The 288358-nt window shown below is 41.8% G+C and overlaps 2 protein-coding genes across 4 annotated transcripts in view; one reads left to right on the top strand and one right to left on the bottom strand.

Annotated features, from left to right (window-relative positions):
• Nucleotides 1-963: 963 nt before the first annotated feature.
• LOC124595886 (chloride intracellular channel exc-4) lies at nt 964-160039 on the bottom strand. The gene is made up of 6 exons (XM_047134794.1): nt 159880-160039; nt 25482-25624; nt 21966-22128; nt 20784-20958; nt 18709-18869; nt 964-2586 (listed from the first exon to the last, which is right to left on the bottom strand). The coding sequence occupies exons 1-6, from the start codon at nt 159946-159948 to the stop codon at nt 2503-2505; spliced, it is 795 nt and encodes a 264-aa protein (XP_046990750.1). The 5' UTR covers nt 159949-160039; the 3' UTR covers nt 964-2502.
• Nucleotides 160040-168991: 8952 nt separating this feature from the next.
• LOC124595250 (fatty-acid amide hydrolase 2-A) overlaps nt 168992-288358 on the top strand; it is a 169476-nt gene continuing 50109 nt past the window's right edge. For 2 of the 3 annotated variants that reach the window (XR_006978186.1, XM_047133914.1), the window contains exons 1-8: nt 169453-169707; nt 193295-193480; nt 202872-203091; nt 204525-204742; nt 219183-219294; nt 235632-235786; nt 247930-248073; nt 275468-275566. Coding sequence is in view for 2 of the 3 variants with exons in the window: in XM_047133914.1 (XP_046989870.1) it covers nt 169684-169707; nt 193295-193480; nt 202872-203091; nt 204525-204742; nt 219183-219294; nt 235632-235786; nt 247930-248073; nt 275468-275566 (1158 nt within the window). In the remaining variant the exon portion in view is untranslated. Of the gene's footprint in view, nt 169102-169452; nt 169708-193294; nt 193481-202871; nt 203092-204524; nt 204743-219182; nt 219295-235631; nt 235787-247929; nt 248074-275467; nt 275567-288358 lie in introns of those variants that run through there. The other variant, XM_047133915.1, reaches the window with a different exon arrangement.

Raw genomic sequence — 288358 nt, forward strand, 5'->3', positions numbered from 1 at the left:
CTCTCCCTCCTCCCTCCTCCTCCCCCCCCCCCCCCCCCCCCGACTAAGTTTAGGGAAAATGAAACCATCTACAGAGGTAAGGAAAAGTTAGACGTAGAACGATATTGGGTGAAGCTGATCAGTCCATGTATTGCTACTGACCATAAAGACTTATCCCTCATCGCAGAAGGAACAAAAATTTAGCATCGAGAGACTTCAATTACACATGAAACATCCAGGTGCATGAGGAAAAGTCATAATTAAACTACCTTGTATTGAACAGGTACAGTCATTATAGGTGGTTATTTGAGAGAAAGCTTTAAAGACACTCAAGGGTTAACAAAGAAAAAATGCAGTTAGCCAATACTTCATTGGCTGTGGACACTGAGGAAGATCACTGAAGGAGATATATCGCTTTTGCACAGTATACAACAAAGACAGCAACCAAAAGCAAACTATCTGTAACTAAACTTAATCATTCAACTATATTTGCATGTATGCACTACACAGTATATCATATAACGAACTATACTGTTGCATATGAACAATGTACCTAATTGCTGCATTTTATTTGCTTCAACTAGCCAAACTACTGATTAACTCAAGAAATCTTGATTCCAGTAAGTTTTTCCACAACAATCTATGTTCATAAACTTTTGTTTGGACTCTTCTACATTGTTTTATTAGAGAGAATGAATGATCTCTCAATGAACTCACAATTCAGCCAATCATCTTTTAACAGTGTTAACACATTAAATTGGGTTACACTTTAAATAGAGTTAAGTGCTTGTGGCTATATGTTTTCAGCAGTTCAACTCACTCCACCTATTGTAAGAAACAGTGAAAGCATACAATGTTTAGACCACTACAGATGGTTCAATAGTTTTACCAAAAAAATTTCAGAACTTTTCTTCAAATAACAGGTAACTTCTCAACTAAAGGCAGGAACTGTGTGGAGTTATCACATGGCATCAGGCAGTCAAATATTTTTTATAAATTTTATTGGCGTCATTTCTGACAAATACCTTCACATTTTAATTATATTAAAAAGTATACATTACACTGGACAGATTAAATCTGTAAGAAACATATGGATTTCTGGAAGAGAGAACTTGACAATTCACAGATTGCCAATGAAGCCTTAAATTTGGTTTTATAATGGACACTGTACAATGAAATTCTTATAAAATACATTATTTACAGGCCAAACACTGTTGGTTAGGAATTTGGCAGACAATTATCCTTTAAACAAATTAATTTCTAAAATTTCTATCAATGCGCCACTACAAGTCTTACAGCAAATATTACAAAAGTAAGTACTCTTAGACACTGCTCGAGAATATTATAGAATAATACCAAATTAGGCTCTCCATTCTTTTAGCATGAAGGCACAAAATCATGGTACATGGGATAATGTCTGGAGTAGGCCATTAAACAGGAACATCTTAATTTGAACTTCAATATTTGTGCTTTGACTAATCCTGTGTCTGTCTGAGTTCATCATTAATTTCTCCAAACACTTGTTTTAATGACATGTTGTTGTGAAGACGAAAAATTATAATGCAATGACAGGAAGACAGATGTTCTCAAGAATACATTATCCTTAGCAGAAAACAGCATCAGTGTCAAATGAAATCTGTACACTGTACGGTTACAGAAAAAAGTATTTCCTTGGTAAAGGAGGGGAACATGAATTAGATAACAAATTTCTGAGAAAGCACAGCATATATAAATCTGTCTGAAGTGCAAGTAGTAACTGAATATACAATATATTCAAATTGTATAACAATATAAGGAGCAAACAACTGCAGATAGAGTGTTACAGACTCAATTGTTCATGTATTTGATTAATAGTAGACTACATGGATTTAAAATTCATGTGTTCCTGTTTTATCAAACAGCGAAGGACTCAAATTTTAGTAATTCCATGTAATGAAACAAAAGTTCTTAAATACAGTTCACACAATGACACAAAACATGTGATGTTTTATACACACAAGAAAACAACTTAAATACTGTATATTAAAATTCTACAAATATAATTAACTTTATTGCTTTCCAGTAAAATAAAAATTTGTATTATTGAATAAAACATTGAGAAAAACAGAATATCAAATTGTAGGTGCCACATTTGACTGTCAGTAAGACAATCCTTTCATATTCACAAAGTAAAAAAGCTTTGTGAACTAGCTAACCGATTAATTCACAGTAAATGAACCAATTTATCAAATACACTACCGTGTCACTGTCTCAGAAATTCAATAGAACTAACAATTGCTGTAAATGTCCTCTACGTTAATGGCAAAATTATTCAACTTCAGCAAAATGGCATAGTGCATCTCGGGATGTGTAGAAAATTCTTAAATGCACAGCCGTAAATGCATAGAAAAATAAAAATTAAGATGCATTTGACGGTTCACTTCATGTCCTGCAGCACTGGCTGCTACACCTTAATTTATTCGTTCTACTAAATAAATGCACTGATTAACTTCTGCTTCACTTTCCCCATATACTGCATTTGGTTTAATCTTCAAGGGATATTTCAGCAGGAATTGATGTTGTAAATGTAGGTGTTTCTAGCTCTTCATGTTTCTTCATTTTCATTGCCTGGAAAAAGTTTGAAACAATTAGGGTGTTCTCAGTCTACAAAACATCTTATCCAAAAATTATGTGGCTGTATACACAGCATAATGACATTCAAAGTTGACATGTAATGTGTCTTCCCCACATTTCACTATAAATTTATAGATGAAAACTGACAAAAACACTTTAATACAACTTGCAACATGTTCATAAAGATAAAAGCTAGTTTTTGCTGTTGATATTTAGAAGTACAGTAATCACACCCAACAAACAAGAATCAGCTGAGGAAATTTTACACACTGTATTTCAGAAAATTATCAAGTGGTTCCTCAGAAAATTATCAAGTGGTTCCCTGCAAATTGACTCACTAAATTTTGAGAACACATGGCTTTGTACAGTAAATAAATATAGACTTTCAACAGAAGTCTGTTGCTAAGGCAGAATATTCAAAAACTCTGGGTGTGTGCACTGATGAGAAACTGAATTGGAAGAAACACATTGATGAACTGCTGCAACTGCTAGGTTCAGCTAGTTACACTATTAGGGTTATTGCAAATTTTGGTGATATACTTATCAGTAAATTAGCCTACTACTCCTAGCCTATTTTCATTCACTGCTTTCATATGGTGGCATATTTTGGGGCAATTTATCATCGAGGAAAGTATTCATTGCACAAAAACATGTAATCAAAATAATAGCTGGAGCCCGCCCAAGATCACCTTGCAGACATTTATTTAAGGAACTCTGGATATTCACAGCACCTTTGCAATACAAATATTCACTTATGAAATTTTTTCTTAATAACCCATCCCTAAATTCAAAAATAACAGCGAAGTGCAGAGCAACAATACTAGAAGAAAAGATGATCTTCACTATTCTTGGTTAAATCTGACTTCGACACAGAAATGGGTTAATCATGCTGCCAAAAAAAAAAATCTTTGGTCATTTGCCAAACAGCATTAAAAAACTGACAGATAGCCAACCAACATTTAAAAACAAATTAAAAGAATTTCTGAAAGACAACATTATTTACTCAACAGATGAATTTTTAGGTATGAGGTAATAATTGTAAAAAAATATATTGTTGTGAAGAAAACTCATGTTAAACTGACACGTACCAAATTATTATGAAATGTAATATTATGATATAGGCAACAAGTACTTACGTAATGTAATTATTTGGAATAGCATTAAAACCATGGAATGACAACATACTTGTCTCCAATACAACAGAACAAGTGAAATATTCCTATCATTTAAACAAATCTAAAATTTTCAAATTAAAGATTTAGTTCAAAAACATTTTGCTTTTCAATAGCAATTTTCATAGACATCACTGAGAACATTATTGTAATTAGAAGCAAATAGCACAAAATACATCAAATTCAAATTTGGTAGCCTGCTGGAATTACATTTTCTTATCTTTATGTGAAGTATACTGCATTGTTAATGGCATCAACTTAATACATGATAAACCTAACGTATACACAACTCTCTCTATTTTCTCTGTATTATAGTAGAAGTTAAATGTTATGGCAAAATATTTAATTTTCTAAAATGACACTATATTTTTTATAAATGCAACAAACAAAATCCACTACAGTTACCAAAAAAAGACCAATCCCAATGGACTGGGGTGTATCTGAGAACCACGAAACCAAGAGATAAAAGCAAGTAGAACAGAGACAAGTACAGGGTTGAAGGTGTGAGTTGCTCCACCCACAAAGCAGCTGGAGGCCCCCGGGACACGTTATGTGGTTGGAGAGAGACCCTCTGCATCCAACTGGTGCTTCCACACCCTTCATTATCACAAGAAAACTAGCTACACAGATAAACTCTCAAGAAAGAGACCAATGACAAGTCTGTCAACCAATGACAGATATAAAAGAATAAGAATTAAAAAGGTGGAAAGGGCAGGAACCAAGTATGTGCAGCCATGGGGCCTTTGGGTCGGAGCATGCAGCTGACGAGGCTAATGTGCCCTGTGTCGATGGGAGAAGTAAAAACCGCTTTCGCAGATAAAGCGTGAAACCAAACAGGCCATTTAAGCATCATCTGCTAGCACCAGAGATAGCTTGTCACCTAGTTTAAGGTTTCACCATAAGGTGGCCAAATTACGACAGTCCAGGTCAATGTGGGCTAATGTGAGATGGGGTGGATCCCCACGTTGAAGCGTGTGGCCATGGTTAAATCCAAGTGCAGCCAAAGTGAAGCTGACAGACGACATTAGATTCCCAGCTAGAAGCCCAACAAGAAGACTGCCACATATTCGTGGTCTCCATTATGGTCCACAGTTTATTTGGAGAAGTCAGGGCACACCAATTCTCATTCCGAGCATTTAACAACTGTTTGCATAGAGTATAATGAAGATCCAGTTCTGGTACCCCATCTCCAAAGTTGACATCCTTGCAGTCAACTTTTAGCACTTGTCATATGTTCATCCCCTGAGATCCCAACATGACTGGGGGATCATACAGGAGATGACTGTATATTTGTAGGGACAGTGGTGCTTCAGCATACGGACACTCAACTGGGCTGGTGTAAAAGGCACCTGTGGCCAAACAGATGCCACAATGATGGATAGTGTTGAAAAGACGTAAAAGGGATGGGTGTGCAGACGCATAAACAAAGCACCCATAGTCGAGTCTCGAATGGCCAAGGAGCTGTACAAATGGAGGAGGGTGGTTTGATCGTCACCCGAAGAAGTACCATTGAGGACACGTAGGACACTGGGGGACTATGTACAGTGGATTGCCAGGTAAGAGACATGGAATGACCAAGAGTGTTTCCTATCGAGCATGAGGCCCAGGAATTTCGTAGTGTCAACGAACAGAAGGGCAACAGGCCCAAGATGAAGAGATGGGGGAGAAACCATTTGTGCCACCAGAGATTCATACAGACAGTTTTGTCATTGGAAAAGTGAAAGCCATTGGCGATGCTCCAGGAGTGAAGACTGTCAAGACAGCACTGAAGACACCACTCAGTGAGACAGGTCTAAAGAGAACTGCAATAGATGGCAAAATCATCGACAAATGGGAGCTGGAGACACCCGGCGGGAGATAGGCCATGATAGGGTTAATGGTGATAGCAAAGAGGATGACACTCAGGATGGAACCCTGAGGCACACCATTCTCCTGAATAAAGATGTCCACCAAAGCAGAAACCACATGCACCTTGAAAACTGTCTTTTGAAAATGCCCAAAGGAAACAGGGCAGGTGCCCACAGAAGCCCCACGTGTAAAAGAGTACAGAGGATACCAGTTCTCCAGCAGGTGTCATAGGCCTTCTCCAAATTAACAACTCTGCCACAGTCTGGGATTTCCGCAGAAAACCCTCCATGACATGTGTGTACAAAGTAACGAGATGGTCAACTGCAGAATGCCGTGCTCGAAATCCACACTGTGCATTCGTGAGTAAATGGCGAGATTCGAGCCACCACACCAGCTGGGCATAAATCATTTTCCATCACCTTGCAAACACAGCTGGTAAGAGAGATGGGGCAGTAGCTGGAAGAGGGGGTTTTGTCCTTACCGGGCTAACCTGGACGCCAGCGTCCAGGAAATGTGCCCTCAGTCCAGATGCGGTTGGGCTTGAGTAATGGCCATAAACTGTGCAGCAAATACACTGCATCCATCTGGCAGGGAGCCTAGTTCACTGCATCTTCCTTGTGTGTAGACAAGTCCAGTTTGTCCATTGACTGTACAGCTGTTAGTGGGTATGATGCCTGAGTCTTTAAATTCATCAAGAGTGTCTAGGAACGGATTGCAAAAAAACTATACAGTTTATTGATTCTTTCGGTCTGAAGGAGAGGATGCGCCAGACAAGGACAGAATACACAATGTGGGGGCACACGCGATTTCTCCCTGAAAAACTCTGGCCGTGACTTCAGACCTTGGCGTCTGTTGTGGGAGGTAGATTTCCCTGCTATGAAAAACCACATGGCAGTTTAGCTGCTCAGTGGAGCACAGAATGTGTACTACACAGTTGAGCGAATTGTTGGTGCCTGATCTGTAGGGGAGGGACCCCTTGCCTCGGCGATTAGGCTGTTCACTGGGCTGGTCCGAAAGGCCCATGTCTCAAGTCAGGCTCAATGGTGCGTTGGGTCTAGCATCTGCTCAAGGCAATGCTCAGCCACAGACCAGTTCTCACAATCAAGACATGACAGTATCAAATCTCTGTAGAACCAAGAAAGTGTAGAGCTGTCTGCACCCCAGCTGGTATTACTGAGACTGTGAAGAGTTAAGGCTGACTCTCACATGCCACCCTGCAGTCAACCTTCAGCAACATCCACAGTTAAGGAGAAATAGTAGATGCGAAAGTTGTTAGCATGCAGGGAGGGTGACTGTAGATCCCACAGCTGCAGCTAGACCATTGACAGCCACTAGAAAAAGACACTATGTAGAGCTCAAGTGAGACCCCGTTCTCTTGTATATAGGGAGGACTGTGAAAAGCACCATATTGAACACTGAAGTACAGTATGGCAATAAGTTATGGACAAAAACTGGACAATGGGCCAGGAGACTACACTTCTGGAGGGTAATGATTGATTGGTTAGTTGGTTGGTTGGATTGGAGAAAGGGACCAACCTACGCGGTCATCAGTCCCTCCAACCTTGGAATAACTAAAAGGAAGGAAGAAGGCGGAAGAAGAGAGGAGGGAAAGAAAGTGACTAATGACAGGGGCACGAAGGAAGAAGTACAAGTACACAAGATAGACACTCAAGATGAAACAGATCCCGTAAAAAAAGGAGAGGGAAGGTGGAGGGCAGGGGTGAACCACCAAGCCGGGGCAAATCGGGGAGCAAGACAGCTTTGCCATCCCCTCCACCAACTGATAAGGTTGAAGATCCCATCCTTAAAGTGATAAAAACCCCCATCACAAAGGAATCTTGAAACTAGATCAGCTGCTAAGGCATTGTCAGCTAACGCCAGGGGTAGCGAATCAGGAAAGCTAAAAGTCCGTCGCAGGGCGGCTAAGTCGCGGCAGTCCAGTAAGAGGTGAATCAGAATCAACAGTTATCCACAATGACATAGAAGGGGTCCTCATGACAGAGGAGATAACCATGAGTCAGCCAAGTATGGCCGATGTGAAGCCGGCTTTACGAGAGGCTCGTAAGGAGGACCACCACATAGTTGTTGAAGCCTTTATCGCCCTGAGCTTGTTCGGCGAAGAAAGAGTGTGCCATTCTGCATTCCAAAGTCCGAAAACCCGACGACATAATGCCAAGCAAAGGTCTATTTCCGGAATGCCAACAGCAAGAGATGGCCCGTTAGTAGCCAATTTAGCCAATCGATCGGCATGTTCATTGCGAGGGATCTCAACATGGCCTGGTGTTCAAATGAAAACCACTGAGCACCCACGTTGATCAAGGAGAGAAAGGGAGTCCTGGATAGCTATGACCAATGGGTGGCGAGGGAAGCACTGGCTGACAGCTTGCAAACTGCTCAAGGAGTCCTACAGGTAGTGAAGGACAGTTCTGAGCAGAAGTGGACAGTCCAGTGCGCGCAAGATGGCTACCAATTCTGCAGTAAAAACACCAGTCATCTGGCAAGGAACGAAGTTCCGTTTGTCTCGCATAGGTGTAAGCAAACCAGTGTGACCAGCAACCATAGAGCCATCAGTATAAATCACTTCTGAACCATGGAATGAACTGAGGAGACAGTATAATTGGTGCCCGAGGGCCTCTGGAGAGATAGCATCCTTTGAATTGCTGGAGAGATCAAGACAGAGCTGTGACCAAGAGATGCACCATGGAGGGGTACATGCGTGAGTGGAGAAAATAGGAAGTAAAGGGAAGTGCTGGAGCTCAGAAAAAGAGCGACTGAATATGGGCAGCCATGGTAAGCCCACATCCTGGCCACCGCTGTGGAGGTGTCCCCAACAGCCGCCACCAGTCTATTAATGGCGACGAGAAAGACAGGGATGCTCACCACGGAAACAGAAGATAATGAGGATGTGGTGATGCGTCGTGTCATAAGCTGACTGGATAGCTCACTCCATGCAGACCGAACTGTCAGCAGAGGAACAGCCTATGCGAAAACCTCTCTGGGGCAGAGACCCAAACCCCGATACTCTATGTACTAACATAGCTGTCAGCTCACCATGTGCTTGAGCAACTTATAGAGAACATCAGTGATGCTAACTGGGTGGTGGTAGCAGTGTTTACAGACTTTCAGTACTGGGACTATCAAACTTTCTTGCCACCAACACAGGGACTTACCATTACTCCAGATACGGTTAAAAACAGTAAGGATGTGACGCTGGCAATCCAATGATAAGTGCTTGAGCATTTGGCTGTGGATATGGTCTACACCTGGAGCCATGTCTGGGCAAAGGTTGAGGGCACTGAAAAATGCCCATTAACTGAACAGGGTACAGTAAGGTTCCATATGCCGTGTAGTAAAGGACATCACTACTCCCTGTTTGAGGACACAAAATGAAACCTGTAAGTTCTCAGATGCAGAGGCTCAAGCATAATGAAAAGCAAACTGTCTAGCAACAGTGTCTGGATCAGTGTAGATATCACCATTCACCAATAAACCAGGTGCACCCTTCTGATGTTCATAGAGGAGTTGAATCTTCATGCAAACCTATGAAGGACATTTACTTAGTCAAATGATAGCAACATGTTGTTTCCAGCATTCTTGTTTTGTTTTATGGGGTACTCCACTGACAGATGTCGCTTATGGTGGAGGGGTGGGGGCTGTACACTGATGTATTGTCAGTTGCAGATAGATGGAATGGCTATAGTTTGTGCTCTGGACAACTGATCGATGCCTTCATGTGGCAGGAAGTAAAGGGCAATGGCAGTAGTGAAAGCATACCAGCAGAGAAGACAACTGCAAATGGAAAGGTCAATGGTCCATGGCCAAAGAAGACCTATATACCACCTCACCTCAAAGTGTGTGGGGAAACCAGTATTTTAGAGGCACCGAGCAAGTTTCCAACAGTTATACCACAGGCAGTTCCACCCCAAAAAAGTTTGCAGTCATTTAAGTCACCCCAAAAGTAGGGGGGGGGGGGGGGGGGTGAGCTGATGAAACAGGGCAGACAATGTGTTCTGGGTGCACACATCACCCAATGCTCTTTCACACTCAGTGTGATTCTTGAAGTAGCCCAATAGCCATGGAGGGTAGGGGCCCACATTGCTGAGGAACAAGTATCCTGGAGAGTCATTAAAAAATGATGTAGCTCAGCCAAGCAGTGGAAAAAACTAATGCAGTTCTACTGCAGGAAGATTATGTTATCAGTATCCTATGGGGCATGATGGGACCAAGGAGGCAGGGCGTGCCTCATGGTCACCTGCTGTCCCTCTTCTTGATACGCTGTTAATTCAGTTTTGTTCCAAACCAGGGGCCAGAGAGACAGAGTGTGTGTGTGTGTGTGTGTGTGTGTGTGTGTGTGTGTGTGTGTGTGTGTGTACACTTGTCCTTAGATTATTTGGACACCTATGAGGAATTGTCTGCTCCAGGTTCTAGGAAAGAAGAGGTACCCAAAGACATACTACCTACAGCCTGTGGCTCCTGCAGCCAATAGCTGACATCCATTTGTAGGTCAGCAGAGTTCTGGGAAGCAATTGTCCCAAGGGGGCCCTTCCTGGTAAGGGATGTCTGAGGAGGACATCACTTCTGTTGCTAGGGGTTGGGGACTAACTTCCCAATGGGAAGTTAATCGATGCTCATAAAGGGGGCTTTGAGGGAACAGTAGGTTTGGTTTCATTTTGCTTTGCTTTAGGATGCAAAAACAACTAGGGTCATATGCGCCGAAGTCAAAACTATAGAACATGAAGACAGAGGAGTTAAAATAACTAGTATCAGTCAGTCCGAATTGACATAATGGAAGACAGCTAAAACAGGGGCATAGAAAAAGGGCTAAGAAAGACACCATACAGAAACGGAGGTACAAAACTCAAAATTAAATAGCCTCTGAAACATCGCTTTGGCAGATAAAAAGACGCTATTGACAACTTCCGCATCATTTGCTAAAATGGCTGGTAACACACGGCAAACCCAAACAGGGACATAAAATGTTAAAAATGAACATTCCATCAGCAATGTTGTGGACAGTTAAAACTTAGTGCAATGCATACATAGTGGTGAGGTAGCACCACTTACGAAATGACTATGGCTAAAAAGGCAGTGCCCAATATGCAGGCAAGCTAAAATAATCTCCTCCCGGTGCGAAGGCTGAGAGGAGGTCGTCCAACTCTCTGGGAGAGGCTTACTAAGCCGGAGCTTATTCTCGTGAAGGAAGGCTCTGGGAGAGGCTTACTAAGCCGGAGCTTATTCTCGTGAAGGAAGGACCATTGGTGATGCCAAAGGGACACTACCTCCTGACAGACAGCAACTCAGAGATTGGAGGGAATATAGGTACTTGTGGGCTGAGGTACAAGGACTGCAGCTTTGGCACCAGCCTCATTTCCTGACAGACCAACATGGCCAGGGACCCACAGAAACATCACACTGGCTCCAACTAGAGTGAGCAGTTGACAGTTTTCCTAGACCCAATGCACTAATGGATGGGCAGTGGACAACACACAGACTTTGAAGGGCAATGAGTAAGTCTGAGCAGAGGACACAATTGGAAAGGCTGTGTCGCCGAATTTACTCCGTGGCCTGATACAACGCAAAGAGCTCAGCCGTAAATACTGGGGAGTGTGCCAGAAGCCGCTATCTAAAGACACGGGAGTCAATGACTAATTTGCACCCAACCCCACAGTCAGTCTGAGAGCCATCAGTGTATACAAGGTACTGTTGCGCAGTTCCATGCGAAGGTCGTGAAACTGAAGGTGATAGATCAAGGCTGGAGTAGTGCCCTTAGGAAGCGAAGGGAGGCCAAGGTTAACATGTGCCACTTGACAAAGCCAAGGTGGTGAAGGGTTCACACCCACTGGGAAAGGTGCTGGTAGTGTGAGGTTAAGCCACCGTCCAAGTGCTGAAAGCAGACTCCAGGAGGTAACAGAGAAGAGGGATGTGCTCCATATTGACAATCACAGGAATCATCAAAGGAGGCAGCCTAGGATTGGTGGCCATGCATGACAAATGGCATGCATACCAGCTGAGGAGAAAGTCACGGCGGTAGGACAGGGGTAGTTCAGCAGCTTCAGTATACAGACTCTCAGCCGGGTTGGTTTAAAATGCACCCATGGCCAAACAGATACCACAATGGTGGGTAGTGTTGAGACGGCGTAAGAGGGACGGGCGTGCAGCTGCACAAACAAAGTACACAGTTTAGTTTCGAACGGGCAAGGGACCGGTACAAATGGAGGAGGCTAGTTCGATTGGCACCCCAAGGAGTACCATTGAGGACACGTAGGGCACTGAGGAATCACATACAGCGGTCTTCCAGGTAAGATACATGGGAAGACCAAGAGAATTTCCTATTGACCATGAGCCCCAGGTTGGTTTGTGGGGGTTAAAGAGACCAGACTGCTACGGTCATCGGTCCCTTTTTCAAAAAAAGAAAAAAAAAATCACCCACAGAGAATAAAAAACGAACAACAGAAAAAACGGAAGATGACACAGGACAAGAAAGACTCAGATCAGACAAAACAAATTAAAATCACAGAGAGAGTGACGGTGGTTGGCCGACCATAGAGAGAAAAAAGGAAAAGCCAACCACCGTGAACACATTAAAAACTCAGTTTAAAATCGTAGGCCACAGGCCAGAATCAAAACAAAAAGGACATAAAAACTCAGATTAAATGATATAAAACCCCTGCCCGAATAAAACGCAAAACTAAGCCCACCATGGCACAGTCATCTGTTAAAAGGGCAGGGAGCGTGTCAGGCACTGCGAACATCTGCCTGAGCACAGCTAAAAGTGGACACTCCAATTAAATGTGGGCCACCGTGAAAATGGAGCCGCAGCTACATAAAGGTGGGTCCTCACATTGCAATAGGTGGCCGTGCGTCATCCATGTGTGCCCAATGCGCAGCCGGCAGAGGACAACAGACTCCTTGCGAGGGACCCGCAAGGAAGAGTGCCACACACCGGTAGCCTCCTTGATGGTCCGAAGTTTGTTAGGTGAAGGCAGGGCGCACCATTAAGTGTCCCCAAGTTCGAAAATTTTGCGGCGTACGATCCCTCACACATCAGTCTCCAGGAGGTCAACGTCCAGAGATGGTTTACTAGTGGCCTCTTTCGCCAGGCGGTCTACATATTCATTGCCGGGTATCCCAACATGGCCTGGGGTCCACGCAAAGGCCACAGAACGCCCGCAACGGGCAAGAGTATGCAGGGACTCCTAGATAGCCATCACCAGACGAGAACGAGGGAAACACTGGTCGATAGCTCATAAACTGCTCAGGGAGTCGCTACAGATAATGAAGGACTCACCTGAGCAGGAGCAGATACACACTAGGGCACGAAAGATGGCGACCAGCTCAGCAGTAAAGACGCTGCAGCCAGCTGGCAATGAATGTTGTTCATAGTGGTCCCCTAGAGTCAGAGCATAACTGACACGAACAGCAACCATCGAGCCATCAGTGTAAACAACGTCAGAGCCCTGAGACGTGGCCAGGATGGAATAAAAGCGGCGGCAGAAGGCCTCTGGAGGGACCGAGTCCTTCGGGCCCTGTGCCAAGTCGAGCCAAAGGCAAGGGCGAGGAACACACCATGGGGGGTGTACGCAAAGGGGCCCGGAAAGGAGGTGGAACAGGGAAAACCCCAAGCCCGGAGAGATGCTCTCTGAGGCGGACCACAATTGTACAACCTGACCGGGGCCGACGTTCTGGCAGATGGACGATCGATTGCGGGAACAAGAGACGGTAGTTTGGATGCACGGGCAAGCTAAAAACATGGGCAGCATAAGCGGCCAGCAAACATTGGCACCGTAACCGCAGTGGAGGGACAGTTGCCTCCATGAGTATGCTGTCCACAGGGCTGGTCCGGAAGGCACCAGTGGCAAGTCGTATCCCGCTGTGTAGGAGTGGGTCCAGCACCCGCAACACAGAAGGGGATGCCGAACCATAAGCCAGGCTCCCATAATCCAGACGGGACTGGATTAACGCCTGGTAGAGCCGTAAGAGGGTAGATTGGTCGGCGCCCCAGCTGGTGTGGCTCAGGCATCGCAGAGCATTTAGATGCCGCAAACACATCTGTTTAAGCTGCCGAATATGAGGAGCCAAGTCAACCGGGCATCAAAAACTACACCCAAAAACCTACGAGTCTCCACCACAGCAAGAAGTTCGCCATCAAGATAAAGCCGTGGCTCCAGGTGAACAGTGTGTTGCCAGCAGAAATGCATGACTCAGGTCTTGGCAGCTGAAAACTGAAAGCCATGCACTACAGCCCAAGACTGTGCCTTGCGGATAGCGCCCTGAAGCTTACGTTCAGTGGCTGCAATGCCAATAGAGCTATAGTGAATGCAGAAGTCGTCAGCGTACAGGGACGCTGAGAGACAGACATTCCCACTGCCGCAGCGAGCCCGTTAATTGCTATTAAAAACAGGCAGACACTTAAAACAGATCCTGTGGCACCCCGTTCTCCTGAACTCGGGAGGAGCTATGTGAGGCTGTGACTTCCACGCGACTGAAAATTTCGGATGAAAATCGGCAGTGGACCGCGAAGACCCCATCCATGACGCGTAGAAAGGATGTGATGACGCCATGTCGTATCATACGCCTTCCGCATGTCAAAAAAGACAGCGACCATGTGCTGACAGCGGGCAAAGGCAGTACGGATGGCCGACTCCAGGCTCACCAGATCGTCGGTGGTGCAGCGGCCTTTACTGAAACCACCCTGAGACAGGGCCAGAAGGCCCCAAGACTCCAGTACCCAATCCAAGCGCCGGCTCACCATCCATTCAAGCAACTTGCAAAGAATGTTTGTGAGGCTAATGGGACGGTATCTGTCCACCTCCAAAGGGTTCTTGCCAGGTTTCAAAGTGGGGATAACAAAACTTTCCCGCCATTGTGATGGAAACTCACCCTCGACCCAAATACGGTTGTAATGGTCGAGGAGGCATCGCCGGCAGTCCACTGGAAGGTGTTTCAGCATCTGACAGTGGATGCGATCTGGCCCAGGAGCGATATCAGGGCAAGCGGCGAGGGCACTGTGAAATTCCCCACTCACTGAATGGAACATTATAAGATTCAGGACGGTGGGTGCGAAATGAAAGGCTCCGACGTTCCATCCGCTCTTTAATGGAGCAGAAGGCCAGTGGGTAATTCGAAGAAGCGAAACTGAGCAAAATGCTCTGCCAAGCGGTCGGCAATTATGTCGGAGTCAGTACAAATTGCTCCGTTCAGTGAGAGCGCAGGGATGCTACAGGGGTCCGATAGCCATAGAGGCGTCTAATCTTGGGCCAGACCTGTGATGGAGTGACATGACATGGAGGCCAATGGTGGTCACATACTGCTCCCAGCACTTCTGCTTGTGTTGGCGGATAAGGCAGTGGGCTTGCACACGCAGCCGTTTGCAGGCGATGAAGTGTTCTATGGAGTTATGTCGCTTGTGAAGCTGGAGCGCCCGCTAGCGATCTTTAATCGCTTCAGTGATCTCAGGCGACCACCAAGGCACAGTCCTCCGCCGAGGGGACCCAGAAGAACGGGGAATGGCAGATTCTGCGGCATTAACGATGCTGGTGGTGACTGAGTGAATCACTGTATCAATGGCTTCATGAAAAACAGGGTCAATAGCGGCAGTGGAGGAGAACAAGTCCCAGTCAGCCTTATTCATAGCCCATCTGCTAGGGCGCCCAGAAGAGTGACGCTGTGGCAGCGACAGAAAGATCAGAAAGTGGTCACTACCACACAGGTCGTCATGACACTCCATTGGACAGATGGTAAGAGGCTAGGGCTACAGATCGAAAGGTCAATGGCAGAGTATGTGCCATGCGCCACAGCGAAATGTGTGAAGGCACCATCATTTAAAATCGAAAGATCGAGCTGTGCCAATGGTGGCGCCTCGACCTGTTGCCACTGACCCAACCCACGGAGGGTTATGGGTATTGAAGTCGCCCAGTAACAAGAAAGGTGGCGGCAATTGGGCTATCAGCGCAGCCAGGACATGCTGCGCAACATCACTATCCGGTGGAAGGTAAAGACTGCAGACGGTAACAGCCTGTGGTGTCCACACCCGAACAGCGACAGCCTCTAAAGCTATTTGTAGAGGGACAGACTCGCTGTGAAGTGAGTGAAGGACATAGATGCGGACGCCACCAGACACCTTTCATAAGCTGACCGGTTCTTATAAGAACACCGATACCCACGGAGGGCGGGGGTTCGCATTGCTGAAAACCAAGTTTCCTGAAGAGCAATGCAGAAGAAAGGGTGAAGGCTGATAAGATGTCGGAGCTCAGCTAGATGGTGGAAGAAACCACTGTAGTTCCACTGGAGGATGGTACTGTCCATGGCTGAGAAAGGCATGAAGGGACTGGGGATGCCGTTTACCGCCGTGTGTTCGCTCGCTGCCACCGTTTCAGTACCCGCGCGAGTGACATCCATGGCGTCTGAGGGACCGGCGAGATCAAGGTCCTCAGCGGACGCCAGGATCTCGCTCTCATCCTCAGATGCAGAGCTCGAAGGGTGCGGTGGGGTCGGTGCCACTGCAAGTTCTTTGGCCTTAGAGGTCTTTCGCTTGGACTTCTCTCTGAACCTTGGGTTTCACCGGCTGGGAAGGCTTCATCAATTCAGTGTCCGGGACGGAGGAGGATTGCGAAGCCCTACGACCAGCTGCTGGTGGGGCTTATGCCACTGTCTGGCGTCATACTTCCCGCTGGTGGAAGCCTGGGAAGGGAGGGACCCAAGGGAACCCTTACAACCAAGAGTAGCCGAAGAAGTTGGACGCTTCTCCGGCTGAGAAGCGATGACGGATGTCCCCAATGGGTGAGAGGATGTTGCTCCTGAGGTAGGTGGTGCAGGAGCAACCGGATGGGTAGAGCCCCACACGGGCAAGGGGGCAGGAGGAGTTGTACTGCTCATCAAGCCGGCTGGAAGTCTCGAAACTGATGGGGCTAGCACAGTAGTTGTAGCAGCGGCGTAAGAAGATGATTTTGCACTCTTTCTGAAAGACTTTGCAGTCTGGCGAGCAAGGTGAATGATGCTCTCCGCAGTTGACACAGATGGGAGGTGGGGCACATGGAGTATTGGGATGTGATGGGCGTCCGCAATCTCGACATGTGAGGCTCGAAGTGCAGCGGGAAGACATATGGCCGAACTTCCAGCACTTAAAGCACCGCATCAGGGGAGGGATATAGGGCTTGACGTCACAACGGTAGACCATCACCTTGACCTTCTCCGGTAATGTATCACCCTCTAAGGCCAAGATGAAGGCAGCGGTAGCAACCTGATTGTCCCTCAGACTCAGATGAATGCGCCGGACGAAATTAACACCTCTTCGCTTTAAGTTGGCGCGCAGCTCGTAATCAGACTGCAAAAATAGGTCCCTATGGAAAATAACACCCTGGACCATGTTTAAACTCTTATGTGGTGTGATGGTAACGTTAACATCCCTCAACTTGTCACAAGTAAGTAACCTGCGTGACTGGGCGGAGGATGCCGTTAGTATCAGTACTGACCCAGAGCGAATTTTGGATAAGCCCTCCACCTCCCCAAACTTGTCCTCTAAATGCTCGACAAAGAACTGAGGCTTTGTGGATAGAAAAGACTCCATCAGCTCTCGTACAAACTAAGAATCGGGGCAAATAACTTACCACCATCCTGAGACTTACGCTCCTCCCACGGCGTGGCCAGGGAGGGGAACGTTTTCGGATTGTACTTCTGAGCATTAAATTGAGCCCGAGAACGCTTAGCGACTGCTGGCGGCTGGCCGCCATTGAGAGATGATGTACCTCGCTTCATTGCGGGCCATCCACCCTGATGCCTCCTACTCCGACCAAGGGCCCTCCCCACAGGTGCCACCCAGCCTCAGCAATAGCAACCTGGCAGGATGGCCATTGCCGGGAATCCTGATGCCCCAGGGAGATGGGCATCTACTCCTTGGCATATGTGGGGAGTTAACGGCGCAGGCATCAGCAGAGCGATCCCTGTGTTGTCAGGGGGCTACAACCAACAGGGTACATGGCGGCCCCACCACAACGGACTGGCTACCGTGCTGGATGTTAGGTGACATGCAGTCCATGGTCGCCGTCAGTGCAGGAAGTGGCACTGCACAACGCAAGGTGGAAAGTGCACGCAAGAACGTATCCATGCCCAAGAGATGGAGATTTGGATTGGATTGGATTGTGACCAAACAGCGCGGTCATCGGTCTCATCGGATTAGGGAAGGACGGGGAAGGAAGTCGGCCATGCTCTTTCAAAGGAACCACCCCAGCATTTGCCTGGAGTGATTTAGGGATATCACGGAAAACCTATATCGGGATGGCCGGACACGGGATTGAACCGTCGTCCTCCCGAATGCGAGTCCAGTGTGCTAACCACTGCGCCACCTCGCTTGGTCCAAGAGATGGAGAGCGGGCAGGACTGCAATGCAACGACAAATAAGCTGGCGAAAGGTCTGATCGCAAGATGGGCACAATGCACCAAGTAAGGCACCCTTCCCCAATCGGCTCGCTCTTCGGAAGAATTTTGAGATATGGAGGTCAAACCCAACAGGGGACCATCACATAAGGCCGAAACTTTTGAGACTCCTTTTAGTCGCCTCTTATGACGGGCAGGAATACCGCGGGCCTATTCTAACCCCCGAACCCGCAGGGGGGATGAGCCCCAGGAACTTCGTAGTTTCAATGAACGGAAGGGCAACTGGCCCAAGGTGTAATGTTGGTTGGTTTAAAATAATTACACAAGGGTGAGAGTAAAATAGTGATGTACAAAACACAGCTGGAAGAAAGGAGAAAACCACAAGAATGATAGATGGGCAACAAACACTAAAATGGACAAAGTAGGACAAGAAAACCAGAGACATGCAAGAAACATGTAGAAGAGATCAAAACAAGGGAGTAGATTACCATGGCTGGCTGACCATGAGAGTAAAAAGGAGAAGCCTGCCACTCTGCAACACATTAAAACCTCCACCCTAAAAGCACTGGAGTGGAGGACACAGGGGGAAAAAGGACATGTGCTAAAACTTAGATTGAATGATAAATCCCACCCTCTTCTGAAAAAGAAAATTATGCTAACTTCCAATATAAATTTAAGTTTACCACCAGATTTAAGAAAAAGGTATGTATTAGAAAGTACTTACTCCAGGCTTATTGGTTTCCACTTTATGCTGCTTGTAGTAATTTATAATGTCTTGGTCAGCTGGGCAGCTCTGTGTAAATGCATCCAACTGATACATATGGTACATATAGCGCCACAGTGCTGTCAGTTCCATTGGAATTTCAAAATCTGTAAAGTATTTCCCTGCAACAAAAATTTTAGTTTATAGCTTCACTTGTGACTGTTTGCTGTCCTGAGAGTCAATTGGAACACACACAGTAATAACAAGGTATTAAGTTTATCTGCTTATAAAGTAATCATCTATATTGTTCTCCCACTTCAAGCAGATTTAGTACAATTTTTTCCTGAATACAATGAACCCTGAAACTTTCAGCCGACACCATTTTGTATAATCAATAATATGTACATAAAAATAATTAAGGCAATTTCCTGAAAACTTAAATTCTCTGTATGAAATATATGAGGTCTTATCATGAATTAACCTCTAATTGGCTACTTAAAATGAATGAATGCTTGTAGCTTCATGGCATTTGCATGGTCAGAGGACAACACTGAAGGTTACATTGTGACAGTCAGCGCTCTGCTGCATTTGTCAGTATGAAGGCAGCAGATGACTTTTGAATCTCCTTCCAGGTACTTTTTGTAATTTGATACTGGAAGCAGGAAGCATCAACACCACTGAGACTTATCGATTGGGTCATATTGTGGGGTGTGGGGTTGTGAGCATGGTGCAGAAAATTGGCACACACATGCATACGGTGAAAGTGGTTGAGCAGACGCTGTCCACTTACAAAATGATGGTTACAATTTCTTGAGATCACGAAGTAATTATGACAACAGATCTCACGATAGAAAAAAGTGAGAATAGTATGCTATCATGTTTACCATGAGGCTCTTACAAAGCTCCACTGGAGGTCAACCTAAAACAAATGGCGTAGTATGATACTGGGGGAATCTTTCTTCACGACACTGCGATGCCCCATACTGCGTACTGAATGAAGGAAAAACTCACAATTTTGGCTGGGACATTTTTTCAACATCCCCCCCCATAGTTCTGTCTTACTACCAATTGATTCTCACCTATTTCCCAAAATGAAGGCCTAGCTAACTGCTCGGCACTTCATGACTGATGATGATCTAAAAGGATGCTGTCAACAACTGGATGAAGCACCAGGCAGAAATGTTTTTTTGATGAATGGCTCAAGTCATGGTATGATAAATGTTTGAATTTGGATGGCAACTGGAGAAGTAATGTCAACGTTTAAGTACAGATAGTATTTACAATCAAAATATTTATTTTTAATTGCCAGTTGGATGTTAATTCATGAATAAAACTTTAATGTCCATCGTCAAAGCACAGTTAGAAGTTTTCAATTTACAAAAAGAAATAAGATATTTCTTGTTACTGCCAGAATTTGCCAAGTGTTTCATGCCTGCTTTTGGATTGAACTGAGCATTCTATGAGGAAATGCACGTTTACGGTGTGTACTTTTACCAATTCATTTAATGGCAGTGTCATATTCATGGCTTTGAAACTAATAATAATAATAATAATAATAATAATAATAAAAACCACACAAACCCATTTCACAATCTAATGGAGGCAACTGATGCTTGGGAGTACATGCCACTGATTACTGACAGCACTGCAACTGGTACAGTGTACCTGCTGACCTTTTGGTGGTGCAGGAGGGGAAGCTGACTGTCAGAGTTACTTGACAAAACTGGACAAAACTGTTGTATTTGCAGGATATTTTAATTTTATATGAAGTATCTCCTGGTGTATGGCCACTGCATATTCTACAACGCTTTGGCAGCCATGCTTTATGGAATATACAACTATGTTCATGGTAAACAGAGAAGATAAAAATATATCCATGATTTTTAAAGATAAATGCGAAAAATACTTGCACTTTAGAATGAAGTAGTATACCACGTTGACAATGCCCCTCTCGTTGCACACTACGGGCCTTTTCTTCTTTAATATTGTAATCTTTTACTTTCAAGTACTAACAACAGCTGAGAGAATGACTAAATAAATATCATCCATGTACCCACTGCCAAGTTTTCAGGTAGGTAAAAAGAAAATCAACATACCTGCAACCCTAATATGCTGCAGTCGAGGCATGAGTTCACAGTCAAAGCAGCACATCGTATCACCTGTGAGGAAGCGAGAACCCTTACGAGCCAAATGGTCATTGATCTTGCGAAGATGTGATAGGAGACTATGGGTGCTCGTTGAATCTTTCTTAATTAGCATCAGCTTCAATTTCTGTTTTAATAAAGAAAACATTTTCTTAAAAAAGGAACAACTACTTTAAATTAAAATTTACATCAGTACATTTTACTACTATTGTCAACTGTTCTGGTTAAAAGAACTGAAATTTTATTTTTTAATGTCCTGAAAAACAACAATATCTTTCAGTTGCAACATTTTGTTGATCACAAGTACAAATTTTTTAACTCTTACTCCATATTATTCTGCGAAGACTTAAATTGGTGGGTGGTGGTGGTGGGTGTAATTGTTAGCCTGAAATACATGTGCAGTTTCCCTCTTTTTTTGCAGGCACAGCTCCATCCTACATATCTGTCTCTTTGTTATATGTGCACCTGAGAGCATTTGTTGGCATACTTTGTTAACTTCATCTTTCCCTTCAATACTTTTAGGCTGTTATCAAAACTGCAGCACAAAAGTGCTCCTTCTCACAAAGAAAAATTAATCTGTTTATCTCACAATTCTGCTAATATATCAAAATGTATATCAAGGTCAGGAATCCAAGTCTAGAGAAATTCACCAAAAATTACCAGAAAAATTACATATCTCTAATGACCGAGGGCTTTAGTTTACCTTCCCTAACGGTAACAATTCTTGACATACTGTTGTCTACATGTATTGCCTCCTCTCATTTTCTTAGCACCACCACTTTAATAACATGCCGCCTCCATCTACTTCGTACTGTGGTAACAAACGGCTTACAAATTCAACAGTTTAGAGTCTTTCTACCAAAGGATGCGTTTTGAAGAAAATTTAATGTTTTGAAAAAGAAATCGTTCCAGAAATGGAAATGTAAGCTCACAACACACAAAGAGATACCACAAAAATGTCAGATACATAGATTTTCAACGCAAGTGCACCTTGGGGAGAACATGTGGGAACAGATTAAACAAGAAAGAGGTATACTATCATGTTCCTGAATTCATTATGGTTATTTTCTGTGCCACCTCATGACATTAGATCCAACAAGCAAAGAATCTTGTACATGGGTTAGTTATACTTACACTGTAGAGGTTCTCTATCAATGTAGCTACTTCTTTATCCTGAACAAACAAATTATGGCCACCAGGAACATTCTTCATGATATGCCGTTCAATCTTTTCATTTTCCAATACAGCCAAACCATTATCAATAAGGATTGGTGGTGGTGTTGCTTCGAAGTTGGTCCTGAAAGTTGATTATTTTAACATTATTAAAAACTCTTACCATATGGAGTAGATAACACTACTTATCACAATCTACGTCAGCTGTACAGTCCTATTAAATAGGATGCATTCCTGCTGCTACTAAAACATGCACACTACACAACTAAGTCAGACAACACTGTACGCTTTGCTTTTGAAAATGCTTGAACACATTTGTTGCACTGATAAAGGTGTGTGAATGCTCATAGCATATGAAGTTTGGAAGGCAGGAAATTAGGTACAGGTCGAAGTAAACGAGTTTGCGAGGGTGGGTAGCGAGTTGTGCTTTGGTAACTGTCAGTAGAGCACTTGGCTGCAAAAAGTGAAGGGCCCAGGTCTGAGTGTCAGTTATTCACAAAATTTTAATCTGTCAGGAAGTTTCAAGTTACAAGGAATAAACAATGAGAACTATAGAAATATCTTTAAATGAAAGCATGAAAAAGCAACAAGGTAGTGATATGGCAAATCAAGAGCACACACTACGAAGGGACTATGCCATGGCATAGTAATGCTTAACTAATGTTAAACCTGTGTCACCTTTAATGAAAACGATGGAGTAATTGTCTAACACCAAAGTTAATGGAGCGGAGGGGGGGGGGGTGTTTCTAATATTTCATTATATAGTTTCAAAGTAGTGAAGAGCTAACAACAAATGGCTCATTAACCACCACTCTTGGCAGAAATAGGGAGAAATAATGAGAATGTGCTTATATTATGAACATAAGAATCAGGAGTAGATTTTTAAGTGAGATACAGGGACACTTGCATAAATGAAGTCTTGCACACAAGGTAATGAAAATACCAAATCTAACAGGAAATAGTGAAGCTGAACTGCATCAGAGCACAACTTACCACACACAAAACCTTAGACTTGATCCTGGTTGGTTGGATGACTAAAGGGACTGAACTACTATGCCTTCAGTCCTTCCCCCTCCCCCCCCCCCCCCCCCCCCAGACATACATCTATGTGACTGTAGATCAGAGATGGCCTACTGCACAAAATCCAGGAGATGAAAACCACATGATCTACCAGAAGTCTACAAAGGCTACATAAAGGACAAGAAAGAAGAAAAGGGGATTTAGGAAGAAGGCAGGCAAGGCACCATACCTAGTGAGCAGCTGGAAGCCCCTGAAAGCAATGATGGGATATATGTCCCCCACCCCCCTCCATTAACCAGAGGTACCTCACTTAGAAACTGCCTACGACAGACTAACACAAACAGGGCAAGAGAGGCACAGATAGACATGATGAACAAGTCTAACAGACCATGCAACAGGGGTTGAGAAAGAGTTAAAGAGCAGATAGGTTGAGGGCCAGGGTGGCTCACCAAGCCCAGACAGCTGCAGCCCAGCTGGGTTGAGGAGGCAAAGTGTTCTGCCAACCCCTAAATGGGCTGACGAGATTAAGTGGCCCTCCCTGAAAGAGGGTCTTAAAAGCCCCCTTCACAAATAAAACCTCAAACTAAGTCAATCGCCAAGGCATCTTCTAATGACAGGGTGGCTTGAGAGCCCGCCACATGGTGGTGGGGTTTGGACAGTCCAGCAAAATGTGTATCACCATCAAATGTGAACCACAAGGACAATGGATTGTTTTCTTCCAATGGAGGAGAGGACAATGAGCCAGCCAACTATGACTGATGGTAGAGTCCTTGCAAGAGGCCTGCATCGAGTACCTCCACTACCTGATAGGCACAAAAACACAAAATTAATACATTTGGTCTCAGTGACCTTGTGGGAAGTGTTGAATTTGAACAGTGATTGAGAACCCATGGCTTCTTTGGCCAACCAGTCAGGTTTGTTTTATCTTTACTCTTATTGTTTATTCTAGTTTGACAGGTCTCAGTGTTCTCTCTCTCTCTCTCTCTCTCTCTCTCTCTCTCTCTCTCTCTCTCTCTCTCCCCCAATCAGGTGAATGCCAAGTGTTTCATGCCTGCTTTTGGATTGAACTGAGCATTCTATGAGGAAATGCACGTTTACGGTGTGTACTTTTACCAATTCATTTAATGGCAGTGTCATATTCATGGCTTTGAAACTAATAATAATAATAATAATAATAATAATAAAAACCACACAAACCCATTTCACAATCTAATGGAGGCAATTTGAACAGTGATTGAGAACCCATGGCTTCTTTGGCCAACCAGTCAGGTTTGTTTTATCTTTACTCTTATTGTTTATTCTAGTTTGACAGGTCTCTCTCTCTCTCTCTCACCTGATTGGGGGAGAGAGAGAGAGAGAGAGAGAGAGAGAGAGAGAGAGAGAGAGAGAGAGAGAGAGAGAGATATGGAAACTGCCTATTAATTGGTCAGCCAGAAATTTCCACCTACAAGAAGACTTACAGAAGCAGATTAAGGGTCCGCAAAATCAAATTGCAGCAGGAGTTATACCCACAAATGTTTAATACAGAGACAATCTGCCCACTGAGACTAATGTGGTTTCAGCACTGAAGATGGAAACACAAATACTGAAGTTCCTCCCAGCGAAGCAAGAACTGTGGTTCACAATACTAGATTTGGTGTTTGTAAACGATGTTACTTGTAATTATACAAAGTTTTCTGTGGCAATTAACAGCTTGTATGCCCAACCAGTTGAAATGGTTTGGCATTTTTGAAACCACAGCTTTCTTCCTGCTGCCAAACTTATATTGTACTTTCTTATACCACTACCTGACCAAATGTCAGGCAACATTTTGTAAGGTGATCTGATGCCTCATTAGTAGTTTTATGTTTGTCAAATGCAGTATTTAAATAAGAAATGTAAAATTACAAGGTGCCAGAATGAGTATTCATTACCAGACTTCAGGTGTAGAAAGTCTGTTCATACAAACATCTGAAGCAGATAACAGATCTTTGCTTTTGTAGCTTCTTGTTCCTTTGTCAAGGAGGAAAGGAATTGGTTGTGGAATAACTGGGATTGGGGGCAGATTATTCAGACACCTGAGAGAGAATCGATTTGTAGTAAGGATGACGAGAAGGCAAAAAATGAATGTTTCAAATTTTAGAGACAATAATCCTTAGTCTGCAAATGATTGTGAATTTACCTTCACACTGTGCACTGCCTCACTGTACACTGTGTAGAAGAACTGCCAAACTTGAAAATGCTTAAATATGTGGTCATATTCAGATAGACTCTTCTAGCACTAGTATATAAATCCGCCAAATGAGGATTTTTCAAGTGATTTTCTTTGTCTGCTGCCTCCAATAGTGACAGTTTGAAAGAGGATACAAGAAACTATATTCTTCAAAATGTCATTGATAAACACTGAAAATGCTTAAAACAATTTTCTGTATCTCAGTAAGGAATGAGGAAGATTGAGAAGCAAAGTGACAACTGTACCTGAAGTCAGGTGGAGGTTTCTGCATGTCAACTGTTGTCACCTTGAGACTAATGGTTTTGAGTTCAGCCAGCAGGTACAAGTCCATAAAGTACTCTTGGCAAAAGAGGCAAGCTCCTTTGCGGCGGCCATCGATAGTTGATGCCTACAAAAGAAAATTCAGTCACACAATGTAATTTATAACTTCCTGTAGTCTATGTTTTAAATCTGAATCAAAAAACACCACTGAACAAATTTAAAGCTAATTTTTTTATAAAAAATCTGAAAAATAATTCACCCAAGCCAAAATAGTGTGTTAAATATTTAAACACATTAAGGCTGTATTCTTGATTAGGATCCAAATGTAGACATTTATCATTTAATGGCCTCATTATTAAAAAAGCCATTTAAGGAAGTTTCACAGATTGGAATCCTTCAGACCACTACTAATTCCTTCCAGATTCCACAGAAATACTGCCAACATGTTGCACAACTATCCTATGAGAAACTAATTTTCTTACTTTTTGCAGAATATACACAATAAAATTTAAAATGAATGCCAGATGGAGTAGCTGAGGGCAAGATGCATGCTCAGTTGATTGAACTGAAAGACAATTACCCAGGTTAGAGTTCAAGTTCAACACAATTTCAACTAGTCACAGGATACATATGAAGTGTATTTTTGATACTCTGATATGTTTTTTTAACAATTACAAAAATCTATCCCCAATGCGAGTTGCTCTTTTAGGATATTGCAGGTTTAGTCTGTCCTTCATTCTACTTCTCAGAGGTATTTTAATCATTGGGTTTAAAATGCACAATGTCTCGTAGTACTGCTCTAATCAAAAAAATATCAATTCTTATGTTTAACAATAATTCAAAATATTACCCACCGACACAAAATAGTGCATGTAAAAATGTTTACTTTCGGTTGTAAGTAGCCTACTTTGTATCTATACGCTTGTTTTGTTCACCATGAAGTGATAGAATGAAGTTTTATAAGACACATTAAAACATCAAAATTACTTACAGCAGCTGAGGACACCTATTCAGTAATTTGAGTATTTGACAGTTTTAATTTTAGTATACACAACTTTCTTCGGAATGTTAAGTATTTTGATTTAGAATTTGCCAGTGTTTTGAATTTAGTTGGTTCTGGACCTTGAGAAACCCATGTCAGTATTAGTCTTGCACATTAGTCCAGCAAAGTATGCAGGAGAACTTCTATGGAGGTTTGACAGCAGGAGAGGTGCTGGGAGACTGAAATCTAAGTGGATTACATCTCTTATCTAGCCAGAGTAAGTGCATTCACTGACCACAACAAGTAAGGATTTGGGTTTGGCACACTGTCAGGAAGTTTCAAAGTAGCATACATTTTGCTGCAGGATGAAAGATTCGCTCAGGATAGATTTCTGTTTATCAGCTAACAGGGTATAATGTTGCCTTATGCATTTTTTAATTTATTCAGTTGCTACATCATGGCTGAATTTAGCAAATTTTTTCAAGTAAGTGCTGCTGAATATCTACTTTTCACAGCGTATTTCTTGATCCACAAACTTCTGAGCCAAAGTATCAGAAAAGAAGTAGCATGTGTTACAGTTGCATTCCCAGAAATTCTGGTATTAACCATTTTAGAGTTCTGATTATCATACTTCCATGTAATTACCTTTGAAAATTATATATGTATTTCTTTGTGTAGAGTGATTGTCCTCTATAGCAATTATTACAAAGTTGCCCAGGTCTAGAAATCTTTTTAGTACTTACTATGAGACAGGCTAGTTTGATTTGGTTTGATGTTCTAGCCCTGTTTAGAGGCAAACATTGTGTCAAAAAACTGATGTGGGTTTACCTCATAGAACCACCTACCATCAATAATATAAACATGCAATAAAGCACACAAGATTATGCCTCAAAGCTCACCAACCACTACACATCTCTCTAAATTCACATGCTCCAAAATCTTTTATGAGGCAGTACCCAAAAGTACCTGAAATATGTAACAATAAGCCTTATCTAGATCATCTTCTGCACAGTCATCTTCCAAGTAGTCTCCATGGGAGTGAGTACACCAATGCAAAAATTCTGCCACTCTAATGTATGGCGAGTACAGTGCATAGGGGGCAACAGTCTACCTCTTTTATTGTAAAAAATTACTGAATAATGAAGCCCATATGCAATTATGCACTGTTTCCTCATTCTCCGTCAATAGACATATTGCGATACAAGTCTTTATTGACTGCCTCACAAAGAGTGCGAACTCTACAAACAATTGCCATCAACATTAAAATACAGATGAACTATGACCTGTCACGCTTTTTTCAACTATGTGAAGGACTCCTCCATAACAAGTAGTTCTGCTTAATTTTACAGTCATCACCATAAACACAACTTTCATCAACAGTGACAACTTTCGAAAGAAAATTTAAGTCATTTTGAAGCAGTCACTGCAAAAACTTCATTCCAATCTTCTGTTCAGTTTTTCTGACAGAATAAATTGATATCTACTTCAACTTTTCCCAAGTTGGATCGTCTATTTTTGAACTTTCAGATTCTAATCCCTTACTTTCAAAGCGGTGATCATCAGTCGAGGTTATTATTAATTAAGCCTGTTTTGGTCTAAAGTGCCCTCTTCAAAACTTGCTTTAACATTTGTTGCGCTTCTGCACTGGTAATCTCAAGTTTTGTTTTGAACACCATACAGGCAAGCTGCACCTTCCAGTCAGCCACCGCAAAATTGTGGAAATGCTACACAAGAAATATGCTCACCAATTAACCTAACCACTCAGCTCATATGCCCTTGCCACACAGATTCGGGACTGGCATGTAGGGCGGCACACAGCTTTATTTCAGTGTACTGATAACAATAAAATTCAAATTTCGTGAACTTTTGGTTACGCTAGGTTGTTCTGATATAGCACGCCGTGCTGCGGACGATTTGTAAGTCAAGAGCCTATGCCCCAGCTACTTATGGCACGGTGCTTTATGACAAGTAGCCTGGCTGTGTTTGTGGGCAAGGGAGAGCGGCCACTCGAGGGAGACGAAGCAAGGCCAGGCCGAGCTAGTCGCGGTGATTCAAGCGCCGGCCGGCGAGGACGGGTTTCCGAGGCGGACCTCGCGCCTCGGGCTATGCAAACCTGTTTCAGCCGCCGTCACAAATATGCTGCCGCTAATGGCAGCGTCCGGCTGGGCTGTTTTATATATACCGCGCGAAAGTGGGTTATGTGCGCCTTGCTGTAGGTCACGAGCCCCGGCCCGCGGACCGACTGCTATCTCGTTAATCATGCCTCGCATTCGCGTGGGTGCTGCTTTCTGTCTACCAACCTTGCACCGCGCACAATCTACTTTCCAAACGGGGGAACGTCGGAAACAGGCTGCAGCGGCCTCTTGGACCAAGCGATGGCTACTGTTGGTGGAGTGTATTAATTTTCAAATTCTAAAGTAGTAATGTCCAGGTTTTACATTCCTTCCGCGTCCAGGCTACTATCGACTACAACTGAAAGTGGAGGGCCGAGCGGAGATATGAACGAACTAGTATAATCTGATTCATTGACGTCAGCACAAATTTATCCAAAAGGAGAAGGGGTGGGAATGGAAAGATTCTGTAATTGTCATTTTTTAAAAAAATGATGGATCTATGTCGCGAAGTGTCACGCCACAAGAACTAATTATAAGTGACAACTGATTAAGCGAGAGGTTTGGTGGAATAATTTATATAAGTGAATGAGAATTCTGTACTCCACATTCGCGTCATGAGTGCAAATGCCCCACGTAATTTAATCCTATTACTTTTTTGGAATTGGATTTGCCAGACAATGGTGGTGTGTGCGAGGTATGTGACAATTTCTCGGTTTTACTATCAAACGTTCGCTTTGCAATGGTTGTATTTACTTTAGTGGTAACATGATCTGTAATGTGTTTCTAGAGTTTATTTTTCCACTCCTCTCGTATTTGGCAGGATAATTTTATTGAAATTTTCTACGTGATGTGTGTTTACTTAATCAACCTGTTTATTTACAATTTCATGAGGATAATTTTGTGAGCGTGAATATATTACGATTTCTTCGAAAATATTCATTAGCGGTTTTTTGTGCAATATGTAAAACCCCGACAGCCTGTTCTATATCGTTCGCTGTGTGTCATTCTGTCTAAGTTGTGGAAAAAGTTCTATGGGTTACTGTCGTTCACTTGAATGTGTTCTGTGTATCTATTACTGAAGTTCCATCCAGTTTGACCTATGTAGAATTTCTCACGTAATTTACATTTTATGGATGTCTGGATCCGAAGATATGGTTGGTTCTGATTGACCGGAGTGTGTTAGTGTTCGGAGATTGTGTTGTATGTGTATTTTGCGATTTTGGATGACAAGAACGTGCGTTAATGATGGTTAATTATGTTGGGGTCGGTGTAACACAAATCTCTAATTTGTGTACATAATTTACGTTTCCCCCCATGAACCATGGACCTTGCCCATGGTGGGGAGGCTTGCGTGCCTCAACGATACAGATAGCCGTACCGTAGGTGCAACCACAACAGAGGGGTATCTGTTGAGAGGCCAGACAACCGTGTGGTTCCTGAAGGGGGGCAGCAGCCTTTTCAGTAGTTGAAGGGCAACAGTCTGGATGATTGACTGATTTGGCCTTGTAACACCAACCAAAACGACGTGGCTGTGCTGGTGCTGCGAACGGCTGAAAGCAAGGGGGAAACTACGGCCGTAATTTTTCCCGAGGGCATGCAGCTTTACTGTATGGATAAATAATGATGATGGCGTCTTCTTGGGTAAAATAGTCCCCCATTCGGATCTCCGGGCGGGGACTACTCAGGAGGACGTCGTAACCAGGAGAAAGAAAACTGGCGTTCTACGGATCGGAGCGTGGGATGTCAGATCCCTTAATCTGGCAGGTAGGTAAGAAAATTTAAAAAGGGAAATGGATAGGTTAAAGTTAGATATAGTCGGAATTAGTGAAGTTCGGTGGCAGGAGGAACAAGACTTTTGGTCAGGCGAATACAGGGTTATAAATACAAAGTCAAATAGGGGTAATGCAGGAGTAGGTCTAATAATGAATAAAAAAAATAGGAATGCGGGTAAGCTACTACAAACAGCATAGTGAACGCATTATTGTGGCCAAGATAAATAAGAAGCCCACGCCTGCTACAGTAGTACAAGTTTATATGCCAGCTAGCTCTGCAGATGGCCAAGAAATTGAAGAAATATATGATGAAATAAAAGAAATTATTCAGATAGTAAAGGGAGACGAAAATTTAATAGTCATGGGTGACTAATTCGGTAGTAGGAAAAGGGAGAGAAGAAACATAGTAGGTGAATATGGATTGGAGGTAAGAAATGAAAGAGGAAGCCGTCTGGTAGAATTTTGTGCAGAGCATAACTTAATCATAGCTAACACTTGGTTCAAGAATCATGAAAGAATGTTGTATACACGGAAGAACCCTGGAGACACTAAAATGTATCAGATATATTATATAATGGTAAGACAGAGATTTAGGAACCAGGTTTTAAATTGTAAGACATTTCCAGGTGCAGATGTGGACTCTGACCACAATCTATTGGTTATGAACTGTAGATTAAAACTGAAGAAACTGCAAAAAGGTGGGAATTTAAGGAAATGGGACATGGATACACTGACTAAACCAGAGGTTGTACAGAGTTTCAGGGAGAGCGTAAGGGAACAAATGGCAGGAATGGGGGAAAGAAATACAGTAGAAGAAGAATGGGTAGCATTGAGGGATGAAATAGTGAAGGCAGCAGAGGATCAAGTAGGTAAAAAGACGAGGGCTAGTAGAAATCCTTGGGTAACAGAAGAAATATTGAATTTAATTGATGAAAGGAGAAAATATAAAAATGCAGTAAACGAAGCAGGCAAAAAGGAATATAAATGTCTCAAAAATGAGATCGACAGGAAGTGCAAAATGGCTAAGCAGGGATGGCTAGAGGATAAATGTAAGGATGTAGAGGCTTATCTCACTAGGGTAAGATACATACTGCCTACAGGAAAATTAAAGAGACCTTTGGAGAAAAGAGAACCACTTGTATGAATATCAAGAGCTCAGATGGAAACCCAGTTCTAAGCAAAGAAGGGAAAGCAGAAAGGTGGAAGGAGTATATAGAGGGTCTATACAAGGACGATGTACTTGAGGACAATATTATGGAAATGGAAGAGGATGTAGATGAAGATGAATTGGGAATATGATATTGCGTGAACAGTTCGACAGAGCACTGAAAGACCCGAGTCGAAACAAGGCCCCGGGAGTATGCAACGTTCCATTAGAACTACTGACGGCCTTGGGAGAGCCAGTCCTGACAAAACTCTACCATCTGGTGAGCAAGATGTATGAGACAGGCGAAATACCCTCAGACTTCAAGAAGAATATAATAATCCCAATCCCAAAGAAAGCAGGTGCTGACAGATGTGAAAATTACCGAACTATCAGTTTAATAAGTCACGGTTGCAAAATACTAACTCGAATTCTTTACAGACGAATGGAAAAACTAGCAGAAGCCGACCTTGGGGAAGATCAGTTTGGATTCCGTAGAAATATTGGAACACGTGAGGCAATACTAACCTTACGACTTATCTTAGAAGAAAGATTAAGGAAAGGCAAACCTACGTTTCTAGCATTTGTAGACTTAGAGAAAGCTTTTGACAATGCTGACTGGAACAGTCTCTTTCAAATTCTGAAGGTGGCAGGGGTAAAATATAGGGAGCGAAAGACTATTTACAATTTGTATAGAAACCAAATGGCAGTTATAAGAGTTGATGGGCATGAAAGGGAAGCAGTGGTTGGGAAGGGAGTGAGACAGGGTTGTAGCCTCTCCCCGATGTTATTCAATCTGTATATTGAGCAAGCAGTGATGGAAACAAAAGAAAAATTCGGAGTAGGTATTAAAATCCATGGAGAAGAAATAAAAACTTTGAGGTTCGCCGATGACATTGTAATTCTGTCAGAGGCAGCAAAGGAATTGGAAGAGCAGTTGAACGGAATGGACGGTGTCTTGAAAGGAGGGTATAAGAAACACCAACAAAAGCAAAACGAGGATAATGGAATGTAGTCGAATTAAGTTGGGTGATGCTGAGGGAATTAGATTAGGAAATGAGACACAAAGTAGTAAAGGAGTTTTGCTATTTGGGGAGCAAAATAACTGATGATGGTCGAAGTAGAGAGGATATAAAATGTAGATTGGCAATGGCAAGGAAAGCGTTTCTGAAGAAGAGAAATTTGTTAACATCGAGTATAGATTTAAGTGTTAGGAAGTCGTTTCTGAAAGTATTTGTATGGAGTGTAGCCATGTATGGAAGTGAAACATGGACGATAAATAGTTTGGACAAGAAGAGAATAGAAGCTTTCGAAATGTGGTGCTACAGAAGAATGCTGAAGATTAGATATGTAGATCACATAACTAATGAGGAGGTGTTGAATAGGACTGGGGAGAAGAGAAGTTTGTGGCACAACTTGACCAGAAGAAGGGATCGGTTGGTAGGACATGTTCTGAGGCATCGAGGAATCACCAATTTAGTATTGGAGGGCAGCGTGGAGGGTAAAAATCGTAGAGGGAGATCAAGAGATGAATACACTAAGCAGATTCTGAAGGATGTAGGCTGCAGTAGGTACTGGAAGATGAAGCTTGCACAGGATAGAGTAGCATGGAGAGCTGCATCACACCAGTGTCAGGACTGAAGACCACAACAACAAGAACAACAACAATAATAATTTACGTTATGGTCAAACACCGGTAATTTGTTATTTTCTATTCTATTGTGAATTATTTTGCGGTGCAGATTGTTGAGAGTAACATGTATTAGTTGGAGGTCTTCATATTTCCATCTATTAACGTCAGCGTGTCATCAACATACTGTAAGAGTGCACGATTTTGGAGATTGTGATTGAGGCGCGAAAGAATCTCTCTTCTAAATGATTTACGAAAATGTCCGCTATGAGACTGCTATACTGCATCCCATGGCTACACCATCTGCCCGAGTATAAAATTTGCCATCAAACTGAAAGCAATTTTGATTCAGTATTAAATTTAATAATTGTGCGATCTCATTGACACCTGATATGCTGGTTTTTCTGTAATGTAGTAAATCGTGTACTATTATGGCATTATTTCGTCACTTTGAATGTTTGTACAGAGATTTGTGAAAGCAAATGAGAACTTTTTTGGGATTTTTGTGTCCTTTTTGAGCTAGTAATTATAAATATTTGTGTATTGTGTATTGGGAGTGTATAGTTTCCTTAGAATATTGTGCAGTCTTTTGCTAAGTAAGTATGTGGGACTGTTTATACTATCTATGACCGGACGGATAGCGACTGATATTTTAGGAAGTTTCTGATGTCACGTAATGTGTCCTAGGATTTATTACCAAACATGCTGTTATCTGTTAGATTGTTATTACACTGATGAACTTTTAAACGTAGGCATTTCACATCCAACCTGTTGCAAGTAACTGTTTGGTACAACTGACCAAGGTTTCGACACTAAGGGTGTTATCAGAATGAAATTTTGATGAATCCTATAAAATACAGAGAAAATTAAGTATATTTAAAAATTGTATACGGTTGCTGGGAATACCTCGTAACTTTAGTTACAATTAACCTTCCGCATGTTACTTGAAAATGTGGCAAAATAGTTTTTGCATTAAGCATTGAGACCCAGGAGGCGACAAGAGACGCAGCCAAGAGCACTCACCGGTGCTACGCCTGCTATTTGTCTTTTATGCAACTAGGTTAGCGCACCTGGCGTTAAGTAGGTAGACGTGTATGCACATGGTCTGTGCTAAATTGATAGTGTTAACAGCGGAAGGGAGCTCAGGTTTCTCTGCAGCACACAATGTGCTGCAATATGAAAATCATCAATTCCATATCCAAAACAAGAGAGGGTTGTTCAGGTGTGTTCACTCACTCCATTATCCACCGAATCACAATGAGACCTCCAGATAATGCGGCCATAACGTTTAGGGGTGGGGAGGGGACTGGTGTTGTAGGTGAGCAAACGTCACGAAACCTCGACATTACCACAGGTTAACGGCTGGAAAATAACATGGAAGGTTTCAGAATTTTAACTGTTACTGTGTGACAAGCACCAAATAAAGTAGAGCAGTTCGAATTTGTTGAACAGCTTCAAAATCTCGTTGACAAACGATTTAACCCCGAATTTCAAGAACAGTCGACATCTATACTCTGCAAGCCACCTTACTGTGTGTGGCGTAGGGTGCTTTGCATACTATTACTTCTCCTCTTACTCCAGCCACGAATGGTGTACGGGAAGACTGACTGTTGGTAAGCCTTCTGTAATTTTACACTTGTGATTTCCTGGGGGATATACGAAGGAGAAAAAAAAATAGTGGTTGACTTTTCTAGGAACATTCGATTTCGGAATTTTAAGGCTAAGCCACAGCGTGATACAACACACCTCTCTTTTACCGTCTGCCACTGAATTTGGCTGAGCATCTTCGTGACGCTTTCGCGCTTGCTAAATAAACCCGTAACGAAACGCGCTGCTTGTCTCTGGATCTTCTGTTTCCTCTATCAATCATATCAGGTACGTATTCCAGACTGACGAGCTATATTCAAGTCTTGCTCGAAGGAGGGTTTTGTAACCTACTGCCTTCGTGAGTGCACTGCAGTTCCTGAGGATTCTTTCCTTGAATCTCAGTCTGGCATCTGCCTTACCTGCGATCAGTGTTACGTGGATGTTCCATTTTCGATCCCTTCGTACGCATACTTGCAAAATTTAATGAATGTGGCTGCTCGCAGTGATTGCTCTGCAATCGTCTAATCTTAGAATAATTGCTCTTTTTGCCTATTTATACGCAATAACTGGAAGTTGTTTATGCTGAAGGTCAACTTCCAGTCCTTGCACCAAGTGTCGAACTTCTTAAGGTCTTGCATGTCGCTGCGTTTATCCAAGAGTTGCGATTTCTTTGTGTACACTCACTTCACAATCAAATCAAAAAGCTGGTCTGACATTCCGTACGCTTTTATTTTGTTCATTTGACGGCGGTGTTGAACCGTATCTGAACACTGGTCGCTGGTATCTACTGCCTTCTGGGTCTCTTGGTTGAATAGAACGGAACCCATTTTGATTGTGTATTGTTACGTAAGGGACCTGTATCAATTACCGGCCGGGTCGGAAAAGCTCGGGAACTGGATGTTGTCCTTACGTTCATACGTCATAACTGACATTCCACTATCGAAATGGTTGAATGGACATAGCCCGAAAGCTATGTAACTGAAAAGTTTATTCCCAGGAGGAGATTTTCAGTCTCTCTAAATTTCATAATACGTGAGCATAAAACAGGCACCACAGTTTTATAGCTTTCACGTTAACGATAGTCCTCTAATTTTGTGCTTATATTCTGTGACCTATTTTGATAACAAGAATGACCTGCGCTTTCTTCCAACCGCTACGAACGCTCGCTTTGGTCGTCAAGCGATATACGATAACTGCTGCTAAAAAAGGAACAAGTCCTTTAGTGGAATTACACAGGTACCACATCAGGTACAATGGCCTCTCCGCTATTGAGAGATTTCATTTCATAACTCCTGTTCACTTATTCAGATCTCATTTTGATGTTCGCGAAACGATTTGAAGGAGGAACCGCAGGACGATCTTCCTCAGTGAAAACGTTACGGGGAATTGAGTTCAGTATTTCGGCCTTCTGCCAGAAGGGTACACAGACTTCGGCTCTCCAATTCGTTGAACGTTTCACATACGGCTCTCCTTACGTTAATTGTAACTTCGTTCAGTGGTCACATTTCCTTAAAGGCTTAAAGCTATCTGGTCGTGTGGCGTACGTGAAATCTTGGTTGATTCCGCAGTTGTTCCCAGTAAACATTAAAATCTAACCGGTACAATAAATCTTCCGTCGCTTTCCTGCTCAAATGTGTGTACAGTTATGCTGAACATAATTAAATGCGAAGTTTACTGTATTTTTCAACCTCGAGTCACAAATATGGTTGACTATCAAGTCATCAGATGAACCGGTTTTTAAAATGAAAGGAAGTAGTAATATACCGGGAAACTAAATTACAAAATATGTATACTAGTTTTTATTTTACAATTTAGTTTCGAAGTATTTTACTGATCCCTTATTCTTTTTATTTTTGAAGTGATCATCTGATACTAACTTTCTAAAATAAAACTTTTTAAGAAGTCGATACCAGCATACTACTTTGACCCCAGGTCGGACAATACCACCAAATAATTTGGTTTACAAGACAGTCAATGTGTTATTTGAAGCAGTATGCCTAGTCTATAATTATCAGAGTGTGAACGAATTTCCTATACTACTGTGCTTTTCTAGACAGCAACTGGAGGATACATGCCACTCATCTTAAAACCAGCTTGTTAGTTGCGGTGTTTAATACAGAACCGCAAGCACGGTGTCTCTTTATTGTTTTCGTATAGAGGAAGAGTAATCACATAGTACGACATGGAAACGTCAATTTAGCAGTGTACATATGCACTGTGGTGTGAGCGTCAGGTAACTTTCAGGAAGTAAATACAGATACAAATTACCTCTTACACTTACCATTTAGCTATGTTCTGAGTTCGGTAATGATTCTGTATGGTCCAGTTATTCGTTGCAGAATTTACTTCAATGAAACGAGCACAGATTAATTCCCATTATAAGAAAGATAGTATAGTTTTGCCTTGTTTTATGTCACACTAGTGGTTACAGAAAATGTTTAAAAATGGAGCAAGTGTATTAGAAGAAAGGGAATCATACTGATCATGTACGTATTTAACAAAAAAATTTGATGATGGCAAGTGGCCAGAAGACGTCTTGGCAACGATCGTGATTTGAATTGAGAAACGGGAGACAAATACTCACGACTATCCATCCAACAGCACAGATAATTAAATAATTGTTAATATTGTTGAACAAGTAGTTTTCTTAATGAACCGCATCTTTTCCAGGACAAAGGATGCCAAGAAATGCCAATTTATTGCAAGAGCGGTGGACAGAACGCAAATTTATGATCGTGCAGAGTTGTGAAATTGAATAAAATGCGATTAGGTCTTATGACAGAAAGTGGACTGGAAGAAAAAGATCACGCATCTGGAGCAAGTAGTAATGGATGTTTTCCACATCTGCCTTATTCGATATACAAAATGTGAACCAGAACACAGAAAATATCCCTGAACAGCCTCAGAAGTTTTTTCGGAGTATTTTGGTCTGAGGCATCGGTGGTCTCCGGCGACTAGTTACAGAGTTTGATTACTTGCCCCTATATAGTATCTTTACTGCCATGAAGAAACATGCACAACAGCTCAAATGTCGACGGTATGCGCTGCGACTTGTTCCAGTTAGCCACGGAATTTGGTGCTGACGACAGTAACGACCACTACTCTTCGCCCTTAAGGTTGTATTCCGTACAAGTCCGTTCTGTCTCGTGTTAGCTTCATTAGCAGCGTTAGTTGCACGGTAGAAGTGTCGATAGGTTTGCTGGTGAGTTGGCCGATGTGCTACACGTGTGTAGGTTCAATGAATGCAACGAAGGAACAGTACAACGACGCTATGTCAAGCAGTTCCCGCAGCGACGGCAACCACACCACAGTACTTTAGCATCTGTAGATTGCTGTGTGTTACGTTTAGCACGTTTTCCTCATTGCGAAAGGATAAGTAAAAATTGAAATATCGGAAAAAAGATTATTATCCTGTAACGAGCCACAAGTGACCACGGCTTTTCATACAAAAATACTGAAATAATATCCCTGACCAGTCTCCAAAGTTTCGTCGATGGTGTTCTGGTTCACCCTGTATAGACGAGATTTTAAAGAGTGTTCTGCTGGGAGTTTGCAAGTGAAGTAATTTTGGAAAGCAATCTCACAGCTGACCGGCTGGCAGCTTTTCCCAGAGAAACAGTGCGCGCATATCGCTGCACATTCGGCCCGCCAACACATCCTGCACACCAGTTCTCGAGCGCCAAGGCCAAGGACCGGCAAACTCCACAGCCCGAGAACGCCCAGGTCTAGCTAGGGGCTATCGTTACGCTTCATTTCCGACAACAGTAGCAAAGGCCGCTGAATAGCGCTACTCATTCTTAACGAAACATTTCGCTAAAATATTCTTCGTCTCTTACGAGGGCATGGTGAAATGTACAAAGCACAGTCTCCAAACATTATGCAACAGTCTGCATAAACATACCTAGTGAACTTTCTAATCACTAACCATTTAATCACTGACATGATTTACATCTATTTACTGTCATATACATGAAAATGTCAAGTCATGTTCTATAACATAATATAGTGGTTAGCTCAAAAATTTTATGCCATAGGCGGCGCAACACAATTCCTTAACTTACTTTAACGTTGTTGAGGAGGATGAATCGACACTATAGGCACCAGTGACGCTACAACGATTCCGATGCTGCAAGTGGAGTTCGTTCATAGAAGCCCACAATCTTAGCTTAGCTACCACACATTCCGTAACATCTCCCAACAGGACAATCCTTCAGCGCATGACTTACTTCCTCGCCAAGCAGATACACCAATAGTACTTCGGGGGAACGGATACTTGAGCACCACATTCTGTACGATTGTCTGACATCTGCTAATGAGTGACGACAAAGTGCTTACTATTTTTTTTTTCTATCACTTATCCACCTTAACCTAACGCATAGCCAGTCTATCAACATGGTTTTATTAAAATGAACCACTGCATTTCTGATGGCTTCGTGTCAACTAACACTTTTGTACTCATTTTTGTATTGTTTAATTTATAATTTTTGTTATTCTGATAAATTTTATTTCACGGTTACTCTAGTCCACATGATTCTGTGCGCCTCTACAGAACAGAAGCTAAGAGCAGGGCTGTGAGCTCCATGCAGCGTGCAATACGAAGTGCAGCAGCAGCAGCAGCAGCAGCAGCGACGATCGATACAGCTGAGAGCTTTGCCCAGGGAAGACGACGACACCCTGGCATTCCCCTTTCGCTGTCTCCACCAAGGAGCCCCCGGTACGGGCCAAACATTTCGAAGAGGGATGCGACGCAGCTTCGCTTCTACTGAAGGTCATCAGTTCCACTTGATATTCCCTATGAATCTGTGCAACCGCCAAGCTTAACACAGATGTGCAAACCGTGAACACCTCAAAAACTGCTCTCAGGGGACAGTCAGGGTTCCGAACACACTTTAATAACAGTACAAGTTTACACTCTCTCTGTGCTCTGGGTGCGTATATCAGCTGATCCTGAGCCTGAGAAGTAAAGTAATGAAGCTAAGAGAGTAAGTTGGAATCACTACATTGAAACTGTCTAAACAATGTAGAAATTTTTTTGAGCAAAGTTTTTCAAGAAAATGGGGGAACAACTTCTTTAAAGGGACATTTAAAATCACACCACATTCCTGAATATCAAGAATGCAGGAAACCACAAGAAATAAGCGTTACTTTACCACCCTCCATTCCGACCGGGATGTAAGAAACTAAGGAACAGGTACCTCAATCTTTGATTAGAAATACAATACGCCGAACATTACGCCACAAGAAAAAAATACACAGTAATACTGTGTTTTATAAACTGACCATTTTACAAAATACTTTCGGTATTTATGTTATTTCTGAATACCGCCTCCGCGAATGACGGAAACTGTGCAACCTCCGACTGATTTCATCCCTAGTTTCGAACACCAGCCCTCTGCGTCAGCTCCGGCTGTGAAGGCTATTGACCTGGCTGCTCATTACAGAAGCCCACCCAAAAAAACTTATCCGCTGCAGGGCGCTACGTTGCATGCCTCGATCGGCGCTAGCAGCAAAGAACTTGCTACTTCCTCCAAGGCCTTACAGCTGCTCAACTTTCATCCATGCACCTTTACTCTGAAAAAAAGTTTTAAAAGGTAGTCCGATTTATTTTACTACTTTACTGATTTTTACTTTCTCTATATCACTGCTTTCCGAACTGAAAATAAGAAAAGGGGCTTACGCCACAGTGTCATTTAATGCCTTTCTTGTCAATAAGATTACACCAGGACCATACAAGATGGTTAGGTGGCGCTAAGCATGCAGTGGACTGCAGATGAACAGGTTTTTTGTTAATACGTATTACGTTTTTGTTTAGTAACGCTGTTTTGTAAAATGTTTATATAAACTGAATAGCCTCGTGTTTGAGGCCCACAACCGGTTAAATACACGCGAACAAAGACTATCCAGTGTTTTGTATTGATAATTTTCTGCAGCTGAAGAGAGCCAAATTGCTTCGGCCATGGGCTCAATATACCGCTGAGCTATTTAACTACATTAGAACGATTGATTTACCAAACCAGAAAGTTTAAGTGCAGCAGCGATCTAGTTCCACACAGTCGATCATGCTCAGCGTCGACGTGGAAGAGAGGCATTTATCAAGTGACCCCGAAATGCCGTTATAAGATATACCACAAGCGCCGAACTGGCTAGACATCTGCAGAATTTGGAGGGGGCGATGGAACCAACACCGTGCTACTACAGCATAGGACAAACGCGATGGCTATGCGCTGCCATGAACGATATTATCCAAGATGGATATTATCCCTGTTTAGTGAAAATATCGAACATTCCTTGATGCATTCATTGCACCTGTCTATTGCCATACCTGATCGTCGAACAGTAGACCGGTTCAAGTCTATTTGTGGTGGTGCTCAGCCGTATTTTATAATAATATACATCTAGCAGATACCATGCCAAATCCAAAAAGTCAACTGATGTTAAAAGCTTCTTGAATGTGTAGTTTCCTGCTCATTAACAAACAAAAATACTTACAGAGCAGCAATATTTTAAGAATTGCTCAATTTTAATTGATATTTGTAGATTTGGCCGTGAGTTAAGTAACGTTCGACGCTTACATCACGGACACGTTAAGTAGCGCAGACACTGCGGGGTTGGAGGATGAGTGGGAGAACGTCTTTTTTTCTGGATGACTATTTTCGTGCCACCCTACACGTAGTTTTTGTCACTGGCAACAATCCAGGAAACGTGGTCGCCCTCAGCATCAAAACATTACAAAAAAATTCTCTTCCAGTTCCCTGCTATCACTGGAAGGGTGTAGATTCCATACTGTACTGACTTGCGGTTTGAATAAGCAGAGATAATGTAGCAAGCAGTTTTATTACAAAACAGTAAAGCGCCGACCCATAAGATAAATGGAGAAGTTTTTCACTAGGTAGTCGTAAGGGTAAAATGATAGAGATTACAGATACCCCTGAGAGGTGAGCACTTATGTATTTCAACTTTCATCCGTTAATTGTATTTAAAAGAAGAGACATGGTAAAAAACGGAAAAACCACATTTCACGAACTAATTTTAAGAGCTTGTTCAGGACATCTAGAATAGCCAAGATATTAGGGCTAAGCTTTGGCAGTCTCACATTCTGACGCATTATAATTAACCCTATTAACACTGTCTCCCTTAAGTAGCAAGGATTTGCGGACGTTCATTTTCCAGTTTCGAGGATGACAACATTTCATTTAAAGCATTTAATGTCATTTTAAGAAAAATTCTTTTGTTCTCAACAGATTCACAATCTATCAAAACTATTTCACAATGAGTGCTGGTATTGGAGAAATGGAGAAGTGAATTCGAAAGAGGAACAAAACTTAAGGCATTACTTCCAATTACCCACAGAAGACTAAATGATGTTATACGAAATTAGCAGCGTCTGCCTATGTGTTTCAGACTATGGTTAATTTAACAATTGTCGACGATTTTCACGATTATAATTTTCGAGTCGACATTTTTAAATATTGTCTATCTGATTAATGTCACAGATGAGGTCATTGTCTGGCTGTTCGGGTGTCACACAGCTGGAGAGCAAATTATTTATTCGCTGGAATGTCAGTGTTACACTTTCCGAATGACACGTATGGATGTGTGAATAGAGTGTTACAGCCATTTGCCGCTGGGTTTCACATCGCTCGCTTGCATTAACAGGCATAAAGCAAAATCTTTCATGAATTTGATAGAATTCTCAACTTTTTCGGGTACACTGGCTATGTTTTAAACTATTTCATGGCACGTCGTTCGAATGGACGTCCAGCGACGGCCCATTGTGAATACCGCAAGGCAAAAGGGCAGATTCAGTCAATATGTCATCTACACGGTACGACTGGCGCCTGAGTACAAGAAATAGTAGTGTGTGCAGTGTTGTAGATGCGTTCGCCATCTTCATCACGAGATGAATGAAACAATAAATGACATGGAATTGTTTAATTTTCGTTCAGAAGTTTACTTATTTCGACAGATTGCGTTACTGAATTACTGTTGTTCAGTCTAAGGACTAGTTTGATAGAACTTTTCCACCCTAGTCTACCCCACGCGAGAAGCTCTTCATCTACTGCGAACAATATTCATTTGAAGTTGTTTGCGCGCGCGCGCGTGCGTACACACACACACACACACACACACACACACACACACACACACACACACACACACTAAATTGATGACCCTGTGATGTCTGAGGGCGTGTTCTATCAACCGTGCCCTTGTTTTCAGTCTTGTTGCACCACAAACTACTTAATTCTACACAGTACCTTATCAGTTATGCGATCTACTCAAGTTATCTTCAGCTTTCTTCTGATGTGACATTTCAAAAGCTATTCTTTTCTTGCCTGAAATGCTTGTCGTCCACATTTAACTTCAGTGTAAGGCTATTTTCCACACAAATTACTTCCCAAAAGATCTCACCTAAATTTATGTTTGATACTAATGAATTCCTGTATTTCGGATGTTTTCTCGAACTATAGCTAGTCTACATTTTACGAAAAATCTCGCCGGTCTCTACTTGGGTCTCAGCAAATAACTAGCCTACATACCATTACCCTTGTTTTTATTTTCATCTTATATCCTCCTTTCGAGACTTTCCATTCCGTTTAACTGTACTTCCAAGACCTGTGCTGCCTCAGGCAATACTTAGATAAACGCTACACTACTCGTATACCGAAAATTGTGTCTCCTGCGACACAACGATGTACCTTATGTACATCGCCTACGCAAGCAGCTGTACGTATCTGAGGGGACGACAATGCTTCGCAGTGAACAGCCCACTAAAAAGCGGCGCTAACAGTGGTGGGCTGGCTTGCGGTCACGCTGCGTGCACGCGGGCTACGCAGCAGGGCGCGCCGCTTGCAGCTCGTGGCCACGCCTATCCTATGGGCACACTCCGCCCCATATCTCTCCCACGCACACAGGGCTCCTGCTGCCGACCGTAACGTCCCGGCAGACACGCCAAGTGAACAAGCACTGCGGACAAACTGTACAGTGAGTCCAAAAGTATTCGTCTAGTTTTAACTTTTTTTAAGAAATTAAGTATATGTCACGTGAAAGGAAGGGGACATAAAATGTAAACATCCAGTCATGTGCAACGAACCTTGGTTAAGTCACTTTTATTGATGGACAAGGAAATAAATACAACCACAGCGATAATAAATTTGACAAAAATGGAGAATTTATTGAAGGGCTATTTCAAAAAGTATTCGTCCACTCATTTTTCATTTACAATCTGAAAATATGATTTCAATTACAAAATTAATATTTAGTGGGGTTTCCGTTTGCAGCTATTACTGCTTGTAGTCGTCTGGGCATCGACTTTACCAAGTTTGCCGTCAGAGAGACTGGAATGTTGTCCCATTCGTCTTTAAGAGCTTCCTTTAGGTCTCTTGTTAGAAATGTGTCTTCTCCTGATCCTATCTTCCAGTACTTTCCAAAGGTGTTGAATATGATTAATGTCTGGGCTCTGAGGAGCCGTCTGCAGTTGTTTTGGGGTATTGTACAGGAGCCACAGCCTTGTATTTAGAGTCATATGTTCTGGGTACTTATCTTGTTGGAAAGTGGAATTTCCTTGCAGATCTAATTTTTCGGCGCTAGGATTCAGATTGTCCTTTTAAATGTTTATATACACATGGTGATGCATTGTACCTTCTATGAAATATAATTTTCGAACACCTGCAACACTCCTACAGCCCCACACCACCAGGGAGCCACCTTTGCTTTTAACCGTTGGTACAAGATTGCGTGGCAACATCTCCGCATTCTTCTTACGCCACACCATACGCCTGCCATCGGACCCGAATAAGTTATATTTACTCTCATCAGAAAATATTACTCTATTCCAGAAGTCTTCCTTTTTGAATCATGTTCCATCGCAAAATGAAGACTTCTTTCGATTCTGTTCACTGACCCAAAATTTCTGGCGCGCAACCCGGCCGTGATGTCCATACGTTTTGAAGGTGTTTCTGATTGTGATGGCACATACCTTCTTTCCCCTAGACTAACTCCCCAGCCAACTTAGGAACGCTGATTTTAGGTTTCTTCTTCATTTCCCTGCTCATAAATCTCACGTCTGCATCAGTCAAAGTGTGAGGGCGTCCGGTACGTGGTTGGTTTCTTGATGATTATCGACTTAATCGTTGTCTAGTTCTACCGACTATTTTAGCAATACATCCAAATCAACAGCAAGGTTAAAACAGAAAAGTAGTTCATAAAATATTCGTTCACCATCTGGACATGCCCAAATTCTGTGCGCAGTGATTAAACCATAACGCTGACCCAAGGCACACACTAGAGTCGACCGAGCGCGGCCCCACTACCGCCTGTTGTGGTTCTGAAAGACGCCGATACAGTGCAATTAGCGTCATGGGCCGTAAGGGTTGCGAGACGACGCTGATCGAAAGGAAACTTATTCTGCGCATACATAATGAGTGCGAATCATCTTACGAGATTTGTAAAGTAGTCGGTAGACCTAGATCGACGGTCCAGTCGATAACAGCTCGATTTTGCGCAACAAAATCATTAAGAAACCAACCACGTACCGGACGCCCTCACACTTTGACTGGTGCAGACGTGAGTTTTATCGTGAGAGAAATGAAGAAGAAACCTAAAATCAGCGCTCCTAAGTTGACTGGGGGAGTTAGATTCTAGGGGAAAGACGGTACGTGCCAACACAATCAGAAATACCTTCAAAACGTATGGGTATCACGGCTGGGTAGCGCGCCAGAAATTTTGGGTCAGTGAACAGAATCTAAAGAAACGTCTTCATTTTGCGATGTAATATATATTGAGAAGAGAAGACTTCTGGAATAAAGTAATATTTTCTGATGAGAGTAAATATAACTTATTCGGTTCGGATGGCAGGCGAATGGCGTGGCGTAAGAAGAATGTGGAGATGTTACCACGCAATCTTGTGCCAACGGTTAAACGCAGTAGTGGCTCCCCGATGGTGTGGGGCTGTATCAGCCCTGCAGGTGTTGGAACATTAGTAGGTACGATGGATCATATGTACATCAACATTTTAAAGGACAATCTGAATCCCCGCGCCGAAAAATTAAGTCTGCAAGGAAATTACATTTTTCAACGACCCAAAGCACACGACTCTAAATAAAAGGCTGTGGCTCCTGTACAATACCCCAAAACAACTGCAGACGGCTCCTCAGAGCCCAGACAATCATATTGAACACCTTTGGAAAGAACTGGAAGATATCAGAAGAAGACATGTCTAACAAGAAACCTAAAAGAAGCACTTCAAGACGAATGGGACAAAATTCCAGCCTCTCTGACGGCAAACTTGGTCAAGTCGAAGCCCAGACGACTACAAGCAGTAATAACTGCAAAGGGAAACCCTACTAAATATTAATTTTTGTAATTGAAATCATTTTCAGGTTGTGGATTTAAAAAATGTCAGTGGACGAGTACTTTTTGAAGTAGCCTTTGAATAAATTCTCCATTTTGTCAAATTTGTTATTGCTATTGATGTATTTGTTTCCTTGTCCATCAATAAAAATGACTTACCAACGTTCATCGCATGTGACTGGATGTTTACATTTTATGTTGCCTTCCTTTCACGTGACATACTTAGTTTTTTTTTTAATTACAGCTAGACGAATACTTTTTGGACTTACTGTAGTTTAATCACAGCGCGCAGAATTTCGGCAACCTCAGTTGGTTGACGAATACTTTATGAACTAGCTCTTTTATTACATTCTCTATTTTGTTAACCTTGCTGACGATTTGGATGTACTTCTTTCCTTGCTTTTCAAAAAAAGACTTACCGAGGTACTGTCTACATCACTGGCTCTTTAGATTTTGTATAAATTTCTTTTCAAGTTACACAGACTGTTTTCTAAAAGATCTGCAGCTATACGAATACTTTTTGGACTCCCTGTACACGTAACACCGCTTACTGGCTTCACTATAGCCTCAATTCATCAATGATGATAGTTTCTTTAGGTATGCCTTGTCCGCCAGAAGCCGTTCACTGGTAAGATCTAGTAAACTTAACAAAATTTCGGGGATGCTGATTGCTACAGTGCTGTTACAATAAATCTTAGACATTTTCTACGGGTATTTTGAGGGACAGTCTAGGATCGATAAGAAGTCCAGAGTGTTCGTGAAAGCAGGGACCTGTGTGTTCAGCCCCCAGTGGAAACAACTGCTCTCATTTTCGAAAACAAGAATGTCTTCAAAATACGTGAAATGTGCAGAAGAAACGTCAATACTTACTCATTGATAATGTTGAAATACACGTCTTTCACGTTAAACTGAATAAGGAGGCTCCAAGACGGATACGAAAAACTACCCCAGCACATCACAAACCACATTCGGCCTTAACTACGCTCTCTACACATAGCGGAATAAATGCATCAATGAGACGTCGGTGCACTTGGCACCTTATGTCATTTGATAAGAGCACAATCATGACTCTTTGGACTACACTACATGCCACGAAGACAGCTACTGGCCGGAGTGTGTGGTATATGGCCCATTTAACACTGAACTTTGTGTGTCGCTGTGAACAACTGTGTTGTAAGGTACACGACTCCAGTGGTCGACTGCATGTAGATCTCTTCGCAGTGTTCGCACGGTAAACCATGTATGGAGTTCCCAGTCAGCATTATGTTTTTAAAGCTAGTGAATATTCTCATAAAAATTCTCATAAAAGTAATTATGATGAGAAGGTATATGCTGAGTGAAGATCAGTTTGGTTTCAGAAGGGGCTTGGGAACAAGAATAGCGATTTTGACACGCTCATTATCTAAAAGCAATTACAGAAAAATAAACCAACTTACATTGCTTTGTAGACCTGGAAAAGGTATTTGATAACGTTTCCTGGCAAGAGATGTTCAGAGTGGTGAGGAAAGTGGAATGAAGTACAAAGACGTACGTGTGATACTAAGTTTCTGTAAGAATGAGGTGGCAGTGTTTAGGAACTGTAGCCAGGAACAAGCAGCAAATATTAGAAAATGGGTAAGACATGGATGTGCGTACACTCTCACACACTCTCACACACTCTCACACACTCTCACACACTCTCACACACTCTCACACACTCTCACACACTCTCACACACTCTCACACACTCTCACACACTCTCACACACTCTCACACACTCTCACACACTCTCACACACTCTCACACACTCTCACACACCCCTTACATCCACGAAGCTACAGACCAAGTTCGAGAAACTACTGATGTGGAGATTAATGGGCAGAAGATAGACATGCTGCATTATGCAGATGATATTGCTATAGTCACGGAGACAAAAGACGACCAAGAGGAAGCCCGCATAACAATGGAAAGGATTCCATGCAATCAGTATGGAATGAGAATAAACAAGAAAAATACTAGTGTGATGGTATGCAGTACAGAAGCAGAATATGAACCTCTGAGAATGGGGATTGGAAGAGAGGAACTGGAAATGATAAAGGCATTTACCTACCTGAGAAGCAAAATCACAAGGGATGGTAGAAGCCGGAAATGAATTGCGAGCAGAATAAAACAGGCCAAAATTGCATTTAATATGAGGAACGTACCAGCAAGAACATCAGTCTGAAAATAAGGAAACGTATCATGAAAGCTTTCGTTTGGAGTGTGGCCCTATACGGATGTGAAACTTGCACAATGGAAAGAGAAGAGAGAAGAAAACTAGAGACACTAGAGATGATATGCTATAGAAGTATGACAAATATCAGCTGGAGAAACAAAGTAACAAATAAAGAGATGTTTAGAAGAGTACAGGAAACCAAGATCTCTGTGGAGGCACATCTAATAAGAGAAACTTTTAGGGCACATCCTACGGCACATCACTGGAACTATAGCAGGAGCAGCTTCTGAGGGAATGAATCGGCGGGGGCGACCAACAATGTCAAATGCAACAATCATTAATGACGTTGGATGTAACACATACGTAGAAATGAAGAGGAAGGCTGACAGAAGAGAGGACTGGCGTTCTGGTGCAAACTAACTTCAGGGTTGAACATTAAGAGAAGACGACTTAATACTGTATACAGTGAGCTTATACTCCAATGAAGTTTATTTTATTACAATCCATTGTTTTAGGCTGCATCATCAGAAAATTTGTGAAAGGATGTCAATTCAAATTCATATGAAGGAAACATGACCAAATTTATTTCAGTCTACTTTTGCGTAATGTCTATTTTCATACATCAAGGAAAACTGGAATAGTGATAGTTTAAAATTAGATGTAAAATTTAATTATTCTTAGACCACACTAATTAAATGGAAACATTCACATGAAAGATGATGCTTCTCCCAAAGATTTGCGACAGATCTAGGAAAAACCACTATCGTGAAACAGCTTGTTTTCTTCACACACCATCTTGAAAATAATGGAAGTGGACTGATAAAATCTCTGTGCTTCTGAAATGCATTCGACACGGTCCCACATTGTTGACTTACAACGAAATTAGGATCAAACGGAATATCTTCACAGATTTCGGACTGGGTCGAAAAATGACTGCTAACAGAACTCAGCACATTGTAATAGAAGCGCTAACGTTCAACAAAAACCTAAGTAATATCGAATGTGCCCCACAGAAGCATAAAATGATTGCTAATATAGATAGGGTTGGCAGCACAGATTCTCCGCTGACGCTATTGCCTGTAAGTAAGTATTTTAAGTAGAAGAGAGTAAGGAAATGCAGCGCTCTTTAAATGACATTCCTGTAAGGCAATAGCGCGGTAATGGACTGCGTCTCAGTGCATCGAAAAGTCGCCTATCAGATTTAAGTTAAGAGATCGAGAGATCCCATCCATGTGCTGAATAAATAAGATGGCATTATTAGACCATAAAACAAGCCCTGTGTGGTCCAGCCTCTACGATAAAATTAGACCTTATTGCTCCGGCATGTCCAGTAGAGAGGCACGGCCGACATCTTTGTAGATCTGAACAGACTGCTCCACAGGATAGCCAATGAAGTCGGGACGTTACCTCATCTCAAGGTATGCGGCCCGACACACACACACACACACACACACACACACACACACACACACACACACACACACACACGACGTCCAAAGATAACTGTTTTATGATTATTCGTAACTAATTCCAGCTTCACGCCAAATCAATGTACGTGTACTGTCGCTATGCAAGTGCACGTGTACTGCCACTATGCAAGCTTAACCAGAACGCATCTGTGAAGAGCCAGTCCTTTACTGATATCCATCTGATCGACGTACATGTAGGCATGCATACCACGCACGTTGCAGTAACGCGAGTAGAGCAGTAACCCTGTGGTTGGTAACATCGCAAGCATTCCACCTTTATGTTATCTTTTGCACACATTGCTCCATCAAATCTGTCACCTAGCCACCTGACACTACTGGATGAAGGGGTCCTCTACACTTTCTTACGCGCACTACTGTCTTCAGTGATAGGCGTCCCAGTTATTGTCTTCAGTGATGGGCGTCCCAGTTGTTCCTGCAGGTTTTCTAATTTTATCTAGCAACCTTACATTACGTAATCTCAGCGTTTTCCTACACTGTGGAATTGCACAAAGAGCTTCCTTAGAGCATTCACCATCCATTTGCGTGTCTGTATACCAGTCCGCTGCCATTTCATTTTCATTACGGTTATGTCATGTTCCACGCCAATCTGATCACTAATCCATCCGTTTGTTTTCCTGTCTCTCCTAGTAGTTCCATAAGCATTTTTCCAACACCTGGCGAGCCATTGTTAGTTTAATAGTTTTCAGACAGACTTTTAGACAAAGAAAAACGAAGTCGTCTACTCTCCTGTTATTTCTGTTGCAGTCCATACGGTTGTCTTCAACTTCGCTGAACACATGAATGGTTTAATTGTTCCTACGACTTCATTGTTACCCTTGACAACTTTCGTTGCGATGTGTTCACTGCACATTATCTTAGCTTTTTATAGCTGATTTTCAAGTCTGCTTTAAAACTTTTCGGTTAAGTTATTCATTTAACTGAAGTTTATCTGCCCTAAGATTAAATCGTGAAGAGTAAAAAGATGGTTTTGGACGCGTTCCATTAACATGTATTCCTTTATTTTTCCAGTTTTAAGGATCTGAAAGTCTCTTTTGGGACTGCTGAAAATAGTTTTAATCTGTAATGGTTTTGCCTTACTAAGTTACGGGTTTGTCACTATAATGATCATATCCAATGGGAGTCTTCAATATACTAACATCGGATGAATGTAATGTTTCTCAAGAGCTGCTACTAAATTTTTATTTAATCACATTCAAGCGCTCTTTTCGAAATGTACACTACTGGTCAAAAGTTTTCGATCAGTCATGCGAGAAACTACATACTTTATTCAAATGTACGAACACATTAGATTTTAGTCTCTTCAAAGTATCCACCCTTTGCCCTCAGAACAGCTGCACAACCTCTTGGCGCACTAAGATATTCTGCAATATTTTTTTCAAATATTGCAGCCCAAATGTCTAAATTATTCCATAGATCTTCAAAATTAGGACCTCAGTTTTCTGACCTCCCTTTCACGTTCACAGCCACTACAGTTCAATGGCATTTAAGTCAGTTGACTAACTTAGCCAAATCATATTTTCATTTCCCCACGTTTTTCTTTTCTATTCACACAGTCTGCGCCTTCAACAAGCAGAGCGAGCTGTTAGAGGCAAGGTCCTTTGCACAGGCTCGCGGTATTTTTCAGCCAATTACCAGGCGGAGTTCCAGATTGAGAGTAAAGCGATAGAAATTTGCCTTCTCTCTGTTTTAGTCTTCAACCTTGAGGATGGCTTGCAGCAGATCGCCATTGTGTGTGCCTTCCTCTTCGTTTCCACGTACCTAGTGCATCCCACATCATACATAATCTGCTGCATGTATCGCACCTCTCTTTTAGTCCCCAGCGATTCTTTTACTCAATATCTCCTCCTACTATTGATCCAATGATGTGCTGTGCCCTAATGCATGTCATACGAGTTTTTCTTCTTGTTTGGAAGCTCAGCACCTTTTTATTGGTAACTGTCTTTCCAGCTGATCATCCTACTGTAGCACCTGATTTCCGCTGCTTTTAGCAGTCTTCTCTCTGGTTTTCCTATTGTCCCAGTTTCATACGGCCACACTCCAACCAAATGCTTTCACGACCAGTTTCCTTATTTCCAGACTGATGTTCCTGCTGGTAAGTTCTTTTTCAAACTAAATGCAATTTTGGCCTGTTGCATTCTGCTCACAATTTCTTTCCGACTTCTACCATCTCTTGTGATATTACTTCCCAAATAAATTCCAATAACACTTCTAGTTCCTCTTCCAATTCATCTTCATATTCTTTCAAGGAGGATACTATTCTTCTGTACTACATACAGTCACTTTAGTCTTTCGCTTGTTTATTCTCATGCCAAACTGATTACAGAAAGTCGTTTCCATTGTACTAAGGACCATATCTAGATCGTCATTCGTCTCCGTGACCATAGCAGTATCTTCTGCGCATTATGTAACTCTTCTTGGACCGTTCGCCCTCTGAATTTTACCAGCACACGTTTCATCGTTTGAAAATGCATTTCTTACAAAGTTTGACGAACACTTCTGAGACGCTCTCGCGTTGGCTACATGAATCTGTGACGAAACGCACTATTCGTATTTATCTGTTTTATTACTTCTCCATGGAAATAATCCTAGACTGTCGAGCAACACTGAAGGATACGTCGAACGCGTTGTTGCATGAGTTACAGAATGAATTGCAATTCCGGAGGTTTTCCCACTGTCTCATGCTTGCATCTGCCTTTCCTTCAATTACTTTTATTTGATCATCCTATCTCAAGTCACTCCAGACACGGACTCCTAGATATTTTACAGGTTTTTCTGTTTGCAGTGATTCGTCACCAATTGCGTAATATAACAACGGTTCGTCTTATTTTTGCAAGCTCACTGAGGGTCAACTGCAAGTACCAGAACCAAGCGCGATTCCTCTTTCCAGGTCTTCTGCATTTCGCAACAACTTTCTGGCGTTGCGACCTACCTGTAGACAACAGCATCATCTGTAAACAGTCCCGCTAACTGGCAGAAGTAAAGCTGTGAGTACCGGGCGTGAGTCGTGCTTCGGTAGCTCAGATGGTAGAGCACTTGTCCGCGAAAGGCAAAGGCCCCGAGTTCGAGTCTCGGTCGGGCGCACAGTTTTAATCTGCCAGGAAGTTTCAGTCTCGCTGACACTCCCACCGTATTAGTAGATTCGCTCCGTTAGTTTCTGTTCCAATAAACGATGCCGGACAATTATTTATTACAGATTTAGAAACAATACAAAGCAGTAGGCCTTTTCTCTGTCAATTACATTTTCTGTTTGTGGGCAAGTGAAGATTTATTCGAGTACGACCACCGCGCTATCGTCGTGGCAGATCTTTCAGGCAGCTGCAACATGAAGCTGCTGCCAAGTCACGTAGGAAAAACTTGTTACCACCGACGACCCCACGGGCGTCAGCAAGAGCGGTGGCGCGCATGAAGACTGATGACGTCAGAGCTGCGAGATGAGGCTGAGCAGCGCACCTTAGCGGAGCCCCTGGGTGGGCGCGCCTGACGCACGCGCTCTTCCAGTATGCAAACACGGGGGACACGCACCACACAGCACGCCGCCCTTCTATAATGCTCAACTACACGCCGTTTTGTAATTATAGTGGTCATCACATACGCAACATCTTTAGTATCCCTTTGATACGTCTTTGTTGTAGGAATATTACGGAGCAAACTTTAGTGTGAACGTGACAATTAAGATTCCGGTGCGGTATGGGGGGCTTACGGAATATATGCTCCTTCAGTGAACTCCACGGCCGGATAATTAGCGCCATTATAATACCTATTAAAGCAGTTAAGTTAAAGAATTTGTCAAAATAATGAAAGCGTGGTTAATCCGTAGTAAATACTTGTTCGGGATAGTGAAATACCCCAGAAAAATGTTATGCCTCTCTCAAATACGTCGCATATGTAAAATTTGCAAGGTCTAACAATTCATTTAGACATACGAAAAATTTGAAACTTATCACTGGGCGCTGCCAATTGGCATCGATGATACTGCCGGACAAATAAGACTATCAACGTCGAGACCACAAGATAAAGTTGCTACTATTTATTATTTTACCTGGAAGCCATTGTCTCGTGAATGTGATTCAGCAATTTCTGCGGCTAGAACTATTCGGAAAAGGACCTCTACTTTAAGATATGTACAAAAACCAGGCCACAGTTATAAGGAACGCACTGTTTGAGAAGGGAGCGAGGCAAGGTTATAGTCTATCTCAACACTATTCCATCCGTACAGTGAGCAGTGAGTACAGGAAATCAAAGAATTTCTGAGTGGGACCTGAAGATCATTGAGAATGAAATAAAAACATGATTGCCGATTACTTTTTAATTTGGACAGACAGGTTTTATAAGATGAGTTTAACGCAACAGATAACGTATCGGAAAAACGTTTAAAATGTTCAACAGAAGTGAAACATAGGTAATTTAATGCAGTCAAATCAGTAGTGCTCAAAGAATTAGATTAGAAAATGCGACTAACGGCAGTTGACGATAGAAAATGCAAATTGGCAGCAACAACGAATGTTAACTCTTAATATAAATTTAGTGTTAGAAATGTTTTCTGAAGATATTTGTCGTAAGTGCAGCTTTGTACGGAAGTAAAAGGTGGACAATGAATCGCTTGGACAAGAAGAGAACGGAGGTTACAAATGTTTACTGAATATCAGGTAACTAATAAGAATGCCGAACGACCCATTGGCCAGGTTCAAGTGTGTCAACCGAACGCCACTACGGCGACTTGCGCGTCCCTCAGCCAACGGCCCGACGTTGCTTCACTTGGGTGATCTGGTGGGAACTGGTGTTTCCAATGCGGCATGGGCGTCGGCACCGAGTAACCGATTCGCGGAGAACAAATGTATGAAGTAGCTTGATTTAAAAAAAAAAGGACTAAGTTGATAGGATACATTCGTGAGCGTCAAGGAATAGTAAATTATTTGTTACTACATCCATCAAGTTCAATCACGTTCTGAAAAAATCGCGTGGGTTTAGCATTAATGACAGCTTAAAAACATTTTTGTAGTCTCTCTTCTATAGTGCGATTCCGCCTCCTTAACTGTCTAACTACAGACGAGGCCATTATTCATTTTTTCTTACATTTCGATTCAGAATAGTGGTAGTCAACTTGGTCCCTGCCGTCCACCAGTGGGCGGTAGGCTGCTGGGGTTAAAGATATTTTTATTAGGTCTTCATAAAATTTTGATGAAGTGTTTGGTTATTATTATTATTATTATTATTATTATTATTATTATTATTATTATTATTATTATTATTATTATTATTATTATACACTAATTTTCTACAACTCTGCTTTATAAATTTTATAACAAAGTTACTTTCTTACTTTATAAGCCGTCATTACTGTATAACTGGTGGGCTGTTAAAGTTTACTACTAACAGATACAAAAATTGGGCTATACGTTTGAAGGTTGACTACCCGTGGTCCAGAATATTAACCACACAGTTTCCGTTTGGCTGTCCGGTATTATTCCAGTGATCAGTTTTGTTCTTGTGGATGTCTTGCCACTCTTCTTGCATGAACAACGCGTGACCATTGAACTGACTTTCTTAAATGTCATGTGTCCAAATATTTTCTGCATGCTACTGTAGGTTTCACTAACCTGCTTGGAACATACCAGTATCTCATGTGCTACCAATCGAAAGTACGGACGTGCGACACTATCGCCAGTGGCCTGCTTCCAAGTCAGCCTGCTTCCAAGTCAGCCTACTCCCACTGTTCTCTAGTTGTTTGTCCACAGTTTGCACTTAAGACTGCTGCTCAGTGGGTTCGTGGATCTATCCTGCGACTGCCAGTAACGGTGATTAAATAAGGCCTATCGCATTGCTGGGAAGTCCTTGTACGTAATAGTAACTACAACAAAGTAATTCTTTGATTGGGTTCCATGTCTGTGCTGTTTGGTGGCTCCGCACCCAATAGATCTTGCTCCTGCCGGCTCTAGACAAGTAAGGTGATTCACTTTTGGCAACGAAGTGTGCGTGTGGAAAGACAGTTCCACAGTGTTCAGATCGACCTTACAATGTCACCTGACATCTGGTTGCGTGCGCCGGCTCACGACCAGAGGAAGGCAGACGTTATGTTCAATCTTTTTTCCTGACAATCCCTCGTTGATGCCTCCTGAACACTAAGTTCTAATTTCAAGTACTGACATTTATCTTCCTTTGCATCCAGTATGCCTTCATCCTTGCACTCCGTTTCTTTTTGCGGCCCCGGTCGACTGCGACTAGACTTTTTTCTCCGATCCTTTAAAATCTACTAGCACAATTTTCTTTGAAAGTGTTGTTTTCTTCCCTTCTGGTGTTTATTTCTAAATAGCCTTTGTCCCTTGTATACAGTTTGCTGACTACTCCGTACGTCTTGATCGACCCTGATGGTTTACATAGTCTTTTAAATTTGACCAAATAATATCGGTTTGATCTCTATTCATTGTTATATTTTCTATGGGCTGATATTTTTGTATCAGTTCTCACTGTTCAGCGAAGTTATTTCTAGTGGTCCCAGTATTTCACTTTTAATTCTTTCCAATATCTGTAGTTCTCTTATCTACCGCAGGCATTCGCTTTTATAAGCACTACGGTTTGACAACAATACTCCGATGGAGTAAAGTCGCTAGAAAAATGTTTTAAACATTTCTCATTGCTTCATGGATTATTTTTCCGTATTACTTATGCCTCTACGTAAGACTTATGTAAAGGCTTCATATAATTTTTTATAAAAACTCAATTATAGTAATTATTTCATACAGAAATAATTGTTTAGTTAGGTAACTCGAGCCGCTTAACGTCTCTAAAGCAAATCTGCACACACACTAGTCTTCAAAAGCGATAAGGGCTAAAGTGTCTAGTCCAGTAAAACACGAAATATAATTTCGGATTGACAATATTTTTTGAATTCACTTCCTAGTCTTTATAACAGAGTTTCGACCTGTGTCATCAGTTTTCTGTAACTGCCTTTTCTGCGAAAGATTTACTTAGGCATACATAAATTTTCTAGCACTCTTTAACTACGCTCCCGCTCGTACAACGTTAAGAACAATTTTCCATTATCAGTTGCACAATAAAAGGCACGCTAACCCAAACTGTCTGAACGAATTTCTACATTTTGTTTTGGTGGTGAAAAGAACAGTAAACGCTTAAAGGAAATGCTATCTTATTTCAATGAATAACAGACTAATTTCAATGAAACTGTGAAAAATAGGTGAATACAGAACATTTAGCTAAGGTTCAAGTGAAGTAGTTACTGTTCATTGAAGTTGGACACTGGTCGCAAATAACAGAATCCATTCTCACGGTCAAGCGTCATTTGATCTACCAGAAAATGGGCAACGAGCGATGTCATGCCCATCATTTCTCGCGTTTTATTTAGAGTGGATTAATAAACTGCTGTTGTAACTGTCCGCGATTTCTAACGAAGCAAGATGAAAGTAACTTTTGCGCTTTTTACGATAATACAACTCATTCTGCAGTTGAGAGTAGCTTTATTATCGCCGGATCCCGTGTCTACTCTGCTTCCCTGCTGAACACCACTTCCACATGTAGCGGATGAGTAAGCGCGTTTCGGCACGCCAAGTCTGTGACGACCTACGTTGACATCTAAACATGACAAGTTGTCTTGGACTGTCACACGATCGCTATCTACAGCACGCGCAACTCCGCAGTGTTATCGTCCATTTCTGCAGCGGCACTGTCCAATTACTCCTTGCTCTGGTAATTCCTGGGTAAAGTATTAAATGAACTACTGCAGTTTTCAAAACTAATTCGTATAATCTGATGGATTAACAACTACTTCAGACGTTTAATGCCTAATCAAGTAAATGAATATTTCCACGAATGGGAACAAAGCGAGCACTAGACACAAGGAAATTTATCAGCAGTGCTATCTTAGGATCTAGTGGGGAGAGACCTTTATTTCGGTTCACAGACACTACGCTGTATGTATACCTTTGCAACTACAAAAAACTGCATTTCCAAGGTTAATGTACCGACACTAACTTTGACAACCATTTTAATGGACAATGTACCCCATGAACTTTGAAAGATTCTAGTTCATGCGGACAGATACACCCAAACAGGAGACATGAACCGAAGGTTCTCTGTGGCTCTTAACAATTACTTATCAGTTAAATGAATCAGACCATTGACGTAAAGCAAATGATATTACACACAACAAACGACTAGTTAATTTGATGTATACTTAGTTCTTGGTGTACCATGTGTATGACTTCCATCTGAAAAGTACGCATTTTGGGCTCTCAAAGTTTAGACACAAAGACAAAAATCCCCTGTATTTTCTGGAAAGTCTCAAATGATTTCCATGTTTACCTCGGTATTATACGCTTTTCTTCAGTTTTCAAAGTAAAATAAGTGGGCAATTCCAGGAGTTCCTCGAGTTTGAAACCAAATATTTATGTACAAATATTTATGTAAAACAGAACACACCTGAACATGGTCATACGGAGTGCTAAATGCAGGTTGCAGTGGGAGTAAAAAATAGCAGTTTAGTATTTTCTACTCTTTGACGCTTGGTAATTTACAAAATTATAATTTATTTCACTGGTGAGGTTTTATTACTTGTTCACAGTTTACTATTTCAGATACCAAGATGCGTCAAATTAAGATTTTGCTACCATGCGGCAACCATTTTCATATGTCACTGAAGATTGTGCACAAGTTCAAAATGGAAATCAACCGCGGAATTTTCAACGCAACCATCTCCGCGGATGGAAGATGAGTTTAAACCCCCTCCTCCCTAGTAAGTGTCCACTGTGTCAAGCTTTTTCTACCGGACTACCATTCCTATAGATGCTCCAAACACAGACAATCGGATTTCAAATGATCAAAACGTATCGTCTCCGACAGTATTTCACCACACAAAGTTGACTTCATAATTTGGGGTTGGCATTTTACAAAGGCCCACTGCACTCCATTTGCTCTATTGCGTAAACATGTGACTTTTCCCCGGGAGGAAGATTAGAGCGAGAAATCGAGACGACGTCAAGGCTGTTTTAGGAAGAACAATTGAGGCAGCTTTTACGGTGGAACGTTGGTAAGTGAACTGAACCAGCGGAACCTAGACCTTCTATAGGTCCAACATTCATTCATAAATTTGGTAAGTTACGTTTCCTGGTTTGACAATTTTTAAGTGTCAGTAAATTTCATGTTATATTTTACACTGAGGTGAGTCATGGGATAGCAATATGCTCACGTATACATGGCGGTGCTATCGTGTACACAAAGTACGAAAGAGCAATGCATTGGTGGAGCTGTCACTTCTACTCAGGTGATTCGTATGAAAATGTTTCCAACGTGATTACCGCCGCAAGACGGGAATTAATATACATTGAATGCGGAATGGCAGTTTGAGTTAGGCGCACGTGACACCCCATTTCGGAAATCTACAGGGAATTCAATATTCTGAGATCCACAGTATCAAGAGTGTGCCGAGAATACCAGCTTTTAGGAATCACTCTTAACATGGACAACGGAGTGGCCGACGGCCTTCACAAAACGAACGAGAGCAGCGGCGTTTGCGTTGAGTTTGTCAGTGCTAAAAGACAGGCAACAATGCGTGAAATAGCCGCAGAAATCAATGTGAGACGTACGACGAACTTACCTGTTAGGACAGTGCAGCGAAATTTGGCGTTAATGGGCTATGGTAGCAGAATACCGACGCGAGTGCCTTGGCTTAACAACGCGACGTCGCCTGCAGCGCCCCTTCTGGGCTCAGACGATCGGAAACCGTGGCCTGGCCAGATGAGTTCCGATTTCAGTTGCCAAGAGGTGCTGGTAGGGTTCGAGTTTGTCGCAGACCCCTGGAAGCCATGAACCGCGGTGGTCAATAAGGTACTGGGCAAGCTGATTGTGGCTCCATAATTGTGTGGGCTGTGTTTAAATGGGATGGAATGGATCCTTTGGATGTTAGGCTACTTAGACAACATTTGCAGCCATTCATGGACGTAATGTTCTCAAATGACGATGGTATAATTATGGATGCAATGCGCAATGTCGCTGGGCCACAACTGTTCACGACTTGCGTGAAGAACATTCTGAACAATTCGAGCGAATGGTTTGGCCACCCAGGCTGTCCGACACGATTCCCATCGAACATTTACGGGACATAATCCAGGTCAGTTCGCGCACAAAATTCTGCATCGGTAACACTTTTGCAATTACGGACGATTATAGAGGCAGCAAGGCTCAGTATTTCTGCAAGTGACTTCCAACTACATGTTGAGTCCATGTCACGTGAGATGCTGCACTACGCCGGGCGAAAGGAGGTCCGACACCGTATTATGTGGTATCCATGTCTTTTTGTCATCTCAGTGTGTATACCCCTGAAAATGCAATGCGCGTTTTCTGATAACAGGAACACTCCGACGAATTAGTACAACACTATTAGTGAGAGTAGTGTGTCCTTTACTTGGTGTATCTAAACAAAAAATGAAAGTACTTCTACTACGGATCTGCATAGGAAGATGAAAGTACGAGTGACAGTAATTTTTAAGACGTGATTACTTTTTAGGTAATGCATTATCTCTTGATTCCTCATCCACTCCTTATGTTTGTACTTTTTCTTACGCGTCCCTTAATGATAGCCGTTGCTGCAAGTCCTGGTTTAAGTAAAACCGATATGAGATACATAGAAGCCACTACAGTAGATCTGTTAGTGAGAAAGCTCCGTGAGTGAGGAAACATTTTGACCGCTTAAACTTTCGCTTAGCTACGTTAGACCGCACAGCTGGGGAGTTGAGACGCGCTTGCTCCAGTGGGCCAGCCGTTGGCGACTTGCCGCTTGCCTGCGTTCTGCGGCAGTTGCAAGGCCGGAGCGGGCAGCAAGTGTGTCAGCAGCTGCGTCCCCCGTAGCTGGCCAGCCGCCACGCTGCCGTCACCGGCCTTGACCTGCGCAACCCTGGGCGCGAGGGCGACCACAGTGAATCACTCGTTTGTCTCCGTCCCACCGTGACCTCTTAGCAACAGTGTTGCACCTCACCTGCAACACTTTCGAAGGAAAGCATCTGTTTCATGGAACACAATATAATTTAAATGATGCTTGTACTGTGTTTCCGATCAAATTTACCGGACTAACTTCACTGAAATACCCCTTACGCCGGTATTACACTACCGTATTTGTTTGTCAAAGAAATTTGATAGTTTACTAGGGAACTTTATCAAATCTCTGCACGAAAAGCATTATTCAACATGGTAACGTTGCTGTCAGGGTGCCTCTGAGCCATAATCCGTAGGTAGCGGTCATTCACTGCAGTAGTAACCCTTGGGCGGCCTGAGAGAGGCATCTAATCGACAGTTCCTGTCTCTCTATATCTCCTCCATGTTCGGACAACATCGCTTTGGTTCACTTCGAGGTACCTGGACACTTCCCTTGTTGAAAGTCCTTCCTGGCACAAAGTAACAATGGGGACGGTATCGAACCGCGGTATTGACTGTCTACGCATGGTTGAACTGCAGACAACACGAGCCGTGTACCTCATTCCTGGTAGAATGACGGATTGACCGGGTGTCATACCCTTTCCGTCTAATAGGCGCTGCTCATGCATGGTTGTTTACATCTTTGGGTGGGTTTAGTGATATCTCTGAACAGTCAAAGGGACTGTCTGTGATACAATATCCACAGTCAACGTCTATTTTCAGGAGTTCTGGGAACCGGGATAATGCAAAACTTTTTTGTTGTATGTATATCTGCATATATTCCAGCTAGCAGGACTTCCCTGTCGAGAGGCTACTTTTAACACTCTTTTCAAAATGATCATTGGAGCACGTAGAAACGGTTGACATACAAAAACTCCGCATCGGTAGAATACTACAACGACGAAGTTTTCACAACTGTTTCAGTGGTTGAGAGAATAGGCTGAGATTTACGAACGTGAAGGACGAGCGTTCGAATCCAAGTGGGATCAGTTATTTTTATTACTTAGACCTATGCAGGTAATATTTTAAATCTTAATTCGCTATAAATTCTGCAATTGTATGCGTTTTTAGGTTACACATTCTTTCAAAGGCCTTTAAACAAACAGGCAAATGATCATAGCAAAAAATATTGAAAATGGATGTGTCTGTAAATGCTTCGACCGCCGCCTGGTGTGGCTGTAGGTTTCAGCTAAGAGAAATGTATCAGCTGAATGGTATATATTTCTAAGTCCTTATGCACGGTTTACCCGAGCGAGTGGATGTGGCTTCCAGTGCCTTGTTTCCAGTTTAATATTCGTTCAACTACAGTAGGTACGTTGTAGCGACTCGTGGTCTTCCAGGTATTCGACTTCTCGCTACTGCACCATTAACTAACTCGTATAATCCATCTCCTTGCTGTTGATTGATCAAAACCATAACGACGTCCTGCCTCAAATGAACTAACACCATTTTCAAAGAGAGCAATTATAGACACACCGGGTGGCTAAGTAATTACAAATACATCCATTTTCAATATTTTTACTATTAGCATTTGTTTGTTTAAAACTTAAGACTCTTATAAAATGGAATCTTTAACAAGAATGTGTAGCTACAACTGCACAATTTGTAGCGAATAAATGTTTAAAATATTACCAGCTGAAGTCTAAATAATAAAAATGAAAACTGATCCACTTAGATTCGAGATCTCTTCCTTTACGTTCGCAAACCGAGAGCTTATTTACTCAGCCATTCAAACAGATGTGAAACGCTCGTCATTGTAGTAATTCTACCGAAGTGGAGTTCTTGTATTTCAACCGTTTCTACGTGCTCAAATAATTTTCAAAAGAAATGGTACGATCTCAAACTGAATCCTAACTATCATACTGTTTCTATTTGACGATGTGACCACCAAGCTGGAGCTCCACAGACTGCTATAGCTGTGAACACAGGCACTTCTAAACTTTGCCATGCGCAGTCCTCTGTTCTTGGAGTAAATTATTCGGGCCGGCCAATCTTTTTAACTCTCATTGTGCATGAGCGAACGAGTTATTTACTGAGATTGACCTACAGCGCTATTCTGGTTATACCTTTGAAGAGAGGGAACGAGTTTTGCTGAGAGCGACCGAGGGATTCCAGTTCTGAACAGTATGTTCCTCCGACCCCAGCATACCCCGCACACAGTGTGAAGTTACGATGCGCTTATTGCGTATCTTGTTCTACGGTCTACCTCCCTTTATCCGTCAGTATTAGGCCTACGAAGTGGAGAGCCTAAAGCTGTATGCCAAGATTTCCTTCAACTGTTAACACTGTTTGCGCAATTTGAAAGAGGCCCAAGTATTTCAGCTGTGATTAAATGAAACCGAGTGGTTTGTGCGCCAATGAGTAACAATTCCCAATGAACGTCTACCTCTGACTACGTTTAATGAAACTAGACTTCATTGTGGTGTTAAAATATATTCCGAACAGTAACAATAATGCTCGTTTTAATAATCGGGCAACAATACATTGACGTAAGGCTAGAGATAAACACGTTCAGGAATTTTCCACGCATCACTGTAGCACCATATCAAATATGGGTACATGCGTGAGAGATGAAGCATCTACATACTTAGCTTTGAAAAGTAAGGCCTTAGCGACCTAGCTGTGAATGAGGACATACATAATACGAGCGCTGCTGGCGCCAACAGTTAAAACAGCTGCAAGTGTTCCGAAGGCCGTCGGCTGCTGCTCGTTATCAGTCGTAGCAGAAGAACGTGTTCTCATTTGCAAGACACGCAGTCGCAACTGGATATACTTAATTACGGGACGCGCGTGCGTACAGGTAGTGCTTTAATTTAGGTAAATGTCGGACGTAGGGGGCATTACAGTAAGCATTGAGAACAAAAACGTCAGAAATCAATGCTGGTAATCCGTTCAGGATTTAAATGGATTGCAACAATATTCTGTTTAACATCCTTCTAAGAATCAGGTTGTTATAGATTAAAACAATGGCTCTGCTTTATTTGTAAGTTTTTATTTTAAAGATACCAATATATTATTTCGCATGGCCATCTTTCTTGGCATGTTTTCATCACCGAATAACCGGTATATTTTTTGCTACAAGCTCAATAATGTGGTTCATGTTCCTGGTGGCACTTCGTTTGTCAAGTACTTACTCTGAAGCACAATAAAAGCCTGAAAGGTTTATAATAATTAATATATTTGAATTTTTCATTTTGAAGACGATTACTTTATCATATCGATCTGTGTGATTTACCATTTGTGAAACAGCATGCACATGTAAATTGAATTCTGGCAGTCCATATGCACGCTGTTTCACAAATGGTAAACCAAACAAGTGGAAAGCGCTTCTGATATGCAGCTTTTCTTCAAAACGAGTATCAAAATGTATTTATGTTTATAAATCCGTGAACCTTATATTATCGTCGCCTTAGAGTAGACTATACTTGACACGACGAACGAAATGCGATCAGGAACTCTAACCACATTGTGCCTGTAGCAAAATGTATACCTGTTATTCGGTGTTGAAAACGATGCAAAATAGAGATAACCGTGCGAATTAACACTTTGCCGTCCGGCGACACCACAGTGGTGTCGTGGGCATAGTATCGCGCAGTGGCCGGTGACAGCACTTTAGTAGCTTTTTCATTCTGCCGGTGTTTTGTTTACGTAACAATAAGTTACGTCAACAAGTTTGTTTTTATAAGTACTTGCGCACTTTCATCACGACAGATAAAAGAGACTATACGATTATTTACGATGAATGCGCGGACGTCTTGTCTGACGTTCCGGACGACTTGGCCGATTGGGAAGAAGACATTGCAGATTATATATATAAAGTGGAGCAGAATCGTCGGAAGATTGTGAAATACGTCCAAGAAGAATTCGGCAAACGCTACGGTTGCCAATCAGACGAAGAAGACAGTGCACAGTGGTCAGCCTGATCTACCGAGAACCAATAATAAATTTGAAGGATCTCAGGGTCCACACAAATTTCCCCAAAGACACACAGAGCGTCGTGGATATCTTAGAATTATATATTGGGGACTATGTTTATATTAAGCAACGAAACCAACAAGTAATACAGTAAAAATTGTCATAGAAGGAATCTGGATAAAAAAATGCCAAATTTGTTGACGGTACGGGACCCGAACTTATAAAATGGCTTGGGCTTGTTATCCTTATGGGAACTGTAAAAAAAGCAAGGATCGATTATTACTATTCGACGAATCCGTTGATAGAGAGACCGATATTTCGCAAAACGATGTCCCGCAACCGATGCAGACAAATATTCTTACATTTTTTCCGACAACAACAATAATTCGGATAATGTCGACCGGCTTTTCAAAGTGCAATTCGTAATTTATTATTTTTCCGAAAAGGTTAAAGAAACGTTTAATCCAAGTCAAAACATCAATTGAAGGAATGATACCGTGGGGTGGACAGTTAAATTTTAAAGTTTATAATCCGTCGAAAATTACGAAATATGGCACACTCATTCGGATGCTCTGAGATTCGAGAGCGGGATATAGTTCCTCATTCAAGATATATTCCGGGGCTGGACAACCCTTAGCAAAAACAGTGATGGAACTACTGACACCTTCTTATGGAAAGTGGCATCACCTCTACATGGATAATTATTATAACAGTGTACAACTTGCATCAACGGAAAGGTGACAATCGGCCGGCGACAAGCCAAGTAATCCGCCCCCTGCCGGCACCACGCGAATAAATTTGTACGAGACGTGCGGACGGCAAGAAGTGTTAATATATTTTTGTCTTTGAAAATGTCCACAAGGTATAATATCCTGCCAAAAATTCAACTTTGATTTATTTGTTTAGGTGGAAGTGTTTAACTGCATATACACTACGTGGGCAAATGTGTACGAAAATCGCACTGAATGCTCTTTGTGATCTCAGGCTATGTAGTCTGAATACGTAAGTGCAAGAGAACTTTATCGAATTAAATCGGAGACAACTGACCAGGTTCGAATTGACATTAATGCGAAGGGCATCAACACGGGCATCCCATTAGTGGTTTCACGCGTTATAAACGTTTAAATATCAATTACATTGAAGTTGGAAAGTCTGAGAACCACTAAATTCAATTATCGCTCTGGTGGGCTGCTTAACATGTTGACTGCCGTGACGCCGCCGGCAGCGCAGCAGAGTCGCCTGTTGGCTGGAGCCGCCGGCAGTCTCGCGACAGTCAACTTAAGAAACTGATGTGAATCAAAAACAGTCTACTGCAAAAACATTTCTGTGGTAACCGGTTTCGGTCAGTGTTTGACCATCCTCAGACCCTCACACCATGATGGTAGGATATGGCGATGGAATGGGGCGGGTGTTTTAACTCGCCGTGTATTAACTGCTCGTAGGGTTACAACACCCGCCTTATTCACCGCCACCGCGTATCATGGTTGTGAGAGTCTGAGGATAGTCAAACTCTGATTGAACCCAGTTACCATCGAAAGAAATATTTTTGAAGTACTTTTAGCCAGACCGCTGTATCTCCGTAGTTACTGTTTACAACGTATGTAACGCCAGGTGACTATAGCAATTGCAGGAAGACCTGCAGATGACGAATCATTGGTTCAGGGACTGGCAGTTGCTCCTGAAATAGATGTAATCTACTGTGCATAAATAGGCTAAGATACACACTACTATTTAATTACATTATTGGCTACAATCACCTGAAACAGTAACTACTGTAAAATATGTAGGAACGATCTGAAGCGATGTGACAACAAAGTAAACTGTAGAAAACGCAGATGCCAGGCTGAGATTCACTGGAAAAATCTAAAGTAATTATAGACGACAGAAACGGATTACAAAATACTTGTTCGATCGATTCTTCAGTGTCGCTCAAAACACGAATGTCCAACCTTTTAACCGCCCTACACTGGTGAGCAATACCCAAGTTTCCTCTGTAGGGAAGTGACACGAGGAGCTCAACAAGCTCCAGCGGCAGAAGCTACAAGAGATGCGCTATGCATCACTGATATTTTTATTCAACTCAGAATCACAGAATTTAGAGCTCATAAGGGGTTTACTGACCACCTTTCCTGACGTCATTTGCGAATGTAACATGACATTCAACACTTAATGCTAATTTCGTCTCTGCCTGTTTCAGTTGAAAAAATGCTGTATTTGTTGTGGGAAATCTGAATAATTCCCCTACGGCCCCTATACTTTCGTGAAGTTCCGATAGGTGGCAGCGCTATATCTGGTCAAGTGCGGTGTCTACCGGGAGTGCTTTCCAGGGACAATGCTATCACAGTTTTTTTTGCCGAAAGACGAGAGCATGCAGATAATTATAGACGCTTGCAGAATGTCTACGGAGACTTTGCAGTGAACAAAATTACCTCTTATTGAGATGATCGCTGGACGATTAAAACCTCGCTGCTCAACTGGACGTTTCTGTTGGTATTGCTTACCACTCATCAAACAGTAGTTGTACTCAAGGGTGTTTGCCCACTGGGTTCCTCGCCGCCTTACAGAAGACCATAAAGAGCAACAACAACGACAACCTGTGCGGAATTGCTTGCGCGTTACGACGCTGACCGTGACAATTTTTTGTCAAACACAGTCATAGGCGATGGAACATTGGTTCATCACTCCGCAGGAAGCAGTACATGGATGACGCAAAGATTATTGACGCATCAAGGCGTCTGCTCCAACGTCTACCAGTAGAGTGATACCATTCGGGCATGCAGGTACTCCCGGCAAGGTGGCTTAAGACCGTTGCACTGAACGGAGATTATGTTGAAAAAAAGGGTTTTTTAGCCAAAAGAGGGGAATATTATGGTGTATTGGAATGCTGAATCAAACCAACCTGGTTTCGGAAAAAAGTGTTACAATAATTATGGAACGCCTCTCGTAGAACAGGGGTAGAGGAGAAGACGACACCGTTTGCGCAGGGTACAGATGTTTATGTAGAAACTTCATTCATTTTAGACTACAGGCTCTTGTATTTAATACGCGTTGGGAAGGAAACAGACTTAAAGATGGTGCAAATGACTAAGCCGCATTGGTAGTTATTTAACACCAAACGAATTAAATCATTACAATACTGAAATGCTGTTTCAATAGCAAAAACAGCTATTTTATTTTCAAAACTTCAGTATCGATATGCGGATTTTAACAGGAGTCAGCAAAGTCTGAGCACAACAACCACTGCCCCTCCAATTTTTTCGATTGTCATCAGAACTTGAGCCACTCAAACTACTATGTTTATTTTCTTAAAAACCACGGAGATTTGAGTAAAAATCGGAAACAAGCGTAGTTTTTCTTTTCCGGTGACAAACATCTGTGTTTACATTAGTCCCAATCCGCAGAGAACAACTGGCGTCCTTCCCTTGAAGTAAGAAGTGAACGGGATTTTACGTACTCTTAGCAATGAACGCAAAGCTGCTGTCAAGTGGGCGTGTTTAGACCTGTCGGAATGTGTGTGTGAACTAGGTTTACCTCATTTTATTAGACACAAATGCACTTAAGTTCTGAGGCTACCTTTCCTGCTTTAATTTCAGATGCTTAGTTTTGGATTAACGCTGGTGCGTGTGCAAAATAGAAGTAGGTAACCCATTGTGGCAGTTTGTGATCGTATGTTCTGTGTGTAATAATGCTCCTGTCCACAACCTGAAGAGCATTGCAACATGATTCCAAGAAATCGCGTGGATTTACTGAATTACCCTGTTCAGAGTTTGTATCTAAACATGTTAGTAACGAAATGGAGTGACAGTTCCTGCAAAAAAACCAGGCAACTTTCCTTCTTTCAGGAAGAATGGGAACACACACACAGTCTTCATTGCATTAGACGTCATCCCCAGGAAATAAACCTATTTAATAGTAGCCTAGATATGTTACACAGTATTAGTCAGATAATTACTTCAGGAACGAACGGGAAAAGGAGTAAAGGGACAAAACGCGAGAGGGTAAAAAATGGCTACACAAGGTAAACAACGTAATTAATATCTTACTACGCAGCTAACGTGTAGCATGCTAAATTTTCAGTTTGAAAATTGCTCTGACACGTAATTCATTGCAAATTTAAGTCACACGAAAGACGCACCTTTATATTTAAGCAGATATGAAATTAATACTTCGAAAACGCACAGGCATACAATCCTGTAACTTCATTTTTTCTACAGGTGACAGCTGTTTCCTCATCTCGGCCGGGTCTTGGCACGTCTATATATATAACTTAGTGACGTAAAAATGTAACATGGTTGTCCAAGCACGACTCCGCAACCGCCTTCGCTGACTGCCACGTTATGTATGCGTCATTTCCAGCGATGCCACACTTCGCTGCCCCCACCCACGTACTTTTAAGCAACGGAACTCCGCACACAATATAAGCATACGCAACAGGAACGCGAAACTTTCTACTGAGAGTTGTAAATTTTACATGAGAGCGTAGTCTCTCTAGAACACAGTAGGACACGCACCTCACGCTGAAGGGCCGTCCCTATTTAATGGCAAAACTAAGTTTTCGCGCTCGTTCCAACGGATGGCATCAAGGAATGTTACTGAATAAAACAGTGATTTAAAATATCATTCAAAGCAAAAAGCACTCTGCAGTAGCAATGCCCGTTTCCTGTTGGAATCATCCGAAGCCGTGTAACGCTAGAGTCGTGAATCTCAAACAACCCGTCATTAAATTACACGCGATGTATGCCTCTACGAGCAAGTCGCTATTTGTGTGGCAACGCGCACACATGAAACTTCACGATTATCTAGGCAGCCAAGAGAGCCAACTACTGAAGCAAATCAGGCTGCCTTTATTACTTCGTACATTACTTGCCTTGGGAAATATTTAAGCCATAACTAGTAAGTACATAATCCATAACTAGACTATTTGGCCATACGGGGTGTAGTTTTTTTTTTACGTTTGCAAGAATTCCTTCACATTAAGTGTTTCCCTAGTATACAACACTTGACAAACTGATACATTGTGTCAAGGAACTTCATCGACTGGCCATCAGACTCACCCTATCCATTATGCTCAACGGGTTAATAACTCCAGACTTTTAGGGATAATGGAGACAGGTAAATACATCAATATATCAATTCGAGGTACGGGAGCTAATCCAGAACGTCCGAGTTATGAACGAAAATAGTCCTGATACCTGACAACGAACCTATTCTACTACAAAATATGCTTTCAAAATTTTGGAACGAGGTAGTATGGACCAAAACAAGTGAAAAATCCAGTAAACATGGGATCTAAAGTGCACACCGTACGAGCTATGAGCACGTGTTCATCTTTGCTACTGTGAAGGACCTCATACTAAAGAAGCGCTCATAGCTCTTAAGGTTTACTTTTTTGAGCCCACGTTTACTAGAGAATTATTTTTCGTTTTGGCCCTACTACCTCCTTCCAAAATATGGAATGCGAAAAGTTTGTAGTAGAAGAGATCCACTGTCAGAGATATCAGAACTATGTTCCTTCAACTTTCAAGTCGCTCGTTTTCGGACCAGGGCACCTACCCTCTAACTGATAAGATGTATCCGTCTCCATAATACCTGAAAGGTCTATCATCACGGAATCACCCTGTGCTATGCTAGTAAATAAGCTTAAGGGGGGAGTATAAACCACCAAAATGGGGTTATTTATGTCTGGACAAGTCCGTACCGGAGAAGGCCCAGCTGGACGTCTCTCCGAGCACATATTAAGTAAGGAGGCAAGCTCTAAGTACACCAATATGAACGTTACATACTTAACATTTCCGGACATGCCACACATGGGTATTGTGACCCTGCTCCAATGCAGTACGGTTGAAGGTAGTGTGAAGCAACATCACGTAACACATTGACTTCCGAGTGTTAAATTTCGTTCTGAGAAGCGGAAACACACTGATCCATTGTCCACATCACCGAGGAATTTCAGTGCACAAACATCTTTTGTTACAAGATTAAATTTAATCATTTGTCGAAAAGCAGTACTTTCAAGCTACTGCATTTTAAGCACGTCGCATTCCGATATACGCTTTGACATGGGATAACATTAATTTAGCAATGGCAATAATTGTCTGCAACGATGCAGAATAGTGCATTATATCAGACACTAGCAATAACGGAGCTAGGGATTCGAACAATCCTTTTTAAATCTTCTAGTTTTGCTTGCAGTGCAATATAAAGGCAAAGACAAAACAGGGCGATGAAAGCAGTTTAAGACTGGCCTCCGCCACAAACTCTTCAGTGCCTTAAGACTTGTTAGCTCTTTCCCTGCATTTCAACATTGATAGCGACTGGTGCGGCAGCCATGCTGAGGCAGATAGCACGTGGAACGGATCCTGTTCAACAACAGTCGTTAACGTACGCAATATTCTCCTCGAATAGTATCTAAGAGTTTCTCTGGAAACATACGGTGACATACGAACTGATATAGCAGCTAATCAACAATGGTTATCAGCCTAAGTTGATTAACACTCTTTATCAGCAACAGATAATCCCATGTTATCACCGCGACCCTGAAAAGGCGACACACACACACACACACACACACACACACACACACACACACACACACACACACACACACAGGCGGCGATCCCAAAACACAAGGTCCTTAACCAATTCCAACTTACAAATTGCTGTTATCGAGCATTCCTTACACTGATGGTCGAACACAAAGTAAACTGCTGCAATTTGGTACCTACATAAAACCTGATTAGCCAATACTTTTTGTTCCTTAAGAAAGCTCATCCGTCGAACCATGGCCAGAAAGGATAGAAAATCTATCGAACAGCAGCGCTTCTCGCCACAAACTCCTTCAGTAAGCACGAGACCATCATGGCGACGTCCAACTCCAGCAGCTGACTCTACGGAATAGGTGTGTGGATTCGGAACAGACTATTATAATTCTGAAAGTACACGTTTTAACTAGTTACTTCCATCTGTATGTATTTCTTGAAATGTTCATGCTGATAAAATCAATATGGAACCTACAAGTAATCCTTCGCGGATGAACGAGGAAAGGGGGTGGTGATGGTAACTGAAGTATCAGCTGTATAATATACATTTGCATGTGTAATGAGATTCGTGAGCCTACGGCACTATTTGCCGGCGGTGGGCCTGCGAGGGAAGATGACTTGCGCCATTAGGCAACACGCTCCTTTCAAAGAGACCGAAACGAGGTAACGTCCTGGCTTCAGCGCGTCTCACGGAGTAAATTTATATCTTACGTCGCACAATGCCCCTCACGAATGCGATGCACTGCCTACAACGAGTTTATAATACAATGGGAATCAACATGTTAAAATGCCCAATACAGACTTTTTACGGATATTTTGCAACTCTAGAATGATAAATACTTTACACTAACTGCCATTTAGGAGCATCCTGGTAATACTAGTAAACTGCATCGAGCGAACTCATTTGTAGTAAGTATCACGCCCAATTGGGATGAAGCAAGTAACCTTACAGCTTTTGAACTTTTACTTGCCAATTTACCAACATCGAAACTAATTTCTTGAAATTAGCTTTAGCAACAAGGTTTTTTTTTCTACTGCTGCAACAGCTAGATTCTTCAACCATTTGTGGAGGCGATGCACACATGTCTTTCGGTAGCGGGAAATCTCATTTTGTTTGATAATTGTCTTCCCTGCTGTGCTATATTGCCACGTGTCAGCAGACATTCTTAGCTGTTATCTTAATGTGCACATGACTTGACATCCAGCAAACATACTCGGTCCCCTGATTTCATGAAGAGGAGATGCGAGTCTTTAATGTTGCGAAATTCAGTAGAACGCATGCGAAATATGGTCCTAAGATAAACCAGTTGCAAGAGCGAATAATTTCATGAGCCGCTGGCTAGATACAAATCTCGTGCTAAGGTGTTTGCCAAATGGTCGCCTCTAATATTTCGACGTTACATACAGGATTCGCCCTTCCAGCTCTTACTACGTATGCTAGTCGAGAACGTAACAAGCTAATGTGGAAACGTGTTTTACGATACAGTAGTTTTGCAATACGTGGAATTGGAAGGCTACAGAGGGCCACGCAAGACACCAATGTGGAAACGTGTTTTACGATACAGTAGTTTTTCAATACGTGGAATTGGAAGGCTACAGAGGGCCGCGTAAGACACCATCTGCAACCTTGGTGCGATTTCCAGGCTGTGAGCAATTGCGATGACAGAAACCAGACGTTGTCTGAGTCACTAGCCGCCAAATGTGGCCGACGAGTAACGCGAGCTGGTGACGCCAGCAGCAGCCGGATATGCTGTCGTGTAAACACACACACACACACACACACACACACACACACACACACACACAGAGAGAGAGAGAGAGAGAGAGAGAGAGAGAGAGAGAGAGAGAGAGAGAGAGAGAGAGAGAGAGATTCTACTGGTGGCCTGACAACCGTCAACTCCATGACGACATTGCGACATTGCACCGATGGCGCGCTTCTAAGGATGCGCGAAGAACTAACAGTATACTTCATATTGTGCGCGCGCGCATGTGTGCGTGTTGGTCAAAGAAAAAATCTACCGTGTACGTTTCGAAAGGTCATCCCGACATTCGTTGCGCGTGATTTAGGAAAACCAAGCAGAAATTATATCTTGATAGTCGAACGAGGTTTTGAAGTCCGCTCCATCCGAATGTATGTCCGTCTTCTGCGTTATTTCGCTCGATACCCAGCTGTGTTCGTCGTGTAAGCTACACTGAATTTTCGTGTCATTTTATCCACTCAGACTTGCAATTTATAGTGCTAAAGAAAAAAATCGTGCATTCCAGATTCCGTTTATGGCGGATAGTCAGAAAAGCTAACGTTACACATGAAACTACTTTTTCAACGGACAAATCTATCGTTCTCATTGCTTTAATGAAACAAGTGCCCGCGGAACAGTGTTTCCTTAAATAATTCTCGAGCACCAGTGAATTATAGCTGTAATGGGGGTTCATACATAACTGGATAACTTTTTTGATGTCAGAACTATAATGGCTCGGTGCAGTAACTAAGTTCTTTGCTTTCGACATTTGTTTCCAGAAAGAACTACGCAAATGTTGCGGCTGCGGAATGTGTTCCTTACATGTGACGGCAACATTTTCCAATCACTGACTTCCTTATTATTGCTGTAAGCCAATGTTCTTACACGGTACGATATTTACCGCATGCTGAAGGACCGCCCTGTTGTTCAGCAAAATTCCCACACTTTATGTTCGTCTGGACAAATGACTTCGAGGTGTCTGCAATACTGGCTGGATTAGACTTTCTCAAAGCGTTAACAACTGTCTGCAATCGCAAACTCCGTTTCTTCTTGCCATTCCTGATGTCATGCAATGCCGGCTGGAGTCGCGTATATAAAAAAGTGGTTCCGTAAGTTTCACGTGATACGTCCCCTGCCGAGCAAGTCGCAGCGATTTTTATTGCAACACAAGAAGACATGGAATGCCACAATTTCAAAGCGTCGCAATGTTCCTACGGCAAACCAAGCTAACGGCACAGTCTTGTCCGAAAAGACTTGTAAGAAGTGCATATAACGAAATACATTACAACGTAAAACAAATTGCTGCAACTCCACTTACAAAATCGTTTCTTCGCTAATCCATATTTGCATTTTGAGTTCAAATGTGGATAGCTGTCTGTGGCGACTGACTCTTCGCTTTATCGCGAATGTAGTCTCGAAAGATGCAGTAACTATTAAGTTTTCCGGAAAAAGTACTCTTTGTAATTGGAAATTCAGTTTGACCAATGGAAGTCAACAAGAGGTATACAACTTAGCAACATTATCAATACCAATGAGTTTATACGACTAGTGCATTTTGCGATTATTTCTTGGTTCTGGCAGGAGCCTATATTTTGCAATTAGTTTTGTACAGTGTGCCCGAGAATTTCCAATGTCTGCTGGTCCGAAAAGTAAATCGTATTTTTAGTGCGTACCTATAAGAAGTATGTATGCAGCGAATCTGCATGTACGCCATCGTGTCTTACACACATAATTATGAGTCTCCGTATCGTGCTTTATGTCTTGCGGAGCATCTCAGGGGTTATGCCTTAATACTGTTCAGCAACTATTTAGTCTTCCATCGACGTAGAGTGACTCGGGACCTTAGTATGCCTACAATGATTTTGGTGTGGGAGGCGGTCAGTGCTCCGTGGTGGTAATTTCAAGGTGGGGGGGGGGGGGGGTTGAAGATGCTAAACCACGCCCAATCCAGCGTACTCTATATTGTTTACTAAGGAATTCACGCACCTGAATTGCGTAGTGTGCAGGAACTCTGTCCTGCAATTCCCACACATGATCCGCGATTGCCTTTTCTTTCGAACTGGGATATTAACCACGTTAGGACCATGTCCAAATACTTTCTATTCAGGCACCCTAAAAAAAAAAAAAAAAAAAAAAAAAAAAAAAAAAAAAAAAAAAAAAAAAAAAAAGGTCCGAACAGGTATCGCAATAACATCCCAGCTGAGAGGTAGGTTCTTTTTCAACTCCTACGCACCAGAAAACCATATCCCTTTTGTATGACCTGCAAATTACTACCCGACAATCAGAAAATAACACCACTGAGCGAGACACCGTCTTAGGAAACTGCAGCAACAGGCTGCAACTAACTGAATCCATGACGTTAGAGAATTCATTTACAATCATCAGTATGAATCATTTGTAATTATTTTTAAAACAGTCGAACATTGCTGACCAGCTACCATAAAAGCTCAGCGGCTTTTTCACTTTTTGATTTTACTGGGGACTGCTTAAATGAATGAACGACGGTATCAAGTCAAGAGGGATACGGGTGCTTCCCGAACACACTGTACATGTTCAGCGAAGAAGAATTGCAAAAATGCGACACGTCGACCCTGCATTTCATGCCCTGGTGAGCTGTTCTTCCCTGGGTAAACGCTTACAGGCGGCGATGGCCTGACGCGGGGGCGTGGCCGGCTACAAGGACAGCACCTTATCGGTCTGTGCTAGCGCCGACGCCGTTAACCGCCCGCGGTCCGGGCATCTCAACGCTGCCACACGGCACGGCAATTTGCTCCACCATCAACGGCGCAGCACACACTGCAAAACTTATTCTTAATACTTTTCGGACACAGTGTGCCGTTCAACATCCGAATGACTTAGGAGCCCAGTTCTTTCCAGCAGACCTCCAAACTAGCTTTCACTGGGAGTAGTTTCCAACTCCTCCCCCCATGAACCATGGACATTGCCGTTGGTGGGGAGGCTTGCGTGCCTCAACGATACAGATAGCCGTACAGTAGGTGCAACCACAACGGAGGTGTATCTGTTGAGATGCCAGACAAACGTGTGGTTCCTGAAGAGGGGCAGCAGCCTTTTCAGTAGTTGCAGGGGCAACAGTCTGGATGATTGACTGATCTGGCCTTGCAACACTAACCAAAATGGCCTTGCTGTTCTAGTACTGCGAATGGCTGAAAGCAAGGGGAAACTACAGCCGTAATTTTTCCCGAGGGCATGCAGCTTTACTGTATGATTAAATGATTATGGCGTCCTCTTGGGTAAAATATTCCGGAGGTAAAATAGTCCCCCATTCGGATCTCCGGGCGGGGACTACTCAAGAGGACGCCGTCATCAGGAGAAAGAAAACTGGCGTTCTACGGATCGGAGCGTGGGATGTCAGATCCCTTAATCGGGCAGGTAGGTTAGAAAATTTATCAAGGGAAATGGATAGGTTAAAGTTAGATATAGTGGGAATTTGTGAAGTTCGATGGCAGGAGGAACAAGACTTTTTGTCAGGCGAATACAGGGTTATAAATACAGTGTCAAATAGGGGTAATGCAGGAGTAGGTTTAATAATGAATAAAAAAAAAATAGGAATGCGGGTAAGCTACTACAAACAGCATAGTGAACGCAATATTGTGGCGGCCAAGATAAATAAGAAGCCCACGCCTACTACAGTATTACAAGTTTATATGCCAACTAGCTCTGCAGATGAAGAAACTGATGAAATGTATGATGAGATAAAGAAATTATTCAGGTAGTGAAGGGAGATGAAAATTTAATAGTCATGGGTGACTGGAATTCGGTAGTAGGAAAAGGGAGAGAAGGAAACATAGTAGGTGAATATGGATTGGGGCTAAGAACTGAAAGAGGAAGCCATCTGGTAGAATTCTGCGCAGAGCACAACTTAATCATAGCTAACACTTGGTTGAAGAATCATGAAAGAAGGTTGTAGACATGGAAGAACCCTGGAGATACTAAACGGTATCAGATGAATTACATAATGGTAAGACAGAGATTTAGGAACCAGGTTTTAAATTGCAAGACATTTCCAGGGGCAGATGTGGACTCTGACCACAATCTATTGGTTAGGAACTATACATTAAAACTGAAGAAACTGCAAAAAGGTGGGAATTTAAGGAGATGGGACCTGAATAAACTGAAAGAACCAGAGGTTGTACAGAGTTTCAGGGAGAGCATAAGGAAACAACTGATAGGAATGGGGGAAAGAAATACAGTAGAAGAAGAATGGGTAGCATTGAGGGATGAAATAGTGAAGGCAGCAGAGGATCAAATAGGTAAAAAGACGAGGACTAGCAGAAACCCTTGGGTAACAAGAAATATTGAATTTAATTGATAAAGGAGAAAATATAAAAATGCAGTAAATGCAGCAGGCAAAAAGGAATACAAACGTCTCAAAAATGAGATCGACAGGAAGTGCAAAATGGCTAAGCAGGGACGGCTAGAGGATAAATTAAGGATGTAGAGGCTTATCTCACTAGGGTAAGATACATACTGCCTACAGGAAAATTAAAGAGACCTTTGGAGAAAGGAGAACCACTTGCATGAATATCAAGAGCTTTGATGGAAACCCAGTTGTACGCGAAGAAGGGATAGCAGAAAGGTGGAAGGAGCATATAGAGGGTCTATACAAGGACGATGAACTTGAGGACAATATTATGGAAATGGAAGAGGATGTAGATGAAGATGAATTGGGAGATATGATACTGCGTGAAGAGTTCGACAGAGCACTGAAAGACCTGAGTCGAAACAAGGCCCTGGGAGTAAACAACGTTCCATTAGAACTACTGACGGCCTTGGGAGAGCCAGTCCTGACAAAACTCTACCATCTGGTGAGCAAGATGTATGAGACAGGCGAAATACCCTCAGACTTCAAGAAGAATATAATAATTACAATCCCAAAGAAAGCAGGTGCTGACAGATGTCAAAATTACCAAACTATCACTTTAATAAGTCACAGCTGCAAAATACTAACACGAATTCTTTACAGACAAATGGAAAAACTGATAGAAGCCGACCTCGGGGAAGATCAGTTTGGATTCCGTAGAAATGTTGGAACACGTGAGGCAATACTGACCCTACGACTTATCTTAGAAGAAAGAGTAAGGAAAGGCAAACCTACGTTTCTAGCATTTGTAGACTTAGAGAAAGCTTTTGACAATGTTAACTGGAATACTCTCTCTCAAATTCTGAAGGTGGTAGGGGTAAAATAGAGGGATCGAAAGGCTATTTACAATTTGTACAGAAAGCAGATGGCAGTTATAAGAGTCGAGGTGCATGAAAGGGAAGCAGTGGTTGGGAAGGGAGTGAGACAGGATTGTAGCCTATCCCCAATGTTATTCAATCTGTATATTGAGCAAGCAATAAAGGAAACAAAAAAGTTCGGAGTAGGTATTAAAATCCATGGAGAAGAAATAAAAACTTTGAGGTTCGCCGATGGCATTGTAATTCTGTCAAGTGACAGCAAAGGACTTGGAAGAGCGGCTGAACGGAATGGACAGTGTCTTGAAAGGAGGGTATATGATGAACATCAACAAAAGCAAAACGAGGATAATGGAATGTAGTCGAATGAAGTCGGGTGATGCTGAGGGAATTAGATTAGGAAATGAGACACTTAAAGTAGTAAAGGAGTTTTGCTATTTGGGGAGCAAAATAACTGACGATGGTCGAAGTAGAGAGGATATAAAATGTAGACTGGCAATGGCAAGGAAAGCGTTTCTGAAGAAGAAAAATTTGTTAACATCGTGTATAGATTTAAATGTCAGGAAGTCGTTTCTGAAAGTATTTGTATGGAGTGTAGCCATGTATGGAAGTGAAACGTGGACGATAAATAGCTTAGACAAGAAGAGAATAGAAGCTTTCGAAATGTGGTGCTACAGAAGAATGCTGAAGATTAGATGGGTAGATCACATAACTAATGAGGAGGTATTGAATAGAATTGGGGCGAAGAGGAGCTTGTGGCACAACTTGACTAGAAGAAGGGATCGGTTGGTAGGACGTGTTCTGAGGCATCGAGGGATCACCAATTAAGTATTGGAGGGCAGCGTGGAGGGTAAAAATCGTAGAGGGAGACCAAGAGATGAATACACTAAACAGATTCAGAAGGATGTAGGCTGCAGTAGGTACTGCGAGATGAAGCTAGCACAGGATAGAGTATCATGGAGAGCTGCATCAAACCAGTCTCAGGACTGAAGACCACAACAACAACAACAACAGTTTCCAACTGAGAATATTTTATAGAGGATTTCCAGTGCCGACTTCTCCTTTACAACAATGGTATACGTCTGAAAACCCGAGTCAGTTCTGGTGTACTACAGCTACTTTATTTCTGGAGCACAATACATTCTGTGACTATGTCCATACGAGGCGTGTAGGACTGTACATCAAATCCTCAGTACCCTGATAATATAACAGGACATTTTCGTCAAATGGGTTCTCCTATATTCGTTAATGTTCTCAAATTACCCTATCACAAAATACAGTAAAAGATCTCTGCATAATCCTGCATAAGCATCTAAACTGGAAAGAATGTAGCAGCAGGTAGGAAGTTTGCCTTGCCTACACGCAGTTCAAAAGTTTAGGAAAATATTTCTGACTAAAATACAACGAAAATTAGTTTAGTCACAGTCCTGAAAAGTTTACTAGTATGTACTTCCGACACGGCGGATATAGTTAACTCCATACGACCGAATTTCCCATGAATGCTTTCGAAAGTTGTATGTAACATTGTTCGATCAAGCCAATCCTTCCAGTGTTCGATTGGATTGGATGCGAATGGGTAGGCGAACCGATGTTCAAACTCCGTGTTTTCTTGATGGATTCCTCGTTCCATACCTTCAATGTAAGATCGGATACGTCCAGAATCTTTGTTGCACCTCTGCAAAACACAATCTCTCTCCATTTAAGCAGTCCGATTCTGGAAAGTGTTACTTGTGCATTCAAGAGAATGATTCAAGCTTTATCTGGCATCGTCGTGGCTTCCCTCTCTGCATATCCCAACGGTTTTCCTTCAACAGTGATCTCAGTCGCATCGTTAACACTATCCATGCGATTCTCATAGCTATGTATTTCTGTTTTTTCCTTCCGCATCATCTAATACATGTAACCTATTAGTTTTCGCACTTCTCTGCGAAGTTCTCTACATTCGTTTTATGTACTGCTGCCATATATTTGTTGTGTGTCATTACCAACATTCAAGGAGAAAGTAATAACGAAACTTCTCAATACAATTTCAGAAAAGAAAAAGGAATCAGCAATCTACTGCAAATCAAGTAAATGAATGTACGGGTTTTAAGGCTTTGTAGCACGTATTACATTCACCTTACAATTATAAATAATACACCAAATAAAACAGTTTTTCTTACAATTATTCAGTGTGAACAATCACACAGCGAGTGGATAGAGTTAAGTCGGATACATAAGCTGGTATCGGAGGCACGTACACGTGATCGCGTCAGATCTTGCATGGAAGTGGAGGTAATGCATAAAATGCTGTGTCAACCGGCCCCTTGCGCCCAATCCACCGGTCGGATACAACGTCGCTTAACCAGTCACGTGCTGAGTTATGCTAGTGAGGCGGCGCACCATCTTGCTCCCAAATAAAAATGTGTGTTGTTCAGCTTCTTCCCATCGAGGCACGGGCTATAGATCTAGCACATCAAGAAGAACATCAGATACAGTTGATTCACCGAAAAAGGAAAGCCCATACACTTTGCGCAGGGACATTTCTTGGTGCTAAGCGTGAAAGACTCCAACTCGTTCAACGGGTTTTCAGTCACTGTCGTTCCATACTCTTCCCATTGCGCACAGGTATACAAACAAAAATAAGTTGCTCTTTCATTGTGTGTATTATTTCCAATTTTAAGTTGAACGTAATAAATGCTACAATGCCTTAGAACCGGTATGTTAATTTTCAAACACCCTGTATTTATTATCAATATTTGCACATGTCCTATGTATATTGTTGTATCACAAAACATATCTCACTGGAGGAACTGAACGCCCTAATATTGCTACTTGTAATAAACGCATGCATTCATAGCTCTTCCCTTGAATATATGCAGAGTTTAAGACACATCTATATGATGGAAATTTTAATCAGTGGATTGTAGACACTGACGAACTGGACACAGTAAATTATGGGATATTAGATATTTGACCTCTCGATGTTACAAGAGGAGTCAAGAAACGTGAGCATATAGTAGCTGAAAATCTGGAATGGAAATTGTACTATCGACCCGCCCTGGCATCGCGCGGGTAGAGTATGGGTCTACCGTCGGACGACATGTTTATAATTTGTAGTGATATATACAACTCTTCCTCGTGAATTAGTTGATCTGTGGAAACTGTATCAAAATCCCTACAAGCACTTCCAGAGGTTAGCCTTCGAGCAGACCGAAAAATGCGGCGGGGATTTCGGCAAAAAACAGAGTGAACAACGAAATATAATCTAAATGAATCCATTAGGATGCAGATCCTGCTTGGTGCAAGAACACTAGGAGAAGATGCATTCGACGTACTTTTTCGTTAACAACGGGGAAGTTATTCTTAGGAGATCACGTGTAAAAACAAGATCTGATAAATTTCAACTTTCAGGTTAGCTTTCTTCCGTTGCTTCTTGCTAGAACTTAGTAATTATAAATGAGAAGCCTAATATTGTGCATACTCCACAGCGTGTATTTATTTTGTTGAAAAATTTTTTGCCCCATGCTGGACCCTTTTGACGTTAATGGTTAAAGTCTGTCTTAAGACGAAACCAAGTTACCGAAATAAATGAGAACTGCAGAACATCCACTATTTGTGCTTTTCACTATTCCATTTTCGCTTAATTTTTTTCGCGAAAATAAGATTTTGCTGCGTAATGTGTGAAAACTCACGATTCAGCATGATACTACGTGGTGCTTCTTCGTGTGTTTTCTTCATACGGAACCCAAATATTTAATACTCTTTGTGCCATAACGTCCAAGAGAGCTTAAATTCTTCACGACAAAGGTACTAAGAAACTTCTTCGTACAAAAGAGGCAGAAGAAAAACAGGTATTCTCAAAGCAAGCTATTACATCAGCGTTCTAAAGAATTTTCTATTGTCCCACCCGTAATACTGCAATCTTACATTCTGAAAATTCCCGATTAGTAGGGTAAATACCAACAAGGAAACTACGCATAAGGGAACTACGAATGAATTTGCGTAACTTAACGGAAACTATTTCTTCTTATTCCGTGACAATGTAATCGTGTTAATACCTTACCTCATCGACGTGTAACAGACGCTACTTCGCCTTTGAGTTAGAGGATGTTTGCATGCACGTATTAAGAGCGATTGTTATGTAAATGGGGAACTGAACGACGCGAGCTTAATCTTTCTGTATACTCAGTCTGTGTTTCCCCAAGCTGGCGTAACTTCAACACGACCACCTCGTAATTCCCGGGGTGGACCGGACAACAACAAAACAATCCAGAACACAAAAATAAAAGCGCAGCTCAGTAATTTCACCTGTATCGACAGCTACAACGTTGCGGAAAAAATAAAATTTACAAGAAATGAAGTGCCCGCGCTAGAAATCAACTTCGCAGTTACAATATTATCAATGGAAATTGCCAAACAGCACTATGTTGGAAAGTTCACGCTTTACGTCACGATGCGAAATGTTTCAAAAACGGATACGTCGGTTTCCTTCGGAAGCCTGCTTCCGCTTACCTCATCTTCGCCTACGGCGGGATGGAATGCAAACTCTAGCTGTGTTACACTTCAACGAAGTACTTCTAGACACTATGAAGATATTACTGTGATTTTCTCCTTCCTTATTTATAAAAGAGCTTGGAAATAAAAGTGTGCACAATACACTGGCTCGATAATTTAAGACATTAGGCCACGAGGACTCTTCTGCTGGGACGAATGTGATGATTAACACTGTAACTTACATGATGACAAGCTCTGCCCAAATTAATACAAAATCGGTTGGCTTGCTGTTCAAGTATTCTGAAGTTTCATTACTTCCTGGGAGATTATTCGATATTTGAAACCCGAAAAATAGAATAAGACGAATAGGAGGGAGCGACGAGTCTGAGCTGCACACGTATGTAATCGACCGGACTGCTGCAGCCAGCACATTTTAGCATCTTTGCGCTCTGAGAGCTGAGCTCACTAGGTTGAGGTTGAACAGGCGTTGCCAAGCACAAGAGTTACATTCCCAGAAGTCGTGACGAAATCTCCTTGGTCTGCGTCATTTGTCTGCCGCTTTTCAATGAACATTGCCGGATGGAAATTACAGAAATGACTAACGCTCAAGACAAAAAGTCCCTGTGTATGCAATGAAAACAGCATAAACAGCTCAGTAACTCTGAAGTCAATGGCAAACGCAGTTAAACTCTAGTTCTCTCCAAATACAACGGCAGCGCAGTTGAGCAAGCTCGAAATGCTTAAGGTAATTCTACCTAACGGCTCTGCGATGTATGACGATGGTTAATGGTCTGTTGGCCAATGCCAATACACGACATGCGGTAGACACATACGTCAATATTTTTCCATTTCTTCCTCTTATCGGCAGAGCACGGTGACACTAACAGACTTCTGAAATTACACGAGGAAGCAAATCATCATCCTGCCTCTTTGTATGCTTGCTACATGCCATTACTTTATTGGCAATTCGCCTTCTTTCGTCATTGTATTGCGTCACGCATCTTGTGACATCAGTTCCACAGTAAAGCGTCTCAGCGATGACGAGATCAAGTTGTGAAAGGATTTAAAACGAGGAATCCTGAAAGTATTACTGATGGCGAAAGAGTAGAGATAACAAGCAGCGCCAAAGAAACTATTTCCTCCATTAACAAGGTTTATTTCGTCACTCACTCATGTAAATTCCTTTATGGCAAACGACTGCCTAGCCCTTATCAAGAGACTTCACAGAATAAACAGCAGACAAATGAACATTACATTAACTAAATACATAGTTATATAAAATTTAAAATTAAGGCCATATATGCTTCATGCTCGAGAAAATTTTATTTGCAGTTATGTATTTAGTTTATCAGTGGTGTCGTTTCACCTCTATGTTCCAAAACGCCGCGCCCTAAACACGAGATTTTTCCGTGACGCATACCTCGGCTACTATAGGTGATAGAAAACTAGGTTTAAGTGCTTTGGATAGTTCTTGCGCTAGGACGATTTGTATACCCAATAGAAGGATCGTCTTACTGTAAGCAGCCTATAGAGTAGTGTTAATTTTTGAATATTACATGCTTCCTCCAGCTTAGAGAAATGGAGAAAACAGGTTGGTTCTTTTTGCATTAGATGTGGTCTACGATGGGCCTTAAGGGGCGAATGGAGGCACCATTTAAGCCATGGACGGTTCCTGAGAAAAGCAAAGCTTTATCTTTTTGATGTCAGTAGCTAATATTTCTAACCGCAGCAAACTGCTCGATTTTTGAAAATTATATTCTCTAGGCATTTACCTGGAAGTGTCATCTTCCCGTTTTCAAAAAACCTTTATCAGTCATGGAGAAACGCACCAAAAACATGGTTTTTCGGTACCGAAATCGAACCATGGATGTCAAGACGGCTATGCGCAGCAAATGGCTCATGAGCACAGAAAGACGCATGTTGTTGTGGTCTTCAGTTCTGAGACTGGTTTGCTGCAGCTCTCCATGCTACTCTATCCTGTGCAAGCTTCATCTCCCAGTACCTGCTGCAACCTACATCCTTCTGAATCTGCTTAGTGTATTCATCTCTTGGTCTCCCTCTACGATTTTTACCCTCCACGCTGCCCTCCAATACTTAATTGGTGATCCCTCGATGTCTCAGAACATGTCCTACCAACCGATCCCTTCTTCTAGTCAAGTTGTGCCACAAGCTCCTCTTCTCCCCAATTCTATTCAATACCTCCTCATTAGTTATGTGATCTACCCATCTAATCTTCAGCATTCTTCTGTAGCACCACATTTCGAAAGCTTCTATTCTCTTCTTGTCTAAGCTACTTATCGTCCACGCTTCACTTCCATACATGGCTACACTCCATACAAATACTTTCAGAAACGACTTCCTGACATTTAAATCTATACACGATGTTAACAAATTTTTCTTCTTCAGAAACGCTTTCCTTGCCATTGCCAGTCTACATTTTATATCCTCTCTACTTCGACCATCATCAGTTATTTTGCTCCCCAAATAGCAAAACTCCTTTACTATTTTAAGTGTCTCATTTCCTAATCTAATTCCCTCAGCATCACCCGACTTAATTCGACTACATTCCATTATCCTCGTTTTGCTTTTGTTGGTGTTTATCTTATACCCTCCTTTCAAGACACCGTCCATTCCGTTCAACTGCTCTTCCAAGTCCTTTGCTACCTCTGACAGAATTACAATGTCATCGGCAAACCTCAAAGTTTTTATTTCTTCTCCATGGATTTTAATACCTACTCCAAATTTTTCTTTTGTTTCCTTTATTGCTTGCTCAATATACAGATTGAATAACATCGGGGATAGGCTACAACCCTGTCTCACTCCCTTCCCAACCACTGCTTCCCTTTCATACCCCATGAAAGACGCATGTGCTCCTGTTTAAAAGATTGGCAGAGAAGTGAGCTAGCAGGTGCTTCATTCTACCTTCCTAAACACGTTTAAAAGTTTGGGCATGAGGACATGTTTGGGCTTTTTTTATTCTGAGAGAGAAGGAGACAGTGGCAGAGGGAAAGTGACGGAAATGTAACATGGCAATGTGACAAAGAGAGGGACAGTGGAAGATAGCACTGACAGAACAGTGCTAGCAAGGGTAAAAGACATAGTGGCAGAGAGAGAGAGAGAGAGAGAGAGAGAGAGAGAGAGAGAGAGAGAGAGAGAGAGAGAGAAAGCGCAGGAGGTAGTGACAGAGGAGACGCCAGTAGTAGAAGTAGGAGGAGGAGGGCAGAGTGAAGGAGACTGGAAGACTGGCTATGAGACAGACTATGACAGGCACAAAGAGATACGTAATGACAACGAGCTGAGTTGACGAGTTAGTGAGAATGGGCAAATGTGGGAGAAGTGCGAATGGATGAGCGTGAACGACTTATAGCGATGGGCTGGTGGGTGTAAACTGGTTACAGTTAGGGGAGCCTGTGAGTGAAGTGAGCAGCATGTTAAACATTCGCAAATATGTTCGCAAGCCGACATTTTTGGAAAATTTGTTTTAGAGGTGCTGAGGAAGGTAGGATGAGGAAGGTGGTATCCCGCTATTCTGTCAGTCTTTTCAACAGGGGTATTTCCGCCTTCCGTGGTCCAGTAGGAGCATTTTTTTCCATTGGTCTGTCTATTCCATCTATTTCCATCTATTGTCTAACCTTGGTAGGGCTATTTACAAGGAATTTACGGGTGTATGTGACCGAAACTTTGTTGAAAGCAATATGCTAGCTGCGGTATATGAAGTGCTAATACCCACAAGAGCTTCCTAGTGACCGCAGACGGATCGAACTAGCAACGGCCCAATAATCCATGTCAATCGTTTGTGGTGCTGCGAAAGCCTATCTGATTATGTCCACAATTGATAACCTGGGCGTGGTTGCTAACTAACAGGAAAACAAGGCGCACACCGTTCCACCAGTCTACGTCACACGATCCAAGAGGAAGTAAGCGTGAACACCGGCAGCTGTTGGTAGTCAGGCTGCTGACGTCTTTAAGACCGCACTGATCACGAGAAGCGTACACGTGTTTACAGATGTCTATCAGAAATAAAATCATTAAAGCTTGAAGTGAATTGCTGGAAATTTACCAGTGTCTACAATTTCACCGGTAGTATGTTCAAGGTGATTATAATATGATATGCTCCTCATAAAACTGTGCACGCACATTTTAACGGGACAACGCAAAACTACATTTGTGGCATACTACCGCATTCGTTTATGCACCTGCAATATAATTTGTGTCATTTGAGACACTGAAGGCACTTGCTCAAGTAAACGCAAGTATGTCAGAGGAGAGTATTACATACTTAACAGATGCTGTGAACCAAGATTTTTGAAAATGCCGATTGGACAACTTATCTCTCCGCACTTTACTTTGTCACTGGATAGCATACCAGGCAAGTGCCAAACTAGGTAACTAAGATATGAAAAGAGGCGCCACATGGCCTGTTCGTGTGGAACGATTTCTGACAATATCTTAACATCCTGTTAAACATAGGCATGGAAACCTAAAAACTAGGGTTATGTAACTTCAGTTCTTCGCCATAATTATTGAAAATGCCAACAAGGTTGAGCCATCCAAGAACGTGAGCGTTATGAACAGATATTCCTCACTAGCTATTCTTGTTTTGATTAATGGTGCGAGATATCAGATGAATACTGTCTTTATCGCTCAGCAAATAAATGTTTCTAATTGTACCGGAAGACAGTACAAGACATTAACAGCTGCAATCGCTTCTGAAAGGAACTGAACGCGCGACAATGGTGCTGAGAACATAAACCCTCACTTGTTGCCATGCTCTTTAACATCCACTATTTTTCAATCTAACGTAACTTACAGAGGCCAATTGCAGTGGTTCTGCATTGACAGACGCTGTAAAATATCAGCTACTGGTCAGTTGCCATTGCTACTTAAGCGTGGAATTGTGATAGCTTCAAGAACTTTCTGACTGTGTACGCATGTAACGTGGAAGATGCGCTGCTATCTGATATCAGGTGGTCACTTGTATCAACAAGTAACTACAACGCAAGTCCATTAAAGTATAAATAGTATAGAAACATCAGGACCCAATAATGAAAAGCACGCGTTGCTCCGCTTTCTGTCTGCATGTAAGAAACAGCATGATGGATTTGCTATCTTTCCGTTCAGTACACTTGACGCCCAAGACACGCACATACTCACGTATAATACGTAGATGCTCTCAAAGAAATGTGGGAGCTGGTAGCGCAAATAATAAAATGAAATTACGTTCCTTAAGTTCTTTACGTCTGTCTCAACGTGTCGTGGAGACAGCTTCGAGTCGTGTGAATAATACTGATGGGGGATACAAACACGCGAAGTAACTATCAAAGAAAGAGTTTGATACATTTAATATTAATTTGATCAAGTAATATTCAGACCAACACAACATAGCCGCAACAAAAATTAGTATTCTATATACCTGCCCTGAACGTTAATGTTACCAGCAATAACAACATCTAACGAGGGATGAGTTCATTACCGCTTGCCACTGTTCGATCGAAGACCATTTTAAAATCAATGCTGTGCAAGAAGAAGTGAATGAATATTACTGTATCAATTGCAGCATCCCTGATGGAACTCCTTTCTGACTTCCTGGTAATGTTTAGGACAGATCACGGCGTCCTCACTTTTGTGTGGCGTTGCGTAATACTGTATAACAGGATTGAGCAGCAGGCTTCAAATTATGTCGAGTGAACTGACTCAAAAGCGCGCTGGTTGAACTCAGCTCATGTGAAATTTTACAATGACCGAAAAAATATGCCTCACCAAAGAGGAGTTATGCGATAAGCGAAAGTTGGTAGGCGTGTTTCTACATCTGGAAGATTATCGCTCTTCAGATTTCGTGCCAATAGCACAAGAGGATGCAAATCATGCTTACAGGCTGTAACGGGGAGAGAGTTTATATTACCTCTGAGACAGTACGTGATGAGTTCGTTATTCAATAATGCCTTTAAGGCGACAAAGACGCCATTATCAACACCTCGCCGAGTTCGAACCAGGTCGTGTAAAACGGCTACGAGAAGCGCTATGTTCCTTCTGCGGTATTGCAGGAATACTTGGCTGGAATGCAGCCACTGTACATGTATGCTGGCAGCGATGATAACGAGAATGTACAGTCGCCAGAAGACCGGCCTCCGGACGGTAAAGTGGCGCTGCCGGGAGGAAATCTTGTTCGGCGTATGGCTCTCGCGCACCATACTGCATATAACCAGCAATTTGAGCAGTAGTTGACACCACGGTGACAAACTGTTAAAAATCTGTTACTTGAAGGACAGCTCCGGGGTAGAGACCCGTAACCACTGCCATTTGCGACTTCAGTGGCGTTACACCAGAGCTTACTGGAGGGCAGCGTGGAGATCTGGTGAGTTCTCATGGAAGCTGGTTCTGCCTCGGTGCCACTGATGGCCGTGTGTTGATAAGGAGTAGGCCAATTGACAGCCTACAACCAACATGTCTGCGTGCTGGATACACTGGACCTACACCTGGAGTTACGGTCTGGGGAGAAATTTCGTATGACAGCAGGAACACAGTTACTCCACGCTCCCTGACTGCAAATTGGTATATCGATCTGGTGATTCGACCTGTTGTGTTGCCATTCATGAACAGCATTCCAAAGAGTGTTTTCCAACAGGATAACGCTTATCCACATACTGCTGTTATAACCTAACATGCTCTTCCTAGTGTCAACATGTTGCCTTGGCCTGCTCGATCACCAGATCTGTCTCAAAAGTAGCACCTATGGGACATCGTCGAATGACAACTAGAGCGTCAGCCACAAACAGCATTAACGTGACCGATCAAGTGCAACAGGCATGGAAAACCTTTCCACAAAATGACACCAAGCACCTGTACAACAAAATGCCTGTACGTTTGTATACTTTTATTGAACATTCTCGCGGTTACACCTATTACTGATGTAACAGCATTTAACATTTGCAATGGTTTATCTCGCGTTTACATTAACCAGTGATCTTGCAACCATAGTCACAAATGTATTATCCAGAAGTTCATCAAGGCACTGTTGGTCCAGATTGTCCCACTCAGCGGAGATTCGGCGTAGATCCCTAAGATTGGTTGGTGTTCGATAGGGTTCATGTCTGGAGAACATGATTGCCACTCTAACCGAGCGATGTCGTTATCCAGAAGGAAGTCATTCACAAGATGTGCACGATGGGGACACGAATTGTCGTCCATAAAGACGAATCCCTCGCCAATATGTTGCCGATACGGTTGCAATATCGGTCGGAGGATGGCATTCACGCATCGTACAGCCGTTACGGCGTCTTCCGTAGCCGTCAGCGGCATACGCTGGCCCCATATAATGGCACCCCAAAACAGCAGGGAACCACCGCCTTACTGCACTCGCTGGACAGTGTCCAAGGAGTTCAGCCTGACCGCACTGCCTCCAAATACTACTTCGACGACTGTCTGGTTGAAGGCATTTGCGACACTCATCAGTGAAGAGAACGTGATGCCAATCCTGAGCGGTCCATTCGGCATGTTGTTGGGCCCATCTGTATCGTGCTGCATGGTGGTGTGGTTGCAAAGATGGACGTCGGGTGTGGAGTTGCGCCTCATGCAGCCTACTGCACATAGTTTGAGTCTTAACACGACGTCCTGTGGCTGCACGAAGAGCATTATTCAACATGGCGCTGCTGTCAGGGTTCCTCCGAGCCATAATAAGTAGGTAGGGGTCATCCACAGCAGTAGCAGCCATTGGATGGCCTGCGCGAGACATGCCATCGACAGTTCCTGTCTCTCTGTATCTCCATGTCCTAACATCGCTTTGGTTCACTCCCAGATGCCTGGACACTTCCCTTGTTGTGAGCCGTTCCTGGCACAAAGTAACAATGCGGACGCAATAAAACCGCGGTATTGACGTCTAGGCACGGTTGAACTACAGACAACACGATCCGTGTACCTTTATCGTGGTGGAATGACGGACTGATCGGCTGTCGGACCCCCTCCATCTAATAGGCGCCGCTCACGCGTGGTTGTTTACATCTTTGGGCGGGTTTAGTGACGTCTCTGAACAGTCAAAGGGACAGTGTCTGTGATACAATAACCATAGTCAACGTCTATCTTCAGGAGTCCTGGGAACCCGGGTGATGCAAAATTTGTGTAGTTAACGCGCAGTAAACATTTCATTGTTACACCATTTCATTCTGCTTCAGTGGTAAAGCTGATTGTGCGATCGATTAGCGGATAAAATCAAATATTTTGGAGGAAGCAGATTTATACTCCAACGCTTCGGAAACACAGCCCTTATACGAGCTGGCCTGGGAAAACATTATCTGTTGTTGTTGTTGTTGTTGTTGTTGTCTTCAGTCCTGAGACTGGTTTGATGCAGCTCTCCATGCTACTCTATCCTGTGCAAGCTTCTTCATCTCCCAGTACTTACTGCAGCCTACATCATTCTGAATCTGGGTGCATTAATAAGTAACACCAAAACATGATCTGAGAAAACTGTCAACACTGCTGTTTCACCGTCACTACCGAGACACTAACACTGTTACAGTGCACGGACGGGCGTATTGCGTAACTACTCTTCAAGAAAGAGGGCTGGGTGGCAAGGATCTTTTGCCAGCCGAGATGTGAAAGCGGCAAAACAAGTGTACGAGCGAATTTTGTAAGTAGCTAAGAATCTACCCAATTCTGCAATTTTTGCTGAAATTTGAGAGCTTTATATTAGCCCAGTTTGTCAGAAAAGTCGATGAGGTTACTAATTGAGATATGGGCTTTATTCGAATCGGGTCGGCTCTGCTATCTCGCTTTGGGAAATCTCTGCGGAGCCAAAACGCTAGTACCGTTTCTCCACAACTGCTCCTTCAGGTTCGGCAATCAGCATACTCTTTGCGTCTGATACAAGCGGTCGTGAGGACAAAAATTAGACTCCTAACTGTAACTTTTATGGGTGGGTATGTTGTATGCCACAAGGGTAAGCCAAGAGCATCCGACTGCAAACTCAGTTGTCTGCTTAGGAATTTCTTTGGAGAAAATACACTGAACGTCGGCCTACGGGGAAGACGAATATTCGGGCAGCATAAAATACAATTGCCCGTTTTCTTTACAAACTGGACTTTTAGTCAATGCAGGACAGAAGGTAAGGACGTCTGGATACTGTCAGAACTGACAGCAATGCATTGAGAAATACTTATTCACAGATTAAGTCTGCACTTTTAAGTTATAAATTCATTTACTTTCCTTATTTAGAAAATAGGAAAAACATTTCATTGAATGAAGGAGTATTTACAGTGATAGCCGAGCAGCCGTTTAATTTATTTAACTACAAGAAAGCAGCTCACTGAAAATAGAACTGCCAATCGATATTGGCACTATCAGTTATGAGGAACACACACTGGTTTCATTCAGCGTAACATAATACTGGGCTATTCAAAAAGAAGGAACAGATTTCAAACATGTTTTGCCTCCAGACAGAAGATAAAAACAATTCCAACGATCCGGGAAAGAGAAAGCTCCCATTTTTATGCAGTGAACAAACACGACAAATATCAAAACGGTGGCTCATTTCCTGCCACACACGAAGTAGCTGGTACCTCGTTATGCAATTCACAGCTTCAACAATGCCATGTCGCACACTTTCAAGTGTCACAGGGTGGGCTACAAACATGGTCTTTTACGTAACCTCACAGATAAAAGTCAGAAGGTGTGGGGTCTCGAGACCTTTGAGGCCACCGGCGATGAAATTCATCTTCTGCTGCTCCTCTTCCAACCAAACGTCCTAGAATGTCATTCAGGTAATACTGAATTCATAAAAATTTGAACTTTTCTCTTTCCCGGAACTTAAGAATTGTTTCCATGTTTTGTAGTTTGGAAACAATAAATGATTGAAATATGTTCATTATTTCGGAAGTGAACTGAACAAACCTCGAGGAACACATTGTGTTGCATCAGCTGAGGCAAGAACTAATATAATTAAGATACGTGAAGTAGTAACCGGCATGAAACATTTGAGTCACTTGTTTAAAAGAAATTTTTGCTTATCTTTCATTTTAAAAATTAACGTGTTAAAAATTAATACTAACGTTAAGTTTAGTTATGTACTGAACTTTCTTGGGACACGGGGTGGCATCTGCTCTTGTGCTTGCGTAATGGCATCAGCAAAAGTGCTTATCACAAATGTAATGGCTTGCTGAACATGTACTTTAATATAAAGAGAAAATTGCCGCTTTTCGTTGTGTAACTACAAAGTAGTTTTAGTTTATATTGGGCTTAATACATCCTGTTCAGTTTTTACACTAAGGCTTCTGAAAATGTCCGCTACTCCAAAAAATTGCTGAGGAGGCCATACGATTCTAGTCCTATTTTCTGCGTGCTTTCGCAAATTTCGCTTTCGCTGTTTATCATTTGAACCTTAACGCTACAGTGAGAGAAGTAATACTTCGGAGACCGAACATACTGTCGAATTCACGACAAAACTAAGGCATCAGCAACGTAATTATAACTGCACCGCAGTACTAACAAATATAATCTCGACTTCCGCAATGCCGAATAACATGGGCAAACCCTCTGGATCATTATTCGAAGGATAACCTTCGACGTACGAGGAGACCAAAACGAAACCGAACAAACTTTTTGGTGGGTAGAGCTTTTGTAGTTCCGCGTTTTGCCGCTAGCGGCGCATAAAGCGAACATTCCAGTGTCAGCGGAATGCCGTCGGTGACAGGTCAGGACGTGTTTCGGCAGGGTTTATAGTGACAACTGTTTCGTGTGATTGTTTTTGCAGTGGCCAATTTGCGTAAACAGCATGCGGCAATAAATTCTGCCATGAGGACGATGCTCTAAGGAAAATTCAAATGTGAGTGGTTTTCCCGTATAGAAAATGATGAAATGTCAGTTTATTACATGCAAACCTCGTTCTAGTCGTCCTTCCATGGCCCGAACACATGAAAATCTTGAAACATTGATGGAATCATCAACGAAGATCGACGACAGACCACTGAACTGTCGGGAGTCAATGAGTTCAGTGCAGCGAATTGTGACAAGACTTGGGAATGTAAAGAGTAGCTGTCAAATTAGTGCCACGACAGCAAACTGCTGAACAAAAAAACAGTCGCGTGGAAGCTTGCTGTGCTTTGAAGTCTTTAAACGATTCAAGTCTTTTTCAAAATTACGACAGATGGCGAAACTCTGCTAAGCTTACGATCCTGAATCAGAGCAACAAGCAAACCAGTGGAAGACCATGTTCGCCTCGCCCCAAGAAAGCTCGTCAGGTGAAATCAAAAATTAAAACGATGCCACTGTTTTTCTGATGTGAGGGGAGGTCCATTCAGAGTTTGTTCCGCAGGGTCAGATAGGTTATCAGACTTTCTACTTTGAAGTTTTGGAAAGATCGCGCAATAGCGTGCGGCGGAAGCGGCCTTTATAGGAATCGGGTGACTGGTTTTTCCATCATAACAATGCCCCTGCCCACACAGCCCTGTCTGAACAATTCCCAACAAAAAAGGTACGATTCCTGTTCCTCACCCGACCTCGTCCCGTGCGACATTGTTATTTCCTACAATGAAAAGAGACTTGAAAGCGTTTTGCTGACGTTGCTGAGGAGAAGAAAAAATGACGGAGGCTCCGTCAAGCATCACGAAAGATGAATTTAAACAGCGTTTTGAAAAACGGAATAAAAGATTAGACAAGTTTATTGGTGCAAGTGGAGAGTACTTTTAAGGGGACTGAAGGTTCGTACTTGTGAATAAAAACTAAGTTCAGTTTCTTTTGTGTACACCGTCGTATAGCGGAATGAGGATACCTGAATCTCGCTCGACAACAGTCATTACGTTAATTAACGCGGGGCTCGCCTCTGTGTCCAATCATGTGGTCTGACTGCGAGTATGCTGGGCAGGCAGTCGGTAGTTGTAGCGCCGCTAGCAGCTCCCTCGCGAACGAATGAGTTAACCCAGCGTGTCGTTTAGCTGAAAATGGAAAGGCATGTCTTTCCTACACGTCCCCATTCCAGAGGCTGGCTCCGAAAAGAGTACGCCGCGAGTAATAAGGGCGGCGACCTCACGTTGCTCCTGTGAGTCACAGCAGGGCGAGGCAGCCACACACTAGATTAATTTGCGCTGCACGCCTCGCCTGACGCCCTGCCGACATCCTCACACAAAGGGAAGGAGACGCCCAGCAACCGTCGCAACCTTTTGACACACTCACTTGGCCGTTTAAGGTGAAACACCACATTCAACTTTATGTAGCAATCCCTTTTGTCCCACACCATCTTTATTTACCGTTTGCCGTTGGGTCCACTGATAACACTTTGTAATACATATGTTCTGTGCCAACCTCTTTTTTCCCATTCAGGATTTTCGATTCTAATATGTTTATTAAGCTGATTTGTTGAATTGGGTGTTCAATTTTTTTTCTCTAATGTTAAATGTCCATAGATTTTTAATTTGTTTTAGCACTCATTAGGTTTTCTCCATATCAACATTTCTAATGCCTTTCATTTTCATTTTCTTGCTTCCGCGGAGTCCAACATTTACAATCATAGCTAAAAATGGGGAAAGCAGGGGCCGTCCGCTATCATTGGAAGTTAGCCTATTCTCAATGGACTCATATTAATGATTTTGTGCCTGTGTTTTCTTAATCGTTAGATTATTTCCTGCTTTGTTTTCGTGAAGCTACGAAGAATGCCTGAAGACGACTTCTCCCACAAAAGATCAAACATCTGAAAGAGGAAATTGTTAGTGTTCGGTACCCGGACAACGAAACCGCGTACATTGTGCAAAAATAACCTTTACAGGGGAAAACTATTTTTATTTAAAAATTTTAACAATGAGAAAGTCAGCAACACCTAGGCACAAAAAGTCTTTTTCCAATTAGAAAGGAAACAAAATTGAATTATAAGCCGACATGTACTATCTTAAATTTTGTGTGAAGTGTGTGGTTTTTCTCGAGAAACAGGGCATCGGAATCAATTTGTAAGGCATCGTCAATCATAACTGAGTGATGAAAATTGTATACAACTCTAGACACATCGGTGAATGTTTAGATTAAAGGGGAGGTATGAAAGGAGGAGGGATGTTCTTTTAGACATAGTCACATTTTCGGCTGATCTTTAATCGATGACGTACCATACAGTACATGGTTTTCACTCTGCAGCGGAGTGTGCGCTGATATGAAGTAAGCTGTGAGGACGGGGCGTGAGTCGTGCTTGGGTAGCTCAGTTGGTAGAGCACTTGCCCGCAAAAGGCAAAGGTCCCGAGTTCGAGTCTCGATCCGGCACACAGTTTTAATCTGCCAGGAAGTTTCAATGTTGGTTACCGTATACGAGGGTAGTCGTTTTGGGAGTCGCTTACAGCACGATCTGTACCGGTGAGATAGTACTACTGGGTTAAACTCTCAAGAGTTATATAAGTAAGATTACTATAAACGACGACGATCACTACCCACCTGTTTTATACAAGTGCTCATAGCTGTCAATATAGCCATTTTAGAACATATACTTCTAGACTTTTTGTTTTAGTCCCTCCCAAAATACAGAAAGCAAAGACCTTGGAATATAAGAGTCGTCTCATAGTATCGAAGAGATAGTGCTCCTTGCTCTTGGTGTGAACATTTTAGATCCCATATTTACTAGACTTTTTGCTTCGAATGATCGTTCCTGTCTTATTCTTTAATATTGATCATTCCTCCTGAGAAACCATGCATAAAGGGTTGTTTTCTACGGAACAAACACTATTGCACCTGCAGTATCTGCAACATCGTGTGCTATTTACAGCTTGGTTTCAAGGTTCCTCTAAACAGTTCCAACAATGGAATCTACGATGAAATTACTGTAGCCAAAGGCGACAGTAGTCTTAAGATTTATGGTTGGTTCTGCCGCACACTCAGAGTAAGGAAAATTTATGATTTGGAACGAAGTTTAACTTCGTCGTCTTTGCAGGTGAAAGTCTCATCGCCACACACACATCAATGTGTTTAAGAGGTTCAACAAGGTTTCGCCATTTTAACGCTCACTATTAGGCTATATTTGAACATCCAAGTGACAGATTATACTTTTAATGTTTTACACGTGAGTATGAAAATTCATTAAGATAGAATTGTGCAAGAAGTTTACATAAGTCGTTCTTGCATAAGAAATTGATACTTCATACCAGACGCCTTTAAGTGGACCAGCATGGATTGGCATCTCACCTGAAACAAGGAAACAAATCAATTAAGTTGCTGTGATTACTACAGTCCAAATATATTAAAATATCGAAACAACTACTACTAATACTACGACTACTACTGCGCAACAAGACTTCCTGAACACTGCCGAGCAGACGGGTTTGTTCGCGCTGCTTTGAAATCAGAATGCCAGAGTTTCAACAAGTACTTACGTTCCCATGGTAACATGAATAGCAATTCTTGAGTCGAAGTAACTCTTTCACTGTTTTCCTGTAAAACAAGTGGTCGGGTTAGAAGCACTTTAGCTTGAAAGACACCTGAATGTTCTTTATGTATATTGGCTGAGGTATATTCAATTTTTACACAAACCCCAATCAAAAATGCCATTTTCGTTGGCGATTCGTGTAAGAATTGTTAATTTGTAATCTTTAGACCCTACCAAGTCAGTGTCCACCGTTGTGGGACCAAATGGAACTGTTGGTTAAAGGAATTATATTTGTAGGATAGCAAACGTGAACAGTGGAATAGGAGGGGGTTGCCCATAGGGCAAAGAACTGTTCAATTCAGAGTGAGTTCATCTGGTGTTCGGCAACTGGCACCAGCGAACTGGAAACGGTCAGCGCAGCAGGACAAGCCGCAGCTGGTTGAACAGGGACCGACAATCGCACAATATTTCCGTAGTGATTACGAAATTCAGGCATGATACCGGTACTTGGAAAACAAAATGTACAGGGTTAACAAGATGTGAACGAAAATTCAGAACTGTGAAATGACCAAGAACGGCTATTTTGTCTGGGATCAATTCTTTTGAATGAACTTCCCGCTTAGTTTCAACAAAATCTGAAGTAACGTCCCCTGAGAGAGAAGGCAGTTATTCAACCCTTGTTAGAACACTGAATATTATATACAGTGTTATATCGTCCATTAGACGATTAGTGAGAAATTTAGAATTGCCAGATGAGTCGCCAGAGATCGTGCATCACCACAACTATTCTCCGCAGTCCTAGATGATTTCAGATTCTTAAAATGAGAAAACATGGTACACACAATACACCCACGCCTTGATCACCTTGTTTTTATCTGTAGTGCAGGGAAGTGGCCATAACTGATCTTATTACTTTAGGACTGAAAGGAATCCTGGAAATCAGTCAGACTGTGTATTAAAGATACAGCTAAAAGCAAATACTATTAGTTAACAATTAAGTTCAGGAATATTTTTTGCAAATGGGTAGGATACAGTGCTTGCATGGATAGAGAAAGAAATAGAAAAATGAAAATATGAGGGGACTTAAAAAATAAATTACACATCAAATATCTATTACTGAATGCTGCAGTAAACGGCAAAATGACATACAGAACACTATTTTTTAAAGTCTTCACTAAGTCCCTAAACAACGGTTGGATCCGCCTACAAATTGTTCATTTCCTCAACGATAAAAATGCACTGCTTTGTCACACAGCTAATCGAAAACAGCTGTGTGAATGTTCTTATCGTTGGTAAATTTCCTTGATTGCCTGGACATTGTCTTCCGTGGTCGACACTGATGGCCTTCCTTCCCGATCAGCACCACTCACGTCTCTGAGGCCTTTGTTAGCATCAGTTCACTAACGGTTTACGATATGAGGGGTATTACTAATACTTCATTCTCGCGCGTGTGCGGTCGAAAGTGAATGTGGTACATAAATTTCATTTTCTTGAGGTTGGAGACAGAGGCCTCCTTCCACGTCTAAAGAAAAATTCAATATCTTAGGTAACTTCATCCGCTGCAAACGTATGGTGTAACATGCGCCAGACGCAAAATACCGACCCATATTTTTCACTGCAAACTTTTCGAATTTCGCGCAGCAGCTTAAGTAAATACGAACATCAGAAGTATGGCTATTAGCGAGATGACACTTCATGTAACTGGTGTAAACTGAAAAGCCAAAGAAACTGGTACACCTGCCTAACATAGTTAGGGCTCCCCGAGTCCGCAGAAGTGCCGCAACACTCGGCTAATGAACTCGACTAATGTCTGAAGTAGTGCTGGAGAGAACTGACCATGAATCTGCAGGGCAGTCAAATCCGTATGAGTACGACGGGGTGGAGATCTCTACTGACAGAATCGTATCTAGACGTATCACGGATCCCGTATCACTTGTTGTACACGCCCCGCCCCACACCATTACAGAGTCTCCACCAGCTAGAACAGTCCCCTGCTGACATGCAGCGTCCATGGATTCATGAGATTGTCTCCATACCAGTACACGTCCATCTGCTCGATACAATTTGAAACGAGACTCGTCCGACCAGGCAACATGCTTCCAGGCATCAACAGTCCAATGTCGGTTTTGACGGGCACAAGCAAGGCGTAAAGCTTTATGTCGTGCAACCATCAACGGTACACGAGTGGGCCTTCGGCTCCGAAAGCCCGTATTGATGTTTCGTTGAATGGTTCGCACGCCGGCACTTGTTGATGGTCCAGCACTGAAATCTGCAGCAATTTGTGGAAGAGTTGCACTTCTGTCACGTAGAACGATTCTCTTCAGTCGTCGTTGGTCCCGTTCTTACAGGGTCATTTTCCGGACGCAGCGATGTCGGACATTTTATGTTTTACCGGATTCCTGATATTCACATTATACTTGTGAAATGGTCGTACGGGTAAGTCCCCATTCCATCGCTACCTCGGAGATGGTATGTCACGTCGCTCGTGCGCCGACTATAACACCACGTTCAAGCCCACTTAAATCTTGATGGCCTGCCATTGTAGCGGCAGTAACTGCGCCAGACACTTTTGTTACATAGGCGTTGCCGACCGCAGCTCCTTATTCTGCCTGTGTACATATCTTTGTATTTGAATACGCATGCTTATCCAGTTTCTTCGGCGCTCCAGTGTATAAAGCTATACGTAATGTAAAAATCAATTCTTTAACAGATTGGTTTCTGTAAAATCGTGTCAGACTACAGAGTTAACGGAGCGCTCCGGACTTTCTACCCGTAATGGCACACTAACTTTTACAGGTCAACCATCGTTTTGTGTCCACCTGTAGACGTGTACGAGGTGCGGCTAGAAAAAAACCGGACTGATGCTGGAAAAAACATTTATTTACAATTATTTACAATTTCATGTTATCTCCTTCAATGTACTCTCCTCCTCGGTCTCTACACCGCTCCATACGAATTTTCCACTGTTCATAGCAATGCTGCAGATCATTTTCGGTAAGAAAAAAGTCACAGGGGGCCAAATCAGCTGAGTAGGGTGGATGATCTAAGATGGGAATGTTGTGTTTTGCCAAAAACGTCTTCACTGACAACGCACTGTGAGCTGGGGCATTGTCTTGGTGAAGGATCCATAACTTTTTTCTCCACAAATCGTTCCGTTTTCTCCATACTCGCTCTCGTAGGGTAGCCAGGACGCTAATGTAGTAATACTGATTCACTGTTTGTCCCTCTGGTACCCAATCAATGTGCACAATCCCTTTGATGTCAAAAAAAAAAATCTGCCTTGAATTTCGATTTTGACATTCATGCTTTTTTTGTCGTGGAGAACCAGGAGTTTTCCAATGCATCGATTGGCGTTTAGTTTCGGGATCGTAAGTAAAAAACCACGATTCATCGCAAGTAATAATATTTTGTAAGAAGGTGGGATCACTTTCAATGTTTTCCAGGGTGTCAGAACAAATCATTCTTCGGCGTTCCTTCTGTTCAATTGTGAGACACTTTGGAACCATTTTTGAACACACTTTGTTCATGTTGAAACTTTCATGAAGAATCTGCCTAACACTTTTCTTGTCAACTCCTGTTAACTCAGACACTGCTCTGATTGTTAAACGGCGATCTTGTCGAACAAGTTTACCGATTTTTTCAATGTTTGCATCAGTTTTTGCTGACAATGGTCTGCCAGTGCGAGTGTTATCACTGGTGTCTTCGCGGCCATCTTTAAATCGTTTAAACCACTCAAACACTTGTGTTCGCGATAAACAATCATCGCCGTACACTTGTTGTAACATTACAAACGTTTCACTTGCAGATTTTCCTAGTTTGAAACAAAATTTGATGTTAACACGCTGTTCTTTCTGTACACTCAACATTTTCCGACGCACAGACAAAACGTCAACTACTTAAAACAGACGCCACGGGCAGACTGAGTGCAGGAGGCAGATGAAACTCGAGCAGTAGGCGGAGCGAGAGTCACGTGACAGGCCACGCGACTTTCAGCCTTATTGCATTCGTTTTATTGTTTCACCAGTACTAGTCAGGTTTTTTCTAGCCACACCTCGTATAGCTGCGCTGGACAGCGCGGCGAGTCGACACGCAGGCAACCGGCTTTATGTTCTTACCCGTAGGTCGTAGAAAGGCAGGGGCAATAGGACCATATCTAATACGTTATAGCGCTGGTGTGTTCCAACCAAAGAACCTATTGACAGCTGTACTAATACTGCGACGAAGGATATTTAAAGGTGGGCTACAAAAAATCATTTGCTATGCGCGTTTCATTCCAATGTGCTAGTCATAAAAGTAGTGAACTTAGTGACCTCAAAGAATCCACTCTGATGAACGACAACGCGCAAAATTGAAATCACCTCATTGTCAAGTCTTAACTTACGGAAGGAGGGGCAGAGTATAGGTGTTCAACGTCCACTCTACCACGGGGTCACTGAAATAGGCCCAAGCATGACCAGTATGGGAAGGACACTCGCTTTCTGTCTCCTTACCGAAGGAACTAGCGCAACAATCGTTTGGAGTGGTTTATGGACATTAGAACCAGAGGGTGTATGAGCACTGCTGCTACAAAACGCCACGCTAGGGTATCTTACGCGGAGTGTGTGGTGGCGTGTGGTAAAAAATGGGTGCGTGCGGAATGGGTACAAACGACGGAGCAACTGAGTCGCACGGCGAAAGAGCATAATGTGCAAAGCGCGATTCTGTTCTGGGTGACTTCTTCCATGAGGCTCAGAGAATGCAGATCGATGATATATAAGACGGTGCGAAAGTAGAGTGTCTGTCGTGCATAATTTGAAAGACGGTTGCTGTCGACCTAACCTCACCATGTTGGTGTATGTAATTTAACGCTTGATGTGTTAACATCTCTCAGAAATTTAACACTATTTCTGTCTGCTTACATTATTTCTCAAAACCACTGATTGCGTTGTTACTGTAGAGTCTTCTACGGAAGAAGACTTCGTGAGATGCACGTCCAGAGAGTTTTCTTTTGACAGCAATGCGCAGATTCCTCAGGACACACAACCTCTCTGCATTAACTCTGGTGTTGCGAGACAGTAAACGAACACCACCACTTGACAATCCCCAAAAGATGGTGGCCAAAATTTTCTCTGCCGAATGTGTGGCCGTTTCCGTTTTTTGGGACTCTTTCGTCAGGTTTCTTCCATACTGTGTCCTGACGGTCCCAATAGTCTAATGATGGACCAAGGTCTCACCCTCAGTGACAAGCCGTTTGAGGGTATCTTCCTCTGCTGCATTTCCGAAAAACTTTCTGGCAGAATCCATCCGCTGTTGCTTGCGGACGCTCAGCAAACGTGGTACCCATCTTGCACAGACTTTGCTGCAGTGAAGATGTTCTCTCAGGAGCTTTGCGATGGATGTACGTCGACTTGCATCCCCACGAGGTAGCCGCAATATGTCAATGGTGATGCGACGATCTTCCTCCACAATACTGCGAGCTGCAATAACGGCATCACACGTCTCTGTAGTGGGCATTCCCGTGCGCTGTTCGTCATGCAGATCTTCGCCCTTTCACAACTTTATTAATAATGGATCTATGGTAATATTTAATCATGAGAGTTTTGTAAATGCTACAAATGTCTTGGGCACGAAACTTCATGCAAGCCGAATTAAAGGACCGTTGTACCAAAACACTGAGCCATAGGCCACACTGCAATGCAAGGTCTCCGGCATGTATTCATAGTATATGTAACGCCCATCTAAAGTCATTGTTACTTTATAATTACAATTGTGCCAGAAGAAATGTTAGAGAGTGAAATTCAGACCACCACTCTTCTTAATGAAATAGTGTCAAAACTATGTGTATTAAAGACTTTTCGGATGTGAAGATCTACAAATATGAAAATCAATAATTACACTTGTCTGGAAAAATGAGAACTTGTGGCGCTTTTCTGTTTCCCTCTACCTAGGCTTTTTCCTAAACTTATAATATGCGTGTTAAAAACTTTTTCCTATTTGCGTAATGACTAATCGTCCCTTTCAATGCCTCTCCACTGACTTATTCGTCCAACTATCCTCGTCAACCTCCTTCAAAGCCACATTTCCATGCTTTCTGTCTGACCACAATATCCTGCTCACGGGCTACCAGTATCACAGGGTGAATCACTTTCAACAGTCTTGTAGCATCACCATGCGCAGACACGCTTTGCCTGAGGTGGACACACACACACACACACACACACACACACACACACACACACACACACAGTGATAAAGCACGCAGGCGCTGTGCCGGCACGCTGCGGAACCAAAGCCACGCGCTCAGAATAGCAGCGCACTGCCACTCCAGATTAGCCGTTCGGCTGCGAGGGGCACCAACCTCTGCGTCCAGCATCTCATTTCCAGCGGGGACTTAACTTTTACCAACGCAGTTTTTTTTTCAACTACCAGTCCGAAATGGACGGTACGAAAATATCCTTTCAACAAATATTGCCATTGAAGTACGAAAACATTGATAGCTGTTTCGCATTCCCGAGTCCGAACGACGGTAACTGAGTTTAATAAGAACCAGGAACGTACTGAAGTTGTGCCTGCCTCTGACTGTCAAAGTTCCGAATTTCCAATTGTAATCGCACTTTCGACTCAGTCAACAGCTCTTGTGGCTTTAAGACTGGTGTTTTACGGAGGGTGGAAAGTTCGAAGCTTGTTTACATATCGATCATATTCTGAGTTTATTTGACCGATTTCTGCAATTTTAAATGCGAGTTACTTTTTAATTTATCATTGTCTCCTGTCTACAGGAAACAGCACATTCCATGTGTTGGAATTTAAAGTTGGAGTCTATGATTCTGCTGTGTGCATACACAAACTCAGTCTGAGATATTGTAGCGAGCGAGCAGTTGTCGAGGGAAGTCTGAAGTGGTCGGAGGCAGGGTGCGGCTGAGAGAAGCCGTGCGACATGAGAGGTCGCAGCCTGCCGTGATCGTGCTAGTAGCGCCGGAGGACACTTTGCTATTGAGGATTTTTTTTGTAATTTGCCTTTTCGCTGCACGTAGTTGGTTGCTTGCTTGCTCACTGTAGGGATTTAGATTTATGTACATATATACTCAGAATAATATTCGTATCTTTGTTGTGCCCAGAAAAGTGTGAGTATATATATTGTGGAATAATTAAAAATATGTAAAGTTTTTCAGCATTTAAATCAATTTTTCTGAATATAGTAAATTAAAATTTTTTTGTTGCATTCTTCCATTTTTCTTTACATCGTTAAAGGCAGTTGACCAAATTCCTCTTGATTTTACAATTTCTATGTATGCAAGTATGGCAGTAATTGTTGCAGTTATTCCGTGCATTGCATTCTGCATGGATCGCAGTATTGCTTTGTGAAATATTTTATCATGTTGCTGACCACGCAGTTGCAACGGCAAGACCAAATAAGTTGTCCGTTGCATACAGGAGCACTGCCCAATTGCTAGGAGACCTTAAAGGATATTTTAAAACTCTCAGTCTGATGGTTGAGAATCTATTTCTTTATAATTTTAGGATGAGGAATTTTTTTTCGGTTACTTTTTGTTCTCAATCGATAGTACCTCTGTCAGACGGAAAGTCAAACACTTTTCCGTGCATCTTTTAAATAATGAACAATCGCGTTTCAGAATGTCTGATGAAATCATTTGTTATGCTTGTTGATAGCAAATATTACCATAAATAACTCAAATGGCTACGTTGTTAAAACTGTCGACGGCTCTAACCATTCGATGGGATCTCCAGAAACACGATTGAACACACTACATCTGTGAATTCATTAATTTACATTGTGAAAGTCACTCTAGACGTGGAAGGCTGTAATTCGATAAATTAAAATAATAAAATGCACAACTGAGAATATTCAAGATTGGTGAACTGCGTTGTTATAATTTCCATGCGCTTGCAATATAGTGTAAAGCGAAGTTTTTTCAGTGAATCAGTTGGAAGTTTCAACATTAACGTGTTTGGTTTGATTACCTCCTGTACTATGTACCAAACTGACAAAGGTAGTATCGTCACAGTTAGCACTGCGGAAACTGCTTCACTCAAGACTAGCTCGGAAGCAGACAAATAAAAGCTGTGTCTACACTTACGTTAATGAGCTACGATGAAAATATCTACAGCTAAGGAATATCCTTGCGATTAATTTAAAGGAAAAACAGACTCAATGAGAACAACCAACTTACTGTATGTCTGAGTATCATTTGTGAAAAGTGAAAAGTTCCACATTACTTTACACGGTACGACTATGTCCACTCTGCCGTGTTCTGTGGCAGTGGGCGTTGCCGGCTGGAATGGGAGCGTCGCTTTTGTCTTCTATGGGAGCCGCCTGGGTTGAAATACGCTAATGGCAAAAAAATATCCTGTCCCATACACACAATCATGTGAAGCTTCTTGGCAGATTCAGAGTCCACCGTGTGGTCCATCACATATGTGATAGACTGGGCATGCCGCTGCACCATGCCTGGTGGATCGCAGTTTAATACTTTCGATTTCTCTCTCCAACAGAGAGATCAGGAGGGAGAACCACAGATTCAGCAGCCGGACGTACAACATATAACTTACTAGGTTTACTCTTACATGCTCAGATACATATATAATTGTAAATCCTACACTACAGGAACTATAAGGAAAAGTGAAGACGCAAATATGCTTCTCTGATCGGTGTTAAAAATTTAAAGCAAACCAACGAAGGACAATCACGAACAAAATTAAACACAGACTACTGTCCTCACCGAGGGCGCTGTTTATCATTTGCCATACTATCGAATAAATCGCACTCGTGCTGTTTTTGTCTAAAAGATCTTTCCCGCCTAACAAACTAGTTTCCATTGGTTTTCTTACATCCCAAATCATGTATCAGACCTATTTCATATACTTTTTGTAATATGTATTTTTTCCTTTCAGCTTCTAGTCCTCATCTAAGTAGGCTATTCGCCTGTTCCTGTCACAGAGCGTGTTGCCAACGTTTCCTTCGTGTACCGATGTGTCTTAGAATTCGATCTACATTACGATTCTTCTTCTGGTATTCCTCCTCCATGCATTCTGTTCAGCTGTGATAGATAATTTAGTTGATTCCATCTTATTTTTAAAATAAGAAGCTCTCCCCGCTTTTTCTTCATTTTCAATCTTTCCCGTGCAACCTTCACGGATCTCAGGCATTCCATTCTGATCCCTGTAACTTACTGTTTGAGATACGTAGTGATCACTGATCTATAATTATTTATTTATTTATTGTATGGCATAGCCCATCACATACGATCATATACGTGAGGTACAAAGAACAGTCGGGGCAAAGTCTCTTATGTTCACATAAAAGAAAAATCAAGGCCATGGGCTTCATTTATAAACATTTGAGAGTTCTATGCTCCTTTGCTACTTTGTCACACTGAAGCTGCCTTTCCCCATCGTTACGAATCCGCCCATCTGCCATGGTTTGTTGCTTTGTATTAGCACATTCTTGGACAAGAACATAAACCTGTCTCCTTTGGGTTTCATGAATGTGACTGAACGTAGAGAGCTAGTGCATACTCCTAGGCCTTATTGTTCCAATACTGATTGGAAGAAGGAAACAAATGAAACTTACCAGGCTCCCTCACACATCCATCCCAGTACAACATCTTTACGGTACTGGGTAAAGTTTTCTGTACTGGAAAGAAACTACAACATACAGACCGATTGCACACACCTCAGCAGACAATTCCTACAAAAAATCTGAAGCGAAAATTTCACTAGAGACCCGAAAAAGGTAGGACGACACGAAGTACAGCGGGCGAGATGAAAGTGGCTTTCTCTCGCTGCCTCCCGCCCACTCGCGGGACCACGGGCGCGTTTCTTCTGACCGTCACACGAACCACCGGCGCTGCTGCGAGGAACACGGCCGAACGCATTACCGCATGACACGTGCACGCAGAGTTAATACCACACTTCAATGGCAACAAGAACGCGCGAGACCATTCAACACTTTCACTGCGTCTACTTTCAACAGAAGGATGTCATACGTTTATCCTAAACCAGCGTTTCTCTGCTGCTGTAGACGTTAGGCATCCATCACGACGAGGCGGGCACGTGTGACCGAATCGAAGACCGGTTGGAGCACTACAACATCGGAATGACTTAAACATGCCAACAGTGATACTACCCTCATTGCGTTATAAATGCTGAGTGCACTACTTCGACTGGATAAATAAGGCACACTAAGTCATCTTTACGGAGCGAACTCTACATTTGCCTCAGAGAAACCTTAAAGAGAGCGGCAGCAGTGTCAATTCAACGTTCTTGATCCAGTACGAGTATCGGCCAATTCAGTCATCAGCTATCTTCAGCTTCAAGACGCAACGAACCGTGTACCCTCTGTACTGCCGACACTAACGTACACAACCAAAGCCAACTACGCAGAACTGACACGCATTTTCTGCTGACACTACAGGGATGAAGGGTAGTGCAGTATTCCTTGTTCTGCACTGGCATCAACGATCCAGAAGATGAAACTTTATCGTAGGATGGTCTGCATCATGACTGCGTGACTGCACAGTCTCGTCCAACAATATTGACATATAGTGAGAACCTGTTTTGGTTCATACGAATCATAGGCTCTAGCCTTATCGAAAACCGGGAATAATAAGAAACTTGGGGTGAGCATGCTGCAAACGAATTTGTAAATTAATCGATGGCTTTGATATAAATTTATCACAAAAGCCGAAACGTAATTAAACAAACTTGACACCACAAAAAAGTGAAAAAATACCCGAAAAATTGTATATATATATATATATATATATATATATATATATATCTCCCCAGCGCCATTTCTGAACACTGACATTCTTTCAACCTGCCATACCTTTTCCATTGACCGTCAACCTGAAAGATTGATTTACATCAGTGTAACTATGCCCCCTTCAGTGGGCATCTAAATATCTATACTTGATATGACAAATCATTAGTTAACACTTTTTAGCTTTTGCTTTGATTGTTCAGAAATAATTGAAAAGTTTGTTCTACTCACACAATGAGAATTCATTTCCGTCCAATTGATTGTACCAATGTGTACCACCTGAAATTGATCTAAAGATTAAAAGTGAATACATGTTCTTTATTAAGATTGCGTTGCAAATACTCTAAGCAGAGTTGTCAAACAGCCGGTGAATACACAATGCAGTTAGAGGACTGAACTCGATAACTACTCAGAAGCGTAATAATTCACAACATGTGAGCTGCACTGAAAATGTTAACTTTGAATATTCCATGGAAGCTTCTATGATACATGTCTTGCTTGCCGTTCTTTCTACGCGTACAATCTTCCTGTAGGTTCCCCTCCACTACGGCAGTATTTCAGAATAAACATGTCACTAGCTTATGAGCAATTTCTTTCGTGGATTGACTGAAGTTCCCCAGTATCTTCCAAAAAATACTTTACTATCGCTAGTGTGCATTTTACATCTTTACTTAAGGCAGCACCAATTATTTTGCTACCCGAATAGCACAACTTTATTTTTAGTGCCATTTCCGCGTCTAATTCCCTCACCATCGCCTGATTTATTAGGACTACATTCCACGACGCAGCTTAACATATATTGTAACCCCTGTTTCTTTCAACTGCTCTTCAAAGCCTTTTGCCGTCTCAGAATTACAATCACATCGGCTAGCCTCTAAGTGTCTGTTCTCTCTTAACATTAATTCCTTTTCCAAATTTTGGTTGGCTTCCTTTACTACTCACTCCATGTACAGATATAGGCTATAGCCCTGCCTCACTCCATTCTGAGCTGCTGGTTTCTTTTCACACGCCTCGACCCGTACTCACTGCCGTCTGGTTTCTGTTAAAGTTCTAGTCTTTACTCCTGTATTTTGACAAACCTCCAATATTTCAAACTACTGTATTTTAGTCAACATTGTCAAATGCTTTCTGTAAATCTGCAGAAGATATAAATGCAAGTTTGTCTTTCTTCAACTAATTCTGTAAGTTACGTCGTAATGTCAATACTGCCTCCAAACATACTGCGTACATTTTTCCATACCCCAAACTGATATTCTGCACCGCGGGCTTCTAACGGACTTTTCATTTTCCCATACAAACAATTAGTATCAATATTTTGAAACAATGTGTGATTAAATTGATTGTTCGCTAATTTTCACATCTATCGACACTTCCATTATTTGGCACTGGGATTACGGTACATTCTTGAAGACTGTGGGCGTTTCACCTGTCTCTCATATGCGATACCGAGTGGAATAGTGCCTTGATCTCAATAATTACGGGGGAATGTTGTGTACTACAAGCACCTTTGAATTTATCTTTCAGCGTTCTGAATTTCTTTCAGTGTTCTGTCACATTCTCGCAGCCCATTATTTTCAGCTACTTCCTCTTATGCAAAATATTGTCTCACGTTCATTTCTCTTGTATAATGCTAGATGATCAACTTAATTTTGGAACCACTAGTCCCGAACCAAATTTAGATCACGGGGCAATGTCTTTATCCCGTGTTCGTGGAAAGCATTTCATTTCGGGGAACACGTCGCAGTTCCCGGCCACACTACCGCAGGAACACAACTGTTTTCAATAAAATCTCTGAGTATGCAATTCTTACGCACGCTAAGATCCAGCTGAAATGGCTCAATTTATAATACGCTTTTTCTCTATTACATTTTTAACTTATCTATAACGAAGCGAATCAACCCGCCGTTCCTTTGAGCGTGACGAGCAAGATGAATCGTGTAATAAGGGAAGGGCAACTTTCCTGCCGAGTTGCTGTGATTCACCGTCGCCATCGAAGACAAAGGCGACGCAACGGTCGCCGCCGTCAACACCCGCGGCACGCCCGCCTGCGGTAGGCCACGCCCACCGACACGTCACGCCGCGCCGTTCCAAATTTACTTAATACAGCGCCTCACATCCGGCCTGTCTTTGCGCACCAAAGGTTCGTAGGACTACTGAACGAAGAGCGACAGCGAGACGCGCTACGGAGCTGATACGGTGAATTCTAATACTGAGGACGTAAGCTTCGTGTCAGTTCGAAGCATCCCTGGAGAAGGCTGAGGTTTCTTCGAAGCCGAGATTCCTGATGCCTCCACGTGGTACACGGAAACAAATTACCGGCACATGACAGCTTACACTCACTAGTATCAGACGGTACTAGTGACAATGAGCACTGCAAGCCTTGGCAGTTATGCTGCAAGGTTGTGTGTGAGGGAAATCTTACGTGAAAATGAGTCCACTGCGGAGAAATATCTCCGCCGAAGCAAGTGGATATGAATGGTTTTTTCGGTTAGTTTGTATACGCAAATATTTTATAAAGGAAAAGACGTAGAAATAAATCCGGTACGTGGGCGTCACCTTTTTGTCAAATCCCTACAGCGCGATGTAAGCCTGATGGTAACACGATCTCCAACTAGTTTGGTTACAAACCCGAAAATTACATCACTGGCTAAATTCGCTAACCCACAATCACAAAAGCCTTGGTTTACGTTTTCAGTTATTGACAATACTATAGAATCCATAGCCTGGCACAGAATATCTTCATTTGGGACTTAAATATAAATAAATAAATTTAGTCCTTTTCCACTACCTTCTGGTATAGTCACTTCTGTAACTATTGATGTTTCGTGACTGCCAACGTGTCATCCAACACCATTACGTGGGTTTTGATTGAATGTACTTTTGCGTAAAACCTTTTGTTTTTTAGTATTTTTCCACAGTTTTGGTTTAGTCATGTGTCTTTTCAGGCCTACACTGAATTCAAGAATCTAGTACTTTTTCAGTTTTTGGTTCAATTGAACCATTCCCATTCATGTAAACGAAATATTTGAGTAATTATTTATTTTTGCCTCTAATACGTATTTTATCTTGTAGCTGTGCTAGGTTCCATTTTCAGATCGGAGAAAGGTTACACATTTTGTCATACCGCTACTTAATAAATTCAGAACACCTTTATACAATGTAACACCAACGGCGAAACAAAAAAGTGACGACAGCCTTCCCCGAGTAGTTAACACAGCCCGTACAACAAGCATCAGCGCTGAGCAGTACCGATACAGGAACGACGGACTAATCACTGAAAGGCATCCATGTAACGAGCGAGAGCAGAATTTGAAGTTGGGATACTCAATATTAACTGGGTCAATGTGTCACTGCCTTTTTGATTCATTGCCTTTTTGCATTTAACATTCAAAAATGGGTTCTGAAGAGCACATTTAAAGATCCCCACAAGCAGTAATAATTAACGGATGATTGTCAAGTGATACAACACTAATTTTAATCGACAAAAGTAGCTTCGTAACTACTGTATTCTACAGTACCAATTATAAGTCGGCTAAAACATGCAAATCTTATTTCTTGAATGAATCAGGTATATATTATATAGATGGTAATAGCACTGCAAAGTAACACCACAATGTTAAATACGGAGGAGACCGAATCTGTCCAGTAACTAAATTGGTGTATCTACTAACGAAGTTAAACACTTCAAACCAACAAGGTTAACATTTCCGACGCTCAAGTTCTATTAGTTACACCTCACGATTCGACTGGGCTGGCAATTCTGCTACTAACACTGCCGGCCATGAGACCTGAAGGCCTTGGCATTACCAAATTCTCGGACCTGTCACCCCGCCCCCTACAAGCTGGACTTTCGGAATAGCCTGTACGATTGGTATAGCTCGTGTGCTGTATTGTCGTCGTACTGTTATCTGGGCGGAAATGGAGAGCCCAGCCCCCGTCAAATGGAAGAGGAAGCCACTTTAAAGGTACAGATGACTGGTCGGCTAACCGAAGCATCAGTTGTTAACACGGTTCCCGAGCACAATGTCTATGGTTGACTCCCACGCGGTCGCGCATTTTGCCATTCGAATAAATTCGGGATAGAACTCATGATCTAAATACAATTCCGTTACTGAAACTTCCAGACAGGCCGGAAAATAATCTGTTCATCTGAATTTTTATGAATCAGAGTTACACTGAAGATCTGGAACACACAGAGCAAAGGAATAACTTGATAGTGAAGTATTTTCTTGTTGGAGCATAATCTGTTTACGAATATTTAACATTTGTCGTTGAATGACCTTATGACTACACAAAGTGAGTCATGTGACATTGTGTATAATTGTCCAACCTTTGATAGGATGTTCCTAGGAATAGGCGAAGAAAATAGTAAATGATTAGCCACTGTTCATTTATTTGTCTTGTTTTCGCAGAAAAATGCGCGGAATAATTGCTGTAAGGCAAATCTTCATGGACCTTTTCCCTTCTGTATAATGTAGGAATGTCGTCGAAAAGCTTTGTAACGCTGCATACTTCCCCCGAGTACTATTTTAGTAGTGTAAGGATGACAAAAATTTCTTCTGTCAGAATCACGTCGCGCAAGAGCTACGAAGCTGTGACCTCGAGGCGTTTTCCAACAGAACAAAAGATAAGCGAGCATCAAGATAGTGGCTGCGTGTCTTCACGTCACTCACCATTAATATTAAATTCATCACAACGTATTAACGTGCCATACCTGAACGTTCTTGGCCATGTAAAGAGCCACATGGACGTCGAACGTACCCGATCACGTCCAACAAATATGGTGATCATGAAACATTAACTGAACGCAAAATACTTTCAGCTTCCGCACCCACATTAATGTGATACTGCAGATGTTCCACATTTCTGACAAACAAAAATGTTCAAAATTAGCGAAAAAAACGGTGACAGTTTTGCCGCTCTAAATGTAGTATGGTGTTGATGTTGACAAGCTGATCGGAATATTTCTTTTATTTTCACTTATTCTATAGAGAATCATTCCACTGTCGTGGAAAGCAGTACCATGAGATGTTTAAATCGGATGACATTATGCCACCTAAAGAAAATAATATTTCGTGAAATGAGACAAAAACAATGCAGATACCTACTGAAAAATTGCCACCACTTTCTTAGACATACCACTGCTAATAATTTCTAACGAACTACGAAATATGCTATCTTACACACCGTACTATTTATGTGTCATGATTCACTGCCTACCATCGTCGGTAATTCAGATATGCACCGAAAATTCGAGTCTCTTAGAAGTACACTAAATATAGACTTTCCAAGATGAGCAATACTTTCAGCTACTATATGTGTAATTTGAGATATTATTGTACAATTTGACTGCAAGTAGGCTTTATCGGTACAGTTTACGTCCATCTTCAAGCGTCTACCATTTCAGTTTCTTCATCTCTCTCTCTCTCTCTCTCTCTCTCTCTCTCTCTCTCTCTCTCTCTCTCTGTGTGTGTGGACCAAACAAAACTATGACTATTCACGATTTCCTTCTCTCTATACGTTCAATACCCCCTTTATCACACCTGTGTTAATCTTGCTTTGTGGACTGATAGAGCTTCCCTCGCTTTCTACCAGTGAACCGAAACCTGCCACCTGCTTCATCTACCACTAAGTGTGACGAATTTCGTATCTCAACAACAAACTGACACAATAAGGTTTTGTAGGAGCTGACCGATTCAAGCTGTGACTCGATATTTTAGTCGCAGAGTACTGCTGAACAGACTCAAACGTGCTTTCGTGATTTTAATACAGTAGTCCCAATTTTAGTTACCATTTCTAGGAACAAAATCACGAAATTCTTAGAGTATGCAGAGAACGAACTATTCTGGTTGTTTGAAGGACACAGAATGGAGTATATGAAGACTGTGCTTCAGCGATACTTCCCTACAAGCAACATACACTATGATTAAAAGTATCCGGACCGCCCCCCCCCCCCAAAAACCATACGTTTTTCGTATTAGGAGCATTGTCCTGTCGCCTACTGCCAGGTCCTCTTATCTCAGTGACCTCAGTAGTCATTAGACATCGTGGGAGCAGAGTGGAGCGCTCCGCGGAACTCACGGACTTAGAAAGTCGTCAGGCGATTGGGTGTCACTTGTGTCAAAAGTCTGTACGCGCGATTTCCACAGACCTGAACATCCCCAGTTCCACTGTTTCCGATGTGATAGTTAGGATGAAACTTGAAGGGACACGTACAGCACAAAACCGTACAGGCCGACCTCGTCTGTTGACTGACAGACCGCCAACAGTTGGAGAGTCGTAATGTGTAATAGGCAGATATCTATCTAGATCGTCACACAGGAATTCCAAGCTGCATCAGGATCTACTGCAAGTACTATAACAGTTAGCCGGGAGGTGAGAAAACTGATTTCATGGTCGAGCGGCTGCTCATAAGCCACACATCACGCCGGTAAATGCCAAACGAAGCCTCGCTTGGTGTAAGGAGCGTAAACATTGGGCGATTGAACGTTGTGGAGTGACGAATCACGGTACACAGTGTGGAGATCCGATGGCAGGATGTGGGTATGGGGAATGGCCGGTGAACGTCATCTGCAAGCGTGTGTAATGGCAACAGTAAAATTAGGAGGCGGTGGTGTTATTGTGTGATTTTTCATGGAGGGGCTTGCAACCCTTGTTTTGTTACGTATCACTACCACAGCACAGGCCTACATTGATGTGTTAAGCACCTTCTTGCTTCCCACAGTTTAAGAGCAATTCGGGGATGATGATTGCATCTTTCAACACGATCAAGCACCTGTTCACAATGCACGGCCTGTGGCGGAGTGGTTACCCGACAATAACAATCCTGTAATGGACTGGCCTGCAGAGTCCTGACCTGAATGCTACAGAACACCTTTGGGATGTTTTGGGAGGCCGACTTCGTGCCAGGCCTCACCGACCGACATCGATACCTCTCCTCAGTGCAGCACTCCGTGAAGAAAGGGATGCCATGCCCAAAAAACCTTCCTGCACCTAATTGAACGTATGCCTGCTGCGAGAGTGGAAGCTGTCATCAAAGCTAAGGGTGGGCCAAGACCATGTTGAATTCGAGCATTACCGATGGAGGGTGTCACGAATTTTTAAGTCATTCAGCCAGATGTCCGGATACTTTTGATGACATGGTGTAAGTATATCCTGAGAGCAGAGGTGTCCGCCCAGGTGGTACGGAGCCGCTGACTGGTGGGCGCACACGCCACGCTGCAGCAGCTGCCATCCTCGCACGCCGCCTGAGTCACAGGCTCCCAGCGGCGGTTGCGTCACGCCGTGCCGCGCGCGCGCGCGGGAACAGAAACGGTCCCACACGGCACACAACAGGCCAGGCGCTCCCACACGGAGGTTACGCGCCGCTTCGCTTTTTTGGCGCCTTTCGTAACTCTCGCAGCCGTCGCTTCTTCCGTGCCCACCAGCTTTTGGGCTACTGCGATACTCTCACCTTATACAGCAACCAAGAAGTGCACAACAAGAAGGCATCAGGCCGGGATGTAGAGAGAGAGAGAGAGAGAGAGAGAGAGAGAGAGAGAGAGAGAGAGAGAGAGGGGGGGGGGGGGGGGGGCAAACGGGATATCTGCCCCGGGCGGCAATTTCAGAGGACGCGAAATTCATAATCTTGAAGAAAAAAAAAACTTGCTTCACGAAGTGCCTAGCATCAAGCCACGTTGGTCTATCGATTGTTCATATGACAAACGCACCCCTATTGGTTTTTGAACATTTTTGAACACAAGTTTATTTCTGAACAAATCTTACTGTTAGTTGATTTTCGAATGCGTGCATAGTGTACGTGACGTGTCTGTCAGGGGCACGCCCGTCGCGTCTAGAAACAAACTTTACCGCATACAAAAGGGAACGGGCCTATGCGGGCTGAACCGATTAAACCCGAAAGCGTTGATGTCAATCGTTCATGTGGTTGATTGGGCGTGTGTATGATAGGAGGTGTTACAATTATTAGCCAGACCCATAGATTCGGGTTACCAGTGGAAGTAAGGAATAATAGGTAAGAAAGATTACATATCTTCTCGGAGTATCCAAGAAAATGAAATTCGGACAAAATTTTTTGCCAGAACGCTACACTACTAATAGCCAGGTGTACAGTGCCCGATTAGCAGGCGCTTAAATTCTATTCTCGGAATAGCGCGGGAAACGCATTGTATGAAGACGTAATAACGCCTAACCGGAGAATAAATGCGAATTAACTGAACCAGCGATTCAGGCAGGATTAGTGAACCATGGACCTTGCCGTTGGTGGGGAGGCTTGCGTGCCTCGGCGATACAGATGGCCGTACCGTAGGTGCAACCACAACGGAGGGGTATCTGTTGCGAGGCCAGACAAACATGTGGTTCCTGAAGAGGGGCAACAGCCTTTTCAGTAGTTGCAGGGGCAACAGTCTGGATGATTGACTGATCTGACCTTGTAACAATAACCAAAACGGCCTTGCTGTGCTGGTACTGCGAACGGCTGAAAGCAAGGGGAAACTACAGCCGTAATTTTTCCCGAGGGCATGCAGCTTTACTGTATGATTAAATGATTATGGCGTCCTCTTGGGTAAAATATTCCGGAGGTAAAATAGTCCCCCATTCGGATCTCCGGACGGGGACTACTCAAGAGGATGTCGTTATCAGGAGAAAAAACTGGCGTTCTACGGATCGGAGCGTGGGATGTCAGATCCCTTAATCGGGCAGGTAGGTTAGAAAATTTATAAAGGGAAATGGATAGGTTAAAGTTAGATATAGTGGGAATTTGTGAAGTTCGATGGCAGGAGGAACAAGACTTTTGGTCAGGCGAATACAGGGTTATAAATACAGTGTCAAATAGGGGTAATGCAGGAGTAGGTTTAATAATGAATAAAAAAAATAGGAATGCGGGTAAGCTACTACAAACAGCATAGTGAACGCAATATTGTGGCGGCCAAGATAAATAAGAAGCCCACGCCTACTACAGTATTACAAGTTTATATGCCAACTAGCTCTGCAGATGATGAAGAAATTGATGAAATGTATGATGAGATAAAAGAAATTATTCAGGTAGTGAAGGGAGATGAAAATTTAATAGTCATGGGTGACTGGAATTCGGTAGTAGGAAAAGGGAGAGAAGGAAACATAGTAGGTGAATATGGATTGGGGCTAAGAACTGAAAGAGGAAGCCGCCTTGTAGAATTTTGCACAGAGCATAACTTAATCATAGCTAACACTTGGTTCAAGAATCATAAAAGAATGTTGTATACCTGGAAGAATCCTCGAGATACTAAAAGGTATCAGATAGATTATATAATGGTGAGAGATTTAGGAACCAGGTTTTGAATTGTAAGACATTTCCAGGGGCAGATGTGGATTCTGACCACAATCTCTTGGTTATGAACTGCAGATTGAAACTGAAGAAACTGCAAAAAGGTGGGAATTTAAGGAGATGGGACCTGGATAAACAAAGAACGAGAGGTTGTTGAGAGTTTCTGGGAGAGCATAAGGGAACAATTGACAGGAATGGGGGAAAGAAATACAGTAGAAGAAGAATGGGTAGCTCTGAGGGATGAAGTAGTGAAAGCAGCAGACGATCAAGTAGGTAAAAAGACGAGGGCTAATAGAAATCCTTGGGTAACAGAAGAAATATTGAATTTAATTGATGAAAGGAGAAAATATAAAAATGCAGTAAATGCAGCAGGCAAAAAGGAATACAAACGTCTCAAAAATGAGATCGACAGGAAGTGCAAAATGGCTAAACAGGGACGGCTAGAGGGCAAATGTAAGGATGTATAGCCATATCTCACTAGGGGTAAGATAGATACTGCCTACAGGAAAATTAAAGAGACCTTTGGAGATAAGAGAACCACTTGTACGAGTATCAAGAGCTCAGATGGCAACCCAGTTCTAAGCAAAGAAGGGAAGGCAGAAAGGTGGAAGGAGTATATAGAGGGTTTATACAAGGGCAATGTACTTGAGAACAATATTATGGAAATGGAAGAGGATGTAGATGAAGATGAAATGGGAGATAAGATACTGCGTGAAGAGTTCGACAGAGCACTGAAAGACCTGAGTCGAAATAAGGCCCCAGGAGTAGACATCATTCCATTAGAACTACTTATAGCCTTGGGAGAGCCAGTCCTGACAAAACTCTACCATCTGGTGAGCAAGATGTATGAGACAGGCGAAATACCCTCAGACTTCAAGCAGAATATAATAATCCCAATCCCAAAGAAAGCAGGTGTTGACAAATGTGAAAATTACCGAACTATCAGTTTAATAAGTCACAGCTGCAAAATACTAACTAATTCTTTACAGGCGAATGGTAAAACTGGTTATTAGTTATTAGGCAATAAAGAGTGCCAGTTTTCTGAAGAGTTCTTATTCTTCCGGTCACAATCCCACCCAGTATTAATTGTGGCTTTTTTTTTTAGAGGGGGATAGGATGTCATCCAGGCTGATTGGAGCAGGAGAGGCACTACAGGACATTTTAATTTTCACCGTCTTGAATATAGGCTTGATGGCTTCCATTAAAAAATATTCACGTTTGAATTCCACACAGCAAAATAACGTTTTACATTTCTTGGAACATATGTTTTAGATAGCAAACTCTTCAGAAAGTTGTGCGCTATAAGATGAACATATTTTTGAAAACTTAATTTTTAAAATTTTTGATGTCTTATCTCAAACGATCGAGGGTGTGGGAGGGGGGTGGGTGTACCATCAAGGTTGTGCCCAGATTCGGAAGTATCGTACATCCGGGGCAGGCAATCATAATATACATGCAATCTGCAAGCCACTGTCCACTGCATGGCGTATTGTGTATTGTACCAGTATTACCCATTTTCTGTCGCATTGCATTTGCACACGACCTCTGTACGTGCCCTAATCTACAAAGGGTACTAGGAATGTTTTGCAATACAGCTTTATTCAATTTTTCGAATTAATTTCCGCCACATTGAATATACCCCTCCATCCTCCGAAGCCAATCCCTAAACCGGTTCTCCCATGTTTCTGTTGGGAGTAAGGCACGCTCGTCTTCCCAAGCACTTAGGGAGGTCCTCATCACTTTAAAATTGTACTCTTCTCAGCATCATTTTCATATGTGGGAACAGTGCAAAGCCGTAAGGAGCAAGGTCTGAACTGCACTAAGGGTGCTCAAGAAGTTTCAGTCCTGTATCCCGCAGATATTCGGTGCATGCTTCGGCTCGGTGAGCAGGAGCATTGTCGTCCATTCTTGACTTCGGTCGGATACTCTTCGAATACTGGATGACGTTGGGCAGGCACTGCTGTTTTAGTGTACCACTTGGCGGTGACTGTCACAAACAACACGCTTCATAATTCCATTAGATTTGAAGAAACATTTTCTTCTTTACTGATCGGGATTTTCAGACAGCTACAGGTGTGTCATCTTTAGAGACCAAAACTGTTTAGAGTCTTAGTCGGCACGTCGTAATAGTACAGCAAAGTCGTCACCTGACACGATGTTAAACACGTACATTCAGCCTTAAGGTATCCTTTATCTACTTATAAGTCACTTGCGTCTTCGTCCGGCATTTTTCTCAAAACATCAATGTTTTCTTCCGTAACTGATGATCGTGGCTTCGTGGTGTTTCCCTCCTCTCGGCGTCCTCCTGAGTGAAATCATCTCTTCCGAATTCTCTGTACCATCTAAATACAATTTTACGATGTGGACACACAGCACCGAGTGCAAGGGTCATTTCTTCAAAGCACTGGTTTATGTTTAAACCAAGCGCGAAGTTTTACCGCAAAACTGCCCGAATCTCACTTCGTGATCACGATGCCATAGCATGCATTTCAAACTAACCCTGTTACCGAAAGACTGCGCCCACAGACTTGACACAGCGGCTACAATGAAAATACGGTATTCTCAGAGCACAGTAACATCCAGCCTTCTGCGATTTACTGTTGCGTCGTAGTGCAAAACTTTCCTAGTACCCTTTGTATCATTCCCACGATCCCTACATGATATGCACGATGGTGTCAGCAGAACGGATGTTGTCTTCCTCGAATACAGGTTCTCTAAACTTACCGCCCAAGGTCAACAAAACAATTTGTCTTTCTTCCAGGGGTTCCTATTATCTTTCGCCCAGCATTTCCATCGCACTTTCGTAACGGCTATACTGTCTTGCTACAATTCTACCAGTACCCTTCATTTTGTTTTTATCTTGCTGTCGTGCCAAATTTTAAGGACTACAAACGCTGGAACAACGCCTTCTGACAATGTTAGGCGATTGTCTCATTTCATATAGCTTCTTAGTATCATCGCTAAATACTTACACGACTAGTGTACTCACAGAATATCACTAAACTTGTAAATAGGCACTATAGGGCTTCTCTGTTCTAGTCGTTATGTTTTGTCCATATTTAACGGGAGGTCTAATTCACTGCAAGTAGAAATATTGTCCAAGTCTTTCTCCATTCCGCTACACTAACATTCGGCGATTTTCTGTCAAGTAGAGTAAATTTTCTCGGCAAGCGACTGCAGTATTCACATCATTGGAGACATTAAGCATTATTATGATTACTTTGAACACACAGCCTACTATCGGTTTTATTGGTGAAACGTTCCTCGACCCCGTTACACAATTACGAACTTATCCCCAATGATCGTATAGATTGTTCGAAGATATGACGCATCGAACGCTTTTTGACAATGTAAGAAGACTGAGTACCTGTTCACCTGGATTTTGCAACCGTGCAGGAAACCAATGATAGCCACATTCACCTCTATGAAGGCACAGTAAGTAAACGTATCAACTGCACATTTGAAAGAACTGAGTGACAAGGTCACCAATGGTAATCTTCGTACGACGAAATTTTAATTTAAAGCCTACAAGACCTTATCTGACTGTGGGCCCTTATCTTGAGAAATTACGTTGCTAATTCTTGGGAAAATGAAGTATAACTGTCATATGGAAAGTCAAGATACAAGACGCAGAAATCATTTCAAACGAGTATGTTATTAAATATGTATGTTCACAACACACTTTTTGATAATGAAACAGAGGATCCGATAATATCTGATAAGATTAATACTTAACTGTTACGGCTTTCGTGGCCACTTGTTCACAAATCACCTGTCTCGCGTTCTTCGATCGACGTTTGATTTCCCTCTGACGTGAGCCTAGCTACGAACATTGTATTCTACCATTAGAACAGTCACCTGTCTGAACCACTTCATAATCGCCTCTAACCTCTTCGTCGCCTGGTGAACTATCAAGTCACGCCATCTGAAGAGATTTCACTTTTGCAGAGACTATGCAACGGATGTATAGAGACTACAAACTGTGTGTGGTGCCACAGGCAGTATGGTAGCGTGTCTTCCTCGTAGTGTAACGAATGATACGACGCACTATTTGTATTATCTAGCAGATGTATGTATGTATCGTCTAGCAGATGTCTAAGGTCTCAAGCAAAATTCACTCCAAAACGGTGTTAAGTTTTGATTTTTGTGAGATGAGTAGTTCGGAAACTGCGTCTCTGGTCCATTACCACATGATCTTTGCATATTACCAATAGAGATACACTTTCGGAAACTGACCGGTAAAAGGGCAAAAGGAAAGCCTCATGATGAGGCGTGGCACGCCATGCACGCAACTGAAGAAAGACGTTTCTTCAGTTTACGGTAATTTAAACAGAATTTCTCTAAAAAAAAAAATTCATCTCCAAGTTAGATACAATCTAAACTGACCAAAGCAAAGCCTTAGGAATATCCCAATCAATGTTTTTTTGGGAACTGAAGGTCCCTGTATTTCGAGAACGATAAATTCAGAACAAAAAAGTATCTGCCCTATTTAAAGATCGTGCCTCGCAGCAAGATAAAAGGCAGGATGATTAAGTGGACTTTTCACGCTGCTAATCTCTGCAACCTAGCACTTTAGTCTGCACGCAACAGATCAGCAGCAAGTAGAACCACTTCATAAACTTTCCTCTCTGCGGACAATCGTCGCAGAGTAAGAACAAAAATTCTTCGAGCGCGCATTTTTATGCATCCATGGAAGGGACAAAAAGTTTATGTTCGCATAGAAGTAGATTCTGGGCAGTTCATTTTGAGGTGCTTTCCCAGTCATCGTCACTCGAAGCAAGCGACTGCGTGAGACGATTAATTACTGAATACACACTCACTCAGATGCTGTAAGCAAAAGAAATACGCAAGCTGTATCAGTACTGCTCGATATTATCTGAAGAAAACAGCTAGTTCATAAGCGGGGTTTTTAAATGTGACAAACATACGGCATATGTGTCTCTTATGTCGGCTGACACTAAGCGCAGAGAACAACGACCGACACGGTCTCTAACATTTGCTCTCGGTATCATTCTCCTTTCAAGTGTAGAGGAACCATTCTAGAAAACATAAATTTCCCATCTTTCTGCCCGACCAGTTTCATATATCGGAAATTCCAGCTCTGAGTATGTCGACATCTCTGTCATAGTAACCGGAAAATATGAAAGCTCAAAAAGGTAGATGCTTGATCGTGAACAAATTTCATGGACTCGAGTGACCTATAACGTAGAATACTAATCATTTCGTTATTGCCCAAGCGGAGTTACTATCTGCTGCAGCGTAAGTCGAAAATTCCAATGTACCACGTGATTCTGAAGGAAATTGCCGCGCGGGGTAGCCGTGCTATGTGGGCCGCCTTGCCGCCTTTCGCGCGGCTCCACCTTCGAAGGTTCGAGTCCTCCCTCGTGTGTGTGTGTGTGTGTGTGTGTGTGTGTGTGTGTGTGTGTGTGTCGCCTTAGCATAAGTTTAGGTTAAGTAGCGTGTAAGCGTAAGGACTGATGGTTTCAGAAGTTTGGTCCCATAGAACTTGCCACAAAATCAAATCCAAAGGAAATCAACTACCTGATAGATCAATCGCACGAAGTCAACTTTATCAGGCATTTGTGTTGTCAGAATCGCTATCTAATTCAGAATATGGTGCGCACCGGCTACGGTATCATCGATCTCAGTACACCGACTTTTAGTACGTCGATAAAACGTTGCGTAGAAAAACCATGGGAAGGATTGTTAGATGAATCACTACCACGAGTCAAGGGTGAGAGCCAATTATCCACTACAGAGTCTTTAGCAACGTGTCTCCACAAGGTCTACGAAGCAGTTGCGTTTAAGGGATTTTGGCGTGAAAATGATTTGCCTGCGTGCGAACTGCAAAACAAACAGCAGGTCGTGCACAGACACTGCCCTGTCTAATATTAAAGCCGTGGCGGTAATGAAGCGCGGTTTGGTTTGCGGTACATCGCACTCCACGTTGAAGTGAAACGACGCTAATTCTGGTCACGACGTGTGACGGGAACGCAGGTCAACAGTGCGACAGTTCACACAGTTTGTACTACCGCCCTCGCCCGTTGTGGTGTACCTCTACAAATAGTCCACGTATATAATAATGTTAACAGTGAATAATAGCCACGAAAACTTGTCTCGCTGGTATTCTCCTCCTCTCAAAGACCTCCGAAGTGGCACATGTTAACACGGAGAAAAGCAATGAACACGTAATCATGTTTTCACAAAAATATCTACAGCTTTCACAGTAGGTAATATTTTTCAAGTGCAACAACGGAATATCTCGTCCTTAAGATTACGATGAAAGTATTTGCAAACGGATCACATAAAAAGATATATTACTGTATGTAGGACGAGCGACGATTATTCCACATTATTGTACGATAGGTAATTTGAAGCAGCCAATCGAAACGTGCTAGCTAATCACGATTTCTGATTGTGGACCTGACTGCCTACGATATTTTTACCTCTTACAATTTAAATCCTTTTTCCATTCCTATTAAAGGTACCCAACGAGGCTTTGTTATCAGCTTCACTCTTAATCTTGTGCTACTGTCCCTATCCCATGGGGAAACTGTGGGATCTGTGTGCTGAATCCTTCGTACAACTAAATATAGGTCGAACACCATGAAACTGAAATCGAGAAGGTCGAACAGCAACCGTAACAGACTCTGTGGCGGATTTAAGACATAAGCTAGTTACCACACCAGTAAGATAAATTTAGTATCCATTAAAATAAGTCCTTTATACACTGATGTGCGTAACTGAAGGACGAAAGTTACTTTCCAATACTGCTGGTAAACCTTTCGGGGTGAGAGATCGTGGTCCAAGAAACTCTTCTGTTGCTGACGTTTCGTCCGGCGCAGTCCTGGAGAAACGTCAGCAACAGAAGAATTTCTTGGGCCACAGCCTCACATCCCGAAAGGTTTACTAGCAGCTATGTCATCCTGTCCTGAAAGCCTTCACTCCATTAGTTTCAAATAATGTGTCACTGCCAAGTAACAGCTCGATGAAACATTGGCCATTCATTCATAGAACTGGTACAGAAAGAAGGGAACTGAAAGAAATACGCAAGACGACGAAAAGAAATTACATTTGTTCAGACAATAACAACATTGAAGCCACAGCGATTCATGACGGTCCCCTGGACATTAAGAAATGCAAGATATGGTTCTTAATATGGTTGAGATCACCAGTTCCATTCCTTCTCCATCGCAGTTGAAAACTGCTGGATGGTCCTCGGCGCATGTGACGCGCTACAATACTACTCAACGAACCTTTTGTCTTGTGCAATCACTATAACTTTCTTCTGGCATTCATCTTTATTCTAGTAACGAAATAGCAAAATTCATTATGTTTTCATTAGTACCTTGTCCAGCTCCAAACTTAACGCCATTAGCCGCCCAGCAATTCCCAGTTGTGCAAACCACTAGATTTACGCTACCATATTCCATTTAACTACGCACCTGACAGTTCCTATTGATGTAATTCCAAAACTGCATTGGCAGAAGGTCCAGCAACTTTCTTTAATCTTACTACTTACACGATTTTCTGTCAGTTGCGCTCGCATTTCAGTTAATGAACAGTTTCGAAAGTATTTATTTTCAAACCGTTATCTGAGTCATTCTCATGTGATGGATTACTTCAGTGCCCCATTTACACTGGTTAACTGTTCGTGATGGCACAGTCACACTGCCTCCCATATGGCAGTAAGATGTACATAAAGACTTCCAGTCGACCAGTCACAGCCCGACTACAGCGTACGGTAAGCAGCTAGGAAACTCTTCCTCGGTGACAATTTGACTGCTCTTCACAGAGGCGAAGTGCGCACCACACGCCCCGTGGCTGAGGTACAGGAGCTTTGGGCAGCAGACAGGAAGTTCCGGCCAAGGCCGCGCGCGGAACAGGGAAGACGGGGAAGCGGGACAGGACGGGTAACAAAGCGGTGAAAGTGGCGCCGGGAAAGGTTGTGACATTTAACGCCAAGTTCCGCGGCGAGCAAGCCGGTCTGTGCACCTGCCCACAGGTTTTTTTCCCTTCGCGAGCTGATCTGCGCTTCTGGCTTAAGCAGACACACGAGTTGTGAAACGAACTATGCGATCGTCATAAGCTGAACTGTAATGTCAAGACAGGGGCAAAGTATTGTGTGTAAACTTTTATGTGGCAGATCTCTCCCTAGTCCTGAATCGGTAGAAGTCGGTAAACGTCGGGAGGCTTCGATAGGCACGCAGTTTCAACTGCTGCCAACATTACCTAGCTGACTGTTGTACAAGGTAGCCACTGTCGTCTGAAATGAAATGAAATGTCGTGTGGCTAGGGCCTCCCGTCGGGTAGACCGTTCGCCTGGTGCAAGTCTTTCGATTTGACGCCACTTCGGCGACTTGCGCGTCGATGGGGATGAAATGATGATGATTAGGACAACACAACACCCAGTCCCTGAGCGGAGAAAATCTCCGACCCAGCCGGGAATCGAACCCGGGCCCTTAGGATTGACAGTCTGTCGCGTTGACCACTCAGCTACCGGGGGCGGACCACTGTCGTCTGCTTCGTTATTGTTTTGCGCTGTACTGGTCTGCGTGTTTTTATTGTGCAGTTGTGCAAAACATTATCAAAATGAGTGAAGAGGCAGTTGCTGGCCCATATCGGGAGTCGCCAACAACCCCTACGGTTAGAAGGAAACCAGTTCTAGGTAGCGATGCTCGCAATATTATATTGCGTGTGATTGAATGCTGCGAAAGGGCAAGGTAGCAGAAAATTGTATGTAACATTTGTTGCTAGTCGCTAAGTGCTCTCATTCTCAAATAGTGGATGCATAAATCTGGGTATTTTCCCGCGGTGGCATCTGTTTATGACGTCTTATCTCCTCAAGAATGTGTCTTATTTCCTTTTTTTTTTTGGCTAGGGACCTTCGTGGGCGTACGGAGAACAAATCACCAAAGTTTCATTGCAAGCAGATGAATGGTTTGTGAGGCCATAGTAGACACACACACACACACACACACACACACACACACACACACACACACACACATATATATATATATATATATATATATATATATATATAATAACGATTTCAGTTTCGTTTACGAAAAACATTTAAAGCGAGTTTTACTTCCAAGCCTTTCGGCTGCTTTCGTGTAAGCATGACGCAGAATTTGTAGTGGCAGCACTGCAACTGGTATGCGTGCCTTGTCATCACCATCACTTGGTTTAAGAATCATGGAAGAAGATTGTATATGTGGAAGACATGGCGACACAAATGTTTCACACTGGTTTGGTTACACAAACTGATTTTGAAATGTAAGGCATTGCATGGACAAATATGGATCAACCATAATACACTGTTTATGGTTGTATCGTATCGACGGGGTTAATACGAGCAAACTACAAGGTCATCAGTCTCTCCATTATACATACGTCAAGCCAGGAAAACCTTGAGAGAGGAAGGACACAGAAGACAAACCCTGATGAACCTGACTGTCACGAAAATCAACAAAACCAAGACAAGTAGAAAGAGAGGGGAACGAAGATGAAGGTGGGTGAATTGTTCTGCCCAGACGGCAGCTGGAGGCCCAAGGGACATCTTATGCAATACGAGACTTCCTCCACATGTGACCGGTTTTTCCTAATCCTATTACCACTAGAAAACTAGCAACACAGGTGAGTCGCCAAAGTCTCAGATAAGAGAACAATGACTAAAGAAACGAATAACAGATAGAAAAGAATAAGAAGAATTAAAAAGGTGAGAATGGCAAGAGCCAGGCCAGACCACCACAAAAGGGCAACCATTAGCCCCCTGGGTTGGAGCGGATGACAGGGCACCCCTCCAATCATTCAAGCACCCGATAAGGCCAATGTGCTCTTCCTCATAGTAGTAGAAACCACCACCACCAAAACAGAACAACATCAACCACTTTGGTGTCTTCTAGCACTAGAGGAAGAGTTTCAGTGAGTTTAAGGTTTCTCTGTAATGTGGACAAATTAGAGCAGTCTGCTAGGATGTGGGCCACTGCCAGGCAGACACCTCAATGACAGTGGAATGGATCCTCACATCACAAGATGTGGCCCTGAGTCGTAGCCATTGTGAATTCTACAGAACAGATTTCTTTGAGAAGCACTAAGAGAAGACTGCTGCTTGCAGTTTCTTTGGAGAAACCAGGGCACACCAACCTATGTCCCAAGCCTCCAACAATGGCATACAGTCAACCGAAGTTCCATTTCTAGTACACCCATTTCCAAAGATGGCATCCTGGTAACCAACTAGTCAGCATGTTCATTCCCCAGGATGCCAACATGGCACATGGTCCAGACAAAGACGATCAACCTTCCTTCTTGATACAGATCCACAAGCATGTCCTGGATAATCACGACCAATGGGTGTCTAGGGCATTACTGGTCAATAGCCTGAAGTCAACACAGGGAGTCTGATAATGTCTCGCCCATGCAAGAAAAAAGTGAAGGCTCAAGTGTGGCCACCAATTCTGCAGTGAATACACTGCATCCATTTGGCAGCAAACATAGTTCAGTGCACCTTGCTTATGTGTAGGTAAAACCAGTTCGTCCACCGAGTGCAGAGCCATTAGTATATATCACTTCCAAAACTGAAAACACATGAAGGATGCCCAGAAACAGATGGCAGAAAACCATGAGGTCAATAGCCACGGTATAAAGGATAGGTCGAGATGTCCGAATATGGGGTGCACACCATAGGGGCATGTGTAACTGCTACCCAACAGGAGGCAACAGTGGGGTAAGCTGGAATTCAGACAAACACGTTATGCTAACTGATCACTCCAGTTCTGAGCTGCTGTCGTGGGAAGTTGATCTCCCTACCAGGATAAAGGATATGGTCGTTCAGATGCTCAGGAGAGCAGCAGGTTTGTATTTTATAGTTGAGCATCAATTGCTGACACCCAATCTGTAGTGGAGATTGTACAGCCTCTGCAAGTAGGTTTTTCACTGCACTGGTCCAAAAGGCACCTGTGGCAAGTTGGACCCCTCAATAGTACATTAGGTCCAGCTTCTGCAATGCTGAAGGCAATGCAGAGTCTGAAGTCAGACTGCCATAATTAGTATGTGACAGGATCATATGTTTGTAAAGCCTCAATTTGTAAAGGGTCTGCACCTCAGCAAGTGTTAGTGATGCAGCAGAGAGTGACCAGCACGTACACTTAAGTTGGCATCATGGCATCATAGATCAGCCCCAGGAAGTGATAAGACTCCACCATACTGCTCAACTGGCTGTCAAGTTAAAGAGTTCTGCATCAGAAGTGTCTTGTTGGCTGAAAACCAGAAGCCATAGGTGACAACTCAGGACTGCACAGTTTGTATGGCACCTTGCAGCCTGTGTTTGACAACACCTACAATGGACAATTATCAGTTAATATAAAAATAAACAGCATACAGGGACACTAGATCCCACAGCTGCAGGTACACCACTTATAGCCACTAGAAAAACAGGCCAAACTCAACACAGAACTCTGCAGGACAATCTGGTGTATGGGAGAGGGGGGAGGGGGGGGGGAGGTTACTGTGGGAATCACCAATTTAAACTGCGAAAATATGGTGTGAAAAGTTCTGGACGAAATCAGGAGTTTGCCCCAGAGACCCTAACATGTAGGCTGATTAGGATGTGCTAAAACCAAGTGCGGTCAGACAATATTTACCACTGAAGCCAGCAATAAGGGGTTGATGCTGGGCATAAGGCGAACAGCTGACACCTGACAAATCAAATTGTTGGCAGCAGAATGGCTTTGGCAAAGGTCACTGAGGTGGAACCAAAGGACCCTGAGACTCAACATACTAACACAGCCACCAGCGTGCCAAACGTTGGACCAACTTGCAGAGAACATTAGTGGGACTGACTGTAATAGTTGCACCTCACAAGGATGTATTTGCCAGTACTGGGATGATCATACTTTCTTAGCACTGAAATGGGAACTTGCCCTCACTTCAGATAAAGTTGAAAACACAAGGAGGCAATGTTGGCAATCCACCAAGGGGTGGAAGAGCATTTGGCTGTTGATGCAGTCTGGCCCTGAAACCCTGTCACAACAATGGGCTATGGCACTGAGGAAATCCCACTTACTGAACAGAGCATTTTAAGGCTCCAAGTGACTTAGTGCAAGGTAAGGCACACCACCCCTGTTTAAGGACACAAAATGCAGCCTGATACAGGGGCTCACACAAAATGTAGAGTAGAATGCTTGGCTATGCGTCTGGGTCAGTGTAGGTATACCTGTGAGAAACCATTCTCCATAGAGGCATTAAATCACTGCCCAAACCTGTGAAGGAGTGTGTCCAATGGTAGTAACATACTGCTCCCAGTATTCTTGTCTCTGTTACATTAGGTGGCAGACATGGGCATGGTGCCATTTAAAGCCAATTAGACTCACCTCTGATGGAAGTCTCATTGTGTTTGATAGCCCATCTTGTTTATGATGGCCAAAGCAATTTCTGTACTCCCATCAAGAAACTGTCTTCCAAAGGGAGGGCAGGGGGAAGGGGGGCAGCAGCTCCTGAGGCACATGGGATTGAATGGTTGGTTGATTTGGTGAGGGGAGTGAGAGGAAGAAGGGCAAACAGCGAAGTCATTCGTCCCTTTAAGATAGTGGAAATGAAAGGACAAACACAAACACCAGTCAATGGGAAGAGAGAACAGGCAAAGAGGGAAAAGGGATGCCAGGGCAGCAGAAAGAGGAAAGAACAGGAGGGGTGGGTGGAATTAGGGAGAGCAGGGGTGCCCCAGAAACACTACACATGGGTGGGCACCAGCCACACACACACACACACACACACACACACACAAATATATATATATATATATATATATATATATATATATATATATATATATATATATATATATATATATATATATATATATATACTTAAACCACAGAGGGACAAACCATGTTCATGAAGAAAATCAATGGAACTTAACCATGGAAGGGTCATCCCCTACACCCGAGACAAGGTAATTGGGAGGGCACATTTAGTGTGAAGGGCTGAAAGGCAGGGGCAGTCCAGAAAAATATGGATCACCGTGAGTGGGGCCCACCAACTACAATTCAGGAAGGCAACTCACTGCAGAGTAAAAAATGATGGGTCAGCCTATTATGGCCAACAGCAGAAGATGGTAGATTCCCATTGGGAGATGCAGAGGGCAGAATGCACAGGGTGGTAGTCTCCTTGAATGCATGATGTTTATTAGTGGGGAGAGGGGAAGCCTCTTAAGAGTCGAGTCAAAATTGAGCAAAAAGGGATTTGATGTACAGCTGCAAATTCACCTCCAGAGGACGACAGAAGGACAACCAACACTATGGACAAAATGGGAAAAGCAAACCGCAGAGAAAAGCAAGAAACAGATGGAAGGGATAAAACATAAGAGCAGATGACTGGCTGGTCGACCACGAGAATAAAAAGGAAAAGCCAGGCACTATGACGCTGTAAAACATCCAGCCTAAAAGCATTAGAGAACACAAAGGGGGCAAAGGACATGCTTGAAAAAATATAGAATGATAAAACCCACCACCACATATAAAACTTAAAACTGAATTAGCCAATGAGGCGTTGTCAGCTAAGATTAATGGCAACAAGTCCCGATACTGAAGAGTCCATCGCAGGGTAGCCAAAGGAGGACAGCTCACCAAGATATGGGCCACAGTTAGCCAGATGCCACACCAACACCGAGGCCAGATGCCACACCGACACTGAGTTGGGTCAGCACGGCACAGAAGGTAGCTGTGTGTCACCCAAGTGGGGCCAATGCAGAGCCAACAGAGAACCACAGAGACCCTGTGGAGGACTTCCACACATTTGTAGTCTCCTTAATGGCACATAGTTTGTTGTACATACTGAGGTTATGCCATTCTGTCTCCCAAAGCCACAAAACCTTGCGGCATAGTACTGAACACAGATCAGTTGTAGAGAAGCTGATCTCCATAAGCAGTTTCCGCGTAGCCTGTTTGTCCAGCCTGTCGGCAACTTCATTGGCTGGGATTCCGAAGTGACCTGGGGTCCAGACAAACACCACTGAACGATTGGAACCATTACAGGGCATAGATGCACTCCTCAATGGTCGCTAGCAAAAGATGACAAGGGTAGCACTGGCCAATAGCTTGTAGGCTGCTCAAGGAGTCAGTACACTGAAGAAACGACTCCCCAGGGCATGAATGGATGTGCTCAAGACCACACAATATAGCCACCAGCTTGGCAGTGGAAACACTGCAGCCATCGGGCAAGGAATGCTGTTCAATATGTCCTCCATGGACATAACGTGAAGCCTATGTGATGATCAGCCATCAAGCCAGCAGTGTAAACCACTTCATGACCTTGGTAAATGTCAAGAATTTAGAGGAAGTGGCAGCAGAAAGCCACAGGGTTAACTGCGTCCTTTAGGGCCATGTGAAAGTCCCAGGCGATGCTGCGGCCTAGGTGCACACCAACAAGGTCTATATGAATGGACCTCGAGGAGAGGTGGTAAAGGCAAGGACTCCATTTCAGAAAGAAGGGATCTAACACGAACTGCAGTTGGAAGGCCTGACCTGGGCCACCGATGCAGGAAATGAACCGCCATGGGTGGGGAAAAAGAGATGGTAATTCGGATATGCATGAGAACAATGAATGTGTGAAGTTTAACTGGCCAGCAGCTGTGCACGCCTAACCTGCAATGGAGGACTCTGACCTCCACCAGAATGCTGGTCACCAGACTCATATTAAAAGCTGTCGCTAGGCAAACACCACAGTGGTGCACTAGGTCGAGTAAACGTAAAACAGAGGGAAAAACCGAAACATAAACCAGACTCCCATAGTTAAGGTGGGATTGAACAAGAGCTCTGTAGAGCTGCTGCAGCATAGAGCGATCTGCACCCCATTTGGTGTTGCTCAGGCAGTGGAGGACATTGAGCTGCTGCCAGCACTTCTGCTTAAGCTGACAAAGGTGAGGAATCCAAGTCAAACCAGTCTCAAGAATCAATATGTCTACATTACAGTGAGTTGCTCATTAAGGTAACGTTTTGGTTCTGGGTGACCGGCACGGCACCGACAGAAGAGCTTAACACACGACTGTGGCCAAAAACAGGAAACCATGGGCTAGCCCATGGCTGGACCTTGTGGATGGCTCCTTGTAGGTGCTGCTCAGCAACACCAGTATTGGTGGAGCAGTACAAAATTCAGAAGTCGTCTGCATAGAGAGGTGACACTGACAGCTGTACAGCTGCTGCTAGACCATTAATGGTTACTAAAACTAGAGATACACACAATACAGAGCCCTGCAGGTCCCCATTCTCCTGGATATGCGGGGGGGGGGGGGGGGTGAGGCGGCGGGCGAGGGGTGGGGGGGACTACGGGACACACCAACTTGGACACGAAGTACAAAGTGACAGGAAATTCTGGATAAAAATCCGGCATGGGCCTCCAAGACCCCACTTGTATAATGTGGCAAGGATATGATGTCACCAGGTTGTGTCATAGGCTTTTTATAAATGAGAAAAGACAGCAACCAGGTGTTGGCATCTGGAAAAGGCTGTTCAGATGGCAGACTCAAGGGACAAGATTATCAGTGGTAGAATGACCTTGGCAGAAGCCTCCCAACATGAAGCCAGTAGGCCACGTGACTAGGACCCAACCCAACCACTGACACACCATATGTTCCAGCAGCTTACGAAGAAAGGTAAGGCTAATGGGCCAATAGCTATTCACATGAAGCAGGTTTTACCAGGTTTGAGCACGGGAAAGATGGTGCTCTCCCATCATTGCAATGGAAAGATGCCATCGCAGCAGATCCAGTTGAAAATGACAAGGAGATGTCACTTTTAGTTAGATGAGGGATGATTAATCATCTGACTGGATCCAATCCAGCCCAGGAGCAGTATCGAGCCAATGTGCAAGGGCACTGAGGAGTTCCCAATCTGTAAATTGGGCATTATGGGATTCACTGTGGTGTGTAGTGAACAAGATGACTTCCCCTTCAGTCCACCGTTTGATAGTGTGAAAAGCTGGAGGGTAATTCTCCGATGTAGAGGCTCGAGCATAGCGCTCAGCAAAGAGCTCGGCAAAGAGCTTGGCAAATCGTGATTGCGTCGGCAGGTAACACTCCATTTATGTTAACACCGGGAACACCTGTTGGCATCAGGTACCCTAAAACATATCTGATCGCTGCCCAAACTTGGGAAGGTCAAGACGTATCTCGACCACCACACCTGCTTCAGTTTAATAAGTTGGCGAACGCGGGCATGAAGCCGTTTAAAGGTGATGAGGTGCTCCAGGGAAGGGTGCTGCTTATGCTGCTGTACAGCTCGCTGACGCTCCTTAATTGCTTCAACGACTTCCGGTGACCACCAAGGGACTGCCTTTTGCTGGGGGCACCCTAAAGAGTGAGTGAGTGCGTTTTCTGCCACAGAAAGGATTGTTGTTGTCACCTGCTCAACGATCACATTGATGTTCCCATGTAGGGAAGATTCAATAGTGACAGCAGAGGTGGAAGTTTCCCAGTCCACCTTGTTTAAAGCCCGGCTGGGCAGGCGTCTGTGGGTCTGACACCAGGGCAGTGACAGGAAGATGGGGAGGTGGCCACTACCACACAGGTCATCATCCAGTGGATAGATGGGAGAAGTCCTTTGCTGCAAATTGATAAATCAATGACACAGTAACTACCATGAGCCACACTGAAATGTGTGGCGGCCCCAGTATTTAAGAGGCGGAGGCCGAACTGAGACAGTTAAGTTGGCATCTCTGCCTCAGCCAGTAAGCACGATGCCACCCCACAAGGGGTTATGGGCATTAAAATCTCCCAAATGTAGGAAAGGTTTAGGGAGTTGATCAACCATTGCAGGTAATACATTCAGGGATACTGCACCATCTGGAGGAAGATCTACATTGCAGACTTATTTCCTGTGTCGTCATTCTGACAGCCATAGTGTCAAGAGGGGTTTGAAGGGGCACAGTTTCACTACTGACTGAGTTTAGGGCATAAATGCGAACTCCACCTGACACTATTATAGTCACTACGGTTCTTTTAATATCCTTATAACTGTGGAGGGCAGGGGTCCTTACTGCTGGGAACCAGGTTTCCTGGAGGGCAATGCAGACAGCAGGCATAAAGCTTAACAGTTGCCGTAGCTCAGCCAGGTGGTTGAAAAAACTGCTGCAGTTCCACTGGAGGATGACATTGTGAGACTGAGAAGGCATGGAACATTCAATGAGGCAGTTGGCACCTCAGTGTCACCTGCTACTAACTTATTGCCTGAGCAATCTATATCCATGGTGTGAGGGTCTGGCATGATCTAGGTCCTCAGCAGATGCCAGAATCTCATCTGCAGACGCAGAGCTTGTAAGTAGCAATGGTGTGGGTGCCACCACAATTCCCTTAATCTTTGTGATCGTTTTGCATTTCTCTCACTGCTCCTTGTGTTTCCCTGGCTTCGCTGATTCAGTCCCCAGGACTGAGGGTGAGTGTGAAGCTCTACAACAAGCTGTTTTCTGGGCTCTTCAGCCACTGGCAGGTGTCACCTTTCCCACCAGCAGATCCCTGGGAAGGAAGTGACAAGGGAACCCCTCCTACGTAGAGGAGCCAAAGAGGACTTACACTTTCTCAGCACAGAAGTGGGAACTGATATCCCTAATGGTTGGGGGGGGGGGGGGGGGAAGGGGGAGGGTGTTGCTCTGAAAGTAGGTGGTGTAGGAGGAACAGGGAGGGAAGTGCGTCCCACCATCAAGGGGGCAGCTGGAGTGACAGCTCAGAGGTGACGGGTTGGCAGAGTTGATGGGGCTACAACACCTTAAGACAATGTCATACATACAGGATGTAGGCGTTCAAATTTCCTCTTAGCCTCAGAGTAGGTCAGTCAGTCCAGTGTCTTTTACTCCACGATTTTCCTTTCTTTCTACAGAATCCTGCAGTCAGGTAAGCAAGGTGAATCGTGCTCTCTGCAGTTGACACAGATAGGAGATGGGGCACAGAGAGTATTGGGAAGTGATCGGCGTCCACAATCTCGACATGTGACACGAAGTGCACCAGGAAGACATATAGCCCAACTTCCAGCACTTAAAGCACTATCAGGGGAGGGGTATATGGCTTCATGTCACAGTGGTAGACCATCACCTTGACCTCAGGTAATGTGTCACCCTCTAAGGCCAAGATAAAGGCACTGGTGCAACCTGATTATCCCCACACCCCAGTGGATACACTGGACGAAATGTACACCTTGCCACTCTAAATTGCCACGCAGCTCATGATCTGACTGCAAAAGAAGGTTCCTGTGAAATATGATACCCTGGACCATATTTAAGCTCTTATGGGGCTTATCCCCCAACTTGTCACCCGTGAGTAACACCCCTGACTGGGTAGAGGATGCTGTTAGATCAAGACTGACCCATATCTCATTTTGGACAATCCCTCCACCTCCCACAAACTTTTCCTTTAATGCTCAATAAAAAAATGAAGCTACATCGTCATTAAAGATTTCCCATCAGCTCTCTAACATACACGGTACTGGGGCGAATAAGATACGCTGCCATTCTTAGGCTGGCAATCCTCCCATGGTGTGGCCTAGGGAGGGGAATGATTTGGGGTTTTACTTCTGTGCATTGAATTGAGCCTGTGAATGCTTAGAGACCGCTGGTGTTTGATCACCAGCAAGATATGATGTACTACACTTCATTGCCTGTCATCCACCCTGATGCCACCCAGGGGACCTCCCGACAGGCGCCACCTAGCTGCAGCAAAGGACACCTGGCAGAATGGCCATTGCTGGGAGTCCCGATGCCCCAGGGTAATGGGCATGTACTCTTTGGCATGTGTGGGGAGTTAACAGCACAGACATCAGCAGAGCAATCCCTGTGTGGTCAGGGGGCTAAAACCAACAAGGTACATGGTGGCCCCACCACAATGGACTGGCTACCATGCTGGATATCAGGTGCAAACGAGCTAACAAGTCCATTATCATCGTCAGTGCAGAAAACGATACTGTACAATTGATGAAAAAACACACCCAGGAGGATGACCTCACCCAACAGTTTGAGAATGAGCAGAAGTGCAGATCCATGTCAACAAAGGATGTGATAGATCGCAGTGCATGATGGACACGATGCACCATGTAAGGCACCCTTCCTTCCCCAATTAGCTCACTCTGGGAAAATTTTGAAAAATGGAGGTCAAACCCTACAGGGGACCATTACATAAAGACTGAAATGTGAGGGGCTGCTTTTAGTTGCCTCTTACAAGAGGCAGGAATAACCTGGGCCTATTCTAACCCCCGGGGGCAGGAGGGCACAGTCAGGGGACAATGGCCATGCAGGCCCTTTATGACCTCCCCATATATATTGTATGTATAACAAGATGCTATCTTTTTGGCTGTATTTCTTTTGCTAGAAAGGAAGGGTGTAAAGACAAAGGCACAGAAGTTTGAATGTATACCACGTTGGGCAACATTCCCAACTCTTCTCCACTTCCGTAAAATTTGGAATAAGAATGATCAGTCAAACCCAACTAAGAGGAACGAAAAGTTTTATGAACTGCCGGAAGAGAAAAATACAATGTCCACAACTATAAACCAAATTCAAGAATGCTAAGCACCAAAAAGACTATCCCATGGATGGCAAGGGGGGGGGGGGGGGGGGGGGGAGGACAGTAGAAAGATGGACCTGCAGCACAGAAAGGGAAGCAGCACTTAGAGGCTCCATGTCACTGAGCACGTACTCTCAAGAGATGTGAGCCCCCTGGAGTAGACATTCCCTAAGAACTATTGATACCCTTGGGAAGATCAGCTATTACAAAACTATTCCATCTGGTGCAAAAGATATGAGACAGGTGAAATACCCTTAGAGTTCAAGAAGCATGTAATCATTCCAGCTATAAAGAATGAAGGAGCTGGTAGTGTGAATATTAATAGTGTCAGTTAGGTCATAATAGCAAAATACTGACATTTATAGATGAATGGCGTAACTGGTAGAAGTTGACCTTGGGGAAGATCAATTTGGTTTCTGGAGAAATGAAGGAACATCAAGGCAACAGCCACACTACCACCTGTTCACAAGATTGAAGAAAGACAACCCCACATTTACAGTATTTTTAGATTTACAGAAAGCTGTCAACTGTACTGATTGGGATAGACAAATTTTAAAGGTGAAAGGAACAAAATACATACAATGAAACATATACAACTTTTACAGAAACCTGGGAAAGGGAATTAAAGTTGACGAGAGAAGAATAAAAACATAAAATTTGCCAATGATACTGTGGTCAGTCAACAAAGGACTTCACAGGATTTGAACAGAATGTATAGTTTCTTGAAAAGAGGTGGTATGAGAATCAATGAAGCTAAAACCAGGCTACAGAATGTAAAATTAGATCAGGATGTGCTGAAGGAATTAGTTTAAAAATGGCACCGTAAGTAGTTTAGCTTTTGGGCAAGAAAATAACTGATGGTGGTGAGTAGATAGGTTATAAAATTTAGGTTGGCAATAGCAATGAAAGTGTTTCAGGAAGTATTTGTATGGAATGCAACTTTGTACACAATTGTAATGTTGATGATAAAGGCAATAGAAGGCTTTGGAATGTGATACTGCACAAGATTAGATGCCTACATCTCATAACTAAGTTGTACTGAACTGTACTGCAGAGAAAACTTTACAGAACAGCTTATAGGCAATATCCTGACCCATCAAGGGCTAGTCAATTTGGTAATGGAGGAAAGGGCAGAGAGGTGAGGAGGGGGGGGGGGGTAGTAATTCTAATGCACAACAGTGCCAAATACATTAAGCAGGTTCAAATGGCTGTAGGCAACAATGGTTAATACAGATGAGCCTTCCAAAGGTCAGCTTCATGTGGACAGCTGCATTGAAGCAGTCTTTGAACTGAAGACAATGACAAAAAACATGGGCTTTGAAACTTCGTTGAATATCAGTGTAAATTTCATTCAACCATAATCTCATTTTACATATTTACTGAGTTAATGGAATTGCAATGGCCATGAACACTGTTACAGCTAGAAATATCCGAGACCATGCACTTAAAGCAAATGATATGTTGAACCAGTACCTCTGTCTGTGTAACTCAAGAGTAAGAATTGCTCTTTCATTCAGGTGCAACAGTATTGAAAGACTCTGGAGCGAATCTCTGGAAATAATATACAGTTTCTCCATCTATAAAAATGTGTTACATTAGAAATGAGCACAAAAGCGTTTTCAAGAATCTCTGCAAATAACATAAAAACTGACCATGGAACTTTCTCACCTCTTCCACCATCACTCCAAACAAATCAATGCCATTGAATGAGGGGATATTGCTATGAAAGGGGCAATCTAGGTCATGTTCAATAACTAGATTTACAAGCCAATGTGTTAAGTGATTCCTCTGGGCCACTGATAGCTTGGTACATTGTACTACTTCAATGTAAAATTACCATTTATTGACAACAGTTTTCTTATGGTTAGCGTTTATCATCAAGTTTCTAATAGTGATGAATTCAATGTATCACTGTGTGAAACTAGATAACAGATTGTTGCCAAACAACCACTCACCAATAACCTGTAATTGGGAAGCGAGACAAAGAGTGTCCTACATTCTGACAACTTAATGTTGCTCCGTGCTATTATGACCATTACCAACAATAATGTAATTAAATAATCAGAGAACCAAACTAGCATGAGAAATCTTATTAAATTAAGGATACAGTATAATGGTTATGATACATTCACCTGGCCAGAACAGTTCATTTACGAAGTGTCTTATCTCCTGCAGATAAAAATACAGATGACTATTAATTTACAATGCAATAGCCGAATCTTATCGGTGTTTCCACGAGATAAAGATGACAGTTAATTTACAAGCAGAACTGCACATGTCAAGATTACCCGTTTGCAAAAGATAAGTTGTTTTACTGGTGTTGAGTCACTGTACTTATGTATGATATTCTGGGGATTGGGTTGCTTCATTTGACCATTCCACACACAAGAGGTCAATGATAATAGCTACTGTTGTGAGTTTCAATATATGAGTATTAAAGAAGAAATGGGATTTTATGATGAAATTACAGTGATATATGCAGTGACAATTCTTAAATCTTAGAATTCAAAAGCCATTGACCGCAATTTTCCCTGTTATGCCACTACTTTCAATCTATTGATCAGATCTGTCTCCCTGAACTGATATACTGAATATTAGAAACTTACCCAGAATACAGATAGTCCTAAGACGTAACAGCTACGATAGAAACAAATGTTTCTTAGCAGGGTCACTGTTGGCTTATTTTTGCGTGATAATTTGTTTCTGATTTCGAAGTGGGGTTAACTGTGTCAGTTACTAAACACTGAGTTAGGAACTCGCCTTCAGTGGCAACAGTTAATTGTTGATTTAACTATTTCACATCGAAAAAAGCTCTACAATGGAAGTTTGTAACAGCATCCAGCAGCTGTCACTATCAACAGAAATTCGAGTTTGAACACAGGTCCACCAACTGTCAGTCAGTGCGACACGTCAAAGGCTTTAGGGTTGAAATACTTAAAGATTTTGGTACAGTGTCAATCTTTATTAAATTAACAACACATGAAGTGTGACACAAACTCACATGTCTGGCATTAACAATTTGAATTATTTCAAGCTGCAGCCTCTCGATTACAGTAATTTTGTGATTATGAAAGCATCCCAATATGAATGATGAATTTCTCTACTTTTTAATTGTTTTGGGAGAAATGTTTCATCAGATAAAACTCAAGGAGAATTCTGTGACTATTTTTATTATTACTTCAGTAGGTGAAAATTTTAACTAATGTTATTCCTCAAGTTATAAAGTGTTACACCAATAGCGTACAGAGGTCAATTGCTACCTCTGGCTTGGTTGTAGGCATTAAGTGACTAAATGGTGAGGTCTTGACACCCTTGTTCAGTAGGTAGTCCCTTGGGGAGTGAAGTCAGGCAGAATCTTGTGTGTTGTAGCAGTATTAAAATCGAGGTAGCGAAAGCAATAATGATGCGACAGACAAGAAATAATTTAAACAGAGGTAGAGGTATATAGGTCAGGCCAGTCTGCAGGTCAGGGGCAGATAAGAGCTCCCCTGGGGCTGATCTGTGACATAATAAACCAACATTAAGAACAAGAAATTCACTGAAGAAATAGATCTGTTCAAATGAAACAGTGTGGCTTAGTATATTTCTTACAGTGATTAAGAATATTGATCTTCTAAATGGCTCATCTTCAGATCTAGTGTTGCGAAACCCATTTCACAAGGTGACAGCAATGAAACTTAGTTCCAACACATTCTACGTAGAAGATATAAGATCATCGGACAGAATATTAGTCACCACTTAAGAGCACACTGGTTGATTTGGAATGCTGTAGAACCAGTACCAGGTGGCCACATGACTTAAGTCATGACAGTACAGTGGTATGAACATGCCAGTCAATTCTATAGAATCTCTTCCAAGATGGGTCAACGTGGACACATAATTCTTAAGGGGGTTTTTGAGTTTGGGGATAATCAGCGTACGACGCTGTCAGATTAGCTGGTGTATCAACACGGACAGTCCAACATGCGTACCATTCGCAGCCAACACTGTAGAAACAGTAATCTTAAAAAGACCCTAACTGTCAGGAACCGGAGACAAGTGCCAGTGGGTGTCGCTGACAACCTGAAATGTGTCGAATTATTGCTATCAGTGACAGTAGATGTATCTCAACTTTTTCAACGACCATAAGCCAGGATGTTTGAGTGTCAGTGACCACGTGATGGCCAATCATCTACACGTCTATGCTTTGGATGCTCCCACCTTCCATCAAGGCAAAAGCCGTGTTCACATCGCCTCTCCCATACGTTTCTGGTTTCACAAATACTCAAGCACCTTTCTCAACTATACTTGTGCACTGAATAGTGCTATCTTTATCCCATAGAAAAGACCTATTAGAAACAGTGGGTGAAAAATCAATAATTTTCTGGCTCTACAGGACCTGTGTCAAGAGTGGCCTCCACTGGATATCAAAAACCTGAAGTTTGTGGACTCTTGTATTACACAAACTGAGGACATCATCAATGCTAGAATGGATGTTACACAGTAAAGCTCCTGGAGGTGGCCATTCTGTGTGCTTGCTTGGTAGGTAAAAAGAACATTTCCTACTTTACAAACTCAACTCTGCGTTGATACCCCATATTAAGCAGTTGCGTTTCCTCTATTTGGAAGACTTGAGCGTGTATGAAATGCCCCTCAGAGTAGAGGCGCCCAAAAGTTACGTACGGTATGAGCGCCGACAGCCTAGTTGCCTTATAGGTTTCTCCTTTAACATGCAGATGGGATAGAATTCCAGCTGCAGCTCGCCAGCGCCAGGTGAGGTGCGTTGCACCTGCAGCAGACGCCGTCACCTGGCCACGCCAATGGTGGGGGTGGCCCAGTTGGCGGCGCCTCAGGGCCTTGACCAGCGCGGGCCCCAGTCCGTTACACACGGGACCACCACTCCCAGTCGCCACGCTCAAGTCACGTTGCGCTACGCTTGTGCCAACTTCGATTTGTAAGCTGAATATCTCAATGGAGAGCAGCAAAAGACTTCATCCAGGGGATCAAAATTTGTATGGTATGACTGGCTGGGAGTCCAACAGATGTTCAGCCATCTGATGCAGGTGTCAATTGGACACAACTTAGCAACTTTCATGCCCCTAGCTTTCTCCAATTATCCTACAGAGAAAAAGGTACCTGAAGTTTAACACTGAATTCGAACCACGTTCCTGGCATACCTTCACATCAAAGAAATTAATGCCAAAGCCCCTTTCACACCGAAACGAATACTAGCGAACGCACAACATCAAACGAGAATTCTATCTAGTAAACGCTTGGCGCATGGTATTCGGTTGTGCTCGAGTCTCATTCACTAGTACTCGCTTGTGATCCGCTGGGTGTAGGTTTTACAGCGAACCGTCAGAGGAAATTTGCGTCCACTCCGTTTCGGCGCTAGCTTCAGACTGCAATCGCTTTGTAGCAGTGTGCTGTCTTTCGCGCGCGAATTATTGTTGGTTTTGTTTTTGTGGTGATGGGAGTGGCTGGATGAAAGCGTACGTTTGTTAATAGAAGAGTGCAGATCCCACAGGCGCTTGCGGGATCCGTGAAGAGAGGGCACAAAATGCTCAACAAAAAAGATACGCTTGGTGGGAAATTGCCAAACTGTTGACAGGGCTAACAGGAAGCAAAGGAAATGTATTCACTGCTATCTTCTTTCTTTCAGCCATGAAGGGGCTACAAAACGTACAACATCGGGCATGGGTGCAGTCGAAAAATGCCTTCAAACCGCTGTGATACGATATATCCCTAATCTTCTTCCCTGTCACATCTACAGATAAAGTAAAACACTATGTGGTGCACAAACTACGATATCATTTTCTGTTTTTCCGTTAATTCTTTGTTTCATACTATCAAAATAAACATGACAGCTATCTGAAGTAAAAACACGTGAAAGATTGTCGTGGCTTACAGCCAAGGTATCTGTCTCAATGCCACATTTTAGCTACTATCTGACGAAATTTAAATACAGGTGGTGTAGGTGAAACCTGTTTCCCCTCCGATATAATGTGGCTTCTCTTTCGTATATTTTTACACTACGTTGATCATTTTAATAACTATCTCCCTCAATTTATCTCTATAAAATTCACCAGTCTTTTCCATATGGCACTACATATTTCACGAATTGTTTGGGAATATGTATGGTTGATATACGTAATAGATATTTGAGGCTAGCGTACCTGTCACCTGGAGCTAAGAATCGCAGCAATAGTGCTAGGCACCTCTTCTGAAATGGATCGTCGATAATGTGTATCTTGCTTTGAAATCTTTGGTTCAACTGCAGCTGGAACAAGGCGAAAATCTTCCCTCTACACGTGTGTGTCGTTTTGGAATAAAGCAAGCGACGGTTGCAGCTGCAAACCCATAACCAGTCAAACCACCACTTGTTTCATGCCTGCAGAAAAATTCGAACACGTATTTCTGTGTCTACGCCGTTTTGCTTTCATGACAACTGCGTTCTCGCTATACAAAAACTAAGTTCTTTGTACCTTTTCTCCATCACGTAATGAAAATGGGTTAAGCAAGTTTACCGCGACATTTTATCGCTAAAACACGAAACATCGTATGCTTCCTCCTCCAATCGCTCTAATGAAAATGCTTATTCGCTGGTAAAAGTCAATGATGGCGTGCGTAAACGAGCTCCATGCGCGTTGCTTTCGATAGCGCATTCTCTTCTGTTCGCTTAAGGTAAAGGCAGACGAAAATTTCAATTAACTGGGATTTGATGCCGCTAGTTTACAGATTTCCAAGAACGCACTTTTTACCCTAGACCACCTTACATCTGTCAAGCCACAGATTTACAGGATGGAGGTGAAACTATAGAATTGTACATTAAGCACGTCTGGCCAAAAATTTAAAAACTTTAACAATGAAGGATTCGGCATATTTTCGTAACAATTCAGAGTGAAGTGAGACGACCGAGAGGAAATTATGCGTATAGAGATGTGCTGCCGCGATTTGAGTAAGTATCCTGCATTAAAAATGACACTGGCGGCAAGACGGCTATTTGCGCTAAAACCTGCAAGGTTTATTTGGCAGTTCGGCAACTTAACATCCTGCAGTTATCCTCTCAGAACTGCTGCAAAACGAAATGGTTAGATTAGCCATAAAGAACAGTGACCCTTTTGGGCCGATTTTTCTTTGGGAACGGAATTTCTAAACAGTACCCATTATGAGTTGTGTCAATTTCTCGATCTCCATGAAGTCAACACGTGTTTCCGCGATAGATAGCCTCTCGGCCACGTGGGGAAACTGTAGGCGCCAATTTGTAGCAGTACCTGACTGCTGAAAACAGACAGCTGTCACTAAACTTTTGAGGCATCAACGAACGAACAGTTTCAGTGCTACCGCTTTAACTTACACCTGTATAAGGTTTTTTATTCAATGTAGGTTTCTTTAAGACGATCTGCGATACTCTTGTTCGTAGCTTTGTTTCATCCTCACATGTTAATTTCTGTTTGTAGATGGATCATAATCACAGTCATACTACCGCCAAGGTTAGATGTTCCTGCAAGTACGCCAGGAAGCTGGTGTCTGCGTCACGGTATCCTGGAAGCCCACATTGACAAGAGCCGACGTCGCTAGGGAAGGCAATTATAAAATGACTGGAAATCCATTCATCCACAACGTTCGTATATCACCGTGGCGGCTGCCATCAAGCTCCCATTTGTAAAGGGCTATGAAACACTGACGTTCCGCTAACGCTATCAGAAATGGCACATACGATAAGCAGAGCGCACAGCCCCGGTCAATCAAAATATTTCTGTATATTAGCACAGTTTATGTCTGGACTATCAAGGATGGACAGTCAACACCAAATACATCTCGTCTGCGCAAGGAAGTTTTATCGAAATCACCTGGTGTTGAGAGATAATGAATTACCAGACATTTCTAACCAAATGGCTTACTCAGGTGATGTCTTCATAACGGTTAGATGGATTTTCTGTCTATGAATATACAAATTTGCAAAGATTTAAAATTAATATGAAGATCCACGTATAGTTTTATGCGAAAGTAAATCTTTGGCAATAAATCGTTCAGAAAAGGTAGAAGCTTTTGAAGTGTGCTGCTACAGAAGGAGGTTGATTTGATGGGTACATTCGCGAACTAAAAGGTAGTTAATATTTCGGAAAGAAGAATTTACGGCCCAACCTAACTAGAAGGATCGTTTTATGCGACACATCATGAAGCATTGAGTGACCTTCAATTTGGTGCGCGCGAGAACAAACCCATTAATGTACAGTCCAACTACCATACACTTCAAAAGTTTAAGAAGTTTTAGACATGATCGTTTGTGGGCGAACACTTCGTGCAATTCAATCCAGCGCAGTTCGTCTACCTTAATCTTTCTAATGGCCACTTGAAAATATGATTTTAATTACTATTTACTTTTTATCCTTGTGCTATCTTTAGTTTTTTGGGTTTGAAGTGATGCATGTTCTCTCGAAATCGAGGCAGACTTGAAAAAACATCGCTTTCTGTATTGAGTGAAGCGAGAAGGAACACGGTCAGATTTACTAACACGAATACTGTATACAGCGGATGGTTATAAAACGTTTACTCGATCCCAGTCCAACAGTACTTGACTGTTTGCAATCCAAGTAATGTTGGTATTATGGGCTACGAAACATACATTACGGAAATGTGACCACTGCTAGGTTTTTCTAATCAATTGAGATGTTTAAAAGCTGTCAGACGCGTGCCGCCTTGTAAAATGCATCCAGTGAACAATTTCGTGATACTTTACAGCCTTTTCCGTGCCTGAATGGAACGAAAATATACTGCTAACAGTTCATGCTAAGTGATTATTACAGTATATGTATTCAGCAGTTCTACGCATGAATAAAGGAATTAAAAAATAGGAATTTTACAGTAAACAAGTACACATTTAGTCCGCGAAGTGCAGAGGAGTTCAGAGGAGTTCGCGCAAGTTTACCTGTCCAGTAGCCCGGTACTGACTAAGCGAAACTAGGTTAATCCAAGACGAGCCGGCTATTAAAGCGGTGCGGGACGACAAAAACGCTCAACGTTTGAACGAGGTCAACCATTGAAGCGGTGTCGCCAGGTGGGAAAAGTGCTGAACAGGTCGATGAGTCCAACTACAGAATTTTGTTGTTCATTTCAGAGCCATCAGTAATGCTCGGTATGCAAGTGGTGTTGACGTTCAGCACCAGAATGAACATAAGATCGCTAAGGAAGTGTAAGGTTTCGTAAACGAGAATCTGCTACCAACAAGTTTTACGGTCCCGTAATACATAATCGATAGCGTGAAATTTTACAAATTCCAAAGTAGGCTTAAATGCTCGAAAAATAGATTCCCAGTATCAAGTAACACAAAGAGCAACGAAATTTGCACGATTACGTTCGCAACTGGTTAATATCCTGAAACCAACAGAGATGCGCTTTACATTACGCAAGGTAAAGGACAGTGCGTTGGTGGCGTTGTCATTTGTATTCACGTGATTCATGTGAAAGGTTTCCCACGTGATTATGGCCACACGTCAGGAATTAGCAAACTGAACCCGGAGTGGTAACTGCAGCTAGAAGCAGGGGACATTCCATTTCGGAAGTCGTTAGGGAATACAGTAATCCGAGAGAGAGTCAAGAATACCACATTTCATTTCAGGGATTACTTCTTACCACGGATAACGAAGTGGCCGTCGGCCTTCACTTAACGACCAAGAGCAGCGGCATTTGTGTACAGTTGTCAGCGTTAAACGAAACTGCTTGAAATAACCCCATAAATCAATGACCAAAGTATCGTTAGCACAGTGCGGCGAAATTTGGTATTAATGGGCTATGGCAACAGACGACCTGCAGTGCCTCTCCTGCGTCGTGACCATATCGGTTGGACCCTAGACGACGGGAAAACCGTTGCCTGGTCAGAAGAGTCCCAATTTCAGCTGGCAAGAGCTACTGGTAGGGTTCAAGTGTGGCGCAGTCTCCAGTAAGCCATAGACAAAGTTGTCAACGCGCAAGCTGGTGGTGGCTCCATAATGGAATGGACTGGATCCTCTGGTGTAACTGAACCAATCATTGACCATTTCATCCATTCATTCATGGACTTCGTGTTCCCGAACAAGGATGGAATTTTTATTGATGACAATGCTCCATGTCACTAGGTCACAGTTGTTCGCGACTTGTTTGAAGAACATTCCGGATAATTCGAGCGAATGATTGGACCACCTAGTTCGTGCGACATGAATTCGCCATTATGGACGGCTGCAGAGGGAGCTTGGCTCTATACCTGCAATGAAGTCCATGCCACGTCGAGTTGCTACACTATGGCCGGCAATAGGGGGGCCGACACGATATTAGGAGGTATCCCATGACTTGTCAGCTCAGTGTACGTCGCTGAAGACCAAAGTAAATCCAAGCGTACTCTAAACTGCTGCTGCAGTCTGACGTCAGATTTTTAGTATCGCGCGTAAAGGTGACAATGTGTAGCACAATGAACGCCTGAGAGTTATTTAATGAACATATCCTTAAACAAAACAAATCATGGTTAAAGTCAAGCGTTGAACCAACTATTGCGCTCAAATGCAGTACCGATACTCTGGTGCCTGTATTACGTTCAACGATATCTCGCTATAGGAATTTTTTAGTTTTTATTTCCAAGCGGTATTATGTAATTGATAATTTCTCACGTGCGTCTAGTACCTTACGAACGAACGAAACTTCTGCTGGCCGCGTTTAGTTTGGTTACTGTGAACAGCTGGACTGCCGGAGGACTGGGAGGTGATGGGCCAACTTGGGGAGACCGGTGGGCGCATTCAAGGCAGTGGCACGCAGCAGACGCCTGCGACATGCCTCGACCCCGGGGTCAAGATGAGAGTTTACGACTTAATGAGCCAATGAGGCCGCAATGGGCCGCGCCAGTGAGAGCTGTTTAGACGGAGCAGGCTGGGCGGGGGAAAGCCGTAGTCGCCGCCGCGTGCTACTAAAGCGCCAAGGTCACGACACCCGCCGACCTGCCATCTGGCGGACGCGCCAGCCCTGCGCCCACGGAACACGGGCTTGGAACCAGCTGCTCTCTTCTGTCCGATCTCCTTACTATACGGGGATCAGCATTTAATTGACTGACAGCAGGGAATGGGCAAATGTAGGCCGTTTTCTGCGCGCCCAGTATCGTCGCGGCAGCAACAGCTGTGCTGTTCCGTATTACCCAAACACGCCCTTCGTTAACTCATAGTTCGCTCTCCAGAATCTTAATAGCTTAATTGCTTCTCTACATGCTTTTGCTGTGGCCCAGATGCTTTTGTGTAAAATAAATACGTCTTAGAGGAACACACCACACGAATGAAAGTGTACAATAACGTCACCGATTGTAACTATAATACGCAAAATACTGTAATCGGCGTCTTACGTAGCAGAGCGATAAGACGACGGTCAACAGGTGTCCAAGTGCATTCTTTGCATGGTGGTTATTATGGTCGCTCTCCAAAAAGCTAGCTGTCATCACATTTTATTGTTCCAAGCCACAGGAATACCGCGACCAGTCCCGCGTTTTTGGGGAGTTTCTACGTTAACTGCTCGATATTTCTGCAATTCTGGTAGTCTTTCACGTCGCTGCCACCTGCCAAAACTTCTCATCGAATGGGGTGTCGCCCACTATCTCCAGTGAACTTAAGTTTTATTCACACAATGAGATTAAAATCAAGATTGTAAAATGTTCTCTTCAAAAGCGCATTTTTTCGATCCTGCCTATGGACGACGTTTACAGGCGTGTTCAGGAAAAGTATCAATCCACAGCCCAGAAACAAGATTTCGTCAGGCAAAATGCTGCCATTTGCAACAGATTCCACGTGGCGACGGAAAAAATATTTTCTATATTCTGCGTCACTTTTTCACAATCTACAAACCATACAACCAATAAAGAGAATTTACACTAAATTAAACTGAATGTAAACAATAGATTAGGAATACATAATTATATACCTGCCCTTCTACAAGAAAACCAACAGACACGTTGCTATAATGATAAAGCACCTATAGCTCGCTCGCGTGATACATTTTGTTTCACGTAAATAGCGTAGTCGAGAAGCAACATGAAATATGGGGATATAAAAAACTAAAGGTACAGACCTACCGGCATAATAAGTGCCAGGGTGTCCCTGGGATGACATATGTAGCCACATAGTGCTCTAATCCCCGCGAGGAAAGAGTTTGGAAAAATATACCGTCATGGACTTACGCCTGTAGGCGTACATTTTGCTAACTGCCGATTGCTATTAACGTAGTTTTCAACACATTGCAACGACGATTCAAGAGAAGGAAGTGACCACAAGAGCAAATAGGCGAAATGAAAATTCAATATTCATTTCACATTTAGGTACTAATTAGAGTTTCTAGAGGCCGAATTTCTTTATAGAAGCGACAACCCCCCCCTCCCCACCGACTCATATTTCGGCTACCTGATAAAACAATGCGATTTTAAACTTATTCCATGTAATCTTAGCACGGCCTAATAGCACGAAAACGACTGCACCTACCACCACCTTATCCGACTGAGTGGTCATCAAGTGTCACATGCCTCCCTCTCGCTAACAAAATGTGATCAGGAACTCTTCTCCGCAAGATTTACACCTTTGCCGGCCAAATATTTGTGGTCTAACAAAACCATTAGACTTAAGGGCGACCGTACAAACACGAACTAGCGACGTTAGTTACAAAAACAATAACCTAAATACATTATATTACTGAAACTATGAAAATTAAAAATACATTTGCACTTTTTAGTTTCCTGTACATACAAGGATGGCACTCTTAATACACCAAGTCTAAGGTAAGTAAATCTGTTCCACTTTATCCAAATAAATTTAGTTCCACGAACTGTCAGCAGGTGACCCGTGAAAGTCAACTGACGGGCGAATGTCTTACTAACATAGTCCGATGACACATGAAATTATCTTCGCTTTTAAAATACTGTTGGAGTAATATTTATGCAGGCTTTCAAGATTCTTTTATACTTCAATTAATTAACTTGAATATTTTAATTTAGTGTGTTGCTACTTTAATGCCTCTAGTCTACACAGATTACAAATTACGCTCAGTTCTGAAGGAGATTCATCAATTTTGTTTCGGTTTAACTGGAAATTCGGCGGCCACGCCTTCACTTTCACTTTTCTTGTTCCTTCTTTCACCTTTAAGTGCTACTACGCTTTCGCCGATTCTTTCTACCACTTTCTCAGTTACCGCTGGAAGACATTCACGCTACCAAGAAATCAGTGGCAGACGAATTTCAATTCCAAAAGAGACTTTCGTGAAATTCAGGTTTTCGTGAAATTTTATGTCCAAACGACGTAAAAAGGCTTAAACCGCTGTAAAAACCTTTAACAATACGAAAGCAGTCAACGGTATAACGTCTGCAGACCAGACCGAGTTCCTGGACTGCGATGAAATTTACGCTGAACTGGTAATCAACTGCTTGCAATTGCAATGCTGAATAAAAATCATCCTCCAGAGTTCTTCATAGACTGTCTACATATTCATGCTCCCCTTTCATGTTTTTCAATTTTCTCAGCTTCCATTAGGTCTTCTCTGTTTCTTACCCGTGGAATCCAAGATTTATGGCCCATCTGCCATCTACCTGTCTCCACGCGCCGCCCACCTGCATTTCAGGACCGTTACGGTTATAATTACGTCTTTCATTCCAATCTGTTCCCTGATCTATTTGCTTAAATTTGTCTTCCCATTTCCCAACGTGCACAATTCCACTGTTTACGTTTTATAAATAGATTTCGCTTTGAAAGTACGTATTGTTGTACGTCAAAATTTATAACATTCGGTGAATAAACCTACTCTTCCAGACAAATTCTGAACTTTTATTTTATCTACACACACTGAACAGAAAAGTAAAGCATTCAGAAAGGGCCTACGAAACGAAACTTCATGAATTTAGAGCGCATGTGATATTTCAGTGATTACAGTGGCGCGTCAAATTTACACAGAACATGGCTGTATGACGCACATCAGTTCCAACCCCCCCCCCCCCCCCCGCCCCAATGGTCTGGAGACATGCACTGATACGACTGGGAATGTCCCCGATATTCTGGATACTCGCACTAACAGTTTATGTCCGAGCTGATCCTACACGTTATATTGCGTAGAAATATGTGGAAGTTTTAGGATGCTGGTCACTTGAGTACAATGTTATGCAGACAGTTCATAGAGACAGATGCTGTATGTGGACGGGCACTGCCATGTTGAAAAATGGCAACACGACATTGTCGCACAGAGGTGATACCACATGAGGATGCAAGACGTCTGTGGCGTGCCGCTGTGCCATCAGTGACCGCAATCACTACCAACCATGACGTGACATCATACCCGTTGGCCCCCCACACCACAAGACCAGGAGTAACACCGCTGTGGCTCTCCAAAACATTGCGAGGCTGGGACACCTCCCCTGGTCGCTGCCATGTTCGCAGACGATGGTCGTCTAAGATTAGTGCAGAATCGCAATTCATCGCTGAACGCAATGGGACGCCATTAGCAGTCCCTGTTTACCAGTTGCGCCACTACTCCAAACGTAGCCGTTCGTCCTGTGTTAACGGCAGCCGATGGATGGGTGGTACCTCCCTAGTCTGGCTGCTGCTAGGTTCCGACCAATGGTGTGGGGCGACAAAATACTGCAGGGAGTCCACTACTTGGTCTCTGACGGCAGGCCCTGATGTGAAGTGGTTACAATGTGCCTGGTGCACAAAACGGCGATATTCCCTTGTGTGGTATTGCTAACTTGAGAAACATTCCTGCCCTTATGTTCCCATGCAGCCCAACATCAGGCCATTGACACATTCGGATCTGCACGATTCGACTAGCTGGCCAAATGGAGACCAACAATGCAGTCTCAAAGTATGTCACATGCTTATAAAGTTCTCATGCGATAATGCGGCATCTCTGCTCTTCACGAGCCTCATGTACTCTACCAGCTGGTAACAACATTGAACACGAACAACACTAATACACTCCAGTGGCTGTTCTACCGATCACATGTAACTGCGACTCAAATCAGTAAATACTCGCCGATCATGTGTACATGCACCAAGTTATAGTAACATACGGCCATGTCTTGTCAGTGCTTAACTTCTTTTGTCAGACAATATATTAAGTGTCCGAAAAGGAGGCCATTTGTAGTCTGTTTATTCCTTCTGTTATCGAACTGCCATAAGTCTCTTAATGCTCACGACAAGTTTCAAACTTTATTATTGAAGTTAATTTCCACTAGAGCAAAACAAAAATGTCAACAGCAAATTAGTAATGTCCCAAGTATTTTCCTTAACAGTATTCCATATTTGACTTCCTGATTCAACAATCTTAACTTCAAAGGTTACTAAGAATATTTTTCGTGGCGGATTCATCTTAATTATGAGTATCTCACTCCTGATTACCTTCAATGGAAGCTGTAGTATACAAACACGAACTTCCCTCTACGACTGTTCGTGAAGATTTCGTTGAGACTGAGTTAAAAGCTTTCATCTGACTCCCAGAGAGAGCAGTTCATTCATACCGTTCCGGCTTATAACTTTGTTTACGACTTCAAACGGTCGATTTCTGAAGCCAGATTATTCTTTCGAGTGGCTTTATGGCGCAGTCGGAGTTAATTTTAGTGAATGTGTGTTCCATTACGGGGAAAAAATGAGGAAGGAAAAGCAGAGTTCACGTTCCGTCGGCGATGAGGCCTGAGACGGAGCAAATGGTGGGATTGTGGAAGGAAGCGACTTTTACAAGTCAACATCCCTGTATTTACCTTAAGCTATTTAGAAGATAACACTGAAGACCCAAATCTGGATGGCCCGGCGGAGACTATCCATCGAACCATTCGCTATGGTTTGTCAGTCTACTTTGTTGTGAAGTAAAAATAATGCACATCTCTTATGGCTTGGAAATCATAGATGCAAGGGTGGGCCACTGATGAAGTGATACCTAATGGAGTAGTCCCGCAGTTATTTTATCGACCCTTGCAGAAAGGAGTTCAAGTGGTCCCACAAGGGAATTATGTAGTATTTTTGGTTTTGAAGGAAAACCACAGCCTTCACCAACCACAAGTAAAAATTTTGCAAGACAAACTACAATGGTTGGACTTAATCTAGAGAAGTCACGCATAGTCTATGTGCAAATTACCTCGACTGGTGCGCGTTCGCTGAAGACAAGCTTAGTGAAACAGATATAAAAGAGTAGTGGATAACGAATCGCGAAGTAACGGTTAACCACTAACCTCAATATTTATGAAACTATTACTAGCCTCAGCTCTATTGGTAGCTGGTGGCTCTGCTTTAACATGCTTGCTTTTCAAAAGGCGAGTGTGACGGCAGCGCACCCAAGGCAAAGGCAAAAGGCTTGCGCAATCACGAGTGCCTGCCACCGTGTTGGTGTTGACTAAGAGTAAGCACCACGTTCGGTCACCGCTATTTACAGAAGAAGCGCCTTCGGCCGCGTTTCATCGGCTGCACTCTCCGCAAAACTTCTATAACGCGTCGACACCAGAAACATACAGCAATTCAAGGCTACAAGATAAACAGTACTCCCTAATGGTTGATTGGCCTGATTGGAATCTACAAACATATTTAGGATCCATGCGGTGTGACATAATATACAAAATATAGGCTTGCATATTAAGACACTGCCGTGCACAGTTTTTCTAGATCTAACGTTTCTGGAGAGACGAGGGAGATTATGGACAACGCTGCCACTACACAGTATCTAGTACTTCTCAACAGTGCCCGGCACTCAAACAAGAAAGAGGTTAGCTCCTCACTATTGTCTCTTGAGGAATAAAATGCAAATTTATGCTGTTTGTTGGATTGAAATTCCTTACACCTTTAACTACAATAGTTGTTACGCAAACCGACAGCGATTGATTCAACCGATTTGTAACTATTAGGTTGGTGCACGAATTAGGTGAGTTTTTGCTTTGCATGTTGGTATTCCGGCAGCTACGCGTTTATTTATAGATTGTCTTATTTTACTGTTGCTATCATTGTTGGCATTCATTTGGAGATAGTGAGTAGAGAGGTAGACGATAGAAAACGGGCTGACAAGTGGAAAGGTCTGCTTGCGATCAACAGAGGTGACAGCAGCAAAGGCAGCCGCGTATGGGGATAATGCCACTGGACACGGCACGGAAATTGTTTTCTCGTTCTGAGGAGGGCCGTTTTGACTTTAGTGACTCCAAGTTCAGGAAGACCTTCGGGGTTTGATGAAATGTTTAATCCGCAATAATCCGTCAGTGTACTCGAGAATTAGCAAATGTGATCAAATTGAACTTTCCACGGTGGTGTGACATTTTCATGCAATGTGACCTGTGCAAAAAATCGAGTGGATGGATACCGCGTGCTGTAAGCCAAAATCACAAAAATCAGCGTGTGGCCACGTGCATCTCTGCTTGCTAGTCAACTAGCTCGTAAACACCGGCCATTCTTGTCCTGTACCGTTATTGGTGACGAGAAATGGTGTCTTTATGCTAACACAAGAAAAGAAAAAAAAGGAATGGTTGAGACAAAAAGCAGCTACTCCCCTGCTAAGACCTGCGCGCATCCACATAGGATATTATGCATCTGGTGGAACAGCGACAGTCTTGGAGACGCAATCCAAGAGCAACGACCAGGAAGACAGCATGACGCGATGCTTCTCCACGATAATTCTGCCGCCGCCCCCACCCCCTCCATTTTGCTAGAGTGACAAATAGGACACAGGAGCTGCGTTGGAAAATCATTCCGCACCCACCTTATTCACCTTATCTTGCGCCCCCAGATCATTTCCCCTATAACAATCGTCAAGGAACATGAGTTGTTCGCCTCAAAACCAAGTGATTTCTATAGTCGCGGAATCGATAAGTTGCCCCAGCGTTGTCAGGCTGTTGTAAATAGTGAAGGAGAATATATTATTGATGAGTAGAGTCTCGCACGATCTGATGGTTTTGCTCTCTCTCGTAAAAAAAATCCGCAAAGTATTGACACCCGATAAGCGAGGCGTCCTCTCTGACACCAAATGAGCAAACACCATCAGCTAACGGACAAGTGACTTGCCATACATCCTATCTGATCATAGGTGTGAAACCTTGGGATAGTGGCAGTAACCTGATTCGGAAATGGCCTGCGAATTTTAGGTCTGACGAAAATGTCAGTCTGAAGGAAGTGAGGAGCTTCTGCCTTGTGTATTTTATCAGCAAGAGAAGAGTGTCCACTAAAGAAAAATGCTGGAACTTAGGGCACACTGAAGTGACGTGTTAAATACAAAAGTTTTTAGGTCTGACAGGAAACCTAACCCAAGATATTTTATTGGTAGTCCTGCACTGATCCACCGAGCTGCACATTTTCGAGTGATAATTACGTAAAAATCACATCAAATTTTGGTAAATCCAGAGCTTTACAGCCCGCGTTTCTAGTGTGGTGATCCTGGTCTGGGTGCCGCGGTGACGAGCAAAACGGCGGGCCGGGCGGCACCGCCTTGGGCTATCCGTGCACCGGGTTTACTGGGTCAAGACAGGCGCAGCGTTGCCGGAGCGGCCGGAAGCCGCGCCTCCTTGTACAAGACGGCACTACACACGCCCTTAGATGCACTGCATTTGTGCCGCAATTGAAGGCGAGGGCAAAGGTATATCGCCTGTCACTGGACACTAGGTCTGTCCCGAGTCACAGACCACAAATTAATTATTTTTTTCCTGTTGCCCGACGTTTGTCTTTCCAGCACACACATTTTGAAATGCTGAACTATCAGGCATAAAACAGAATGAAAGGTAATCTGTAACTTCTGAACAAAGACTCAGTGCTAACAAGGGAACCTCCCCATCGCACCCCCCTCAGATACAGTTATAAGTTGGCACAGTGGACAGGCCTTAAACTGAACACAGATCAATCGAGAAAACAGGAAGACGTATGGAACTATGAAAAAAATAAGCAAAATATACAAACTGAGTAGTCCGTGCGGATGATAGGCAACATCAATGACAGTGAGCTTAGGAGCGCCGTGGTCCTGTGGTTAGCGTGACCAGCTGCGGAACGAGAGGCCCATGGTTCAAGGCTTCCCTCGAGTGAAAAGTTTACTTATTTTTTTTTTTTCGCAAATTAATGATCTGTCCGTCCGTTCATTGACGTCTCTGTTCACTGTAATAAGTTTAGTGCCTGTCTTGCGACCGAACCGCAAAACCGTGCGACTAGTAGACGAAAGGACGTGCCTCTCCAATGGGAACCGAAAACATTTGATCGCAAGGTCATAGGTCAACCGATTCCGCCACAGGAAAACACGTCTGATATATTCTATACGACACTGGTGACGGCATGTGCGTCACATGACAGGAATATGTTGTCGACCCACCTAACTTGTACATTTGGCGAATGGGTAAAAAGATTCTTCTACCTTGCCCAATTTAGGTTTTCTTGTGGATGTGATAATCACTCCCAAAAACAGTGATGAAAACATTAGAGTGTCACATAAACTGCAACAAATTAATGCAACAGTTTCACAGTCGCACAGTTTTCCCTGTGCTCTGTTAAAACATGTTTTTAACGTTCTCAAATTTTTCCGTGGGTACACCGTCAAATCCTGCATATGTCCAAGCAAATCAGGTCATGCCCTGGAATTTTGGAGATCAATGTTGATTATGTGTGAGTGCCTGAACTTTGGTAATTGTCTGAAAATAAAAAATTGAACTTTTCACTCGAGGGAAGACTTGAACCAAGACCCTCTCATTCCGCAGCTGCTCACGCTAACCACAGGACCACAGCACTCATGAGCTCAGACTAGCCTTGATGTTGCTTATCTTCCGCACGGACTACTCAGTTTGTATATTTTGCTTATTTTTTCATAGTTCCACACAACTTCTTCCTGTTTTCTCGATTGATTTGTTTTCAGTTTTTCAAGGCCTATCCACTGTGCCAACTTATAACTAAATCTGAGGGGGGTGCGATGGGCAGGTTCCCTTGTAAGCATAAGATTATGAGAAGTATCAGAGTGGGCCAGTTGAAGTTAGGAGAAACAGTCACCGATGACATTTTAATTCTGCCAGACAGTAAAGGACTTTGAAGAGCAACTGAACAGAATGGATAGTCTTGAAAGTAAGTTATATCATTAACACCAATTAGAGAAGGGTAATGAGCAAGTCTAATGCTGTTGTGGCAACAAAGTAACTGATGAGATAAGATATAAAATGGAGGCTGGCAATAAGAAGAAAATATTTTAAAAATATATACCAATTTCAAGTCTACTAAAAGCTTTTGGAGTGTACTTGCACCCAAGAGAAATGTGGTGCTTTGAAAGAATGAAAATTAAATGTGCAGATAAGACAACTAATTAAGAGATGCACACTGAATTGATTTGGGAAGCAGCCTGAGTGCTGAAAGAAACAAGAAAGTATGTGGGTGGAACGGACAGGTTTGTAACATTTGTACAGGGAGTCCAACATATGACAAGTTCAACTGGATACATCTTGCAGTCATTACAAAGAGATGCAAAGAGCTGTGCTAAGCAGACTAGTGTGGAGCACCATAAAAAACCAGTCTCCAGACTGAAGACAATGTTTCACCTATGGTAATGATTTCCTGACAAAAGTAAGTTGCACAATGTATCAGTCTCCATTAAATTGGTGGTCTCCAAGTAACCCGCAGGGTAACTTCTTACAGATCACAGGACAAGGTGTAGTAAAGCACTGCAATGTTCGGACCTAACTTCAGGTTGAGGAACGCCACACATTGACTAAGGCCATATAGCAATCTTATCTGCTATGAAGTTTTTAAATCACATTTCAAGATTATTAAGTTTCATAAAGGGCAAATAAGTGAAAGCTATTGAAGCTTACATTCTCACCAACTTACCACAAATGACATATGCAGGTATAAAGATCTGAGCTTTCACCCACTGACAAAAAGAAAAAAGCACACCTACTACACAAGAGTAAGTTCCCTCCCCAACATCACATTAAGTTGATCTATCACAGAACAAGCTTAAGGAAAATGCCACTGAGTCAAGGTAGGTCTACAAACATCTCATTCATTTATAGGAATGACATTCACAAATCGCTGACGATTTTCCACTGACAAGCAAATTCTAGCCTCTTATATATTGAAAATGCCACCAAGATAAATTTCATTTGAAGACAAGTACAGCAGAATCTTCATTAATGGGGTGGTTCATTTGCAACTAGGTCTGCGCAGTCAGACTACAGCCTAATATTCCACTAACAGAGTTACAACAAACTCAGAAGATTGTAATTTCATGGGCCCATCACAGAATCATCCTGGCACTTATGGACACCAAAGGAAATATAAACCTAGACCAACTGCTCCTACTGAATATTAGTGTTAACCAGTGAACCATATAAAATGTGTATAACGGTATGTCTATGCATTAACTTTCCTGATGCAGGGAAAAACTAGAGATGCACAATAGTCAACAAAGCCTACCTAAACAGAGGAAAGAATGTTAGACCTGAGTGACTGCACCTGTCAGCTGATCACAGCATCCATTTCTGGAACAAGTAATACTATCCACCTTCTGTAGAGTGCATTCTTACATTCATCTGTAGCCACAGTCAAAATCTCCTTGTTAAATCAGAGCAGAATGAAAAATCCTGTGTGTGAAACTATCACTTCCCAATCCACACGATGACTGTAGCACTGCACTAACTTGCCCTTTGTTATAAATCAAACTTTCTCTATAGTAAACTACTTTCAGCCAAGAAGTGCTAACCAGTGGCTTAGAAGAACATCTTATGCAACAAATGTCTACTTATTAATATTTGAACTTCAAAGCCAAAATTGCCAGAGTAAAAATACCCTGTTATACTTAACACAAAGGACAGTAGCAACCCCAGAAGAATAGTAGTTGTATCCACTGATGGGGCAAATGGTGGTTTAGTAATATCACAACCAGCTTATCATAAGCATAATTTTTCTATAACCCTGTAAATTAGTCAATTCCAGTATATCAAACCTAAGAGTGTGCATCATTTATGCCAAACATTAATGCGGTCAAAAAACTTTGTCCTCCATCTTTCGTTAATGGCCCTAAGTTTTCTGCATTGACAAGCATACCCAAAACACTGAAAAACGTTTTTATACACCAGAACTATCAGCTTAATTGAACTTTTAAACATTTAAATTTTTCCCAAGTAACTGTCCTAAAAAGTTTAGCTTACCATTTAATTTTGAATCACAGATGCATCTAAACATGAATAGCTCGTCAGATATAGTGAGCTGAAAATGGCTGTTCCAGAAGTGACTTGTGCAATGCAACCACAAAAGGCAGTATGCCTAACCTCTTAAAACATTTGTCCCAGTCCCACACTGGTCACAAAGTGAATGCTTTTGTCGGACAAAATTATCTTCATGTTCCACATAACACCAACCCACCCTTCTGTAGCAAGGAAGCGTGCAAAATACAAATTCTTATTTCCAGTCAACATAGCACTTTACTTCGTGACTGCAAAATTAAATAATAGCCAGTCATTACAGTTGCCCATTTTGAACTGAAAACATTCGCCTGAGTTAATATCCTAGAAAAAACAATACCCACATGGATCACAAGAACCAAGCCAAACTTTTCAGAATAGCTATTACAGACATTTAAAAAGCCACATTAGAAATTCATCTGACAGAGTGCAAGGAATTTTCTGTAAATAAAAAAAAGGTCTTAATAAACAAAAACAAAGGACCTACAGATTTAGTGGTTCGTGCCGAAGAATTTTATACAAAGAAAATACAAGCAGGCAACGATATCAATCCAATCGATGTTACCCTGCGCAGTGACTAAAAATCTTCGGTTAATATTACTGAAAATGTTACATATCCGCAGTGGTAGAAACGCAACGATAGTTCATATGTATGTTGATCACGTTCCCCGTTAACAAATAGCCTTTCAACCACATAACGATAATTTAACTCCGTTTCTGACCAATTTGCGAGGCATCTCACTAAATAACCAGGAAAGCCGATGCCGGACGCAGGTTTTAGTCCCCTGAGTCGTTTCCTCAATATTTCGTCACAAGCTTTCAATGAATGTTTAAGAGGCTCACTTTAATGTTTTTTTAAAGAAATTAAGTGTCAACATTTGAAATGAGTTTTACATCACGGTAAATATACGGCCTACTAACGTGAAATTCTAAACGAGCAACAAAATAAGCGGTTTACAGTATGCGCGAATAAAGAATGACTCACAGCATTTGCGTATGAAATACTACAAAATACGCTACTACTGAACAAACACGAAAAACGCGAGGAAGAAATGTACAGTGAATTGAAGACAACTACATCCTGATTAGAGTTTTATATATACTCACGCGTAACAGGAAAGAGGCATTGAGACGTTTTATTCCGCACATTCAGTATTGAAATTTCAATACTTCAAATTCTCTATCAGCCATTTTCACCTCTGGCAGTTATGAACTACATAACATAATATCAACTACATCTTAAATTAAATTATTACCTTGATGATCAGTTCAATCTCCGGTACATTCCCGTTCTCTGGAGCCCCGTTGGTATATTCATCAGCCATCGTAGCAACCCTAGAATGACACTTTTAAGATGACACCTACTCCTCACAACACGACTATACTCACTTTGCCAGTTTGCCGCAATGTGTCAAAGACGTTACCTTCCCACGAGTCCAAAGAACAGCACGCACTTGCCATAGCCTTAAAGATACTCCAGCTCGCGCGTGAGAGAAGCCAACGGTAAAGATAAACTTATATCATCGACCAAACTTTCTGCTAGTGGATCAAACGATCTAATATTTTAAAGCCGTTTCACACACAACCATCTGTCTGCACAAATGCCCATACACATCACATCTGCACAGACGGAAGATATGTGGAAGTATGAGATGTGCACAAACCTGGAAGATGGAGTTTATAGTTTGAGCAAAATTGCTCAAATATGAGGGCTGCAGTTACCTCTGCACAGACAAATCGTGGCGTGTGATCAGAAGATCGCAACAAATCTGCCGACCGAAGCATGTTTGAGTCAGTTGTTTGATATGTCTATTGTTTCTCGTCTATGCGTGCACAGTGAATTGTAAAATGACACATACTCGCCAGTGCTATAGAGTGTTCATTGCTGAACACATTGAAGTATATCACAGTCAGATATGTGTGTGGAAAATTAAGAGAAAGACATACAACGATCGAGAAAAGAGGGTAACTGCATAAAATTCTTTAACAGAGAAATTACGAGTGGTTGATCACTGAAAAACAGGGAAATGGTAATAAAACAAAGAAACTCGTCCCGACTATTTAGCACATAGAGTTAAGCAAAGTAACAAAAACTGTTGGATCTGGCTCCGGACATGACGAAATTTACAAGCCAGTTCCTGGGATTTCCTCGTCCTCTACTTCCTGAGCGATCCCAATAAAGACAGATCATATGAAATACAGTTTAAGTTTATCTTGTAGATAACAGTAATTACTATATTTCTTTTGCAGTTCTACTCACTGATCTTTAAGGCAAAAATCATACAAGTAACAACTGAGGGAAATAACTGCAGATGTTAACATAGAACTTTACTCAATTCTTCTTTTAGATGCTACTAACAAAAATAATTTGGACAAACTCAGGTGGCACAGGCATGTGGTTAACTTTAACGAAAATCCGAGTTCTGCTTAGACAGCTCTCTCAAAATGTTGATGTGCAAGAAGGATTCCTAGCATACTTTCACTCAGTAGGCCCTACAGTCCTTTGTCATGATCTAAGGGTCACAGTATGGCAAAAACAAGTAGGTCTCTATTTATTATACACAAAAGTGCAATCGCAATGTTGTTTTAAATTGATAATGAATTAGCTTGCAGCAGTGTCTTCAGGACCATAGGGGTTCTTACATTTATTTTACTTTCTAAAACACTATGTGTTTCATAACAAGAGTGAATTAAAGTTGAACTGCAGAGTTCACTGCCACAATACTAGAAGAAAAGACTTTCCAGGTTGACTATGAATCCCTGTCTAGATTTCAAAGTGGAGTTTTATGTTATGGTAAAAAGTTTTGAACAGCGAACTGAAAATCACGACTCAGAAACCAACTAAACTATAGCTTATTGCCCACATCTACGCTTTCTAAGAATATGCTAAGTTTGAAACACATCTAAAACTGTAAAAAATATTCTCTGTAAATTGCCAGAACAAGAACTTAGGTAACTGAACTATTTTACTTGCCCTCATAAAATCCCCATCCAGGTAAGAATAAATAGCTTCACATGTGTTGTGTATGATTTCATTCAATGCTTGTTTCGAGATTGCAGTAGATTGCTTCCTTAAAGCTCTTCCTCTTGCCAGGAATTTTGTCAGCGTCAGCCACTACTATGGAATAATTCCTATCCTCTTAAAAGTACTTTTCCATGTTATATGAGATATTGTTTTGGCCTTCAGTCCAGAGACTGGTTTGATGCAGCTCTCCATGCCACTCTATCCTGTGCAAGGTTCTTCATCTCCCAGTACCTACTGCAACCTACATCCTTCTGAATCTGTTTAGTGTATTCATCTCTTGGTCTCCCTCTACGATTTTTACCCTCCACACTGACCTCCAATACTAAATTTGTGATCCCTTGATACCTCAGAATATGCCCTACCAACAGATCCCTTCATCTAGTCAAATTGTGCCACAAACCCCTCTTCTCTCCAGTTCTACTCAATACCTCCTCATTAGTTATGTGATCTACCCATCTAATCTTCAGCATTCTTCTGTAACATCACATTTCATGAGTTATTTTGCTCCCCAAATAGCAAAACTCCTTTACTACTTTAAGTGTCTCATTTCCTAATCTAATTCCCTCAGCATCACCCGACTTAATTCGACTACATTGCATTATTCTCGTTTTGCTTTTGTGGATGTTCATCTTATATCCTCCTTTCAAGACACTGTCCATTCCGTTCAGCTGCTCTTCCAGGTCCTTTGTGTCTCTGACAGAATTACAATGTAATTGTTGAACCTCAAAGTTTTTATTTCTTCTCCATGGATTTAAATTCCTAATCCGAATTTTTCTTTTGTTTCCTTTACTGCTTGCTCAATATACAGATTGAATAACATTGAGGAGAGGCTACAACCCTGTCTCACTCCCTTCCCAACCACTGCTTCCCTTTCATGTCCCTCAACTCTTATAACTGCCATTTGGTTTCTATACAAATTGTAAATAGCCTTTCGCTCCCTGTATTTTACCCCTGCCACCTTCAGAATTTGAAAGAGAGTATTCCAGTCAACATTGTCAAAAGCTTTCTCTAAGTCTACAAATGCTAGAAACGTAGGTTTGCATTTACTTCTTGTAACACTAACCAAAACAGCCTTCCTGTGCTGGTACTGCGAATAGCTGAAAGCAAGGGGAAACTAAAGCCATAATTTTTCCCACAGGCATGCAGCTTTACTGTATGGTTACTGTATATGAGAGATTATGAGCATCAAAAGACAAATAAATATGTCCAAACCTATCTTCAAATAATTACACCAGTTGTCAAGTTAGCCTTGCAAATCATGAAATATATTTATTTGAAAAAACTGCCTTTGCTTAAGCTGCCAATGTCTAGAACATGTTAATCGCTCTTCCTTTTTCTTGCACGTTTTTCATTATGCGACACAAGTTGTGAACACAGACTATAACAGAGCATTCTCTGTTAATAATTTATAAATAAGTGAAATAAGCTTTAAGGTTGTGGCAGCCTTGTCGACTGCTGCTGAAATTTCTTTTCTAGACTGACAAATGTCAGTTGAGCAATAGATTGGAACTTGTGTAGTGTGAACACACCACATTTGCAGTCATTTATTCCATGCACAGACGTTTACACAGATATCTGCATAGAAAGATAGTTGCATTTGGAAGGGGCTTCAGTTTCGACTGGCCATCATGTCAGGGTGTTTTCAAAGTTTATTTATTTATTTGTTTATTCAACAGCTTTGGATGTACATATATGGATCAGATCAAAGTACATATTTGCAATGTAAGTTTATCGAGAGTAACGATCATATACACTAATTAATTATCAAGGTATATAATTTTTAAATACATTAGCGTCAGACATAATTATACAGTTTGTGTCTACTTTGCATTCCACCTACACTGATTTTATTTCTATTCTACCGTACATAAGAATGCATATCCAATTTATTACATATCTCTCTAGGCATATTTCAGTTCCATTACAGAATATGCCTATTTCTTTTTTTGCAATTAGTATGTATTCATTGACTGAACAGAAAGGACTTTCTATAGGCAGTAGTTTTATTGTTTGCTCTTCTCTTTCAGGCTTATTTTATAAATATGAGATGGTAAACAATTGTATGGTTTTATTACAACTTCTTTCTAGTTTAGCTGTATTGTGTTGTGAAAATCTTAAGTTCATAGAGCTTCTGGTCACATTATAATGTATTTCTTCATTTTTATTGAACTTGTTTTCATGTTTCCACACAAGCTGTACTATTGTATATACATATATATTGTAATAATTTAAAATTTTAAGTAGTTTGAATAGTGGACTACAGCTATTTGTTCTTCTTGCATTACCATTATTCTGATGGTTGCTTTTTGCAGTTTGAATTTTTTTAACTCAAATGACTCTATATTTCTATTCCATAGTGCACAATGGCATTAAAATATGAGAAATATACCATTTGCACAGCACCTTCTGTTACTAATGGTTTCATGTCTCTGAGAATAAATATACCTGGACTGAGTTTGCTTGTTACAGTAACAATGAGGTCTTTCCAGTTGTCATCGGCGAGCCCTACGAATTTTTTGACTTGAACTGCATTCATATCCAGTTCTTGTGGTTGTGTAATTACTCTCTACTTCTTCTATTGTCATTCCTAAATAGTGTTGTTTTAGTTTTCTTTTGATTGAGAATCAGCCAACTGGTTCTGAGGCCCTAAATATCAACTTGCCTTTGTTATGATGTCATGTTATTGCAAATTTTCGTGATAAACATATCAGTAAATTAGCCTACTGTGCCTATTTTCATTCACTGCTTTCATATGGCATCATATTTTGGGATAATTCATCAGTAAGAGAAAAAGTATTCATTGCATAAAAATGTGTAGTCAGAATAATAGCTAGTGCCCACACAAGAAATCATTGCAGACATTTATTTAAGGAACTCCGAATATTCGTAGTACCTTCGCAATACATATATTCACTTATGAAATTTGTTATTAATAACCCATCCAAATTCTAAAATAACAGTGAAGTGCATGGCTATAATACTAGAGGGAAGGATGATCTTCACTATTCTGGATTAAATCTGACTTTGGCACAGAAAGGAGTAAATTATGCTGCCACAAAAATAATTGGTGATTTTCCAAATAGGATATAAGTCTGAAAATAAATATTTGAAAATAAATTAAGAATGACAACTCCATCTACTCGGTAGATGAATTTTTGGATATGAAGTAGTAACTGTAAAAAATATATATATATATATATATATATATATATATATATATATATATATTATTTTGAGTAAAGAAAACTTATTTTAAAGTGACACATTCCACATCATTGCAAAATGTCATATTCATGATCTATGATACAGTATTAATGCATGTAATCTGCAAATATATTTCTTTTTGTTTGGACTGCTGTATCTGCATGGGATTGTATGTAACATTAAATTTGTCTGTACTATATTGTGTATTACTTCAGTAACAAGTTGTTGAAACTGCTATACAGTTTCTTCACTGTCCATAATTAGCTTAGCCCAGTGCTGAAGGTTGAAAGTGAGGTTATGAGTTACCATCTGTGAAACAGAAAGTCTGAGGATAGTATTGCATTGAGGAACTAACAACGATTAACTTTTTTAACAGCTAAAGTAATCTTCATCATGTATGTTCTTGATCAGGTTTGTGTGGTAAAGTGCAGAGAAATGAAACAACATGTGAAAACAGCGACATTTATTTGCTAGTGAACTTGTTTACATAATTGCATATCAATCAATATTTGTAAAAAGATAAACAGAGACTGTTTATGTGATCCATCATGTTTTTTCCTTATGTAAATAATAACATCAGAAACAACTATATTTTTCTACTTCATTAGAGCTGACTTTTACCTAAAACATTATTCAATGACCATTGCTTTACCAATGTTGGTTCTTATTTACTTCAGTGTGGGGATCAGCTATGTTCTGTTATTTTAAAATCTAATCAACTTTTGCTTCCAGATCTCTAAACATTCAATAGAAAAATATCCAGTTCATCAAGGAATGTTTGCAATTTGCCGCGAAAACAAAACATGATGATAAAATATAGGTTAAGAAGACACAACAGCACAATAGCACATATCTCTCACTGTATCATGCATTAGTGCGACACTTACCATCACTACAACAGCAGCAGCAGTGGCACACTATATATTTGGGCAGGACATACAAGAACTCTTCTTCCAGAATTTAGAGTTCTGCTATGACCTTTCCCTGGACTGTTACCCTGGCATACCTTGTCTATCTAGATAATGTTATTCTTTGTGTCATAAATCCAAGTGGAGTGGTAGTAAACGTGTGGTTATGGGCATATCTCCAATGATGAGTTCAACATATTGATAATGTATGAAAATCCCCGTTTTAAAGGCGTGAGAGTGATGCTTTGAGGCTTTGGATGGTATGAAATAAGTAAGAATTCTGCATAGATAATTATAATGTTCAGTTCTCAAATTGCTCCGGTGTTACTGGTCTGTCAAACACTTTGCATTTTGGGCTACCCAAAAACGAAATATCTAGCAACGAAAATATCACGCAATGTACTCACTTTTAGAAATCAAAGTTCAGAAACTTGATGTGTGTTGGCTCAGCCATCCAGTGTGCTGTAAACGAGCGTCTCGAATTGTGGGAGTATGTGTATGGATTTTTTTGGAAATGTATTGTCGGTGTGTACAAAGCTCATCCATCAAACGATTCAGAGGAAGTTTCTGCTACTAATCATCGCCCTGATTGGAAACTCCGACTCTTTTTTCGTCATCAGTATTGTGTGACCCACCATAAGTTCTTTCCCTGTGACCACCTCTTCACCATGGAGTAGCATCTTTATACCAAACGTTTACGAGTATTCGTTGGATATATTCTAACCTATATCTTTCGCTACTGTTTTTACCTTCTATAGTTCTTCTTACTCCCATGGAAGCTATTCCCTGATGACTTAACACATGCTTTAACCTTTAAATATAACCCTGGGGTTAAGTTATTTCTATTTGTATATGTAAATTCTGTTGGCATCCATGTGATGATTTTGCAATATTGCCTGCCAGCTGTCAGTCTGTTCGTGGCTGCCTGCAGAGCAAACAACCTGCTGTGGGGTCTGCTGGACCCCAGCGTTATATTAACGTGTGCGTTTTTTAAGTTGTAAGTTTTTCATCAGTTTGTACTAACAAAAGGACAGAAAATTTATGTGATAGGCCACACTTAATTCTAGCTTTGTTAGATACAAGTGAGGAAGAATATTCAGAAAGCCTATTTGGTGATGACACTGATTCTGACCCAGATGTCGTTCTTGAAGATGAGGATTTAGATGATGAACTGGTTGCTAATGAACCTAATGATGCGCTGAATAGTGGTGAGCCTTGTGAAATAGAAAATGAAGACAGTCAAGAAGATGGTGAAGAAGATGACAGCGGTGAAAATGAGGAACACCAACGACATAGACATGTGATTCGGGGGAGGAACAAAAAGACGCCATATATTTGGAAGAGTTGCAGAAAGGAACACCTGAAAATGCTTGGAAGCTTCTAACTGATGATGTGATGCTAGAAGAGATAACCATGCGAACTAATGAAGAAATAGACAGACAAGTGTGTAACATTGTAAGGCAGCTGTATCAGCGGAATTCACATAAAAACGAAATGATTGCGTACATAGGGTTTTGTACTTCGCTGGTGTGCACAAAGATTCAAAAAGGAATTTAGAACAACTTTGGTCAACTGAGCTAGGGTTTTCTATTTACAGAGCTACTATGTCCTTACCTCGATTTCGCTTTATAACTACTTTCTTGCGCTTTGACGACAAAGCCACTAGACAAGAGAGAATAAGAGATGATTGTTTGGCTGCGATACGATATTTGTGGTACACTTTTATGGAAAACTGTCGTGCTTATTACAGACCATTTCAGCACTGCACCATTGATGAACAGTTTATAGGCTTTCGTGGTCGATGTAGATTCAGGGTATACATGAAATCAAAACCAGGCAGGTATGGTTGGAAAATAGTTATGCTGAACGATTGTAAGACCAGTTACATGTTAAACGCAATTCCTTACATTGGAAAAGTAAAAACCCTGAACAGTGAACCTGTACCCACGTATTATGTGAGAAAGCTGTCTGAGCCACTATATGGGACAAATCGTAATATTACGCCAGACAATTGGTTCATGTCCATCCTGTTGTTCAACAAAATGCTTGTCGACCAGAAACTGATAATGGTTGGAACAATGAGGGCTAACAAAACTGAGATACCTGCAAAATTTTTGCAATCTAAACCTGCAGGAGAATCGTTATTCGCTTTCGACCATAACAAGACCTGTTTGCTCTCGACAATGCATCACAGTGCAAATGTAGGTGCGGAGACCAAGAAACCCGAAATAGTTCTTATCTATAACTGGACAAAAGGAGGGACTGATACTTTTGACAAATTGTACCATGGTTACAGTGTCAGCTGTAGAACGAAACGTTGGCCGGTAAGATTCTTTTCCGGGATGTTGGGTCAATGTGGCGTCAACTCTATAGTTTTCAACCTTTTGAATGCAAAAAATCCTAAACTCAGCCGAAATAAGTATTTGCAGATATTCGCAAAGTACTTGATAAAACCATGGCTCTATGAACGAGTGGAAATTCCAACGATTCAGAGAGGAATCAAACTTGCTATTCGAAAAATACTGCAGAGTCCAGCAGAACGTCATGTTGCAAATGATGTCGAGCCACTTAGAAACAACGCTGCTCCTTCTGCCCTCGAGCAAGAGATTGGAAAACAAAATTCCTCTGTTGATCATGCCGATCTGCTTTGTGTGACGAACATCGTGCAATGGTTTGCAGAGATTGTACAGAGTAGAAAAGGGACATAAATCACTTCAAGGAAAATAATTAATTTTTCTCACATTTTTCATTTAATGGTTAATTAATTTTGTTAGAATTCAATGATCTAAAATTTATTTAAAATTATGTGGAATAAGTGTAGTTTATAGTGTGTAAATAAAAGTCCTGGTAACAGATTTAATTAGTTTTCAATTTATACCTATTTTATAAGAGCCTATAACTATGATGTAAGAGGATTTGGGTAATTTTTGCAGTAAAAAGTATCTTTTTTGTGTGGTATTATAAGAAAACCTTTAAATGCTTTCACTTTACCAAAAACACTAAATTTTTCTACTTTTTGTGTACTTTCTGAAAATAAGAATGTATCATCTTTGAAAATTGTTACTAAAATTGTTTCAGCACGATTACATGTACGTGAGAAATATGTAAACAAAATATTTGCAAAAATTTCAAAAAAATGTGTCAAATATAAGAAGAAATACATTGGGGCCCACGAGAACCCAAGGTTATATTTGTGTATCTTCTAATAAGTGTTATATTTAAAAGGTTAAGGCCACATCTTGCACCCTCCAACAGAGATTATGATGAAGTAGAATGTTGAGAGCACTTACGGAGTGCACAGTATCTGAAGGAAACAAGAGGAAGACGTAATATATGTTCCAGTAAATATCGTTTGATATGCTTATAGAGACTGGCTAAACAAAACTACAATGCTGTGTAGGGCATTATACAACGATTTGTATTTATGTTGTCACACCCACCTTATTTTCTGTGTTTAACAGGCTGCTGTGGCTATATACTTCTATAAAACAATTATATTAACAGTTTTGACAGTTAATTACTGTTACTATTTTATTACGAATTCTAAGTCGCTGCGCAAAAGAAATTTGTCCAGTTTTCCGCCTTTGTCTTACCAAACTAATCTGATCTTTTCTGTATTGATACAAACTACGATACAAAACGTCAAAACACAGCCAAAGATTACAATGTTGTCATGTACGAATTTGTAAGAGCGCTGCCGGCAACAATATTCTGAGAGTGACGTGCGGGTTATTGGAAGTAGAAAGTGGTCAGGAATGTGTGATTTATGTAATTTATGTTTGGGATGCATAAGTAGTTGTTTGTTGAACTAATGGAATTTTTGTGAATGGAAACAAATTAAACGTAAAAACTGTATTGTCTGTAGATAGGTAGGAAATAGATGTGAGAGGAAATTATTCGAAGACTAAGCTATCTCCTTGAACATGCCCCGCGGACAACGGACAGAGGTATCGTAATTTGTTTATGTGTATCAAACCGTTTTTTACGGCTGGCATTTAACTGTCTAGGAGTTCAGGTTTGATTAGAAATGTTCAATAACAGCACAAGATATTGCATTGATCATTCATGCTACAAGGATATCTCGCCATTCATTTTGGCACCTGCGAAACCTTCAGAGAGCGTATCATAGAGGGGGAAAAAGCAGCCAGTTTCCAAGAACAGAAATATATTTTTGGCAGTGGGAATTCGTCATAACATTTCCCTAGAATAAAATAGAGCGGACAAGTCATATAGCGCGTGTCGCGTAATTAATCACACGGTAGTTGCCTCATTTTATTTCTCACCTTGGATAAACATAGACAGCATTACAATCTGTGATACCATCATGCTTGTACATACTGTGCTTGTACATAAGCATTCATATGTACCAAAAGAACACTTTTCTGTCAAACACATTATCTGGTTAGCACTGATTATTATCAACAAGGTTTGATTTGGGCTTTTATCTGTTGCCAAAGTAGAGTATTATTTGATGTTCACATTTATATTTTAGTATTGGAGCTTGATGTGTTGCTGCACTTTTGCAATATTTGGTGATGGTTGCAGGGATAGCAGTCTACTAGAAATTTCCCAGTGTTAGAAGTTTACCAGTAGATTGCTTCCACGTTGTTCATTTACTCATTAAGTCCAAGGGGTAGTTAATTACTTTAATTGCGAATCTGAATTTTAGAGCCATATTGTAAATATTGTACCATATAATGATTATCTAGGAAGTATACAGTTTCCATCTGTGAGGCAACTTGCCTGTCAAAGAAGTAGTAATAGTGAGCTATCGGTTTTATGAGAGCTGTGTCCAAGTAAAAGTCTTCTGCAGTTTTGATTTATGAATAGATGACTTCTTGTCCACCTTGGACACCCCCTCTGTACTGACAATGTTGTTGATAATCCTGAATGTAGGAAGCCAACATATATATGAAAATATATCTACATGCTTTCAGTCACCATGTCTCAATCCAGATGTAGGCCTATACAGTTGAGGAGTTCACTGTACTGACATAACACTCCTGCTGTAACAGGGTATCTGAGGTAGGTATAGGTAAAGTTGAGTAAACTATTCAGAAAAACATCAGAATTCATCAGCAAACCTCTCCTGCCATCCTAAGAATGTCATACAGTGTGAACATGTTGAATAACAGTGCAAGAAACTTGTACGTCTTCCATTTTTAAGGCTCGTTGATGGAAAACGTTATATATTTGGAAAAAAGGAAGACCAGCCTTTAGTCCTAAAAAAGTAGGAGAGCTTATGTAGAGTTTGGGAGGTAGGGGACGAGGTGCTGGCAGAAGTGAAGCTGTGAGGATGGGGCGCGAGTCGTGCTTGAGTAGCTCAGATGGTGGAACACTTGCCCACGAAAGGCAAAGGTCCCGAGTTCTAGCCTCGGTCCGGCACACAGTTTTAATCTGGCAGGAAGTTTCATATCAGGGCACACTCCACTGCAAAGTGAAAATCTCATTCTGGAAACATGTCCGTGTGTTTGCAGTTCAACAAACAGCATTACCGAAAACCTGGACCACGTATCCTCTTGTAGATCTTCATTTCCCCAGTCAGAATCAGCATAACAGAGAAGAGCGTTTGAATTTCCTCTTTTTTAACACAGACCAACATAAAGTAATCCTTTAATATACCGAATAATTCATTTCAAACCTTTCAAGTAGAATTCTGTTGGTTTATTTTGATGTGTACTAAAATATTTAACTGATGCACTTGTGTTTGGTCTTGTGGTTGTCATTTCATACATTAAGCAACCTATTAATTCTCTGTATGGTCTAGTTTCAACCATTTCACCACAAGCACCCTCACTGAGTTTGACTTCCATTGATGTTTTAAAGGATTTACAGTCTTCCTTGTTGAATCTTTTCAATACGTTTTCAAGATAAATGCATTGCATTTTACCATTGGTCTTCTGTATATTTATTCCAAGGACTTCTTCTTAACATGTGTGATTTTGCTTTTACAATTCAATCGTCCATGAACAGTAGCAAAAAAAGTATTATAATCATCAATGTATCCAGCATGGAGATATCCATGGACTTCAGTTTATTGAAACATGAATTCCTTCATAAAATTATCGGATGTAGAATTCAAAGTCCTTGGTGCCTGCTTCAGACCACATAAAGCCTTACTGAATTTGCATACCTTAATCTTTACACCTTGAGGAACTTTCATACAATTTTTTTCACTCAGTTCTCCATGCAAGAATACATATTGTCCATCAGTTTGTTTCAAAAACAAATCATGCCCATTCACCACACTAAGAAAAGTCCTCAGTGTTGAGAGTTCAGCGACAGGAGCACCTGTCTCCTCATAATCGTATCATTTTACTTAAACACCACCTTCAATAGCTAAATGTACCTTGTGCCTTTCATTATTTCCAGATGCGTCTCATTTTACTTTGAATATGCACTTATTGTCAATGATTGTTTTACTTGTTGTAAGTGATGAATAAGTCTGAGTTCCGTTAGATGACAGAGAATTCGATTCTCCCTATATTGTTTTTGTCCTTTCTTCTTTGTCATGCCAACTATTCACAGCTTGTGCATTCAAGGCTAATCCTCCAAGTATCTAGGATCTAGATTTTCTTGTTATTGTATTGTTTTTCCGTAGAGGCTCTGCTTCCATAGTTTTCTTCTGAAGGCAAAGGCTTCGATTTATCTTCAACAGTTTGTTCAGTTTCCTCTGAGTTAATTTCATTCTGGTGATGCCCTTGCTCTTCTGTTATGTTCTGCGTTATATTGTCCATTTGAACAGTTGCCTTCAAGATCCTATCATCGCTGCTTTCACTTTCGAATAGAAACTCGTCTTCTCAGAAAATTACAACTCTTCCAAACACAATCTTGTGTTCTTTGGGGCATCATAATCTGTAACCATTGGGCTAATATCCAGTCGTGAACCATTTTAATGACCTGCAGTAAAATGTAGTTGTCAGTAGTTCCTTTGGAATGTGCAAGTATGCAACACATCCGAATATATGTATTTTCTTCAAATTTGGCTTTCTTCCAGACCATAGGATTGCTGAGATTTCTCTATCCAAAACTGAAGTATGACTACAATTAACAATAAAAAAATAGCTGCCAATACCACTTATGACCAAAACTTCTTCCCAAGTTTGCATCCAAGAATCATACAATGAACCTTTTCAATGATGTCTGATTTAGTAGTTTTACCAATCAATATTGCTGAGGTGTGTACCTTGTTATAAACTTGAAGTGTACTCCCATTTCATCAAAGAAATGTACTCACGGCCATTGGCACTTCCGATCTTCTGATTTTAATGTTGAAATGAGCAGTAGCGATTCCATAGTATACTGTGAAATAAACAAACACTTCAGTCTTCGATTGAAGAGTATAAGCTGCTATAAAGTGAGTATGATCATCAGTGAAAGTCACTGTACATTTCTTTCCATCTAAAGACACAGGCATTTATAGGACCAAGCACATCTCTACATTTCAATTCAAGTCGTTGTTTGGCTCAAACATGAGACTGTGTATGACATAATCATGTTTGTTTACCCTCTGTGTATGTAAAATATTTATTTACAAGTTCAGAAAAGTTTATTTTGTCCAATACTTTGGCTAGATAATGAAGCTTCTGCATATTTTCAAGGTTCAAATATCCTAAATGTTTATGCCACAAGTCTACATCACTGTTTGAAACACAGACACTTTTAGAATAGAACTCTTAATACATATGAATGAAAGGGTATGCACACCTGGATCTTTTGTGTGTGATAGAACTCTTAGTACATTTGAACGAGAGGATATACATGCCAGAATCTTTTCTGCATGAGCTACAGTGCTTCCATAGTTCAGTTTGAACATACAGAATTTTCAGAAGTAATGCAGTATCCAGTCATTTCTAGATTAAACACTGACAATATGTTACTTAATAAACCGTATACTACATGCACATCTTTTATTTATTTCTCTCCTCAAAAAATGCTTTCAGCATCAACTTCTCCAGCATTTCTGGTAAAGAAAAATGTATCTGTTTGGCAACCCTTATTCTTTTTGGATTTTCTAGTTCCCTCACATTCTCCAAAGGAACAGATTCATTAATTAAATATTCTGTTGCTCCCCCCTCCCCTCCCTCTGTGTCTAGAAACCAGTCGACCTTGCCATGTGGAAAGTTTCCAGTAGCAATTGAGAAAGAAAAATTATTTTAACTGCCATCTATTTCTTGCACATTTTTCACTAGTTTTGCAGAATTTATACTTTTATGCTTTGTGACAATTGGTTGGTTGGTTGTTTCGGGGAAGGTGACCAGACAGTGAGGTCATCGGTCTCATCGGATTAGGGAAGGACGGGGAAGGAAGTCGGCCGTGCCCTTTGAAAGGAACCATCCCGGCATTTGCCTGGAGCGATTTAGGGAAATCACGGAAAACCTAAATCAGGATGGCCGGACGCGGGATTGAACCATTGTCCTCCCGAATGCGAGTCCAGTGTCTAACCACTGCGCCACCTCGCTCGGTTTTGTGACAATTCCACTTTGTATTGTTCCCTAATATGACCCAGTTTCCCGCATCTGAAACAAATAATTTAGATCAAGCTTTGGTTGCATCATACATACCGTGAGACTTGGTTGTCACTCAATATTTCCTTTGATCTTGCTGTGAGCCAAGTGCTGTCAGTGAAGACAATTAATTTAATGACATTTTGTTGCTTTTAGAATTATTATGTTGTGCTTCTTCGTATAACAGTTATTCTGACAAAAAAATAATAATATGCCTATGCAAAACATCTAAAATGGCCTGCCATGAGCCGTACTTAAAAACACAATAAGGTAAGAAAATGTCTAATACTTAAAAGACTGGAACGCTGGTGCCCCCATCTGGTGTAGCTGGTGGTGTGACAAGCCCTGCCGTCCAGGAGAGCTGCCACACTTGAATCAATCTCGTTAGAAACCTGCACCGATTTATACGCGGCTGTGTGCCTCTGTTTTGCCATACGCGCCGCTTCACGTCACGTACTCATAACGTGCTAGGTTGGCCAGTGGGCCCCTTCTGCCTGTGATTTGCGACATGCAAAACCACTATGTATACACTTACAGCAATTTGATGGCCCTGTGACCTCTATTCTACTTCGCAACTGTTGGTATGCGTAAATCACTGCAATCCGGCCTGCACCTGGCTGTAACTTGTGCTCAGAATATTGCACAAAACTAACTTTCCCTATCCTAAACGATGGTGCCACTACACGTTTGTCGGTTTGCCCATTTGTTAAGAAAGAATAGAAGATCCAGCTGTACAAATCTATTGATTGCGTCGTATGTACTGAGACAAGGAAAAAAATATGAAGCCTAAACCCAGAAGATGTGATAATCAGTAATGCTAATATTATGACCATACCCCCCCCCCCCCCCCCCAGACTTCCCCAAACCAGATCTCCCACTACTACCTCTACTGTGGTTCCTGTGGTACCTTCTCTGGGAACCACTTCCTGTACCTTGCTGGAATGTGTTGTTCTTTGGTGCCTACTAATGACGCCAAAGAGTGGCTGAAGGAGCCATGGCCGCTGGTTCCCTGGGCTGTCTGCTCTTCATATGTCCATCCCCCTACATGGATAGCCCCTTGAACACATCTGGCCAGCAAAGGTTACAGAGGAAGAAAAGAAGAAGAAGATTTGGGACAAGGCTCCTCTGATGTCCCTGGAGGCGTCACACACCCCACGCAGTTGGAATCTGAGCCAGTGTTTGTGAATGTGGTTCCAGCCCCTCTGTTGACAGGCAGTGATCCTGTGGCATGGCCAGTCCTCCTAGCTCCTTAATGTCTAACCTGGCCAACAGTCACATGATCATTCAGTGGAACTGTAATGAGTACTTCTGTCAACTGTCGGAACTGCAGCACCTTATTTCCTCTTCTTCCACAGTTTGCATTGCTCTCCAGAAATGCACTTCACTTCTCCAACGCTCCATAGATATTGTGCATTCTGTCGGAACAGTGCTGGTCCTGAGAGGGCATCTGGAGGGGTCTTTACATTGGTACGTACAGATGGCATCCCCCTTTTGAACTTGTTTGAAGCAGTAATGATACAGGTGCAAATGACTTCAGAGTCACAATTTGCAATGTTTATGTGGCTCCAGACAGACCTTTTACTTCTGTTGAAGTGACCACATTAATCAAACAACCCCCCCCCCCCCCCGCCCCCACCCTCCCCCTTTTCTCCTGCTTGCAGACTTCAGTGTGCACACCACTTCAGGTGGTAGGAGCCTTCTAACCTTCTCCTATCTACTTCAGTGCTTCCAAAGGCTATTTCAGCTATCAATTGAGTGATGTCTCCCCCTAACCTTGTGGCTTTGCTACGTTGGTCAGTACATGATGACCTTAGTGACAGTGACCACTTTATGGTGATACTGTCATTTACTTGCCACCGCTGGACAAATTAGCTACCACACTGCATACTTGACAGAGCCAACTGGCCTTTGTATGACTATGCTGTTATATTCACTGCCTCTCTGTCAGATTTTATTAATGAGGTTGTGCAAGGCGCCTCGGATACAGTCATCCACACATCTGGAATTGCTATTCCTCTTTCTACAGGTTCCATCCCCGCCCCCACTCCCACCCCATCATTGACTAGTTCTGTGATGGACCAAAATCAACAGTAGCTGTGACATCCCTTACAGACCAACCTGAACACTTTTAAGCAACTTCTTGCTAAGACTCACTATCTAATCAAACACAGTGTAAGAAGCAATGGTAAGAGCACTATGTCTCCTCCCTGGGGACGTATGCCTCTTCATCTCATGTGTGGGCTAAGCTCCGTAGTATTATGGGCTTCCAATGATAAACAGCTGTTCCAGAGCCTGTCCTAAAGAGTGCTCTTTGTATGGACTCATCAATTCTTGCAGAACACCTTGCGACAGCATCAGCATCCTCTTCATATCCTGCTACCTTTCTACTGCAGAAACAAGAAGTTGAAGATATCCTCTTAGTCTTTACTCCCCGCCAAGCTGAGTCCTATAATGAATCCTTCACTGACTGGGACTACTTCAGGCTCTTGCCTCATCCCATGAGACAGCTCCAGGCCTTGATTCAGTTCATAATCAGATGATCCAACACCTCCTCAGGGTCTTCAACTGTTTTTGGCTCCAAGACTTTTTCCCCTTGCAAAGACAAGATAGCATAGTTGTTCCAGTCCTTAAGCCAGGCAAGAACGCAATGTCTCTGGACATTTACTGGGTGATTAGACCAACCAACATACTCTGTAAGCTACTTTAAAGTATGGTTGCCCAAAGGTTGTGCTGGATTCTCGAATGTCGGGGCCTTTTCCCCCTATCAGTGAGGTTACTGGGAGGGACAATCCACAACCAACCATCTGCTTACATTAGAAACGGGAATCTTTTTTGACCTGCAGAAGGTGTATGACACCGCTTGGCACCATTACATTTTACTCATCCTCCCATGACTGGGGCTTTTGTGGCCCTCTGCTGATTTTTTATTTGTAATTTGTTATCCCACTGCTTGTTGCAGGTTAGAGTTGGCAGTTTACTCAGCTCCCCACAGGTCCAAGAGAATGGCATCTGTAGGGCTCTGTGTTGAGTATCACTGTCCTCCTCATCACCATCAATTGGCTTGTGACCTGTGATGGGGCCATCGGGCACCCCTGCATTGTATGCCATCAAATTTTGCATTTGGTACAGCTCCAGCTCAGTCGCCTCTGCTGAATGCCATCTTCCAAGGTGTCAAATGGTGGGCCTCTGCATGGGCTCTTTCCCATGGTCTCTAGTTCTCTCATACAAAAATGCAGGTCTTGCATTTCTGCTGTCGTAATGTGGTCCATCCTTATCCAGAACCTTGCTTAGGTACACAGCACCTAGACGTTTCTTGGGGCCCCTTTTTGATAAAAGGCTGACTTGGCTGCCTCATAATTGCCACCTGAAGACAAGCTGAACGCAGAATCTTAAAGCTCTCTGCTTCCTTGCCAACACATCTTGGAATGCAGAGCATGCTACTGTTATCCATATTTATGGAGCATAGTTTCATTCCGACTGGACCATGGTTGCCAGGTTTATGGCTCAGCGGTTCACTCAGCTTTGAAACTGTTAGACCCAGTCCACCGTTGTGGCGTGCATCTGGCCACTTGTTGCTTTCAGATTAGTCCCGTAGACAGTCACGTCACCAAAGTGGGAATCCTCCCTCTGCAGATTTGACTGTACCAGCTCTTGGTCTTTGTGCAATCACTGTTCATCAATACTGTGACCATCCCACCTATCCCACTCCTTTTTACATATGAGGAGTGTTATCCTGCTGATTCCCGCCCTCTGGTGGTACTACAAATTGGAATGTGCCTCGCTTCCCTGTTTAAGATCTCCATCTTGCGTACTCTCCTTTGGAGGGTACCCAGGCCACAGATTAGCACTGATCTCTTCCAAAGTCCTAAAGTCTCAGTCATCCACAAGACCTTTCAGTGTCCATTATATCATTTTCTTCAAGAGTTGCAGAGTGCTACCATCTTTTACACTGATGGCTCTAAAACTGTGGGTCAGAAAGGATATGCTTTTACATCTTCAGCTGGTATGGAGCATTGCCGGGAACATGTAGTGTGTTTATGACAGAGCTGACAGCACATTTTATTAAATGTGCCTCCATTGACAATGTTTTTGTGTACTGACTCAGTGAGCAGTCTCCAGACTATTGACCGATGCTATTATTGCCACCCTGTGGTCTTTCCTATTGATGACCTCCTTGCTGACCTTCATCGCACTGCCTGTTCAGTTGTCTTTCTGTGGGTCCCAAGTCGTGTGGGTATCCTGGGCAATGAACTGGTCTACCATTTGGCTAAAGGAGCACTTACTTGGGTTCACATGAGGTCTCTGCTTGCTTGGAAATTGAATAACATCTGATGGGCTACTGCAAGTGTGGCACTCTTCATTCCACTGCTCCTTGAAGGAATCCACAGTCCTCTGTCATCTCCACAACAGTCATACCAAGTTTAACGTGTAGTTGTCTTTTGTGTAATGAGCCACCCCCTCACATCATGGTTGTGAAGCCTTACAGACAATAGCTCATATCTTGGTGGAATGCCTGCTCCTTTTGGACCTCCATGCTAAGTATGGACTTCCAGACTCATTGCCTCTGATGTTGGCGGATGATTCACGGGTGGTTGAACGGGTACTCAGTTCTCCTTGAAAGTGGTTTTTATTCTCAGTTATTAGGTTTTAATTTACCTCTGAAGCAGAGCACGACGGGACGGGACGGGACAGGACAGGACAGTACATCACGTCTCCCACTATATGCTAGGTCTGGGGGATCCCCGGCCCTATCTCCTCGACCAGGATACTCTCTCATCCCTCTTTTACTCTGTTGTAATCACTTTTAGAATTGGTTTGCATGCTTTCTGGTTCACCCAATTTTCTGTTCGGAGTGTTGCACTTTGTTGCGTAGTCGGCTGTCTTGCATATAATGGATCAGGAGTGGGACAGCTGTGGGTGGAATGTTTCTTGTTGCATGCAGAGCCCTGAGGCTGCCCACCTGCTGACTTCCCTGTTTACTTCATCTAGCTCTTATTATTGATGGTGCAAAAATGTCCATTACAGTTTGAACCTTTTCGCTTTTACTGTTATGTATCCCTCGATAAGATCAGAAAACATTCTCAGTGGACGTCACTACCTCTGATGCACCACTCTTGGATCGAGGGACTGATGACCTTGTTATTTGGTCCCTTACCCCTTCCCTCCCCCCCTCTACCCCCCTTGCCCTTCCACCAATGAACCAACCAATCAACTAATGTACTAGACTACCCTTTATGAAGCTCAGTTTCAATTGATCACTTGACAAGTTTTCCAGAACAGTACCAACAACTTTGTATTCTGGAGGCATTGTTTGTAACTAATTGCACACTATATCAGTTTCTTCAGTATTAGCACTCAATGCTTACAAATCATGTATTAACTTATCATACTTAAAATAATTACTTTCAAAAATATTGTCATTTGGTGCAAACTTTATAGTCAGAGTCTTTCTTGATATAAGTCCCAGAAACTAAGCCAGTGAAGTCCTCCCAGCCAGGGAAACCCAAGGAGCAGCGAGAAAAATCCAAAAAGAAAACCCCTAAGACCAATGAAATTGCGGTGGCATCCACACCGCCACTACCTACAAGCTCTGCGGCTGAGGATGGGGTGGAGATTTTGGCATCTGCTGAGGACCTAGATCTCGCCAGACTCTGACACAATGGATTTAGACTGCTCAGGCATAAATCGGTGGCAGCAGGTGACTCTGAGGCGTAAACTGGCTCATTGAATGTTCCATGCCTTCCTAGTCTCACGATGTCATCCACCAGTGGAATTGCGGCGGTTTTTTCCACCGCCTGGCCGAGCTATGACAACTGTTAAGCTTTACACCTGCTATCTGCATTGCCCTTCAGGAAACCTGGTTCCTAGCAATGCGGACCCCTGCCCTCCGCGGCTATAAGGGATATTACAGGAACTGTAGCGACTATAAACGAGTGTCAGGTCTCGGTCTGTAGTGAACATGTGACACTTTAAACCTCTCTTGAAGCTGTGACTGTCAGAGTAAGGACGACGCAGGAAATAACTGTGTGCAATGTATATCTTCCTCCAGATCGTGCAGTACCCCTGAATGTATTAGCTGCACTGATTGATCGACTCCCTAAACCTTTCCTACTTCTGGGAGATTTTAATGCCCATAACCCCTTGTGAGGTGGTACCAGGCTTACTGGCCAAGGCAGAGACTTTGAAACTTTATTGTCGCAATTCGACCTTTGCCTCTTAAATACTGGGGCCGCCACACATTTCAGTGTGGCTCATGGTAATTACTTGCCCATTGATTTATCATTTTGCAGCCCAGGACTTCTCCCCTCTATCCACTGGAGAGCACATGACGACTTGTGTGGTAGTGACCACTTCCCCATCTTCCTGTCACTGCCCCAGTGTCAGGCACATGGACGCCTGCTCAGATGGGCTTTGAACAAGGTGGACTGAGGAACTTTCACCTCTGCTTCCACCGCTGAATCTCCCCCACATGGTAACATCGTTGTGATGGTTGAGCAGGTGACTAGGACAATTGTTTCTGTGGCAGAAAATGCGACCCCTTGCTCTGTATGGTGCCTGAGGCGGAAGGCAGTCCCTTGGTGGTCGCTGGAAGTCACTGAAGCAATTAAGGAACTTGGCGAGCTCTACAGTGGCACCCTTCCCTGGAGCACCTCATAGCCTTTAAACGGCTCCGTGCCCGTGTTCGCTACCTTATCAAACTATGGAAGTAGGAGTATTGGGAGAAATACATCTTCACCATTGGGTGCCACACGTTGCCTTCCGAAGTCTGGGAAAAGATCAAAGGTCTTTTCAGGCACCAGGCCTCAACAGCTGTCCCCGATGTTACCATAAATGGCGAGTTATGTACCGACGCAAATGTGATTGCTGAGCACTTTGCTCGAGCCTCTGTGTTGGAGAATGACGCCCCCCCCGCCCCCCCCCCCCCCCCCCCCCAGCCTTTTGCACACTCAAATGGCGGCTGGAAGGGAACGTCCTCTCATTCACTACATGCTGCAGTGAATTCTATAGCGCCCCATTTACAGAGTGGGAGCCCCTCAGTGCCCTTGCACATTGCTCTGACACAGCTCCTGGTCCTGATCTCATCCACAGCCAGATGATTAAACATCTATCATCTGACTACAAGTGACATCTTCTTGTCATCTTCAACTGGCTCTGGTGTGATGGCGTCTTTCCATCGCAATGGCTGGAGAGCACCATTATTCTGGTGCTCAGACCCACTAAAAACCTGCTTGATGTGGATAGCTATTATCCCACCAGTCTCACCAACGTTCTTTGTAAGCTGCTGGAACGTATGGTATGTCGGCGGTTGGGTTGGGTCCTGGAGTCACGTGGCTTGTTGGCTCCATGTCAGGGCTGCTTCTGCCATGGTCGCTCTACCACTGATAATCTTGTGTCCATCGAGTCTGCCATCCGAACAGCCTTTTCCAGATGGCAACACCTGATTGCCGTCTTTTTTGACTTACGTAAAGCATACTACACGACTTGGTGACATCATATCCTTGCCACATTGTATGAGTGGGGTCTCTGGGGAAGACTCCCGATTTTTATCCAAAAGTACCTGTTGCTCCATACTTTCCGTGTCCAAGTTGGTGACTCCTTTAGCTCCATCCACATCCAGGAGAATGGAGTCCCGCAGGGCTCTGTATTGACTGTCTCTCTATTTTTAGTGGCCATTAACGGTCTAGCAGCAGCTGCCGGGGCCCTCCGTTTCACCTTCTCTGTATGCAGACGACTTCTGCATTTCGTACTGCTGCTCCAGTACTGTAGTCACTGAGCAGCGCCTCCAGGGAGGTATCCACAAGGCGCAGTCATGGGCTCTAGCCCATGGCTTCCAGTTTTCAGCCGCAAAGTCCTGGGTCATGCCCTTCTGTTGGCGTTGTACCGTTCATCCAGAACCCGCACTTTACCTTAATGATGATCCACTCACTGTAGTGGAGACATATCAGTTCCTAGGACTGGTTTTCAAAGCTCGATTGACTTGGCTCCCTTGTCTTCGTCAGCTTAAGCAGAAGTTCTGGCAGCACCTCAATGCCGTCCGTGGACTGAGCAACACCAATTGGGGTGCAGATCGTTGTACGCTGCTGCAGCTCTACAGAGCCCTTGTCCAATCCCGAATTGACTATGGGAGTGTGGTTTATGGTTTGGCAGTGCCTTCAGCATTGCATTTACTCGACCTTGTGCACCACTGTGGGGTTCGATTAGCGACAGGAGCTTTTAGAACGAGTCCAGTGACCAGCGTACTGGTGGAGGCTGTGTCCCTCCACTGCAGATGAGACGTGCGAAACTGCTCACCAGTTACGCAGCACACATTCGTAGTTCCTCTGAGCATCCGAATTACCGCCTCCTTTTCCCACCCACGCCAGTTCATCTCCCACATTGGCGGCCCAGATCGGGGCTAACAATTGCAGTTCGCATGAGGTCCCTTCTCTCCAAACTGGAGTTGTCCCCTTTACCACCTCTACTTGCAGGCCATTCATTTACGCATCCATGGTGTACACCTTGGCTGCAGCTCCGTCTGGACCTTTTGCATGGCCCTGAGGAATCCGTTAACCCCTCCGCTCTCTGCTGTCACTTCCTCTCGATTCTTGACGTGTTCCGGGGCTCTGAAGCAGTTTACACCGATGGCTCAGTGGCTGATGGTCACGTAGGCTTCGCATATGTTCATTGAGGACATACTGAACAGCACTCCTTGCCAGATGGCTGCAGTGTTTTCACTGCAGAGCTGGCGGCCATATCTCATGCTCTTGAGTACATCCGCTCACGCATTGGCGAGTCATTTCTCCTGTGTACTGATTCATTGAGCAGCCTACAAGCTATCAACCAGTGCTACCCTCGCCACCCTCTGGTAGTGTCCATTCAGGAGTCCATCTATGCCCTGGAACAGTCCCACCGTTCCGTGGTGTCTGTGTGGACCCCAGGACAGGTCAAAATCCTCGGCAACAAAATTGCCAATGGGCTGGCCACACAGGCGACGCGGAAACCGCTTCTGGAGGTCGGCATCTCCGAAGCCGACCTGTGTTCTGTCTTACATCGCATGGTTTTCCGGCTTTGGAATGGCATAACAGTACGCACAACAAACTGCGCGTCATTAAGGAGACTATGAATGTGTGGAAGTCTTCCATGCAGGCCGCTCGCAGGGAATCAGTGGTCCTCTGCCGGCTCCGCATTGGACATATGTGGCTAACACATGGTTACCTATTCCGTCACGAGGACCCACGTCAGTGTCGCTGTGGCTCTCAAATGACAATTGTCCACCTCTTGCTGGTCTGCCCACTTTTAGCTGCTCTGCGACAGACTTAACTTTCCCAGCACCCTGCCTTTGGTGTTGGGCGAAAATGCCTCCACAGCAGCTGTAGTTTTATGTTTTACCTGTGAGAGTGGGTTTTATACTTCCATGTAGGTTTTAGCGCATGTTATTTGTCCCTCTGTGTCCTCCACCCTAGTGCTTTTTGGGTAGAGGTTTTAATGTGTTGCAGAGTGGCCTGGCTCTTCCTCTTTATTCTCGTGGTTGGCCAACCACTGTAATCTGCTTTCATGTTTTGCTCTCTTCTGTTTTGAGTGCCTCTCTGTTGTTTTCTTGTCCTCTTTCGTTCCTTTTAGTGTTCGTTGCCTTCCCTTCGTTCTTGTGGCTTTTCCTTTCTTTCCGTTTTGTGTTCTATGTTTCGTCCATTTTATTCTCACACTTGTGGCATTGTTTTATTAGGAACAAGGGACCAATGACCTCGTAGTTTGGTACCTTCTCCTGCCTTTAAACCAACCAACCAACCAACCTTTTTCCACCTTTATTTGTTGTACTGTAAAACCTGGAACTTGTGTCCATAACCTGTTGTTAATGCTAGAAATTACCAGGAATTTAGATAAGTAACATCAATTTATTTCGTATCACAATAACAATTAAAACCACAGTGCAGCCATAAAAACAAGATATAGACAGAAGAGACAAAACAAGTATTGTCGTACATGAATTTTTTCATTGTTTGAAAACAGTAGCTGGTACTTTTGCTGTTTTTATTTGTGCTCAGCCAGCTACATTTTCTAGGGAAAAATGTTGAGTAGGTTCTGTCGCTAGTTCTCAATTTATTTAGTATTTTATGTAATGATTATATTATAGTTTTGTTTAAGTGTGAGGGAAGGGCTTTAACATGCATTTAGACACACACACTCTCATGGATGATTTTTATTTTCCATTGCAGTATGTCGTTAAGCAACCATTGCCAGACAATCTTTCAAGCATCTCATGTGTGTCCATGGGCCGTTGTCCCAACAAGATTGCTTACAAGGAAAAGCTTTATTCTCACTAATGTTTAGTCAATATTCTGCAAGAGTGCTGAGAACCATGCTTTTGAGAGCTCTGAGACCATCATCATCATCATCATCATCATCATCATCAACAACAACAACACACGAACTTGCCTTGCAGCATTCTTAAGTGTTTGTTGAATCATACCTAAAGTTCACTCTTCTGGGTTTTTTCCGTGCTAATTTTATGGATACACCTTTGGACAGTGGTTATGCCTTCTTTTAAACAGTTATTTCATCATTTCACATTGCTTTGTAATTTGCAGACAGCTCACTACCTTCAGTACTTCTGCTAAGATGGGGGCTCCTCCATCTTTTGGCTTGTGGTGTAATAGGGTAGCTACTCACTTGCAGTGTAATTGCTTTCAAAACTGTAGTAAAATACTTTATCCATATGTTCAGACTGTTTTGTTTATTTTTAATCAAATTTTCCTTGTTGTGATTAAATGCTGTTATTTCGTGTCTGTATTTTTGGGTTCTTCCTTTAATTTTCTTAGAAAATTTTCTTCTTTTGTTCCTATGGTAGGCTAAATGTTTTTCCCTCTCTCTTTCTCCCTGTGGCTTTTCTATTTTCCATACGTACATACTTATATTGCGTACCTTCCCTTGCTTTGTATACTACCTGATTAGATCTTGTATTTTGTCATAAGCATTTCAATTTTGCTATGTTTTTCTGTTCCACACCCAGCAACATACAAGTCTTGATTTGTAACTCTCCTTGATAAGCCCAGTATTTCATATGCCATTACCAGAACAGCATTTTTAACAAAGTTCCATTCTCTCCTGATATAGTCTCTACAGTCCTCTGTAAGAGGTACTCTTGAACTATAGACCTGTCTTTCAGCTGTTGTATTTTCCATGCCTTTATTTTTGTGCTGTTTCCCTTTGCAACCACGATAAGTTTCTAAGGACTAACTCCCAAGACAGTGCACACAATTCCCGTATAAGACATCCATCTTTTTGATACCAGTACATGATCTATTTGTCTTACTTTATCCAGTCCAGATTGTTACAGGTCTTTTTGCAGACATTGATCATTGGGGAAACTGGTACTTTCTGCCTTGAAATCTTTTTGGCAGTGAACTGTGTAATTCTCAGACCACAACTGTTAGTTTCATCATGCACATTTACCTTACCACACACACTGTTGAAATCCTCTTTCTTGCTCAGTTGGCATTATAATGACAAAGGACTGTTTGAGGTCGTATCTAGTTTCTTTATCACAGACCATCTACCATCTGCAGATGATCATAAAAACAATCTGTCACATCACGTGATTCTTCTATTGGAGAATATACACTATTTGATCAGAAAGTATCTGGGCATCCCTATGTAATGTGAAATTGACCGTTAGAAGAACAAGAGAAGGACCTACCAGTATAAAAGGAGGAGGGGAGTATTGTGTTGCCAGTAGAGAAGCAGGGACAGCAGAATAGATCGGTTAGATGACATGAACTAGTGATTGGATGTCACCTGATTAGCAAATTGATGATGGACATTTCATCTCTTCTAAAGCTGGCCAAGTTAACTGTTGGTGATGTAATTATGAAGTGGAAATGCGAAGGAACAATCACAGCTAAACAAAGACCAGGCAGACTTCATATGCTGAGGACAGGGGCAATTATATATTCCAAAGGGTGTTTGTAAAAAATCACATTAAATCAGCAGGAGGAATGTTTCATGAGTTCCAAAGTGCTGCCAGTAGTCCTGCTACCACAATGACTGTGCACGGGGAGCTAAAAAACGGGTACATATGTGTTCATTGCTAAGTGACTCTTGAGGTGGTGTAAAGAGTGATGCCACTGGACAGTGGACGACTGGAAACCAGCAATTTCGAGTGATGAATCACGTTATATTTTGTGGCAGTCCAATGAAAGGGTTTGGGTGTGACAAATGTCTGTAGAACATTACCTGCCATAATGTGTAGTGCCAACAATGAAGTATGCAGGAGATGGTGCTATGCCATGGGGTATTTTCGTGGTTAGGGTATGGTCCCCTTATTGCATTTTACAGCATTGTGTACTGCATATTGTAGACAAACAGTTCATTGTATTTGCATGAAAATGCATCCTGTCATAAAGCAGCAGTTGAGAGTCAATGGTTTGTGGACAGTAACATTCCTAAAAGGGGCTGGCCTGCCCCAAGTTCCAAGCTGAGCTCAATGGAAAACCTTTGGAATGAGTTTATAACATTGGCTTCACTCCAGACTGTGGTGTCCCGACTTTTGTGGTTTTGACTCTTGAGGAAGAATAGGCTGTCATTCCTCCACATACATTCAAATAAGTCATTGGAAGTCCCTCCTCAAGCTGATACAAAGGCATAGGGTGGACAGACCCCATGTTAAGGTCCACTAATAAGTGCCCTGATAGTTTTGATCAGATAATGTATGTTTATGAATGTCATATCAGTTTCCTTTTGATACATAAAGTACGTATGCTTTCATTATTTGAAGTAAAAGCAATAACAGGTCGAAGCATGCTTTGGGCTCTTCAAACCTTAATCTATGCTTCCTTCTCTCCCCTCCCTCCATGATTAATGTAGGTAGAATTTCTGCTTATGTATCTCTCCATTTCCTGAGCTACAATAACTCTTGTTCAGCATCCTTGTACCAATACTGTCCGTAGCTTTTGTCTGCAATGAGGTACAATCATTCCATATACCAAATTTAAGCATAGTTAAGTTCATATTTCTCTTCCTTGCCATGGATAGTCTATGTAAGGACAGTCTGACTTTCCTCGTTAAAGTATTCACGACAGTGGACAATTTACGAGAAAGGTGTATGAACCCTGTGCTCAAACTCAAAAATGAATGACCAGGCTTTCATTTCTGGGATAGCTTCCCATAAAGTGTTGATAACAAAGTGTATAAAGCCTTCCCTTGTCGTGTGTTGTAGCATACACTTCATGTGGCTCTTCAGTTGAGGCCACCCTAGCAAGGGTGACCCTACCAGTAGCCATACTGTTGTCAACTTACACCCAGCTTCTGAATAACACACAAGCTTTGTTGCCCAACACTGAAGATGCCTTTGGTAAGGTGGTGTCCCTTAGCGGACAATGAAAACTTGATGGTGTCCCTTAGTGGACAATGAAAACTTGATGGTGTCCCTTAGTGGACAATGAAAACTTGAGTAATGTCACCTCAACAGTTCATTCTGTTCTTGACCATTGCACATGAAGTACACCAGTTGTCCTCTTTAGTAATTGCAAAGAATTTTTATGGTTGGCTGATGTAGTACATTTAAAAGTCCAGCACTCATTACCATTTAATTTCTTGGACTTACCAGAGGAGTAATTAAGTGTAACCCCACCCCCCCATGAACCATGGACCTTGCCGTTGGTGGGGAGGCTTGTGTGCCTCAGCGATACAGATAACCGTACCGTAGGTGCAGCCACAATGGAGGGGTATCTGTTGAGAGGCCAGACAAACGTGTGGTTCCTGAAGAGGGGCAGCAGCCTTTTCAGTAGTTGCAAGGGCAACAGTCTGGATGATTGACTGATCTGGCCTTGTAACACCAACCAAAACGGCCTTGCTGTGCTGGTACTGTGAACAGCTGAAAGCAAGGAGAAACTACAGCTGTAATTTTTCCCGAGGGCATGCAGCTTTACTGTATGGTTAAATGATGATGATGATGATGATGATGTCCTCTTGGGTAAAATATTCCGAAGGTAAAATAGTCCCCCATTCGGATCTCCAGGTGGGGACTACTCAAGAGGACGTTGTTATCAGGAGAAAGAAAACTGGCGTTCTACGGAGTGGAGCGTGGAATGTCAGATCCCTTAATCGGGCAGGTAGGTTAGAAAATTTAAAAAGGGAAATGGATAGGTTAAAGTTGGATATAGTGGGAATTAGTGAAGTTCGGTGGCAGGAGGAACAAGACTTTTGGTCAGGCGAATACAGAGTTATAAATACAAAATCAAATAGGGATAATGCAGGAGTAGGTTTAATAATGAATAAAAAAAAAAAAAGGAGTGCGGGTAAGCTACTACAAACAGCATAGTGAATGCCTTATTGTGGCCAAGATAGACACAAAGCCCACGCCTACTACAGTAGTACAAGTTTATATGCCAACTAGCTCTGCAGATGACGAAGAAATTGAAGAAATGTATGATGAAATAAAAGAAATTATTCAGATATTGAAGGGACACGAAAATTTAATGGTCATGGGTGACTGGAATTGGGTAGTAGGAAAAGGGAGAGAAGGAAACGTAGTAGGTGAATATAGATTGGGGCTAAGAAATGAAAGAGGAAGCCGTCTGGTAGAATTTTGCACAGAGCACAGCTTAATCATAGCTAACACTTAGTTCAAGAATCATAAAAGAAGGTTGTATACATGGAAGAATCTTGGAGATACTAGAGGGTTTCAGATAGATTATATAATGGTAAGACAGAGATTTAGGAACCAGGTTTTAAATTGTAAGACATTTCCAGGGACATATGTGGACTCTGACCACAATCTATTGGTTAGGAACTGTAGATTAAAACTGAAGAAACTGCAAAAAGGTGGGAATTTAAGGAGATGCGACCTGGATAAACTGAAGGAACCAGAGGTTGTAGAGAGTTTCAGGGAGAACATACGGGAACAATTGACAGGAATGGGGGAAAGAAATACAGTAGAAGAAGAATGGTTAGCTTTGAGGGATGAAGTAGTGAAGGCAGCAGAGGATCAAGTAGGTAAAAGGCGAGGGCTAGTAGAAATCCTTGGGTAACAGAAGAAATATTGAATTTAATTGATGAAAGGAGAAAATATAAAAATGCAGTAAATGTAGCAGGCAAAAAGGAATACAAACGTCTCAAAAATGAGATCGACAGGAAGTGCAAAATGGCTAAGCAGGGATGGCTAGAGGGCAAATGTAAGGATGTAGAGACTTATCTCACTAGGGGTAAGATAGATACTGCCTACAGGAAAATTAAAGAGACCTTTGGAGAAAAGAGAACCACTTGTATGAATAGTAAGAGCTCAGATGGAAACCCAGTTCTAAGCAAAGAAGGGAAAGCAGAAAGATGGAAGGAGTATGTAGAGGGTCTATACAAGGGTGATGTACTTGAGGACAATATTATGGAAATGGTAGGGGATGTAGATGAAGATGAAATGGGAGATATGATACTGTGTGCAGAGTTTGACAGAGCACTGAAAGACGTGAGTCGAAACATAGCCCTGGGAGTAGATAACATTCCATTAGAACGACTGACAGCCTTGGGAGAGCCAGTCCTGACAAAACTCTACCATCTGGTGAGCAAGATGTATGAGACAGGCGAAATACCCTCAGACTTCAAGAAGAATATAATAATTCCAATCCCAAAGAAAGCAGGCATTGACAGATATGAAAATTACTGAACTATCGGTTTAATAAGTCACGGCTGCAAAATATCAACACAAATTCTTTACAGATGAATGGAAAAACTAGTAGAAGCCGACCTCGGGGAAGATCAGTTTGGATTCCGTAGAAATATTGGAACACTTGAGGCAATACTGACCCTACGACTTATTTTAGAAGCTACATTAAGGAAAGGCAAACCTACGCTTCTAGCATTTGTAGACTTAGAGAAAGCTTTTGACAATGTTGACTGGAATACTCTCTTTCAAGTTCTGAAGGTGTCAGGGGTAAAATACAGGGAGCGAAAAGCTATTTACAATTTGTATAGGAACCAGATGGCAGTTATAGGAGTCGAGAGGCATGAAAGGGAATCAGTGGTTGGGAAGGGAGTGAGACAGGGTTGTAGCATCTCCCCGATGTTATTCAATATGTATATTGAGCAAGCAGTGAAGGAAACAAAAGGAAAAATTCGGAGTAGGTATAAAGATCCATGGAGAAGAAATAAAAACTTTGAGGTTCGCCGATGACATTGTAATTTTGGCAGAGACAGCAAAGGACTTGGAGGAGCAGTTGAACGGAATGGACAGTGTCTTGAAAGGAGGGTATAAGATGAACATCAACAAAAGCAAAACAAGGGTAATGGAATGTAGTCGAATTAAGTCGGGTGATGCTGAGGGAATTAGATTAGGAAATGGGACACTTAAAGTAGTAAAGGAGTTTTGCTATTTGGGGAGCAAAATAATTGATGATGGTTGAAGTAGAGAGGATATAAAATGCAGACTGTCAATGGCAAGGAAAGCGTTTCTGAAGAAGAGAAATTTGTTAACATCGTGTATGGATTTGAGTGTCAGGAAGTAGTTTATGAAAGTATTTGTATGGAGTGTAGCCATGTATGGAAGTGAAACATGGACGAAAAATAGTTTGTACAATAAGAGAATAGAAGCTTTCGAAATGTGGTGCTACAGAAGAATGCTGAAGATTAGATGGGTAGATCACATAACTGATGAGGACTCAGGACTGAAGACCACAACAACAACAACAACAATTAAGTGTAATGTTTTCCTGACATGTACCATTCACAGGGACATTGTTAACATTGGTTTAGGCATGTGTAACTGTTCTGAAATTTCTCTAATATAATGTGTGAATTTATGGACCCCCTAAAATTGTTTCATTTGAACTCCTAGTTATCTCCTCGAGTCATCTGACGGAACGCTCATTTATCACAGTGAAGTGTAGTGCCTGCACTTATTATCCAGTGTTGATTGGCATGATTTCACACAGAGGGAATACACTGTGATGCATAGACATGATTGACAATACAGTGTATATAACAAAACAAGCAGCCACATTTCTGCCATAGTGTCAAACAGCCTGCCCACTAACAAACTGGATGCTCCTACCTTGGACCATTTGCCTGTTATCTCTTGAATTTAATGATAGGTGTGGCAGCTGTAGAAAATGGGAAGGAATTTGCACATTTCATTTCCAACTCTCCCACCCCCTTGCCCACCCTCCCCCCCCATAGCCTCAACCTTTTTGTTTTTGTGTCCCTCCAGCTGTGTGTGTGTTTTGAAGTATTTACATTTTTTAGGGATCTAGAAAGATAAAAAGTAGCAACATAAATTTGTATAATTTCAGTTCTGTGGTGTGCCAGTGAAAATAAGTGCGGTAGATTATGATATTTATGGATAATTATTTCATCTGCTACAGTTTATACCCACGTGTTGTGAAATTTGGGTAGGAGTCGGTTTTCATGTGTAATGATAGACAGTAGAATGCTGCCATCCAACTCCTGTACATAATTTAAAGGTAAAATAGGAATGCTTCTTTTGCAATGAATCACTGTCATATCACCTGCTACTGATACTACTCAAGGTCAAATACAGTCAGCTGTCATTCTTATATGAGCACTTTAAGATTAGCTTCTGTAACCTTTGCTTCATATTCCACCCAGTTTCAACTTATTCTATCTGTTATCTAATGAATGGACTCTGATCAGTGGAATCTGTGCGTGTAATATCCTGTACCATTAAAAAGGAAACCGTAATACACATTCATGAAAGTTGTTACACGTGCGGGGTTTGTTGTTTTTGTGATGTGATTTAAACTGAAGTACAGTTTCATCAATGAAACTCACATATGTTGAGGAGGTACATAATTATTAAAGGGAATATTCTTGTGTGAGCAAAAAACATTTACAGAAAGTAAGGTAATAACAAATGTAAAACTTGTGTGTCAAAAATCCGTGTTAACGGAAATATTTTTTAGTATGCCTACAATGCATTGTGTATTCATTGCTGCAAATAACATGTGTTTTGACATTCACTGCTGTTTGTTTACAGTGTTCGAAAGTAGCTCTGAGTAATAATTTTGTAATGTTTATACACAGATCAGCTTGTGTGCACCTTCTTATCCATTTTGCTTTTACATGAATGATGTTTTTTCCAGTCCTGATCAGATATTGTAAGTGCAGTATGATACATTTAAGGAAGATAGAGTCCAGACCATAAAAGCATTGTGTAAGTTTCTTGTTTACTGTTGTCATTTAGGCCAGGCTATTTTATACAGAATATTATGCAATACCTACAGGAACACTCATACAGATAGTCACAACTTAAGTTGGTAAATACATGAGAAGGAGCTTACTATATTAAAGAATTCTGGGCAACTTGATATAAAAGTTTTTCTGAAAGTATCATTTTTGACATTTGTGGGAAGTGTAACACAGCACATAAAAGCTGCTATTCATCCTCATACTTGTAAAGAAAATTATACAAGAACAGCTAAATTATAATCATGTCACCTATTCTGAAGGCATCAACTTCGTTAATAGTGAGCTTCCAGGTGTTCAGCTGAGTTTTTCCATTTTCTGCTCAATATTTTGACAACTGAACCAGCCATCTTCTTTAGGTGTTTTTTTGCTATTATGTTTACTCACTGCCTTGACTCGAGCCAGGCAGCGAGTACACATAGCAGCAAAGCTCTCAGCACCTGAAGAAGATGACTGGGTTGGTCATCGAAATATTGTGCAGGAAATGGCACAACTCAGCTGAACACTTGGAAGTTCACTATCAATCAGTCACTCTGAGAAAACCTAAGAGAGAGCACCAGCATTATGTTTGAATCTACTAATTCTTGCCACTTGCCATTGTTGGACAAGATGTGTTACTACATTTTTTGTATCCAATTCATTTCATACCCCGCAGTGTTTCATACCATGTGTGATCTATTGAAAATGTGTGTGTGTGTGTGTGTGTGTGTGTGTGTGTGTGTGTGTGTGTGTGTGGGCGCGCGTGCGCGCTTGTGTGTTAACTTTTTGTGAAGTGGGGTGCAGCAGGGCAAGATGGGGCAGTATGTACTAACTTTTTATTGATTAGTAAGTGGAAAGTTATTTTTTTTATATGTTTCAGATGTCTGAAGTCGCAAGAAGATTACAAAGAGCAGCTATTCGCCTGGTGTTTAGGTTGTTGGAATTAATTGTATCAGGATTTTTACAGTTGGTTTACCATGGGAAAGGTGAAGTAGTTCCTCCCATTAACAACCTGTTGCTTTTAGAGCCTGCATCCACACTTGCACTGAAAATAAGAACTAGAAAGGTATTTTGACAGTCTGTATTCCTTATAAAAATTCCCATTAATTGCTGTTTGAGAGTAATAAATTGGGAAGTACTTTTATTTTACGCTATAAAGAAATTTGGTTCTTTGATATGATTATCCATAGATGAAACTTAAGTTGTTGATACTGTTTGTTTAGAAATAAAAATGAAGTGTCAACTAGATCTAATATTCAATAGCTGGACTGTTAAATCAAAGGCTTCATTTGTTGATGAATGAATGGCAAGAGAAAGGAGGTGAGTAAGGTACCATAGAACAAAATTGTATCTACTCCTTTTTTGTGTTTGTGTTATATTTCCTGCAACTCAGGTTTACCTGTGATTAACTTCTACATCTGCATCAATACATCTACATCTATCTATACCTACATCTACATTAAGGCAAGCCATTGTACAGAGCACTGACAAAGGTAATGCATACTAATGTTAGCATCTGTCTCTTCTGTTCCATTTTGTGTACTGAACAAGGGAAAAATGACTATCTGTATGCCTCCTCCTCCTCTTCTTCTTCTCTTCTTCTTCTTCTTCTTCTTCTTCCTCCTCCTCCTCCTCCTCCTCCTCCTCCTCCTCCTCCTTTGACCTCTACATGAGATATACAATGGTCGCAAAAGAATGGGCACACAACCTTCATTAAATACAGACTCTATAACTTCTGCCCCTAACCCACCATTGCCCTCTTTCTAAATACATGTCTGTTTCTGAATACATACCCTTCTGATGATGCTGAAGAATGCTGAAGATTAGATAGGTAGATCACATAACTAATCAGGAGGTATTGAGTAGAATTGGGGAGAAGAGGAGCTTGTGGTACAACTTGACTAGAAGAAGGCATTGGTTTGTAGGACATGTTATGAGACATTGAGGGATCACCAATTTAGTATTGGAGGGCAGCGTGGAGGGTAAAAATCGTAAAGGGAGACCAAGAGATGAATACACTAAGCAGATTTAGAAGGATGTAGGCTTCAGTAGGTATTGGGAGATGATGAAGCTTGCACAAGAAAGAGTAGCATGGAGAGCTGCATCAAAGCAGTCTCAGGATTGAAGACCACAACAACAACAACAACAACAACAACAGCTTGATGATTTCAACTATTGGCAAATTTTATGCTTTCAGATATTGGCAAATAAAAGTGTAACACTGTGCATATTATTTAGAAGTACAATATTGAAGGGGATAGTAGGGGAAGGTGTGAACTAATAACTCATGTAAACTAGTAAAACAAGTTTCCTTCACTTCACATCTATCGTCCCCAGTCTACTGGTTTCTGTCTATAATGACCAACTTCAGATCTGCAGTAAAATATACACATACAACTAGCAGATACATCTTAAAACAAGAAAATAGACCGTAATGAAAAGTATTACTGACGTACTTGTGAATTTGTGCGTTGTAAATATGACGACTCATATCTTTTTTATAAAAACATGTCCAAATATACTGGAGCTATAGTGGCATTGTCAAACATATATAAAGTAGTCATCTTGTCAGCAGCATTGCTGTTCAAAACAAGTGTTAGTAAAAAATATAACCTTTGGTTTTAGATTGCTTCCCATAAAAAAGTCATGTTGCCACTGTCAGTTTTACATGTCAACAGCTTGGAAAAAATTTTGTCCCTAGAACATACTTAAGAAATATGAACTTTTTTTGGTGTTTGAAACTGTTGTTTTGGTGTTGCTAGTAATTTTTTGCACAAATTGTCATAGCAAGTTAGAAGAAATTGAATGTGTACAAAGTACTGACATTGCTATCATCAGTGAAAGTGAAGAAGAATTACAGGATCTATTGAGTGGAATGAGCAGTCTAGTGAGTATAGGCTGTGAAATGAGAGTAAACAGAAGAAAGAAAAAATTAATGAGAAGTAGCAGATAAGAGAACAGGGAGAAACTTAAAATCAGAATGGGGGATCAAGAAGTAGACGAAGTTGAGGAATTCTGCTACCTAAGTAGCAAAATAACTCGCGGTGCTTTCCCTCTAAGTTTGTGTATGGTGGCCTGACTGTCACACCACGAGCAGGGAACACTGCATGACAGATCTGTCCGTTTGATGTTACCTAAGTTGCCTTTAACTGTCGTTTTTCAAACACTGTCAACTTTTTGTTTTGTTCTCGTGGTCTTGTTAGCCTGTACTGCAACCGTGTATTTGCTGGCAAAAAAGGTTGCTTCTATTTTTGTGTTAGCAGCTGGTGTTTTGTTTACTGTTAACCTAACCTCACTTTCCCGTTCCCAGTACATGTGCTGAGTACAGTGTCTAATCATGGTTATTAAAAAAAAAAACAAAGAAACATTACAGACTTTGTGAAAAAGGTGTATTTGTCATCCTAAACCTACTCCTAATGATCCAACTCCCCAATACACTATCCAAATTGAACCCTGCCTGGAACGGTTCCGTCCTCCGTCACAGCGGGACCCACCTCCTCTTCCTCAAAATCACCCTCTCCAAACCTTCCAGGAATTTCTGACTTCCAGCCTTGCCTCTCATTCCTTCTTAAAAAACCTTAATCCTACTCCCAACATCACCACTGCTGAAGCCCAGGCTATCCGTGATCTGAAGGCTGACTGATCCATCGTCATTCTTCCAGCTGACAAGAGTTCCACGACCATGGTACTTGATTGCCGGGAGTATGTGGCCGAGGGACTGTGTCAGCTTTCAGACAACACCACATACAAAGTTTGCCAAGGTAATCCCATTCCTGATGTCCAGGCGGAGCTTCAAGGAATCCTCAGAACCTTAGGCCCCCTACAAAACCTTTCACCTGACTCAATCAACCTCCTGACCCCACCGACACCCTGCACCACTACCTTCTACCTTCTTCCTAAAATTCACAAACCCAAACATCCCGGCTGCCCCATTGTAGCTGGTTACCAAGCCCCCACAGAACGTATCTCTGCCTACGTAGATCAACACCTTCAACCCATTACATGCAGTCTCCCATCCTTCATCAAAGACACCAACCACTTTCTTGAACACCTGGAATCCTTACCCAATCTGTTACCCCTGGAAACCATCCTTGTAACCATTGATGCTATTTCCTTATACACAAATATCCTGCACATCCAGGGCCTCGCTGCGATGGAGCACTTCCTTTCACGCCGATCACCTGCTACCCTACCGAAAACCTCTTTCCTCATTACCTTAGCCAGCTTCAACCTAACCCACTACTTCTTCACTTTTGAAGGCCAGACATACCAACAATTAAAGGGAACAGCCATGTGTACCAGGATGGCCCCCTCGTACGCCAACCTATTTATGGGTCGCTTAGAGGAAGCCTTCTTGGTCACCGAAGCATGCCAACCCAAAGTTTGGTACAGATTTATTGATGACATCATGATCTGGACTGACAGTGAAGAACTACTCCAGAATTTCCTCTCCAACCTCAACTGCTATGGTTCCATCAGATTCACCTGGTCCTACTCCAAATCCCATGCCACTTTCCTCGACGTTGACCTCCATATGTCCAATGGACAGCTTCACACATCTGTCCACATCAAACCCACTAACAAGCAACAGTACCTCCATTATGACAGCTGCCACCCATTCCATATCAAATGGTCCCTTCCCTACAGCTTAGGTCTTCGTGGCAAACGAATCTGCTCCAGTCCTGAATCCCTGAACCATTACACCAATAACCTGAAAACAGCTTTCGCATCCCGCAGCTACCCTCCCGATCTGGTACAGAAGCAAATAGCTAGAGCCACTTCCTCATTCCCTCAAACCCAGAGCCTCCCACAGAAGAACCCCAAAAGTGCCCACTTGTGACAGGATACTTTCCGGGACTGGATCAGACTCTGAATGTGGCGCTCTCCAGCAGGGATACGACTTCCTCAAATCCTGCCCTGAAATGAGATCCAGCCTTCATGAAATCTTCCGCACTCCACCAAGAGTGTCTTTCCGCCGTCCACCTAACCTTCGTAACCTCTTGATTCATCCCTATGAAATCCCCAGACCACCTTCCCTACCCTCTGGCTCCTACCCCTGTAACTGCCCCCGGTGTAAAACCTGTCCCATGCACCCTCCCGCCACCACCTACTCCAGTCCTGTAACTCGGAAGGTGTACACGATCAAAGGCAGAGCCACGTGTGAAAGCACCCACGTGATTTACCAACTGACCTGCCTATAACCCGGAAGGTGTACACGATCAAAGGCAGAGCCGCGTGTGAAAGCACCCACGTGATTTACCAACTGACATACCTACACTGTGAAGCCTTCTATGTGGGAATGACCAGCAACAAACTGTCCATTCACATGAAAGGACACAGGCAGACGGTGTTTGTTGATAATGAAGATCACCCTGTGGCTAAACATGCCTTGGTGCACGGCCAGCACATCTTGGCACAGTGTTACACCATCTGGGTTATCTGGATACTTCCCACTGACACCAACCTATCAGAACTCCAGAGAGTGGAACTTGCCCTTCAATATATCCTCTCTTCTCGTTATCCGCCAGGCCTCAATCTGCGCTAATTTCAATTTGCCGCCGCTCATACCTCACCTGTCTTTCAACAACATATTTGCCTCTGTACTTCCGCGTCGACTGACATCTCTGCCCAAACTCTTTGCCTTTACAAATGTCTGCTTGTGTCTGTGTACGCGCGGTTGGATATGGGTGTGTGTCTTTTTTCCCCCCAAGGTAAGTCTTTCTGCTCCCGGGATTGGAATGACTCTTTACCCTCCCCTTGTAAACCCATATCCTTTCGTCTTTCCCTCTCCTTCCCTCTTTCCTGATGAAGCAACCTTTGGTTGCAAAAGCTTGAATATTTGTGTGTGTGTGTTTTTGTGTTGTGTCTATCTACATACCAACACTTTCTCGTTTGGTAAGTTACAGCATCTTTGTTTTTTTACATATAATTATACAGAACAATATAATATGCATGTATGTTTTTCTGTAAGAAACAAACTATGTACTATTAATACCTAAAAAAATAATTCCAGTTATATTTTTGCTTTTACAGTGTAGTTATTAAAAAAGATAGAGCAGTAAGAGGTACAGAATACAGAATAGCTTAAGGGCAAGGAATGGCTTCGGAGAAAACGAAAGAAGAAATACTGAAGCCATTAACTCAGACTTCCGGTGGGAAGTGTGCAATCTCCTGGGGATGTACATTTCTTAACCTTATCAACGTTGTATAGTCCCTTTTCCTGGCCTTTAGCTGTATCAACCAGAGCAGTGCTTTAGGATGTGGTATTCCTACCAATTTAAAAGGTCCACAATACCATGGAAAGAACTCACTTTTCTCTTTCCTTAAGTTGGAACTATCATGGATATCTTTTACTAAAACTAAGTCATCTGTGCTAGAGACCACGTGGCCCAGTACTGCACTGCCGCTCACAGAGATGTCCAGAAGTTCCACACACAGAGAGCATCCCAGGGTACCAATGTGAAGACTGATATGATTTTTTTAATTTTCTCATTTTTTTAAAAATCTGATAGGATATAAAGAAAGGAGAGGTACTGTATTTCAGCTTCTATAATAAAAAGACTTTAATTTTGCTGCAGACTCCTCCTCCTTTAAACCATATAGCAGTCGACTCGCACTCATTTATTTTACAATGATTCCTTGTCTTCACTACAAATTGCATCTCATTTTTGTTTGTTGTTTCCATCCAGGAATTTCCATTAGTGATATTTACTGACATGAAGGATGAGACTGTGTAACTATGTTATTTCTTCCACAAATAGAATAGAAAATGTGCACGAATATCCATTCTGTTGTCGCAAACCAGTAATCACTACTACCTTCACCATCACCATGAAGCTAAAGTGATTCTATTGTAGATGAAAGGTAAAATGTGGCCATAGGATGGCAGTTTTTTTACCAGCCAGCTGTTTGCTTTGGTTGTAGATTGCCTGTTTTCTTACTTATGCTTCTATACAGTACATGATATTATGAAATTCGTAATATTTTTAGATGGTTACCAGGGCCTCTTGGTTCTACTGAGCAATGTATTCTTTCTCATGAAAATTTCAATTGTTCACTTATTTGTGTGAAATGAATAGTCTTCATGGAGATTCCTTTCTTGCAGAGCACATTATTGTAACTGTATTTATATAATTTTTAATATAAGCCCTGCCACATTCATTATATATTATGATGTGTTGCATTAATTGGAGAACTTTACTTTGTTCGAGTCTTTGATGCTACTTAAATTCTGTAATTTATTATTAATTGAGTGGAAGTAGGGACATAAAAAGTAGTTTAACACAGTGTGTCCACGGTTTTCTGATTCATCCTGTAATGCAGTGCACTAGTGTGCAATTTCAAAACATAATATTTTAGTGCAGTGGAAAAGATGAAAATAAGAAAAGGGGGTAGGAATTGGAACATCCAATCCTTTGAGGAAACAGAGGCAGTGCATTCAGTTGTAGCAAATTTAACACAGAGGTATAGTGTTTTCCATATGCTTGCAGTGACTGAATCTGATGTAAAAGGTAAACAGACAAAGGCTATGTTTATATAATTCTGATATTCCTATTAGATTAGATGTACTTTTCATTCTTGTATCCATAATGAGGAGATCCTCAAGGATGTAGAATGTGTCTGGAAACAAGGATACACAATTTGCATTTACAAAGAAAAAAATATATGCTAATGTACCTTCCACAGATCCCAAGTGAAATGAGCCTAGTAGATGTGGAATAAGTCAAAGAAATCTTCAGTTTAGAAGGTAATAACAAACTTGTTACAAAACGTGTAAATGTTGTACAATACACTGATGTGCTTATGTAACTGAAATCTGATTTTTCATAATACTCACATTATTTGACATTATTAATAATATATGCACATTTCACAGTGAAAAAACTATTCTGATAACACCCTCACCCCCTGCTCCCCATTTTCATCCTTGTTTCCCCTCACCTTCACAGTAGGTAAGTCTCTCTCACACTGGGGTCGGTATGACTTGCTCTTCCTCCCGTGTATCCCTCTTTCCTCACTGAGAAATTTAGGAATAGTTTCTTTCCACTTTAAAGTGTTTATTGGCGGTACACGAATTTCCCCTACTAAAGGTAAGTACTGGCTATTCATTCTGCTTCTTTGTGATATTTTACTTTTCTCTTGTGAATTTTCCTTTTGGTACAATTAAACTGTGTTGTGGCTACTTTTGCTGACTTGGTAGCTTAAGCCAACACCATATGCAAATCAGGTATGTTTTCATCAGAAACAGCGTGCTCCATGACCATGTTAATGAGATCCAAGATAGTAGGAATGGCAGCATCAGTCATATTTTTAATATGTTTATTGCAGATCAGTTTTAGCTAGCTGTAATCTGTCATATGAAGTGGTACCAAGTGTTGTTACATTTATGATGAGTCATCATGACTTAGATATAATGCACTGAAGACAGCTACACAATAGGTGAAATTGGTCTGCAACAAACAGATTAAAAATTTACTTCCAATGCTGCCCTTCCTTCTATTTTGGATGTACATGTAGTTAATATACATAAGTAAGCAAAACAGTTAACTAATCCAAAGATTGACTGCAACACCATTCTGTTACTGGCTGCTGCACTGTAGTTTGCTGTGTAAACAAACATGTGCAGCCAAACATGTACAAACATAGGGGTAGAATACTCCTAACAAAATTGAAGACTCACAAAGCTGTGGACAGTCATGTAAAAAAGGATGGAAGCAGTCCTTTTGTTCATTCTAGACCCTGTCTGTTGGTTTCTGTCTCTCTTGTTTGATACCTAGTCTTGTATCCTCATATATATGTTATATTCCATCCTGGCTGTTTCCTCAGTGTATACGTATTTGTAAATTCATACATTTATCTAAAAACAAAGATGATGCAACTTACGAAATGAAAGCATTGGTATGTTGATAGAGACACAAACAAACACACAAAATTCAAGCTTTCGTAACCCACGTGCTTCATCAGGAAAGAGGGAAGGAGAGGGAAAGACGAAAGGATGTAGGTTTTAAGGGAGAGGGTAAGAAGTCATTCCAATCCCGGGAGTGGAAAGACTTACCTTAGGGGGAAAAAAGGACAGATATACACTCGCGCGCACTCGCGCGCGCACACACACACACACACACACACACACACACACACACACACACACACACACACACACATATCCATCTGCTTCCCGCAACTACCCTCCCGACCTAGTACAGAAGCAAATAACCAGAGCCAATTCCTCATCCCCTAAAACCCAAAACCTCCCACAGAAGAACCTCAAAAGTGCCCCACTTGTGACAGGATACTTTCCGGGACTGGATCAGACTCTGAATGTGGCTCTCCAGCAGGGATACAACTTCCTCAAATCCTGCCCTGAAATGGGATCCATCCTTCATGAAATCCTCCCCACTCCATCAAGAGTGTCTTTCCGCCGTCCACCTAACCTTCGTAACCTCTTGATTCATCCCTATGAAATCCCTAAACCACCTTCCCTACCCTCTGGCTCCTACCCTTGTAACCGCCACCGGTGTAAAACCTGTCCCATGCACCCTCCCACCACCACCTACTCCAGTCCTGTAACCCGGAAGGTGTACACGATCAAAGGCAGAGCTACGTGTGAAAGCACCCACGTGATTTACCAACTGACCTGCCTACACTGTGAAGCTTTCTATGTGGGAATGACCAGCAACAAACTGTCCATTCGCATGAATGGACACAGGCAGACAGTGTTTGTTGGTAATGAGGATCACCCTGTGGCTAAACATGCCTTGGTGTATGGCCAGCACATCTTGGCACAGTGTTACACCGTTCGGGTTATCTGGATACTTCCCACTAACACCAACCTATCAGAACTCCGGAGATGAGAACTAGCCCTTCAATATATCCTCTCTTCCCGTTACCCACCATGCCTCAACCTACGCTAATTTCAAGTTGCCGCCGCTCGTACCTCACCTGTCATTCAACAACATCTTTGCCTCTGTACTTCCGCCTTGACACATCTCTGCCCAAACTCTTTGTCTTTACATTTGTCTGCTTGTGTCTGTATATGTGCGGATGAATATATATGTGTGTGTGTGTGTGTGTGTGTGTGTGTGTGTGTGTGTAACACACACACATATATTCATCCGCGCGCACGAGTGTATACCTGTCCTTTTTTCCCCCCCCCCAAGGTAAGTCTTTCCGCTCCCGGGATTGGAATGACTCCTTACCCTCTCCCTTAAAACCCACATCCTTTCGTCTTTCCCTCTCCTTCCCTCTTTCCTGAAGAAGCAACCGTGGGTTGCAAAAGCTTGAATTTTGTGTGTGTGTGTGTGTTTGTTTGTTTGTTTGTGTCTCTATCAACGTACAAACGCTTTTGTTTGGTAAGTTACATCATCTTTGTTTTTAAATATATTTTTCCCATGTGGAATGTTTCCCTCTATTATATAAATTCATACATTGTAATTTGTACCACTATTATTTTTTTGTAGGTTTCAAGTGTCCAGGTGATAGAAGCTTACATAGCTCGTATAAAAGAAATAAATCCTATCTTAAATTGCATGGTAGATGAGAGATTTTCTGATGCCCTGAAAGAAGCAAGGGAAATAGACAGTTTTATTGCATCAGAAACAAAGAGTACTGATGAAATTGCAAGAGATACACCTTTTCTTGGTGTCCCGTTTACAACAAAAGACTGCATACAAGTAAAAGGTAACTGACACATTATCTTGCTTTGAAGCAGTTCTCTCTTTCCAGTGCTTTTAAACCCATTAGTTTAAAAACAACACAAAAGTTACTGTTTGTAATTCTAGAAATGGCAATGTTTCTCATACTGTTTCATAAAAATTGTGTTGCATATTATCCCTACAAATTTTAGGTAAAGGAGAATGAGATTTTACTAAAAATGGGTAGTTGCCTGAGGTGCGGAAATGTGGGGTTGTTAAGAGACTCATTGGCAACATAGTTGGTTGATGGTACAGATTCATGGGGTAAGAACTCTTTTAATTAATTAAATTGATTTATTGGTGTGGGCAGGGGTGGGGGGATCATAATTTTGCTCTGCTGGACTGTTCGCATTTCACTTTCCTGTCCAAACTGTTAGTGTGAAGGTTGTAGTTCCATCCAGTTCAGTCTTCTTTAATGTATTATCATTCCATCTCTCAATCTCCCATTCATCATGCATCCAATTTTTTCAGTTGAAATGATAAATTTGGTTTACTCGTGATTATCTTTCTTCGTCGTAAAAATGAAACTGTGTGTAATTGATATACTAGCGTCTAGACTCCCATAGCTGTTGTCTTCAGAGACTTCAACTATATAGTAACAATATATAATAACAATGCAACCCCCATCTGATAAACATATTGTGTTTAATCCAAGGGGGAGGCTTCCAGCTACGTTGTTATATGCTGAAGGCAGATTTTTTCCTTTCTTTCCTTCTCAGTGACGATTTTGCACCCGTGTCCTGTTGCCAACATGACAGGAAAGTGAGCTTTGCTCTACACTCTCCACAAGCTACTTCAGAAATGATGAAAGTTGAAAAATGGTCACCACTGATATGAATAAGAATACTGCCTGATAATAAAGCAGAATTAGTGGTGTATATCCATTCTAGTTACGGGCTGTATGGTACTGCTATAGTTGTTTGTGTATTGTTCAACACAAGGTTATTCTGAAAGATATCAAGAAGACTTTTGGTCAGTTCTGCACCCATATTAGAATATCTTAAGAAATCATGTAAATGGGTATTATACTCCCATTAAATGTAGTTTGGAACCTGTAGGCAATCCTAATGAGCTTTAGGTTGGCTTTATTCATCTACTTAAGCTGATAAACTGTAAATTATAGAAAACCTATATTATTAATGATTGTGCTCGTACTATGGAGCCAGTCAACATTAGATCAATGTTTATTGCTGTAGCGAGTCTACACTTTAGAAACAGAATTTTAATTTGATTTAAACTGCAACTTCTGGAATAAAAGTACTGTTGTTTGGTTCTGTGAGTAGTGATTGGATATGTGGAACTTTTCCCTTAAATTCTTTTTTCACTTTTATTCTTTACTTCTACTGCTTCTAAGGGTGATTATACAAGAAAGTGTTTGTTTACTCACATAAAAGAGTGATTTTTCTTTCCATACTGTAGGCCTGTCAAACACTGCTGGATTGTACAAAAGAAAAGATATAAAAGCTCTTGAAGATGCCGAAGTCATTGCCCTTATGCGAAAAGCTGGCGGAATTCCGTTAGCTGTTACAAATATTTCGGAATTGTGTATGTGGTGGGAAAGCTCAAACACAGTCTATGGGAGGACAAACAATCCTTACAATACAAACCATATAGTTGGTGGCTCTTCGGGTGGGGAGGTAAGTACTTTGATAGTTTACTATCGTAAATCTCAAAGTATTATGTTTATTTTTTGTCTATTCTTTCAACAGTGGTTTTTACACTATACTTAATTATTTTTATTAGTGAATTGCAAATAATAAGAACTTGCCAAAATAAATAGGATGAATTCTAATTATGAAGTACATCTTGCACTAATGTCATTGCACTGGGCATAATACAGTACTTTTGGTTTTAATTTTAAAGATGAGGACAATAAAATTATTGTGTGAATCATTGTGATTTTATTTTCTGAGTGAGTATACACAGCAAAGCGGCACAAGTGATCAATGCACATTCAGGAGGAACTAGCTTCAAAACTCAATAGATTATTTAGCATTTCCCTGGAAGTATTTAATGTAAATGTTTGCACGATCCCTTTGAAAAGGAATCAGTCAATTCATTTCTCCTTTATCGTCCAAATAACTAATTCTCAGTGTCTAATCACCTCGTGGCTGTTGTGATGTTAAACCCTAATGTTACTTCCCCCTTTCACAGATGACGATCATTTTATTCCAGGGGCACACTTCGCATTAGGTCTTGCAAGCCAGTAGCAAACAGTGCTGGGGATTAGATATCCTTCAGGGCTGCCGAGTAGAAGAGTAGTCCCTTCTCACTGTGGACCACACACTATGAAGATATTATAACCAAGAGTTTTTGGTGTGCAGATTTCTAATCCCAGTTGCAAAGCAGGCAGGTGCTGACAGGTGTGAATATCACCAATAAGAGTTGAAGGACATAAAAGGATTGCAGTAGTTGAGAAAGGAGAGAGGCAGGATTGCCCTCAATGTTATTCAGTCTGTATACTTAGCAAGCAGTAAGGGAAACCAAGAAGAAATTTGGAAAGGGAATTAATGTTCAGGGAGAAGATATGCAAACTGTGAGGTTTATAAATGACATTGTAATTCTGTCATGGACAGCAGAGGACTTGGAAGATCAGTTGAATGGAGTGGATTGTGTTTTGAAAATGAGTCATAATATGAACATCAACAAAAGTTACACAATAGTAACTGATGGAATGTAGTCAAATTCAATAAGTCAAAACTGAGGAAAGTATATTAGAAAATGACTCCAAAAGTAGCAGGTGAATTTTGGTAAAAACTTAGTGATGATGGCTGCAGCAGTGAGTATATAAAATGCATACTGGCAATAGCGAGAAAAGCCTTAGTGAGAAAGGGAAATTTATTAACATTGAATGTAAATCTAATTACTAAAATATAGTTTTGTGAACCAAGACAAAATTGTGTTTAGTTTGTTCACATCATATTTCACCAAGAACCCACAGTTGAACCATTTAATATAAATTTAAGTGTAAGGAAGCTGTTTCTGAAGGTATGGAATGCAGGCTCATACAGAAGTGAAACTTGGATGATTGGCAGTTCTTATAAGATGAGACTAGAAGTCTTCAGTGTGTAGTGCTAAAGGAGAATGCTGTAGATTAGATGGGTGGGTTGGATAACTTATAAGAAGGTACTGAATTCATATGGGGAGAAAAGAAAATTATGACACAATTTGGCTAAAAAAAGAGGACCAATTGGCAGGACATATCCCGAGGCATCAAGATAAGGGAAATGTCAGATTAGTAAAGGAGGGAAGTGTGGTGGTAATATTTGTAGGGGGAGACCAAGGCTTAATTACAGTAAGAAGATTGTTGTAGTTATGCAGAAATGAAGAGGCTTATGTAGGATAGACTAATGTGGACAGCTGCATCGAACACGTGTTCAGACTGAAAAGTGCAAGCCACATACTGTGATCTGCTTCCTACTCGTGGGAGGAATAACACCTACTGAATTTTTTTCACGAATCAAAATGATTTATGGCGAAGGTGCTATGGACAGAACAAGTATGTTCAAGTGATGTAGGGCATTTAGTGGAGGTAGAACTAATGTTCATGATGATTGGAGTAGTGGAAGGCCTTTCATTTTGACTGAAGGGTTGGTGCAAAATATTGAGGAAACTGTGAAAACCACTGATAGACAGGGGATGAAATTTCTATGATGTTTCCACAACTCTCCAGAACTGTCTCACAAAAGACACTTGCAGAAACACTGAGATACTGGAAACTGTGTGCAAGATGGGGCCCAAAACAACTGACAGGGCAGCACGTGAAAAACTGCGTAATTAGCACACGAGAGTTCCTTGGGCAACTTGAATAGGAAGATGAGGATTTTCTGAGATGTATTGTGTCTGGAGATGAAATGCAGGTGGCTTATTACATGCCTCAGACAAAAAGACAATTGTTACAGTGGCATCACACCAATTCAACATCTGCCAAAAAACGCAGAACCACAATTTTGGGAAAAGTCATGGCCTCAGTGTTTTGGCCTGAAAAGGCATCATTTTGGCGAATTTCTACCTCAGGAGGAGACCATCCACGCACAATTAGGTTGCGAGACCCTACAAAAAACTCAAAAGTTGTATTCAAAACAGAAGAAGCTGAATGCTGATGAGAGGAGAGGGTGTGTATACATCTTTTTTTTCTGAATTGTCTCATGTATTGAACAGTTTCTTTATTGTTTGATTAAATGTAGTAACTTCATTTTGTAGTTGAATTTGGTCTTTGCCAAGCCTATTTCCTGGTAGTCTTCTTCTGAAAGAAGAAAAGTGAATTTTGTTCTTCTCAGCATTTTGTGATAATGAATAACCTGTGCCATTTCTTGTATTACATCCAGTTTCCCATGGATGAATTATCCTGTAGTTTTCATATTAAAATTCTCCATTATCAAATTGTTGTGTGATTAACTGTCATTTGTCAACTTTCTCTTTGCAAAGTCCTCAGGTGCTTCATCATAATGTGAACACATTGGTGCATATACCGTAGTAGCAAGAACTTCATTGTTGAACATGAGTGAGCTGTTTAGGCAACAGTTGCATAAGCTGAACACACTGTTACCACATAAAACATTACGTGTTAGTGGTAGAAGTACGGTAGTAGTTATTTCTTTATTATGTTACTTGAATGAGTTGATACTAATACAACAGTGTATGTATACAGTCTCAGGCCGAGGGCAAGGTGTCTTCTCTTAGCCAGAAGGTAGGAACACGAGGAGTAGAACAATTCGTGTACCTCTCCTGGTTAATTCTTAAATTGACTTTCTCTGGTTTTTTTCTGGTCTGTATTTGTGACCCCCTCTATGCTTGCACATGGGGCCTATCTTACCATTCTCTAGTATTGCCCTGATTGAACCCCACACAACAAACATTATGTAAAAACTTGATTGTTAGTTATGTTTGCTACATGCTAATGCAAGTATCTGTTAAGTGAACTGTTTTTTATTGAATACACTGTGCAACAGAATTAAAGGACCACTTCTTCAAACCCCCTTAATTCCCATCCACTGCTGTGCTTCAGTTTGGAATTTGGCTCGAAGGCACATACAGACCTCCTCTGTAGTGTAGCAGATGCACGTTGCCCTGCGACATCACCCTCAGGCTTGATGATGCTTCAGACAGCATGGTGTCGACACTTGTGGAAAACAGGCCACAGCTCAGAAGTTCGTGACGTACGAGGTGTGGCTAGAAAAAAACCGGACTGATGCTGGAAAAAACATTTATTTACAATTATTTACAATTTCATGTTATCTCCTTCAATGTACTCTCCTCCTCAGTCTCTACACCACTCCATACGAATTTTCCACTGTTCATAGCAATGCTGCAGATCATTTTCGGTAAGTCCATACATTACTTCCGTCGCTTTTTCTTTTACTGCTTCAACAGTCTCAAATCTAGTTCCTTTCAAAGCTGACTTGACTTTAGGGAAAAGAAAAAAGTCACAGGGGGCCAAATCAGGTGAGTAGGGTGGATGATCTAAGATGGGAATGTTGTGTTTTGCCAAAAACGTCTTCACTCACAACGCACTGTGAGCTGGGGCATTGTCTTGGTGAAGGATCCATGACTTTTTTCTCCACAAATCGTTCCGTTTTCTCCGTACTCGCTCACGTAGGGTAGCCAGGACGCTAATGTAGTAATGCTGATTCACTGTTTGTCCCTCTGGTACCCAATCAATGTGCACAATCCCTTTGATGTCAAAAAAAAAACAATCATCATTGCCTTGAATTTCGATTTTGACATTCGTGCTTTTTTTTTGTCGTGGAGAACCAGGAGTTTTCCAATGCATCGATTGGCGTTTAGTTTCGGGATCGTAAGTAAAAAACCACGATTCATCGCAAGTAATAACATTTTGTAAGAAGGTGGGATCACTTTCAATGTTTTCCAGGGTGTCAGAACAAATCATTCTTTGGCGTTCCTTCTGTTCAATTGTGAGACACTTTGGAACCATTTTTGAACACACTTTGTTCATGTTGAAACTTTCATGAAGAATCTGCCTAACACTTTTCTTGTCAACTCCTGTTAACTCAGACACTGCTCTGATTGTTAAACGGCGATCTTGTCGAACAAGTTTACCGATTTTTTTTCAATGTTTGAATCAGTTTTTGGTGACAATGGTCTGCCAGTGCGAGTGTCATCACTGGTGTCTTCGCGGCCATCTTTAAATCGTTTAAACCACTCAAACACTTGTGTTCGCGATAAACAATCATCGCCGTACACTTGTTGTAACATTACAAACGTTTCACTTGCAGATTTTCCTAGTTTGAAACAAAATTTGATGTTAACACGCTGTTCTTTCTGTACACTCAACATTTTCCGACGCACAGACAAAATGTCAACTACTTAAAACAGACACCACGGGCAGACTGAGCGCAGGAGGCAGATGAAACTCGAGCAGTAGGCGGAGCGAGAGTCACGTGACAGGCCACGCGACTTTCAGCCTTATTGCATTCGTTTTATTGTTTCACCAGTACTAGTCCGGTTTTTTTCTATGAGTGGCTGACGAAAACATCCCACAGACGCCACGATTCAGAATCAGTATGAAAGAGTTGCAGCAGGTATCGTAAAGTGTGTCAATGAAACCACCCTTTTCCCTGGGGCGTTGCTTCCCACGCATTCCATGGTTGAAAATGACAGTTACAGTGCGATGGGGCAACAGGAAGATGTTCTTCACAACCTTTGACATTGCTGACACCCTTGGGTGTTTCTGCCCTTCTCTAAGAACATTGTGGGACTGCATCCCCATCAAATGTGATCCAACCCATTTGGAGCATAACACGACTGCAATTTTTGTTCTCATCTACAGGTTGGAACCACTAGGGATTGTTCAACACCAGTCAACAAAATTTTAACTTGATCCAAAGCAGCTAAATGTACCAGCACTTTTTCAGTTCTCCTTTTTTGTGTCCTCCTCTGGCATGATCACAGGGGGATGCGACATTGACACATGTATGAATAAAGCAGCAAGGAGTCCCTCTAAGAGCCGCCAGTTTTGTAAAACCCTCAGTGGCATCCACTTTCTTGAGAATTTAAAAATGTACCTTTACAGACAGAAACCTGCGATCACATTCTAGGCGCATGCAGATTGGTAACCCGTTCGACACTCTGATTTCGGATTTCCTATATCAGGTGCAGGAACAGCAGTGTGGCGGCTAAAGAGCTGCAGTGTGGCCTGCCTGCAGGCACCCAGTGCCCTCATCACGGGTTATGCCTGCAGAGGCACATTTTTAAAATTTGCAATAAAGGTGTGCGGGTGCAACTGAGGGTTTTATGGAACTCAAGGGTCTTTGAGGGACCCTTTCCCGAAAAAGCGTTAGCACCCTTAGCTGCTTTGGATCATACCCAGATTTTGTTGAATGGTTTTGTATGGTCCCTAGTGGTTTCAGCTAGTATGTGAGAGCAAAAATTGCAGTCACACTGTGCTCCAAATGGGTGTGATCATGTTTGACGGGGATGTGCAGTCCCACAATGTTCTTAGAGAAGGGATGAAACAGCTGAGGATGTCAGCAGTGTTAAAGTTGTGGATAATGTCTTCCTGTTGCACTTCACACTGTGAACTGTCATTTTCAGCTGCGAAACGCTTGAGAATCAACACCCCAGAGAAAGGGGTGGTTTCATTAACATTCTTTATGCCATGCCCTGCGGCCTTTCCGTGCCGATTTGGAGTAGCGATGTTTTCCTCGACCACTCATAAGAAAACCAGATGATTTCAATGCTGGGCGTCACAGATTTGACCTCAATTACAGATGCTGGGGTTGGATGAAGGGGGTTGAAATTTGGGTAAGAGGGTGAGTGACAACATTCCAATCAAATGACACATATGCAGTGGCACTAGACAGAATTGTGGTGAAATTTGGTGCCAATGTGAGATCATTAACCCACCTTACATGTCACATTAGCTTCTGAGTTGTGGCCTTCTTTTCACAAACATCGACACTTTGCTATCTGAAGCGTTGTTGAGCCTGAGGGTGACGTAACATGGCACCATGCTTTTGCACCATTATATAGGAAGTTGTATGCAGCTTCTAATGTTTTGATGACTAAGAGTGTGTGAAGTGTATGTGCAAACTTCCCAATTCTCTTATACGAGTCGACGTACATCTTGTACACAGCCAATCTTCTTCTCTGGATAGCCGGCTTCTGGAATCTCTACAAACTTCTTCTTCGAAGAATGATGCTAGTTACAGGAACCTTAGTCTCTCTCTCTACTTGAGAAATAATTAGATACTCGAAGAATACTTTTCAACAACTATTGGTATATTTGAGCTTCATAAAGAACAAAATTATCATTTCTCGCATAAATATTCGACTTCTTGTAAATCACCCGTGTCGTCTCACACTAGAAACAATTAAGATACATTTACAACAGAGTTGGTTTAACAACCATCATAAACATGTCTTGCCTCTAACAAGTCTGTGTTAAGAGTTTCTTTTTTGGACTTCCGAATCTCAATTGTTCTTGTTATTTATAACAATGGTCACTGATATGATTACCACAGAATATCCTAGAAGTTCTAGAAGTTCCATGGTTCTTCTGTATACTTTCACTAGAATGTCCATGGATTGCCCGTCAAGTACTTGTTGGTGCCATTTGTTAGCCGCATCTACCTTCTGCTGGCGGCTGATTTCACACCTGCACACACAAACATGTGACGTGCAGTAGGTAGGATTCTAGCATCCCACTCTCACATCTAAAATATTGTGTGTTTGAGACGGTAGAAGGCAGAGTGGAGAATTTACGCAGAAATTCTCAAAACACTATATATTCGCCCCCCCCCCCCCCTCCCGAGATCGAACACGCTATATTTTTTACATAATCATTGTGTAAATAACATCACCCAGAACAACAGTACATATCATAACCATGTACTTTTTTTCTATATGTTTATATACTTATTTTTTTTCCAACTAAAATTCTTTGTACTCTCTTAAACAGGCTCCTGCATAGTCTTGCTGTTTTCTTATTCTGCTTTGTTTAGACATGAGCAATTGTGTGAGGTTTTACTCAACTTTTCTAATATTTAGGAATTATGAGGACTTTTTGTCTCCAATCGTAAACTCAAGGTGTTTGTGACATATGAGTACTCTACTTTCTGTTCTCATCTACTGTACAACTTGGGTTTCTGTTTTGGGAATAGCGTGAAGTCGCAAGGTGCCATATCTGGTGAGTATGGTGGGTGGGGCACAACCACCATGTTGTTTTTGGCCAAAAAGGTCCTGGTGAGCAAGAGCGTGTGACAGGGTGCGTTGCACATTTTAGTGATGCAGCAGCTAGCTCCCTTGACATCAAAGTTCGGTCTGTCATCGCCACATGTTTTCATGGAGCCGTCACAAAATGTCACAGTAGTACGCAGAATTCGCTGTTTGGTTGGGTTGGATCAATTCTATGTGCACAATTCCCTTGGTATCAAAGAAAACGATGATCATGCTCGTCACTTTGCTCTTCACCTGTCTCGCTTTTTTGAGTCTTGGAGAGCCCGGGCTCTTTCACTGGGACGATTGTTGCTTTGTCTCTGGGTCATAACCGTAAATCCAGCTCTCGTCGCTGTTAATAACCCGTGACAAGAAGACAGAATTTGATACACACGCGCTGTTCTGTTCGCGTAAATAGCCACACAGAGTATCACAAAAATCATTGTGGACATCCAGCACGTCCTCCCAGCTGAATGCCACTCCGCACACTGCCTCATCAGATATGCAGCTCTTGCCACCTAGCGGTGCAAAGATCTACTACTACTTTCCAGGTGGCAGCACCAGTCCCAAAAATTTTGGATTCCGTCTCGTAACTTCCCAATTTCCTTCATTACTCTTTCACACGGGTTTGGTGGCGGGTTATAATTGGATATTAACACCTGATGAATACCTTCCCATGCCAGGAATTCTTTAAATTCATTACTTACAAACTGTGTTCCATTATCTGTAAGAAACCGTTTCGGTTTACCTACTTCTAGGAAGTATTGTTGTAAACAGTGTATAACTGTGTGCGTATTTTTTTTTTTAATAGGATATAGTTCAACATATTTTGACCACTACTCTATGATGACCAAAATGTATGGTACCCCTCCTTTTCCTTGTGGAATTGGTCCAAAAAAATATGCCGCTGTGGGGTCGTGTAATGACTTGGGAATAATAGGGTACATTTTGTACTTCACATGAGTATTACTCTCTTTCCCTTTCTGACAAATTTCACAGGTTCTAATTAAAGATGCTATTTTATGTCCTAGTTTCTTAAAATAATAAGACTTATTCATATGAGTTATACACTTTTTGATTCCGAAGTATCTATATCCTGTATGAACATACCACTCCAGTTTGTCTTCGGAATGTGTAAACACCACTGCTGTGATGTTAAGCTGTCTCTCCAAAACAAGTTATGACCTATAATTTTCCATTTTCCTATTTGATTAGGAGGTAATGAGTTCTGAATACACAGAGAAAATGTCTCTGTAAAGTAAGGATCATGATGTATATTTTCAGATATTCTTTACGCCATTTCGTTTACTCGGATGTTTGGATTCTGCCGATATAAAATTAATGGCAAAAATAACGCCAAGTCCTTCCACGCGTTTCAATCCTTCCATTCCTGTGGGTAACCTTGACAAAGCATCAGGTACAATATTCTCGGAACCTTGTACGTACTGTATCTTAATATTGTATTCTTGTAGGAAAAGCATCCATCATATTAACCTACTATGCAGTAAATTGGTCTTTATAAATGCGGATTTCTGATCACCATACTAGTGTTTGAAATTTTTGAATACTCCACACAATTGCTAATAGTTCTTTTTCAGTAGCCATGCAATTTAATTCATTCTTATTTAAGACTACGGCTAGCAAAAGCTATGGTTTGGTGTTCTACGTTATTCAGATTCCACTCTCCTTGGAGAAGTTATGCAGCAATTCCGTAATCAGATGCATCTGTTGAAATTTTAAATGGTTCGCCCATAACTGGATGATGTAAAATTGGTGATTCATCAAGCGCACTTTTGACATTTTCAAATGCATCATTGGCACCTTGATCCCAAGTCCATGGCACTCCCTTCCTTAATAAATGTAAAATTCACGGGTCATTTAGTTTTTGCCCTCATATGTACCGACGATATTATCTGGGTATCCCCACAAATCCTTTTAACTGTCTTAAATTTCTGGGCTATGGTCATTCTTAGATAGCTTTGATGCATTCAGGGTCTGGTCTAATTCCTTGTACCCCTATAATATGACCTAAGAACTTAAGTTCTTGGCACCCAAAGTATGGTTCAGACAGTTTCACCGTAATATCTTTTTCTTTGAATTTTTTCAAAGTTTTGCACAAAGTTAAACAATGTTCTTACCAAGAAGCGATATTATCAAGATATCATCTACATATATTATCAAGTCCTTCAATAACTCTCTCCCTAGTGCCTCATCTAATGCACGTATGAATGCGGGCATAGAGATATTAAGTCCGAATGGCAATACATTGAAATGATATGATTTACCATCAAACAAAAATGCTGTATACTTTTTGGATTTTGGGTGTAATTTTATTTGCCAGTATCCCGCAGTCAGGTCCATAGTGCTAAAGAATCTTGCCTTTTCAAATTTGTATAGCAATTCATCAATATTAATTGGTTGGTCTCTCTCTCTCTCTGTCTCTATATGCCGAACAGTGTATGAGCGTCTAATACTAATTGTACTCCGCCTGTAGCTTTCTTTACCACGACCAAAGGATTATTCATGATGCTAGAACTTCATTCTATGATATTATTATCAATCATTTTATTGATTTCATCTCTACCCTGCTTCCTTCAAAGTTATTGCCACTGGATACGGCTTACAAAAGAATGGAGAGTCATCTTTTATTCTAAATTTACAAATATTGTCGCTGATATTACCCGGACGATTGGAAAATACTACTTCATACTCCGTTAAAATTTTATATAAATCTCGCTTTTGTTGATTGGTTAATATTAGGGACTCGTTAACTTTGTCTTGTATGTCAGTTCGAAGTGATACTTGATTTACATTATGGATCTTTGGTGACAATTTTGCTGTAGCTGTTAATCGCAGACACTTACACTCAGTTGTTTGTTTTCTAATGCAGTTATCTGTCACAAACGGTGTCCAATATCTACTGTCCCCTTTACCAAAACAAAGAAGACTCTCGTCAAAGTTTAAGATGACTTTAAATTCTAATAACCTATCTAAACCAAATAATACATCTCTATTAATATATTATACTGTTAATAGTGTTTGCCGAAATAATATATCTCCAATACGACAACTCACTTGAGTTTCATAGCTCACGATTTTACTCTTTGTTCCTGTTATCTCGACTATGTAAACTCCCGTTACTGGCAATAGCGGTAAGTGCTGTTTTGTCTGTACTGAATTAAAGAGTGCATTGGGGATGAGTGATACCTCACTCCCTGAATTTATAAATATGTTAACCTATGCAGTTTCCACTGTCCGTACTATTATAGGTTGTGGGTTATTGGTATCTAAACTCGGTTCTTCAAGTAGTAACTATTCCTTAGCGGGTATTTTGTGGGTAAAGTTAACATATTTATATGAAACAAGGCCTCCTAATGTATCTCCATGACCTGGGCCTCGGCCCTGGATCCAGATCGCATCGTGTTCTCCTCATTATTACTAATTACAGGCTGGTTACCAAAACGAGATATCACACATCCGTTTTGTGCTCTATTGTTACTCGGTACAAATTCCTGAGAAGTTACTGGACCTAAATTTGAAGGTGGATGCTTCTTCTGATAATTGTTTCATTTTTCCAGTTGCATTGGTGTACTCTTGCTAGGTTTGCCTCATGTTTTTTGACATTATTCCCACTATTCCTTTTGTAGTTCGGATTTTCGCATTGGTGCAAGTTTTTGTTGCGGTCCTTATTTAAGGCATCAAGTGCATCTACAAAGGACAACAACTCTTCTACCGTCTTCCACCCACTACATAAGATATCTTTCCTCGCATATATGGGAAATCATCTAATTAAAATCTGCACTAATCCTTCTTCCTCCATCGGCTTATCTGAGTACTTTGCACGCGTTAGATGCCAATCGAAATACTTCCTCATTGTACCCCAAGTATTATTGTAATATTTTGGGTCCCACAAATCTGATATTAACTTCTCCTGGGCACGTGCAGACCAATACTTCTCTTTAAATTTCTTTTGAAAATCTTCCCAAGTGGAAAAGTTCTCAATATTTACTGTTCCCCATTCGGAGGCTTCTCCTAGAAGGTAACCCACAGCAAATTCAATCTTCTTAGAATCTTCCCAATTGTTTGCTAAAGGTTGGTTAATCCTTTTCAAAAAATGTGTCGGATGTACCTCTCCATTGGGCTTAAATTTAGGAAATTGTCTCGATAACCCCGAATGAGTTTCCCATTGCAAATCAGTAACTACTCCACTGGTTAACACCACATTAGGTGAAGTTACTCATTTTTCTACTTGTTCCTGGATAAGTTTGAATTCTCTCCAGAGTTCGTCTATGCCCTTCCTGGTATCAGTAAGTTCAAAAGAAGCCATAGGTGACACATTCCCAGATGTATTCTCTCAGTAACTCTTCTTTCTATGATTTCTTTGACTTGTTCTTCTTAACTACTTACATTTACGATATCAGAGTTTTGTCTTTTCTCTTTGAAGCTTCTTTCTACATTGTCCACTCGTGTACTTACACCTGTAAGTTGCGATTAAAGTACAGGTATTAACTTGCTCTGCTTATCTACACTTTCTTTTAAAGTACTCAGTCCCTGCTTTACAGCATTAAATTTAACGTTACACACATTTTTGAAAGATCCTAATTTTTCATTGATTTCTGATTCTACGTTATTGCATCTGTCCTCAATCTCAAATTCTAACTTTTTTGATAGCTTCTAGAAATTATCATTCTGTTTACTACTAAGGTCAGTGAACATTTGATTTACTTGAGTGTGCAGGGAACTAGTCAATTCATTCTTTAAATCTATCTTAAAATTCTCTAGTTTAGTATTTAAAGTGTCGAATTCAGTCTTCAAATCTCCCATGCCTTCACAAGAACAAAATGTATGCTTGCCGTGTCTTCAAAATTGTTCGTATTTAATTGAAAGAGAACGAGAAATTGCTTCTCGTGAAGACGCTATTAAAATACACCCGATACTGCATGACCAATGATCAGCACCTATATTTAAGGAAATGCTGCGTTATGTATGGTTTGCTTCCAAATTATCAGCTGAAAGAGAGGTTTTTGAAAATGTTAACGAGGTTTGTTTTTCCACCTCAAAACACCTTGCGTGTGTGGAAACATAGCATTTATTCAATGCAGCTGGTGCCGTTTAACTTTGTTTTTTATGTTTTTATGAAAAATACCATCCCGCAACTTGTACTCGTAATGTCGAAAGCAACGATTAATTGTACATCTTTTGAAAGCCGTCTGTGCTGGTCAAACTTGGATGTAACAAGTCGTTTCGGGCTCCTTCCAGGTATAAGGGATTTCTCAAATCACGGACAAGCATACATTTTCAGTATCACTTTATGCGTTTGGCGATTTATTAGTCGGTAGTTATGAATATTATATTATTTGTGATAATAAAAATTTGTAGACTGCCAAATAACATTATAAATTTAATAAAAGCTCACCTGATTACACGTATTTTTCCCATTATAACAACTGTAAAATAAATAGCAAAGAAAATGACTGTTAGAAATAAAAAAAAGAAAAAAAAACAACAAAAAAAACAACAAAAAACAAAACAAACAAAAAAAAAAAAAAACTGATGAGCGGGACTCGATCCAGCGATTACAGGGCATGCTTGGCTGCTGGTGCTTCCTGGTGAAAACGGCCACACACAGGTGTATATATTTGACGATCAAAATTATCTTACGATTTTCTCAATAACGTTTGAAAAGTACGCGCTACTGCTTATCGTGGCCTCCCCTTGTTAGTCTAATACATCGAGATCTTCTCTGCGGTTTTTAATGTAGTGACTTTCTTATGTCTTCTCCATTTTTACATTCACAAATTTTCTTCACCTGATACTTTGGGTTTAATTCAATTTCTTGGAATGATTCTTTCATCTCTCAATGCTTGGTTGCTATGGCAACACATATCATCTTCTTATCTCATTTTTGTCTCAAAATTCCTGTTTTCTTCTGTCGCCTAGTTCTTACGATTTGATGACTAAGAGTGTGAAGTTTATGTGCAAACGTCCCACTTCTCTTATACAAGTCAACTTACTTGGTGTGCACAGCCAGTCTTCTTCTCTGGATAGCCGGCTTCTGGAATCTATAAACTTCTTCTTCAAAGAATAATTCTAGTTACAGGAACCTTAAAGACTCTCTCTCTCTACTTGTGAAATAATTAGGTACTCGAAGAATACTTTACAACAATTATCGGTATATTTGAGCTTCATAAAGAACAAAATTATCATTTCTCATGTAAATATTCGACTTCTTGAAAGTCACCTGTAGCGTCTCACATTAGACACAATTAAGATACATTTACAACAGAGTTGGTTTAACAACCACAGAAATCGTAAACATGTCTTGTCTCTAGCAGCCTGTGTTAAGAGGTTTTTTTCCTTCCGGATGTCGATTGTTCTTGTAATTTTTAACAATGGTCACTGATACGATTAGCACAGAATAACTTAGAAGTTCCATGGTTTTACTAGAACTTCCATGAATCACCAGACATCAGTGCCGTTTGTCCGCCGCAGCTACCTTTGCTCGCGACTGATTTGACACCTGCACACACAAACATGTGACGTGCAGTAGGTAGGGTTCTAGCATCCCGCTCTCACTTCTAAAATATCGTGTGTTCAAGATGGTAGGAGGCCGAGTTGTTCTAGAACTTACGCAGAAATTCTCGAAACACAACCTTTGAGCAAAATTTCAAACTTAACCATTGCAGGGTTTAAAAAAGAAGTGATCCCTTAATTCTGCTGCACTGTGTGGTAAAATGTGAATAACCTAACATTCCAACTTCAGTACCAAAATAGTTTTAATATTCGTGGTGGCTATTCATGTATTACTTATGTCCACTTTCTACCTATTAAATATAAAATATCATATAATAGTTTGTTGTTTACCAGTGTTTTTCTGTTGTGTTTTTCTTTATCACATAGGCCTGCATTCAAGCTGCAGCAGCTTCCCCAGTTGGAATAGGGTCAGATATTGGAGGTTCAATAAGAATGCCATGCTTTTTCAATGGCATATTTGGCCACAAGCCTTCTCGATGTAAGTGCAAAAATCTGTCTGTATATTTAATAATGATTGTGATGACCGATAAATGGAAGTTGTTAGTGTTTCTGTTTGTTTATTTTGTCATATTTCATTATTCTAATTATGTATGTGGAGCTCAAATTTTTACAAACTGTTGTTGCCCGGAGAACATTGTGTGCCTAGGAGAATAGATACTGCAAAACTTGTGGTACTGACCACATTGAGGTCCCTGGCATCAATAATCAAAGAAAATATGGGATTGCATTCTGTGTTGCCTTTCAGTGCCATATAGTCGATGAAGAAACTGCTTCAATATTTGCATTTAAGCATTGCTATTACGTATGCAGCTGCTTGTATTGAGGGTCACTTTGAAATATTGTAAGACACTTCCATTTTCCATTTTGGCTCTTACACAGTCTCTTTCATGTATATCAGCTAATTTCAGCTGTCAGCAGCACGAACAATTCAAAACAGCCACTGGATGGAAACTTGAGTGTACACGAGTGCATGCGCGCGCGCGCGCGCACACACACACACACACACACACACACACACACACACACACACACATCCCCTGTAAATTAGAAAAACTAATAATTTGTAAATGTATTGTTCATGTCACATTACTCTTGCAGACTTTTGTGCCTACCTATGGTTGAAATATACTTACTGATAAATTTATGACTGCACGTGGTTTCTTATCCTTTCTACATTAGCTGCTGCTGCTGCTGCTGCTGCTGCTGCTGCTGCTGCACACTGAGGTTTTATCAAAATTTAAATTGAATGAATAGTCCAGGATGGATGTTGATAAAGTGTAAATCGAAGATTTATGAAAGGGTCGTAAAATACTGTACTCATTAACACGAATCTCAAGGAACTGAGAAATCGGAAGTTATTCTTAAATAAATTTTGTTAACCAGGGAGTACAGTTTTTTTCTGTACATTAACAGTTTAGGGTATATATGTACATACATCCATACTACAGCATATTATCTATCTCATCATAGAAAACCATACAGTACCTACTATCTATTATCTCAGAAGATTAAAAAGAAACTTTATAGTGTTATCAGGTGCATCAACTGTATGTACAACATCAGTTTGCAATAATAACTCTGAAAATGAACACGAGAAGGAAAAAGGTTTACATTAATTACTGTACCATAACTTTAAAAAATGTTTTTACAGAGCACTTTCTATGGAAACAATCCTGTATATTGCACTGTCGCAGACTGGAATAAACTGCATGGTAACTTCATGACCAACTGTACTCATAGTAGTTTCCATAAAACTAACAGTCATCTCAGATGTTGCAGCAAAATGTTCTAAAGTGTCCAAGGCGTGTAGCAGTTCCTGATGGGTGGGTAGACTGCAGTTCAACAAGTAGACTGGAGTGAGGGATTGTTTTGAGTGAGGTGGGTAGAGGGGGAAAAAGAGATAGAAATGGCTGTTGTTGGGTGACTGACAACTCTGAGGGAGGTAGCAGGTATGGGGACAGGCACCAGATCAGGTGTGTTTGTGCGGTGCTCAATGACGATAATGTGCAGCAGTGGACTGGGAGTACTTGATAGACAGGGAATGGGTAGAGGTTGTGGGTGCAGTGGCTTAGCAAGGATTGAGGCCAGGAGAATTACGAGAATAAATGATGTTTTGCAAGCATAACTCCTATCTTCATTGTTGAGAAAGGTTAATGTTTGAGGGAAGGGTCCAGAGGGTATGGGTTGTGAAACAGCCATTGAACTTGTGCATGTTGTGCTCAGCCGTGTACAGTTTATTACCCACTGGGTGGTCACTTCTGCTCTTGGCCACGATTTGGAGGTGGACGTTCATTCTGGAGGGCAGCTGGTTTCATTCCCATAAAAAATGCTTTGCAGAAATTGCAGTGGAGCTGGCATATGACATGGCTGCTTTTGCTGGTGGCCGTGACTGATGGGATGGGATAAACCTGTGCCAGGGCTAGAGTAGGACATTTTGTGTTGGTGAGTTGGACAGGTCTTGCACCTGTCTCTCCCATTGTCCTTAAGAACAAGCTGCAAAGGGGTAACCTTCTCCCATTATCATTTAGACTGGAGCAATGGAACCATATTTGTGTCTATGCTTTTTATTATCTTTTTATGATTTATCATCATGTCAAGAAATTAGGGACATCTTACCCATCAATGTTTTCATCCCTCTAAAGTGGTATTCCACTGCCCACCCTACATACAACCTGGTCTGTCCCTGTGGAAGACCCAGAGGCAAGATGTGTCAAATTCACTCATCCAACACATCCTACTCACATTCTATCGTAGGGTTATTCTATGCCATCAGAGCCAGGACTATGTGTGAAAGCAGCTGTGTCATATGTCAGCTTTACTGCAATTTCTGCACAGTATTGTATGTGGGTATGACCACCTACCAGCTGTGCACCAGAATCAATGGAGGCTGCCAAACTGTGACGAAGGGCAGAGTTAAACTCCCACTGGTGCAACATAATGCTGTGTACAGCATGCTCAGGTTCAGAGACTACTTCACAGCCTGTGCCATATGGATCCTTCCTCCAGCACAAACTTTTCTGAATTTCATAGGTGGGTTTACATAGGTTGGGTTTAGAAAGGAGGAGCAGTTCACTCAGACCCCAGGATCAGGATGACTCGCCTGATGTGAGGATGAGGAGAAACAAAGATGAAAGGGAAGGCATCAAAAAGAGTAGAAGCTCTCTGACAGTATGTTGAAACATTCTTGATTCCTCTCCTGGCCTCAGTCTCTGCCAACCCACTGTGGCAGGGGGCTAGTGGATAATGAGACCAGTAGAATAACGGGAGTGAAGGATGCACTTTGAAACCAGTTACCATTATTAACATTCAGTAGTCTCTCAGATCCCATGGTATTGATACTAGGTAGAGCAAGTCTTGCAGCAGCTGTACCCTTAAGTTTGTGTATTGCTCCTGGTTTATTCTTTACATAAACACATCCTAGCATTGCACCTTATTCCTCTACTTCTTTTTGTCATTGAAGTACACCAATAGATGTGATTAGGTTTTGTGGCTATTGCCAGATCATTATGAAGGAGTTCATTTTTGTTTGTGTTAGCTGCTGTTAACTGGCTTCCTATGGCCATTGTTAATTGCCCTGGTGGTGAATAGTTGGGCAATGTCCCATTGTGTAGCTTGTCAGCCCCCGTATTTGTTGAGTTTTCTGTAGAGAACCCCAGGCTGGCACCAGGCAGACATCTGATGACGGCTGATAGGATGTGCCCAGATCTGGAGTTGCTCTGTGAGAAGGGTAGTATGTGGCTAATTGTCAAAAGGCTAGTCACTTATCTCTAATGAGGAGACAAATAGCTTTGAGACATTGCCTGCTGCTAATAATGGGACAGCTAGGGGACTTGTGCATTGATCTCACCTTTTAATGTGGTCAGGGCATTCGTAAAGGGGGAAAAAAGATCCTGTTGGTGGTAGGCAGTTCCAGTGTTAGATGCCTGATGGCCCCTCTTAGGAAAATGTCGTCTTGAGAACGGAAACAAACCAAATGTGTGTTTGATGTACCCCAAGGTGAACTTCCTACCAGGTGGGAAAAGCCTTCATGGGAGCAGTTGATACCACATGTTGCAGTCAGCTGCTCATCTGCAGCTTACGCATGTTGGCACCATCTATGTCTGTCACTTGGATTTTGAGACTATTACCAGTTCTTTCTGGAGACTGATCGACTTGGTGAAGACAGCTATATTCACTTGTGAGGTCTCTGCACAAATGTTGATTAGCAGCATTGTTCTGAGGACTGAAAGGGCCCTCTGTTCTGGAGCTGAGAGGAGGGTCTAAGCCAGAAGCCTTCTGATGCTGTGACAAGACCGGCTGTAGTTTCGTAGACCTACACACACAATGGATTCTTGTAAAGTTTTTCAGGATCAGACAGGTATACATCAGACACCGTAAATGGGCACTAACTTAGTATTCCCCCCTCTAAATTAGATAAAACTCTGAGGCCCCCAGCTGAGAAACCACAGTCGGACATTCACAGCAAAGTCCTAGAGCTCCTACCTCTTATAGCAAGCTGTCAATCCTCACTTAGTACTGTACTCTAGCAGCTGTAAGAAGATCCCTGACAGCTTGTAGTACTGTTGCCAGCTTTCAACTTTGAAGGGAAAACGGCTGCAAGCGAAAAAATTGCTATCTATAAAACTGTGACAACACTGAGGCTTTATGATGGAGATGTTTATAAAATCATGTCATATTATTGGTTGAGGTAGACGTGTGAAGCTTCTGTGTCCAGACCACTGCAGCTGTCAAGAGATCAACTTATACCAACTCAACCATAGGAACTAAGAGATGTTTAAAATCTCTTGTTTTGACATCACATAGAATGAATATCCTAAGATAGATTTAACTTCCCCATGAGGAGGAGTGTTTGCAGTGATAAATAGAAGCATTACATTTAGTGAGGTGCAAAATGAATCCAACTGATATTGACGAGATTAAGCAGGATTGATGGACTTAATTGATAATCAAATATGCTGCCAACTATCAGATTCAGATCCATTGATCATAGACACACTCAAAGATAGCCTAAGCCTGACAGTAGAGAAATACTCAAAGTATGTGGTAGTAGAAAGTGGTGACTTTAATCTGCCCACTGTCTCCTGAGAAAGCTTCGCATACATTGTTGGTGGTAAGAACAGTGATACTTAATACATTGTGTGGAAATTGGCTCACTGCCCACACATGAAAGAAATATTTTGGACATTCTGGCTACAAACAGATGTGATTATTTATTTATATATAAAAACAAAGATGAGGTGACTTACCGAACAAAAGCGCTGGCAGGTCGATAGACACACAAACAAACACAAACACACACACAAAATTCAAGCTTTCGCAACAAACTGTTGCCTCATCAGGAAAGAGGGAAGGAGAGGGGAAGACGAAAGGAAGTGGGTTTTAAGGGAGAGGGTAAGGAGTCATTCCAATCCCGGGAGCGGAGAGACTTACCTTAGGGGGAAAAAAGGACAGGTATACACTCGCACACACGCACATATCCATCTGTGGTTGGATATGTGCGTGTGTGCGAGTGTATACCTGTCCTTTTTTCCCCCTAAGGTAAGTCTCTCCGCTCCCGGGATTGGAATGACTCCTTACCCTCTCCCTTAAAACCCACTTCCTTTCGTCTTCCCCTCTCCTTCCCTCTTTCCTGATGAGGCAACAGTTTGTTGCGAAAGCTTGAATTTTGTGTGTGTGTTTGTGTTTGTTTGTGTGTCTATCGACCTGCCAGCGCTTTTGTTCGGTAAGTCACCTCATCTTTGTTTTTATATATAATTTTTCCCACGTGGAATGTTTCCTTCCATTATATTGATTATTTATTTATTTATTTTCGAGAGTGACACCAATGATAGAGCATGAAGTTATTATTGAAGCAGTGGTCATAAAGGTGAAAAGATCATCAAGAAAGCTAGTAGAGTATTTTTGTTTGGTTCAACTAATAGAAAGTCAACTTATTTAAATGTTGAATGAGAACACTTATTACAGGTCCACCAAATGCAGAAAAATTATGGTTGAAGCTAAAGATGTTATAAACTGCAGTCTAAATAGGTACATTTCAAATAAAATTATGAAATATGCTAAAAACCCATGGCAATTTAATGATACCATTCAGAGGAATGTTGCAAAAACAGACTACTACAATCTCATTAAAAAAGAGACTGCAGGGAAGCTTATAGAGAATAGCAACTCAAGCATTTGTAGGGAGGGCTGTGTGTGAGGCCTACAATAATTTTTCACAGTGAGGTTCTGGCCACAGATCTGTCAGAAAATCATAGGAAGTTTTGGTCATGTGTAAATTCAAAGAACAGGTCCAAACCTACTGCTAAGTCTTTCATGGCTCTGTCTGGTGTTCTAACTGAAAACAGCAAACAGATAACTGAAATATTAAATTCTGCATTTAAAATTTTATTACACAGGAGGGCACTACTGTAACAGTGTTGAACTGCCTCACACACTCACAAATTAGAGATTTTATTAGCACTTCCAGTATTAAAAACAGCAAATACAACATAAAGCAAAAAAGGCAATAGATTCTGACAGAATCATAGCTAGAGTTTACATTGAATATACTGTTGATGAAAGGAATACAGGCAAAAAGGAATACAAACGTCTCAAAAATGAGATCGACAGGAAGTGCAAAATGGCTAAGCAGGGATGGCTAGAGGACAAATGTAAGGATGTAGAGGCCTATCTCACTAGGGGTAAGATAGATACCGCCTACAGGAAAATTAAAGAGACCTTTGGAGATAAGAGAACGACTTGTATGAATATCAAGAGCTCAGATGGAAACCCAGTTCTAAGCAAAGAAGGGAAAGCAGAAAGGTGGAAGGAGTATATAGAGGGTCTATACAAGGGCGATGTACTTGAGGACAATATTATGGAAATGGAAGAGGATGTAGATGAAGATGAAATGGGAGATATGATACTGCGTGAAGAGTTTGACAGAGCACTGAAAGACCTGAGTCGAAACAAGGCCCCTGGAGTAGACAATATTCCATTGGAACTACTGACGGCCGTGGGAGAGCCAGTCCTGACAAAACTCTACCATCTGGTGAGCAAGATGTATGAAACAGGCGAAATACCCTCAGACTTCAAGAAGAATATAATAATTCCAATCCCAAAGAAAGCAAGTGTTGACAGATGTGAAAATTACCGAACTATCAGCTTAATAAGTCACAGCTGCAAAATACTAACACGAATTCTTTACAGACGAATGGAAAAACTAGTAGAAGCCAACCTCGGGGAAGATCAGTTTGGATTCCGTAGAAACACTGGAACACGTGAGGCAATACTGACCTTACGACTTATCTTAGAAGAAAGATTAAGGAAAGGCAAACCTACGTTTCTAGCATTTGTAGACTTAGAGAAAGCTTTTGACAATGTTGACTGGAATACTCTCTTTCAAATTCTAAAGGTGGCAGGGGTAAAATACAGGGAGCAAAAGGCTATTTATGATTTGTACAGAAACCAGATGGCAGTTATAAGAGTCGAGGGACACGAAAGGGAAGCAGTGGTTGGGAAGGGAGTAAGACAGGGTTGTAGCCTCTCCCCGATGTTATTCAATCTGTATATTGAGCAAGCAGTGAAGGAAGCAAAAGAAAAATTCGGAGTAGGTATTAAAATTCATGGAGAAGAAATAAAAACTTTGAGGTTCGCCGATGACATTGTAATTCTGTCAGAGACAGCAAAGGACTTGGAAGAGCAGTTGAATGGAATGGACAGTGTCTTGAAAGGAGGATATAAGATGAACATCAACAAAAGCAAAACAAGGATAATGGAATGTAGTCTAATTAAGTCGGGTGATGCTGAGGGAATTAGATTAGGAAATGAGGCACTTAAAGTAGTAAAGGAGTTTTGCTATTTGGGGAGCAAAATAACTGATGATGGTCGAAGTAGAGAGGATATAAAATGTAGGCTGGCAATGGCAAGGAAAGCGTTTCTGAAGAAGAGAAATTTGTTAACATCCAGTATTGATTTAAGTGTCAGGAAGTCATTTCTGAAAGTATTCGTATGGAGTGTAGCCATGTATGGAAGTGAAACATGGACGATAAATAGTTTGGACAAGAAGAGAATAGAAGCTTTCGAAATGTGGTGCTACAGAAGAATGCTGAAGATTAGATGGGTAGATCACATAACTAATGAGGAAGTATTGAATAGGATTGGGGAGAAGAGAAGTTTGTGGCACAACTTGACCAGGAGAAGGGATCGGTTGGTAGGACATGTTCTGAGGCATCAAGGGATCACCAATTTAGTATTGGAGGGCAGCGTGGAGGGCAAAAATCGTAGAGGGAGACCAAGAGATGAATACACTAAGCAGATTCAGAAGGATGTAGGTTGCAGTAGGTACTGGGAGATGAAAAAGCTTGCACAGGATAGAGTAGCATGGAGAGCTGCATCGAACCAGTCTCAGGACTGAAGACTACAACAACAACTGTTGATGAAATAACTCCCTTCCTTCATCGTATTTATTGAGAACCTCTTGTGCAATGAATAGTCCTATGTGACTGGAAAGAGTAAAAGATCAAATTTATGAATGCATGGTGTCTGTTCTTTTGGACACGATCAAGAAAACAGACACCACACGCAATCCGCAGCTGTGAAGCATTATATGTAAATGCCCTTTCAACTTACATATAATGTTTCACAGCTGTGGATTCTGCGTGATGTCTGTTCTTTTGGACATGTCCAAAAGCACAGACGCCATGCATTCGTATAATTGGTATGCCTAACTGGGCAACAGATCCACCTTCTTCAGTGCAGATGCAGAAATACGTTCAATCTCCTGTTTGGAATTTCAGAGTAGTGAACATGGAGTCAATGGGCAGGGACTGCAGCCAGGTGGCGCTCAGTGGGAATGTGGATCAGCCATGAGGCGTGCTGAGATAGTCTGTGCAGTTGCGATAATGCTGTGTAATGGCTGGTGCAGTGCTTAATGCACCTGCCTAGTAAGCAAGAGATCCTGGGTTTGAATCCTGATCCAGTACACATTTTCATTCATCGCCGTTGATTCTGCGTAATGTCTCACTGCAACTGACAGCAGTGATCCCATTTCAGTTTACATATAAGATCAAGTATTCAAAGCTACAGACAGCTTTCACCGATGTCCACCTGTTGCAGGATTGTAGAGCATAGTCTAAGCTCTAAAATTACAAAATTTTTGGGGGAAATGGGTATTGACTGAGGAAAAACTGCTTGTAGGAAACACAAGTTGCTGTTTGTACATGAAATCTTGCTAGCAGTAGATGCAGGTGAACAGGTAGATCCTATCTACTTGGGTTTCCAAAAGACACTCATCAACTGCTAACAAAGATATGCTGAAGTGGTGCATCTTCAGAAATATTTGAGTTTTTTGATAACTGCTTGACTAATAAAATCAAATATGTTATACTGAAAGGCATATGTTCCTCAAAAATGAAAATAATTTCAGGTGTGCCCCAAGGAAATGTAACAGGATCTCTAATGTTCGCAACATATGAAATGAATTATCAGATCGGATCAGAAGCACACTGTAAGCTTATTCACTAGTGATGTCGTTGCCTACGGAAATTCTGAAGGACTTTGTGTAATGAAGTTCTTCGTAAGTGTGGATAGCTGTAAGACAATGCCTATAATAATGGCTGTAACAGAATAAGGAACCAGGCTGTATCTGATTTCAGGATTAGTGGTTGAGCATCGTGATCATGTCACTTCATATGAGTATTTAGGGTAATATTTGGAAGTGATATGAAATTGAATGATCATGTAAAATCAGTGTGAGGGAAAGCAAATCGAAGACTTAGGTTTGTTGGAACAGTTCTGGGAAAATGTAGTGCATTTGGAGAGTGCATACAATTCTTGGGTAATGTTTTCAGAGTCCGTATCAAATAGGCACAACAACGGACATCAAACAAATGCAGAGTGCCACTAGGATCATAATATTCAGGATAACCCATGCGAAAGTGGAACAGAAATGCTCAGAGAACTTAAATGGGAAACCTTGGAGCAAAGCTTATGTAATTCTCACAAAACCCTGTTCGGTAAATTTAAAGGATCTTTAGTCTAAAAAGACCTCTTGACCATTGTGCTGCCGATAGCCTATATCTTGGGGGGGCGTCATGAGAGTAAGATAAGAGAGCTTAGGCACCTACAGAGGCATAAAAGTCATTTTTCCCATGCTCGATGCGTGAATGGTGTAGGACAGAAAATCAGTAATGTTTATGTGATGCACCCTCCAGCCACACACTGCACAGTAGCTTACAGAGTAAATACGTAAATTTAGATATAGATGATCTTAATTCATTTGAGCACATCAGAGATGTCATCGAGTGAGTTTTGTGTGGAGATGTGTATGCATTGAACCCAGCTCTGACAAATCTTCACAAATTGTGGATGATGGTTCAGCACTCATTTATCAGAATGGTTCAGTATCTCATGGACGCAATGCCACATTGTGTTTGTGTTGTAACAAGGTTTTGAAGTGCTGCCAAATACCCCTGGTTGTCTCTAATTTGACTCCTCAAGAGTGTAATCATCGGGTCAGTCTGTGAAGTCACTTAAGTTTTGATTTTGCTTATAAATTACCCAACAAGTGTGGTAAGAAAAGATTTTTATATGTGTTTGTAGCCTAGTGGCACAAGAAAGTACATTGAGTTAGCTGGTTAGTTAGGCTGGGAAAAATTACCTTCTGTTGTCTCCCACATTTCATTCAGTCTTCGCACAGGATACATATGTATCTAGTCGAACAGTTTGTGATGGGGCGAACCCTTCATTGTAGCACAGTTGTTGTGAAGAAACTTATGGAGAAACACCAGCTATTACACAACAGGAGTAAAACAGAATATATGATAGATAGAGCTGTGTCAAATTAAACACATTTCTCCATCAGTAGGGCAGTTCGTGGACCTTCATAGAATGTTACCAGAATACCTCTCTACCCCCCCCCCCCCACCCCGAAAAAAAAAAAAAAAAAAAAAAAAAAAAAGGATCTTATTTAACTGCACAAAAGTTAATATCCAGAAACTCAGGATGACACAGGGACTGAAATTGATGCAGGTGAAGCAAAAGCTGAAATGCTGGAATCCATTTTCAAATTTTCCTTTACAAAAGAAAAACTAGTCGTAATTCACCAATTTCTTGCATCACTGTAAAGATGAGTGATATATATATAACAAAGATGATGTGACTTACCAAACGAAAGCGCTGGAAGGTCGATAGACACACAAACATACACACAAAATTCAAGCTTTCGCAACCCACGGTTGCTTCATCAGGAAAGAGGGAAGGAGAGGGAAAGACGAAAGGATGTGGGTTTTAAGGGAGAGGGTAAGGAATCATTCCAATCCTGGGAGCGGAACGACTTACCTTAGGGCGAAAAAAGGACAGGTATACACTCACACACACACACCCATATCCAACTGCACATACACAGACACAAGCAGACATTTGTAAAGGCAAAGAGTTTCGGCAGAGATGTCAATCGAGGCAGAAGTACAGAGGCAAAGATGTTGTTGAAAGACAGGTGAGGTATGAGCGGCGGCAACTTGAAATTAGCGGAGGTTTAGGCCTGGCGGATAACGATAAGAGAGGATATACTGAAGGGCAAGTTCCCATCTCCAGAGTTCTGACAGGTTGGTGTTAGTGGGAAGTATCCAGATAACCCGGACGGTGTAACACTGTGCCAAGATGTGCTGGCCGTGCACCAAGGCATGTTTAGCCACAGCGTGATCCTCATTACCAACAAACACTGTCTGCCTGTGTCCATTCATGCAAATGGACAGTTTGTTGCTGGTCATTCCCGCATAGAAAGCTTCACAGTGTAGGCAGGTCAGTTGGTAAATCACGTGGGTGCTTTCACACGTGGCTCTGCCTTTGATCGTGTACACCTTCGGGGTTACAGGACTGGAGTAGGTGATGGTGGGAGGGTGCATGGGACAGGTTTTACACCGGGGGCGGTTACAAGGGTAGGAGCCAGAGGGTAGGGAAGGTGGTTTGGGGATTTCATAGGGATGAACGAAGAGGTTACGAAGGTTAGGTGGACGGCGGAAAGACACTGTTGGTGGAGTGGGGAGGGTTTCATGAAGGATGGATCTCATTTCAGGGCAGGATTTGAGGAAGTCGTATCCCTGCTGGAGAGCCACATTCAGAGTCTGATCCAGTGCCGGAAAGTATCCTGTCACAAGTGGGGCACTTTTGTGGTTCTTCTGTGGGAGGTTCTGGGCTTGAGGGGATGAGGAAGTGGCTCTGGTTATTTGCTTCTGTACCAGGTCGGGAGGGTAGTTGCGGGATGCGAAAGCTGTTTTCAGATTGTTGGTGTAATGGTTCAGGGATTCCGGACTGGAGCAGATTCGTTTGCCACGAAGACCTAGGCTGTAGGGAAGGGACCGTTTGATGTGGAGTGGGTGGCAGCTGTCATAATGGAGGTACTGTTGCTTGTTGGTGGGTTTGATGTGGACGGACGTGTGAAGCTGGCCATTGGACAGATGGAGGTCAACGTCAAGGAAAGTGGCATGGGATTTGGAGTAGGACCAGGTGAATCTGATGGAACCAAAGGAGTTGAGGTTGGAGAGGCAATTCTGGAGTTCTTCTTCACTGTGAGTCCAAATCATGAAGATGTCATCAATAAATCTGTACCAAACTTTGGGTTGGCAGGCCTGGGTAACCAAGAAGGCTTCCTCTAAGCGACCCATGAATAGGTTGGCGTATGAGGGGGCCATCCTGGTACCCATGGCTGCTCCCTTTAATTGTTGGTATGTCTGGCCTTCAAAAGTGAAGAAGTTGTGGGTCAGGATGAAGCTGGCTAAGGTAACAAGGAAAGAGGTTTTAGGTAGGGTAGCAGGTGATCGGTGTGAAAGGAAGTGCTCCATCGCAGCAAGGCCCTGGACGTGCGGAATATTTGTGTATAAGGAAGTGGCATCAGTGGTTACAAGGATGGTTTCTGGGGGTAACAGATTGGGTAAGTATTCCAGGTGTTCAAGAAAGTGGTTGGTGTCTTTGATGAAGGATGGGGACTGCATGTAATGGGTTGAAGGTGTTGATCTACGTAGGCAGAGATAACGTTCTGTGGGGGCTTGGTAACCAGCCATAATGGGGCGGCCGGGATGATTGGGTTTGTGAATTTTAGTAAGAAGGTAGAAGGTAGGGGTGCGGGGTGTCGGTGGGGTCAGGAGGTTGATTGAGTCAGGTGAAAGGTTTTGTAGGGGGCCTAAGGTTCTGAGGATTCCTTGAAGCTCCGCCTGGACATCAGGAATGGGATTACCTTGGCAAACTTTGTATGTGGTGTTGTCTGAAAGCTGACACAGTCCCTCGGCCACAGACTCCCGGCGATCAAGTACCATGGTCGTGGAACTCTTGTCAGCTGGAAGAATGATGATGGATCGGTCAGCCTTCAGATCACGGATAGCCTGGGCTTCAGCAGTGGTGATGTTGGGAGTAGGATTAAGGTTTTTTTAAGAAGGATTGAGAGGCAAGGCTGGAAGTCAGAAATTTCTGGAAGGTTTGGAGAGGCTGATTTTGAGGAAGAGGAGGTGGGTCCCACTGTGACGGAGGACGGAACTGTTCCAGGCAGGGTTCTATTTGGGTAGTGTCTTGGGGATTTGGGTCATTAGGAGTATGATTAGGATCATTTTTCTTCGTGGCAGAGTGATATTTCCAGCAGAGAGTACGAGTGTAGGACAGTAAATCTTTGACAAGGGCTGTTTGGTTGAATCTGGGAGTGGGGCTGAAGGTGAGGCCTTTGGATAGGACAGAGGTTTCGGATTGGGAGAGACGTTTGGAGGAAAGGTTAACTACTGAATTAGGGTGTTGTGGTTCCAGATTGTTGTGTTGATTAGAATTTTGAGGTTTTTGGGGGGGGGAGTGGAGCTGGAAGTGGGAGATTGAGTAGATGGGAGAGACTGGGCCTGTGTGCAATGAGAGGAGATTGAGGTTTGTTGGAAAGGTTGTGGAGGGTGAGTGAGTTGCCTTTCCGGAGGTGGGAAACCAGAAGATTAAATAGTTTTTTGAGGTGAAGTGTGGCATGCGGTTCTAATTTGCGGTTGGCCTGTAGGAGGATGCTCTGGACAGCTGGTGTGGATGTGGGAGAGGAAAGACTAAGGACTTTTATTAAGGATAGGAGTTGACGGGTGTGTTCGTTAGCAGAGTTGATGTGTAGGTGAAGGATTAGGTTGGTGAGGGCAATGGTTTGTTCAGTTTGGAATTAGTGTAGGGACTGATGGACCGAAGGGTGGCAACCAGAGATGGGAACTTTAAGTGTGAGGCCTTTGGGGGTAATGCCAAACGTCAGACAAGCCTGAGAAAATAAAATATGGGATCATAACCTGGCTAGGGCGAAAGCATGTTTGGAGAGGGAATGTAAATAAAGCTTAATGGGGTCGTTGTGGGGGTGTTGTGAGGGTGACATGGTATTAGAAGGTGGAAAGTGTAACATGAGGCTGAAATGGAAGTGAAAATAAAAATATATGGGGAGAGATAAAGGTGAACTAGAAAGCAACTGGAGATCTGGTGTGAAAAAAGGTGAAAAAGTGTTGGTTCAAGATGGGCTATGTTGATCCTGTGGTGAACTTGGGTGGGTAGACAACGATGTGCACAAAGATTAGGTGGTTGTGTTGCCGCCAAAACACGTTAAAGGGTGGAGAAATTTGGGAAAATTTCGAAAAAAATGTATTAAAAGGAGTGGTTTTGTGGTGGCAGATTATGAAAATGAGGCTAACAATTGCCTGACTAAGAAATAATGACGTTAAAACCTGTGGGAAGCGGCTAAAAATGATCAGTGATGTGGGAAAAACGGAAATGGAAATGAAGCGAAAGTTATTAGAACTAGCCGAAATGGTTGTTTAATAGGTGAAAGGAACTGTTTGTGAACTAGAAACGGCGGATTTTATAGCAGCGGTAGTGTTGAAAGCGGAAAAAATATTTTTTTGGTTATGGTTTGGAAGTGGGTTACGTTTTATTGAGTATATATAGGCAGGATAAAATTGTATAGTAGATTACGGTAGAAAGGAGAAGGTGAATAAAAAGTGAAACTAGTGGCAAAAACAGAGAGAGAAAATAAGACGACAGAAAAGATTTCGAAATGCAACAGTGACAATAACAAACATAATTGTTGGGTTCAAATTAATGATACGGATATAATAGAGGGAAACAATCCACGTGGGAAAAATATATCTAAAAACAAAGATGATGTGACTTACCAAACGAAAGTGCTGGCAGGTCGTTAGACACACAAACAAACACAAACATACACACAAAATTCAAGCTTTCGCAACCAATGGTTGTTTCATCAGGAAAGAGGGAAGGAGAGGGAAAGACGAAAGGATGTGGGTTTTAAGGGAGAGGGTAAGGAGTCATTCCGATTCCGGGAGCGGAAAGACTTACCTTAGGGGGATATATATTAGTGTCAGTGGTGTTGAGACAGAGGTGAAATTACTAAACTTGACCAAAGCTCCAGACCTCGATGGCATCCTTGTCAGATTCTATACAGCACTTGTGACTGAGTGAGTTCCTTTTCAACCATAATACACCGTATATCCCTGGAACAAAAAACTGTGTCCTGTAATTTGGAGAAAGCACAAGTCACCCCATCTACAAAAAGGGTAGTGGGAATGACCCACAAACTACCGTCTAATACCTTTGACATCCATTTGCTACAGCATCTTAGAACAGAGTCTGAGCTCAAATATAATGAAGTATTTTGAACAGAATGATTTCCATTCCAGCCATCATAGCTTCAAAAAGCATTAGTCGTGTGAAATCCAACAAGCGCTGTTATCACATAGTGTCCTGAATGCCATGCCTCAGGACAGCCATAGCAACACATTAAAAAAAGAAGAGTCATATAGGGTATCAAATGAAATTTGTAACTGGAATGAGAATTTCCTGTTAGGGACGTCACAGCATGTCATCTTGTATGGAGAGTCAACAGCAGATGCAGAAGTAACTTCAGTTTGACCCAGGGAAGATTGTTGGTATCCTTGTTTTTTCATATTGTGTATTAATGACTTGGCAGATAATATTAGTAGTAACTTCTAATGTTTTTTAGATGATGCAATTATCTGTAACGATGTACTGTTTCAATAAAGCTGCAGAAATATTCTGTAAGGTCGTGATAAGATTTCATGTGGTGAAAGGATTGGCGGTGTGTATTAAATGTTTACAAATGTAAAATTTTGCACTAAGTGAAAAGAAAAAAGTAATATCTGAATGCAGTATCAATGAATTACAGTTCGAATAAGTCAGTTCATATGAATACCTGCGTGGAACAGTTTGCAGGGATGTGAGTGAAATGATCACATATGCTCAGTTGTACATAAAATATGTGGTGGACATCAGTTCATTGATTCGATACTGGGAAAATACTATTAGTCTACAAAGGAGAATACCTACAAACACTTGTTTTTAGCACGAATAATCACAGGCTCATTTGAATCATGGGATTGTCATTGGGACACTGAAAAACTTTGAACTAGCAGATGCTTGAAGGTAGACACACTGTACATAAAAAAAGCTACTTACAAAGTTTCAAGAAGCAGCATTAAGTGAAGAACCTCAGAATATGCTACAACTCCCTGTAGGGAACATGAGATAAGATAAAACTATTTACTATGTACACAAAGGCATTTAAGCAGAAAGGCATTTAAGCAATTATTCATCCCACTGCCCATATGTGAATCTTTTTCTTCTGTGCACTTCACAGTTGTTTGCAGAATATAGCTGCAGATGTAAGAATTTTAACTCAGAAAGAAAATAAGCACAGGTTCTTTATGTAATCATTCTTATGATTAAATATAGTAACATTTTCTTTTAATACTGCACTTGCTTCTGTAAAAATGCCATGTATCCATATAACTTTTTTTATTTTAGGTATTGTATCTAATCAAGGAGAATACCCTGTGCCTTCTGAAGAACAAAATACCTTCCTGGGAACTGGTCCTATGTGTCGTTATGCAGTAGACTTGCTGCCTACCTTGAAAGTAATAGCTGGGAAAAATGCAATTCACTTGAAGTTGGAGGAAAAAGTAAATATTTAGTTAAAAAACATTCTTGCACTTAAAGCTTAAAGCCACAGACAATGAAAAGACTGGTATAGATTTTAGTTTTCAGCCTAAAGGTCTTCCTCTGAAGTAGAAAATACACATTCCCACAAGCACAAGTGTCGCGACCATTGTACCTGGCTGCTATGGCTGGATGCCAGCCACAGCAACCAGACACTGATTATGTGTGAGTGAGTTGTGCTTGTGGAATTGTCTGTGTGGACTCTTACCACAGTGGCCAGAAATAATGGTTGTGTGTGTGTGTGTGTGTGTGTGTGTGTGTGTGTGTGTGTGAGAGAGAGAGAGAGAGAGAGAGAGAGAGAGAGAGAGAGAGAATCAACATCTCCTCTATATGGTGAGGAGTGATTTATCCTTTTCATAATATTATTATTATTATACCATCCTGGATGTTCCACTGTCAGATTGTGTACTAAAGGCATGATTTGTAACAATTTGTTGTGTTTCATGTATAAACATGTGCCTAGCATGTAGATACACTGCCTGACAAGAAAGTGAAGTGTCTAGAAGACATGGTATAATGACAGCATAACTTCATACACATACGCACCATTGGAAGATATGTAAAAGATTAGTGTTCCCATTCTCGGAGACAGAACTACCGCGGAGTACCATATTTACTCGAATCTAAGCTGTGCTCAAATCTAAGCCGCACCTGAAAAATGAGTCTCGAAATCAAGGAAAAAAATTTTTCACGAATCTAAGCCGCACCTGAAATTTGAGACTCGAAATTCAAGGGGAGAGAAAAGTTTTAGGCCGCACCCCCAAATCGAAACAAAGTTGGTCCATTGTGATATGAGACACAATTTAGGTCGAATGAATGACGATACATCTACAGTAGTTTGGTTCGAGTCGTAAGCTTAGCAGTTAAGCTTTACCAGGTAGCCATTGCTATGTGTCAGGCGCTCCGTCCGTATTTATACGGGTACCCTTCCTTTTTCACGTGCTTCGTCTGGTTTGAATTGATTGCTTATTTTTCTTTGATCTGATAAGTGCCATTCTCGTTGTTATAGGTGTTTACGTCAGTCTAAGCTGAAGATGCATTACTGCACTGTGTCATGCATTGTTTGTCGCATTCTGATAATGTGTGTTTACGACCTGTCGCCGCTCGCGGCATGGCTTGCTTTTGTGCGTGCTACCACCACTTACAATTAAAAAAAAGAGAGAGGAATCGTCTCATTAGCGAAACAATGGCAAGAGACTGCTATTTGTTGTTTCTTACATTGCTGCTTTCTTTGATAATGATCAACAAGAACCAAATAATAGACAGTGTATGATAGAAGACGTTCTGAACAAGAGTTTGGTGAAAATTTTTCTCCTTTTGAAAATCTTTGCAGATGCCTCTTTAGTACATTACATTCTGCACAGAAATTAGAGTAATCGCAGATTTAAAAATCTAGTCAATTGCCGTGCTTGATTTCTGACTGTATCGCTATTACGCATAAGAGTAATACGAATATAAACATGACATGATATGTATATTCTTACGCGTTTGCTGTTGTCTCACTCTAGTTTCGTAGTTTATTAGGCAGACCGAATTTAAATGAGATAGCAGCAAACATGAAAGAATACGTGGCAAAATGTTTATATTCGTATTATTCTTATAGTGAAGAGAATACTGCAGGTGATTCACAATTCATAAAAGTTCCTATTAGCAACCATCTCTTCTCACAGGTAGGAAAAAATTCAGAACATAGAGTTGTCCATATTGACAAACGTCCCTAACAGTCTTGCCAGTCGGATTTTCGTAGTACATTGAAACGCTGCGACATTCGAAGATGAACAATGCGGAATTTGTATTTACTTCGATGGATAATGTATGAAAATGCAGTGGTCGAAACTCGGGGCGGAGGAAAGAAAGCTCGTCTTCCACCTTTTTTTTTTTTTGGGCGCAGAGGTTTTGGCGCCAGTATTTATCTTTGTGCCTGCAAAGCATGCCTATGTAGCACTACATATATTGGTCGCAGAAGTTAGTTGTGGCGGCACCTACTAATATTTTTCAGAACTTCCGCTTACTTTGCACTCAATTCTAAGCCGCAGGTGGTTTTTTGGATTACAAAAACCGGAAAAAAAGTATGGCTTAGATTCCAGTAAATATGGTATGTTAGTGTAGTTTGTGTTTAGTGGTGTTATAAGACCTAGTACGGTATATAAGGGGCCTTAACAGTGTCAGATGTTGAAAGGTCACTAAGGAGGACACAGAGATGCAATGTTGTACTGCATAGGAATGTGACGGCAGAATACTTGTCATCAAGGTTCCAGTCGGCCACGTCGGACCACCATGAGGGAGAACTGCCATATTGTGCAACAAGCACTTTGGAACTACTTCAAATCTGCAGCTGCCATCTGAGAACAAATAATGGGCTCCCAACAACATTCTGCATCATCTTGCACCATTGATCAGAGATGAGCAACAGCCGAACAAGGGAATTACCGTCATATATGTAGCTGCCACTAACACCACAACACAAATTAGTGCACTTGGAATGATGCTGTTACCAGGAAGCAAGGGTTTCTGGTGGATGGCATGACATTGTGTTGTGATGAATCATGGTTTTGCATTATCCTGTATGACTATTGTCAACAAGTATGGTAGCGTCCTGGGGAGAGGTCCTATTCTTCCAATGTTTTTGAGGGGTACAGCGGTGTTACTCCTGGCATCAAGGCATAGAGAGACATCGGGTATGACTTTACATCACGGCTAATAGTAGTTGAGGGAACTCGGCTCATTGGTATGTCAGACATCCTTGCTTGCTTGCTTACTTACTTAATTATGTACGTACTTACGTACCTACTGGTCAGTGCTACAGTCATTGTAGAACCTCGGCATCCTTTTTCAGATGCCTTCATTTGTCTCTGTCCATTGCTTTCCTTCTTTAGTTTCTGATTCCCTTTGCTTTGAGGTCCTCTTCCATATTTTCAGTTCACATTTTCGTGAGTCTTCCTCTTCTCCTCCTCCCCTCGAGCTTTCCTGTAAACACTTTTTTAACACTCTGATTTTCTGGCATTCTCTGTATGTGACAAGCCCATCTTGTTGTTCCTTGCTTGATTTTCACTACAATATTCATCTTTCCAAAAATTCTTTAGTTTTGTGTTGGTCATTCTCCAGCTATTTTCCACTTGGGGCTCCACACATATCTTTCAAAATCTTCGTTTCCTATCTAAGTAACCAGCCTTCTTCATGAGTAGTCATCACCCACCCCTCTGATCCATATCTTAATAAAGATCTTAATATAGTGAAATACACTTTGATTTTTATATTCTAACTAACATTTCTGGATCTGAATATATTCTGCAAGAAATAATAGCAGCGGTTTCCAAGTGCTATCCTTTCGTGAATTTCTACTGCTGTCCTATTGCCTCATTTTATTCTCAAACCTAGATACTTAAACACTTCCACTTTTTGATATTCTTTTCCAGTTATTTTTATTGAAGTCTCTTTTCCATAACAATCATGATCTCACATCATACGGTTTGTTTTGCCTCCACTCCTATTCTGAGCTACTACTTCAAATGCAACAAAATTATCCTTCAAAGCTCTGATATTTCTTGCAGTTTATGCTGCCATCAGCATATGCCACAACCTAGCCCTTCCTGGATTTGTTGGCATTTGCCGAATTCCTTCTGTAGCCAGCACAGAGTTCACATCTCCCAGTCGCCACCTCTTCCCTACATAGAACTCTCCTGACACCTCTTGTTCTGTTCTGGCCTTGCAGACTGTTGCTTTCATTGTCATTTCTGTCAGCCTTTCTAACTTTAGCGGGACTCTAAAATCTTTCGTACTTTGGAAAATCTTATTCCTGTGTAGACTGTCATATGTTTGTTTACAATCAGTGTACAACTGATGAAGTTGCATGCAATATTCATAAAACTTCTGTAGCACTTCTCTAAATTGTGAATATTAAATGCGCTGTACAACAATACGAAAAGCATAGATAGCTACTTACTACATAGAGGATGTATGGGACAGGTCTTGCATCTAAGTGTATTGCAAGAATTTGAGCCATGAGGCAAGTGGTTGGGAGCAGGGGTGGAAAAGGGATGGACAAGGATATTTGGTGGGCGATGGTATCTCACTGTGGGATGTAGTAAGTGAGTAAGATATTCCTCATTTCAGGACACGCTAAGAGGTAGTTGAAATATTGGTGGAGATTGTGATATAGTTGCTCCAGTCCTAGGTGGTACTGAATCACAAGAGAAGTGTTCCTTTGTGGCCGGACAGTGGGTGTGTGGGAGGTCATTGGTGAGTCGAGAGACAAGACACAAGAAATCTATTTCTAGACACAGTTGGGAGGGTAATTACGGTCAGTGAAGGACTCGGTGAGACCTTTATTATGTTCGGAGGGGGACTGCTTGTCATTACAGATGTGATGACCTTGGGTTACTGTGATATGGATGGAGGTACTGACCTAACCCATCCTTGACATGGAGGTCAACATTGAGGAAGGCAGCTTGTTGGGCTGAGGAGAACAAGGTGAGGTGATTGGGAGACCTACATCTACATCCATACTCCGCAAGCCACCTGACGGTGTGTGGTGGAGGGTACCCTGAGTACCTCTATCGGTTCTCCCTTCTATTCCAGTCTCGTATTGTTCGTGGAAAGAAGGATTGTCTGTATGCTCCTGTGTGGGCTCTAATCTCTCTGATTTTATCCTCATGGTCTCTTCGCGAGATATACGTAGGAGGGAGCAATATACTGCTGGACTCTTCAGTGAAGGTATGTTATCGAAACTTGAACAAAAGCCCATACTGAGCTACTGAGCGTCTCTCCTGCAGAGTCTTCCACTGGAGTTTATCTATCATCTCCGTAACGCTTTCGCGATTACTAAATGATCCTTTAACGAAGTGCGCTGCTCTCCGTTGGATCTTCTCTATCTCTTCTATCAACCCTATCTGGTACGGATCCCACACCGCTGAGCAGATTCAAGCAGTGGGCGAACAAGTGTACTGTAACCTACTTCCTTTGTTTTCGGATTGCATTTCCTTAGGTTTCTTCCAATGAATCTCAGTCTGGCATCTGCTTTACCGACGATCAACTTCATATGATCATTCCATTTTAAATCACTCCTAATGCGTACTCCCAGATAATTTATGCAATTAACTGCTTCCAGTTGCTGACCTGCTATTTTGTAGCTAAATGATAAGGGATCTATCTTTCTGTGTATTCGCAGCACATTACACTTGTCTACATTGAGATTCAATTCCCATTCCCTGCACCATGCGTCAATTCGCTGCAGATCCTCCTGCATTTCAGTACAATTTTCCATTGTTACAACCTCTCGATACACCACAGCATCATCTGCAAAAAGCCTCAGTGAACTTCCGATGTCATCCACCAGGTCATTTATGTATATTGTGAACAGCAACGGTTCCATGACACTCCCCTGTGGCACACCTGAAATCACTCTTACTTCTGAAGACTTCTCTCCATTGAGAATGACATGCTGTGTTAAGGTTCTGGTAGAATGTGCATAGGGTGTCCTCAATCGTATCCAGATCATGAAGTTGTAATCAGTGAATCTGAATCAGTTGAGGGAGTTTGGGATTTTGTTGTTTAGGAAGGATTGCCTTAGATGGCCTGAGAATAGGTTTGTATAGGATGGTGCCATGTGGGTACACATTTCTGTACCATAGATTAGTTTGTAGGTGATGCCTTCAAAACTGTGGGTGAGGGTTTAGTTGGTCATGGTGTCCAGAAAAGAGGTTGTAGGTTTGGAGTCAGTTGGACACTGGGGAAGGTAGTGTTCAGTAAGGGCAAGGCTCCTCCATGACTGTGTTTTGGATCTGTTCAGGTTCCGGATTATGTCTGGTGGTGAGATGGAGTTTCTGAGGTTGTGGTAAATGTAGTTGGTCTGCAAGGCAGGCTGTCAGCTGTGAGAAGGTATAGGGGAGGTTTGATGGAGGCTCTTGTGGTGGAGATGGATTGTGTTAGTCCATGGCAGGAGTAGGGTGTGAAAAGGTAGGAGAGTTTTTTGAGGTGGTGTTGTGCATACTACTCAACTGCAGGGATTACCTGGCAGAGGGACTCAGTCAGCTGTCAAATAAGTCCACCTACAAACACTGTCACAGTATCCCCACTCCAGAAATCCAGCTGGATCTCCAGTTCCTCATCAAATCCATACCCCCATCCCAGAACTCTACCCTGAGTCTATATCTCTTCCCAGACTTACCTCTCCCTGCACTCCTACTGTCTACATGCTTTTGAAGCCCATAAACTCAACCACCCAGGACACCCAGTTGTGGTCAGAACTGTGCCTCTAAAGAGAGAATCTCTGCTTTCATGGAACAATGCCTTCAAGCCTATTACCTGAACCAGCCCACTACATAACACACCAACCATTTCCTCCACCAACTCTTCACAGTACCTGTTCCTTTACCATCCAGTGAACTGCTCTTCATTGTCAATGCCACCTCCATCTGCATTAACATCACCAGTTCATATGGCCTTGCTGTTATTGAACACTACCTTCCTCAATGCCCAACTGACTCCAAACCATATCCTCACATACAGTTACTGCTTATTTGAAGGCATCACCTACGAACTAATCTGTGGTACAGAAATGGGCACCCACATGGCACCATCCTATACACACCAATTCATGGGCCATCTAGAGTAATTCTTCTTAACCACCAGAATCCAAGACCCTCTCAACTGGTCCAGATTCACTGATTACATCTTCGTGATCTGGATGAGAGTGAGGACGTCTTATACACATGCCTCAAGAATTTCAACACCTTCACCCCATTCGCTTCACCTGGTCCTCCTCAGACAACAAGCCACCTCCCTTGATGTTAACCTCCACCCTAAGGGTGGTTACATTAGTACCTACATCCACATCAAACCTATGAACCACAGAAATACCTCCACTTCTGCAGCTGCTAATCATTCCATAACAAAAATGTTCCTTCTATACAACCCAGCAACCAGAGGTTATCACATCTGTAGTGACAACTGTATACTTCCAGATATAATAAGGGTCTCACTGAGGCCTTCACAGACAGAAATTATCCTCCCAACCTTGTCCAGAAACAGATTACTGGAGCATTGTCTTTCCACTCATGTATCACCTCTCAAGTTCCTATTGTATGGCCACAAAGGAACACTTCTTTCATGACTCAGTAACACCCAGTACTGGAGCAACTGTGTTAATGGTCTGCCAGATTTAGGAATACCACCACCCACCAAACCCACACAATATTCTTGTCCATCTGTACTCCACCCTTGCTTATGGCTCATGCTCTTGTAATAGATGTAGATGTAAGACCTGTCCCATAAAGGGCAAGGCTGCTTTTGAAGGCACCAATGTAATCAACAAACTAAGCTACAGCAATTGTGCTGCTTTCTTCATAGGCATGACAACAAACAAGCTGTCCCCCCCCCCCCCTTTTTCCCCCTCACGGTTTTTCTTGAGTTTGTGCGTAGCGCACATGGAGCCCCGACCTATTGCAGCCAATTTTTCCTTCCTGGCTGCATTTCCTTTACCCTGCCCTCCCTCCCTATCCTCCCTACCCTCCCTATCCTCCCTCACTCCCCCACTCCCTATCCTCCCTCCTTCCCCGTTGCCCCTCCTTCCTCTCTCTCAGTGCTCTGATTTATATCGAAATGGGTATCCACCTGGTTTCCTGTATTGGTTGCAATTTTGTTCCTTCTGCCTGTTCTTTCATCCTTTTTGGCGTTTAGGTCCCTGCTTGAGGTTTGACCTCCACTTCAAAATTTCCTATTTTAGTGTGAGCCATATGGGAAAGAACTCCCTCCCTTGCATCTATGGTGTGAATTCCTCTGCCCCCTTCCTTCTCCTCTTCCTTCTCCACTGTATCCCTCTTCCACCCTGCTAGGTCACCAGCACGTGTAGCCAGCCTATGTGGTGGGGCTGTTATGTGCCCATATGGCTGAGCTCCCTGACAACACAGGGGTCACACTACTTATATCTGAGCTGTTCCCTCCACATATATGCCAAAGAGTGGTTGCTTGTCTTCTTGGATCATCGGAACTCCTGGCAATGGCCGCTGTACCAGACAGATCTTGCTGTGGCTGGGTGGCACTCGTGGGGAGAGCCCCTGGTCAAAGTGGGTGGTATCAGGGCGGATGCTCGGTGCATGAAGCGTATCAGGCTGCAAAAATCAGACCGTTCTCAAATAGCTGTCCCTTCAAATGGCGAAGGCTCATTGAATATTGCTTCATATGACCTGGCAACCTTCCCTTCCCTGGCTACACCATGGGAGGAGGGCTAGCTTGCTGTCTTGGGATGAAACCCTTTCCCCACTACCTCATCTGTACTAGGACGGATGAGGACACATTCACTGCCACAAAGCCATTGTTTTTTGTGGAAAATATTGAGGACAAGTTTGGTGAAGTGGAGTCTCTTAGTAAGCTTTGGTCGGGCTCCATGTTGATCTACGCTGCTTCTTCCACCCTATCCACACCTCTTTATGCTTGTGATTGTCTTGGCAATGTCCCAGTGGCTGTTACTCTTAACCAATCTCTGAATATGGGCCAGGGAGTGATTTTTTGAAGGGATCTCATCCTGCAAACTGACGAGGAACTCCGGGTTAATCTGGAGCGGCGTGGCATTCATTTTGTTTGACGTGTGCAGAAGGGTCGCAAAGACAACTGCACCGATACCAGTGCCTTCATTCTTGCTTTTGAGGGGGATACCCTCTTGGAGAAGGTCAAGGCTATGTGTTACAGATGTGACGTGAAGCTGTACTTTCCTCCACCTATGCAGTGCCTTTGGTGCTTGCATTTTGGGCATATGTCTTCCCGCTGTACGGCGGACCCTCCATGAGGGAAGCCCCTGTGTTCTGCCACCTGTGTGTGTCACTTGTGCTGATCACTAGTCCCCCCCCCCTCGCCAGATTGCCCAGCGTACAAGAGAGAATAGAAGATCCGAGAATACAAGTCCCTGGATCGCCTGTCTTATGCAGAGGCTCGCCAAAAGTATGAGAGACTCCATACACTGTCACTATCTTCAAATTTTGCCTCTGTTACTTTTTCTCCTCCTACCTCTTCCTTACCCCAGCCCTGTCCTCTTCTCCTCCCCCCCCCTCCCTCTCCTCCTCCCACTCCCCCTCACCCTCCCCTGCAGTTCCCATGACCTCCCATCCAGGAGCTATTCTCCCTCATTTTCCCTCCCCGGCCGAAGAAGTGCCCTCTTCTTCGGCACCTGCCAGTGATTGGTCTTCCTCCCGGGACCCCTCTCCGTGGCGTCTCTCAGGCCGGATGACTCCTACCATCACTTGGCCACAGGATGAACCATCTGTGCACCCCAAGGTTGCCCGCTCTCTTTTGGTTCGAGATATTGCCGACGCCTGTACTCCCTCTCTACTCTGCCCTCTTCCACCTCTGAAAGAGAAGAAGAAGAAACATAAGTCCCAAGACAAGTGCCTCCCCCCCCCACCCCCACCCCCCACCCCCCAACCCAGGTGCCCTCAGAGGTGCCATCTCCCCCCCTCGCAACTTCAGTCTAACATCTTATTTATGGGCATCACCTCATTCATGTCGGTGACGACTACTGATAGAGTGCCATGACTTCCTCTTGGCTTCTTTATGTCTAACCTGGAGTCTCGCCGCACGATTATCCAGTGGAATTGCAATGGATACTATTGTCACCTACAGGAAATGCAACGTCTTGTCTCCTCCTATTCTGCTTTCTGTCTTGTTCTTCAAGAAACGCATTTCCGTGATGACCACTCTCCAACATTTCGTGGTTATTTGGCATTTCGTAGGAACCTTGCCAGCCCCAGGGTAGTCATTAGTGACTGGATCCCCCTAAATACCAACCTGGAAGCAGTAGTGGTTAGAGTGCAAACGACTCTGGCAGTCACCAATTGCAATGTCTACCTCCCTCCAGGCAGGCCACTTCCTTACATTGCACTGTATACCTTAATCCAGCAACTCCTGCCCCCATTTCTCCTCATTAGGGACTTCAATGCCCGCCACCCACTGTAGGGTAGTGTCACTTCAATGGGTAGTGGTCCCCTACTAGTGTCCTGGGGAGAGGCCCTATTCTTCCTATGTTTTTGAGGAGCGCAGTGGTGTTATTCCTGGCCTCAATTTGTCTGTCCTCAGTGATGATTCCCCTACCCACTTCAGTGCCGCTTTGGCACCTTACTGCTATTGATTTCACAATGTCCTCCCTTGCCCTCGTGGCTTCTCTACATTGGTCATCCCGTGATAACCTTCGTGACAGTGACCACTTTTCGGTGATTCTGTCATTACCTCGCTGCTGCCAGGCAGACAGGCCCCCACATTGGGCATTCCACAGAGCCAGTTGGTTTTATATATGCATGCTCTGCACTTCGACACCTCCCTCTCGAATTCCATTGATGCAGTTGTGCAAGGCTTCTCTGCTTCTATTCTTCATGCTGCTGGCACTGGTGTCCCCCTATCCACAGGTCCCCCTCATTGTCGACTGGAACTGTGGTGGACCGAGAATGTCGCATTTGCTGTCCAGGACCACCTATGTGTGCTGCAGAGATTTAAGTGACACCCTTCACAGATCAACCTCCTCGCTTTTAAGCGTCTCCATGCTAAGGCTCGTTACCTTATTAAGGAGAGTAAAAAGGAATGCTGGGAGCACTATGTTCCTCCCTGGGGATGTATGCCTCTTCATTGCAGGTTTGGTCCGAGCTCCATAGCCTTCTGGGCCACCAGCGACAGTCAACTGCCGAGGGTCTTAACCTCTGAGGTGCTCTGCACACTGATCCTTTGGTCCTCTCAAAACAACTTGTGACACACTTTGCAACACCCCCTGGAATGCTGGTCGTTAATGGCACCACAACAGGTCGAATCACCTGACTGACATGCATATTTGCAGTCATTGTGTTTGGAATAACCACTAGAGTGCTCCTGCTGTCATACGATATTGCACTCCAGACCATAACTCCAGGTGTAGGTCTAGTGTGTCTAGGCCCCAGACAGGGTGCTTGCCAGCTCTCACCTGGCCTCCTCCTAACCAACATACGGTCATCGCTGGTACTGAGGCACCGATAACCTCAATTTAGCGCCCGTCCACCCCAAAAAGAACAAAACAACTGGCACTGATGCTTTCCAGCTTTCATCAGGAAATACAACGGGCTTTCACTCCACCCTCAAATGAGCTCTCACTTGACACTACTGAAGTTACAAATGGTAGTGGCTTGGGGTCAGTGGAATGGATGCTACAGGACATCAGGCTTGGAGCATTCCTTGAAGTAATTTATTTATAACAGTTCCTTGTGTCACTGTGGTGCCAACTGCTGCTCGAATTGTTGCTGCAAATGCAGTACGATGCACCACAGCTTTACATTGATCACAACGGTCTTCTCTCTCGGCAGTGCCAACTGACAGTCTCCCTGGACAATGATGCCAGCAGTCATGTACAGTGGCTACAGTACTGCCAAGTCTTTTTGAAGTATCATGTCCAATCTAAAAGGTAATTAATGCTCATGACTGTTACAGCGTGTGTTTAAAGGAAACATGATTTGCATCATCATAGTTGGCACTACCAGTGCAAAATTTTAATAGACGTCATATTTCAGTTATAGAAATGTGCCTACAGACTTTTGTTTATCTTGCACAACTCCTTTTTTGTGTTGGAATTTTTTCCATTGTATAGCCAGAGGCATTACACAAACACTTGGTTACTTTCAAATACAAAACAAAATGTGCCCCCAAATCTACTCTTCAAATATAATACTGTTGTGGGACAATTTGTTGAAGATGATTCTGAATACGATTTGATAGAGACTTTTTAATTAAATCTCATATCATATCACAACCTACTGAAGCAATTCTGAACCACTGTTACTGCTGCTGTTTTTGTCATTTGTAGGTATGGTTTACCTCTCATTTTGATTTGTGATGATGATATGTTTACTTTTCATTTTATCTTTAGTTATCTTTTTTCTATACTTTTTCATAATAATCTTTATTTCTTCATGCCATAAAATTAAATATAGGAACTGGAGTCACCATTGAGTGCACTGTTTAAGCCACTTTGTTTACTACTACATACCAGGCACAGTTTGTTAATTAGTTTCTCCCACATTTTTACTTCAAAAGTTTTATCATTATTGATGTTTTGTTGACATTGTTTTAACAATTTATAATTTAATCTCATTTGTTTCAGGTGAATTATGATAAAATGAAATTCTATTACATGGAAAGTGATGGTGGTTCACCTGTAGTTTCTCCTGTACATCCAGAAATAAAAGATGTTTTACTAAAAGCTGTGAGTCATTTTGAAAGAGCGTATAACATAAAAGCACAAAAGGTAATATCTAACAGAGCTTGCTTTATTTACTGAGGCTACTTTTCTCTTTTAGTTGTGGCAGTTGCTCTACATGTAAACTCTGTAAGTTGATGGTATGCAGCTGAAGAGATTTATGATCTATAACACAACAGAAAAAGGAGTGGGGAAAGATTTTCATATTATATTGAAACATTTTGTTACTTATAGGATTGGTTTGCTGACAGAGTTAAATATTTAAGAATGGTAATATTAATTTATTAGCTGCCTACAAATGTAAAGTTTGTGGAGAAAGCACTGTGAGACATAATGATGTGTCTGTCATACAAAAATATAAAATAGTAACAGTACCATTAGAGTCTTCTTCAAACACACACACACACACACACACACGTGCAACCCCCCCCCCCCTACACACACACACACACACACACACACACACACACACACACACACACACACACACACACACCTCATACGCATGACTGCATTCTCAGGCAACTGAAGCGACACTGCGAGCAGCAACACCAGTGCATGATGAGAGTGGCGACTGGGTGGGGTTAAGGAGGAGGCTGGGGAGGAGAGAGGGAGGGATTGTAGAGTAGGGGTGGAGGACAATGCAGTATTGTTGGGGAGCACACAGGGATGAGGTGGAGAGAGGATAGGGCAGCTGTGTGCAGTTGGGAGATTAGACAGAAGGCAGGGGAGATATGGGAAGGGGGCAGGGGGTTTAGCAGAAAAGGAGAGAAGAAACAAGACTGGGTGTGTTGGTGGAATGAGGGCTTTGTAGTGCTGTAATGGGAACAGGGAAGGGGCTGGATGGGTGAGACAATGACTAATGAAGGTTGAGGCCATAAAAATAGGAAATAAGAGACTTCCTTTCTGGGTACTTGAATAAGTGCCAATACCACTCTGATATTCATTTAATAGAGTTAATAATTAATGTCAAAGGGAAAATTTACTTAAGAAAATGGAAAATTACAAGGAGACAGACTGGCTGGCGATTTCTAGGTCTCCAGGAGGCAAAATTCCTTGCACTTAGACAGAAATAAGTAACGTATAAAACAGTAATGTTAGCTTGTGGTACTCTATGTTCCTTCCTCAGGGAGGAATGTGGCATCAGTTGGTTATGTGTGAAAAGTGGGGCACGTCTTAACATACTCTATGAAAGATGGAACCACCTGTTGTGAGGATGAGAAAGTGTGTGAGAGAGTAGGTTGTTAAAAATGGATATATTAAAAGAGGAAGTGAAATGAAAGGTAGACAGAATAATGCAGTTAAAAAATAGGAAGAGAGGAGAGGAGGGGAGGGGAGGGGGGGGGGGGGTAAATGAAAGTAAATATTAAATAGTAATTAAATTCTACCAATTCTGAAAAGAGGTGAGGAATGTTGTTAACATAGACTGAGTGGAAGAGGAACGTGGGACAAGAGGATGTGCATTTCTATAGAGTTTTAGGGAAACCAGTACAAGAAGTAAGGATCCAAGTGGTCCATATGGTGTAGAGTATCTTGAATCATGCTGCAGAGCATGGTCAGCAACAGGGTATTGGTAGGCTTCAAGGCAGACACTCTTTCATGTTCATCCATGCTTTCAGCCAATTTAGTGGTGGAAATTCCTGTATAAAAGGCCACGTAGTGGGCACATGTAAATTGGAGAGTGGCTTTATATGTTTGTTTCATCCTTTGACATTGTAAAATTCACCAGTGATGGGGCTGGAGTTGTGGTTGTGAGTGGATGCATGGGGCAGATTGCAAGAGTAGGATTCTTGGAGGACGATAATGGTCTGGGAATATCATATGATTTGATAAGTTTGTTGCAGGAGAAAGGAGATCAATGAGGGGTGGGATAGTTTGAGAATATCAACGAGGGATGGTCTGATTTCAGAACAAGTCTTGAGAAAATAATAGCTCTGGAAGAGTAATGTATTGATCCATTCAACGCCTTTGAGGTACAGGGTGATGAAGCAGCACTTTTGGAGTGTTTGGAAGTGAGAGATACGTATGTTGAAAGGCCAGAGGAGGAGAGTGCTTTGGAGAATTGTTTGTGATTCATTGTGGTTTTTAGTGTCTCATTCATCATGGAATGGTACTGAGAAGAGGAGATTCCTCCCGGGATCTGGGTGTGGTCTATACTTTCATTACAAAATTCTATCAAATTTCTGACAGTCATTATCTGCAACTTCACTAACCTGCAATTTAATGTTGCCAAATGCATCAAGAATACTGTAGCTTTACCAGTCACTGCATATATCTTGTTTTTCTTAGTTGTCACTCTGTTCACAGGAAATTATGCTGATTTCTTGGGGCCGCTGCACTTTCAGCAATCATGATGGGTGCAAACTTTTACAGAATATTACTGAAATAAAATAATGACTTCAAGGTTTTTTTCCAGCCCTTAACATGCTGTAGTAAAGAGCCGGTCCATTTACCATATGTATGGAATCCATTGCCAATTCCCATCACATCATAAACACGGCAGCAGCATGCGTGTCAGTCATCTGTTCCCGATACTCTTAATGATGCCCTTACATTATAGTGGAACACAGAGGTAGTTTGCCATTGTGGTTTTTTACATGACAAAGCTACAAATTGTAGTACACTCAGAGGAGCAGACATGCCATAGTATAGATCTGTTTAGTTATATTCAATCTGTGGACCCAAACACATCTGTTGGAAACAGCAAAATCAATTTCTTGCTCTAGAAAAGAGGAGAAGAGATAGAAATTTCAAGGTGGAAAAATGTGCTCTCCAGGATTGGGTCGTTTTCAAAGTCTTTGAGTGCAATATAGCACAACTTGCTATGCATTCCATTTGGCATAGCTGCACAATAATGTGACAAACTGGAGAGACAAGGATTACCTCAGTGCATTCCTAAGCGCCTGAAAATTGATTCTACTGGCTAATTTGAAGCTGGTTTTGGGAGTTAGTCACATTCACCTAGTAGTATATTGGCCTTGGACTACACTTCAACTAACCCAAAAAATGTGGCTTTCAAATACACTTTGTTCAAATTAGTAATGCCAGTCAACATAGAAAATTTATACTTTGAATACTATTGAAATGTGCTTGCTGTTTAGGTACCATAGTAACTTACTTTAAAAATAGAAAACAGACAACTGTTAATTTTTTGAAAAACAGTAAGTATTTTATACTTCATGTCAAATATAGTTCTAGGGGCACAGTATGTTGCCAAACTTACCAAATCAGTTTCATCAAAAATGATAGTTTTGAATTTTGCTGCCCTTGTGGAAAAATTTTTGTAGATGCCCATGGATGCAGTCTCTGCTTCCATATTGTTGGAGATTTGATTTAGGTCTTATATCTGTTTACCAGCAATAAGTCGAGGTAAGAACATGTCACTAATCCAAACTATGTACTATGACCAAAGAACTTCACTGATTAGATTTAGTGGCCAACAGACAACATGAGGGTAGCTATAACATAAAACGTAAATGGTTCTTGCAGAGCTCACTATCATTCTAGTTCAATTTTTTTTGTTTAGTGAGAAGTGATTTACTAGTTTGTGGTCTGAGCTTGCAGCTTGTGTGCCACCGTGTGGCGTGAGACACGATTCCTTTAAGCAACTCGCTACAGCACACATCCAAATCCATTAATTCCAGGACATTCTTGTATTCGTAGTTACATCCAAACTGTGGTAAAGAGAGTGCACATCTAAGTTTACTTGTTATTGTATGGCATGTTAAATTTTTCTCCTTGCTTAATTATTGCTGAAGCTTGGGAAGAATTATTTCTTGTATACTTACGTGCAAACTATTATTAGTCTGGTTTTATATTCAGGTACACAAAAGAATATGAAAAGAATCATTTCTGAAAACTGGTTCTTGTTATTTTATAAGTATGTGTCCACTGCAATATTAAACATTATTTTTTCTTATTGTCTGACAGTTAAAATTTTGCAGAGCTCACTATCATTCTAGTTCAGTTTCTTTTTTGTTTAGTGCCTATTTATGCTCTTCTTTTATCATCACGTTCAATGTGCTCTGTTAATCTAACATGATGTGGTACAGATGTTTCAACTGAAGATATGGTACCTTAACTCTAGGATGGGAAGCAGGCTCTTCCCTTGCAAACATGACCAAAATAAGATATCATTGATGTGTATGTATTACCTGACATGTGCTTTTGATTAGAAAGGTGTCACATACAAGAATCTGGTGCTACTCAAGTAATTTTCACCCTTGAAATCATAGTTTAGGTATGGCAGAGAGATTTGTTGTGTGTTGAACATATGTATTTTTTTAAATGTAAATTGTTTTACAGAATTGTGCAATTTATGAATGCTGTGCCTCAGGTAGTGACAGATGAGTGAAAATGATCTCTGTTTGGTTCCTGATCAGTTCAACTATATTTGATGAAAAATAACAGAACTTTCAGCTCAAGCAGGTCTTAGAATACACTGAAAATGCCAAACTGCATCCCAGTTTGGATTCCACATTAAATTGTAGTCTCCCTCTCATCTGACTTGGTGAATTGGTTTTTGGGTGAAGGCAGAAATATACAGCAACTGATAAAAAAATGTGCAGTGAAACACTCTCTTGTGAAGCAAAATAGAAATGTTTTTTGCTTGAATTGTGAAGCATTGAATAGATTTCTTATCACTCTTGTTTTGGACACCCGCATATATACTCCGTAAGCATTCATAGAGTGCATCGCATAGAGTATCTTGTACCACAATTAGTCATTTCTATCCTGTCCCACTCAAAAACAGGGCAAGGGAAAAACTACTGTCTGTATGCTTTTGAATGAGCACTAATTCCCATTATCTCCGTGGTTATTACGTGAAATGTACATTGACGGCAGTAGAATTGTTCTGCAGTCAGTCAAGTGTGGTTCTCTCGGTTTTCTTAATAGTGTTTTGCAAAAAGAACATCTTCCCTCCAGGGATTCCCATTTGAGATCGTGAAGCATCTCTATAATACTTGAATTTTGATTGAACTTACCAGTAACAAATGTAGTGGCCCACTTCAGAGTTGCTTTGATGTCTTTCTGTAATCCAACATGTAGGGGATTCCAAACATTTGAACAGTGTTCAAGAATGCGTTGCACTGGTATTCAAACAATGGAAAATCCAGGATGGAATGTAACAGTATTATGAAAAGGATAATTTCTACTCACCATATAGGGTGATGCTGAGTCACAGATAGGCACAACAAAAATACTGTTGGAAATTGAGCTTTTGACCAACAAGCCCTTTGTCGAAAATAGGAAAAAAAACACACACACACACACACACACACACACACACACACACACTCATGACCACTGTCACTGGCGGCTGAAGTCAGGTTATGAGCGGCAGCACATGATGGGAAAGACAGCTGATTGGTGGGGATAAGGAGGAGGTGGGGAGGGAGAGGGATAGCACGGTAAGAGTGGGAGATAATAAAGTGCTGCTTGTGAGAGCGAGCAGGGATGAGGTGGAGAGAGGTTAGGACGGTTAGGTGCAGTCAGGAGATTAGACAGATGGCGGGGGGAGGGAGGGCTAGCAGAAAAGGAGAGAAGTAAAAAATACTGGCTGCGTTGGTGGAATAGAGGCACGTTTAATGCTAGAATGGGAACAGGTAAGGAGCTAGATGGGTAGGGACAATGACTAATGATGGTTGAGGCCAGGAGGTTTCTGGGAATGTAGTATATATTGCATGGAGAGTTCTCACCTGACCAATTCAGAAAAGCCGGTGTTGATGGGAAGGATCCAAATGGCACAGTCTGTGAAGCAGTCATTGAAATGAAGAACATTGTATTGGGGGTGTAATCGGCAACATGGTGGTTCAACTGTTTTTTGGCTACAATTTGTCGGTGACCATTCATGCGAGGTTTTTTTTTACAAAAAAAAAAAAAAAAAAAATGGGGGGGGGGGGGGCAGAATGTCAAACCAACCGACTGGGAGCAGGAGAGGCGCTACAGGACATTTTAATTTCCATTGTCCTGAAATGGTCTGATGGCATCCACTACAAAATTTACACGTTTGAGTTCCACAGAGCGAAATATAGTGATGTGCGGTATAACAATGTTGTTTGAAGATGCGTGGCTCCCCACTGCACACTTAAGACCAAATAACGTGTCTTACATATCCTCGAAGATATATCTTTTATGTATCAGACTCTTCAGAAAGATGTGCGCTACAAAATGAACTTAATTTTGAAAAGTATTTTTTCTTAATTTTTGACGTTCGGATGCGCAGAGGAGTCTGAGTTATAGTTGAGGTGGGGGGGGGGGGGGGTATTCTCCACGTGACCCGTTTTTGCATTTAGTGATGTTTCTGTTTCCATTTCGTTTACTACTCTCACGTCAAATGAAAACAAGAGGGATTTCTGTGGCTGGGAGCTATCAAGTGAATTAAAATACATTCACATAATTACGGAAGGGTAAACTATGCTACTAGTTTCAGATTTTATTTTATTTCCACCTTTCTGACAGTCAAGCATTAATCGCCTTACAGAACAATGAAGTTATTTTTGTCGGTTTGATAAATAAATTTGGCTTTTATTAAGCTTTCCTGCTGAGGGAGTCAATTTATTCCACACTATTGGGTAGTTTCAACTGTTTGCTGCATTTCAGGTGCACGTTTTCATCTTCTAGCGCATATGGCATTATGCCATAATAAAGAACCAAACATAAGATAATACAGTAATGGTACTCCAAGAAAATTTACGTTCCAAAAACCACACTGAAAAGCTTCATATCTGGTCGAAGCCTACATCATCGAGAATCTGGACATACCAATGTGCACTGTAGTGCGAACTATGCTTTTTAGTATGGTTCAAGAAATTCTGACGCTCTTGGAGTATCCTCTGATATCTTGTTTCTTTTATGACATAATGTAAGCTCTTTTAATGTTTTACATGTACAAACATACGGGCTTCCTACATCACCGTAGCTGCGCAAGTGCGATGACGTCTCTTATCTGGCGCTCTCTGACAACTGCTGAAATTAATCTATTTCTAACAGGTCACGGGAAAATATTGCGAATTGTTGTTAGGAAAGCGTTATTTTCAAAGTAAATTTCCTTTTACACAAGATGAACTATGTGCGAGATTGTATGATGGATTTCTTAAACCACAGAGTGTTTGGTCTATTTTAAAAATCAAATCTTTGGTGATGAGCTATTTAGAATTATTTCGAGCCCAGAAGATCAGAGATTTATGCCGGTATTAAAAATTTTGCTGGTGTATTTGTGTGATGTATATTAAAGTGTAACATGCACTAAACAGATCAACATTATAAGTGAAAGCTTAGCTTCTCTTGTAGCTTATTAATCTTCGAGACAAATATTATATGTGAAAGCTTTTCTTTTCTTTTAGCAATACTATGTATATTAATTTAAACCATTAACTTTTCCTGTTGGTGGTATTCGAATTTATACTTTCGTAACATGAAAATATGCAGCATACATGTTGCTGCACATCAAAGATCTTTTTCCCCCCTGAGTATCGTTTTCTAAATTTCCGGGAAATTTTACGCTGCTGTATAAAACCATATCCTATCAAAGGATAAGTTTTACAGTTCCGAGGGTAAGTATACTGTCACTTAGCATGGCAATAGTGTATTTTCACCCACGAGAAAATGTATTTTTAACCGGGAGATCCAGGAAAAATCCGGGAATTTTTTCTCCTTGTCCGCGTATACACCCTGTAGCAGTAAGGCCATGGGCATTAGGGATGTTACCAGAATGAGATTTTCACTCTGCAGCGGAGTGTGCTCTGGAATGAAACTTATTGGCAGATTAAGACTGTGTGCCAGACCGAGACTCGAACTCAGGACCTTTGCTTTTCGCGGGCAAGTGCTCTACCATCTGAACTATCCAAGCATGACTCATGAACTGTCCTCACAGCTTCAGTTCTGCCAGTACCTCATCTCCTAACTTCCAAAATTCACAGAAGATCTTCTGCGAACCTTGCAGAACTAGCACTCCCGAGTTCGAGTCTTTGTCTGGCACACAGTTTTAATCTGCCAGGAAGTTTCATAAGGGATGTTAGTGTAAAGGGAGATTGCGTCAGTAGTGATGAGCAGAGCACCTTGTGGTAAAGGAAAAGAAACTGTGGAGAGTCGGTGGAGGAAATGGTTGGTATCTTTTATACTGGAGGATAGATTGCAGATAATATGCTGAAGGTGTTGGTCTACGAGAGCAGAGATTCTCTCAGTGAGGACACAGTAATTGGTTACATGGAGGATCCTGGGTGGTTGTGTTTATGGGTTTTAGGAACCATGTGGAAGGTAGGAATGTGAGGAGTGGTAGGGGCGAGGAGAGAGATGGACTCTGGGGAGAGGTTCTGGGATGGGCCAAAGGATTTGAGGAGACACTATAGATCCTGCTGGATTTCTGGGTTGAAGTCACTGTCGCAGGTTTGTAGGTGCGTGAATCTGACAGCTGGCAGAGTCCTTCTGCAAGATAATCCTTTTGCTTCAAAACAACGGTGGTGGAAACTTTGTCAGCACATAGAAAATAAGGTCAGGATCAGTTTTTAGGTGGTAAATTGTGGTTCTTTCTGTGGATGTAAGATTAGTTTGCATGTTGAGAGTTTTGGGGAATGATGGTGAGGCAAGGTTTTTGAGGTTAAGAAATTCTGGAAAGTTAACAGGGGGTGATTTGGGGACAGTGGGGCGAATCACGGTTGGATGAAGGAGTGAAATGAGTCAGGCAGTATTCAACATTGGTGTTTGGTTGAGTGTGATTGGTGGCATTGGTGATGAAAAAGTGTTTCCACTGTAAGGACCAGGAGAAGAAGAGATGATCTTTAACAAGTCCTGTATGATTGAATTTGGGAATGGGGCAAGAGGTGAGGCTTTTGGAAAGGACTGATACTTCTGCGGGGCTAAGGCTTTTAGAAGAAAGGTTCATGACTGTGTTTTTGGGTCTGTTTAGGTTCTGGATTCTGTGTGGTGGTGGGAGGGAGTTTTGGAGGGTGGGGTAAATGTGACAGGTCTGTGAGGCAGGGTTTCTCAGCTGTGAGGGGATGTGGGGGGAGGTTTGGAGGTAGTTGTGGAGATGGTGGATAGTGGTAGTCCAGTGTGGGAGTAGGAAGTGAACAGTTTGGAGAGTTTTTTGAGGTTGTGGTGTGCATGCTGTTCCAGTTCCTGGAGGGCAAGAGTTTCAGTGTGTGATGTGAGAGCTAGGAATTTGGGATCACATAGCAGGAGAATTTAATGATGGAGAGAAGCTATTGCAAGGAGGCTTGGGCCTAATTGATATGGTTTTGTAGGACTATATTGGTGAGGGTTAATGATTGGCAGAATCTGAACAGATGGAGATCATTGTGGTAGGAAGGGTGATAGCTGGAGATGGGTAATTTGATGGTAAGGATATTTATGGGGATTCCATGTGCCAATTAACAATGCAGGAACATTATGTGGGACTGGGTTCTGGTTAGGGATAAGAAAATTGTTCTGCATTGTTGCAGATGGAAGGAGCAAGGATTCATGCTGGTGAATACAAATATGTAAAAGTATGTAAGTAATGTAGAATTATGTCTGAAAAAATTTCCAAAAATACTCCCAAACACATGGGAAAAATCACAAAAAGGATGAAACGAAGGAAGGGAAAACCAAGATGAAATCTGAGGAGTAGGCTGATAGTGAAAGGCGAAAATCAACTGGAATCGGCATGAAGACACAATGAGATAAAGGCAAAAACAAATAAAAAGATTGTAATGTGGGTTGCAGGTCTATGGGTGGGTAAGTGTGAAGAAGGGGGATGGCAGATGAGAGTAATTAGGTGAAGTTAGTAGGTGAGAACTGGAATAGAGAGGAGAAGGAGTGGGGGGTGGGGTCGCCTCGTAGCTGACAACCCTGTCTCGCAGACCCTAATATATTTACCTGACCCTCCAAAACTCCTTCCTATCACCACACAGAATCCAAGACCTTAATAACTGAAACATAGTCATGAACCTTTCCTCCAAAAGCCTTAGTCCCGCAGAAATATCCGTCATTTCCAAAGGCCTCACCTTTTGCCCACTCCCAAATTGAATCATGCAGGTCTTGTTAAAGACCTTCTCTCCTTCTCCCGGTCCCTACAGTGGGAATACTTTTTTTTGCCACAAGCCCTACCAATCACATTCAACCAAACACCAATATTGAACCCTACCTGAATCAGTTTACTCCTGCATTCAATCGTGATCCACCCCCACTGCCCCCAAATCACCCCCATTAACTTTCCAGAATTTCTGTACCTTGAACCATGCCTCACTATCATTCACGAAATCCCGCAACATGCAAACTAACCTTATATCCTCAGAAGGAAGTGTGATCTACCACCTAAAAACTGTCCGCCCCGGTAGCTGAGTGGTCAGCGTGACAGACTGTCAATCCTAAGGGACCGGGTTCGATTCCCGGCTGGGTCGGAGATTTTCTCCGCTCAGGGACTGGGTGTTGTGTTGTCCTAATCATCATCATTTCATCCCCATCGACGCGCAGGTTGCCGAAGTGGCGTCAAATCGAAAGACCTGCACCAGGCGACCAGTCTACCCGACGGGAGGCCCTAGCCACACGACGTTTCCATTTACCTAAAAACTGATGCTGACCGTATAATCTGACCTGCTGACAAAGGCTCCACCACTGTTGTTTTGAAGCAGGACGACTCCACCAGGTGTCAGATTCATCCACCTACAAACTTGCCACAGTGACCCCATTCTAGAAATCCAGCAGGATCTCCAGTCTCTCCTCAATTCCGTAGGCCCATCGCAGAACCTCTCCCGGAGTCCATCTTTCTCCTCACTCCTTCCACTTCCCGCACTCCTGCCTTCTACGTGCTCCCTAAAATCCATAAACCTAACCTCCCAGGAAGCCCCATTGTGGCCAGTTACTGTGTCTCCACTAGAGAATCTCTGCTCACATAGACCAACACTGTCAGATTATTACCAACAACCAACCCTCCAATATAAAAGATAACAACCATTTCCTCCACTGACTCTCCACAGTTTCTTTTCCTTTACCACACGGTGTGCTGCTTCTCAATGTTGATGCCACCTCCCTTTACACTAAAATCCTTAATGCCAATAGCCTTACCGTTATTTATTGAACACTACCTTTTCCAGTGCCTGATGGATTTCAAACCAACCACCTCCTTCCTAGTCCCCATGAGCAACTATACCCTCACCCACAATTTTAAAGGCATTGCCTACAAACACATAAGGCTATCAGCACCTGCAAGCACCGTTCTATGCCAACCTAGTTGTGGGTCACCTAGACAAATCCTACCTGAACACTTGGAATCCCATCCTGCTCACCTGCTTCAGATTCACTAGTAACATTTTTGTGATCTGGATTGGCAGTGAGGACACCCTATCCACATTCCTCCAGTACCTCAACACCATCCGTCCATTCGCTTCACCTGGTCCTGCTCAACCCAAGCCACCTTCATCAATGTTGACCTCCACCTTGAAGATGGCCGCATCAGTACCTCTGTCCATATCATATCTACCTACCACCAGCAGTACCTCCACTTCGACAGCAGCCATCCATTCCATACCAAGAAATTCCTTCCATACAGCCAAGCCAATAATGGCTGTCGGATCTGTAGTGATGAGTGTTCTGTTTGGAAATAAACAGAGGGTCTCACAGAGGCCTTCACAAACTATAATTAACCACCCACCCTTTTACAAAAACACATCTTCCGTGCCTTATTTTTCCAGTCACCCATCACCTTCCAAAGTCTCACCGTCTGGCCACAGATATGCTTTCACCTTGTGACTCAGTACCGCCTGGGACTGGAGCAATTGAATTACATTCTCCGGCAATGTTTAGAGTACCTATAATCATGCCCTGAAATTAGGAATGTCCTATGCACTAACCTTCTCACCTCTCCCACAGTTGTATTCCGCTACCCATCAAACCTACACAATACCCTTGTCCATCCCTACACAACCCGTGCTTCCTAACTCTTGCCTCATGGCTCATATCCCTGAATTAGATGTAGATGCAAGACCTGTCCCATACATTCACCCACCATCAGCTACTCCAGTCTGGTCACAAACATCACCTATCCCTTCAAATGCAGGGCTACCTGTGAAACCTGTCATGTGATCTACAAGTTAAGCTGCAACCACTGTGCTGCATTCTATGTGAGCATGACAACCAATGAGCTGTCTCTCTACGTGAATGGCCACCAACAAACTGTGGCCAAGAAGCAGTTGGACCACCATGTTGCTGAGCACACTGCCCAACACAATGTCCTCCATTTCAGTGACTGCTTCACAGACTGGGCCATTTGGATCCTTCCCAACAACACCAGTTTTTCTGAATTGGGCAGGTGAGAACTCTCCCTGTAATATATTCTACGTTTCCGTAACCCTCCTGGCCTGAACTTTTGTTAGTCATTGTCCTTACTCAACTAGCCCCTTCCCTGCTCGTATTGCGTCACTACACAGCCCTCTATTCCACCACACGAGTCTTTTTACTTCCTCCTTTTCCCCTTTCCCTCTCACCTGCCCTCCATCTAATCTCCCCACTACACCTAGCTGCCCTGTCCTCTCTCTGCCTCGTCCCTGTTCGCTCCCACCATCTACACTGTATTGTCCCCTATTTCTACTCTATTATTTCTCCCCCTCCCTGTCCCGGCTTCCTCTTTCCCCACACCACCTGGTTGCCTCTCGTAACATGTGCTGCTCCTCACAGTCTTGCTTCAGCAGACATAGACTGTGGTGGTGGTGGTGGTGGTGTGTGTGTGTGTGTGTGTGTGTGTGTGTGTGTGTGTGGTTTTTTTTTTCTATTTTCAACATAGGCCTCATTGGCTGAAAACTCACTTTCTGACAGTGTTCTTGTTATGCCTATCTCAAACTCAGCATCTCTGCTATATGGTGAGTAGCAACTATTATGTTCATAATAAAGGGTGGCGCAGGGAAACAGGAAATTTCGAAATAACGTCATTTTCATGAATAAATTCATAAAACTAGTAATTTATTAACGAAAGTGAATGTATTCAGTATGCCATTATTCAGTATGTCTTTACAATCAAAACGTCCAAAAGTGTCTCCTTACTTTTTAAAGATGACATTGGAAAGATGTGCTCCCATTCGGCGTTCACACACTAACAGCCTGTTATGAAAACTCTGGAATGCGCGGTGTAGCAAATCTTGGGGAATGGCAGTGATTTCGTTTTCAATGTTCTCCTTCAGGTCATGAATTGTTGCAGGACGTGTACGGTACACCTTGCCTTTAAGATATCCCCACAGAAAGAAGTCGCACACACTAAGATCAGGGGATCTCGCAGGCCATGCAATGTCACCGTTACGTGAAATAATGTGTCTTCCAAACAATTGACGAACTGCTGCCATCGATTGTCGAGCAGTGTGTGACGTGGCTCCATCCTGCTGAAACCACATGTTTTCGATGTTAAGATTAAGCTCGTACAGTCTCGGTGTAAAGAATGTCTGAAGCATTTCAACATATCGAGCAGATGTTACTGTCACTGCACTACCATCTTCACGTTCAAAAAATAAGGGCCAATAACACCATGACATGATACAGCACACCATATCGTGACCTTGGCGCTATGTAGTGGTCGCTGGTGAAACTCACAAGATTTGTCCTGTGCCCAATAACAAAACTTCTGTTTGTTCACGAATCCATTCAGGTGGGAATGGGCTTCGTCTGATATCCATAAGTTACCAAGGAAATTTGCGTCCTCGTTGATTTTAGCCAATATCTGGCTACTAAACTCCATACATGACACTGGGTCTCGTTCATGTAAGTGTTGCACAATCTGCAACTTACAGGGATGGAAGTCTAATTCGTGCAGTATTCTTTGTAAGCTTCGTCGCTTAATCCCTAGCGAAGATGCATGCTGTCGAACAGAGCGGCGAGGACTTCTCTCAATTGCAGCTCTAGCAGCTGCAATGTTCTTTGGGGCACATACCATTGGAATGCCACCTGGAGGTTTCTTTTTCAAGGCAGATCCTGTTTCTTCAAAATTACACACCCACGTTGTAATCATATGTGCAGATGGGACACGTCCATGGCCTCCAAGCTGGTAATGCTGTCGAAATGTTCTCTGCGCGGCAGTCGCACTGTCACCATTTTTGTAAAATGCTCTCACAGCTACTGAACGTTCCGCACCAGTCCAATTCTCCATGATTACTAAATGGCAATGCGTTCACATCAATTGTGCAAAGTTTCAAACATCTGCCGGCGCTACAGTGCTGCCAACTGTAATGTTCAAAATTTCTCATTCCCCTGTGCCACCCTGTATTTCTGCACTAGTGTTCTATATGCTGTCTTCTTATGGATGAGCTACACATTCCTAAAATTCTTCGAATGAACCAAAGTTGATGATTTGCCACCCTTACTAATGCCCATATTTGCTCATTACATCTCAGGTTGCTTTGATAGTTTATGGCTAGATATTTAATCAGTGTGACTGTTTCAGTTGCTGCTACCAATGCTTTATTTGAAATTGTGGGATTGTTTTTACTACTCATCTGCATTAACTTACTTTCTTGTTAGTTTGGAACAAGCTGCCATTTATCACACCAAGTAGAAATTTTGTCTAAGTCATCTTGTATCCTTGTACAGTCACTCAGTGACGTCACCTTCCCATGCACCGTATCATCATAAGCAAACAGCCGCATATTTATTGGGTATGTCTGTTATCAAAACATTTGACTTTATCATTGTGAATGTTTTGCTGATTATATTTCTTTCTAACAGTATCAGATTTTCCAGCAGACAAGACCATATTTAACTCTGTAGCTGTGTGTGTACAATGTTTCTTTTGAAATGTATTGGTTTCTTGAACTGACATATTATGTATACTTAATTTTATTTTCATTGCTACTGTTCTTTAATCCTGTAGTCGACCCCCCCACCCCTCACCGTGAGTAGTGGCACCACTCAGCATTACTGTGGAAGCTGAGTAGGTGGCACAATTACTATTGACCACTGTGGTGGTACTACGCAAATGGTGTTCATGCTCAGGTGCACCCTCTGATAGGATCATGCCAAAGCCATTGTTGATGTCAGCAGTGGAGTGCATGCCATGAGTGTTATAATATTGACTGTGGTGCTGTTCTGGTAGACTCTGTTTGTAATAGATGGAACATTGATACAGCTTGACTGGAATTTGCTTGGAATATGGACGCTGTGTGAGTGTAGTATCTTGCATCCATATTTCTCGTCGCAGATATAATGAATCAGTAGTGTGTGGTAGATCTCCTTTTACAAAAGTGGAGATGAGGATGGGATTTCTGATGCACGTGAATTGGAGTTCGAACACTTTTGCAATTAGATGAAAATACAAGTTTACAACCACATGGCATTTACAACAACTCCAAATGAAAACTGTGCAGTGTTATTGGGAGCTAGCTACATTGTTTATGAATGTTGCATGAATATCTCCTTTCAGCCACTTGACAAACAATGTGAAGAGTGGGACACTTACTGCTAACAATTGCAGTTAATTTTTCATTTTGTCAAACTCCGATACGGAAAGGCAAAAGGTCTTGTTCTTCTCAGGAAATCCGAATTGTATCAACTAATAGAAAAACAATGTATCTGGCAGAATTCCAATCAGTTTTATGCAGACTGACCTGCTGACCCACAGAAATTAAGTAAGAAATACAATTTTAAATGTTTATGTGATAGGACTACAGGGATCCTCTAATCGAGGATGTTATGGAACAACTTATGACTAACACTGCGGAAATGTGGGAATGTGTATACTTAGATTTTTTTTGGCCTTTTTTTGGGCTCCATGTCATTGGTTTTGTTTCATTCCCTTACTCACTTCCTTTTTGTGTTCTGCATGTCTCGGGTCACTACTGCTGCTACTGTTGTGATCTTGGAAAATGTCTCAGCCCTCGAAGGCACCCCATGCGTCTTTGTTTCTGATAATGGTGCAGTGTTTACCTCCTATGACTTTGAATAATTTTGCACCTGTAATGAGATTCAACACGTTGGCACGGCACCTTTTCACTCAGCCTCCAACAGTCACACAATACACTTTATTCACACCTTTAAAATACAGCTGCACAAGAAAATGATATCAAACACTGGATCTAAAGCTCTGTGTAGCTTTCTAGCAATACACTGCCATCTCAATCAAGGGCTGCAGCCGAGCAGAATGGCTTCATGGACGTCCCCACCACAGTCTTTTGGATATGCTGCACCCAACTCCGACACAGGTCATCACCGAGGTCTCTCCCTTCCGATGGACACCCTACTGTGCCATCCGACCAGGCTCTGTGGGATGTTCTCTTCTCACCAAGGGTCTGTGTTGTCTGTTGTGACCTCTACTCGCAGATTTATGTGGTGCTATCGAAACTAACTTCATCTCCACCCTTCTGGTCTGCAGCCACTTTATTCGCCATCCCCAGCAGACATGCAAGTCTCGTGGTGACGTGATCATCTCCCATCAATGCTTATCCCACCTGCATTTTCCACAGTTGTGCCCGTGGATATTGACCTGCCTTTACCCAATGGAAGGTCCTCTGGACCCAGCACCACTTTTTTTTTCCTACCGAGCAGTCACTTTTTTCGGGGAGAGGGTGGGGCCGTGCTGTTCCTTTCATCCATTACCTGCATCTACCAGTGAACTTAGCACTAGCACATTACTATAGTCCTTTCATCACATACATTTCCTGAGTTTTTGATTATGGTACCTTTGCATTGTAGTGTCCTAAACATTCATCCATTCTCCATATATCAGTCCTTCCAGGGTTTACATGCAACGTTGTCCCTGAAACCATAATTCCGTCTAAGACTAATTTCTTTACATACATCCTAATACACAATCACTTTTCATTACAAGAAATTATTTAGAAATTTTATATTTTGTTTAACTTGACTTCAAATGAAAGTGAATTAACAGAGTGTTGCTTCTTTATTTTACTTTAATCAGCAAGATCAAATCTACTAGAAAATTTTTTTCGAGAATTTATTTCATTTAAAAGACCTAATGAGCTAAAAAAAAAAAAAATACTAGTTGTTATTGAAAGCAAAACTTAAACTTTTTCTGTACTTTAACACAACTCGAGAACATTTGTGAAAACACATTTCACACAAAGTACTTATTTACAAACATTTTCTAATGCATAGTTACCACTTTTATGCAGTGTCTCTTTGCATCACTTCTTCTTCATTTTTTTTACTGCTGTTGAACAGAAATCTATATAATGTATCTAAAAACAAAGATGATGTAACTTACCAAACGAAAGCGTTGGTGTGTTGATAGACACACACACACACACACACACACACACACACACACACACACACACACACACACACAAAATTCAAGCTTTCGCAACCAACGGTTGCTTCATAAGGAAAGAGGGAAGGAGAGGGAAAGACGAAAGGATGTGGGTTTTAAAGGAGGGGGTAAGGAGTGATTTCAATCCCGGGAGCGGAAAGACTTACCTTAGGGGGAAAAGAGGACAGGTATACACTTGCGCGCGCACACACACACATCCATCCGTACATATACAGACACAAGCAGACGTATGTAAAGGCCTTTGGTAAGTTACATCATCTTTGTTTTATACATACAAACGAAAGTGTTGGTATGTTGATAGAGACGCTAACAAACACAAACACACACACAAAATTCAAGCTTTCGCAACCCACGGTTGCTTCATCAGGAAAAAGGGAAGGAGAGGGAAAGACAAAAGGATATGGGTTTTAAGGGAGAGGGTAAGGAGTGAAAATAAAAATATATGGGGAGAGATAAAGGTGAACTAGAAAGCAACTGGAGATCTGGTGTGAAAAAAGTCGAAAAAGTGTTGGTTAGAGGTGAGCTATGTTGATCCTGTGGTGAACTTGGGTTGGTAAACAATGATGTGTACAAGGGTTGTGTTGCCTCCAAAACACATTAAAGGTTGGAGAAATTCGAGAAAATTTCAAAAAAACTGCGTGTAAATGTATTGAAAGGAGTGGTTTTATGGTGGCAGATTATGAAAATGAGGCTAACAATTGTCTGGCGAAGAAATAATGACGTTAAAACCTGTGGTAAGCGGCTAAAAATGATCAGTGATGTGGGAAAAACGGAAATGGAAATAAAGCGAAAGTTGTTAGAACTAGCCGAAATGGTTGTTTAATAGGTGAAAGGAACTGTTTGTGAGCTGGGAACAGTGGATTTTATAGCAGCGGTAGTGTTGAAAGCAATACAGCAATAAAACATAAACGAGAGAAAAAAACAAAAATAACTTAAATTGCAAAGGAAATGTTCCATATACAACAACGACACACAGTGCTCATGCATGCGTCTGCCAACAGCAAATTGTGTCAAAGGCTTTAGGAAGACAATGCAATGCTTCATAGCAACAAATTGCCTCCAATGAGCGTGATGTCACAACTGTTTACTAGTTTACATTAGATTCGTTTCAACAGTTAAGAGCGGGCTCATGCACATGCACAGTTGAGTCGCGTTTGAGTAGTAGATTCTCCTGCTTCTGTCTAGAGGGATGCGGCTGTTGGTTGTGCAAGCAGTCGCAGCAAGCAGCTAGATGCTACCAGGAAAAGGGGGCGCCAAATTCATATTCTTGAGGAAAAAAAACATGTTTCACAAAGCGCCTAGCATCCAGCGCACGTTTGTCTATCAATTATTCATATGATTTTGAAACACTTCCCTGTTGGTTTTTGAACATTTTTGAACACATTTTAAGTTCATTTCTGAATGAACCATAAGTTGATTTTTGAATGCATGCATAGTTTATGTGATTTCTCTGTCAGGAGAATCCTCATCGCATCTAGAAATAAGCTTTCTGCAGACAAAAGGGGATGGGGCTATACGAGCTGAGCGGAGTAAAGCCGAATGGATGAATGCCAATCGCTGTCAGATTGGGTTTGCGAATGATCAGCGTTGTTATAATTACTAGCGAAATCTATAGATTCAGACTACCAGAATGGAAATATACGACTGACACGAATAACGAGTTAGGAAGATTATGTATTACCTTCTTGGTGTATCCAAGAAAATGAAATTCTGGCAGAAAATTTTTGGCCAGATCACTACACTAGTAAGGACCAGGTGTACAGTCCCCGGCTAGCAGCCGGTTAAGTTCTGTTCTGGAAGTAATGCAGAAAATGTGTTGTACGAACACGTAATAACGCCTAACCAGAAAATAATCGCGGGATAACTAATCCTGTGATCCTGGCAGGGTTAGTGAAGTTAATCGGCGAACAAATTTTGACAATGGCAGGAATAGCTGCAGAATTGACGATGACAGGATTGTTTGTTAGATCGAGGAAGGAGAAGAAACTGGGACATCACACAAATTATGGATGAATAAGAAGATTCCAAATTTATATAAAGATTTCGTAATACTACTTTTCGATCTCATGCTTGAGAAACTGGTGCATACGAATGAAATGTGAAACTATTTCCTAACATAAAGCTTTTTGCTTGTAGTAGGCCTAATAGTCATTTGATATTGGTACTTCATGAATTATATTCTGTCGTCTTATAAAAATGGCCATTTGTGCCAAAACAGTCTTGTTTATTTGGTGTGTTACAAAATTGCTTTCATATTAGAAAGGCCTATTTTGTTTTATCTAGCAGACAGTGACAAAATATACGTAATCAGATCGAGAAACCACACCAGTCTTGCGGTATTATTTGTGTTGACAGCTTTTTCAGTATTAGATAATGACATTTTGATTTTTCATGTAGCAAAATGTTTGACCAACTTTGATGAAATAATAGATCCTTTCACAGAAAGGAAAACATGCCATGTAAAGTTGTAGCAAGATTAGAGAGAAAAAAATGCTAGGAGCTAAGGATTGAAGAAACGTCTAATTTCTTGCTTATCTCTTGTCTTTATTGGTTTTATGTATCCTATATTTAATTTTATGTCACACAAAACAGCAAGTTATTAGCTAATAGGCAATAAAGAGTGCAAATTTTCTGAAGAGTTCTTGTTCTCCCGATTACAGATAATCCCATCCGCTATTAATTGCGAGATTTTTGTTTAAGAGGGGCAGGCTGTCAAACCGGCCGACTGGGAACAGGAGAGGCACCACAGGACATTTCAATTTCCACTATCCTGAACGTAGTTTGATGGCATCCATTACAATATATATACGTTTCAAATGCACAGAGCGAAACACAGTGACGTGCGGTAGAAGAAAGCTTTATGAAGAGATGTGGCACTGCACTGTGGCATACTTAAGACCAAATGATATGTCTTACATTACCTTCAACACATATGTTTTATGTTTCAGACTTTTCAGAAAGATGTGTGCTACAAGATGAACATATTTTTGAAAATTAGATTTTTTTCGTATTGACCCGGTTCACAAATGTGATGCGCTGAGCAGTCTGAGTTAAAGTGGGTAGTCTTGACGTGACCAGTGTTTACATTTAGTGATTTTGCTGTTGCCCCTTTGTTTACTCTCATATCAAATGAAAACAAAACGGATATCTGTGGCCGGGAGCTATCAAGTGAATTAAGGAGCTATCAAGTGAATTAAAATACATTCACATAATTACGGAAGGTTAAAATATGTCATTAGTTTCCACCTTTCCAACAGTCAAGCATTAATTGCCTTGCAGAACAATGAAGTTAATTTTGTCTGTTTACTAAAGAAATTTGACTTTTATTAACCTTTTCCACAGAAGCAGTCAATGTATTTGAAACAAATGTTTAATTCCACAGCACTGGCTAGTATCAACTGTTCGCTGCATTTCAAGTGCACGTTTTATTTTCGAGAATGTATGGCATTATGTCATAATAAAGAACAAAACATGATATAATACAGTACTGGTGCTCCAAGAAAACTTTCATCCTGAAAACCACACTGAAAAGCTTAATGTCAGATCGAGGTCTACTTCATTGGGAATCTGGACATAAGAATGTGCACTTTAAGTATGCACTTTAAATGTGCACATTTTAATATGGCTTACGAAATTCTGATGCTCTTGGAGTATTCTGTGATGTCTTGTTTCTTTTATGACATAAAGTATGATCTTTCAATGTTTTACACGTACGTACATACGGGCTTCCTACGTCGTGATAACTGCACAAGTGCGGTGTCACCTGTTATCTGCCCTCTCTGGCAACGGCTGAAATGAACCTATTGCTATCAGGTCGCGGGAAAATATTGCGAATGGTGGTTTGAAAAGTGTTACTTACAAAGTAAATAACCTTTTACATAAGTTGAACTATATGCAAGAATGTACCATGAATTTATTAAATCACAGAGTTTTTGACTCTCATTTAAAAATCAACTCTTTGATGATGAACCCTGAAGATCAGACATTTATGACATTATTAAAAATTTTACTGGCACATTTGTTTGATATATCTTAAAGTGTAACATGCACAAGAAAGATCAACATTACATGCGAAAGCTTAGCTTCTCTTGCAGCTTATTAACCTTAGAGACCAATATTATATGTGAAAGGTTTGCTTTTCTTGTAGCAACACTTATGTATATTAATTTAAACTATTAACTTTTTGTGATTGTGTGTTCATGCTACTTAACAGTGACGTTGCTGTTGGCTGACTACATCATGTGTCCTATGCTCTGAATATCCACTGATATCGGCTGGCGAGATCAAGTGACATGAGCTATGACTGGCATACAAAAGCGCATCACAATCTTGATTTCAATTATTTGGAAAGTAACGTGTTGTTTGGTGGAATCCCAATATATACTTTTGTAATATGAAAATACGCAGCATACATTTTGCTGCACATCAAAGATATTTCCAAAACGTGTCTTTTTCCCTGAGTTTCATTTTCTAAAGTGCCGGGAAACTCTATGCCCTTGTATAAAACAATAATCATTCAAAGGATTGATAAGTTTTGCAGTTACGAGGGAAAATATACTGTCACTTAACGTGGAAAAAGTGTGTTTTCACTTGGGAGAAAGTGTGTTTTTAACCGGGAAATCCGGGAAAATTCCAGGAATTTTTTTTCGTTGTCCATGTATACACCCCGATAAATCACTGCCACTATCTGCTAAACACTGTACTTCTTCGTTACACTCTCACAGACTAATTATTGGATGAATCAGCACCTTCCTTTCTTTGCTGATGTCAGAGCCCTCCTCCAACAAATCGTTCACAACCTCCCTTCTATTGGAACCTTCCCTGTTTCCATTTTTGGGGAAGTACCCTCCTCACTTTTCTTACCCATACTAACTATTCTGTCCACTAATGGCGGCTCGAAAAAAAATTTTCCTGCATTTCGCCGTTCTCCCTTTCACCTCTCCCTCCCTTTTTTCCACTATTAATTGACTGACCCCCATTTTGGTCACCATTTTCCTGCCTCTGCCTTATGGCCTCACAGATGTCATCATTTATAGATGCTAGTATTTCTTATGCACTGACATCACTGATGTTCTGCAGCTTCAGTACTTTCTTCTTCCCTAGAACATGATTCATCTTCAACGTGGTTGCTGAAGAGTTTTGGGCAATCAGGTTCTGTCGCATTTTCTGCTAGTACATCACCCATTTCATCTGCAATACAGTGCTTATTATGCTTTTTTCTGTACAAAAAATCCCCTAAACCTCTGTTAAATGTACAGATTTTTATGTAGCTTGTTTCATCTGTTGTTACTACCTTCTTCTGCTCCTCACTTATAATCCTTGTCAGTTCAGTGCTAATGCATACAAAGGGTTTTGCTAGTGGGTTCAAATTACTACTTCCCCTCTTGCAAATGCTGCTCCTTTTACAGATGGCATTTAGTTTGATGGTTTCTGGGATTCTGTACCATAACTTATATTTACCCCCATTTGCCCGTGACCTTGGCGCAACATTATCCTCTCGCACTGGAGAATATGATTGATAATTGTGCACTTGCTCCCCATTATTCTGCCTATCATTTGCTGTATAGTGCCACCTCCTGGTACCTCTGCTCCTGCTATTTCCACGGTACGTGCCATTTCTGTCAATGTTTACATTCTGCCATGGTTCTGCATTATTTGGTGGTTTGACATTACGATTTGCATGCTCCTCCTCATGCAGCAACTTCTCAGCTCTCTCCAAATATCTAATGAATTTATGAACGTCATCTCTCGGAGCTGCAATAATTTTGTTTTGCCAGTTCATGGCCTAGAACTATTTGTTCTGGCTCATCTTTATTGTTTAAATCTGACAAATTTGTTATCCACTTTAACATGAACTTTCTTACGCTTTCCTTTCTGAGATTAAATTTTTCCCCAGCCCAGAAGCTATTTAGCAACTCTATTTATTTTTGCTTGCTCCAATATTCTTTAAAAACGCCTCTTTAAATTTATGTAGAATGTCATACTGTTCAGTAGTGATAGCCCCCAAGTTCTAGCCACTCCCAAGAATTTAGACGTAATAAACGTTATTTTTTTCTGTCTGACCACAAACTGGGTAGAATACCTTCAAAGTCATTCCAAAATTCTATTGGATTTATATTTCCTGTTGGATCAAAATGTAAAAACTGCCTGTTAATGACATATGATATTTCAGGCAATTCTGCTACAAAACTACACCCACTGCTTTTAGCTCAGTGATTGAAGATAGTTTCAACTTGGCATAATCTACTGCTATGCTCATCCAACTTATTTTTAACCTCTTCTACCTGGTTAGTTAGTTGAAGAACATTTTCTTCTTCATTCATACATTTGGCACATTCAGAACTGATTTTACTCTAACAATTTGTGTTCATTTACACTTATAGACTCTACTGCAACTATTTTGACCTCTACTTTCTTCGCTCTTTCTTTTATCAGATGTACCCTTTGTTTGTTTCCAATAGCAACTTTTTTCAAGGCTGTTAATTCACTTTTTACAGTTTTAATGAATTGTTGGCAGTTATTCTCAACTTGAAAAATTTTGCCATCCACTTCACTTTCTAATGACGTCAAATCATTTTTCCACATTTCTTTTAAAACAGCAGTCTGCTTTTCAAGTTTTTCATCAAGTTTACTAATGTTCTGACCAATCATTTCAGCCAAATTAGTATGTTGTTTGTCTCTGTCTTTTATAGAACCCATTAATGTTGCAGATATTTCTTGCATATTTCCAGGTTCTATTCTCTCCATTACTGTTCCTGTTTACATTGTTCCACCGGTACTATACCATATTTGGTATCCGCAATTGACACATTTGATTCAGTAACACTAACAACACTGTCATCACACAGTAGGTTTTTACTGATTTCATGCTTAATGTCACTTTCATGATTTACATTATACCCACTAGTTATATTAACTGATATCCTTGAAGCAGTTTCTACTCCACTGTCCGTAAGTAACACAGAAATATTGTAAAAAACCACCTCTTTTACTTTAACATCTACTCCTTCACTCTGTTCAGGCAAGCTAGTTTGTGAAGCACTAACACTGAATGGGATTTCTTCCTCTATTTATAAAATCTTTATCACTTTCCATTTTACTCAGTCTTTCAGCGCGCACGTGTACACACACACACACACACACACACACACACACACACACACACACACACACACACAACAACAACAACAAATGTAACAAACTTGACTTATCTTTTGTTCAGTGGTGCAGCCTCAGCAGGCTGAAACTGCGAGTCCGACTTACTTTGTCTGCTGTACCAGTTTCAGTGACCCTGCTCTTTGTGTAAGTTGGCAGTCCTGCCCTGCCATACTGCTGCTCTTTGATACAACTATGACGCTGTCTGCTGCTTTGATGAGCCCATATTGTTATTGTGACTGTTTAACATCTTCTTCTTTCTTGTAGGTCTCTCCAGCGACTCGAAACAGGTTCTGTTCAAATTTCCATATGTACCAATTTACTTAACTTTTCATTATCATTCAGTATACTGTCTTTCATGAAATTTCTCTCAACCACGGATTCAATGTACTGCAGCTTTTTAACTGTTTTCCTGGCTGAACCATGTGCAGCGGCACTGTTTCTTTTGTCTATTACCTGCGCCTGCCTGTGAACTCGTTGCAGCAGTTCGCCGGTAGGAAAGCCGAATGGAAACCTACCGTACTGCAACTTGTACCAGGCTGTATACAACGTATGTATTCCAAGAATTGGTCTTAATTTTGAATGAAAGGTGGAAGTACCTGCAAAACTTTGGTATGTTCTGAACCTTGATGATCTACACCTTCACTGCCAAGCCTGTGCTAATCTTAACATAGTCATGCACGAACCCTTCCATTCATGTTAGCAAGTTTATGGTAACGTATTTCCCAAAATCTGAACAGCAACTAAGCATGGATTGTTCTTAAATGAAAATGCTCACCATACTATTAAATTTATTGGTGTGTAATGCATTCAAGTTTTGTGTTACTGATCTGCTCGATATGCCTTGCAGAATTACTCTCTTTTCTCATACACAGAATTACTTGATAAGTCCGTACTTTCTAAAAAGCACAGCGGAATAAATATGCTTTTTTAAAACACTTTTAAAACATGCAGCACTACTAAAACTGGCAAATTATAACTTCCTTCGGAGCTCTACACCTGACCGTACCCTTGAAAGGCTGGGCTCCGACTACTTAGACTGCTGTAAGCATTCTATATCTCCAAGAGAAAAGACGCGCGAAGAATACTACATTGTGATTGGTCAGTTTTCTTTTTTGGCCAATAGAAAAACATTATTCTCCTGCATTAGTCCGCACTTTCCATGACCAACCAATCAACAAATAACACACTTTCAAACTGCACTTTTTCCTGACGTAAATATTTAATGTTCTGATATTTTGTTTATACTTTACATTATTAAATATTTTCATTTGCACTCAAATTGGCTTTCCTTTTACTATAAACTTACTTAACATATTGTGATACAAAATTCCCCTTTGTCTGCATTCACACACTAGTTCATACAGCGTTCATCAGTAGAACAATGATCTACATATTTACTTTAGAGCACATTCATGCATCATTCACACTATTAAAAGCATATACAAAACTGTACAAACATAAGTAAAAAAAACCTTCCAGAAATAAACAGAACAATTCACAAAAACATTCTCTTGACCTGTTTCTTGAATGTCTCTGTCTGCTACTGTCCTCTGGCAGGTGAAAATTAGAACTACATACTCGACTGAACCCGCTTCAGACCATCTGTCACTGTGCACGCATGAGTCATTCTCCCGATACACAGACTCTAGACAGAAGTGATGTAAGGTGCTACGCATGGGGGGTATATGCAGTAGTACCATCCAGTGTTACCATTGAAACGTAACAGGTGCAACATTGCTATCAACCACCATGACGCCACTACTCAGATGGCAGTGGTCCTCAGGTGTGTTCTCTGACAAGCTCACACCAGACTCTGGCATAAAAGCCTGCCCAGGGTCAGTGTGAGCTAGTGTGAATGTGAACAGTGGAGTGCACATTGCGAGTGCTGTTGTATTACCTACAGTGTTATTCTGGTAGACTCTAGTTGTGGTAGATGAAACCCTGATACGGCTTGGACTGAACTTTGCGTGGGTTACAGACTCCAGGTAGATTACACCGTTTATGAATAGTATCTTGTATGCATATCTCTTGTTTTGAGTAAACGGTGCTAATACTGTGTGGTAACTGTCATTTATAAAACTGCTCCTCCCTCCCCCCCTGTCTACCCCCCTCTCCCACCCTCTGTTTATTCTCCCTCCCCCCTTTCCTCCTCTGCCACTCTTACTGTATATGCACCATGTAATTAATTTAAGCCATCTTCTTTCTGTTGACAACTTTTTTGTTCTTACTGTGATGCATCAGGTATTTGCAGCTATTTATTACAAGTTAAACTCATTTGTTGACATAGCCTCTTGCCACATTTGTTGGAAAATTGTTGCTAATGCAGGAAGTGCTAAGATGAACATAACCCCATCACAGAAAGAGTCCATGAAGAGACATGTTAAAGAAAGTGGAGGATGGAACTGAGGAAGTCCAAGATCTTTTGACCAGAAATCTGACCATGGGTGGATGAATTCTCTTTATGTGTGATATTCACTCAACAGAATGATGGGTTGAGGAAGTTGGGATTTTGTTATGGATGGTGCAGACACAGTGTGTAGCTCTTGTCACCCATGACCCGACCAATACCACTTGTAACAATGCTGCTCTTTGGACCACCTGTGTGCAAAAGAATTATTTTTATTGAGCAGTGATAATGTGGCTGCTAATTTATGGTAAAACTTTGTGCTCATTTCAGAAGACAAATCTCAGCTGTTTCTTAATATTAGCACTCTATCTTAGTTATTTATTTTGTCTTCAGTTTTTGAATAACTTTTTTTCTTCTTGCCTGTTTGTAAATATTACCTTTTTTATCTTACATTTTGTGCTTGATGTATCTTACATTTTGTGCTTGATGTATGGGACCACTGATTTCAAATCTGGGTATTCATTATTCTTAATTTTTTTCTTGTTCCAGTCAACCCTGTCTTCATTGTTTCTGTTTCAGTGATGCATAGTAGATATATTACACCTGTCTTATTATTGTTATGGTTAAATGTGCACGGCAAAAAATCTTTAATGTATTTTCTATTATACAAGCAATAATTTTATTTGTTACAGATTAGACTGGAGAAGATGAAAATGTCTATTGATATATGGCTTGCGAAAATGAAAGTTAAAAATGGACCTACTTTTTGCGAGGAACTGGCAAATAGAGAGGTAAAAATCTTGTCGCGTTTTTGCAGTTGAGAAGATTTTGTAACAATCTCGGAGTTGTTGTAAATAGTCTGCCGCATGCTTCTCCCTCAGCTGTGAACCTATATGTAGGCACAAGTACATTTGTTGCAGTTACGTGGATTCGAGGTGTTCCGCCTGATCTGGTTGTTTGCAACAAACTTTGGAGCCTGCTTGTCGTGTGTGTGACTTCTGCCTCCTTCTTTCACTGCTGTACAAGACTACTGTGTGCATAGGCATTCCTTACTGTTGTTTCTGGTATGTCATTGATTTTAGGTCCCCCCTCTATTCTATGGCATGCTATTTTGCATGTGCACATTCTTGCTTTCACATCAATTTTTATTGTATTGTGTTTCCTTCTCTCTTTCCCTCTTTCTTTGGTTTTCATGTTCCACTTTTATCATATGACCCTGCATTCTAAGGGCAATGAGGTACATTTTTCTTGTTGTCTTTATATTCAGAATTGCATTACATAAAGAAGGCGATGAGTAGCAGACAGGCACATTGAAAAGACTGCTAGATACTTTTAAGTTAACAAACTTAAGCCCTTCATCAGACATAGACTAAACAAAACACATGCACACATTTGCACATTCACGACCCATGCACACATGGCTGCTGTCATGTACAGGCACTAAAGCCATACTGTGACTGCATCTGAGATTAGCAGTCATCATTGCTGGGTTGGGTAGTGGGTGTATAGAAGAGAGGTGCGATGGGGAGCCATAGCAGTGTAGAGGTGGGGGAAGGTGCTAGTGGTGCGTGTGCGTGCTTGCATGGATGTGGTGAGTGTAGGGTAGTGGGCTGCTAGGTTCATCATCAGTCGACTGTGCTTAGGGAGAAGGGGGAGGGGCAAAAGGGAGGGGAGAGAAGAAGAGAGAAGTAGAGAAGGGAAACGACTGGCAGGGTAGAAGGTGTGTGTGAGGGACCTCCGGCTGCTTCTGGCCAGTGTGCTCAGCCACCCCATGCCAGTGCACACACCCACCCCAGTGCATTTTGTTACATTTCACCATCTGTTTTCATTTTCGTATAATTTTACTTGCTTCACCTGATGTGAGCGTTAAGCCTGTATTGTACAGTGACTGGGGGACTGATAGTCTGATGCGGAAGTTGACCTCCTACTGCAGGCCAGACCTATAGGGGCAGGGAGGGGATGCTTCAGCCCAGGAGAGCTCTCTCATCTCATCACAGTTTCTTACTGTTTGATGTTTTCTTTCTTTCCATCTGCTTTTTCACTGACAGGTTATGTAGCAAAGATCAAATTAGCAATCTGTCCTGTTCTTCTAGATATCTTTAGGCTTCAATTGTTAAAGGAAAAATGCTCGTAGTGTTTAGACCGCTTCCAATCTCCCCAAAAAATTCATTCCTATCAATGCTTCATTCAACATGTTGTTTTCAGTGATTGCAAGCATCCCCCTCCACCCGGCCATCTACTTACTATGAAGCATCATGGTGACTTGATGATGTGTAGCATAAGCTGATGTTATTGCATTGGCCTCATTATAACTCTCATTACACCAGTTGTGGCCAGAGATTATTGCACATATATAATTGACTACCCTGCTAGTGTAGTAGTGATTTGTTTACTGGTGAATATAATGGTGTCCCTGTCCCTGTCCATGTCCCAATGGTTTGATGAACAAATGGATAAAGTTCAATGTTTTCCCTGTTTATTCAATCACTCTTCTGAAAGTTTACGGATCATTTCTATCCAGTTTTCATGGAGACATTTCCTCACTGAATTGAGTGCTGAACTGAAAGGTAAATGGTGCAAAATTCCTTTGCGGACATACCATATACTACATACTACCAGATAAATCACAGCTATTGTACAGGATAAAAATCTGCATCTACACCATTACTCTCCAACGCACACTTAAGTGTTTGGCAAAGGGTTCAGACAACCACTTTCAGACTATTTCTTGACGATTGCACTCTCGAATATTATATGGGAAAAATAAACATCTAAAACTTTCCATGTGAGCTTTGATTTCTCTTATTTCGTTACAGCATACATTTATCTCTATGTAAGTGGGAGCCAACAAAATATTTTTTTCCATTTAGAAGACAAAATTGTTGATTGAAATTCTGTGAAAAGGTCTTGTGTCAACAAACAAAATATCTTCGTTTTAGTGACTGGCAACGCAGTCCACTTACCGTGTCTCCCCTATTTCTAGATAATACAAGATGGCCAGCCCTCCTTCGAATTTTTTCAATGTCCTCTGTCAGTCCTCTCTAGTCAAGATGCCATACCACACAACAACACTCCAGAAGAAGACGGGCGAATGAAGTGTAGCTGGTCTCTTTAGCCGAACTGTTCTGCCAGTGAAACACAGTCTTTTGTTCACCTTCACCAAAACATTTTCTGTGTGATGGTTGTTACTCATGTTGTACAAAGTTGTAATCCTTAGGTATTTAGTTAAACCAGTAACCATAAATTTGTGAGATTTATCATGTAACTGAAATTTAACAGTTTAATTCATACTCATGTTGAGTATCTCTCACATTTTTTCATTAAGGTCAGTTGCCACTTTTTCAACAGTCAGGTATCTCTTCCAAATTGTTATGCAATTTGTTTTGATCTACCGATGGCTTTACTAGACCATAAATGACAGTATCATCTGCAAGCATTATATGGCGACTGTTCAGATTGTCCCTTAAATCGTTCATGTAAATTAGGAATAGCAAAGGGCTATGACACATCCTTGAGGATACCAGATATAACTTCAGTTTCGGATCACTTCTTATCAGTTACTACAAATGGTGACCTCCCTGACATGAAATCATGAATCCTGTTGCACAACGGATACAACACTCAGTAGGCATGCAGTTTGAGTAGAAGTTGTTGTGAGGAATGATTTCAAAGGCTTCCTGAAAAACTAGAACCATCAAAGGCAATCATTACATAATGTGAGTAAAGACCCAGTTTTTTGAATCTGTGCTGATTGTGTTCCGAGGTCATTTTCTTAGAAATATTTCCTGATGTTAGAATACAATATTTGGTCCAAACCCCAACTGCGCCCGCATCTCGTGGTCGTGCGGTAGCGTTCTCGCTTCCCACGCCCGGGTTCCCGGGTTCGATTCCCGGCGGGGTCAGGGATTTTCTCTGCCTCGTGATGGCTGGGTGTTGTGTGCTGTCCTTAGGTTAGTTAGGTGACTGATGACCTCAGCAGTTGAGTCGCATAGTGCTCAGAGCCAAACCCCAACTGCAAATCCAAGTCAGTGACATAGATCTGTAACTCAGCAGATTACTCCTGTTTCCTTTCTTTGCATTGGTGTGACCTGTTCAAGTCCATTCTTTAGATATGGACCTTTTGAAAGTGAGTGTTGTACATGATTGCTAATAACTGGACCTGTTCCACGTAAATGAACCTAATTGGTTTACTGTTCTGATTGGCTGGAAGACTTGTTTTCATGGAGTGTCTTCAGCTGCTTCACTACACTGACAGTATCTACTTCCAAATTATGCTTGTTGGTAGCTCTTTTTGATTTGAATTCTAGAATATTTACTGCATCTTCTTTGGTGAGGAAATTTTGGAAAAATATGTTTGTTAAGAGGAGTTGGAAAGCCCTATCTCAACAATGTTAAATTTTGTCATTTGTCTTCCTTTTATTTCAGAAACCACTGAAGCAACTGACATAAAACTTTTACGGGATATTACATGTTATATTCTGAGTTTACTGAATCACAATCATTGCATTTCAGCCACTGCTTTTGGAAATACAATTTTTTAAGTACATGTTTCAAATTTTGTGTAATTTTTTGTACTTTCTCCTAAATAATTTTAATTATATTTAATATTATGTTTTTCTTTTAGTTCAGTAGACTCGGGATGTGTGCATTGCTGCACCTTGAAAATTTGAATATTCTACTCGAAGTGGTTTCTGAGATTTAGGGAAAAACGCAGCAGAAAATGTAAATTTTTCAGGAACAGCTTCTAAAGCTTAAAAAGACTGAAACTTAATATATGCTTTATTTTTTATTCTTATTCTCTGAGAAGCACTCTGCACCATACTGTGTATCATTCTCTTGATCTTTTTCCAAGGTTCTGATTCTTTTCTTCTTTCTGGACTCTTTAGTGGCTAATTGTGCTGCATACTCCGCTTTATCGATGCAAACCTTGTCCATCTGTTAAAGTTCTCTGATGTAGTTTGCTCCAGAATTAATCTCAGTATGTGTAGCACTTTCACCCTACCAGTGTTGCCATCATTAAAAGCAATAACAGCATCACTGACTCCCCCCCCCCCCCCCCCCCCCAATCCCCAATTCAGTGCCTTCACTCCAACAAAAACATTTTTTTCTGAATGAGCCCATATGAGATTATTGGAAGACTCATTTGGATTTTGAGTCTGACCATGAAGACACTTCTTCAGGAAATCAGGATTTGCCAGGTGTCTGTAAATAGGTTTTATGACATTCAAGACTGCTGCTGGGATGGAATGTTTATGGATGTATGAACTGTTTGAGTAATGGGCTTTGTGATAATAGAGCCATGAATCTGGTCTGGTAGGGCGAAATTGGTGTATTGGTTTTTCATCTCTTGACAGTCTGTGGAAGGAAGTAGCTGATATTGCCTGCTTCATTTTCAACAAATCACTGTATTATTTCTAATGACTAACCCATAATACTGCTGTAGTGCATCACTAATTTTGTCTGTCACCATGACTCTTTTGGTTTTACCGTTAGAAAGTTTCTTGTCTCTCAAACTTTTTTCAACTTTCTCAACCTGATGCCTGTCCTCTTCTGGACATGACCAACATACTCTAGTTTTGTGATAACCTTGTCCCTGTAAGGCTGAATGGCTACCAAAATGTTATGTGTTTTTGAGTCCCCATCACCTAAGAACTTAGTGTAACAGACACCCCTTTCATTCACAGATTGACTAGAAATTAGATTGACTAGAAATTTCAGTAGCTGCAGAGGCCTCAATACCATCACTTGTTCCTTCATAATTTCTGTCAGATTTGTCCTCCTTCATTCCTTAGCTTATATTTATAAAAATGTTCTGTTACAGTGTGGAAGTCTATTATCTTTACAGTATCCACAGTAGACACTGAAGCAACAGAATTCCTAGAACTGTAGCTCCACTTCTGCCAACTATCACCAAAAGCTGCTGATATATGTCATACCATCATTTATTTTCCAGCATGCTTCATTGACTTACATGCAATAGGTTTCACAGCAGCTCCAATAAATCCTGTATACTCGTCGATTTTACAAGGTGGACATATAGCATATTCATTACAGCAGACTGTCTTTCTGCTGCAGTGTGTCCCATGCCAATAGGTCTCAATCCATAAGACTGTCTATCATTTACTTCAAAAACTTACCTTTGCATTTAACAGAATTCCAGAATAAATGAGTATATTTACAACTAGCACAATCAATGATAAGTTTTCTGGCTAGTCCATTTGATGCCTCAGTGCCTTCATGTAAACTAACTGGCCCTCTGCATACTTTACAACACACACCTTCACATAACACCTTTGTTAGGATGTTTAAATCTATCAGGACCTAAACAAACTTACCATTTACGTCACTTTCTTTTTCAGAAAACTTGTTTCACAATGTTTTATTTTAATATTCGAAGCACAAATTGGTGATTCTCTAGCTACTGGCCAGTTGGGCTGTGTTTCACTGTCTGTAACTTCACATGCTACATGTTGAACAGAATGTTTTGCCTTTCTTTGAAAATCTATTATCATGAAACCCATGTTTTTAAAAACACATTGTTTTCGTGTTATACTTCACTTTGTGAGAGATGTAGCTGCTCATTCGTCACTTTTCCTTGAAAAAACTTTAGCACTTCCACATACGATGCATGTTTATACTATGAAATGATACGATACTTTTTTCAACAATGCTTCCAATACAAACAATGTAATTTCACATTTATAATACTACAATCTACAGCCTTCTATATAAAAAAAGCACTGATTTTATTAGATCTTAAAGTAAAAAAATTTAACATTTTCAAGCACTGTTGACAATATTTAAAAAATAAAAAAAAAAAAAATTCCTTCCTAACTCCATGAAACCCACTTTAATGGTGCTGTTATCAGTAAAATTTCCATTGGCATCACACAATGAAGATATTGACTGTGTCTTGCTGCTGGTATACTTTACATATGACAAGAATGTCTCTTGATTTTCTGCTAGATTTCCAAACAGTTTTTTTTTGTGGAAACTATGTAATGCACCTTACTTTGAAGTATGCATTATGTTCAGAGTATCTATAAACTGTAGCCAGGCATACTTTTTTCATTGTTTCTCTAACATTATCCAGAAATGTTTTCTGTGCCGTGGGGGATCTGTTCCATCTATTATTCATTTTTGTGGTATAAAACTCTCAGTTGCCATCATCACTATTTCTGTGAATTTAAGCCAGTTTAGTCGACACTTGGCCTTGTTAGTGAGGAAGGAATGGATACCGCACTTCACGAAGTCATCAACCGAATTTTATCTGCCTCTTTAAATAGATATATTTTTTGTTTCTTTTTGGTGGCTTTGGATGTTACAGTATTCAGTCTTAACTACAATGGCCTTGTGGTCACTAATTCCGGTATGCAACATAACATACTCTATTTAGCAGCATTGTTTGTCACTAAGAAGCAATTATTTAGTCTTCATATGGGCTCTTGAACTAATTGCTCAGAATAATTGTTTGTTTTTACTAGCATACTGAGGGTAGCTTGAAGTCTCCACTAAGTATAATTGTATGAGTTAGGTCCTATTTGAAATTTTTCTTTAATCTTTTAGCAACTATATCATTTAACACAGGGGACAGTAAATTGAAGTAATTATTAAACAGTGGAAAGTCTGTGATGGAATAACAAACAATGTGATAAGAATAGATTGCTACTCACCACATAGAGGTGGACTAGAGAAACTGAATCACATTCTCCAACAGGAATTTGGCCATCTTATGTCATGCACTGAAATGAGGAATATCCTTTCCACTATCGTCCCCACCACTCCTACAGTGGTATTCCATTGCCCGTCAAACCAATGTAATCTTTTGTCCATTCCTACTCCATCCCTGCTCCCAACCCCGTGCCTTATAGCTCATATTTCTGCAGCAGGCCTAGATACATACATTCTCCCACTACCAACTACTTCAGTCCTGTCAAAAACTACTTCTATTCCATCAAAGGCTGGGCTACATGTGAAACCAGCCATGTGATCTACAAACTAAGCTGCAATCACTGTGCCGTTTTTTGTGTCGGCATGATAGCTAACAAGCTGGCTGCTTGCATGAATTGTCACCACCAGACTGTGGCCAAAAGACACAGGACCACCCAGTTGCTGAACGTGCTGCCCAACATGATGTCCTTCACATAAATCACTGTTTCACAGCCTGCACAATCTGGATACATTGAACTGCGCAGGTGGGAACTCTCCCTTAACCTCCCCAGGCCTCATCTTCTGCCGGTCCCTGTCCTCTACCTACCTATGCTCTTCCCTGCTCCCATTCCAGCAGTATAAATGCCTTCTATCCCACCATCACATCTAATATACTTCTTTTCTCGCCCCTCTCCCATTACCCCTCTCCCTCCCCCGCCCCTCCCCTCTTGCACAGCCTCCCTACTGCACACCTAGCAACCCATTCTGACCCCACCACATCCCTGCATGCTTCTACAGGCAGCACATCTTCCTCCGTCCTCCCCTGCTATTCCTCCCCCTCCCTGCCCCATGCTGCCACCTCTCCCCCACCACCCTTCCTAATAAATTGCTGCTCACATCAGATGCCATTACAGTCTGCAGTCACCCCAGTGCTGGGTGACAGTGCCCATATGACTAAGAATAGTGTTTGTGTGAATGTGTGTGTTTTCTATATTCGGAGGAGCACTTTTTTTGTCCAAAAGCTTAAATGTTTAGCAATCTACTTCATTGTGCCTGCCTGTGACTCAATATGGTGAGTAACAATATCCCTTTTGTGTTGTTTAACCAGTTATTAGTTTATTCCAGTTGTTTAGTATAGTTTCTACCCATATTTACTCACAGAAACTACCTATTTCAATTTCACTACAAGATAAACTATTTCTAACAGCATCAAACATGCCACCACTAAGTGCATTTAGTCTGTCCTCTCTGGACATCGTTAGTCCTTGGTAAAAATTTCACCTGAACTTATCTCTGGCTTTAACTAACTTTCAGTATCTATAATAGTTTATGCCACAATGCTTTCTGTGTCTGCTTGGATCTCTGGTTCTTTCCCAACACAGCTATGATAATTTACAACTATGAAACTGATGTTTCCTAGGTCTAATTTCATTCTGTATTTCACCTTTTTTATTTCTTTGTTAACCTCTAATCTTAAAAACTGCCCAGTCCTCTTCACACAGCCCCTGCTACTCGTGTAGCCATCTCGTGTGTAGTGCAGATCTATTCTGTTGAGACCTGTTCTAGTAAGCCGATCCCGACATCTTGCATCGTATGAAACCAAGTCAAGGAATTTACAGTGTACTCGGTCTCAAAACTGCTTGACTATCTGATTCAGACCCTCCACTCAGCTCTGTACAAAAGGTGTAAATCGGTCCTGTCAGTAATCCTCCAGATAGTGACTCTGCCTTCATCTTACAAGCGAGACTGACTGTCTTTACCATTATGGATAGCCACTGGAAACCAGAGAGAATCTCTTCTTATCCAAAGTGACGCACATCCTGGATACCAATCACCACCTGCAGTTGGTTGCAATCTGTGTTCTTGATTGCATAAATTGAGCATATTGCTTGTAAATATACAAACACACAAGAAATTAAAGATTATACTGCAAAAATGCACAAAGCTGAAAAGTGACAAACTTCTATTTAGAAGGTCGCAATATAATGAACAAACGCACACTCTGCATAGCTGGTGCTGCTTGAACAGAGATGGGTACCTTACACTTTCATATTGTATTGTTTCATTTCCCATTATTTTGAAAACCACCTGTGCACTTTCCTTTTCTCTGTTATCAGCTGATTTTACGTTAAAGGTAAATTTACTTGCTGTGTGTCGGCTTGCCTCTCAGTAAATGTGTTTACATTTTTGTTTCTTTGATAAAGAGTGATGCTGTAACTGTTTTCTCCTTACTATGTTGGTACTGTTGTCCTGCAGTTATTGTGTGCTTAGCTTGATGTTATTGTATGTGGCTTTCTATTTCTTTTAGTTAGCCGATTGATGTTACGATATTACAAATGATGATTTGTAGAGAGGAGTAGGCTGTTCATCTCCAAAATTTTCTGTCTTTTTTTTAATGAAAATGTCAACACACATCCAGGGCTCATAAGCAAAAGAAAACTTATCAAGCAAAAGAACAAGATACAATCTTGACACTGACTAGTATTACACTCTTAATATTAATGTACAGGAAATAATAAAGGTATTGATAGTGACAGTATGCAACAAAATATCTCTATGGTAGCAATTCCACATGGCACAAGCACATGATAAGGTGCTACAAATAAAGGGTTTGTATGACATTTACAGTTTATAGCGGAAGTAATCCAGAGTGTATGTACAGATTTGTATTATTTTTTGCTTACCTGTGGACTTGGCTTTCATGTGTTGGAATATTCTTAAGCTCAGCTTGCAATGACATTTTTCTCTGTATAATTTAACAGTTACTAGGGCTTTAGGGTGAAGTATTTTGTTATGGAGGATATACCAAAGTAATAGGTTGATTGACATGCTCAGTACTTGTATTTAATTTAACTGTTGGAATAATAACTGCTGAGAATTTGTATATGACATTCTGACTGCTTTGAAATGTAGTCAATGATTTTAATTTTTGCTTTGAACAAATTATCTTATTCTTGGTGAGTAAGAAAGCGCAGAGTTGACGTGATAGGAATTATGTTTATGTTGGCATTTGAACACTGCTGTTTTTGTTGACTACAGGGTTATTGGAAGGAAGGTAAAGGTTTAACACTCCATCAACAATGAGGTTATAAGATGTGAAGCACAAAGTCAGGTACCAGAAGGCTGGAGAAGAAAACAGGTGCTTAAATTTAACTGATACAGAAGGCAATGAAAAACCTAAATCTGAATGTCAAATGGTCATTTCGGCCCCACTAAGCCGGGTTTACTGTGTACTAATTTTGACAGTATACTGAAAAATTATGTTAATGAAAATATTGAGACTTTTATTTTTGTGTTGCATCGTGTAGTCTCTGGAAACCTAACAGAACTGTGACAATTTTTTATATAGTGGTTTTGATATCAATTCCCATTCTTTATCTTAATTTATGGTTTAGACAATAAGATGATAGATTACTGCTTAACTGCAGGTACAAGGATCAGATAATCTCTCAAAGTTTTCAAGCTGTGCATGCTTGCAAGTGTGTGTGTGTGTGCGCGTGCGCGCGCGCGCGCGTGTGTGTGTGTGTGTGTGTGTGTGTTCACACATGTCATGCCACGAAGCACATAATTAAACAGGAAGATGACATCCTAGAATTTCCTTTCTCTTAATGTAGATATTGCACCAAGTGGAAATATAGTTCTCTATATCAGTTTAATTTACAGTAGTTATCGTCATAGGGGCTGCTTATCATTTTGACAAAGCTGTCATGGCAGTGCATGTTGTTGATTGTTACTGCACCTCAAGTTAATGTATTGATAGTAAAATCATCATTTTAATGCTAGAAGCATGAGTATCGAGCTTCTTATTTATGATCCATTAAATGAAATCCCATGAGTGTACATATAACTATGAAAATGTTCTCGAAACTGAATATGTTTGTCATTACTAGTTAATGCTGATTTTTATTTTTGTTTCAAAAGTAATTTTAATATGCTAGTTTCTTTTGCTTTTGGATAAATTACTCCATAAAGTCCTTCATTTATTCCCTCTGCATCTCAGTAACCCATTTCCTCTGTATCTCAGTAACCTTGATCCAACATCTTGGAAGATCTGCAGACTTTTTGTTTAATCACTTGGTGTATCTGGTGACTACTCAAGAAGCCTCTGTCAGGAAGGTAGCACATCACCCAGACAGATCCTCATTCAACTTTGAAAACAGTTCAGAATCTGGACTCGTAACTGGCAAGTGAGATAATATCTCTGACTTGTACTTGGTCGACAGGTTAATGAAATGCAGGTCTGCATTAGAATGGAAAATGAATAACTCATCTTTGATCTTTGGAGATGGTGCACAGATACACACTGGAGTGGAAGGAAAAAATCTGTTGTCATATCTGCTTAGAATAATTCAGATCATCTTCCATGATTCCATCTGGAAATATCACTAGTATTATTTCCTTGCTAGTTGAAAATAAAGATCCTCACTTGCTTTTTTTCAGATCAGAATGCATACTAATTTCATCCACTTTAGTGCAGTATGGAACAACTATAGTTAAGACTTTGTTAATACATTGTGTTAGGTATGACCATCCAAGTCAGTAGCACTTGACTTGCAGTGTCTACTACTAAATTGGAAAAAAAAAAAAAAGCTGAATAATGGCTGTTTTTGCAGACAGACTATTCATACCTCAAAAAATAACTCAGAATTTAATCATAACTTATTTAACACTAAATTGGATACATATTTCAGGACTATGGCCTCACCATTAACTCTTAAGGACATTAGATGTAGATTTGCATGGATGTCATGTGGAAACAACTGAATTTCGGCACTTTTTGGTATTACCTTAATATCACTTGATAACTGCTGTCACAAAATTGTGTTGCTGCTTTTCTATGTTGCTCATTTGTTAATGATCCTATTTTACCATCATCATATCAATGATTATAAGGTATTTGAAAGTTCTTCAAACACATGGCAAATGTCATATATCATTCAGAATATCACTTCTTAATTTGTAAATCTTTTTGATCACAGTGTTGATTGTACTGTGGAAGATTTTGGTAGGAATTTTGTATTCCACTTTCTGAAGACGGTATTTGGGATCGGAGATGTTACAGGTGCCTTCTTACAGCCACTGCAAAAAGTATAGACCAGAATTTGCAGTGAGGAGAATTACATCCCTATTGTTAATAAGTGCTAATGAAATATCATGCATATACTGCAAACTACTGTCGTGTAAGCTATAAAAGCCCAAGCTAAGTCCATACAAAATACCTATCTGTGAATATGGAAGCTAACGTTGTTATAAATGTTCTTATCCAGTTTCCTCAGCACTGGACAAAATTTAGTTTCATCCCGATGACTTATACAAGGGTAAGTCAATTATTATCCACAATTTAGTTATATTTTTGTTTATTTTGGTAGTACTGTCGTTTTACATTGATGACGCATGATTTGTTTATTTGTTGTTATATCTTTGCAATTTTCAAGCTTCTAGGTTAGTTTCACTGCTCTGCTTTCTATTTGCCCCAAAGAAGAGCAATGTTCAGTGATCCATTTTTTGTGGTTGGAAGGCGTATCAGGGGCCGAAATTCATCGAAGACTTTCGGTACAGTACAGGAACAGTGTTTTGCCACAACGGAGTGTCTACGAATGGATTGAAAAATTCCAAAATGGTTGCACAAGTGTTACGCATGATGAAGGAGCTAGACGACAGTTTACCGCCACAAATCTACATCTACATCTACATCTTCATTTATACTCCGCAAGCCATCCAACGGTGTGTGGCGGAGGGCACTTTACGTGCCACTGTCATTACCTCCCTTTCCTGTTCCAGTCGCGTACGGTTCGCGGGAAGAACAACTGTCTGAAAGCCTCCGTGCACGCTCTAATCTCTCTAATTTTACGTTCGTGATCTCCTCGGGAGATTGAGCGTTCATGTGAAATGATTCTCTTAGACGATTAACTATTGACAAAGTGGTGCTTCGT

Source organism: Schistocerca americana, chromosome 2, assembly GCF_021461395.2.
Source record: "Schistocerca americana isolate TAMUIC-IGC-003095 chromosome 2, iqSchAmer2.1, whole genome shotgun sequence".
NCBI classification, from domain to species: domain Eukaryota; kingdom Metazoa; phylum Arthropoda; class Insecta; order Orthoptera; family Acrididae; genus Schistocerca; species Schistocerca americana.

Coding starts and splice junctions, on each gene's coding strand:
- LOC124595886 (XM_047134794.1), bottom strand. CDS start 159,948: ATGGCTGATGAATATACCAACGGGGCTCCAGAGAACGGGAATGTACCG. Junction 22,129..25,481: donor AAACCTCCACCTGACTTCAG/GTACAGTTGTCA, acceptor ATCAACTTTCAG/GACCAACTTCGAAGCAACAC. Junction 20,959..21,965: donor TGATAGAGAACCTCTACAGT/GTAAGTATAACT, acceptor TTATTAAAACAG/AAATTGAAGCTGATGCTAAT.